The 211,325-nt window shown below is 41.3% G+C and overlaps 3 protein-coding genes across 6 annotated transcripts; 1 reads left to right on the top strand and 2 right to left on the bottom strand.

Moving 5' to 3' along the window:
* Positions 1-1,308: 1,308 nt before the first annotated feature.
* Positions 1,309-69,411, top strand: RNF19A (ring finger protein 19A, RBR E3 ubiquitin protein ligase). 4 transcript variants are annotated; one of them, XM_075213880.1, is made up of 10 exons: positions 1,309-1,500; positions 48,311-49,063; positions 51,738-51,946; positions 52,679-52,823; positions 56,703-56,865; positions 60,125-60,239; positions 60,831-60,992; positions 63,166-63,379; positions 66,171-66,314; positions 67,236-69,411. In XM_075213880.1, the coding sequence occupies exons 2-10, from the start codon at positions 48,480-48,482 to the stop codon at positions 67,909-67,911; spliced, it is 2,412 nt and encodes an 803-aa protein (XP_075069981.1). In that variant the 5' UTR covers positions 1,309-1,500; positions 48,311-48,479; the 3' UTR covers positions 67,912-69,411. The 4 variants fall into 4 exon arrangements, with proteins under 4 accessions (XP_075069981.1, XP_075069984.1, XP_075069983.1 ...); XM_075213883.1 differs by having other exon boundaries at positions 1,315-1,419; XM_075213882.1 differs by lacking the exon at positions 1,309-1,500 and adding an exon at positions 40,770-40,885.
* A 14,425-nt stretch (positions 69,412-83,836) lies between these two features.
* On the bottom strand, positions 83,837-143,223 carry SPAG1 (sperm associated antigen 1). Its single transcript, XM_075213879.1, has 19 exons — positions 143,131-143,223; positions 141,630-141,771; positions 133,809-133,968; positions 132,427-132,537; positions 131,268-131,332; positions 129,657-129,772; positions 129,358-129,463; positions 126,640-126,770; positions 122,913-123,019; positions 121,148-121,280; positions 108,699-109,103; positions 108,322-108,415; positions 98,958-99,110; positions 95,928-96,073; positions 93,079-93,220; positions 92,218-92,344; positions 90,557-90,688; positions 85,823-86,158; positions 83,837-84,799 (listed from the first exon to the last, which is right to left on the bottom strand). Exons 2-19 carry the CDS (start codon positions 141,767-141,769, stop codon positions 84,668-84,670), a joined length of 2,736 nt encoding a protein of 911 aa, XP_075069980.1. The 5' UTR covers positions 141,770-141,771; positions 143,131-143,223; the 3' UTR covers positions 83,837-84,667.
* Positions 143,224-151,311: 8,088 nt separating this feature from the next.
* On the bottom strand, positions 151,312-154,019 carry POLR2K (RNA polymerase II, I and III subunit K). Its single transcript, XM_075211404.1, has 4 exons — positions 153,922-154,019; positions 153,721-153,789; positions 152,342-152,434; positions 151,312-151,493 (listed from the first exon to the last, which is right to left on the bottom strand). Exons 2-4 carry the CDS (start codon positions 153,779-153,781, stop codon positions 151,471-151,473), a joined length of 177 nt encoding a protein of 58 aa, XP_075067505.1. The 5' UTR covers positions 153,782-153,789; positions 153,922-154,019; the 3' UTR covers positions 151,312-151,470.
* Between the last annotated feature and the right edge of the window lie 57,306 nt (positions 154,020-211,325).

Here is a 211,325-nt window from a genome sequence, read left to right as displayed (position 1 = left end):
GTGTATAAAAAACGTATTGAATTCTGTTAATAAAGTATTTTAGATATTACATTTCAGTTTAATTTAAGGTGGTTACCGCCGGGTTTCTCTAGTGATCTTTTATTATAAAGCAGTGATATATTAAGCTGGGTACACACTACAGGGTTTTCTTCCAATAATCGGCTCAACCAGCCGACATACGACCGCTCGTTCAAAAGTTGGGTCAGTGTGTGTAGTGACACAATGGTCGAAAGTCTGAATAAAATGGACGATTGTCGCCTAATTTGGTTGGTCGTACCGTTAAATATTTTCGTTCCAATCTCATTTCCGTTGTGTAGTGTGTATAAACTTCCGACCGATGTTGCTTCAGTGTGTACGAAATTGCAATCATTGCTCACGACAACATGGCTGTAAAAAGTCGCTTAAGGGACGGCCGCTCTTCCCTTTATCATCTAAAACAAGGCTAGTGTGTATGCAGTCCATGGACCGAGCAATCGGACCATCGATCGCATGTAAAATCGATCGGCATAAAAAGTTGGTGGAAAATTCTGTAGTGTGTACCCAGCTTTACCCAGTGCTGTACATCCAGGGGATCATTACACAAATAAATGACATACAATGACATGAAACAAAGGGAAAGATAAACAATGATCTCTGGTTGAATTTTACTTTTGGAACCTTCTACATATCTTTATCTTCTCTTGCAAAAGACAATCCCAGTTTGGCATACCTTACCAACAGAACATACAGGAATCATTTTTCATAATTCACTATACTTTTGTATACTCTGTACGTCAAATATGTCATTTTATTATAACTCCCTTCAACCCCTCTCTTTGGTTTGTATTCCTTTCCCCATATTTAAAAAAAAAAACTAATATAATAAAACTTTTGAGTTGCAAGAAATAAAAATGTAGACAATTATGAATTTTATTGTGCAGCTTTTCAATACTGAAAACAGGGACATTGACAGGGATTTAAAACCTGGGACTGACTGGACATTGGGGACAGTTGGCACCTATAGTAAAGGACGGTTGTTTTATGTATCTGGATTTACATGGTAGGTAAACGAGGACTAACTCACTGCTGAGCCGTATCTCTGCAGACCCAGGCAGTGGTATAACTATATACCATCTGCACATATGGCACATTGAGGTATCTAAGCAGCACGTCGCCCACGGAACACGGGACTTCCGCCACGCGCGTGCACGGGGGGGGAGCATGACGCGAGCGCGCTTCAGTTGTTCCGCAGCGATCAGACGCGCTGTGCCCGCGCATGACGTCACCCGCATCTCGCTGGGTGTCTTCCGCGTACCAGTGACTGTTGGAGAAGTCGGGCACGCGCGTCCCTCCCTGCTGCCTCCCCCCCTCCCCTCCCTGGTTCCCTCACTTCCGCTTCTCCGATGGCTCAGACGGCGGCCCCGGGGTCCGGGACTGAAGGTGGGTGATTCACAGCGGGCTGGCCTGTTCTGTGTCCTGCCTGCCTGCCTGGGGATTACAGCCCGTGGACTCGGTGTCTAGGTAAGAAATGTGTAGGGTGGCGGCTGGTGGGATCTGTAGGACGAGGATCTGGTGCCAGGGGTGAGATCATGATCAGAGATCTACTGGAGAGTGAAGTGATGGGTGAGATCATGATCACAGATCTACTGGAGAGTAAAGTGATTATGTTGTACGGGCCACTTTAAGTAAGAGGTCTGCTAGAAAGTGTATGGGAAATATACTGGAGGGATTTACTAGCCAGGGAGTGTGACAGTCTTGAGAGCTGGTGCCTAGGGACAGTGGTGGAGGTCTGGTGACTGTGGTAGAGCCCTGGCGACTGTGGTGGAGCCCTGGTGCCCTGGCGACTGTGGTGGAGCCCTGGTGCCCTGGCGACTGTGGTGGAGCCCTGGTGCCCTGGCGACTGTGACGGAGCCCTGGCGACTGTGACTGAGCCCTGGTGCCCAGTGGTGGAGCCCTGGTGCCCGGGAAATGTGGCGGAGCCCTGGTGACTGTGGAGGAGCCCTAGTCCCCAGGGACTGTGGCGGAACCCTGATGCTCATGTTAAAATGTATGTAACAACACCTTAAGACAGACATGGTTAGGAATTTAAACTAAGAGGGTTGTTACCCCTTTAATACCTCTAACTTGGCTTGGTTAATGTTTTTACTTTTTTGGCGCTACTAGAATTTAGTTGTCTGTTTCCCCAAAACATAAGCACTCTTATGATATGGATGAACAATAATAAACATCAAGACAAATCATGAATTAAAGTATATTTGAAGGTGCTGGAGACTGTAAGAGACTTTTAGGTTGGCTGGGTAATTGACCTGGCCACTGAATAGTAGGTTTTGATAATGGGATGATCTGTAGGGGTCAGTTGGAAGCCAATAATGGAAACATAATCTATGTTTACACAAGCTGTTATGGTAATGGAACTCCTTATTAACAGACAATGCATTTGATGGTGTTGTGTTTTTATAATCTACGTTGTCAGACTTTAGGACAAATGGTTGCATATGTCATAAAGTTGCAGTACTATATGCAATATGTGGTCCCAAAAACTCTGGAAAGAGATAAAAAAAAAAAAAAAAGGATGATGCAGATAATGTCAGTGGACATTGAGGGATATATTTTTAGGCTGTTTTGGCATTTGGTAAACTTTGTCCGTTGGGAGGCTGTGGGGTGGAAGTTCCAAAATGTTTTGGAAATGCCAACATTTGAGGTCCATACAACTTAGAGGTTTCAGTTTAGTGAATTTACTTTGACTTACTTGTAATTGTGTATATAAAATTTCTAGGGGACTTGTTTTTGCAATTATTCAAATTACTAGGCACTAAAATAAAATGTATTTATGCAAAATACTGAAATGTCAAAGTCTTAGATTTGTATGCTTATTTTAAGACACACTATTGATATGTCCATTATTTATTTTATTTTTTTCATATGACTAAAGTTTAGCTTATGCAGCTGTCACAAATGTCAAACCTTTGATGAGCCCTCTTTGAAACTGAAAGTAGTCTGTTACTCTACAAACACATGTTTTTTGTGATTACAGTTGGCTAGGCTGGTGATCAAATAGATAATCTATATTTGGGTTTTTAATTAAGCAGAGATGTAAATATGCATAAAAATACAGAGTGCAGTTAAAATATGTTGATTGGAAAGTGTTGCATTTTACACGTGTGTGAGAGTAAGCTCTCTGCTATGTAAGTAATGTCACTGATATCTATGGCATGTTTGTTTTTAAACTTGTTATTTTAAAACGCACTTGTCACTACACAAAATAGCAACAAATGACTAGGATACTGTACATCACTGAGTTATATTTGACCTCAGTGATGTCATTGGTTCCTAGTCATCTAATGGGTTGCATTATCATAAATACAACAAAATACAGTATAAACTGCAATTTCTCCTCATAGAACATAGTTTGAGGCAGGTATACAGTGCACGCCCTCCAGTGGAGTCCTTATATACAGTAGGGAACAGAACAGAGAATCTGTGAATCTCTAATGGCGGCCTAGGTAACCAATGACATAAACAACACTAAAGTCTCAAGCACAGTGGATAGAGTTAGAAAAACATTGCAATGTCAATACTAGTATCTTCCCAACAGGTGGCTTTGAAAGTCTGACATCAAGTCATTGTAGGATAATACTATAATTGCAGCCGGTTAATTCCCCATCCTTGCTCCATAGATGTGTGGTCTGTGTTTGGGGTGGTTTGGTGTAGTTGCCGATTGAAATGTTCTTCTTTCTTGCTCCACAGGTGTGTACTCAACTTTACCATTAATTTGTCCCTTACCAACTCTTGACTTGGTATTAATCTCTAACTTTCATTGCTTCAGTCTTGTGCTGAAACCTCATATCCTACGCTGATGAGCTCTAAGAAGTGCAGAACAGTCTATATTTGGAACATGTCTGCTTTAAAACAAGTGGCTTCCATTAAATCTTGGGCCCAAGCTTAGCTATTTTCTACAAAATGGAACACGGGACCTTTAGTTTATAAGAAACCGCTCCGTCTGCCTATCAGCCACAGGAACCTGGTACCTACCTGCTCCTAATACCGGGGCATCCAGAAATTGCCGTTGGGAAGCTATCCTTACCTACTCAGCAGCTGTTAGCGCTTGATGTTCAGGCAAAGTTCAAACTCCAACCAGCCTAAGCACAACTTGCTGATTATATCACAGGGTTTTCCCACTAAAGATAAAGTATATTGGTAGCAACCGGCACTGACGGCACAGCAGGGTGTAAAGGGTAACCAAGCGAGGGTTGGAAAGGCGGTGGCTGTTGGATTGGAATATGTAAGCACCCGCTTCTTGTCTGCTTATAGGTGTGTTTGTGGAAGCATTGGTGTGTGTTGTGATTGTTACTGTGTTTGAAGGTTAAGTGTGATATTTAAGCAATAGAGTGTTGTTCACCATTAGGACTCCCTGGTGATCTTGTTCATCCCAACCATCCAATGACCAATGTTGTTCATGTATGTCACCAAATTGGCCACAAATCTGTTTTGTTTGATGATCCATTGGAAACCCCGGGCTGTGTGTGGTCATCTTAGTATATGCTGATTTAATGGATATTTAAGACTCTGAATGATTGTATAGAACATAGCTGTTTATGGTCATTTGTTGGAATCTATATATTTTGCTGCTAGTTACCAACTCCTGGATCTCTCCATTTTATGCACATTTAGTTTGCCAAAATATACATGAATTTGAGGTGTGTGAACAGACAATGTAAGATGATAAAGAAACTCTCCTCTATTCTAGGGGTTAAATGTATCAAGCTGGTTTGAAAAGTGGAGATATTGCCTATAGCAACCAATCAGATTCTAGTTATCATTTTGTAGAATGTACTAAATAAATGATAGCTAGAATCTGATTGGTTGCTATAGGCAACATCTCCACTTTTCAAACCCGTCATTTAACCCCTAGATTAGAATGGTAGTAGACGATAATCAGGATTCTGTGGCTAGTGATTCTGATAAGACATTGCGGTTGTCTTGTTACGTGATTTTAATATCTATCACAGCTGCAGGTTATTAAACTTGATCTTTTGTGTATTTCTTCTGTTACTTAGTCTTTGGTCACAAAATGTTCTGAGCAGTCACATCATTGTAGCGACTTACCCTGTCTCAGGAAGGAACCTCTTTGTGCTGGAGGAGTTTGCACACATCAACAATATTGTTTATGCCGGTTGCATAAAAATGTCACTGTCTGAAAAATGATTGTCCTATTACAATAGCGAAGTCTGGACCATTTTCATGTTAAACTGCTCTCAGTGTGATGTGTTTCCTTAGAAAGCTCCAGTAACCTTTATAATTAATTGCACTACCTCCCAGTGGAAAGAAATGTTTATTTTATGTGGGTTAGATCATGAGAAGAGTATGCTGGCAGAACGCGGTATGTTGCGAAAAGTTGAGCAATACCTGCGCTGTTACTGATTCCTGACAGTGTACTTTATTTTATAGATTTAAGCTTGTATGTTGTTTTTATATCAGGGGAGAACTTGGCATTACTGCTATAACTGGTCTTGTCTGTTGCTGGTGTTAACCAATTACCTTTCTTTAGAAAGTAAAATGTTTTGATTTTGTGAAAGGCTGATGGTTATAGAAAAAAATTTGGACCACATTTGACATGTGGATAAGTATTATTATTATTATGTATTTATAGACATCAACATGTAACATTTTAATGCTGTACAGAAATGATACTCACTGTAAACAAACTGATTCACGGGTTAGAATGGGCTGTGAGCTGTGATCTATGATCTCATATCTTCTATGATAATTTCCAGAGACAAGCAAGTGCTTATGGATTACATAAATGCCTTTTATTTATACAATACTGAATGTCAAATGTTATTCCTTAGTGAGCACAGTTTGTTTTCTGAGAGTTCTCATTTCTGGTAATCATCATCATCACCATTTATTTATATAGCGCCACTGATTCCGCAGCGCTGTACAGAGAACTCATTCGCAGCACAGTGGCCTAGTGGTTAGCACATCTGCCTCACAGCACTGGGGTCATGAGTTCGATTCCCGACCATGGCCTTATCTGTGTGGAGTTTGTATGTTCTCCCTGTGTTTGCGTGGGTTTCCTCCGGGTGCTCCGGTTTCCTCCCACACTCCCCAAAAAACATACTGGTAGGTTAATTGGCTGCAATCAAAAATTGACCCTAGTCTCTGTCTGTCTCCCTCTCTGTCTGTCTTTGTGTGAGTGTGTGTATATATTAGGGAATTTAGACTGTAAGCTCCAATGGGGCAGGGACTGATGTGAATGAGTTCTCTGTACAGCGCTGCGGAATTAGTGGCGCTATATAAATAAATGATGATGATGATGATCGGTCCCTGCCCCATTGGAGCTTACAGTCTAAATTCCGTAACATACACACACAGACAGAGACTAGGGTCAATTTTGATAGCAGCCAATTAACCTACTAGTATGTTTTTGGAGTGTGGGAGGAAACCCACGCAAACACGGGGAGAACATACAAACTCCACACAGATATGGCCATGGTCGGGAATTGAACTCATGACCCCAGCGCTGTGAGGCAGACGTGCTAACCACTTAGCTACCATGCTGCCCACGTCCTATTGGCTGTGTAAAGGTGTATTGTGGTACACACCTGTGGAGGTAGGATCAGTGCACATTGACGTGAGAAGAAATCTTAAGCTCGTCATGACTTTAATCTAACCTACTTGAGGTGGAGATGTTAATGCTTTTTACCCACACAATATCCTCAGCCTATTTGCAGTTCAGTGTTAATACTGGTATAGGCACGTGTTTGTCTTTGTAGATGTATTATATTTGTCACGATATTCCTGTACACTTATTTATGTCAGGATGACATCAACACAGGCATTGTGCCGGCAACACAAACTAGTCTTTCAGAGTGTGTTACAGCAGTAACACTGGTGTTTCTTGCCCAGTATTTATTCTACACAATGATCTTGTTGCTGTGATTGGGATAACTGGTATTGGTTTGTCAGATGTTTAGCTGGTGGGTATTAGATTGTGCTACCATCCACCCTATAACATGACACATCTTTTACATTAGGGCTGTCTAATTGGTGGTCCTCCCAAGGCCTCTTCTGGATCCCCGTTATCCCTAACAATTTCCGTAAGCTCAATTGTATGACATCATTTTTTAATAGTATTTGGCCGGCAAGCACAGAGTTGTAACATATGGTACTTGAACAGCATTGAATTTCATCATAGATAGTCTATCAATCAGCCTCAATGATGTCTCTTGTGCTTGGTGAATTCATGGCTGCATTCTCATAAATATTGATTCGACCTATGTGTAGGTGATGGGCACGCAATAATAATTAGTGTCTGTTTGCCAACAGTAGACTGCAAGTCTGCACAGATGGTTTAAGCTGTAGTGAAGGTTTTGTGTTGGGGAATCCAGTTCATCTATATGTTCTTAAATGTTGCCGACTGTTCCCTTAAACGTTCTTCCGCTAGAGGGGTCAACAAAGCAATGCATTGATTTCCTTCTCCAACGCTGCAGAAATTAATGTGCATCTGTGTTGCCAAAATCCTGCTGATGTCATGGAATACATAATATATGTATTTAACTGATGCAGGGAAGCGTTCCAAAGCTGCTTGTACAGGTGCTTGGGAACCAGGGGGGAATTTCCATTTAAAGATGCCGTAAACGTTTTCTGTACTTTCCATTTTGAGAGTGAAGAATGGTTGATAGAATTTTCTGATCTTAGGATTTATAAAACAGTTGTATTTTCCAGGCCTGAAGGCAGATTTTAGGAAGAATTTAAGTACAGGGCTCATGGTACTAACTATACAGCATGTTTCTTTTGACGGAGTATAGCAACATAAACTGCAGATAAAGACCAATTGGCCATATAGTCTGCCTATTGCACTTTGTAATGTGTTATTCGGAGGACAGGCCTGTGCTATCTTAAATATGTTTTCTTTCTACAACCGCCGTTTACTCCGTTACATTTGCTGGACGATTGTCACAAACACTTGAGTTTAAATGGACCTCAATATAACCTGAGCTGTGAACAGTAAGTTCTGTTACACTTCAACTTCATTATTATTATTATTATCTTTGACTTATAGGGGCGTATTCAACTGTCGGCGGAAACGCCGAAAATCCTGCGGTCCGCGCACGATTACCGTTATTACGGTAATCGTGTGCGGGAAAAACAGTTAATACAGTAATTTACTCGCAGGATTTCAGCTCGCAGCTCCCTGAGCCGCGAGCTGAAATCCAGCTAGGTTTTACCGTATTAACTGTACTAGTTTTAACGCCGCGGAACTTTTAAACAATTGAATATGCCCCATAAGGTGCCACAAAGGGTCCGCAGCGCCGTACATTACATATACGGAAAACAGAGAACCAAGACACAACATGATACAAAAATATATACAAACACAGATGACAGGGTAAAGCAAATCAAATTATTACTGGAACAGATAGTGAAAGGGAAGGTAGAAATCAGCGAGAAGAAGGCCGAAGCTTAAGAAAACAGGGCTAGGGAAGCAGGCCAAGAGGTACAGGGGGTGATGGAATAGTAGAAGGCGCACACAAGGAAAGAGAGCCCTGCTCCTGAGAGCTTACATCCTAAAGGGAAGGGGGAGACACAAATAGGGTGGTACTAACTGGGGGAGAGAGCCAGGACAAGGAAGTTAGGAGGGGACTGATAGACTTGAATAAAGAAATGAGTCTTAAGGGCACGCTTGAAGCCTTTGAGAGTAGATGCTAACCTGATGGAACGTGGAAGATCGTTCCACAGCAGGGGAGCAGCCCGGGCAAAGTCCTGAAGACGAGAGTGAGAGGAGGTCATTAAATGGTTAAAAAGTGACTGACAATCTGAGCAGTGTTAGTTATTTAGTCTACATTACTACACTACATCTATGCAATATAAATTCTGGGGTCTAGGAAGTCCGTTACATTCCATGTAATTTACTATACTTTTCATTCACAAAGCTCCAGATACTGATGGTGTGAGATTTATATACTATTTGCACAGTAGCGCTATAATGCCAGATCATAGACAATTTCAGGCACGTGGCTAAAATAGTTACATATCAGAGCACCATCATTTTCAGCATTATAATATATTGAGATCAAAGAAAATTCTATAATAATGAAACCTGCTGTGATTGCCTATTGTTCTTCGAAGATGTTATATAAATGATGTAAAGTAAGCGCTGGTATTGATTGCTGGTAACAGCACAGTGTATTGAATGAAGTACATAGCTAGGGATATGGGATAAATATGGAGGTATGCAATCTATAGGGTGTGAAGGCTTTTCTGTTTTATTAGTTCTATATTCATGAAAAGACAAGACCGCCCAGTTAACCCCCCTCTGACACATATATAATTTTGATTACATGTAATATTTTTAGTTCCACTTTAATGAACCCTGCACTGACTAGGCTTCCACCAGGCTTCTGTGCTATGGATTCACAGGAAAATGAAATCTCTGTTTCCCATCATAATAACTGTGTTCTACCTAAGCACGGTCATGTAGTTGCACGTGCTATTCTGCTATGTGGGAATCAAACTTTAAAGATCAGCAGGGGCTGACAAGGCACAAAATCAACATTTCAGCCTTAGTAACAGCCCTGTCATTTAGCTGCTTTTGTTCTGTTTTCTCTGAGATGAGGATGTGGGAGACAAAAATGTTGTTCAGGACCACGCTCCTGTTTATTGTGAGAAATGACAATACAGAAATGTCAGATAAGCAATGACTAACTCCTTGACTACATCTCGTGAGTGTTTCTATAACACCCAGTGTAAGGTGTGCGTATACAGTGTAACGTCTGCACCAGTGGTTTGTATGACCGTTGGGACTATCAGGATTTCCCTGTTTGGGCACAGTTGGGTTCATTTTTAAATTTGTTGAATTTTTGTTCCTGATTAAAATACTGCTTCATCTTTAGTCTCTTTTGGAAAACAATGTGCATTGCCAGACAGACATTGGTGTGAGCTCAGAGGCTACCAACTCTGTAAAGTGTGGATATGTTAGGCCTAAAAGCGCACATTGTAATAGAGCAGTGTAGGCTAACCTGTGGCACTCCAGGTGTTGTGAAACTACAAGTTCCAGCATGCTTTACCAATATATAGCAGCTTATTGCTGGAAGGGTATGCTGGGACTTGTAGTTTCACAACACCTGGAGTGCCACAGGTTGGCCTGGCCTCCTATTGCATAAAGACTTTAAGGATTAGCAAGTGATACTTTTTGCCTTTGTGATTGTCATTTTCATGGTTTGTACCAGACTTAACAGCTGTCAGAGATTGCCAGGACTCATCCCACAACAGCTGAAGGACAGAGAGTTACTTGGTTTAAAGGATCTTTGCCGCTGTGACTGGTTTGGCAGTACAAACTGGCACGTTGCACGCAAACCACATTTTAATGTCTAATTAGGCAGAAATTAATGGGAATTCTAAAACAAAGCCATTGTTTTTATTTTTTAATGTTTCCACAATGTGGTTGTGTTACAGGTTGGCTAACATTACAAGTTGTACCTGTTTACTGTGTTTGTACCAGGAAGGTTGGTAGCCATTTAGATTGATAACAGCTAAGCATATCAGGAGTGCTGAACTGTGTGTCCGAGTGTATTCTATTTTTGAATAAAGTTTCACTTCTGTGGACTGGTGTAAAAATACATCTCTATATATGTGGAAGCTTTATTTTCGTTCAATGTGGTCTGGCCACTTTGTTTAGCTACTGTAAACGTCTCTTAAAATCTCAGCTACACTCGTTTGTTTATAGTGGGGCTCCGGCTTGGGTGGAAGTTTCCATCTGTTACATTTGCCAGGATCTAAGGAACATTTTTAGTCATCTTTTCACTTAACTGTTCCCGCAAAACCTGGATAGAAGTGTGCAGTGTGTTTCACTTGAATATAGACTCTTATTCTGATGTAATCGTTTAATTATCCATGATCTCATATTCATTAGGAAATCCCCTACTTAAAAAATGCATTCATACTAGGATTTTAAGGTGTTTGTCTATGATCTGTGCTCTTTTTCTTTATCCTCTGTTCGTCCTATTGTAGCCAGTTGCGAAGTGGGTGGGGATAGCCAATCAGAGAATCAGAATGTTCACAGCAACAGAGTATTTCAGGATATGAACATTCTAATCTTGTAGGAATCAATGAATTATCTACTGATAAATGACAGGAGGGCTTCATGTGACTGGGTCCATTCATGATGTGTGGATGGGAAAGGGAATAAGAGCAAAGCCACAGACTGAGCTTTAGAAAGTGAAAGTGTAGGTGTCTCAAATAGCATATAGTTGAATTTATTTTTGCACTTGTTGTAGCTTCAGTTACTTCGTTCCTTAGCAACAGCCTATGTGGCTCTGTTAGTGAAGGTCCATTCAGACCTATCTGAATGGACCTTCATGATATTGATATTATTCTCCCTAATCATACCATGCCCCGGCATCTAGGTGTGATCCCTCTTGCCATCTCAGGCCCCAGTTTCTTTTATGACCTGTTTACTGTTATCTGTTCCTCACCATTTTGGAGTGAGAACTTTGGGAGGTAATAAATTTGAATCCAACTGTTCCCCTCAGTAAAGCGCTTCGGAATATGCTAGAGTTATATAAATAAATAATGATGATGATGATGATTTGTCATCTTCTGGCTTAATTTAACGCCTAACGAGTTAAATAAGTTTTGAGGCCTTAGCAAAACGTTTTTTTTATTAATAAATCAACTGGACGAGTGCCTGAACTTTTCACCCCAGTTTCACTGTTTTATTTTGGTTTAAATTGCATTAAATGTGCAGAAATGTGTCATTTAAGTTTAGTATCTGGCAGAAGACATCTTTTCACTTCAGCTTCAGTGAAAGACACGTTGGGTCAGGATGTCCAAACATTTGCATTCAGTGTACATCCATCTGGTTGTGAATGTGGTTTTACTTATATGTATCTTTTGTATTGCTTAATTTAGCTCATTTATTGTTATATAACAAAGCAGCATTTTCCTGGCAGCCAGATAGCTGTGCTGGATCAGATGTTACTGCTTACACCTGAGGGTATTTATGTATTCTAAGGTCCTGAGCTGCTGATTTGTCTTGTGCATGAGTTCGTTGCCACTTTAAGAGCCAAAATAATCTTCTAGTCGGTCGTCTTCCTGGTCTGAAAAAATGGGACCAAGAATTCTGCAGCCCTGTCCTTTTGTGTTTTCTTTTTTTTGTTGTTGTTTTGTTTTTTCTCTTTGTTTTTTTAGATTGTGAGTTTATAGATGTATTCCTTTCATCTCGTGTGTACACAAAGCTCTTTGTCCATTTGTGTTGTGTTTGGTGTAAGTGCCTCATAGCCTGTGGGCGCCATTTGTTCTCCTGAATTTATGTAGAAGGCACCAGAGCGAATGTTGTATCTGTCAGGTACCTGCAGTTCTCCATGATTATGCAGGGCGATATTATTCTTGTCCCGTAAAATAATACCAGGAGAAAGCAGCTAATCATTCTGCTGTACTATATCTCTATGCCGTTTCCATTGAATACATAATGATATTATAAATAATTTCTATTTACAAACACCCCCTAATTCACCATCTGCTTCTTGTTCTTGCTAGCGTGCAATGTTGGTTTGCTTAAACTTTTATGTAACGCAGAACTAAAGTAATACATGGTGAAATTGACTGCGTCACCTTTCCCGCATCGTGTCCGCAGGCTTGTTCAAGAATGTAATTGTTTCTCCCAAATGAGTGACGCGACGGTGAAAGAGTTAATCCATGATATTTTTCTTTCAATTGTCAGCTCTGAGCCAAGTTTCTGTTGTCATAGTAGCATTGCTCTCACTAGTATTCCACATATATCACTACTTACACATTCTCTCATGGCAGGTGACACTCGGTCTATAGAGGTTGACGGATATTTCATGTTGTTTCTCTATGTAGACGTCTAGCTATTGTGGACATAAAAAGGGTGGAAGTGTCTTGTAATATCACAGAGGATATGTATGGTGACTCTTCTACACATGAAGACTGTCTAATTGTCCGAGTGTTTAATGAGCAATACCTTTTTATTGTTGTTCCCAGAATGGCATTGTTTGCTTTTAAATGTGTGGGAAATGAGGGGGATAAAGGAAAATAACACATAGCAAGTAAGCATTTTTGGGCAAATCGCTGGAGTGATTTGTGTGTGATTTTAATGCAATAATCAGAAAATGTTCATTTATTTATATGTTTGTATTGCATACATGTATTATACTTTTAAAGTGTACTTGTCACCTGGCTGCAGCCATTTTGTGTGCAATATTCAGCCTAGACGCTGTACTAGCGCCTCACTTGATGTCACTAGTTTCTAGTCCGTTCATAGACTATGGGCCTGATTCATTAAGGATTAAGGATCTTAACTTGAGAAACTTCTTATTTCAGTCTCCTGGACAAAACCATGTTGCAATGCAAGGGGTGCAAATTAGTATTCTGTTTTGCACGTAAGTTAAATACTGACTGTTTTTTCAAGTAGCACACAAATATCAACTTTACATTTCAGTGTACAAATAAGCTATCAAGTATTTGTGTGCTACATGATTAAACAGTCAGCATTTAACTTATGTGCAAAACAGAATACTAATTTGCACCCCTTGCATTGTACCATGGTTTTGTCCAGGAGACTGAAATAAGAAGTTTCTCAAGTTAAGATCCTTAATGAATCAGGCCCTATGTTCTCATGATTATTATATTGGTTCAGCCCAGAAAATGGCTGCCACCACTGTGTGTAGGCGACAAGTAGACTTTACAGGCCACCTTCTATGATGTACTGGCCTTGGGGGATCATGTTTAAAGTGCAGTCTGTAAATTGCACAGACATTAGGAGTTATCAGACCGAACGGTCCCTCTTAGACAGTATAGGTAATATTCCACGCTTGGCTCCAGCCCAGTTGGTGTGACTCATAGCTGGAATAAAATACTGCCGTCTGCCTCACATCAGCTGCTCCTCTTTCAGCTTTGAAACACAGCCGTGTCAGTGTGCTCTTGTTATTTTCTCTCAGGGCGTGGCATTCCTTTCAAACTGTTTCCTTTGCTCTGAAATTTAGTCCACGTATTTTTTTTTATTTTTTTTTTTACATAGAATTTCTGTAAACTTGGATACATAATCCAGTCGTACTGTCCCACCATTCATCTCGTACCAGTAGAATGAAGCCAGCTGTGCCCCCAGCCTATTAGCCAGTGGCTACGCCAGCTCATTTCAAGGCAGTGAGTCATTGCAGTTTGGGAGAGCTTTGCCTCACTGAGAGGAATTTGCAGTAGTTACAGTATATCGCTTAGGATTGGTTTCACTAGAGATGTGGATCACAGCTGTAAAGTCCCAGAATTATTCTGCCATGCACCGCAGAGCATTGTGGGTATCGTTTTGCAACTCTTTTTTGTACTATGATTGCAGGGGAAAAAAGAAATTTGCAAGAAATAAACTTGATTGAAAGAACAAGTTTCGGGGAAAGGTTTCATTGGTCAGATTACTGCTGGGTGTGGTCTGTGCTGAATTGCTAAGTTTCTGATGTTCTTATGTGTGTCTGGGAAGTGGCTCAGTCTGGAGTGTGCAGTGTTAAATTCCCTGCTGCCCCAAGGTGCCAGAGTAATTATACGTTGCAGGCCACCCCCGAGCCGTTTTATTTTTGGATACGCAGGGCTGCTGCTGTACAATTAAGCATTTGGTGACGTGACGTTGTGAAGAGTATTTACGTGCCACTGCCTTTTCCTCATGTTATGTTTGTTGAAAACATGAAATCCTCATATGTTTAGCATGTAACCATTACCATGGTCTTCTCTGGTTACAGTGCACTTTACATACTAGGTTTGTAGGTTCATCAATTATTCTCCCTTTTAGACTTAGGCTAGGTACACACTGGCCCAATGATTGCCCGAAAAAGCTCCAATCAGCCAACATCCGACCGTTTGGTCAGATATCGTGTGAGTGTGTATAGTGACACGATGATCTAAAGTCGTCCCAAAGTGCTGATCATCGTTTCATTTGATTGATTGTATTGTTTAATATTTTCCGACTGATCATGCAGTGTGTACGCACTCATGCTCACGATCTCCATAGAGTTTACAGAGTCGGGCTCTTTTCAGCCGATGCTAGCGATGAATGTCCTGGTGAATAAATGTAGTGAGTGCTGTAGAAGGAATAATTCATTTGTTCGTTCTGAGACAGAATGTTTTGTTTAAGAGTCAGCGGAGCTAACGATATTCGTTAGGACATGTGGATAGCTATAACAAGAATGTTTCAATCAGTGTGACAAGAATGAATGTATGAATATTGTGCTGTCATTCTATGAAGACTAGAGGACCAGATGAAGAGCACAGATCTAAAGGTAAATCATGTCAGTGTGTATGCATGAATCACCAGACTGATCGGACCTTCAGTTGTAGGTACAATCGTTTGAGATAACACGTCGGTCGGAATATTCTTCAGTGTGTACCTAGCCTAATACAGGTAATATTTCGGGAGTTATTTTACTATGGTAAAACGTAAATCATTGCACTTTTAGCCTTATCAATTATTTTAACATTGTTATAAGTGGAGTTTAATGTTTTGTTATGTTTGGGTTGTATATCGAGAGGGCCAAATAGACTTTCACTTCAAGTACAACATTCCCCGGTACACTGCAGAGTGTCTAGTCCAAGGGTTTTTCACTTGTGGGTCAAAGACCCATGATCTTCTTGATTATAGTCTGAACAGATCGATAACGCAAAACTATACTCTATAACAGTGTTGGCTAAACTGTGACACTCCAGATGTTGTGAAACTACAAGTCCCAGCATACCCTTCCAGCAATAAGCTGCTATATATTGGCAAAGCATGCTGGGACTTGTAGTTTCACAACACCTGGAGTGTCACAGTTTAACCAACACTGGTCTATAACATACTTTACCCCCTGCATCAGTGACCATAGCGCTGAGAACTTCTTTGAGCTTGGAGTTCTTTTTCATTTTGATTCAACATCTATTTTTTGTTTTATTATCCTTTAACCTGGTTACTATGTAACTAATAAAGGGCAAGAGCCTCTGATGTAATCTTACAGTATGTGCTGTTTCTCCGTGTCTCTGTTTTCCTTATCAGATATATTGAGTAGAACTGTACATAGACAGTGCCTGGTACCAATGTCCTTCTCCCTCTGCTCAGCCACAAAGCTTGTTATGCTTGAACCAGTATTGGCTGCACCTGCAGTAAGACATTGCTCAAACCCAGCACCAGCTCCTCGCCCTGAAGTGTTTTCCTTGCAGAGGAAGTCAGTAGTGGAGGAGAAGTATGCAAACATTTCGGGTTGATAAGAAAGAATGATATTTGAGATAAGGCTTTGATTAAGGCTGCTTACACCCAGGCCTTAATATGACGCATTTAGCATTGCACGTTTAACGCAAGTTAAGTGCATGCAAATGAATATGAAAATAGAAATCGATATACCAAATTATCCCATGTATATTTGTGTTTTTATGTGCGTTTAACTATCAGTGAATTATTTTAAGCACTTGTTCTGTTTCGGTAAATCTGCCAAACAAAACATTCTTTAAAAGTGATGCTAGGCAGTGGCATTTACTTTTAACTGTTTGGGGCATCGCGGTGGTGCACAATTGCAAGTACTACAGTACCTCAACATAGCAGATTTCTCTTCACAACTCTATGGGGGGTGAACAGAAATCTGCAATGTTACATCTCCACGGGGGGCCTTGGCAACCGCTCTGGAGGCACTCGGTGGCTAGTTGAATATTCCCCTTTGTATTAGTATTACTTATAAATATTTAAAGGTGAATGTATGAATATTATGTTTGTTATATCACTTTAGTGATTGAGAGGTCTGCTACAGATTTGATAACACTTTCATTAAAGATTGGTAGAGAACCATTGTCTTTGTCTCTGCTCCATAATACCCTTATCCTACCTACTGAGAACCCCGCTAACAGTCTTATTCATTTCTTTTCATTTGATGGTCAGGCCAATCAAAAGATAAACGGCCGTTCGGCCTGATATTGCATTAGTGTGTATGCTGCGACGTTCATCATATTGTTTCATTTGGTTTTTAAGATATTGTTCAACGATGAAACAATGTCGTTCTAATCCTGCAGTGTTTATGCACTCGGGACAGACAGTGTCCATAGATCTCTATGGAGTGTGCAGAGTCACCATCTTTTCAGCCGATGGTTATGACAGATTAAGGGCACAGATCTGAAGGTAAGTCATGTACAATGTATTTAGTGTGTACACATGAATTGGAATGCTTTTTTTAAAACCAGTGGTAAAATCGTTAAGGATATCACATCGGGAGAACTTTTGTGTAGTGTGTACCCAGCCTAAAGCAATGAGAGAAGCTGGCAAGGGAAACCTTTGAGTCTTTGCAGAGTATGGTAACTTTTACATATGTTTGTTTCCTTTTAACTTTGTATAATATTGGATTTGACAGACCTTTTAGTCTCCGTGGTGTCTGTCTCCGTTAATGTGCCCTTTGTATCCTGGCACTGTTCAGTAATTGTCCGTTAGTTTGTTGGCATGGCAGTTATATATTAAAAGAAAAAGTTGGAAAGGATCTTCCTAAGAAGATAAAAATAGCTGTGTTTTATGTTTCCACGGATTTTGGGCTTAAACGCTGAAGGAAAGCTTGCATGTGTTGTATTTACGAGAACACAGTGTTCGTTCATTCTAACTGGGCTTTTATATGGAGGAATGGAAAACGTGGCTTTGAGCTGCACCTTACCCAGCAGGGTCCTGACCTATATAGCTTGGTAGAGTATATATACAGTATGTTTTGTGTATTTTATCCTGTTAAAGCTAGGAGAGTGTCCTGTAATCAGTCACAAAATGAAAACTTCAGGATAATGATATTGGTTGGTTAATCGTTGTTTATGCAGGTCAACTAATATAGGCCTGGCCAACCCGTGGCTCTCCAGGTGTTGTGAAACTACAAGACCCACCATGCTTTGCCAGTTGCTAACTGTGAGGGTATGCTGGGACTTGTAGTTTTACAACACTTGGAGAGTCACAGGTTGTCCGGGGCTGCACAGCCCATGGTATACCTCTTGCTTTAGACACCCAATTTGGTTGGGTTATCTTGGTTAAAGGCAACACTGTCTCCTAGTTAGTGAATAATGGAGCACGCCATTGACACAGGTAGAAAACCTAAAGTAGTAGTATAATAATAGTAAGGGTACTTGTCAATTATACAGGCGCCGAGGTACAGAGGAACCGCTCAGACATCAGCTCCGCCCACTTGTCATTCCAAGAATTAGGACATCACACGCCTGTTAAAAAATAAATACATAATTACCAGAGAACATAACCAGGATTCTGTACCGCTTATACTCTGTGTCATGTGCCTATATAATTACCAAGGATCGTATTAATAATAAAAAAGTTAAATACTGAGGCTTTAAAGGTATGTGAGCAAAAGAACATGGCCCACAAAAATAGATAACAGCTGTGCCATCCCAAAAGGGGTAGCGGTATTGCAAATATGATGTGATCCCAGCTGTTTGTTTATTTAATTAGGAAATAATGTATACTGTTAATTTTTTTTTTTTTTCTCCTTAATATAACTTTTAGTTTAATGGAGTACTAAAATGGATTTAAACCTGCAGGCGACAAAGATGTTGTAATTGCTGCCTGTAGGGAACACCTAGATCTCTCCAAATACAGTACAGGAACCTCTCGGTAGTAGCCTTGTTCTAAACCGTTGGGATCACAGCGTAACATGTTGTACTACACAACACAAACTATACTAGTAATAAACCATTTAAACATAGCAGATTGCTGCTGCATTAATGGTAATACAACCAAATGAAATATATAAAGGGAATCTCTGTTCTTATACAGCGCTGTTCTTGTGATTTCAAATACATGAAAGTGTTTCCATTTCTGTTTATAGTAAAAATCTTATGAAATATCACGGTTCAGTGAAACATTACATCTGCGCTCCCTGGTATGTGGTATATTAACGTCAACACATTCTGTGGGTTTAGCTTCACTGTAATGTCTCCATATTCAGACTTCTCTTTAAATGTTTTTTTGTCGTTTTTTGTTTTTTTTTAAATCTTCGATTTGTTTTACTTATTGGCTTACAATTTGTCTGCTGGTGTCTTTGGTTTTGTTTTATTTTTGGTGTTTGTTGCTGGGTAGAAGTAAGGATGGCTGCAGTGATTGTCAGATGGTTAGTAGGCCCAGAGGCCTGGTTCCTAACTCGGAAACTGTGGCACTGGGAATATATGAATGTCGGGAAATGTTTTTTGTTCCTTTTGTCTGTGTGTGCCATTGTTTTGATGTCCGCATATGGTGTAATTTGTATACATGCCCTTAGGTGTGAAATTGAACTGTACATTTTACTTTTGACTAAAGCTAGGTACACACTACACAGTTTTCATCCAATAATCGGCTAAATCAGCCGACATACGACCGCTCGTTCAAAAGTCGGGTCAGTGTGTGTAGTGACACGATGGTCGAAAGTCTGCCCAAATGGACAATTGTCGCCTCATTTGGTTGCTCGTACCATTTAATATTTTCGTTCCAATCTCGTTTCCGTTGTGTAGTGTGTATAAACTTCCGACCGATCCACAACAGTGAAATTACAGTCATTGCTCACGACAACATGGCTGTAAAAAGTCGCTAAAGGGACGTCCGCTCTTCCCTTTATCGTCCAAAGCAAAGCTAGTGTGTATGCAGTCCATGGACCGAGCGATCGGAACATCGATCGCATGTAAAATCGATCGGTATAAAAATTTGGTGGAAAATTCTGTAGTGTGTACCTAGGTTAACGAAGTTCACTGTGACCTTCTGTAGATTAATATAGATTACATTTTCTGGAGTCCTAAAACTTTTCTCTGGTTCAAGTTTCATTTTTTTTATTTTTATTTTTGTATTTTGTTAAAATTTCCTATTTGTTTGCCTAGTACTGAGCGCTCTGTGTACATCGTACTTCACTATGTGTGTAGGTGACGGGTACGCTTCCATGTGGAGTCCACAGGGAAGAGGAGAAAATTTAGTGTACTTAGTCCTTAAGGTAAAATATATGAAATGTTGTAGTGGTTTTACTTTAGCCGGCACTTGTTTTGTTCCAGGTTGGTCTACTTTTATTATAAAGGTACATCGTTATCATCTATTTATTTATATAGCGCCACTAATTCCGCAATCTGGTTGCTATAGGCAACATTTCCTCATTTCAAACCTGCTGGAAAATTGCAGCTTGATATATTTACCCCCTGGTGAGGAAAGTTAGTCTAGCTGCCAAGTTCAAAATTGATTATTGGGGTGAAATCTGGTTAGGAATAAATCTTCCATCCTAAACATACTTTTCACAGTGTGATCATTTGACCAAACTTGGCACACTAGTCCCAAGAAAGGGTTAAAGTAAATCTCCACACAAACTTATGCTACAAGACCCTATACAAGTCCGCTTTTAGGAGGTGGAGGCCTTAAGATGACAGTGAGGTCATGTGATTATTCAGAGCCAATGTACTACAAAACTGGCAGCTTGATGATGTCACAGGATGCGTCTCAGGAGCATGCTCCTGCCAGTAGATGGGAGGATCGTATTCTCATTAACGGTCATGAATATTTATAGATGCCCAGAAAATGGCTATCTTCATGCTGTAATGTAAAAAAGAAAGTGAAACTATATGCTTGTAACACCCCGTAAGTGCAAACATTTGTTAATGTATGCCTTATTTTTCTGGAGATCTGGTTAATGTGCAGCTGTGTGTAGATGACCGGTTTGCTTTAATAAATATTTAGAAAGTGTTCTTAAACTGTGCCACTCAGACCAAAAAGTAAATAATGTGTCCTAGAGTGTGTGTATGTATATGTGTATATATGTGTGTGTGTGTGTGTATATATATATATATATATATATATATATATATAAATAAATATTTTGCAATTATAGAAATGTTGTTGCAAAAAAACGAAACTCCACACACTTTTATTTTTCCTTTTTGTGACACTTATTTGAGTTTTTATTTCAGTTACTTTGGTAGTAAAATATTTATTTCAAAAATAGTTTTGTAGTGAAAATGTATAAATTTAGATTGCCAGACTGCTTTTTCCTCATTTACAAATGTTCTTTAGTCTTGTCAATAAGAGGACGAAAACTTTCCCTGGTCCTTTAAGATCTCCTGTTAGATTAAACTGCCCTCTTCAAGGTCTTTGTGCCATCTATTGATGACAGTACAAGTGGAGATAATGGCACTGTGTTGTCTTGAAGTGGTTATCCACATATATACAGCCCCCCTTATGTATCATATAGGAGGGGTCCCGTGACCCCTGCTGTTACCAGCAGCCAGACTCTGGGCTACCCTATGTAAGTGACCACACGGGAGGTTTGTCTATTCAGTCCTAACTAATAGAACATTGTGGAAGTGCTTCTTATATTAAATCAGACTGGAAGGATTGTTTCCTACTTTGATTTGTGCTGCAATAACTGCCCACACATATACAGCGTGCTCTGGATGGGGGGTTACAGGGACCCCAAATATACAAGTAATATGGAAATGATCTTTTAAAGAGTAATATTAGATCATTTCTATGAGGAGAAATGGTTGTAGGATATATTTAGTTTCTTAAGTATATTTGTCTGTGGCTGCCGTGGTTGTGTTGAACTGTGGTATTTGAATTGCAAGCGTTTGGAAATACCCATATTATGTACACCGTAGTGGAAGTGTAGACCCATTTCTAGGAAACGCAGCTAGTCTCCACTATGTGCAGCCACTGCACCAGGAGGTTTAAGTTTGGTGAGTTCGTATTTTTAACCCAATGTGGTAGCCGTTATTCTGCCTTTAATGTTATATAATATGTAGTTGCAGTAACCCTGCAGTGGTCTATGCTTGGTGAGTGTGCAGTATCTAGGTGCCATAGTTTGCACTAGCAGTTATACGTGTCCGTTCTGTATACAGAGTTCCCTGCTATCTGTCTTGGCACTGGACAACTATCTGCCAATCTTTATCTACTGTACTCTGCACAGTAAGTATATCTAATTAAAGTACTTTCTACACTTCCAGGACATCATCCTTAGATAGCTCTGCACAGCAGCTGCAGAATTATCCCTCTTATTAGGGGTATGCTATGCCAAAGCTATGGGTTTACTTTACCACAACAGTGTCCAAGCTGTGAGAGCACTATCATCATCATTTATTTATATAGCGCATCTGATTCCGCAGCGCTGTACAGAGAACTCCCTCACATCAGTCCCTGCCCCATTGGATCTTAGTCTAAATTCCCTAAAACACACACAGACACACACACAGACACACACACAGATTAAGGTCAATTTAATAGCAGCCAATTAACCTACCAGTATGTTTTTGTAGTGTGGGAGGAAACCGGAGCACCCAGAGGAAACCCACGCTGACACAGGGAGAACATACTAGCTCCACACAGATAAGGCCATGGTCGGGAATCAAACTCATGATCCCAATGCTGTGAGGCAGAAGTGCTAACCACTAGACCACTGTGCTGCCCATGTTTAATGGGCCTTTAGCTTCCAAAGTATGGGTGTAACAGTACATATGTAGTGAGCCTCTAGTGTCCAGGCTATGGGGGCTCCTATCCATTTGAACTGAAAAACCAGGACCCCCTAATTCTTTCTGTGCTCCATATTACATATGCTCAATAGCCCCATTGTGTTCATGTACAGGCGAGATGTGTCCCCTTTGGGGTTGTGTGGAGTTGATTAACTATTCTCATGCACACTATAGCCTAATAAGGCCTGCCTGGTGTTCTTGGTGAAAGTAGCCAGATTGTTTACTTTCAAGAAACCTCATAAAAAAACAGATATTGCTTCCAGTGTTTATGCTGCAGATCAGAGAGGAGTAAATCTTCATAGTTGTGTGGGAGTCAGACGAAAGGCATGAGAGGATCAGAACATAGACCTAGCTATTGTTTCTAGTTCCTGCGCTGGAATGCGCCTCAAACTCCAGGTTAATAATTAAAGGGAAATAAGCCTCCTCTGGAGAATAGGGCACAGATCCAGTACAGTGTTTAAGGCCTTTATTATTAACATCACTGTGAAGTGTGACAGCTCTGTGTTTACTGGAATTCACTTTAAGCTCTAGGAAGAGTCCTTTTAGTTGACTCTTGTAGGTTGCGTGGCACGGGTTGTGCCTGCCGTCTGGTTGTGTATTATCTTCATCAGCTATTTATATAGCGCCACTAATTCTGCAGCGCTTCACAGTGTTGTATTATATAGTTATCAGAAAGCCGGTGGTCTAATGGTAGAAGAGCTGCCAGATCTTTATCACAGACAGGGAACATACTTATAGTTATTTCGGCCAGGTATTAAATACTTCTCTTATTTTGGAGGACACTTCATTATCTAATGCAAACTTGCAACCTATGGCTCTGCCATTTGGTCACTGTCATCTTGGGGCAGCATGGTGGCTAAGTGGTTAACACTTCTGCCTTACAGCACTGGGGTCATGAGTTCAATTCCCAACCATGACCTTATCTGTGTGGAGTTTGTATGTTCTCCCCATGTTTGCGTGAGTTTCCTCCGGGTGCTCCGGTTTCCTCCCACACTCCAAAAACATACTGGTAGGTTATTTGACCCTAGTCTCTCTCTCTCTCTCGGTCTGTGTGTGTATGTATGTTAGGGATTTAGACAGTAAGCTCCAATGGGGCAGGGACTGAGGTGAGTGAGTTCTCTGTACAGTGCTGCAGAGTCAGCGGCGCTATATAAACAAGTTAACCCGTGCATGATACTCATGCATTCTAGTCAAATCAAGCTACTTAAGGTGTTAAAAAGGTTCTTGTCATGCATTTGGGCCTAGCCCAGGCCTCCTCAGGGGAAGAGCGTTACTTCCCGACGCAAGCGCCCTTTTTAATGTGTGTGCATGAGGTAAAATTACCTCACGAAAATGAGTTTGACCCCTCAATTCGTAAATTTAGCCTTTACTACCCCTCCCATGGGTGGAAGGGGGGATGATGGAAGTTAACTGACTTCACTATTCTAATTTTTTTGTCAAATAATGTCAGTATACCAAATTTCAGGTCAATTGGAGAAAATATTTTTTTCCACACACTAACACGCCGCTAGGCTTCTACTTTTATACAAGTTAACCCGTGCATGATACTCATGCATTCTAGTCAAATCAAGCTACTTAAGGTGTTAAAAAGGTTCTTGTCATGCATTTGGGCCATAGCCCAGGCCTCAACCACCAACCACTCCCCACTGTCACCCCCGGCAACCACCAACCACTCCCAACTGTCACTTCTCCTTTAAGAAATATATATATATATTTTTTAAATCTTTATAAACACTTTTAACAATTAACAAATTAAATTAACAAATTAAAAACATCTCAGTATACCAAATTTCAGCCCTTTCTGATTTTTTTTCCCCACACACACTAAGAATTTAGTAGGTCAGTGTATAACTCCGCCCAGCAGGTGGCGCTGCAGCTTGGTTTTATTTTTTCCACACACAGACGGACTAACACACGCCACTAGACATTTATATTATAGATGATGATGATCTTAAGATCTACCTTTGAAGAGTAACTGTTTCCTAAATACAGTGCAGGCAGCCAGTTTTAGGCTAATGGAACATTAGCTTGTCTCTCTCGGACATGAGGTTCTTTTTACATGTTTTTCACCCACAGGTGACCTGTCCATTTATCTTATGGTCCTAAAGTTTAAGTACAGTCCTCTTACTGTGTAATGACTGACTGTGTGAACAGTAGTTTCTAAATTATAACCAACAGTGCAGTTCTATGGAGTGTGTATTAATTTGTACCCCCCCTGATTTTACAGTGCTTAATAGAATAATGTTATGGTTGAAGTTAAAACATGGTTCTGTAATTATTCCCTTTGTGGTACAGCTCACTTCTTTTCCATAGATAAAGGGGTTCTCAAAACCTCATTCTCTTCCTTTGTCAAAAAGGGAACACTGTAGCTGAATAATATGTAGAGGAAAATTTAGTTCTATTCACTTCACAAACGTGTACCGCCTATTTAAATGCTTAACGAGAACTTGGTCCTAAACCTGCTCTTCCCATGAACGTGCAGTTTTATACACTGAGCTGCTGCATCGCTATGAGCTTTACCTATAATGGTTGGGATGGAAGGGATTCATTTTAAAGCTGATAATTATTTACAGATTTTTTTCCCTCCCATCATTTAAATACACTGCTGGTGACACTTACTGCAAGCGTTCATTAATCTAGGGCTTTGCATGGGTTTGTACATATGGGGAGGAGGAATGTATAAACATATACAAATGTTAACCTTTCAGAACCCAAGGTTCTACATTGCTGGCTTGTTGTGAGCTAATATCGGGTGCACAGGTCTATATTGTACCTTTAACCCCCCCTACAAATATAGGTTTAACCCTTAAGTAACTTAAAATAAAGTAAAAAAAAAAAAATCATTGATAAGGTTATTTAAATGGTCATGTTTAGTATATGTGCCACCCCACTGAGATGCTTAAAGTGCTGGACGTCTACACACAGGGTGAATATTAAGTCATCAGACAAAACTATCAGTTCTTGAGAATGTTGTCATCCGTTCATGCGTTCACTGATTTCTTGTGAAATGATTGCATTCTCCTAAATATTGCACAGAAGATACATAGAGACAGACAATTGACCTACTATATTTTAAAACACATATAATACATTAATAATATTTTATCCAACTTATATTTGTACCACAATTTATTCCATTACAATTGAGTCATTCCATCAACAAGTGGCTGCCCCCACTCATAGACATGTAAACTTTACGGCCGTCGTACACTGTAATTTATACTGTGACTTTTAAATAAAATCCTCTTCAAACACAAGACTTCACAGTAGAATGCTGCCTCTCTGCAGTAGACTGTTGAGGCTCCAATAACTATTCTCTTGGTAGTATCCACTATATAAATCTGTACATCTCTGAAATAACACAAAGGTATGGGAAGAATCTCTGTAAGAACTATACAAGTGTAAGTATAATATTTAAACTTCACAGATGACTTTGTACTTTGTACTGTCTATTGACTTTACTTACTCTTCTACAAGTTAGACGACATTCTCAACAAAGGTTATGCATAGTTTTGTTCCACGACACTGCCGGTTGTGTCCAGGTAACCATGGGAAATATTTTAAGCAGAAGTCAATGTATTCATATTAGGTGTGCCCCGTCTTAGGATTTGAACAAATCATGAATCCTCAGCAATGGGTTTGGCCGAATCCTATTAAAAACGTACAAAGGAAACTCACGGAATCAACGACAATTAGCTAGAGGTAAGGATTAAAGACGTTATAGTTGGATGATTATAACTACAATTCTGCTGTTTTGTTTAAGGTCTAGGGGAGACTGACATTGAACTATTTAGGCCATATCACAACCTGTTTCTTTCAAGTTCTGCCATGAAAAATATCTACATTTCTTTGCTGCCAGTTAATTACGAAGTTACATTAATTCTGTCTATTGTGAAACTGTCTGTTTCTGAGAAAGTAATTTGTCATCTTTTTCTGCCTGTTGGATCCAGGTTGTCTTCTCCCACCCGTCTCTTCCTTTCCATCCTTCCTGTTGTTGCCACTTTGTCATCCTTTCCTACTGCAATTATTGTCCTCCCCTCCCTCTATATGTATGGATGGTCCCAGTTGTTCTCCCCTCCCATCATTGTTGTTGTTCCCTTCTCCCCCATGTAATTGAATTGTTGAATTTGTCACCGTTCATTGTCCTAGTCTTTGTTACCATTGTGTTCTCCTAACCCTCTTGTTGTCACCATTTCGTTATCCTCTTCAACTGTGATTCTCCTCCTCTCCCCCTACATGCATATTGCCAGTGCCCCCTTTCCTCCTCTCCCCCTACATGCATGTTGCCAGTGCCCTCTGTCCTCCTCTCCCCCTACATGCATGTTGCCAGTGCCCTCTGTCCTCCTCTCCCCCTACATGCATGTTGTCAGTGCCCTCTGTCCTCCTCTCCCCCTACATGCATGTTGCCAGTGCCCTCTGTCCTCCTCTCCCCCTACATGCATGTTGCCAGTGCCCCCTTTCCTCCTCTCCCCCTACATGCATGTTGCCAGTGCCCTCTGTCCTCCTCTCCCCCTACATGCATGTTGCCAGTGCCCCCTTTCCTCCTCTTCCCCTACATGCATGTTGCCAGTGCCCTCTGTCCTCCTCTCCCCCTACATGCATGTTGCCAGTGCCCCCTTTCCTCCTCTCCCCCTACATGTATGTTGCCAGTGCCCCCTGTCCTCCTCTCCCCCTACATGCATGTTGCCAGTGCCCTCTGTCCTCCTCTCCCCCTACATGCATGTTGCCAGTGCCCTCTGTCCTCCTCTCCCCCTACATGCATGTTGCCAGTGCCCTCTGTCCTCCTCTCCCCCTACATGCATGTTGCCAGTGCCCTCTGTCCTCCTCTCCCCCTACATGCATGTTGCCAGTGCCCTCTGTCCTCCTCTCCCCCTACATGCATGTTGCCAGTGCCCTCTGTCCTCCTCTCCCCCTACATGCATGTTGCCAGTGCCCTCTGTCCTCCTCTCCCCCTACATGCATGTTGCCAGTGCCCTCTGTCCTCCTCTCCCCCTACATGCATGTTGCCAGTGCCCTCTGTCCTCCTCTCCCCCTACATGCATGTTGCCAGTGCCCTCTGTCCTCCTCTCCCCCTACATGCATGTTGCCAGTGCCCTCTGTCCTCCTCTCCCCCTACATGCATGTTGCCAGTGCCCTCTGTCCTCCTCTCCCCCTACATGCATGTTGCCAGTGCTCCTGTCCTCCTCTCCCCCTACATGCATGTTGCCAGTGCCCTCTGTCCTCCTCTCCCCCTACATGCATGTTGCCAGTGCCCTCTGTCCTCCTCTCCCCCTACATGCATGTTGCCAGTGCCCTCTGTCCTCCTCTCCCCCTACATGCATGTTGCCAGTGCCCTCTGTCCTCCTCTCCCCCTACATGCATGTTGCCAGTGCCCTCTGTCCTCCTCTCCCCCTACATGCATCTTGCCAGTGCCCTCTGTCCTCCTCTCCCCCTGCATGCATCTTGCCAGTGCCCTCTGTCCTCCTCTCCCCCTGCATGCATGTTGCCAGTGCCCTCTGTCCTCCTCTCCCCCTGCATGCATGTTGCCAGTGCCCTCTGTCCTCCTCTCCCCCTGCATGCATGTTGCCAGTGCCCTCTGTCCTCCTCTCCCCCTGCATGCATGTTGCCAGTGCCCTCTGTCCTCCTCTCCCCCTGCATGCTTGTTGCCAGTGCCCTCTGTCCTCCTCTCCCCCTGCATGCATGTTGCCAGTGCCCTCTGTCCTCCTCTCCCCCTGCATGCATGTTGCCAGTGCCCTCTGTCCTCCTCTCCCCCTGCATGCATGTTGCCAGTGCCCTCTGTCCTCCTCTCCCCCTGCATGCATGTTGCCAGTGCCCTCTGTCCTCCTCTCCCCCTGCATGCATGTTGCCAGTGCCCTCTGTCCTCCTCTCCCCCTGCATGCATGTTGCCAGTGCCCCCTGTCCTCCTCTCCCCCTACATGCATGTTGCCAGTGCCCCCTGTCCTCCTCTCCCCCTACATGCATGTTGCCAGTGCCCCCTTTCCTCCTCTCCCCCTGCATGCATGTTGCCAGTGCCCCCTTTCCTCCTCTCCCCCTACATGCATGTTGCCAGTGCCCCCTTTCCTCCTCTCCCCCTACATGCATGTTGCCAGTGCCCTCTGTCCTCCTCTCCCCCTACATGCATGTTGCCAGTGCCCCCTTTCCTCCTCTCCCCCTACATGTATGTTGCCAGTGCCCTCTGTCCTCCTCTCCCCCTACATGCATCTAGCCCAGTGATGGCTGACCTGTGACACTCCAGGTGTTGTATAACTACAAGCCCCAGCATGCTTTGCCAGCTATCGGCTAGTTATCTACTGGCAAAGCATGCTGGGGCTTGTAGTTTCACAACACCTGGAGTGTCACAGGTAAGCCATCACTGATATAACCAGTGCCCCCTTTCCTCCTCTCCCCCTACATGCATGTTGCCAGTGCCCTCTGTCCTCTCTCCCTACATGCATGTTGCCAGTGCCCTCTGTCCTCCTCTCCCCCTACATGCATGTTGCCAGTGCCCTCTGTCCTCCTCTCCCCCTACATGTATGTTGCCAGTGCCCTCTGTCCTCCTCTCCCCCTACATGCATGTTGCCAGTGCCCCCTGTCCTCCTCTCCCCCTACATGCATGTTGCCAGTGCCCCCTCTCCTCCTCTCCCCCTACATGTATGTTGCCAGTGCCCCCTCTCCTCCTCTCCCCCTACATGCATGTTGCCAGTGCCCCCTGTCCTCCTCTCCCCCTACATGCATGTTGCCAGTGCCCCCTGTCCTCCTCTCCCCCTACATGTATGTTGCCAGTGCCCCCTGTCCTCCTCTCCCCCTACATGCATGTTGCCAGTGCCCCCTGTCCTCCTCTCCCCCTACATGCATGTTGCCAGTGCCCCCTGTCCTCCTCTCCCCCTACATGCATGTTGCCAGTGCCACCTGTCCTCCTCTCCCCCTACATGCATGTTGCCAGTGCCACCTGTCCTCCTCTCCCCCTACATGCATGTTGCCAGTGCCCCCTGTCCTCCTCTCCCCCTACATGTATGTTGCCAGTGCCCCCTCTCCTCCTCTTCCCCTACATGCATGTTGCCAGTGCCCCCTCTCCTCCTCTCCCCCTACATGCATGTTGCCAGTGCCCCCTCTCCTCCTCTCCCCCTACATGCATGTTGCCAGTGCCCCCTGTCCTCCTCTCCCCCTACATGCATGTTGCCAGTGCCCCCTGTCCTCCTCTCCCCCTACATGCATGTTGCCAGTGCCCCCTCTCCTCCTCTCCCCCTACATGCATGTTGCCAGTGCCCCCTCTCCTCCTCTCCCCCTACATGCATGTTGCCAGTGCCCCCTGTCCTCTACTCCAACCTCCATTTTAAATATTTTAAGAAAATTTAACTTTGGGATCCAGGTTTATGTGATGGTAACTACTGATATAAACAACTGTTTAAAAGGGACTTTCCATCTTGTCCATAAGTTATCGGTTAGTACGTGTCCTCTTTAAAACATTTTACGGATTATATATTTTTTTTAATGTTTTTATTCTGTGAAACCTGTCTTGTCTTTATATCATTATGCAGAATTGTTTGATTTTGTTGTCCATAGATACAAATAAGCTTCTCTCGGTATTATAGACAACTGTATCTGTCATAAACCTGGACAACAATAAAACAAATCTATCTGATTATATAAATAAATAGCTTAATAAAAGCACAGAAAGAATCAAGCAAAGCAAAATGATATTTAGTGAAAGTTACCTGGAGGTGCATAAACCGATAAATTACTGGTCTGAAGGTGGACAACTCCATTAATTGGTTAAATGTTTAGGAGCTATCCTCTGGTATGGCTATTTAGATGACTGCCAAAATGAGCTGTTTTTTATCTAGCTAACAATGGCTGGAAATGATATTGTGGATTTGGCTCCGTTGATGAAAATGTGTGTCCCACATACAGGAAGCAACTCACAATCTATAAACAAACAAGTACCTGTCTGCGCTGCGGCAGGGAGCGTTTTTGTCAAGTTACTTTATCTGTTGACGGTTCTATACAAAGCATACGACGGACACAAAATAAAATTTTGCTGAACATGCTTTTTTGTTGACTATCTTCTCTTAGCTTCATATGATCTCAGCTCTATAGGTAATGCCACATTTCACGAGGGATTTCCCAGACTTCTTTGCAGTTTGGTACTCAGAAGTTAAACTTCTTAATTAGTATTTTTTATAAAGTTGTCTTTATCTCTGCATCTCATCCATCCTGTTTAATGATGGAAGAACAGAGGTCAGTTGGATAATTACAGAGCATTCCAGTGATCAGAGAACCACCATGGGTACTTTATCAGGAGTGGACACGAGTGCAAAGTAAATCATGGTCTTTTCTACATCCCTGGTTCAGAAGCGCGTGCATGAGGAAAGTGACTGTTTCCTTCGCTCTTCCATGTTCTCGTCCAAAAACAGGATGAGAGATGAGGGAAATAGAGGTGGCTTTGTATGGCTCTAAGGTTGAGTTTTCTTGTGGTTGGGATACAATGCACAGCAATTACATAGAAACTGGTGTCTATAGTAGCAGGAGGCTCAATGCACATCAAAGGTGGAATCTGTAGTTCATTTAAATACCAGGTAATAAATTAGCTGCTGTTAAAACATTGATTAGAAGCCCTTTTGGGCACATTTCCTCGCCCGTCTTCTCTACTTCCACTGTTTGGCTGCCTAACTTTTTTGAATCTAGACAAGGAGGTATAATTATCATTTCCGCTCTGAATATCCGGGATCCAACCTTACATTTATTATAACAGAATGCTTCTTTTCTAAATATTGCTCCTAGATTCCTTTTATGGCTTCTGGAAGCTAGCTGTTGCAGTTTTAACATGTTCGTTTTGACAAAGTAAACAGTGATTGCAGCTCGGTCAGGCAAAACATCTGAGCAAGAGAGAACGTGACACGATCTGGTCTTAGATAGAAGGTAGCAGGATGTGATTGAGGAAACCCCCCAGTGCTCCCTTCATGTTCGTGACACATCTTTTTTTCATTCTGTCTGAGTGACATCAAGATGTGTCTTAGACTCGGTTTCTCTATTGGCTCAGGAATCCCACTGTGGTTTTACAGTGACTGGACACCAGAGGGGTCCTTGTCATAAATCCAGTAAGGATCAATAGAGGTTGAGAGGTGGAAGTGTAACTGTGCCAACCCACACAGAGATCTGTTAGTGCGATGTGTCCTATCCCACCTCCAGCGTCATCGGGTGGGATAGAAGTCCATCATTGGAGAATGATTCTTCTCGCCAGCTTCACTAGCCAGACTAGGGGTAGCCTAGTGCTTATACTGTGACTCTGATCTTGTAATATGATCTGATGTCTCTAAGCAAAGATATTGATTGTGCAATCCCCTTATCCGACCAAAGGCCCCTTGTGTAGGCCATGATAAATATCTAGTTTTTACCACCTGGCCAGGTCTTTACTGCTGTCCTAAGAAAATAAATTTGGCGTTTCATAAAAACCATATGAAATAATAATTGGAAATATTACACAAGCTGACATTTAATTTTGAACTTCTTTGAAGTCTTCAGATCCTTTCTATACCAAATATATGATATATAAACACTGATCCCCAAGCGGAAGGTTTTATTATTTCACTCTAGCCTTATGATTAGTTGAGCAGAGTGTCCAGTTGCATCTTCTATGAATGGATCACTGCTCCATGAGTGTACAATTGGTACACAGTCATCATCATCATCATTAGGATGTCCTCTCACATTGTCGGGTTGGCTGGCTGGGTAACTATTTGGAAACCAGATAAGGAAGCATCATGTCCTTTCCACTTGGAGTATCCAAGGTCTGATTCCTCATTTCAGCTTGTAGAGCACAAGATTATCCTGTTTATGTTTATTGGTGACAGAGCAGAAAAAGAAAAAAAGTGTTCTTAGTTTTTGCTGCTAATGATATTAACGTCTATCAATAATAAATAATAGTTCTTCCTGGATTTCACCAGGAGTTTTTCAGATTTGTACAAACAGCTGGGGGCCACAGTGTACTCCAGACACAGCAAATGACTGCACCTTCCTGTCACTACACCCACAGCTCAATCGATCCAGTTAAGCCAAGATTGACATTGCTTGGGTAATTTAGGGATCAGTGTAGTATAATTGATAGACCGAATTCAAATGGATCATGTGTGCCATGTGAAACAGGCAGCACTCATTCTAGGTCTCGCATAGACACATGTCCCTTTTATCTTAAAGCTATGGTAAGCCTGTACACCTGTCCCCAAAACTTAGGAGACAGGACCTAAAGTTACCAGCCTGATTTTTTTTGTAAAAAAACAATTCATAGACCACACATAATATATATGTAAGGGCTTGGTTATGTATATTGGCAGGTAACATAGCATCATATCCATACCCAAATATTTTACATCATACATATCAAGTTTTTCTGCTAGTGGCCAATTAGGTAATTCTCTGGCTGCTCCCCCTCTCCAGTGCGTCTTCTGTGAATCATTAGAGCAGGTTGTCGGTGATTATAACTCTGCGTTATAGCATTATGGCACACTGTACTGTTACTTAGGCTATAGACTGGCTATAGTGAGACCCTGCACCACCCTGAATGTGACTGCCATACACAGAATGTCATGACACTACCTGGCAGCTGTGATTGCAGGGAACACGCTCCCATGATCACTGGTAAACGCGGGCTGTCACTCAGACATTTCCAGTCTAGAGGGGAAGGGAGGAACACGGGCTCCGTTCGCTAGGGCGCATTCTTTAGTCACCATGGTAACCAGGATTTTTTCCAGCCCTGATGAAGAGCACATTAAGGATGTTGTTATTCAGAATATTTGTCTTGCAAGTGTAGGCAACTTGTGACTGTCCGGCTGTTGCTGAACTACAGGTCCTGGCATGGCTTCCTGTTCTGCAACAGCTGGACAGCTTCCCTAACCCTTGTTAGTTGTTTTATTATGTTTGTCAGCACTTACGGAGTGAGGCATGATCTGACCCCAGTGGTCAATCCTGACCTATATTTTTTCATGGAAGCTTTAATTTACTTTACAGAATTCCCTACATGTATTCCGATTACTGTCATATGTAAAAGTGAGCCCATGTCCTTGGTAGTGATTGTGTTGTAAACCACAATTTAAATGAAAGCTTAATCTGCTTATTCACAGGTCCCCACTATAGCATATTATGAGAGAGGTTCCCTGTGTTTTCATGGGAAAGCAGCTAGCCCTCCACAACTAAGAATAAGCCTTATTATAATTCAGCGTGGTTGACACAATCTGCAGGCTTCTAGTTGGCCATTAATATTCACAAATGTTACCTATTTCAGGAGCCTATCTGAACGGAAGATATCTGCTATAACCGGGTATAGGGGTTTACATCTAACAAGGGCTGGCTTGTGAGTTAAATAGTTAACTAGGCTTGATGGACAGCTGCCATGACAACATAAATATTTTGAGACAAAAACAGAGAAAAAAGGTTAAATGTTTTGATCAAAATATATGAAATAATACCTCATGTTTTCATTTTGCTAAATACACACAGATCTGCATTGTTAAGGATAAGTGCTGACAACAGCTTTGTTTTGTATACATATATGGACATTTATATTGCCACGTAGCTGGTTCCATATATAATATGGGATATATCGAGTGCAGGCTTATTGCCATGCAGCTGGTACCATATATAATATGGGATATATCGAGTGCAGGCTTATTGCCATGCAGCTGGTACCATATATAATATGGGATATATCGAGCGCAGGCTTATTGCCATGTAGCTATTACCATATATAATATGGGATATACCGAGCGTGGGCTTATTGCCACGTAGCTGGTACCATATATAATATGGGATATATTGAGCGCAGGCTTATTGCCATGTAGCTGGTACCACGGGGAATGTGCGGCCCTTTTTATAGTTAAAGGGCCACACCCTGCAACCCCCTCAGTGTTGCCTAACACAGATATTGGGCTTACTACATATATTATATGTAATTGCTGTTAGTAACTTTTATCTAGATGTTTGAATGTTGGGTTTAAAGGATATACAGCATATCACAAAACTGAGAAACTAATTACAGCTTTATTAACCTAAAGATATTTTTCCAATGTGGTCATTGTGTATTAATATTGCTATAGGAAATAATATATTAATCAGATTTTGGTAAAACAAAACATCTGTACTTAGTGACATAAAGGCTTTCATATGGTTTATAATGTGTATTGTATTATATTGTGATGTCACTATACCAGTACATATCTGTATCCCTGATATTGGGCATGTCAGTCAGAGGTTGATCACCACCAAAGGTCCCTCTGTGGTGGGGCGAAGGCACTGGTCTCAGCCGAAAGACTGTGAAAGGTAGGTCTTACCTCCATTCCATATCTAAGCTGTGACATACAGTGTGGTTGAGGCCTGGCTTGGGGGATAGGGGCTGGGAAAGAACAGCCAGAGATCATGAAATATTGGTTAGAGTTAATGTCCATTGGAGGTAATTTGATTGGTGGACAGGACAGTCTCGGGGGGAGGGGGGAGATTCGGCTCACCGTGTCTCCTGAACAGCCACGGAGAGGTGCGCGGATAAATGAGCGGATATTCTTACGGTATTGGCTGGCAGCATGCGCAGCTGACATCGAGGTAATGTCCATACACCACATCACCAGACATTGAATCTCTCCCTCAGACTTACGTTGTTCATTACAGTAACAACCTGCTGTAAGCTGATCTATAAACAAATTGTAAACACATCTGAAATGAGCTTAAATCGTAACAACGTAATAAAAAGACCACAAAGCTCAAATCTAGGACCCATATTGACATATTTATAACCCAGGACAGGGATGGGCAACATGCGGCCCTCCAAACCTCAACATGCGGCCCCCAGCTTCTTCCTGCTCAATTGGCAGATTTATTTGTTATAGCTGGTAACACTTGTTTAATCTGCCTGCTGGTATGTTATTACAGATAGGTGTCTCTTTCTTTGGTTACTGTTTTATCTTATTTAGATTAAGGGTAATGTTAGTGGGCTTCCGGTAAGACCCCAGAAGTGTATCAGGTTGCTTATTTATGACAATTACCTCAAAAACATTTGCCCCCTCCCCACTTTACTAGCTGTGTTTCATGATGTCGTTCTGTCGGTCTCTCACTGCTGGCGATTGCTCAGTCACTGACTCTTCTGGTAATTACATGGATTAGAAGAGAAAAGCTTTTTTCTACTCTGTTTGCAAAGGATTTTGCACATTCAATAATGTGCCCTGACGGGGTGCAGTAAAGTGTTATTATAACGGCCCATTCTCCCATTTGATTAGCATCGTTATGGTAACCTATTTGAAAACAGCTGTTCTACGTTTCCCCGTAGTTATTAAGAAAACAAACCCTGCGGCTCGCGTCCTGTGGACCTTAATTGTTCAACTACAAATCCTGTCCTCCTGCAGAATCAGACCGCGTAATACAGTGTTGTACCATCAAATTGCTTGTAATATTCTGCGCTGGTGTCTGTTCTGCGGCATTGATGGGTATGGCTAATGCCTCAGTAAGTAAGGAGCAGTGCAGCTGTGAGCCTGTAAAGCACTATGTACTTAGTGTGAGTGTCTTGTCACTCTCGGTGCACCATTAGAGTGTGCCGTCATGGTAACAAGGCTGTATGTTGTCACGGAGATGCTTCCGCCCAGGAATATATTGTGGTCTGTCCTATACGCTGGGGTTTCCAACCTGCCAGTCTCTGCAATGTAAAAAATGCCAGGGGTGTGTGAAATGTAACACTCTTACATGTAGGAAAGGAGGATTAGGTCACTGGTGTTCAGTGAACACGGTGCAATCACATGATTATCGGTCCTGATCAGAAAATAGCTGTACAGTATGAGGTATTAGAAACCAGCAAGCAGTTTGTGAAAAGGAAATGTACAAGTGCTTGTATACTGGCCACAGGACTCTGAGGTGAATTGTAACATCCTTTTTCTTTTACTGTAGTAGTTATTCCTTGTAATACTCAAGTTCCACATCCCTGTAAGATCAGCGGTGACATCGGGTAGCAGCTAAAATGCATCTTTATTATAGTAAAATGTGTGAAATTAGCACCAGTGGGTTAATAAGGCCTAAGTAATATAAATATAAGATGTTGGCCGATGCTGTACAAAGGTTAAGCGAGGAAGCACTGGAAGGAACAGGGTCTTGTGGCCGTTTTTAAAGCACTTTGACAGAAATAGACTTTGGGTTAGAAGGGAAGAGGGGAGTGTCCTAGAAATGTTTGTTTAGAATAGTCATGCAGGAAAATAGTCACGAGCTATAAACAGAAGAGAGCGCAGAGGAATTATGTTGCGGATTTACACTGGGAGTGTACTAGAAAATCAGCCTAACAATGTACCAGACATTCAGTAACAGCATTCAGGGCTCCTGGGTGGGCACCAACGTATTCTTCAGCACTGTACATAAAGGCCAGACAACCACTTCTCCCATCAGTGTTTTGTGCTTTCTTAATAGCATGGAAAATGTAGCAGTGTGCAGGGGACACGTGTGTGTTTACTTAGTTTTAGGTGTTGTTTTTAACAGTATCCGCCTGTGTCCTTTCTTTTTTTTTTTTTTTGTGTGTTTAATTTTATTTTGAATTTAAAGGAAGAAAAAAAAAAAGAAAAGCAGAACAATAGCAAGAAATGAGTGAAGACAAAACTCCTGTGTGTCCAGGGCTAGGCGTAGAGAGCACAGACTACATGTAATGCTTCCTAGTTAGCGTGCGGTGACTCTGCTATTCCTGTGTGACGTGCAGCTGATCTGCTTCCTGCTAATCTCCAAGTGTCTGTAGTGAAATCCAGCCCGTGTTACGTAATAACGGGGATAACCTGTGCCTTGTAGATATGGATGTTACTGCTGCTTTAGGCAGGAAACTCACTAGTCATAGTGACTTGTCGTTTGTCACTGACCATCTGTAACCTATCGGTGCCCTATTGCCCCTCCCTTATTGCCAGACACCACTGGGTCCAGCTTATGTCTGACTGTGATGTATAGAAGCGGAGGCTGTGGTGTGGTAACATTACAAGGCATTATCAGTACTGTAGGTTTTTTTTTTAATAAAATTATTTTATTGTATATTTATATGGCGCCATCATTATGTAGTGCTGTACAGAGAGGATATTTGTCACTCACATCAGTCCCTGCCTGATTGGAGCCTATGGTCCAAATTCCCTAACACACAAGCACATGTACACTAGGGTCCATTTAGTCAGCAGCCAATTAACCTAGCACGTGTGTCTTTGGAGTGTGGGAGGAAACCAGAGCACCCGGAGGAAAGCCACACAAACACGGGGAGAACATACAAACTCCACATAATGACCCCAGCACTGTGAGGCAGCAATGCTAACCTCTGTGCCACCATGCTGTGGTGCTAACTTACCAACTACAAGCGGTTCTATCCAATGATGCCCCAAGTTGCTCTTTTTTTAGTAGACTTATATCGGAATTTGGCCAAGTACAGTATTAAATCACTGAAAAATCTTTATTATGTCTCTTTCCTCAAGGGGATTTTTTTTTCTAGGCCCTTGTTACCTCTGGTAATATGACAATTGCAACCTTGCTCAACAAGAACTGGCTTTCTTTAGAAGGGAATATTTGTTGTGGTATTTTTATATTTATTTATAGAGACTACACATTACACAGTAACCAAACAATGATTTCTCCTTCACATCAGTCTCTGCCCCAGGGGAGCTTACCTTAGAATTTTACTTCCTCAGAGATACATACACACCCCCACCCTGGCCAATCAACCTACCAGTATGTGTCGTGAGAGGAAATCGGGCGAAATACACAGACACCAAGGAAACTTACACTCACACACAGTTTATCCAATGTATCTTACACATGCTTTTAATAAAGACTCACCCATCTATTAACTCCATGTTAAAGAATGAAATCTAGCGCTGCATACCTCATCATCACCATTTATTTATATAGCGCCACTGATTCCGCTGCGCTGTACAGAGATCTCACTCATATCAGTCCTTGTCTCATTGGAGCTTACAGTCTAAATTCCCTAATATACACACACACAGACAGATAGAGACCAGGGTCAATTTTGATAGTAGCCAATTAACCTACTAGTATGTTTTTGCAGTGTGGGATGAAACCGGAGCACCCAGAGGAAACCCACGCAAACACAGGGAGAACATACAAACTCCACATAATGACCCCAGCACTGTGAGGCAGCAATGCTAACCTCTGTGCCACCATGCTGTGGTGCTAACTTACCAACTACAAGCGGTTCTATCCAATGATGCCCCAAGTTGCTCTTTTTTTAGTAGACTTATATCGGAATTTGGCCAAGTACAGTATTAAATCACTGCCCTTTGCCAAATATCCCCTTTTCAGAAAAACATCCTACTGGTCTGTGAACGCTACAAATAGGTGTTTGGTATAAAGTAATTTGTAGTTTTACTTTGGTACCGGAAACTTAAAATGTGAGCAAATATATATATATATATATATATATATATATATATATATATATATATATATATATATATATATATATATATATATATATATATATATATGCGCACTTTTGGTAATGTGACTCATTTATTCTAAGTATCTTAATATGTTTTGGTTATTCAGTTGATTTGTAATAGTTGATATTTTTTGTAATCCTGTCATAGGTGCAATTTTTTTCCTTTAAAATGCTGCAAATTGGTAGATGTCCTTTTTGTCATTTTGTAAGGATCTGAAACTTGTCACAGTGGAAAAATATTATTTTCAGTTTTAAATCTATCGCATTAGTATTTGTTATTAAAGAAAGATTTTAGCTCTGCGCCGTTCTATTTATTTTTAGTAAAGTACCCCTCCGTGTGTAACTGACCGTACGAACCGCGGAGCCCTCACAAAGATGGCAGCCTGGAGAAGCCGTATGGGCTCCAGGGAGTGAGCCGGTCAGGGTATTGGTGCTAATCCAGCTTTTAGAGTTCCATGTAAGAAAATCTTTATTATGTCTCTTTCCTCAAGGGGATTTTTTTTTCTAGGCCCTTGTTACCTCTGGTAATATGACAATTGCAACCTTGCTCAACAAGAACTGGCTTTCTTTAGAAGGGAATATTTGTTGTGGTATTTTTATATTTATTTATAGAGACTACACATTACACAGTAACCAAACAATGATTTCTCCTTCACATCAGTCCCTGCCCCAGGGGAGCTTACCTTAGAATTTTACTTCCTCAGAGATACATACACACCCCCACCCTGGCCAATCAACCTACCAGTATGTGTCGTGAGAGGAAATCGGGCGAAATACACAGACACCAAGGAAACTTACACTCACACACAGTTTATCCAATGTATCTTACACATGCTTTTAATAAAGACTCACCCATCTATTAACTCCATGTTAAAGAATGAAATCTAGCGCTGCATACCTCATCATCACCATTTATTTATATAGCGCCACTGATTCCGCTGCGCTGTACAGAGATCTCACTCATATCAGTCCTTGTCTCATTGGAGCTTACAGTCTAAATTCCCTAATATACACACACACAGACAGATAGAGACCAGGGTCAATTTTGATAGTAGCCAATTAACCTACTAGTATGTTTTTGCAGTGTGGGAGGAAACCGGAGCACCCAGAGGAAACCCACGCAAACACAGGGAGAACATACAAACTCCACACAGATAAGGCCATGGTCGGGAATTGAACTCCTGATCCCAGCGCTGTGAGGCAGAAGTGCTAACCACATAGCCACTATTCTGCCCCTACCCTATACCTGCCCATGTACCCTTGGCATATTCAGTGACTTCTAATGGACAGTATTGTTGTGCACAGTACAACTCCAGTTGAATAATTACGGTCACAGTTCAGCATATTGGCTCCATGTGTGATATTATAGTTAATGGTTCCTCCGTCTGTTCTGTTTGGCATTAGCAGCTAGAGGGGGTAAGTTTACTGCAGGGGAGCAGTTTTGGCTTTTTTCCCTGAGAATCTCTGCCTTAACCCTGTGTGACTCTGGGTGCGTCTTCACCAAGGTTGTGACTGCTCCATCCTGCCTATGTCTGTGTAAAACTGTCTGAGAGATGTCAGTCAGAGCAGATGCATGTTGGTGGTACGGCTCAGTAGCTTAGGCTTTATGTCCTGTAGGTATATACAGTATCTCCACAGCCAGAGCAGGTTGTGTGTTCTTAGGAAGTAATGATTAACATGTAGAGGTGGCCTCCCACATTGTAATGTATGTGTAGTTACAGACCCCTGCTGTACCACTTGGCTGTTGTGATGGTGATTTCACACAGCACAACGTGTTCATGAGGAACTTGCAGCATGATATCTCAACGGCAATCATTCATTTGAGCTGCGTGCACTGTGACAACACAGGAAGAAGTGATGTATTTCAATAACACTCCCATTACCGAAAGTCTATCATTCCCATTTAATGCCTGAGAGTGAATGAACGCTGTGATCTGTTGTGTCCCTGCTCCACTGCTGTGTGGAAGAATACAGAGTATATACCGGTGAATATAGCTAATGTGGTAGGTAAGTCAGTAATCTTTCTCCTTGTCTGATTGGTTTACGCTGCATTGTGTTACTGTGTCAGGAAAGTTGTGGACAGATTAGTTCAGAGACGCTTTTGCTGCTTTTCAATAAGGTGTTAATCTCAGACACTCAGGCTGTTGTTGATGGTTTTGTTTCCATTGTGTTGTATACACTACACCAGTGATGAGTGATTTATGTGGCCCTTAGTCTGTCTCCAGCACCTCCCTGAGTTATTGTTAGATTACTTTGTTATAGTTGGTAACACTTGTTTAAAATGTCTGCTGATATGTTATTACCAATAAGTGTCTCTTCTTTTATTAATTGTATTGTTTTACCTTATTACTGAGATTAAGGGGTATGTGTGGCCCTTATACAGGTTAGAGGGCCGTTCATGCGGACCCTAATTCAATATAATATAGATTTTGTATTACCTTCCTGACAGGATGTAGGTTGCACCTTAATAGCCAGAACTTATAACTGTGTTTTCAAAGTCTAAGCAAGCAAGTTGTATATTTGTTTTCAGAAGAGATATTCCTTTCAGTTGGGTAAAATATATTTTAATTTTATGGGCATTAGAAATTGACAAAAATACAGGTTTAATGAATTGATATCATAGCTAGATTTATGCAGTTAACAGACCTACAAAAATTACCTCAACATTTGGTGATAACAGATTAATATACTGGTTTTTCATTGTTTTAAGGTAGTTTTTAATTAAATTTCCTCTATCCTTTATATTTATTTAAGCAAGGAGACATTAAGATCGCCCCTACTTTCAGTAATAATAGATCCAAATAATAGTAAGTTACAGAAATTATTGGTAGATTCATACCAATGGATCGATTACTTATACTTTGCATGTGAGCTCTGATTCCAGTTTGTCATGCATTGAACAGAGTCTTTCTACCCTGCCATGAGATTTCCTGTTTGTAATGCTGTCCACACCCACAAATGCTGTGCACACCTCCACATTTCTGAGTGTCTCCTATGCCGTGCGTAGTGGTCATGGGGCTAGGAGCCCCTCTGTATGGTTTCTGGTCCTACTACTGGACCACCTAGTTGTCACCGACATGGAATTCCTCTCACATAAGATTGTGGCATCTCGTGACCACCATTTGAAGGCCCATGTCTACGTTATATATACAGCAGGCTGACATGTATAAGTTAAAACGATCAAGTGTATTTGTGTACTTTGAGAGATATTGTTTCAACTGACACCAGGTATACACTATATCAGGCCTGGTTAACCTGTGGCCTGTCCAGGTGTTGTGAAACTACAAGGCCCAGCATGCTTTGCCAGTAGAGAACCATCTGATAGCTGGCAGGGCATGGTGGGACTTGTAGTTTCACAACACCTGGAGAGCCACAAGTTGACTAGGCCTACACTATATGTTTGGCTATTAAAATGTACCTGTCTCTTAAACATATTGTATTATAAACATAAGTAGGCTGTATGAGGTAGAATAACCTTTTGCACAGGGAAATCAATCTTTTTGTAGGCTGAATCCAATATTCCTTTCAATGTGGACTATCAGTCTATCAGTCACCAGTGACATTTCTGAAGCTTGAGGCCCTTTGTGTCAAACCGTCTCAAGCACAAGACTCTATTATATAGCTTATATCTGTATCTATAAAGATCTGTGCTGTATATTATATGTGGCTAACAAAAATTCCCTAACGAGAAAGCTAGGGCACGTTCCACGTTTCATCTGTGTGCATTTGTATATCTGTACAATTGTGACGTTCTCTTTCCGGTTCCATTCTTATTACTGTTGTCATTAAATGTGTCATCAGTGTGTCCCAATACTAGGGAACAAATAAAACATATTCAGGAGAGAGTGTCTGCTGATATCTGGGAGTGTGTTGGTTACTCCCTCTTTCCTGCTATTACTGTTTAATCGGAACTCCTCATTAGTGAACGGCATCCATTTATAGTGCGTAATGTCTGCCTGTTGTGGACAAAGTTGTGTTAAAAATAAAAATCCTCCCCCAATGGAGGGATTACAATTAAGCAATGCAGACCGGGTTCCTGTAAAACTGTTAGATCTGGTTTTTCTTCAAATGAATTCCTATAAACTCTTACAGCATAATGAGAAATACTTTAGCTACAAAAGTTATTTCTTCTTTATTTTCAGTTCTGTTTCCAAGAAATCAGGGCAGTTTGCCAGTGTTCTCTGTATGACATGTAGTCTGTAAAGATTTTGGGCTGGCACTCTGCATAGAGCGAAACAGGGGGATTCCAGAGTTCTGCACCAGATTTGCTTAATTTCTGCGTTTGAGGCAACACTCATTTAGGTTATGCACAGTGTTTACACATTTTGTAGTTGAAAAGTTGCAGGTAATCTTCTTTACTTCATGTCGAAGTGTACCTACCTCAGACAGATGCTGGAGGCAGCCATTTTGTGGGTTGAACATTCCAATTCACTAGTAACTATTGGCAAGGCCTGAGGCTCATAGTCTAGAGTTTGATGCCCAGTGAGTGGCGTTACATGTTTTTCTTTTTGTTCTCCCAGTTTCATTATGTGACTAATACAAATCAGTGCGTTTTTTGTCTATTTCCACATAATCCACTCAGCTTCACCTCAAATTGTTCAGAGTGTTTATCAAGATGGATGCTATAAAACAAAATGGTGTCCACTTTATTGCTCTGGTGGTGAAGGTCTTTCCTATTAAAAATGACATTCCAGCAGCATTTTCAGACATATCTCCCTGTAACAATCCTCTCAGAACAGTTTGTTTCTTGTGTTTTATATATCAACAGCTGATAAACCATGATTGCATTCCTTATTTTGCATTCAAGCACTTGACAAGTTTATGGCCTAGCGTAATTATACTTATCTGTGAACAGAGGCGTTGTCTGTCCAAGGTTGACTGTAGCCTATTATTTTTCAACAAATTAGTTGATTATTGTTTAGTTATGGATCGTTTTGTCTTTATTGTTAAAAAGAGATTCAAAATAATTTTACCCCAAAGACTTATTTACAGAGGACGGTTATGAAAAGCAATGCAGAAAGTAGGATATGGGGACAACTAATAATGCTACGGTATTCTCACCATAGTTATTGAGCTAATGCGCCTCTCATATTTCCTCAGTGTTTTAGACTGTCATGTAATTTATATATCTGTCTACTGATCAATAAAACGCTGTAATATGTACATACTCTTTGCATACACAAGCACAGCATTTAGTAAAATGGTTTTGCATCCTGCTCAGGCTGATTTATTCGTGGTATAGCATAGTAATATTGGAATGCACTTCTGCACAATGCTCAGTGGGTGTACAGTGCTCGGTACAAATGTGGTAAAGGCTTCAGTGTAGCTGAGTTCTCGGCCTCCCACCAGAATGCAGAAAGCCTCGTTCCAGTCTAATAGCAAGGCAACATAGTTATCTGCTTTCTCCTCACCTTTATAGGATCTGTAGGTTTTATGCTGGATATGAAGATTATATTGTACAGCATGTCTGTATAGCTACGATAAATTAGTTGCACACAGTGCTGAAATGAACGCAATGAAAATTCTGTGAAAGGTAAAATGGACATCTTAGAGCAAATAATATGTAGTTCAGGAGCCAGCAGGTTGTTTTAAGGAGCCAACGATGATTCCATAAATAGAAATGTCTCAAACTTAGTATTAGTAATTACATGATTTTATCTACCCGGCTCCTGGGTTATGTCTAGCCCCATCTCATTGGGTACCTGTCACCTATACATAGTGAAGGCAGCCATTTTGTGGGTTGAACCAATATTCGTGTAGCCATCAACAACAACCAGTTTGTCGTGAATACTGGTTGGATGGTTGCTGACTGCTCTATAATTACTGCACAATGTTCTTATGATCGCTATGCAGAAATGATAGAATATGTATACAGGATGCAGTAATTCAGATGAGCACCATTGTGTCCTCTGCAGGAGAGGGACTTCTGGGTCCAAGAAGACCTAGATTAGCATTCCCAGGTTGGAGGTGAAAAATAAGACTTCTTAAAAACACTACTGAATGAAAGCTCTGTTACCAAGAAAAGCAATGTAACAATTACCCTAAGTAATAAAGTTATTGTTGTTTTAGCCAGCACAATGTACCACAGTTACGTAAGCACTTTGCTGTACCTGAGCTCATTCTAATGACAAATTTGTTGGTACTTTATTTAAAAAAAAAAAAAAGTTATGAAAGGATTGTTTTATACAGTAGGGGGCATATTCAATTGTTGGCGTTACAGTCAAAATTAACGCGCCCCGCGCACTATTACCATCATTACGGTAATAGTGCGCGTAAATACTGGTATTACGGTATTTTTCTCGCTGGATTTCAGCTCGCGGCTCCCTAATCCGGCTTACTATTACCGTAATACCGGTAATAGTTTTTCCGCGGGTGAAACCGCGGACAATTGAATATGCCCCTAGAAATCAAATTAAGACCACAAGTTATAAAATGGTGCAGGTTATTTTCTAACAAGATGCAAATGTATTCAGCTCTGCTGAGGATGCAAAACACATAGGAATCACATATGATGATTTTATTTTTTTTAACCCTGCTCAAAACCATAACTGAAAGTACAATAGTTCAGTCTTACTGTAACGTGCATGGTTTCCGATCAAATAAACAGACAACTCCTTTCCAAAGAAAAAAAAAAACAGGAACAGTTATGTAATTGGGCAAAATTCACTTATATTCTACATAGGCACAAACTGTTTACTTTTTGTAATAAGTGTAGGGAATCCCACATCCTGCCACAAAGCAGCACTTCTTGACAGTTTAAGGCGTTATTCATACTTATCCTTTAAGATGTGTTCTCATTAATCTCTATAAAAATAACCTTCAAGAGCTAGAAACCAAATTATATATCCAAGTGGACGTGTCTTTACTTGCATTGGCACAGGCATCCTGTAACAAAGATTATCTACAAACGCGGCTGACATTTGACACAGAGCCATAAATGGGTGTCTTGCAGTCCGTGCTCAGTGTGATATGTGTTGGTTTCTCCTATTTTCAGTACACAAATAACACTAATGTTTGGTAGAGAAAGTAGCTCCATGTAGACAAATGTCACACTATTTGGCGTAGGCTTAATATGGCTTATCTCCTGGTTTACGCTCACACGATAAATTCCGACTCCTTTTCTTGTCTTGTTTTGTTTTATTATTTTGTGTTCGAGTCTCCGTATATGAAATTGTATGTGTTTTCCTATTGGTATTACTGCAAGTGGCACCTACGTGTCTCCTTTTGGTTTCATTTTGATACTGCAAAAACCTTTCTTACTCTGCACCACAACACAGATCAAAGCCTTCAACTAGAGCACTTTTACTTCACACCCACCGCCTAGTTTTTTTCCCATAACGGAAGTCTCCGCAGAACGTTATCGATGCGGCTGGGATTGTTTTTAGGTGAATGGAAACCATGATTCGTTTGTATATTTCTTATTATCATAGGTCAGTACATGAATAGATGAATATAATTAACAGTGGGAAGTTTTTGAAGGTGAAACCTTTAATGTGAGGTAGAACGTTCTATGGACTGCTTGCTTGCATACATTGTTTTCCAAAATCTTCAGCATATATATTTTTTTTTAAATGCATAAAACAATTGCAGCGTATGCACTGTTGTTTAGTTCTGATTAGGCCAGAGACACATGTGTCATAGTATCAGTCTGGATGTGTCATCAGAATGAAATGAGTAACAAGTGAAAACTATTGAAATAAACTGATGCAAGATTATCAAATTAGCTGAAGTTCACATTGGTTTGCAAACATAGTAACTTATAATTTAGGTCTCCTTTTAATACGATATTTTAATAGTCACAGAAAAAAATGTTTTATTTGACATCTGTAGTATATAGCTATCTGTACTGGATATTTTTTATGTACCTGTGTTGATTACAGCTAGAATGTACCTGATATTAGGGATCTTTTGAAAAACCATTTCAGAATATATGGGAGGGCCATGGGGACATGGAAAGCTCCTGCATATGTGTTTATCTCTACATTAACTGCAATAACAATCTACAGTTTCTAAAACAAACTACCCTTATACTAAAGAAGAACATCATAGCAAACAATATGTAAAGTAAAAACTATATGAATGCTCCATTTCCATCTCCTTCAGATGTTTGTTTTTTTTTTGTTTTTTTTTTTTACCCCTGAGGTATTAAATCTGTATGTGTGTGTGTGTGTGTGTGTATATATATATATATATATATATATATATATATATATATATATATATGTTGTATATATTATGCACTGCGAGTTAGAGGTGCATGTGTGAACATACCCTAGTGTAAGCCATGTGCATAAAGGATTCCATGCTTTAGTTGTTCTCACTTGTATCAGGGACATGGTGGAGAATATATCCCTTTGCACTTTTGACTTTGCTTTTTCAGATTACATCTACCCCAGGCTTCTCTATGTATGAAGTTAGCAGCAATAAAAATGTTGATATATGTTTATAAGACCTTTGCAGAGATTGTACTTTAGTAAATGGAATTGTACTGATTATTTAATTTAAGATGAGATTTGTATGGTAGACTCATAATCTATAGAAATGGCTGTTTGTTTTAATTGGACTCTGTTTTCATGACTTCATCTTCTGACTTGGGAAAACTACCAGGAAGCAGTTTTTCTCATTGGTACTGTTGGCTCCCCTCCATTATGGTTTATTTTACAACTTTCAATGCAGTTTATTAGTAATAATCCCCTCTGAACTGAGCATTACTGGCCAATAATGATCTGGCTGGCAGAGATGAAGGCCTGAGACAAAGCTGAGGAACTTTAACCCAGGCAGACTATTATAGGAGTAATGCCCTTTGCTGAGGGGCCTATAAGCCCCGTCTTCTGTTCTTTCAGTAGGGGTTGGTGGCACAGGCTCCCACCCAGAGCAGTTAGTTTACCGACGAGCTGCAGGTGCCGTTATATAAGCAGTGGCTGTTTATGAGCTGGTTGGCTGCCAGTGTATCATCATCTATTTATATAGCACCACTAATTCTGCAGCGCTGTACAGAGAATTCATTCACATCAGTTCCTGCTCCATTGGAGCTTACAATCTAAATCCCCTAACATACACACACAGACTGAGAGAGACTAAGGGCGATTTAATGGCAGCCAGTTAACCTACCAGTATGTTTTTGGAATGTGGGAGGAAACCGGAGCACCCGGTGGAAACCCACACAAACACAGGGAGAACATACAGACTCCACACAGATAAGGCCATGGCTGGGAACTCATGACCCCAGTGCTGTGAGGCAGAAGTGATAACCACTAAGCCACCGTGCTTGCCTCTGGCCTTACTTGCAGAATAATGCCTGGAGGTCAACCAATCCGCTTTGAGAGCTCTCTATAATAAGTCAGTTAGCCTATAATAGACAGTACATTGTTCATTGAAGACCTCACTTAACATATTTGTGCTAAATTGACATTTTCTTGTTTTTGTTGACAGAATAATACCCAGTGGGCACCTTCGGAGTACGAGCTCTTCCAACTGAAACCAGGAAACCGGATCGTTCAGCCAGCTGGTTTTATTGCATACCCACGGCCGCTGTTATTGTCTGGAAGTATGATCTGTGCTATGCACATATGTTGAACAAAATATTTGTGGCGTAATAGAGATGAGTTTGCATCGGCAAATGGGTTCAGATCGGGACCTCCAGTCATCTACTTCCTCAGTTAGCCTTCCTCCAGTAAAAAAGGCACCAAAGAAAAGGAGGATGCCATGGGGATCCATCTTCCGCAAGAAGAAAGACCCCAAACGGAAGTCCAGGGACCTAACTGGTGGTGTTGATGGGATTGCGAGTATTGAGAGCATTCACTCGGAAATGTGCACTGATAAAAATTCCATATTCTCTGCCTCGGTGAACTCCGCAGACATTGGGGCAGTCGTTGCTAATAAACAGAGCGGAGACTATATGGAGTGCCCCCTGTGCCTTCTGCGGCACTCTAAGGACCGTTTCCCGGACATAATGACCTGCCACCACCGGTCATGTGCGGACTGCTTGCGTCAGTACCTGCGGATAGAAATCTCAGAGAGCAGAGTCAATATCAGCTGTCCAGAGTGCTCTGAACGCTTTAACCCCTACGACATCCGCTTAATACTGAATGATGACTTATTGATGGAGAAATACGAAGAGTTCATGCTCAGGAGGTGGCTTGTTGCCGATCCAGATTGTAGGTGGTGTCCAGCTCCAGATTGTGGGTAAGAGACTGAATTATAGTTATGTACAATGGCAACATGTAGACTGTACATATTTACATAAAGTGGTGATGAGAATAAATGAGAAACAAACCGTTTTCTCCAGCAGTAAATCTTTAGGCACACGGCTGCTTCCATTGTGCCCAGCACTGCTTATGATTTACTGAACACTTTTGAAAAGTGAAAGTAAATGTTGGATAGCATTGACGTCATTGAGAACCAGTTACTTGGATCTGGTGGTCCCCAGGGAATTGGTTGGCTTCACTCTCATGAATTTCAAAATAGCTGCCTCCTCTTTGTGTAAGAAACAGGTGTGCCGTAATCTTTCTGATCTATCTCAGAAGCCCTGTTAATCACTGCTGCAGTGTCTTCCCTCTGAGACCGTGTTAGGATCAGTCACGATGTTTGTGATATCTCAGCCTTCGGGGAAATATAGCACTGTATGTACCAGGAACTGAAGTAACTGCAGGACCGCTCCACCAATAAATACTGTATACGCTTTATATACAAGTAGTGTTGGTGTAATAGGTCATAAAACATTACAATATGAGACAGCAAGCTGTACTGTCATTTCCTAACATAGTCATTTCCAATAATCTCTATCTAGGAAATATTTGTGTACATATAATAAAAAGAACCTGACCAATCCATTCTCTCGGCACACGGAAGCTGCTAAGTAAGGTTCCAACAGGGGTAAGATCTCGCCAATGGCAAAGGTCCACCTATCGGAAACTCAGGGGACCGATATTACCATTGGGCAGACCTCTCCTTTAAGCGTTCTCTCCTGACAATCTGAAGTATATCTATACATAAATCTACAGCAACCAATCAGCAGTCTCATCTCATTTTAAATATTGAGAGCACATTTCTGATTGGTCACTGTGGGTTACTGCACATTTGCTGTTTGTTTACTAATAACTACATGTCTGGCTGTGGGCAAGAGCCATAGTGATATTTCAGCAGCTGGACTCCTTTATGGCGGCCTACAGGTACCCCATCTAGAGGGATCAAACTTACACTTTGCGGATCTCAGCTGAGACCAGCCCCAGTTTAAATGAAAACCCTTTAGTGGAAGGGATCTCTTTACAGAGTATTAAGAATAGTTTATCCCTTTTCCTGGCAGAGATCAGATGCAATATTTGACTAACAAGAGGCTTAGTGTAATGCAGCTTTCATGGACTCCTGGATCGTCTAGTGAACATTCCTGCTATTTGGACACAGTATATGAAACCTCAGTAAACATTTCATGGTAGCAATTAATTAAAAAACTGATGAAGGAAGTGAAGTGTTTAATTATTTTCACCAGACTACAAGTAAACTGTTTTAAATGCAATCGATCATCCTAAACGTCTGAGAGGGGTATAAAGCCCCCTCCCCCCTCCTCACTAAATGAAAGCGTGCCCATCATTGTGACAGGTTAAATAAAAGCGTACCCAGCACCTACATTAAGTGGAGGCAGCTGAGACACCAAGACGATCAAAAATGAAGCTAATAAAAGCTCCTTAACTCCATAATTACATCAGTAATATAGTAGAGTTAGAGCGCGGCGAGGATTGGTGCTCAACGTAGAAGTCGTAAATGAACAACATTAAGTTGTAAGATTACTGCAGTCAAAATGACTAAAGGTAAATTGGAAAGTGACTGAACTTCGTTGCAGAATAGACACCCAGAAGCTGTCTGCTGTACCTATCTATTAGACTCTGAAGTCATCTAAAGGCCAGACTATTGGGCAAATTCACAAAAAGGAGTTAGATTGTTTTTAAGCTTTCTGTTAAAATTGTTTTATAGACTAATTCATAAACGGTACAGATGACTTTTATGAATTTGGAGATAGTAACCCTATTTCATGTCTCCACATCCCCTGGCAAACAAACCCCCCCCCCCCCCCCCCCCAGTATTTACCAGGGTCCCGGTGATCGTCAGAGGTCCCCGCTGTCTGTAACTACCATAACCAAAGGCCCAGGGGAGGTACCCCTATCAAATTACCACAATTATGAAGGGAGGGAATTAAGTAAAATTTATGTTTAAAATAGGAATTTCTATGGACATAATATGCTGTTCACCAATATATATCTTTCAGAAATGTTGGAGCTAAAATTGGATTTAGCCGTTCCCAGGGTTTATAGGACGTCTGCCATTTTGTCATTAAAATCACTGTAGATGTTTGTGGATAACCAGTCAAAGGATAAACCATCCTTTTTAGTTTTGGGTGAAGTTGGGTAACAAATTGAATTTTTAAAATTACCCCCCCCCCCCCACCACCACCCCCCCCCCTCCCCTCTACTGCACCCCAGCAGGTTGTAACGGTTGTCAGGTCCCCCCCCCCCCACCAGGAACCTGTTTATCCCAACAAATACAGTAGATTAACGATTAGTTATTTTCTGGATGTTGTTAAATTAGTCCCTCTTCTAAATTTAGTGTTGATGTTTTCTCCTTTTATTTTTTTTTACTGACTTTAAAGTAGTTTGTATAGTCACTTTGTAATTACCATTAATGTCTGTTTAAACATAATTGTGCTGAACATGGGTAAGGCAATTTTATAAATCGATATTTTTGGAGTAAATTAAAATGACATCTTGTTATGTTCGTTAATGATCATTAATAATATTCCTGAACATATTACATCTGCCTTCCTGATTGTTGGTGACCAGTTGTAATCCTCCTGCATTTCTTTCAGCTATGCCGTAATCGCTTTTGGTTGTGCCAGCTGCCCAAAGATAACCTGCGGCCGCGACGGGTGTGGGACAGAGTTCTGCTACCATTGCAAACAGATCTGGCACCCAAATCAAACATGTGACGCGGCGCGCCAAGAGCGAGCTCAAAGCTTGCGCCTGAGGACAGTCCGCTCGTCATCCATCAGTTATAGCCAGGAGTCTGGAGCTGCAGGTACGTCACCATGTGATGTTTTATCAGTTATCCACCTGCAATAAAATACTGATACTGCTGTATTTTACCACTTTACTAGAACCATAGAATGTTCTTCTCCCTCCTTGTTGTAAATGACTTTTTCTTGAATCTAGCGGATCCGGCACAGGCAGGGTAAAGATGTCTCCTTATTACACATTACCCTGGCGTAGAGCCCAGAGTGCCAGCACAATCTGAGATCTGTGATTCTCTGGTACTTACAGACTGCTGTCTGTTAGTAGAACTCATCTGTGCTCCGAAGCACCATGTATTGCTGTTTCTGGTATAATAACAGCTACTCTGGTTTAGGGATATGTATCGGTCTTGCTCCTTCCAGAATTTGTCCAGCTTAGTACTTATTAGTGTCACTTAAAGTGGAAGTGTTGCCAATGGGGGCAGCCACAAACGGCTCCCTCCACTGTATGTAGGAGCCAAGACAGCCCCAATAATAAACAAAAAAAAATGTCAAGCGACTTTGAGCCATTGATACGTCGGTGTAATCATGGCCATCTATCATGTGACCACTATTCTCACCAGTGTTGTTGCATCTTATTTACCTTTCATTTTGTTATTGGCAGCAGGTTAAGTAGGACGTCCAAGAGGTTTGTTGTGGAGTTATTGAAACGTAGGCCTGCGCTTCGTTCAGGTTTCATGTATTAGTAATATGTATATGGTATTAATGGGGTGTTTTTTGCTTTGCTTTCTTGTGACCAGCGGATGATATTAAACCTTGCCCGAGATGTGCTGCATATATCATTAAGATGAACGATGGAAGCTGCAACCACATGACATGCGCTGTGTGCGGCTGCGAGTTCTGCTGGCTCTGCATGAAGGAAATCTCAGACTTGCATTATCTAAGGTAGGCGCAAATTAAACCCACAACACGATGGTCGTGGCATTCATCTTGTTTCATGAATGGAATCTCCATTGTGGAGTTCATCCTGAAGGGTCATAGTTTGCAATTGTAAATAATTCTGCTGTATGTGTGGGGGTTTGTAATAATCATGTTTCCGGTCTCGTAATTTGCTCTACAGAAAAAATGAGTCATGCTCACATATTGTTTTTTTAAACATCACTGTTGGCTCATTTCTTCTAACTCCAGCAATAATATGATAAAGTAACAAGGTTGTTCTATATATTTTACATCATCCAAAGCTCGAATAGGTTTGTCTTCCTGTTCCTATTGCTATATAATTATGTGAGTATTGACATATAAGGGGGAGATGGAGTCGCTCTTGCTCTTCCCCCCTTCCCCCCCCCCCGTCACCCCTCCTTCCCCCCCCTATCCCTCCTTCCCCCCCCTATCCCTCCTTCCCCCCCCTATCCCTCCTTCCCCCCCCCTATCCCTCCTTCCCCCCCTATCCCTCCTTCCCTTCCCTCCCCTCATCCCTCCTTCCCTTCCCTTCCCTCCCCTCTTTCCCTCCCCCCCTCTTTCCCATCCCTTCTTTCCTCCCACCCATCCCTTCTTTCCTCCCACCCATCCCTCCTTTCCTCCCACCCATCCCTCCTTTCCTCCCCCCACCCCCCCTTTCCTCCCCCCACCCCCCCTTTCCCATCCCTCCCCCCCTTTCCCATCCCTTCCCCCCTTTCCCATCCCTCCCTCCCCTCTTCTTCCTCCCTCCCCCCCCTCTTCTTCCTCCCTCCCCCCCCCTCTTCTTCCTCCCTCCCCCTCCTCTTCTTCCTCCCTCCCCCCCCCTCTTCTTCCTCCCTCCCCCCCCCTCTTCTTCCTCCCTCCCCCCCCCCTCTTCTTCCTCCCTCCCCCCCACCCTCTTCTTCCTTCCTTCCTCCCTCCCCCCCACCCTCTTCTTCCTTCCTTCCTCCCTCCCCCTCTTCTTCCTCCCTCCCCCCCTCTTCTTCCTCCCTCCCCCCCTCTTCTTCCTCCCTCCCCCCCCTCTTCTTCCTCCCTCCCCCCCTCTTCTTCCTCCCTCCCCCCCCTCTTCTTCCTCCCTCCCCCCCCTCTTCTTCCTCCCTCCCCCCCCTCTTCTTCCTCCCTCCCCCCCCCCTCTTCTTCCTCCCTCCCCCCCCCTCTTCTTCCTCCCTCCCCCCCCCTCTTCTTCCTCCCTCCCCCCCCCTCTTCTTCCTCCCTCCCCCCCCCTCTTCTTCCTCCCTCCCTCCCCCCCTCTTCTTCCTTCCTCCCTCCCCCCCTCTTCTTCCTCCCCCCCCCCTCTTCTTCCTCCCTCCCCCCCCTCTTCTTCCTCACTCCCCCCCTCTTCTTCCTCACTCCCCCCCCTCTTCTTCCTCACTCCCCCCCTCTTCTTCCTCACTCCCCCCCTCTTCTTCCTCACTCCCCCCCCTCTTCTTCCTCACTCCCCCCCCCCTCTTCTTCCTCACTCCCCCCCCCTCTTCTTCCTCCCTCTCCCCCCCCTCTTCTTCCTCCCTCTCCCCCCCCTCTTCTTCCTCACTCCCCCCCCCTCTTCTTCCTCACTCCCCCTCCTCTTCTTCCTCACTCCCCCCCCCCCTCTTCTTCCTCCCTCTCCCCCCCCTCTTCTTCCTCCCTCTCCCCCCCCTCTTCTTCCTCCCTCTCCCCCCCCTCTTCTTCCTCCCTCTCCCCCCCCTCTTCTTCCTCCCTCTCCCCCCCCTCTTCTTCCTCCCTCTCCCCCCCCTCTTCTTCCTCCCTCTCCCCCCCCTCTTCTTCCTCCCTCTCCCCCCCCTCTTCTTCCTCCCTCTCCCCCCCCTCTTCTTCCTTCTTCCTCCACAGCTTTGTCTAGTGGATGTGCGGTATTTGATTTGCTACATACATAGCTCCTATAAGCAGATGTGCAGCAAATAAGTAATGCCTAGATAGAAGCCTTTTACACATTTGATCTCTGTAAAGCAATATAGACCTTTTGTCTGGTCAGACCACAATACTTTACACCACATCTCTGCTTCTAAATGGTGCTTTGCAAACTGTTTGCTGGCAGCCATTTCGTCTTTCTTTTTCTTCCATCTGAGGCTTCGTCCTTGTGATCCTCCCACAAAGGCCGGCTTTGTGGCATGCATCTGAGATTGTTGCCCCATATAAATTATATTGCACTGCAGCCACTGACTTTTTTAGCTTACTCAAAGTTGTCCTGGCTTCTTTAACACATGCCCTTCCTCTCCAGCAACCACGTATTGGAGGGCAGCATGATCTAGGCAGCCCTGGCTGTAATTTCATACTACTTCCACTCCTGGGATGTTTGGTGACTTGGCAGCGGTGTTGAACTCTTCCTCAGATTCGTGCCTATCTAATCATAGGTCTCGTGTATGGGATGTTCTGCACTTAGCTGTCCTCAAAAAGACCCAATCTGAATTTTAATCCGGTCTCTAAAACAATAATAAAAGCAGAAGTCTTAGTTGCTTACATTTGTGTGTGTATATGTATGCGTGTGTGTGTATATGTGTATGTATATATGTGTATATATATATGTATAGATAGATACAGAGTTAGATATATATATAGACATATACATACAAACAGTCCATCTGTTTCAATGTGCCCCTGCTAGTAGGATGGTCCTAACTGTATTAAATGATATTGTCACATATTATATGTTTAAATTAGAGTGTACGGGTCCATTTGCTCACGTTATATGTTTAGGAGCATCAGGCAGAGTGTAGTAGGCTTTGGTGACGCATGTTGAGTACTTGATTTTAATTCCCATATGTATGAGGCCTTGGCTGCAATAGAAATACTGATTTGGTATTTAAACCCCTTTTCTTTATTTTACTATTGTCATTCAGTGAAGTTTTTTGTGCTCCGTGTCAGGGCTGGCACCTTTTACGGCCTGGCATTTGGCCGCTTACTTTTATGGCCTTTTCCCTGCTGTGTTCTTGAAGACAACGTTGTCTTTCATTCCCAAAATAGAAGGGTTTAAATAGAAATTGAAACAACTTGACTATTTTGAGAGTGTGTTTATTTACGGTGATTGTATAAAAGCCTTTGTGTCTCATGTACGTTTGGAAGCTTTGGAGAGGAGCCGGGATCATGATTGGCATCGCTTCTGTATGGTGTTAAAAATTGGGTGTTTCACAGTTGTATAAAGCAGAGGTTCTAATCTCTTTTGGTCGTGATTCATATTCATTTGAAAAACTACCTTGTGGTTCAGTTTGGAATTAATAGTTTTCCTTTTCATCATTTTAGATTTGATGTTAAAGAAAAACTCTACTTTTATTGTTTTTTAGGTTTTAGTTTGTTTAAAAACTTTTTGTATAAGGGTTAAATGTGCCCTAAAGCTCTTGCACATATAACTCCTATCCTGTCTGAAACTGTTTTCTACACTCTCTAGTAGAGCGAACGCTGTAGGAAGTGGTATATAGACTTGTGATATACAGTGCTTGTGTTTTACACATACAACCCTTTTAAAAACAAACAAAAAAAACCAACTTACATGGAAGTGAAGTTTCCATTTAATTATAGATTTGGGATCTCTTATGAAGAAACTTGTTACACAGAAAATGCCAAATACCAGAAAACAAGGAAATGCTGGTTTCTGCTCAGTGATGATCACACAGATATGGTTACATGATAAGTGCACAACAGTTTGTACACAACATTCAGTGATCATGGCAACGAATGCAGAAATATGGTGTATTGTAAAGAAAATATCTTCATTTAATAATTATTGTAATGTAAACCACATTATAGTGATCATCATTAGGTTATTTTGTAACATACCAGCCCAATGCATCCTTACCCCATGTGACTACTAATTGTGTTCTGGGTGTCTCAGATACAACTGTGCATTCATATAGTGTCGTTTGTTTTGTCTCCTAGCCCCTCAGGTTGTACGTTTTGGGGAAAGAAGCCCTGGAGCAGGAAGAAGAAGATCCTATGGCAACTTGGGACCCTAGTAGGGGCCCCTGTAGGCATAGCTTTGATAGCTGGCATTGCCATCCCTGCCATGATCATCGGTATACCCGTGTATGTAGGGCGAAAGGTAAATAATTATTATTTTTTTCTCCCATTCTTCTTTTTTTTAAATTATAGATATAGTAAAAACATATGTTTGCTTTCTATTTTTTCGATTTTCTTTCTTCATCCACCCTACTAACATACGCAGGGTCTGACACTGCGGTGCTCTTTTCTGTAGTAAGATCTCATATGAGATTAAGTGCTGGGTGATTCTCCAGTCTTCCTTGGCTTCATCCCTCTTCAGTTGCTGCAGCCCTGTTCATGTGCAGCCTTTAATAGATAAAGTGCAAGATAGTTATGGGTAGGACTGATTTAAGATCTGGCTCTGGGGTGATTTGGGTGGGGAAGATGATTCCGCTGTGTGATCTCATATGCACTTGATTGATTTGGTCTCTGTGTGTATATATGTGGGGGTAAGGTGAATCTGTTATAATCCCATATGCTTCTGGTGCTTTGGTTCCTTGTGAGTAGCTGTGTGAGACTTGGTTACTATACGATCACCCCAGACTCCTGTTTTTGGCAACCTTGTCTCTAGTACCAAATTGCTTCATGTAGCACAGTTTACAAAATAATGTAACAACATAACACTTCTGTGTTTTATGATCTGATCTCTGTACCCAGAAGATCTACCACATATCCGATACCCGTTACATTTTCTAATTGAAATGTTACCTATAGTCCTTTATGTTCTTTAGCTGCAGGAAATGTTCGTATACGTGGCCATCCATACGCTGCGTACTGAAACTGCACATATTCCACTCTTTATGTTATTATTGAAGTCACTCAATTAAAATCTCCATCTCTGTGTTGGTGGGGTCCTGTCCTCCCACCAGCGTCTGTCAGTGACATGTAACCTTAAGAAGCCACCACAGATATCTCCTGACATGAAACTAATATTACAATAGAGCTTTGCTTTCTAACCTGTAAGGTGCTGTGACACACGTTATCATTTCCTGCTAAATAAAAGCAGAATGATGAATAAATATGAATGTTTGGAAACACAAGTAAATGACAGCATACTTCTGTCATTTACAATTAAAATCCAGTTAATAAGTAATCTTTATTGTATATATTAAACAGTGTTAATCCTGAATTCTTGTGTTAGCTCAGCATCATGACCCCACTGCAGTATTGAGTCTATAAAGGTAACATTATGGTATTGTAGGCATTACATTGTATAGTACAGTACTAGAATTCTACAAAGTACAACATGTACATTACCTAATAATTGTACTAAACATAGAAGGCCCCATACTGAGGGAACATGATATGTTTGACATTGGCTTTGCAGTTCCTAGTATTCTGTTGTCAGCCGTTCCCCTCTGAGAGGACATTGTCTGTGTCCTTTGGTAGCCTAAAGGTGGGTGCACCCTGCAGAAAATTACTGCAGATGCGATTTCTATAATGATTGTACCAACGACTGAAAGTCCCGATGATCATGTACACACTATACAGGATTTACCTTCAGATCTGTGCTCTTCATCTCTCATAAGCATCTGCTGAAAAGATGGTGACTCTGCACACTCCATAGTTATCTGCCTATACTGCAGGTTGTGAGTGAGTACACGTTCACATCTGCCCGACATTGTTCTGTCGTTGATAATGATTATCATGCTGTTTATAAAACCAAATGGAACGATACGATGTGCTTTGCTACAATAAAATATAATCATTGGAGCATATACACTAATACGCTATCGGGCCTAAGTTGTTTATCGTGGGATTGGTACGATGATTGGTTGAAAACCTGCAGTGTGAGCCCAGATTACAGCCCGGAATTTTTCACATGATCACAACTTTATCTTTGGTTGTGATAAGGTCCTGAAACTGTAGTGCCTGTACACACTGCATTTTGACAACCCATAAGGCGTTTCTAGATCTTACTGGCCATGAATCGGTGTATATGATCTAAAAAGACAGTGAAGCCCTATCAGCATCTGATAATCATCATCACCATTTATTTATATAGCGCCACTGATTCTGCAGCGCTGTACAGAGAACTCACTTACATCAGTCCCTGCCCCATTGGAGCTAACAGTCTAAATTCCCTCACACACACACACACAGACTAGGGTCATTTTTTGATAGCAGCCAATTAACCTACCAGTATGTTTTTGGAGTGTGGGAGGAAACCGGAGCACCCGGAGGAAACCCACGCAAAAATGTGGAAAACATACAAACTCCACACAGATAAGGCCATGGTTGGGATTTGAACTCATGACCCCAGCGCTGTGAGGCAGAAGTGTTAACCACTGAGCCACCGTGCTGCCCATCTGATCAATATCTTTCAAGTTACAAAAAGCTCTAAATCCCAAGCATTTCAGATCCCATATCTGTGTTTCCCTACTCACTCTATGTATCTAAAATGTGTGAGAAATGTATTCACAGTTGTATTGATTTTCCTTCAAAAGCATCTCCTTTGTTTTGTTAGAAACTCTCTGTTCTAACGCCTCTTGTCTCTGGGCCCAGTTAACTATAATCAGGGACATTTAAAGAAACTGGTGCTTAAAAAAAGGTGCTGTAACCCATATTAGTGTAACATATATTTGCTTTCAACTTCTAAACGACAATAGGATTAAGACCGCACGGGTTTCTATAGCAGCTCTTAGATGTCACCGCAGATATTTATTATGGAACATCCTCACATTGGGAAATCTTGGCAGTAGTTTGATTTCCTCATATGCGGTTGGTTAGTAGTTATTGAGTAAGATACAGGGAGTGGTGTATTCTACTGAACAGCTTCTGTGTGAGCTCGTTGGTACAATCACAGTAATGCAGACACTATAGAACAAATTAGAGCGTGGGATAGACTGGGGCAATATATTCAGAAGTTGTAACAGAAAATGTTATTACGTATGGTGAGAGCACATTGCTTAACATAGAAGTGTTAGGGCTAAATGCTCAGCAATATGGGAATAAAAGCTCAGGTAGGGAGGGGGAGCCGGACATCTCTCACAACTGTTCTTACACACTCAGAAATAAAATCCTATGCTGAGCTATAGTTATAAGTACAGTGAATAAGAACAGAAAGATTAAAATATTTAAAGAGACAGATCACATCCATGGACTTTTTGTTGTTTTAAATCCCAAAGTATTGAAGTGTTCAATCCACAAGTCTCTGTGCTCATAGTAATACCACGCTTCTGGTCACAGTTGATCAATAGTAATCACAATATAATGAAATATTATACAGCCTTTCATCGGTCTGTTTTTCCTTAAGTGTGTGTGTGCGGTATTTTACTGTCAGGCTGGTATTACACTTACTCTCACACTGTTTTCCTCAGATTCACAATCGTTACGAAGGCAAAGACATTTCGAAGCACAAGAGAAATCTGGCGATAGCGGGTGGCGTCACCTTGTCAGTCATCGTGTCTCCGGTTGTAGCTGCTGTAACCGTAGGTGAGGAAACATTTAGGCAAATGTTTATAAAGGGCACTTTCTGGCACATTCTGGGCACGTGTGGACAGTGTCACAACACAGAAATGTAGGAACAAATATAGAGGCCTTTCCAAGTCGCTGTTTGTTTGTTCATTTAAAAGTTTGGATATGATACAAGTGAAATAAGTTAAAGCATCCAAATCTAAGCAGACAACCTATGCCAGCGGGAATAAGTAATGTCACCGTGCAGTGTATTATAGCAAACTAGTCATGATCAGCTGATAAGTGGTTGGTAAAAACATAATTGGATTTTAACAGTGAAGTATTTTAGTATTTGCTGTTGTCCTATCTTAACAGGTTGGCAGAGTGTAAACATTGAGGGGTAGTTAGTATTTATTACTTTATGCAACAAGCCTTGAAACCTGCCAGCACCATCTGACACATTCTCCGATAGTGGGTTCATAATTCCGACAGAATCTGCCCTATTGCTGTAATACAAGGAAACCATCCTCATTCAGTGTTACTGTAGCTAGAACAAAAAGTCCAAAGAGTGAATGACTGTTTATTTTGTTGTCCCATTGCCCTAACATGGTGTTTTCTTTGGTCCTGAAGGTATCGGCGTCCCCATTATGCTAGCCTACGTGTACGGTGTGGTTCCTATATCACTCTGCCGAAGTGGAGGATGTGGTGTGTCAGCCGGCAACGGGAAAGGTGTCCGAATTGAATTTGATGATGAAAATGATATCAATGTTGGTGGAACAAATACTGCAGCAGGTGAGAGCTACTTTCAGTATGTGGCATTCCTGGAGAGCAAGAACACTCCATAAATCACTTATTTGGTTTATACACGTTCCCCGCACACGTCATCACTTGCGGCTTCTATCAAGTCCCCAGTGCTGGTGGGCCGTGTCCTACTCTGCTTGCTGGCGCTCTTTCAGCCGGGACAAGAAGAGATATAGGGAAATACAGGAGAACCAGGAGCTGTGTGTGTGTGTTTTCTAATCACCATGGCGACCCCTGTTGTACGTATTTTATAAATAGATGATTGTGGGCTAGATTCTATTAAGATAATGTCTAACAGCAGTACCTATAAGGATTTCCAGGGGTCATCAGAAAACCACAGACAGAAAACTGCCCCACGGTTGCCCATTGGACAGCTCATACATTTAAATATATTTCTGACTTTTTTTGTGGTCACATCTAAGAAAAGTGGTTTCCAAGATTAATATTTCCATGACATTAACAGTGAGGACAATTCAAGTAAACTGTACTTTGTGTGCAGTCTCTCTCGGCAAGTGGGTGGAACTTGTGAAGGTCGTCTGTATTTCAGATAGCCAACCCCCTTCCCTTCCTCATTCACATTCTTTCTATTAGTACTATGCAATGACTGCACTGTACGTTGTGTTTTTGCTTAAGACACTCTGTTGCCCTCTGCTGGTCATTTAATGCTACACAGCGGAGTTCCTCTGTCTGCTGAGATTTGTTTGGTGCTTGGTACAGTTTCGGTGGCCATCTCCTCCCAAATAAGGCAAGATTAAAATCCAAACCGCACTGTTCGTGCCAAGAGAATATTTTCGAACACAGACAAGCCAAGAATCTCCCAGCCAAGATGACAAATAATAACGTCTGTCAACATATTGCCAAGGACTGCAGCGTCGACATTGAACTGTCATGTATTGTATAGGGAAATCATCCTCTGCTAATAAGGAAACCACATGGTAGATGTGACTAATTTTCGTGTTCCTTTGTAGGATTACATGAGAGAATAAATCCTTGTTGTACACAGCTCTCAGTAAACAGAGAGACAGGAACTCACACAATGAGTTAAACCATTCACTTAGAACCAGGGTTCAATCCATACCTTAGAGACTCGTCTACAAGATGAAGTTTGGTATTTTGTAATTTGGGTTTATTTCTATACTATAATTATTTAATAAAGCAAATAGGCAAAAGCTATAATGCACACAACATTATTTATTTACGTATTTTCATCTATATTAGTATGAACCATGTACTTCACTGTTTAGACTACAATAACTTTTGAACATATAAACTGACTTACAGTCTCCCTTGTTAATATCAAGGACCAATCCTAATGTGAAATTAAATTAAAAGTCATTTTACTAAAGAATTTTATAATGAAATTGAAATGTGATTAAATAAATAGAGATGCTAAAGCACGTTGTGGTATTTTGCAAGTAACAGCAGTATGCAATTTAGTCATTATCTGGAAGTAAATGGATTTTAAATGGCACCATTCATTGGCTAACAGAGCAAATTTAATTGCAAGCTTTCAATACTACCCATATCATTTTGACAGGCCTCTTGACATCCTAAAATACTTAATCTCAAAAGCTTGTAATCCAAATTTATTTTGGGTAATGGACATACAGCATCCCAGATGTCCTGTGATACAAACATACTGTTATTGTAACGTGTGAGTGTTGTCCTGACACTGCTGTCCCAAATAACCATAAAATTACTGAACATGCTATTGTAGTTGTATATTTTATAGTCGGAATATTAAATAGCCCTGTTTTTTTGTCCACTTGACCTGTTTATTTTCCAGTAAGGGAACTCCACATAATTGTTCTTTATAGGACTATTTGTTTTTCGTTCTGTTCTCAGTTTGTGAGCCAAGGATATTGCTCACTTCTCAGGGAAAAAATGATGAAAGTAGATTTCCCCTGGTAACTTCCTGATCTAAGCCCTTAATGTCATATGAAATTACAAAATATTTTTTTGGCAGAGTTTGGTATTGCCGTTCGTTCAGTGTGGAAAGGCCAAGTGACCTTCAAATACTTAGCCATTGTTTGCATAGTTTTAACAACCTCCACTGCATCAGTGTGAACAACGTATCCTCCGGGTCATGTTGATTTTGTTGTAGTTTGTGCAGATCTGGCGGCAGTTGTACGCATTGCTCCAACAATATGTCTGTTTTGTTTAGACACCACGTCTGTGGCAGAGGCTCGTCACAACCCCAGTATCGGGGAAGGAAGCGTAGGAGGGATGACCGGCAGCCTGAGCGCCAGTGGAAGTCACATGGACAGGATTGGCGCCATCCGAGACAACCTGAGTGAAACGGCCAGTACCATGGCGCTGGCAGGGGCCAGCATTACTGGCAGCCTCTCTGGAAGCGCTATGGTGAATTGTTTTAATAGGTAAAGCACCGCTCACATTATTGGCTCTTGCTAATTGAAATGCCCAGAACCATTCTTTGGAGAACCGAAAATAAAAGCAGTTTTTACTGAGCGCTTTCAATATTACTTGGCATGAAACCTGTACGTAAGAGAATGGCTTGGCGTGGATGTGACGTCTGCACATACTGATAAACTGGAAAAATCGCTTTCTTCACATTTTCCTTTAACACATCTTCTTGTTGAAGCTACTAACATACTGACTTACACTGCTGGCAGCCCTGTATTCTTATAGTGCAGACATGTCACTCATTATCTGCTACATAAATGGCGTTGTGATGTCTTCCCTTGGATTACCAGAACAGACATGCTGGTTTAACATGGTCTTTACTAAAGGAATTTATCAGCAGCTAAGTCAAGTCTGACCTCTAACTGCAGGTTTTCTCCAATGTTCTGGAGGCAGAAGGAAGTGTGATATCATATCGCTGACACCACAATATCCAATTAACTCTCCCATCTGAACATCTGGTAAATCAAAGCTTAGATTGTAGCATATCCACAGAACACCTTATACTGGAGACTATATGCTGCCTATTGCAGCTTCATTGTGGATACACCACTGACCAGTCCCAGGATCCTCTGTTCACCAACACGTTCATGCAGAGATACAGAATACCGGCAGCTTACTCCTGTTACCCAGAACACATTGCTGTGCATGATCCTACAGGCTAATGGAATGTATGGGTGTGTGATTTGTTTTCGAATGCTTGAGTTATAGTCACATAGACTCATATAGTCATTTGTCACTCGAGATGGTGTAAGGCTCCATAGTTATATTATTATGTCTGTGCAATTCATTAATGGAAACATTAAATATTTATATTTTAACTTTTTTATAAGAAAAATAAATAAATAAAAGTAAATATTTTCTTTGTGTGTCCACATGAACAGAGAGCATAGATTGTAGTAAGGGTGTTCAACAAATACACATTATATTCAGTCTCCCTGATGCAGTCTATAATTCGACAACCTTTGAATGCAATTTATGAACGGTTTCCTGTAATAATAATAAAGTTTGAGTTTCTAAACAAGTTTGAGTCCATCAGGTCTGTGTTATATAAAAACATGTGGATTTGGGGCTTGTTCTGTTTGATTAGGCATCTAGTACAGGCTTTATGTATAAAACACAAATATAACTCAGTAAGTTACTGTTTTCTTCCAATCCAACTTTAAACATGCACCTTTTTAAAATGAAAGCATGTTTCTAACATAAATAGAGAATGTGTTTCTGGGATGATATATTAGAAACATATAGTATTAAGAACTCTGCTTTCATCCTCCAGCCTGACTATAATGGGATGGATTACCCATTAGTTTTACCCTCCAGCCTGACTATAATGGGATGGATTTCCCATTAGTTTTATCCCCTAGCCTCAGCCACATTGGCCCTGGTGCATATAGGGTAAAGAAACTTGAGGAACACTTTTCATCATGTTAAAATATAAATGAAGAATTGCTTAGCACTAGTAGAAGTACGCTCCATGTACAGACTGTGCCCATGTGACTACTGTTTGTAAGCAGTCACAAGCAAGGAGACTTCATGTGATGTCCACTATCCACTCGGAGATAACAAGGGACTGTCTGGACATTAAATATCCTTGGCATTAATTTGAAAACGTATACATATACTGCAAAAGTGTTTTAAAGCACATTCTTACTCAGAAAAGTGATCTGGGGTTCTAATTGCAATGGTGTAAGTACGTATTGCTTACACACAGTGGGGGTAACTATTTTGTGGACTGCAGTATTAAAGAATAAGCCTGTCCGTTCACAAGAACCACCAACGTCAGAGTATTCATGAGACACTTGTTGATATTGCTTTAAGCCACACAATGGCTGCCTCCAGGATAAGTGAACTGAAAATAAAATTCAGTTGTCTTTTTATAAAATGGTACATTGAGTGGCTATAAAAAGTATTCACTCTTTTGAGCATTTTTTTCACATTGTAATTTCTTACATCAGAATGGATGTATTCATACTAGTCCTTAGCATAAAGCACTTTATACGGCAAAAAACAAGCCTAAAACATTTTTGTTAATTAAAAATAGACAATTTATGACATAAATATTTACCTAATGTGCTAAGATGCCCCTAAATAAACCTCGGTACAATCAGAGGTCTTTCGAAGCCCCAATCGTTGGTAGTAGTTCACCTGTGGTCATTTAGTGTTTCAGTGGATTTCAGATTCACATACATACCGTTCTGTCAGAGATCCCAGAGTTGGTTAGTTAAGTCCCAAACAAGAACTGTCCGTAGGACAATAGCCCGGTCACTTCACAAACAATATGAGACTCTACATGCCAAGTGAAGGAAGAATCTATGGTCTGGCATCAAGATTGAACAATTAGGCCTGAACAATAGGAGCTATGTTTGGCAGAAGTCTAAGAACACTGCGCCTACCGTGAACCATGGTGGCGTCAGCACAATGCTATGGGGGGTGCTTTAATCAGGGACTGGGGGTATCAACAGCCAGTCCTCACACTGATCAGACCAGGGTTATCTTACCATGATTAGGGAGGGGTCTTCTGAATCATGTCGACTAGTCCATGTGTGTAACATGCTTTATAAATTATACACGTAAGTAATTACTGTGGATCTGTATAAAAGCATCAGTTACATGAGTCTACCAGTGTTTTAGGAGAATAAGAGACCACTGATTGATGGATTAACATTGACTCATGATTGCACTGTAAGTTTCCAGTGTGTATACTGTGTTCCTGGCCACTGTTTGACATGTCGTTGTGTAACTCTACAGGCTTGAAGTCCAAGCAGACATTCAGAAGGAGAGATACAGCCTGAGTGGTGAATCGGGCACTGTGAGCTTAGGAACGGTCAGCGACAATGCAAGCACCAAAGCCATGGCTGGATCCATCCTGAATTCTTATATCCCGCTGGACAGGTACAAAGTAGTTGTTGAGCGGATTATAGTCCTGTTATACGACTTGTTGCTTAATGGCCATCCGTTGCCAATGCTCATTTACCATCGTAGCAACCAATCAGACGCTTGTTTTTATTGTCTGATTTGCACTAGAGAAATGAAAGCTAATTTGCGGATCGGTTGCTGTAGTTTAGTGGTGGTTTTGCACCTTAATGCAATGTTAGTAAATGGGCTCTAATGGAAGCATGTTGTGAGCTGATCCAATATTGAGAGTGTATCCTCTACATTCACAATGAGAGCAGTGAGACACTGAACATAGGATGAGCCTACAAAATGCCTCCACGCTCCTCTTAATACTAGAGTAACAATGTGCGGTTCAGATTAAATGGGCACAGTAAGTTACTAATATGTTAAAGTATATTGTAAGCTTGCAAGCAGGGCCCCCTTACCTCTTTGTCTGTCTGTATTACACAGTATTGTTTTATTACTGTGTTTGTTCCCAGTTGTAAATACTATGGAATTTACTGGCGCTATATAAATAAATGATGGCTGTATCTCTCAGTATCCATGGTAGAAAGATGGCATTTGTGGTTGGCCAATAGAGGCGAAGGAAGGATTTGCATATCTCTAGCCAGAGTTCCTAGGGTGAGGTTGCATCTGTAAACCTTATTCTAAACTAGCTATGAACATGTGAATACCTACTGTTTTATGAGAAGGATCGTTGTGCATTGAGTAATGCCACAGTCATAAAAAAAATAATCTTTTGTAGACTCCTAGAGAACTGCCTTCGCCTCCGTTCTATAGTAATTTAATTGTTTTAATAGCCTATAGCGCTACGGAATTTGCTGGCGCTATATAAATAAATGATGATGATGATATCTTGAAAGCATCTATAAAATATTAGACAGCGCTGATCTAATTGTTGAACGTGTGTTTTTCCAGGGAAGGTAACAGCATGGAGGTACAAGTGGACATCGAGTCTAAACCAGCCAAGTTCAGGCATAATAGTGGAAGCAGTAGTATCGATGATGGCAGCGCCCCAAGTCGCAGTAATATGGGTGGCTCTGCAGCCTGCCAAACGGAAAGTAAATGCAGCGCCACCAAGTGGTCCAAAGATGCAACGTCCGGCAAAAAATGCAAAGGCAAACTAAGAAAGAAAAGTAGCACCAAGATAAATGAGGCGAGAGAGGACATGGACGCTCAGCTCTTGGAGCAGCAAAGCACCCATTCCAGTGAATGTGACTCCCCATCTCTTAGTGACAGCATACCATCCGTCGCAGACTCTCACTCCAGTCACTTCTCAGAATTCAGCTGCTCCGATATGGAGAGCATGAAAACCTCTTGCAGCCACGGCTCCAATGAATACCACACTCGCTTTGTTGCCGTCAGCCCACTCCCGGAAGTGGAAAACGACCGGCTGGAAAATTCTCCTCAGCCAAGCGGTGTTGCTATTGTCACCATCCCCGTACCCTGTACGGACATCCCACAACTCAGTTATATAGCCGAGGAGGGTGCCTGTCAGAGCATACCAAACACGGGGGAGGACGTGGAGACTGACACGGAGTGCCCTCCAAAAACACACCCACAAGGGAACTGTGCAATCCAAACTGATATATAGGCCTGTTATTGCTGCAATACTGCTCCTTACCACTAACCAGTTCTGCTAATATGGAAAGCTTTGCAAAAAGTTGGGCAACCACTCGGGAAAATACAGTAATAAAAGAGAACTTAAAACCTTCCCGTTGTGTAACATTGATTTTGAAAATCCATTATTTGAAGCATTGTGACAAAATGACAATGTCTAATGCACACTGATGGCTATAAAATCTTAGTCGTTTGGAAGGTTACAGAGTACCCAATCTTTCAGTGCTTGTGCATCTACATTTAGCAGAAAATAAGAGGTTATCTGCAAGCTGCAGCCAAACTTGAAACTCCCCAATACACAACAGGCTTGCGTGCACTGCACGGCAGCCATTTTGACTGCATGTCAATGTTCTGAGAGGATTTTGCTGTAAGCGTTATTATAACAGGGTCATAACTACAATCACTAGTTAATTATGGGTATAACTTCATTCCAAGATATTGAGGTTGTGAAAAATGTTAAGTTTTTCAGCTAAATAATTTCTCTGCAAGGTTTGCAGGCCTCCAGTTGCATAGAGGTTACTTAAAGTTATGCTAAGAGCAGAGGATTTTTTTATTTTTGTTTTCTTTTTCTTTTTGCACAACTAAGAGAACTGGTACATGTTGAATAGAAGTATTGTAAATATTATCCCTTTTCTAGCATCACTTGTGTTAAACAGACCAACACAAAATGGCGTCCACATGACACTATATGAACCAATCGTACTCTGAGGAAACGAAGGGCAGTTCAATGTCACCTTTCTTTCGGGGAGCAGATCACCCTCTGGTTATTTTGGTGCCTTCAGCAAAAATAGACTGGGTTGTAAGTGCCTGGTCATTTGATAATTTGTATTGTATGTATTTTGTTTGTTTTTTATTTTTTCCTCATAGTCCTGTATGGCCTTTTGGGGGACTTGTTTAACACCCCAGGCCGAGCAATGACTGTGGTAGATCATTATAAATGTATGTCATTAATTACAAATGTATTCACCTACCAAAGACTCACTCAGGCTTTAGGGGGAAGTAGCGACATGACATCTAAAATTGCAAAATAAAGCACAGTGCAGAACTTGCACACATGCTGAGTATTTCAGTACAAAGGGTGGATGTGGATTATGGCTGCAAGTTTTAGTTTTATAGTTTTAATTTTTTCAAAAGAAATGTAAAGTCTAAAAGTCCAGAAAGTGGTCAAAGCATCTTAACTGTTAATCTGTGCAATGTAATTCACTTTGACAAAGCAAACCAGGTGTAGGTATTGATTTGGTCGATATTCTGTAAGTATTGTCAAGATGGTGCTATTGAATGTCCTGGAGTGGTTCAAAACGTTACGCCGTGTGCTGCAGTCCAATACCATGATTCTAATCACCAGTTTAATCCGCTTATAACACTAGTGCCAGTTAAATTTGACAAAGCTTGTTACTGTATTTGTATATTTGTTTTATTTTGCCTAAAATTCTGCGTGTATAATGCATACCTGAATAAATGTGTCTGTGCTGAGCGTTCATTGTCTTTTTATCAGTCTGAATAATGTACAGCTACACCAGACACTCACTTTAATATGTTGCCATAGGTTGGTTGTTGGCATGGGCAGCTTTTTGGAAATATTTCTGATTGTAGTGGTCACATGACTGGAGATCTAGGAATGTTGTTTTTGCCATAGATGATACTGATTGGGGTATAAGGCTAGATGCTGAATTTAGTGTTTCTGGTATGGCATAGGCTAATAAAACGTCCTGTAAAAGCTTTAAGGTATAAACCACAAAGCATCATAGCTTCATGAACAGATGATGGTGCACACATACTTGCAAATGGTTCTGGAGTGTTTTGTGCAAAAGCTTATTATCATTATCCGCTCTGCCTCTGACCGCCGCCTCACTACTTCACTGATCACCTCCTCTCACTCTCGTCTTCAGGACTTTGCCCGGACTGCTCCCCTGCTGTGGAACGATCTTCCACGTTCCATCAGGTTAGCATCTACTCTCAAAGGCTTCAAGCGTGCCCTTAAGACTCATTTCTTTATTCAAGTCTATCAGTCCTCCTAACTCTCTTATCCTGGCTCTCTCCCCTAGTTAGTACCACCCTTTTTTGTGTCTCCCCCTTCCCTTTAGGTTGTTAGCTCTCATGAGCAGGGAGCTCTTTCCTTGTGTGCTCCTTCTACTATTTCTTCACCCTCTGTACCTCTTGGCCTGCTTCGCTAGCCCTGTTTTACCTGTTTTATTAAGCTTCGGCCTTCTTCCTGCTGATTTCTACCATCCCTTTCACTATCTGTCAGATATAATTTGATTTGCTTTACCCATGCACCTGTGTTTGTATATATTTGTGTATCATGTTGTGTCTTGGTTCTGTTTTCTGTATATGTAATGTACGGCGCTGCGGGCCCTTTGTGGCGCCTTATAAGTCAAAGATAATAATCATTAATCATATCATTATACTGTACAATTTAATGTAATTGGTGGACATGGAAATAAGGTGAGTAGATAAAGTGGGAATTCCTCTATTAAGCCTCATCCTGAACAAAGACTGTCATCATATCCATAACTTCCTCAGAAGTAAAGTAGCTGACTTTAGTGGCTCCCCCTGAGTGTTAGAAGTTGAGTCTGCATTTTCATATTTGGTTGGGGATTTTTTTTCAAGTGCAGAATTCTCTGACTCAAGACAGTGTCTGTGGCAGTGCATGTATGTCTGTAACTCCACTAGGATCCTCTGAATAATAGCAATATCCTCATACGCAGCAGGACACAGAGAAGAGAATGTATGAAACCTAAGTGCCATAACAATGGCATAGTCTAGATCCATCTCCTGCATTCTGTTGCTTTGTAGAACTACAACTCCCAGCATGCCCTGGCATACCTGAAGCGGTTTTCTTTACATACAGCATAGCCCTCCCCCATCTGTACAGGAAATTATCATCACAGTGAGTCCCTACCTCCCAGGCTATACAGGAGATATGAGTGTGCCCCGCCCTCCCCCCACCTACACAGGAAATGTCACCATCACAGTGAGCCCCGCCCTCCCCAGCTATACAGGAGATATGAGTGTGCCCCGCCCTCCCCCCACCTACACAGGAAATTATCATCACAGTGAGTCCCTACCTCCCCAGCTATACAGGAGATATGAGTGTGCCCCGCCCTCCCCCCACCTACACAGGAAATGTCATCATCACAGTGAGCCCCGCCCTCCCCAGCTATACAGGAGATATGAGTGTGCCCCGCCCTCCCCCCACCTATACAGGAAATGTCACCATCACAGTGAGTCCCTACCTCCCCAGCTATACAGGAGATATCAGTGTGCCCCGCCCTCCCCCCACCTATACAGGAAATGTCATCATCACAGTGAGCCCCGCCCTCCCCAGCTATACAGGAGATATCAGTGTGCCCCGCCCTCCCCCCACCTATACAGGAAATGTCATCATCACAGTGAGCCCCGCCCTCCCCAGCTATACAGGAGATATAAGTGTGCCCCGCCCTCCCCCCACCTAGACAGGAAATGTCACCATCACAGTGAGTCCCTACCTCCCAGGCTATACAGGAGATATGAGTGTGCCCCGCCCTCCCCCCACCTATACAGGAAATGTCATCATCACAGTGAGCCCCTACCTCCCAGGCTATACAGGAGATATCAGTGTGCCCCGCCCTCCCCCCACCTATACAGGAAATGTCACCATCACAGTGAGCCCCTACCTCCCAGGCTATACAGGAGATATCAGTGTGCCCCGCCCCTTCCCCCACCTACACAGGAAATTATCATCACAGTGAGTCCCTACCTCCCAGGCTATACAGGAGATATGAGTGTGCCCCGCCCTCCCCCCACCTATACAGGAAATGTCACCATCACAGTGAGCCCCTACCTCCCAGGCTATACAGGAGATGTTATCACATTGTGTTCCTCCCGCCCCACCAAACTATACAAGAAATGGCATCATCACAGTGTGCCCCTCTCCCCCCAGCTATACAGGAAATGTTACCATCACAGTGAGCCCCGCCCTCCCCAGCTATACAGGAGATATCAGTGTGCCCCGCCCTCCCCCCACCTATACAGGAAATGTCACCATCACAGTGAGCCCCGCCCTCCCCAGCTATACAGGAGATGTTATCGCATTGCGTTCCTCCCGCCCCACCAAGCTATACAAGAAATGGCATCATCACAGTGTGCCCCTCTCCCCCCAGCTATACAGGAAATGTTAGCACAGTGCGCTCCTCACAGTTATAGAGGAAATGTCATCATCACAGATGTTCCTGTCATAATTATGTCCTTCCCTGCTGAAAAGCACTCTGCCTTGATAGGTTCTACATGAAGTGATGAACTCCCCACTTACTGCAATTATTTATTTGTTTACCAACGCAGAGGCCCTTCTGCATTCCTTTTATTAGGCTTTTATTGTCATTCTGAAAAGTGAGAAGACCCCTAACACCTGGGATCCTTGCACTCTCCAGGGTGTTCTCCTTTTTTGTTCCACCTGACATGGTTTACTTCTGGGAAGATCATGGACATCAATCTCCGCAGACTGTACACTAATATACAAGACCCCACATGATAACTCTGAGCAGTTGGTAGACCCTGTTGAAGCGTCTTGTCATGTGAAAGTACCTCTGAAAGGCAATGGCCAGATTTGGATTTGGCCCTAAGTCAGTTGGGTTGATGTAGTCAGTTGGGTTGATGTACATATAGCTTAGAATTCATGCTTCAATGTCCTATGTGTTCTCCCTGCAGAGGATTTCCATCATAGATCTCCACTTTTCCCAGACCTCTTTTCAATATCTAGTGGACCATTGGCAGTAGAGATTATGGACATTGCTTCTATCCCTGGACTTAGATTGGGTATTTGAAAGAAACATGTCATCTGTGTAGGTAGCAATCACTATATCTGGAGAGTCTTAGTGTTCCGCATCCATACCTGTTAAAATTAACAATTTAGGTCTGTATGTCAGTTGTCCATTGTAAGTTATTTCCTCCAGGTGATGGGCTTCCATATCTGCAGAGGGTTGATTGATTTAAATATCTCAGGATAGTGGTTTCTACGAAGCTGTCTCTCTTCCCTACCCTTGATGTTTCCAACCTAATTGTCCAACAAATAAAAGGCAGATTATCGACCCTGAGCCATCTACTAGTCCATTCCAGGCCACATCAGCTTGGTAAAAATGATTTCCATAACAGTTTTCATGTATTCCACAATTCCCTAGTAATATCTAAACGTATGTCCTTCCATGGCTGCCTGCTCTACTTTTAGCAGTTAGTTGGGATATGCTAAATGACGGTGGTGCCCTCTGCTGGGTAATCCAGCCTCCAGGCATTGGTTGCTGGCTTGTATGCATCAATGACCAACTTTTCAGGAAGAAGGTCTCTATGGAAACTATCAATAGGTCTACAAACTCTGTGTGTTTGCTGGAATAGGGCTAGTGATCTCTGCTACTTTACCTCCTTATGGTAACCTGCAATACCAGTATGGACCAATATATGATAGATATACACTTTATGGACAAAAGTATTTGGCCACACCTGTTAATTATTGAATTGAGGTGTTTCAAACAGACCTGTTACCAGAGGTGTATAAAACCAAGCACCTGACCATGCAGTCTCCATTTGCAAACATTTGTGATACAAAATGGGTAGTTCTGGCCATGCTGGTTCATGTCCCCCCTCAGGAGGATGAAATGTTACGGTCCTCTTTCAAATTCAAATGGCAGACCAGGAAAATAAAATATTTGGGAGTCTATCTTACATCTCGTTATGACCTCCTTTATCAGGAAAACTTTCCACCTCTATTTTCCAAAACACAATCTGATTTGGCATCCTGGAACCGTCTCATCATCTCATGGCTGGGCAGGATCATAGCAGATAAAATGAATATCATACCCAAATGGTGTTATCACTTCCAAACTCTACCAGTTGCAGTCCCTGCCATCCTATCCAATATCCAGAAAGCTCTGACTTGTTTTATTTGGAATCACAGGCCCCCAAGGGTCTCGCTCAATATTCTGAAAAAGCCCATCTCTAGTGGCAGCAGGGGACTACCCGATATTAAGTTATATTATCTGGCTTCCATTTCTCCCAAATTGTTGCATCATATGCCTTCTTGGGTTCCACCTTGTGGCTTGACCTAGAGGCGGCATATATAGCTCTTCCTGATTCCACCTCACTATGGGGTCTACCCCCCTATACTCCGGCCACCCCCCATCCAAATTACTTCCTACCACTAAATTTGACATCAAGATTTGGGATTCTCACTCCTTTAAATTGAAACTCACATCTGCCCTTTTCCCTCTGACCTCCATATGGTTTAACCCTATATTTCCTCCTGGCCTCTCCAAGGTGAGACACTGCCATTGGACTCAAGCTGGCCTCAAATTCCCATCAGATTTCTCGAAACAAGGCCAGTGGCTCAAACTAGCAGAACTTCAGCCACGCCCCCCAGCTCGAATGTTTAACCCTTTCGAGTTCTTCAAAATCACCCACTTTTACAATCCCTACCACCCAAATATTTACTACATCTCCTTACCCTGTTCGAAAACCTTTGCAAACTTCAACCCATGGATAAGGGTATGATATCACAACTTTATAATATCTTTCTTGAATCCACTATTCATCCACAACTCTCACATAAACTCCCCCCCCCCCCCCTTCATTAATGTAAGCACAAAAACTGCAGTTTGAGCTTAATGGAATGGGTTTCCATGGCCAAGCAGCTGCATGCAAGCCTCATGTCACCAAGACCAATGCCAAGCGTTGAATGGAGTGGTGTAAAGCACACCGTCACTGGACTGTGGAGCAGTGTAAATGTGTTCTGTGGACTGACGAATCACGCTTCTCTGTTTGGCAGTTAGATGGGTGAGTCTGCGTTTAGCGGATGCCAAGAAAATGTTACCTGCCTGACTGCATTATGCCAAGTGTGAAGTTTGGTGGAGGATAATGGTATGAGGCTGTTTTTCAGGGTTTGGGCTAGGCCCCTTTTCTCCAGTGAAGGGCAATCTTAATTCCTCCTCATACAAGGTAATTTTGGACAATTCTATGCTTCCAACTTTGTGGCAACAGTTTGGGGAAGGCCCTTTTCTATTCAAACAAGACTACAAAGACATGATTTGATGAGTTTGGTGTGGGAGAACTTGACTGGCCCGCACAGAGCCCTGACCTCAACCCCATCGAACACCTTTGGGATGAACTGGAATGGAGATTGCGAGCCAGGTCTTCTCGTCCAACATCAGTACCTGACCTCATAAATACTCTACAGAATGAATGGGCACAAATTCCCATAGAAAAACTACAACATCTTGTGGAAGCCTTCCAAGAAGAGTCGGGCGCACGCAGGATTGTCAGGGTCCCCCCCCCCAAAAAAAAAAAACGCGAGAGACCGCTGCTGCGTATGCGCCCGTGCATGCGCAGCAGCTCCGTTTCAGCAGCGCTGTCCTATACAGCAGCCGTGGCGCTGTCAAAGAAGCGTCCGCGGTGGTGCTGTATACAATACAGCACCGCCGCGGACGCTTCTTTGACAGCGTCGCGGCTGCTGTATAGTACAGTGCCGCTATGGTGGGCACCTAGTTAGTGCAGGGGGGGGGGGTTTCTGGAGACTCAGAAACCCCCCCTGCGTACGCCACTGAGAGTGGAGGCTGTTATTGCTGCAAAAGGGCAACCAACTCCATATTAAAGTATATGATTTTGAATACAATGTGATTTCAGTTCTTGTTGGTGTAATGGTCAAGCACGCAAAAACTTTATAGTCCATATAGTGTAACTGCATGGAGAGATTATGGGATCAGGTGGCTGAAGAATGTACTAAATCAGGGTTGTGTTTGCTTGTAAAATATTAAATTAAAATTTCAACTGCCTAATTTTTTTTCCCCCCCATACTTTAGTTTTGATCTAGCAATGTCTTCCCTTGAAGATTTGATGCAGTCCCACCGCATACACCAGGCACTATCAGGCAAATACTTTATGCAAAGTTTTAGACTGTGCCTTCCCTTAGAACAGAGTTTCCCAAACTCAGTCCTCAGGGCCCCCTAACAGTGCATGTTTTCCATATCTCCTGTTGGAGCACAGGTGTATTCATCACTGACTGACACATTGTTACAGATCCACAACTAATTTCACTTGTCACCAGAAAAACCTGCACCTTTAGGTGGTTCCGAGGACTGGGTTTGGGAAATCTCACAAGCATTTCTACATGTGCCCAGAACACTTCTAGCCAGCTTGAATGTATGCTCTTTTATATACCCATGCATTCATATAGTCTAAGGCTGATAGACACTGGCACAGATGCGACGCGGATGATGGCAGTTCATGCATATGACATAGACTTGTCCTGCTATAGCTAAATTCTCATATATTTATGAGTAGACTTGTTTAGGTGTCTGTTATTTCCATATCTTTTCCTGTTGCGTGTGGTTGATAGTCTATAGGAACAACAGTCTTATTAATTAGGCTGTGATTCCTAAAATGACTACTTACCTCTCCAGGCACTGCCCTGAGAAGTTAAATAAAGTGTGTAATCCATTGATTAAATCTCTCCAAAACCCTTGCGTATTTCTTAGTTTGCAGTGTGAGTATTCTCTTTAGGCTATGGTGGGATGGGACCACCTTCATTATCGTGTGATGGAACAACCCCAGCAGTCATGTTTGTAGAATGATCCTTGTATTATATAAAAACATAATATAAATATAGTTATTTTGAAGCCAGGTACCCGGGTTTCACACAGCTCACTTCAGAGAGGATCCATTGGAAGTAGGCACACTCCCTGGTCAACGCGTTTCAGGTACAGAATCATGGCAGTCTTTATCATGGCAATGGGAAGTTCTAACTCGTTAGAAGGGCGTGTAACCCGGGTGTTTGAGTCACTGCTCACTTCATGCTGTTTCACCAAAACTCATTATGGTAATTTTCTTTTCTACCTATTGGTATGCCGATTCCTATTGGCTTATTTTTTTCTAAACTGCTTAGTATATGTATTTCCATGGTGTATACACATTTTACTTTCCATTTCTAGTTAAGGTAGTTGGTCTTAACTGTCCCCTTCTTGTAATCCTTTATCACATGTGTGTATTTGTAAGTTATTTTAATATATTTCACCTTGTTTTCCGGGAGGATGTCATTATTAAACAATAATCATTAAAAGTTATATTTTAATTAACATTAGGAGTGCTAATTTGTCCTTCTAACATGAACCTCTGTTCATTATTCGTTCTGTCCAAATATAACAGGACCAGCACCCCCACAAGCTATACGCTATAGATTTATATCTTGACATACATTGCATGTGGATGTTTTCTTCTAATCCCTGTGCAGAGCATCTCCCCCTTTAGTTACTTTAATCCTTAATTCTCACAAACACCTAACCTGCCCTAGGGCTGGCTTCTGTCTAGATATAGATTGAGGGCATATTGTCTTAATTCTAAAAGTGAGATTAGGACAGTAATACAGGTAGTGTAATGGAGGCTTTTTATATATATATATATATATATATATATATATATATATATATGTATATACACACACATACACAAGTTAACCCGTGCATGATACTCATTCATTCTAGTCAAATCAAGCTACTTAAGGTGTTAAAAAGGTTCTTGTCATGCATTTGGGCCTAGCCCAGGCCTCCTCAGGGGAAGAGCGTTACTTCCCGACACAAGCGCCCTTTTTTTAACGTGGTTTTGTCCACATGTCACCACCTCATTATTCTTCTCCATCACCTCATCCTTCATCTTCATAGCCACATCCTTCATCAAGCTACTTAAGGTGTTAAAAACTCCCCACTGTCACCCCCGGCAACCACTCCCAACTGTCACTTCTCCTTCAAGAAATATATAGGTCAGTGTATAACTCTGTCCAGCAGGTGGCGCGGCAGCTTGGGGTTTTTTTTTTTTCACACACGCCACTAGGCATTTATATAGTAGATATATATGAAAAAAAAATGTGTTAAGCTTCCCTGAAGACATTGTTTGTTTTCTTTTTTTTTTTTTATGGGACCACTTAAAATTTTAACTGTTAGGGGACACAGTGATAGAATCAGGGAGAGCAGTCAGGTGGGTGGTACTGTGCAGCACAAGAGAAGTCTTTGTGATGGGAATGTGAGTAGTTGATGAAAGGGTAAGTCTGACAGATTGAACAGAACAAGAATACGGAGATGCAACATTGTGATTTGGAGGCGAGTAGCAGAATGTTACATTGAAATTAAATGCAATTATTGCATTTATAAAATGACTGCTTAAGAAAATTAGTTTAGCAGCTGTATGGAAGATGGATTGAAGCAGAGGCAGTTTAAGCTGGATACATACTACAGAATTTTCCACCAACTTTTTATACCGATCGATTTTACATCCGATCGCTCGGTCCATGGACTGCATACACATTAGCCTTGTTTTAGACGATAAACGGAAGAGCGAACGTCCTGTTAGCGACTTTTTACAGCCATGTTGTCGTGAGCAATGATTTTAATTTCGTACACACTGAAGCAACATTTGTGGGGCATGTAACGTTATACCAAAGATATTAGCATAAAGGGGCAGAGCTTTCACTGTAATTAACACCCAAAACCGCATAAAAAGAGACGGAAACACTGTCTCTTCATTCCTATAAAATAGAAGTTTATTACCATACATAAGATTTCGAAAAAACATTTAACTTGTAAAGTGCAATGCAATAATTATTCCCAATAATAAAATCCATTCGTATGTAATGGTCCTGTACAGGTTAGAGAAATAGCCCAAAATCTCCATACGACATTATTATACACGAATAGGCATTGCCCACAATGCTCCTTTCTCTGCGGGCATCATCGCTGATTGGTCCACAGCAGTAACAAATGCCCATGTCCGTGTGTATAAAATGACAGAAGCCTGTCTGGTGCCAAGGAACGTGATAAGATGGCGAGTGAGGAGAAGGTGTCAGTGGGGGGGTTGCAGCTATGGAGACGGAGATGGTGCTGGAAGGGCCAATTTTTTTTGAAAAAGTTAAGGTGGGGGGTGGAGATGCTCAAGAAGAGCAAAGAGCAAATCCAATGAGCCCAAGAGAGGTGAAGATGATAGTAAACGTACTGGACCAGTATGACTACGACAATAAAAAAAAAAGTGAGTAGCACGTGTAGTGTACCTGTTTCCATTGCTTCGTGTAAAACTAGAATGAAATAAAGTCCTTCAAAGGCCTAATTTGTAACAGATTTTTTTTTTTGTCAGAACGAACAATTAACAGTGAGAAGGCCTGTTTAGATACCACTGATAGTACGAATGTAACACCTGTTATCAAACAAGAAAAATATGTTGAATACCAAGATATGAAGGAAGTTATACACGAAGGTATTGCAGTGAACTAATAATGCTATGCTATAACTTTAAGAGAAATTACCAGATATTATGTTCAGTTTAAAAGACAAATTATTCAAGGTTGTGCAACTACATAGCAATATGTTCTCATGAACAGAAACAAACCAAGGATACGCAGTAAAGCGAAACGTTCTGCACAGAGCAGCACAAGAGTATTGGCAGAAAACCTGGAAAGAGATAACGCATAAAGAAGAAAGAATTGTTTGAACTTTGTTGGAAAACTGCAATATACACAGTTGTTGATTGACTTTCTTTCATAATTTACTGTCTTATAATTGGTTGTTCAGCATCTATACCCCTAGCCTTACATGTATAAAAATAGACACTGAAGCGGTCTCAAATTGGAACAGAATAAAAGTTGCTCAGCATTATATCATACAGGTGTTGAGTATTTTCTGTTCACCAGTCGACTGAAAACAAAGAAAGATCTGACTGACATTGAAGGTGATTGATAGAAGTATCGGTGAACCCCGATACCCCAACAGGGGAGAGCCCATTTGCTGCTCCCTGGGACACCCCAACTGAATGAAGCAGTAAAGTCATCAGAGATTCTAACGGAACACCTGTAAAGCTAGATCAAGAACCAGGACAGCCAGTGCCCCTTAGACAAATAGATCAGAATTTGGATGAAAACCTAGTGATATTCTGTAGCATTGGACCGGGAAATATACTCTTGGGACTTCAGTGGTAGATGACCATTGGAGACTTTAGTTAAAGTGTGACCCTGTAGGGGACCTAGCACACTAGGGGGTAAACGTATTAATATGCGATTCTAGCAAGTTGCCGATATACTGCGACTTTGCCGGGCGAACTTCAGACGGCAATGTGGTTATAGACAAGTTTTGCCTTTAAACATATTTCCATTTTATATTTCCCCGGCAAAGTTGCCGAATATCAGCAACTTGCTAGAATCGCAGATCAATACATTCACCCCTAGATGTTTATATCTGCAGATGGTGTGAAATAAGAGTGTTAATAATCTTACAATTACATCCTTGACAAAGAACAGGATGGTAAATTGCTAGAAGAAAGATTTGGACAGAGGCGAGATGGGCAGATAACTCGTGGTTTCGGGGTCTGTGCATGTGTAAGATTTCCACCTAAGTCAACTATGCTACTTCTGCAAGAGCTAATATAATACGGAGACATATATATATATACTAGATATACAATGGTAAAACGCAAATCATTAGGTAGATATCCAAATATCCAAAGGTTTCAGAGATGGGCAAATTAATAATGGGAACAGGAGTTAAAAAAATAAATACAAATAAAAATTAAACAAAGTGTTTACATTAGAAAAAGGTCTTAACCTGCCACATACTGTAATTTGTCCTATTACTGACGCTACTTTTTTTTGGCCACACCTTTAAATCCTGTTGAAAGAAGACTACTAGTAGCCTTTGTGTGCATTCATATAACAATAACCCATGTGGTCCGAAAATAATCTGACTTCTTGGCCAGTTTGTCTACATACTAATTGGGTAAGCTCTAAATCTGGACAAACTTTTCATATCCAGGGCTGCGCTAGAGACAACATGACCCCCAGGGCCGCTATGTCACCCCAGTTGAATTATCATGAAAACAACTTTGTCTCTTCTTAGAGCAGAGGTGTTTTCAGTAGTGGTATCCTATTACAGTGTAGGAATACACCAGTTATACCTTTAATAAAAGCACCATAGAAGGGAGATGTGATATTTTGCACTATTTATATAATATTGAGTTTATTTAGCACAATTTAAAGGACAGTTTAAAAATGCCAGATTTTTAACACCTGCTTCTAATGGGCCCTTAAATAAAACACTTAATTTAATGGCATTCCTGTATAATTTAGAGCTTATAGATGCTTGACTCTTTTGCAGCAGGTCTCCTCAATAAATATATAATTGGTCCAATTAATGAATCATCTCCCAGTAAACAGGAGTTGACATAAAAGGGGTCATTTATTTCTGAGCTAATGCGTCTCAACACGTTAACTATTTACATATGGTTAAGGCTGGATTACGGCATTATCCAGATATAACTAAACACATCATAGCTGTATTCTTACCACACAGAAATAATACCCAAAATCCAATTTCATGAATGAAAAAATATTTAATAAATTTTCAGTTGTGATATGTTGGAAGCAATATATGTAAACAAATGCTACAGTCAACGCGCACTGTATTATAACTCATCCTTTTCAATATAAAGATCTTTTGTATAGCAACATAAAATATTTACAGTACATTTCAGAATGAAAAACATTGACAAAACCACGTTCACAATAAAGCTGTATAATATGTGAATGGAAAATTACAGAACACAAAAGAACTGATCTGAGTTGTAGCGTGAATGTGTAAATACATTCAATGATCCCTGTCGTATATATCAAAACTGTCCTCGCATAGCCTCAACAGCGCATGTTTTCCAGATCTCTCAGAACCGTGGTCACTAATGGGAGATTTGTAAAGCATGTACTATCAAGGGGATTTATTCAATACCTTTGAGAGTCACTGGTATACATAAAATATGTATTACACAGGTCCTCATGAAAACAGACCACTGCAAAACTGCGTTATTGCTATGGGTAAGGGCAGCAGAAGAAAGGAATACCACGGCATTACACACAGCAACGTTCCATGACTAGGCAAATGTTACTGAACTACACTGCAGGTTGGGCAGAACGGTTCTACTGAGCAGGTCACTCCAGCGTCATTATTTTTGTCACATTTTGTACTTGAATGGCAAAGACAGGGAAATGGGAAACAGATGGAGCTCAAACTGCTGTGTGTCACGACTATTAAAAGCGAGAACATGTAATTATTCTGTGTTACATGTGAGGTCTGTGATTAAAGGGATCTCTTTATACTATATTGTATCTTTTATCATTTAATATGAACAGTTCCAGCAGGTAATAGACAGAACGGTCTTCATTATTTAAAGCAAGATTTAAGCAGACGTTCATACAGTTACTAGCGGGATAAAGTCGCTGGCATAACAGTGAGAAAAAGAACAGATCACCACCATAAAATAAAATGTACTTGTTGTCCTCAAAGATAGGTAAAAGCATACTAGTGGATATTCCGTATCCAAGGCGCACCATTCACCAGACCTGTCAGGTCTCTGACTTCTACAGTCCAGTGCTGCTGTATACTGGTTCCGCTGGCCTATTTCAGAACGGGTTGTCAATGCTCCTCCTTCATGAACTCCCAGTGCAAAGAGGAGGAGTTCTGACAACACCACCGCCCGATTAAAATGGGGCAACAAGTATATATCAGAACAATGAGGGACCATTAGAGGATACTGGGACACTGGAATCTGGAGAACTGAGCACACCAGACAAGTAAATCATTAAATTTTAATTTAACAGCCAATTCAAATTCCTACAAGAGACTACAGTTTAACTATTGTGTTAAATTCTTTAAACTATTTGTATGCTTATGTTTGTTTAGTATTTAAAAACAGGATTTAAATGTTCAAATAATACATAATCTGTTTACAGTAAAAGTAACCTATTCATACCAGGTTTGAACATGTAGCCGTTACACTGTACTTGCAGCTGTACTCCAACTCCTACTGCTGGAAGCCAGTTGCTGTCTATTCAGATGATGTATCTGGCCCTTAGTGCAGGGATATGAATAGCAGTCATATTGCTACATGAAAGTGTACAGTCAGTGCAGGAAAGCAGAGATCATTACACAGAATAGGATCCGTAGAGCTTACATTATACCAGACTTTGTGTGATAATATATGATCATCAGGAATGTGTCTAATCTGCATTTGAGCTTCTTGTGAAATCAAACCACTTTTTTCCATGGCTTCTGTTTAATTGAGAAGACTCCATGAGATGATATTTTTGGAATCTCTATCGCCACCATGTGGTTAATTTGATCCTTATTGGCTAACCAAGAAGCAGTTTTACCTCCCAAACTGAATGGTCTGATCTATGAGAAACCCATTGATGAAAACCCATTTCCTCTGAAATCTAATCAGCAGGGAACATAGAGCAGAACACTACTTGTACGCAGGGTGATGTCACAAAGGAGCTCATGAAAGCTGTGCTTTCTAGTGAGAAAAGCGCAGAGTTCATAAGAACTCTATTTCTGCCATAGTGATTGGCTCATGTGAAGGGGGATACTCCTCCCATTACAAAAGGACAATTAAGCTCTGAAGAGCGTTCAGTAATTGAGCTCTTATGAACGCTGTGCTTATCTAGCTCCCATCTGACAACACCATTAGGGTACGGCTACTGCCAGGATCACAGAATTACAGTGGACCAGTCACCTACACACAGCGAGGGCCGTTATTTTGTATGCTGAACCCATAGTCGCGAGAATGCTCAATATTTTTAAGCAATACAGACTGCAGCCTTTGGGGGAGTGATGTCACTAGTTCCTAGTAAAATATTTGGCTGAACAACAACAATATTTCAGGCCACAAAGTGGCTGCCCCAACAGTGTGTAGGTAAGCAGTACAATATATATATATATATATATATATATATATATATATATATATATATATATCTAGTAAGAAAAAGGCCAGATGAGATGCCAGTTTTATAAGGAGTGGTCTGTAGTACGGCTGAAGCTCAGTTATATCATATATATATATATATAAAACAGTAATTTAGTTCCACAAATTAACCTTGCCTTTATTATCATCGAAGCACATGTCGTTTTTCTGCTTATAGAGATATACGGTCAAACTTAATGATATCACAGCACTGAAGCCCAAGTACGAAGGGTTACTGCTGTAGAGAAGAGCCCCCACCCCCCAAAAGAATAAAGAGAATTTTAGGATTCCTCTGTATAAACAGAGGACATATGAATATTGAGTTCTAGTGATAACTTCCCTTTAAATTTATGCCACAACGGTGGAGGGGAAGCGGATGAGGAATCTGTCCACAGAACGTATGAGGGGAGATTACAGTTCTACTGAGATAGATTATAAAGTGGGTTCTTAAAGAAGTCTCTAAAAATTCTAATTCAGGTTCTTGTTATTATTTGGACATATTTAAGGCAGCTGTATGAAAATTCCCACAAATACTACTGAATGTATAACTTGCCAACACATTTAAGCATAGTCCTGGTCTGCTGCAGTGATGAGGCTCAAAACCGTTGTGTTCAGATCTTGGGGTGTGCGGCGTCCATCGGTCGTAGCCGTCGACATGACGTCTGTAGGGTAACGTACGGGTCCAATAAATACTTGCAGAAGGATTCCTAATGGGTTGTGCAGAGGGACAGCACTGACCAAGGTGTCAGAGGAAGGGATGTCTTACATCGATGACATCCTATTATCCAGGAGGTATATATGAATAGAACAACTTTACATTTAAATAATATTTAAACAGTCATGCTGAATAAGTTATCAGTCAGCTGATGTATTGTGATTTGCATAGTTTATCCTTCCCTAATGATATGATCGATCAAACCGTGCAGAGGATCCATGTGCGGAGCTCAGAGCCCGTATTTCTGTGCCAAGTTTGATACAGCGTCCGGATCAAGGTTCTCACACTGTCTTTCTGACAGACTCTGGAGGAGATCCTGAACTTCATCCTTTTCTGGCTTGTTGAGAAGTAATACCACCACCTGAAAGGTAGATTAAAGAAGACATATTCAGGTAAAAGCTATATCTGTGGTGTGTAGGTCATCCGTGTATTATACCACTTCATCATCGGCCCCATGTTTTACAATAACCTACATAGCCCTGAATACAGGCAGATGTGAAGACAACAATGGCTTCATAGAAATATATTAAAGTATACTTGTTACTACACATTCTGGGAGGCTAAGACCAATATGTATGAAACTGCATATTTAAGAGACCAGTGATATCAATGAGGCACAAGACACTTGGAAGGAGGGGGGGGGGGGGGGGGGGAGGGGGGTTAGATTCAATTCTTTAGAACAATGCGGGCTGCGCTTAACAACCGTTAAAATTACGGTACTAACGCTGATTGCAAACATCAGCATTGAAATTTCCGTACTAACGGTAAGTGTGCAGCCGGCGTTGTCCTGAAGAACACAGGGAATTGAATCCCTTCCCCCCCCCCAGTCAGCTCTGTAACTACAGTAGATATTGATCCATTAACCTAAATTTCTACCTTAGTATCTAATCCAAGCTTGGACAAGCTGCGGCTCGACAGATCCCAACATGTGTAGTACACCTGTGATCTAATCAAACTGACTTATAATTGGGGCCCTACAGCAATACGCTTACACTCTTAATGCTGTTCCTGCTGGTTACATCATTTACACGTACAAGATGCTTGTATTTATGGTGGCAAAGCAGGAACCAACGCATTTCGCTACATAGTCCTGAGGACACCTTGTATAGAGATGAAACGCGTCGACTCTCTTTCCACAATAAACTTGTATTTAGCAACAAGAAAGACCCAAGAGAGCGCATACGTTTTATTGTCCTCCACAAAAAGCAAAATACACCCAATACCTGCTATATAAATTAATGTAAATATCATAACGGATAAGGGTGATCCTACATTCCCATCAACAGCAGCAGCAAGTGACGTCCGTCTATAGGTTCTAGTGTGAGGGCTGATGCTGACTGTCCAGTATTTGATAAGTTACACTGCCCCCTCCTGTGACTCCTACCATGCATCGATCTGCTGTGCTGAGGTGAGACAGGTGCTGATACACCAGTGTTGGGTTCTTCTCCAGAACATGGCGTTTCAGGGACCGTACAATTAGCAGAAGAGTCTCCGGGTCCAGCTTGTTGCTCAGGAACATTGGCAAGTCCTTTGGGTCTATGACAGACAGTAGCTGGGCGCAGCCCGCCGTGTCCTTCTCTGCTCGGTTCTCATTCATCAGCTGCTCAAACTCATAGGCATTGCTGGGCTTTATCATGTCAGACTTCTTGTTCTTCCTGGGCGACACCTTCTTCTCATGCCCATTGACTTTATTAGACGCGTTTTCCTCCTTCTCGTCCACCTGAAGAAACAAAGTTTACATTTACGGTGTAGTTTTGTTGGTCTTTGTACAGGGTGTATTCTACGTGCTGTCTGGAATAAGTCTACTTTAAAGGGAGGCTATGTACTAACAACAAGCAGATCTGTAAGTGTGCAGTAACCCATAGCAACCACTTATATGTCCACTACAAATAGAACAAATCATTATGCAGTATTTATAGAGCACAAAGTTTGTGCTGCACTGCACAATTAGTAATAAGCACACCGACACTATATACTAACACAAAAGGGTGAAAAGGGCTTATGAGCTTACAATCTAAATATGAAAAGTGATCATGGCCTTTTGAAACCATCTGTAATAGCAATCTGCTCCTACATTTGCTGGTTTACAGATAAGTGGAAGTAGGTTTCTATTAAGCATCACCCCCATTATACATATGTTTTTTTATAGAAGATACTACTCAGTTTGGCCTCATTTTTGGTCTTCAATTAACCATGAGAGCAAGGGCACATCGGCATAGGCAAACCAGGAAGGGGGGGTTCCTAGTGCCTGGAAACCCCCCTCCAAGCCTGGGGCACTGTATAATTAAGGTGGCTGGACCCTGCCCCCGCTTCACACGGCTCTGCTTGAAAAGGGAGAGCTGCCTGCGCCTAACAGTAGTGCACGCAGCATTGCCCATGTATATTATGGGGATAGGAAGAGTTGGAGAGCAGCCAAACACGACTAAAATTATAGCCACGCCCCCATGCATGCTGGTCACGCCCACTGGTGGTGTGGTGTGGAATCCCCCCTCTACAAATCCTGCATTTGGCCCTGATCGGATCGATATTTATTATATGTACCACATCTATGTGCATATTTTATCACATTACTTGAAGGGCGTTTTCTCTCAGAAGTGCAACTAGAAGAGGTAGAATAGTGAAACATTGTGGATGGCTTTATAGGTGAAGGGGAATATTTAGATTTTTATACCTGAGAGGGTGCGAGTACAAGGACTCAGAGTGAGGTGAAAAACCCGGTAACTGGGTTCATAATGGACTATTGTGGGGACAACTTGTGAAACAGAAAGGTCACTTAACAGAGTAACAGTGGTCAAACCAAGATAGGAGGGAGTGAGCCAAGACCTTGGTGACGGCTTGTGTCAGAATGAGGCATATTTTAGAAATATGAGCAGGATTTGGTCATTTATTGAAAAGAGCAGAATCAAGAATTAGGCCTTGAAAGTAGGTGCTATGTTTGTGTTGTTAACCGTAATGGAAAATGTAAGAAGTACAGGAGCATGTACTGGGGGAAATATCAGCTTTGTTTTGGATAAACTCAATTTAAGATGGTGGTAGGACTTCCAATCTGAACGGCAGATAAGAACTTAGAATAATTATGGAAGGAGTGCGTGTGGGGTAGAACGATGAATTAGGCTAGCACCAGCATAAAGGTGCTACTGCAAGCCATAGGGTTTTATTAAGGCTGGTGGTTTAGGTTAAAAACAGGAGGAGCCCCAGAACAGAGTGTTGTAGTACACCATTTAAAAGAGGAAGAAGAGGTTTTACCATTGTGAAACACTAAGAACTTGATTCATTAAGGAGAGCAAAGCAAGAAAAGGAGTAATTTTGCCACTGGACAAACCATGCTACAATGCAAGGGGTGCAAATTAGTTTATTAGTTTGCACGCAAGTAAAATATTGGCTGCTTTTTATGTAGCACACAAATACTTTATAGCTTTGCGTTTGCACTTAAATTTAAAGTTGATCTAGGACATGCCCTACCAAACTATAAATCTGTCCCCATATTTTAAAATTTACTTCCCCCTCTAATGCGACATGGTTTTGAAAAGGTGCCAAGTTACTTTTTTTTTTTTTATGCTTTGCTCTCCTTAATGAATCAGGCTGCAAAAAGTGCGGTTGGAAAAGTAGAATGAAATCTGAGTTACAGAGGCCAGGAGAATGGAGAGCACAGACGAGGGGGGAGAGAGGCCAGGAGAATGGAGAGCACAGAAGGGGGAAGAGGGTTGTTGACAGTGTCAAAGCTGGCGAGAGGTCTGTAGTATTGACACAAGGTCCTTTGGACTTGAACAAGGCATTCATCATTTACTAAGGGCAGAAACTAGGGTCAAGTAGGTTATTTCAGAGAGGAAATGGATCCAACGTTTATATCGAAAGCAAATGTCATGTCAGCTTTGTGGCTGTGGGTTACTGCCCAGTTGTATTTTTGTCAGTAAATGTGTCTTAGGTAAAAGGACAGTGGGACTATTTTTAAAAGCCTGGTGCACACTCATCTCTATGGAGACACAATGGTGCAGGGTACATGTGAGCTTTACAAAGGTGGATTATGAAACAGAAATAAGGGAAAGTAGAGCATGTCCTATTTTCCATGTTCCTGCTTTGTTATCCGCTGCAGTAAAACTCCCCCCGTACACGGATTATTCAACAGACATCTATTCAGCTGTCAGGAAAGTAACTTAGGTGACACAGATCTTAAGATGCAGGTGTGTAACTAGTACCAACCAGAACAATTCTAATAACATTTTGAAAAGAAAAGCAAATTAGTTGCTGTGTGCAACATCACATTCTCTGCAGTTAGCTGTGAAACAGCAACATAATGTGTCTTGGATGTCAAGTCATTGATACATTTGTTAAAAAATCACTTCCAGTCAGGTGGAAGGTGGCACCCGGCAGACCAGCTACACCGCAGAATGTTATACTTGAGAGACATCATTCCACTTCAATGTAATTTTATGCAACATTTTGGGGGATATTAAAAAAAAACCAAAAAAAAAAACCTGGCGCACAGGAAAAAGCTGCTGGAACCAGTTCCTATCATGTTGTGGTGAAGCTTAGAAAACATCCAGCTTGGTTGCAATAAGTTACAGCCCCAATATCCTGAGCACCAGTTTCCATAAGTGCCCTCTATCATTCCCTGACCACCGATATAACCAACGTCACAGCAGTCCTGGACCAAAACGGACTGAACAGCTGCTTCAGAGGCGGACTGTGGGCTCCTCCACCCCCGGCGTAAGCTTTAAAGTAATTTTGATATGTTGGATTTTATTCTTTGGCTGGGGGACCCTTTTGATTTAAGATGTTTTACTCTACTGCTCATGTAATAAAACAATTAACAACGTTAGCAGAAATCTCCAACATGGTCCCTTCCACCCGGCACACAATGAACAATACGCCCATGTTCCTTATTGCAGTTACCTGGGATAAATGAAATATCTGAGCAGGGGATGAATACATTCAGCAATAGGAAGAGAAGTGGGATGTTGGGGAACAAAGCATCTGCTCTGGGTGGAGGGTCACTACTAGCTGTACATAGTGATTTCTGAGGTTAGGGGGTTAGTACAATGGGCTCATCTCTTCATGATTATTTTAATATTCAACATATTTAATTTCCTGATATTTATCAAAAGCAGTTTCCAGGCTGAGCAGTCAAACTGCAGGTCCTATGTACAATGTGCTTTGGACAACTCTCTGGCCTGAATACAAGACAGAAGATTTAGTGTTTGGGAGGGGGGGGGGGGGGGGGGGGCAGTTCATACCTGGCTGCGTCACACTTCCGATGACCTGTCGTTCTCCCCATAAAGTTACAGAACATCTCCGTGACAGTGAAGTGAGCAGCATCATGTGCTCTGTCCCCTGTCACAGCCCGGAGACTCCCAGTAACAGACTGATCACCACGTGGGTGGGGGAGAGAATTACAGGACTGCTGTGTACTTGCTATTTTCAGCCTGAATCCAATCAGTGCAGGAACTAACCTCTCAGAGGTCATCGTTCTATTAAACATTTAATGGACTTATACTCCGCCTGCTGCTGTGACTGTGACTCTGCTATTCATTCCCCGGTGACAGCGATTTGTAAAGTTTCACAAAACAGTGTCGTTATCTCACGTTCTAATAAACATCAACAATTATACGTCTGGTCAATGTAGTTACGCAACAAAACTTCCAATGTTTCCACTGTAAAGTCTCGCTCATCCTTGATAACTACCATAATTGTAGTGATATAATTTTATTTACATGCATAAGAATGTTTATCTTCACTTAACCACGGATCATTCACCACAGAGTCTTTTTTTAGGTACTGTCATATTATTCTTTGACATTTATGACAACAGCGAAAGAGGGAAAAACAAAAAAAAACAAAATCCCTCCCCACAGCCACACAATAATCACACCCCCACTACACTATCATACAAGCAGAGGTGGCAGAGTGGACAGCATTGCTCACATCAATGACGATGGAATGTGCTCTGTCGGTACCTACAGAAGGTCTATATAGCCGATTACACCTTTAAACCCACACTATAATCCCGCTACTGTTCTTCTGTTCATAGTATAGAAGTATCCCATCGATGTGTCTCTGCATTACAGCACAGAGCCCAGATATCTGTACTGCAGGTCTTATAAAGTGACAAAGGACGTACCTCCTCTATGAGGATCTTCTTTCTTTGCTTTTCTAAGAAGGGAGCGATTTCTGCTAAGAGGGTCTTTGCTTCTGTGACGTCTGGATCCAGCGATATAACTTTTCGGAGATCGGTGGCACAATCCTGATAATTCTAAAATGATTAATTACATTATTACACATAAATGATGAACCAGAGATATAGAATTAAACACATACACACATATACATACATACATACATACACACATATACATACATACATACATACATATCCTCCTTACCACTAGGACAGGCCAGTTGGAAGTGGTCTGTGTTCCATTTATCTATTACTAGTCTCACATGGCAGAAAAAGGAGCAGGGAGACCTGGGTAAAGTAGCCCTGCAGCTCTGGGGAGTTTGTATGTTTCCCCCATAACTGCATGACACCCCCCCCCCCCCTCCTCCCCATGTAGAATGACATACCAGTAGGTCCAGTTGTAAAGTGTTGCAGAGTCAAATACATGTTAATAACATGTGGTAATTAGATTGTAAGCTCCACAGGGACTGATGTGAATGAATATACATTGTACTGCGCTGCAGGGTATGCATGTGCTGTATAAATCCAGGATGATTACAATAAGCGAGTTAGCACGTCGGATGCTTTATACTACAGAGGAAGGAAGGGATACTACGTGTCTGCACTGCTGTCAGGAATAGCGGCAGCCTTACAGGACAAGAAGGCAGGAGCTCTCCTTACACACTAGATGTACTAATCACAATAAGAAAGATATTTCTATAATATTGCTGTAAAGTTTGGTAAAGACGAGATCTTAGGGCTACAGAGATACAGTGTTGTGGATGTAGTGATAACAACCTTACAGCCCATACTATTAGAAGGGAGTGAATCTCTCTGCCTTCTACTGTGATCATGGAGATCCTTCATGATCCACACAGTAAAACAAGCTACCTAGTAGACTGGGGACACTCCACATTGGGGGTTCTATGTGCTAAACTCCCACCACACACCGGTCTGCTAGGAGGGGTAATGTAGCCCAACCACAGTGGCCCATAAGTGTTCCTCTAGGTATAATCTACTTCCAGTTCAACTTAACCATCAAGCTGGTCTTCCCATCGGTCCCTCATGGACTAGGAAGATAAGAGTGATAGACAACGTCATAACTCAGTTAAAGAGCTCATTGATATGTTCTACAAAGCGGTTCTGGAAGAGAACCAACTATTACAGAAGCCAGTGTGGACATTTACCCCCAGTACTGCCCCCAAAGATCATGTTTAATACATGTGCAATCGAATGTCCATAAACTCTATAGAATTACCTAGTCCCTATGTAATAAGAGCAGCAAACATGTATTATATGCATATTATCATGCCCATAATATTTTATGGCACAGCATCAGACTTGGGCCGAGAGGGTTAATCCACGGTTTTTACAGATATGATTTCTTCTCTCCATACAACACACACTGACATAACTTACTCTGCACAGACATGTAAGGTGCATTAGAGACAGCACATGTTTTGAATGTCTCCATTCACACAAACCACTGTCCCTGCTGCACCAGACTACGGCACAATGTCTACAGGAAGAGCAGCCGATGACTAAATCACATTACAAAATAAGTTGCTTGCGGGACAGAATTTCAGCAGCTGGGTAGTTTTGTCCGTTAATATCCCCCCATTTACCTCTAATCCTTTGTAGGCCTGAGCTCGCCTGTACAAAGCTTTGATGTTGGAGGCATTCCTCTGCAGGGCACAGTCACAGTCATTCCTGGCATCCTCATACTGGCACAATTTCAAGTAGCACAGCGCTCTGCAATAGAAAACATAGGCTCAGCGGAAATGCATCATTAGTCATCCAGACAGTTTGGGTGTCAGTGGAGAGCCTGAAATTAAAGCCAAATGTGAACACATCGTGCGGCATGTTGGTGGGGAAGAACTGTACTGAATCTCCCCTTCCATGTCAGAACAACTCTCCTTTTATGCAGAAAAGGATTCAGTAGTTGTTCACTGCACACTAACATATTTCTGTGAAAGTTCATCTTCTATCCCAAATCTCTGATAAATCAGTAATACGTTCATTATTGATATAAATCAAATTTAAAATGATATTAAGATGCATTTACAAGAACAAGACCATTATAATGGGACGCTCTACAAATAAAACTTCCATGTACAACAGAATGGATGAAGCTGAGATTATCTTGTTTTATTGTTGTTTTTTTTTAGAAAAAAAAAAACCAAAACATTTTATACCTGGGTCATGTAATGCTGGGACTTGTAGTTCCTCAAGTGCTTTGCAAAATGGACATAAATACCTAAATATACATACCAAAATTACCGCCCTATATAATCATCTCTGCCATGGCAGCAGACGGGTTAGACTACATTTTTCTGTCCACATTACTGTAAGAAATTTGTGACAATGCAACTAAGGTGACAAGAGCAGACGGATCGTGGTTTTACCATAATTCAAACCCAGTGCCAGCCGGTGTAGCCGAATGATGTGACATCAGAAAAAAATCCCATTTAATCAGCGATTCTCACCTATTGGTGTATATGGCGCATTCTTCGGGATTTAACGTTAGACACTCTGTATATTTCTTCATAGCCTCTCTGTACCGAGCCTTCTTCACATAATCATTCCCCTCCTGTTTTAGAGATAAGAACCTCTCCTCGGCAGACTCACCTGGAGAGATAAAACCAGTTATGCTGCATGTAGTGTAGGCTGCAGAGGTAACTCTTGTATCTCATCAGCGTAATATACGTTATGTGTATGTGCTATTTAACATTCATTGAATTAAATATTATTTCGTAGGATTTCCAATAAACATTTGATCATATAATCCCTATAAAATTACAAGGACATCCGTTAGTGAGGAGATCAGTTACCATATAAAAGACACTCGCCGAGATTAATGGGGTCTTCCAATATCCATAATAATTAGCAGTAGGCGGTGTATCCTTATAACACATGAGTTTCCTAATAAAGACTGAAGACATCAGAACTCAACAGTTATACAGATATTATTTAGGAGTCTGGGTATTATAGTGTAATTAAACAAATTAACCAGCCATTTCCTGCAGACGAAAAGTACATTTTTAATCCCTTTAAATTTATGCACTTTTGGCAATAAAACAGCTAAACACAGAATGAATTGAGCTGCGTTATTCCCCTTGGATTGTCAGGACAGTTCTGCTTACTCATTACACCTTCCTGTTTACTGGAAAGCTTGTCACACCCCAGGGCTGAGCACACATGGTATGATCTGTGCTCATGTGACCGGAATGCAAGACTTACACGGCTTCCTACACCCAGGCACATAGATCATGTAACTACAAGTTCCTAGTAAGAGGCACAGATGCACAAAGTGACTACCCTCAGGTTGTGGATACTATAGCTATGATTTTGTTATGCAACATTTCCATCATCATGGACTTTCGAGTGATCTGGTCATATACATTTCTGCTCAAAATAACACTTCTCAGCCAGATCATCATGGCAGCTCCCAGTCAAAGTCTGAGATTGTAGAACTGAATTCACGCTACACGAACAGCCACAACATTAAAACCACTGACAAGTGAAATAAATAACATTGATTATTTAATTACAATGGCGCTTATCAAGGGGTGGGATAGATTAGGCAGCAAGTGAACAGCCAGGTTTTGAAGTTGATGTGTTGGAAGCAGAAACAACGGGCAAGTGTAAGGATCTGAGCAAGTTTGATAAGGGACAAATTGTGATGACTGTATAACTGGGTCAGAGAATCTCCCAAACTACCAAAAGTGGTCCAAGGACGGACAACCAGTGAACCAGCGACAGGGTCATGGGTGCCCAAGGATCAATGATGCGCATGGAGAACGAAGGCTAGCCCGTCTGGTCTAATCACATCACAAATTGCTGAAAACATTAATGCTGACTATGATAGAAAGGTGTCAGAGCACACAGTGCATCGCAGCTTGCTGCGTATGGGGCTGCGTAGCCACAGACTGGCCAGAGTGCCCGTGCTGACCACTGTCCATCGCCGAAAGCGCCAGGACTGGACCATGGAGCAATGGAAGAAGGTGGCCTGGCCTGATGAATCACGTTCTCCTTAGTCATATGGACAGCTGGGTGCGTGTGCGTTGTTTACCTGAGGAAGAGATGGCACCAGGATATACTATGGGAAGAAGGCAAGTTCGCTGAGGCAGTGCGATGCTCTGGGTAATGTATTGCTGGGAAACCTTGGGTCCTGGCATTCATGTGGATGTTAATTTGACATGTACCTCCTACCTAAACATTGTGACAGACCAAGTACACCCCTTTGTGGCAACAGTATTCCCTGATGGCAGTGGCCTCTTTCAGCAGGATAATGTGAGACACTGCAAACATTGTTCAGGAATGGGTTGAGGAACATGACAAAGAATTTAAGGTGTTGACTTGGTCTCCAAATTCCCCAGATCTCAGTCCAATCGAGCATCTCTGTGATGAGCGGGGAAAACAAGTCCGAGCCATGGAGGCCTCACCTCACAACTTACAGAGGATCTGCTGCTAACATCTTGGTGCCAGATACTACAGGACACCTTCAGAGGTCTTGTGGAGTCCATGCCTCTATGGGTGAGAGTTGTTTTGGCGGAACGATGGGAACCTACACAACATTAGTCCGGTGGTGGTAACATTGTGGCTGATCGGTGTAGATCACTAGTTTATCACTCAATTCCTGAGATGTTGGTTTATTGTAATCTTTCCGAGCTTTTGTTTATCTATTTTGCCCACATTTACACAGATATAGGGGGGTACTGCCACACGTCTTTATTCACTCAAGGCATCAGTCCTCAATACATGAGAAAGAAATTAGTTATAATCTACTGTTAAATTAGCCTCACAGTGCAACTGGCAGCAAGGTCCACCAGTAAGGACATTTATACCAAGCATTAGTACAAACCTGGGCCCTTCTGAAAGACTGTCAGAAACAAACCTTTAGAATCTTCGTTACCCAACATGTTTTTATCTGCTCTGCATCAATCCCACGGCTAAGAAAAGCTAATATGAGAGTATTTATTGAAATGAATGGAATGTACTGCAAGCAGCAACAAGCACATAGTACTTCTACTAGGACACAGGAGAAGTAGCCATCTCTATCACAGCAATGAGCTGCGGCTACATTATTAGAATGTTTATTTTATACTCTGTCCTTTATCTTGTCCTTTGTTTTAGAAACGGACCAAAGCTTAAGAGTCATGAACCTTGAACTTGAATAAGAGTAAACATAGGGCACAGTAATGAATATAGTGCACACCGCTCTAATACCAATGTTTAGGTTGAATTATGGAAGAGATAAGACATACTAGACACAATCCTGTCCGCTTTATAACCAAGCAAGTCAGTAGAGTAAGTAGGAAGAGAAGGCTCATACCAGTCCCAGCTTCGGAGCGGACATTGCTAGAGGCAGCCATGTGCTTTTCACGCAGATGTAACTGAGTGGACACAGGAACAGATGGGATTGGGGGCAATTTCTCCCTCCAGTTGGGTCCATCAAGATTGATTAATGTTCTTGTAATCCTGTTTGGAAAGGAGGCAAAGAAAAGAAGATAATATGTGTACGTTTGCACGGTATACATGAGCTATAACAGTACATACATTGAAAAAAAACAAAACACACGGATTTCAATTCCCTGCGTTGTTCTGGTGCCCATAATAACCATGAGTACAGTAATTTCAATGCTGGTTCTTGCCTGCAGCTCCCTGAGCTGCGAGCAGAAATCTGTGTTGACATTACCGTACTCACGCTAATAATGCGCACCCCACATTGTTCTTTACAACAACATCGGGAATTGAATTCCCCACGTTCAGATCTGGGGTGGCTGTAATGATTGTGTCACTGGCTTTCCTAATGTTCTGTGTAATGTTTATTTCCCCTCCTTGCGAACTAAAACAATAAAGAATTATAATCTCCCGCATATATTGTAAAATATTTCATTAAGTAATTTAGTGGAATTGAGGAGGAGGAAACATTTACATTTCGTTTTATTTAACCATAAAGGTAAAAGCACAGAACAAAAATAAAAGGAAAAAAAAATGTTTATGGTTCTGGTTGTAAAATGAACTATAGTTCATATATATTTATAGATCCCTGACAGCAAGTTGGAAAACATGGATTTTCCTTTCAACCGGTTCGCTGCAAAAATCAAAACAAATAATCAAATTAATTCTGCGCTATGGCGCACTACATTGTGTATGTCAGGTTTACAAACGCATGTTGAATTTATTTAATTACATGGAGTAAAGAGCAATGGATATGCTGCAACCAATCAGGTGTCGGCTTCCATTAAATTTCCTGCACAAGAATAATGAAAACAGATATCCGATTGGTTCCTATGAATTTAAGCACAAGATTGGTCTTTGTGCCATCTTATCAATCAGTCACATTATAGGTGGTTGGGCATCACTGGCTGCGGAGTTACTGACACAGTTATGCCTATGATTAAGCAAACTGACCAGGTGCCTGCAGCAGAGTTTTTTTTGAGGTTGGACGGCCTGAAAAGTAAAAATAAAATTTGTCATATAGATTAAAAAGTTAATGATGACCATGGTCTAATGATGACCATGGTCTAATGATGACCATGGTCTAATGATGACCATGTTTAACACAAATGTTTATGAGGATTTGTGTAACCAATGAAAGGGGTCTGAAGAAGCTGCATGAATACAAGTTCCACAGGCTGGGAATTCTTCACCTAGCCTAGTCAGCCCAAGCGGTAACAGAAGTTACCCCACTATTTACCAATTCAGTTTCACTTCTGCTCCGTGATCCGTTCCCCAAAATTAAAAATAAACTAATCCTCACTTGTCATAAAGCAGCTCAGTTCATGTAGAGAGAATTAGGTTAACACGTAACAGGACAGAGCTACAATAATTACATTCTACACAGTGTGGTTCACAATGAAATGACGGATACAATGTGGTTTCTCATAGTGACCAGATATTTGCATTTGTTTCATAAACTGTGGTTACAATCTGCTTGCTATGGACAATATCACATTTTTATTCTTTCACCCGTTTTCACAAACGTCCCCACTGTCTTGAGAGCTACAATGAGCTTTGTATTTATATACATCAGACTTAATTAATATTTATAGAAATAACAGCACATCAGTGGGATTTATACACAGTTCTGCAGCAGAGTATAAAGCTGTGGGAAAAGATAACGAAGTTTCTTGTATGTAAAGCAATGGAAACTACACATGTACATGTATTTGCAAAGTCAGTTCTAACTAATTTCATTCATCAACATTATACATTTTTTAATGATTACTGTTATATACAAACAGAGAAAATTTCAATCATTAGTGGAATTCAGTTAGTATGTTTGTTAAGTGAACAGAAAACTCTATGGGTAGTAACTGCGTGATTTTGTGTCATACCAGTGGGGCCAGTTTTAGGAGGTCACAGTCACTACAGCAGACCGCACCACAGTCACTGCCGTGTAATGAACCACTGACCCACAAAGGTGTTTGACAGTGGAGGACCAAATCTGGTATCAGACCAGTACAGTCGTTGTTACTGATAATATGCACTTATAAAGCCATGGGCCATATTATATACTAGACATAGGACGTATTATATAGCGAGTTATACAGGGCTGTATTCTGTCCTGAACATTTGTTACCATCATCCGTCTTTATTTATACAGCACTAACTAGGTGAAAAGTGCAAGAATGTTTGTTCATTCACATCAGTCCCTGCAACTGTGGTGCTTATAACGTAATCACAAGCTAAAAGGTAGTCAGCAGGCAATTACCCGACCAGTAGGTTATGAACTGAAGGAAGAACTTGTGGGAGGAGCCAGGGCACCTGGACGTGTGGGAGGAGCCAGGGCACCTGGACGTGTGGGAGGAGCCAGGGCACCTGGACGTGTGGGAGGAGCCAGGGCACCTGGAAGAAACCCACATGGCTCTGGAGAAGACACAAACTTCCCGAAAATAGGATGATGCTTGTGATTGAGCCCTGAGCTGCAATGCAGCAGTACTACCACCCATTTATGGCTGTATTATATACTGGCCAGTGTGCTTCACTATATGGTAGACATTTGGAGAGGAATTATATTAGTGGGGGGAGGGTTTATAATATGGAGGTCTCTGGTGGCAGTCTAAATGCTCTATATTATGCTGGTATGACAGTATTGTGGGTGTGGTATAAAGGGGGCAGGAAGAGAAAGCATTGTACCTACCAAGGGGTGCAAGGAAAGAACCAAAGTGGTGCAGGATGCACAGTAAGGGGGAATAAATTATACATGAAGTGGTAAAGAGGTAGGATGAGAGGAGTGAAACAAATATTTGGCATATTTGGGAGGAAGTGGTGGGTTGTTTGCAAGAACGGTTATTATAAAGCATTGTAAAAGACAGTCATTTCTAACAATATAAGTGACAATAACATGAAAACCTACCTGTTTATACTGTCATTGGCCAACTGCATCCCGCTGTCTATCTGTAGTGCAACCTTATAGTCCACGTACGCTTGTCTGTATCTCTCCAGGGACTCGTTTGCCATAGCACGCCGCAACAGAGGCTTCGTGGAAAACGGCTGGAGCTCCAGAGCCCTATGGAAAGCAGAGCTAAATATTAACATTGCACAAAAATAAATACTTATGCAGAAAATGTTCTAAATCCAACACAAAGAGCTTCTATAATGGCAATGGAAACAATACAGAGAGTAAATGAATACAAATTAAGGGTGTGCACCAGCCACTTTTAGTGTTTTGGGTTTTGATTAGCTTGAGGTTTTGGGTTCTGATTTGTTTTGCCAAAACACCTGACGAAAGGTTTTGGTTCTGATTTAGGGTTTTGGGTTCTGATTTATTTTTAAAAAAGCATAAAAATCAAGTTGTTTATTTTTCACTCCTACGCTATTATTAACCTCAATAACATTCAATAACAATCATTTCCACTAATTTCCAGTCTATTCGGAACACCTCACAATATTGATTTTAGGTTCAATATTTGATTTTTTGGTACAGCAGCAACAGTGAATGTAGTTTAATATCTGATACGCATCTATGTGGACTGGACTGGAGTGGCCCCAGTACCCAATTTGGTACCGGGGCCACAATATAAAACCCTCAACTGGTCTGAATTCCACTGCAGCATATAGAGGGTGTAGTTCGAGCGCGTCACTACCTCTTGTTTTTGACGACCATGGTACAGAGCATTCATCATTGAGATCCCATCAAGTATGTCAAAGACAGACAGCGTCGAAGTGTTATTTGTTGACTTTGTGAACAAAAAAACTGTCCCTGTTGCAAATCTTCGTGCAATGAAGAGTGACTTTTTCATTTAAAGGCTCAAGCTTTCAAGTGTAGTGTTTAGAACATCATTACACTAACAGGTAAAAATCCTTTTAATTGGGATAATGGAGCCACAAAGGAAATTGCACATATGTAATGCCCGCACAATGTTACTGGCGTTGTCTAAAACCACAAATCCCCAGGAGAGTCTAAGTGGGTTAAGCCACCGAGAGATTATTTCCCTCAGTTTCTGGACTGATGCACCACTGGACTCAGCAGGACAGAGCACTGGACTGATGCACCACTGGACTCAGCAAGGACAGAGCACAGCACAGCACAGCACGAGAAATAGCAGGACAGAGGACCACCTAACACACCCTCCCTCTTCCCTGATCAATGCCCGAGTGAAGATGGCGGCGGCAAGCGGGGAATTTAAAGGTTCAGAGTATCGCGAGATCAGACAGCGGGATTATGACTCAGAGCCTCGTTTTAAGTTTCGGAATCGGCGGGAATACCCGGACAGTGCTCGGATCTGACTCGGATCCGCAATGTTGGGGGGGGGGGGGGGGGGGGGGGGGATGGATTCCAGGAATCAGAGTGCGCTCATCCTTAATACAAATCAATAATCTCATCCGATTGGTGAAATCTGATTTGTTTGCCAAGGATGACAGCAAAGTTACACCATAATACCGAATAAGTCCTGAATGAATTCAATTTCTCTTATATGTAGTCTCTTAATTCCAGGAAGATCGTTGAGAGAAATAAAACACACTTTCTTTCAGTAATCAGCCCACAATGTCCACAAGGACCAACCCTGTGAGATGTATTCAATCATAGAGACTTGGGATAGTCAGAGCAGCAAACACTTGTGTCCAAACATTGACATAGAACTAATCTAGCGTATAACTCAGCAGAGCTACCTCTAGCATAGAACAGATTTAGATCACTGTGATCCTGTACAGATTATACAGTACGTTGTCCCACGCTCTCCGGCTTCCTCCCACTGTCCAAACACACACTGGGCAGGTTCATTCCTTCACCTGTGGGCGCCTGTGATGTACACTAAATATTATATGTACATAAAGAGTAATACTACTACATACATTCATATAGTAGGGACAATACACTATAAAGACGTATTCTAGCTAGATAAATAGTTCTACGTGAAAAAGGTTTTAGTCACATTCTCAAATATTTCTGCTGCATCTTCTGAAATCATTAGTTCCACTCAATACATATTATGGGTCAATGTGTTATTCCATCTAACAGGATTAAAATCTCCTCGTGCCCTTGGTTAAATTTGCTCCCCTGCTCGTTCTGGAGAAAACGACTTTTCTTGGGGAACACATGATAACCCCCTCCGGTACTATACCATCTGCCGAATGCTTTACTCTCCTCCGACTTCCTGGTATATATGTTTAAAACGTTTCTAAATGTTATTTTTACTTGAAAGCCCTGTAACTCAAAGAAAGTTTTTTTAATACAACATTCTTTTACGTTGCAAAAACAACTTTGCATACGCATTTAATCTCTGTGTTGTGGAGGCTCTACGCTTCCACTGGTGATAAACAATTGGCCTAAATCAGAATTTCCCACATTTTCTGGCTAAAAAGCCACAGTTAAGGGATTCAAGGGGTGAAACTGAAGGACAGCTGTGTAAATGACTTAAGGCCATGCCAAAAAACAGAGATAAAATAATGCAAAAGCATCAATTAGGAAAAGGGTAGAAAACAATATAAAAGTGTTTGGATGTCCCAGTGGGCACCATTGGTTTAATGATCAGGAAGTGGAAGTTACATCACCCACTCAGATATGGTCTAGAAAACGTCATCCCTCAAAACCATCTGTACGCAGGAAGAGACTTGTAGGTAGAGATGCTCACTGACCCCAGTGAAGTGGTTTTGGTTTTGCATCTGGATTAGCTTCGAGTTTTGGTTTTGGCAAAACCACCCTCGTGTGTTTTGGTTTTTGATTTTTTTTTTTAAAAAACCTAAAAAATGCTAAAATCACATAATTTTGCTTTTTTTGTTTGTTCCTACATTATTATTAACCTCAATAACACTAATTTCAAGTCATTTGCAGTCAATTTTGACCACCTGACAGGTCACAATATTATTTTCATACACTTTGGTACAAATACTGCAGCGACCTGGCTGGATGCTAAGCGACAGAGCAATGACTCAATCACACGGCAGTTTCTACCACATCTAGGACACATTGGCACACACCAGTGGCAGAAAAGAAAAATGGGTGTCTGACCCCGTGATGTTGGAATTTAAAAAGGAATCCAAAACTCGCGAGATCCGACTATGTCACAATGACGTTTTGCCTCATTTTCGATTCCGAGGGCGGGCGACAGTACCGAGCTTGCTCGTGAGCCAACTCGGATCCCCTAAGTTCAGGTGCGTTCGGTTTCCGAGGAACCGAGCCTGAGCATCTCTACTTGTAAGAGAAGCTACAGCGTTCACTGGCTGAGACTGGAGAGAAGGTGCCCCAGTCATCTATATGAAGAGCTCTGTATAACACTGGTCTGTACGAGGGGGTGACACTACTCACAATGAAGCAGGTAAAAGCACCTCTGAAGTGGAAGCATTGTGTCACCAGCAGGGACTGGGCATCTTGTTACAATAGAAGGCAGAAAGGAGAAATATACAGGGGATAAAGAACGATTTCACTCAGCTAAAAAAAAGAGAGAGTTTGGGTGAAAGTTCATCTTTCAGTAGGACAATGACCCCGAAAACTAACAATGGATCATCCCAACAACAAAATTGTGACTGTCCTGCAATGACCCAGTCAAAGCACTGATCCCAACCTCATTCAGAACCTGTAACTAGAATATAAGGGTGCACAAGTGTCATCTGACTAATCTGAACAACTGGACTCTCCACCAGTGTGCAAAGCTGGCGCACACTTATCCCAGACGTAAAGCGGTTCCTGCTGCAAAAACCATCTACTAAATATTACGATGTGGGTATTAAATACTTAAGGAAACTGCGTATATCATTTTTCCCCTTAAGATATTTTTGTAACATAAAACAAAGTCACACAGAGTTTTAGTGCTTCCAAATAAAAATATTGCAAAACAAAAACCTCAGTATAGATTTATTCACTGAAATAAGAGAATCAGTAAAGGATGGTCATTGGGCATGTTGGTAAGTGTGTGTTTGGTCATCTTCCGCCCATACTGCCCCAGTACCGTCAGACCTCATCCATTTAGCCGCCTATGATTGGTCCACATGCTGCGGCTTCAATCCGCCACGCTGTGGGACCTTTTACATACTGTACGTATGTTTGCGAAGGTTACAAGACGTCACTGCCCCACTAGGCCTCCCATGCAGCACCCACCTCCCCTTCTGATGCGTAGTGTCTGACTAGTATCTGGGCACTGACCTTATAATGATTAGCTCTGTAAGAGGCCAGCAGAAGTAATGGCACTTGTCATGAGGTATTTATAGTAACCGGATCATAGATCAGCCAATATTATCAGTATCGTATATCCAATGATTATTTGGGATCAGATGCATGACCCCACGTGCACCCTATGTCCTGTGTGCTCTAGATCAGTGATAACCAATAGGAAGCCTGGGAGCCAAATGTCACCAGCTTCCCAGAGAATCCCCAGGGATCCACTGTAGAAAATATAATTATCCTGTGTTTAGTCTATTAAACATTAATTTGAGATATTTATGTAGCCCCACAGCTTTCCTGCCGGCCCCCAGGGCCCAGGGTCCCACAGCTTTCCTGCCGGCCCCCAGGATAAGATTCTGTACAGTAATTACCCTTTGGCCACACTGCACACACTTTTCTTTTTTTGCCGTATCATGCTATATAGGAATTTTTAATCAAAGTGCTGATATGGTATGATATCGTTAGTATTCTTTAGACTGAACTTTGCTATACACGGCAAATTAAGGAATGTTTTGTCACAGCAAAGCATGATAATTGAAACCATATTCACCAATGCACCGCACCTGTTTGCTTTTGGCCTTAGCAATATGTGACAACCCCCCCCCCTTCCCCAGAAAAAAAAAAGAATTAAAAAAATCCCTCAACATTCTCAGGTGTAGAACATACTTAGAAAAAGCAAATTATTATTATTTTAAACATATAGACCAAATATAGCACTTCTTTGGTTTAGCAATAGCTTTCAGTATACATTTCTAGTTGGCTTCTAACTATCCTAAGCAAAGCACGGGATATGTGATAAAGGTTTTCACAGTAGACTTCCACTTGAGAAAAAAATAAAACGTAATCACTTTCCCATATTAATATCAAACTGTATTGCACAATGCACACTGCCATATTTCTGTGAAAGTCCATCCCCCATTTCATTACTGATTTTAGTCAGTAGACAGATATGTTAGCAACACTGAATATACTGCAACAGACTATAGCTTCTTGTCAGAAAGATTTCAGACAGGACTAAAACAGATTGCAACACGGACCACCAGGGTGATCTCTACATTTGGTCCAGTGCCTTCAAATGGCTTGGCTTTAATGTGCTTATATTTACACACAAATGTCTCTTCCATGGAGTTTTATATTTGACATTTTACACTGACTGATCTGATAAATGCTGAACAAGACAGACAACTTCTCATACCAACTAATGCAACAATAGTTATGAAAGTTTAAGCTCCACTTTCCAGTTCCCCATTCTCACATTGCTGAGAGTGTAAATATGTGCAACATTATACTAGCTGCATTGCAGCATATATTACAAAATATTTTTTTAAAAACAAAATTACATTATGCTTTTATTAAGAATCTAATTATAAAATATGACATTTTAAAATGTATTTTTTATTTTATTTAATTTCCCAAAATGGTCTTAACTTATATTAAACATGAGCAAAGTGACATACTTCAAAGTGCAGCTTACATGATTTTCTCACTTCCGTTCAGTGTACAACAATCAAGTAAACACAGGGATTAGTTCTCATCGGGTTGGTTTAACAAATCGTGATTGAGAGGAGAATACTGTTTATCCACATTTTATCATGTACAGACCATACTCCGAAGTCCGTAACATCAGATTATATCTGTTGATCTATGCGCTAATATTGTTACTACCAAATTAATATATAAGATTATATGGGGGATCCTTACACAAGAGTTCATAATGGTGACTTTGTAGCTCAAGTTGTCTCTTAATTACAGACGATTACTGACTGTTTATTAAAATTAATGTAATGTTCACCCAATATGGCAATGGACAGTCTACCACTTCTAATAGTTAGTGCATGTTACGTCTTATGTCCAATATTGAACCGATTCAGCTGTAATTCATTCACATGGAGTGTTAGGATTTGAATGTATATAAAAAGGTTTTAATGATATTACGTGGCTGCTACTGGTGACTACTAAAGTATCAGGGTAAACGATTTCCAGTAAGTTATAAGTGAACACACCATGTGAATGATAAGCGATGAGTTAGCATGAGGCTGATTGAAGTCCAGGTGATTTATTAAGCGATAGCAGACAAATCACAGATAGCAACAACATTTAATTATACTTTGCTAAATAAAAGCTGAATAAAATAAACTTATATTTTCTAACACCATGGAATAAAATAGTTTTGTGAATTTTTAACACTGACCTACACAAAATAATCTGCCAACTAAAGACAACAACTCTAAAGTGTTTACATAACAACAAATAAACTAAGTAAAACAACAATAAAGTAATGCATCCGTTTGCAATTAAGAAAACGTTTCAGAGTTGTTTTGAGACACATTACGTGAGGATAGGTTACTAGAATTCCTGATTAAATCCAGTTTGCTTCCATGATGTGAGAAAGATTAGTTAGGAAGATGGTAAAGGAGGAGAATTAACTGATGGCCGCTGTAGGCGAGTGCGTCCTCAGTCAGCTGCCACAATTGCCCCAGAGGCTTCAGAAACCAGCATCATTATGAATAGAAACAAAGGGCAAGATTTACTAAGCTGCGGGTTTGAAAAAGTGGAGATGTTGCCTACAGCAACCAATCAGATTCTAGTTATAATTTATTTAGTACCTTCTACAAAATGACAGCTAGAATCTGATTGGTTACTATAGGCAACACCCCCACTTTTTCAAACCCGCAGCTTAGTAAATCTAGCCCAAAGTTTCTGTAATTGGACACACTCGATCACCACCAGCATCCAGTACGGAGGACGTGAAGGAAGAACAGTAAGTTCTGCTTCTTACAGACAGGAATGTACATCTCAGAAGCAATCTGACAGTTGGCCGAGTTTCAGATTTAGCTTTTACCCCAACAACAAATCTAATAGTTGCAAACTTAGGGCTTGTTCATCCTGTTTTAAAGGTGTTGCAGCATAGATGCAATCAGCACATTCCATGTCTCACAATGAACCACTTACATCACTGTGCCTGTTGAAGTAGACCTAACACTACTGGCGGGAAGGGATAAAGGGGAAATTGATATTTAATATATTATAAAGTGCCTTGCGCAAGACAAAAAGTGTGTGCGTGTAATCGTCGCTGGCCCAGCTGTAATAAAAGGTACTACACAGCATACGCTCTGCCCGATAAACTGGATGAACAGGGGGTCCTTGTTCCTTGCGTCTTCCATAAGGAGCTACGTAATAAAGGATTATGGCGACTAATGTAGCAGACTACATTTTTGGGGAGCACAATGCAACGTAATTGGGGGATAAGCAGGGGCCGTAGGGGAGCCGGATGTTACTAGTCAGTCTGCATGACCATGTAACCAAACCATACAAAGGCCATTAATCCTAAAGGTTTCAATCAAAAAGATACTAATAACAAAATATATATGTTACAGTATCAGGAACTGTACATGTCGGCAGAGATGAGGCTTTAATTGTGGAGGATGAATTTGCCACCACGCAGAGCAGGTTTCCTGTCTGTAATCCTATTGAGCCATTCTAAGCCTGATAACAGGGGAACAGCGATCACACAAATATAAAACTTACACTAGAGTTGCACAATCAAGTGGAGGAAAAAAAGTGCTGTCTGGCATACTTTATTTCATGAATTCAGGGTTCCTTTAAGCTGGTGGTTTACCTCTGGTTTCAGAGAAGGAAAAACCATGCACATATACCAACCACAGGATGCAAGACCGGTTTCATTTCAGTGACTTAGAGAAAAATGGAGAAATAAAAGTGATATGAAAAAATGGTAACAAGGGTATTGTAAGTACTTACAATCTAAAGAATATAGATCACTAAACCAGTGAGCAAGCTATGAAGAGAGAGCCAAAAGGACCTTTTTCAGATGAGGGCTGACAAGTCCCCAAGTGATTGCATGAGAGAAACTCTGGTTTGTCGCTACAATGAATCCTACAGAGGGTGCTGCTCCCTATTCACAGTCATCCCTTACAACAATTTTCCAAGCCAGGTGGTTGGGCTTCTGTACGTTTCCTCTACTCTAGGGATAGGCGACCAGTGGCTGTGCAGCTGACAGAAAGCCATGAGGATACAGTCCACCTGTCTCATTCACACAGCAGAAGAGGCAGACATTTGATTGACTGCACCAGTAACCGTGACAATGCTGAGATCACTACCGATATCACTGAGGCATGGGGGACCAGACGGAGAGGGGGTGCGCGCAAATGTTTGCATCTTGCGGCGGGTCTTGCTGGGTGCACCGATCGTTAAATGCAGGCCTCATTTTGTGCCCATATATAAAAATAAATTAATTTGGGGGGACAGGATTATCTAAACAAAAGTTCAAGGTGTGGGCAAGGTGAATTTATGCGGTGTTCCCTTTTTATTAGGGGGCCACAGTGTATTTTTATCTACATAATAGGGCTTAATATTTACATGTCTCAGAGAGGACAGATCAAACTTTGACATACATTGGTTAAATAGGGTGAAAACCATTAAAATATTTGCTTCATGTAAGACATAAAGGAGGTTGGTGGAGAGAAGTATTTTGGAGAATAGGAGGTTACATTAGTGAAGGCCAAGGATCTAGTGTGGCCTTTAAAGTGATGTTTTTATTCAGTACATTGTCTTCAATTCCTGCTGGATCAGTTTAATAAAATAAATGGAAAGTGAGATGAACTAATAGGTGCATTTGTGCAAAACAAAAAGTGCAGTTTGGCACATTTTTCTGGTCCGTAAATGACCCATAGAAACCGTACTCTGGACAACTCTGTTAGGCTTATAGAGGTTGGGCGAAGCACTGCCCCAGGGAATGATGGGGGCTCCTTGTACGACATCTGAGTAACACTGACAATGAGACAGTCACTGTCATACATGCTCATAAACAACTGTGACTGTAAACAAGAAAGCACATAATTTGGATGTAAACAATAAGGAAACACACTGCAGAGAGGAATGTAACCAACAAGGGATTATGCAGTAAAGTTGTTACCCAGTGATTTTCGGCATTCTTGTTCACACCCACCCGACCTTTAATCCCAGTTAACTTGTAACATACAAAGACCTTGAGGTGATTACACATACAGCAGTGCTGTGCTTCTCAGCAGCACACACAGTTAACCCTTTTATAATGCAGCCATCAGTAAAGTAAAACATTTTTTAAAATTCCCTTACTTACTTGTTGCAGTCTTCGATGCACTGTCCACAGTCCCCATCCTTGAGGTGACACGCCGCTCTGTTGGAGTACAAGATCCCCAATTCTTCTGCGTCCTCTGTGGTATAGAAATGCATTGGTTAGCAGGCAGCACTGCACCACTATCTGCCACCACTGCAGCATTCACAGGACAGGCAAACCCACAAGCAGCAACCGTCACTACTCCTTACAGAGCTGGGCATGGTGGTAAATAAGACTTTATAGGGAAACATTGGTAATAAAAACCACACAATTCTTGCACTATTATGAGCATTGCATATTGCTGTGACTAATGGTTTGTAGCTGCTGCCTCATGCACAATGCAATGCCAGTGATTGGGACTAGGAATATATATAACTCACCTGTGTCCTGGAGACTGTCAATAGCCTCCGAGTACTTCACTGCAGCCTCCCCAAACTGGCCATTTTTAAAGAGCTGGTTGCCCTCATTCTTCAGCTGTGCCGCAGGAGGAAGGGGCTGTGATGGTGATGACAGCTTGGTTTCCTGGCTGCTGATCCGGGCTTTGAGATCAGGTTGAGGGGCTTTAGCACCGGGCTGCTCGGGCTTTGCCTTCTGCTCAGATAGGTAGGGGGCTTGGCCATTGCTGCAGTCTTTTCTCAGGCCGTTCTCAGCCCCCGGCTTGTTGTGTTTGGGGGTCTGGCCCAGATCCTCCCTCTCGTTGCCTCTCTTAGGAGAAAACTTTCTTTGAGCATTCCCCATGTCTCTCCGCTCGCCTGCAGCCTCTCCTCCCACTGTCACACCGGCTTCTACAAGGAAGTTACAGGCTTATTATCTACATCAGCAGAGCAGACTACTGCGCCGGCTGCAGCAGGGGTGCGAGGGGACCGTGCTGCAGACCAGCAGGGCTGGGCGGATGGTGTAATACACAGATCTATAATCAGACGGTCACCGGGGTCTTATAATAGCTCCCACACGTGTGCAGAGAGCAATAAGCACATGCGTGTGCACGGCCTATACTCTGTATATCAGCAGACTGCCCCCCTGCACATGTAACATACCCAGCACCATTGTCAGGCTTCCAGCTGCCTATTTCTATAGACAGATCTTACAACAGGGTATCCCAGTCATCTACAGTACTGCAGATCAGAGGTAGGCAACGTGTTTTGAACTACAAGTCCCAGCAAAAGGTCATGCTAGGACTTGTAGTTCACAACTCCGTGGGGGGGGGGGGAGCCGTGGGTTACCTGAATCTGCGCTCTAGGTCAGTGTTTCTTAAACCTGGTCCTCAGGATCCCTAACAGTGCATGTTTTCCACATCTCCATGCTTTTAGCACAGGTGTATTCATTAATGACTGACACATTGTAACAGATTCACAGGTGGGATAATTATTTCCTTTGTCACTTGGAAAACCTGCAGTGTTAGGGGTCCTGAGGACTGGGATTGAGAAACACAGCTCTAGGTGATAGGACACAAACCACAACCAGGCATTTTGGGATTTGTAGTCCAGAACATAGGATATTAACCTAAGAAGACCATAAAGGAACAGGCTGGGACTTGCAGTCCACAACAGCTACAAGCCCATGAAGACTACAAACACATTAGCTGTTGTTATTTTAAGGAATATACACACACTAAAGTCGCACACAGAGACAATGATCTTGCGGGAATCCATTATGAATTTACACAAACATATCTGGATCCACATATAAAGCTGAATCCACAATACAAGTAGGATCCAATAGAGTGGCTGTTTACGCGAGCATATGGATCTGGCTCTTTATGGGGATCCAGATTTTTGTGTTGATCCGCTTTTGTGTGAAGTTTGTATGGATATGTTTTTTGTGTTGATCTGGGTGTGTTTGTGTGAATTTAGTGCAAATATGTTTTTTTGGGTGAATATAGCTCTTATGTAAATTTAGTATGGATACGGCTTTTTGTGTTAGATTTTCTTGGTGTTTGTGTGAATTTAGTATGCATTATTATTATTATTATTATCGTTTATTTGTTAGGCGCCACAAGGTATCCGCAGCGCCGTACATGGTACAAACAGTAGACTATACAGGGTGAAACAATACAGAACAGTAAACACAAAGTACCAGAACTTCAGAAACTCCAGGCAGGCAAATACTGTAAAGATGGAGTGGAAGAACAGGTCTGGAGACAGGAGGGGAGAGGGGCCCTGCTCATACGAGCTTACATCCTAAGAGAGGGTAGACAAAATCAGGCACAAGAGGGAGTCAGTGAAGCAAGGGGGAGAGAAAAAGGGTCCAGGGAGAAACAGAAGAGGTGAAAGGTTAGGTGGATGGTAGGTAGGCCTTAAGGAACAGGTGAGTTTTAAGTGCCCGCTTGAAGGAGCACAGATTGGGTGATAGACGGATGGAGCGAGGGAGGTCGTTCCAGTGAAGGGGGGGCAGCTCGGGTGAAGTCTTGTATTCTAGAGTGGGAAGAAGTAATCAGAGTGGAGGAGAGGCGGCGATCATTGCCTGAGCGCAGGGAACGGGCGGGAGTGTGGATGGAGAGGAGGTTAGAGATATAAGGGGCAGTAGACTGGGAGAGAGCCTTGTAGGTGGTGGTGAGGAGTTTGAAAAGGATTCTGTAGGGGAAGGGGAGCCAGTGTAAGGCAAGACAGAGAGGGGAGGCAGAGGAGGAGCGGCGTGTGAGGAAGATGAGTCTCGCAGCTGCATTAAGTATAGAGCGGAGGGGGGCGAGGTGGGAGCAGAGGAGGCCAATAAGGAGGAGATTGCAGTAGTCGAGGCGGGAGATGATGAGAGCATGGATGACAGTTTTGGTGGCATCTTGAGAGAGGAAAGGACGGATGCGGGCAATGTTACGGAGTTGGAAGCGACAGGCTTGGGCAAGGGATTGAATGTGGGGGGCAAAAGAGAGAGAGGAGTCAAGAGTGACTCCTAGGCAGCGGAGTTGGGTGACAGAGGAGATAGTGGAGTTGTTAACAGTTATAGAGAGGTCATGGTGGGAAGGGCGTCTGGGTGGGGGAAAGACAATGAGTTCAGTTTTGGAGATGTTAATTTTAAGAAAGCGTGAAGACATCCAGGAGGAGATGGCTGAGAGGCATCTAGGAGAATCCAGCTTTTATCCACACACATTTTAGAATCCATTCAAATAAAGCTTTACTAGATAGAGGGGTGGGAGCATTACAAATACCCAATACTAGTGGAAGAAGTGGGGGTGTATACGGTGGTATGCCATACCGTCCCTTCTACTGCCTTCATTGTAACACTATCAAATTCCATTCTTTTATACTCCCATTACATTTTTTTATACCGCAACTTCTACATTTGGACCACTGCCCAATACAGTACTATATCCTTAAAATTAATTTACAGAAGCAGTTATCACACCTGCACACAAACACTAGTTGATGTATTAATATGTAAGCCTAAAAAAACTTGCTTTAATCAAAGATCCATTCAGTAGTTGCAGGTGTCCATTCTACCCCCTTTCTGTATGTCTGTCCATATGCCACCTGTGTGCTTTAAGTACTTCAAATATATGCCTCCGTTATGTCACTAACATCTTGTTCGATATATACTACTGAATTAGCAGGTCATATATGTTTTAATATCCAATCTAGAATTCATTACTTGTAAGAAGTGATCAGTTATAATCAATGGTTATTAATGTCACTACTCACTGATTGTTTTGTTTTTTTGCAGTCGTAAATCATTAATATATTTTAGCCCTAGCACAATTTAATGAACTCTGACAATATGCACTAATTAACTTATTTTGTTTTTTCAATTAATCACTTGTGAACTAGATACATTAGGAAGCAAAAAAAAGGACCAAATGTATTCAGTTCAGTCTGACAAGCAAAATGTAGCTATGGCTTTCCATATGTTGTGGAACTACAAGTGCCTGCATGCCTGGAAGTTACAGCTCTTATGGCACAGCATAAAGGCAATCTGTAGCTCTCCAGCGTTTGTGGAACTACATGTCCCAGCAGCTAAAAGTGCCTACTTCTGGTCTGGAAACTACAGCGACGTAGACAAGCTCAGTAGGCCTCAGGTACACCCTGCGCTTTCAATTTCATTCCGATGGGATTCATTTGTTTTTTTATTAATATGAACACGGACATATTTTTCTGTGATCTGTTATTTAAATGCGCACATAAAAGGGTTTTATAATACACCATAAACCTTTACCAAATAGAGAGTGACTGTTTATTGTGGATTCTTACAGGTGTCACACCCTGTATTGTCCCATTTACTAGTGACTGTATACAGTGGAAAAAACAAACACTCAACTCTGGTTTCAGTGTAGACCTGTAAACACAAACATTTGGTGCTAGTAAAACAGCTGCATATTGTTTAAAAAGTCCACTTTGGCAGACAATCTGGTGGCCACTGTTCAGCACCTAGACAAGCCTAAATGGCACAGAATGCAAGAACGGATTTTCTTTTTCCAGATGACTGTGGTATCAACACCTTAAATCAGAAATAATCAGTAAAAGGGAAATCCTAAACTGCAGAGCAGGGAGAATAGTGAGATGTAGGATTCAGTGCAAATTAGTCATGTTTCCATAGGCATCATAAGCTAGCCTGTAAAAACCACAGTATTTCACATGTACTGTACAGCTACTCAAATGAATATAAATAGCTAGATAATCATTACTATTTATCAGCTGGAACCTTTAAGCAAAACACACAGCTGTGTCAAATATTTGGCCAGCACAGTGGCTCAGTGGTTATCATTGCTGACTCACAGCCCTGGGGTCACGAGTTTGATTCCTGAACAAGGCCTTATCTGTGTGGAGATTATTTGTTCTCCCTGTGGGTTTCCTCTGGGTGCTCCGATTTCCTTCCACATTCCAAGAACATACTAGTAGGTTAATTGGCTACTGACAAAATTAACCAGTGTGTGTGTTAGGGAATTTAGACTGTAAGCCCCAATGGGGCAGGGACTGATGCGAATGACATATTCTGTGTACAGCGCTGCGGAATTAGTGGCAATATATAAATAAATGATGATGATCTGTGTGGAGTTTGTATGAGTTTCCTCCCACACTCCACAGACACGGTGGGTTAATTGGCTTGGGACAAACATTAACCCTAGTGTGTCTATGTGGTTCTAAGATCCACTGGGGCAGGGATTGATGTGAATAATTAAATATATCCTCTGTAAAGTTCTGGTAATTTGTAGACTTTATGTAAATAACTTAATAATAATAATCAACATTTTCTAATGAGACAGAAATCTTTTGGTAATTGCTGCTCATATGAGATATATTAGGCTCTGCTACTTTTCGAATGGAGCATACACAGAATATACCTGTATAATTACACATCGGTAAAGGACATGCAGACTGCAAGAGAACCCACAGAAGTAAATGTATATCTCTGGGACTGATAGAGGTCACAATCACTGTGCTGTCCCTGGGTACACAGATGTCATTAGAGCCTCACGTGATAGATGAAGCTTATGAAGACCTAGCACTAATCTGGTTGTATACGTGCGGCGTACACGTGCAGGACTAGTAAATATCTGCTGAGTCACAGTACACATCAAACACAACACGACATTCATTCTACCTTCATGATTTCTAACAATCAATAACAATGCCTTAACATAAAGAATACCCTATAAAGAAAAGAAGCCACAGAATGAGTATTGTAGAGCAAAGTACATTCTGCTACAGAGGGGGCAGTTCATCATCGTCAGCTATGTATTCCTTATTACCTTAATGTGTAACTTTGTAGAGGAAACTGTACTATTTTTAGCTTAGTAAATAAGGGTATACAGTGAGGTGTGGTCCCACCACGCACCTCGATCTGATCAAGCGTGCCTAAATTTCCACCAAAGCGCCTTGGTTTGCAGAGCAGGATGGTGGTGATTGCGGAGGAGCAGATGATCACACAGGCCGCATGGAGAAGTGGGAGGGATGTTTTTAGTAAAGAACCGCGCAAGTGCACCGCTGTACCTAGTTCTGCGGAGCTTTGCAAAGACCATTTGAAGAGTGAGTTTATTGAACTGAGAGAGAGGGGTGGGGAGGGTGTGTAGGGATGTTCCTTGCTGAGTACAGGACGCACGTTCATTAACACTCTGCAAGCGGTCTTACATTTTGCACTAGCTCAGAGCTCATGGCAGTATCTGGGTCTTGTCCTATACTTTTAATGGGATTGCTGTTGCATCCCCATATCACACTCCAGCAGAGAAAAGCATCTTTAGACACACACGTAAAGGTGCACCCCAGATGTCCCTTCACTCTCATGATTAATTTAGGTCATAAATAAGTCTAAACTGAGCAGCTTTTTGGGAGAAAATTTGAATTTAATTTAAGTTTCCCCACCTCTCTGCACACCAAGGCAGACTTATAGAGTAGGTTTGTAGTTAGATGTGCACTGTGCGGACCCATCCAGGCTCAGCAGTGCAAGACCTAGGTGTTTTGTGGTGTGTACAGAGTACGCTTTGGAAACGAGGCCCAGGGCAGGAAGTCATTATGTTGGATGATCCAGTATTCATGAGATTGTACTTTTTTAATTCACTGGTAAAATCACAGAAGTACTTCATGACCAAGTGAATATTGGTTAAACCCACAAACTGGCTGCATCTACTGTGTGCAGGGGAGAAACCATGTGGCAGGTGCATTATAATATATGAAATAGAAAGCAAGACAGTCACCTTAAATTAACTCAATTCAAATATTACAATGCATGCAAACTGAATGGTCTCACTGTATACCATGGAATATAATCTCATGAACTGTGCACATACCATTAGTATCATGACTGATATACAAGTATCTACCAATTGCATATTAGCAGAATTCCTGCAGTAGCGCAGCCCACGATATGAGGAACAATATGGTTTACAAGTCAGCTGTTGGCAAGAGCTTCATTTGCTTATTCCCCATGCAAAGTCTATGCAAAACATCAAACTCATATAATGCAGTGTGTGTGTGTGTGTGTGTGTGTGTGTGTGTGTGTGTGTGTGTGTATATATATGTATATATATATATATATATATATATATATATATATATATTAGAAATGTAATCAACATGGCCAGGGTAGCTGACTCTAAATGACAGTGTGATATATTTTTTTTCTACCACAACCCCTATTTTACAACTGCTTTGTGTCTACTCTGTTATACTCCGGATGGAGTACTTAATATTTCTTATGAATAGATGCAATACTGTTATTTTCACAGATCACATATTGGCAGATTTTCTGAATCAAATAATCATAAAGCATAGGTACAATTACCTCAAATATGATATGCAGTATAATTGCAATAATAAATGTAGGAGATAAACAGTATCTCATGTATATATAGAGGTCTATACATCAGACTCCCCTGAGGACAATATGGGATCCATACATCAGACCCACCCAGAGGAGAATATGGGATCCATACATCAGACTCCCCCCGAGGAGAATATGGGATCCATATATCAGATCCACCCAGAGGAGAATATGGGATCCATACATCAGACCCGCCACAAGGGGAATATGGGATCCATACATCAGATCCGCCACAAGGAGAATATGGGATCCATACATCAGACCCGCCCCGAGGAGAATATGTGATCCATACATCAGACCCGCCCCGAGGAGAATATGGGATCCATACATCAGACTCCCCCCGAGGAGAATATGGGATCCATACATCAGACTCCCCCCGAGGAGAATATGGGATCCATATATCAGATCCACCCAGAGGAGAATATGGGATCCATACATCAGACCCGCCACAAGGAGAATATGGGATCCATACATCAGACCCGCCCGGAGGAGAATATGGGATCCATACATCAGACCCGCCCGGAGGAGAATATGGGATCCATACATCAGACCCGCCCGGAGGAGAATATGGGATCCATACATCAGACCTGCCCGGAGGAGAATATGGGATCCATACATCAGACCCGCCACAAGGAGAATATGGGATCCATACATCAGATCCGCCACAAGGAGAATATGGGATCCATACATCAGATCCGCCACAAGGAGAATATGGGATCCATACATCAGATCCGCCACGAGGAGAATATGGGATCCATACATCAGACCCGCCACGAGGAGAATATGGGATCCATACATCAGACCCGCCACTAGGAGAATATGGGATCCATACATCAGACCCGCCACAAGGAGAATATGGGATCTATACATCAGACCCGCCACAAGGAAAATATGGGATCCATACATCAGACCCGCCACAAGGAGAATATGGGATCCATACATCAGACCTGCCACAAGGAGAATATGGGATCTATACAGCAGACCCGCCACAAGGAGAATATGGGATCCATACATCAGACCCACCCAGAGGAGAATATGGGATCCATACATCAGACCCACCCAGAGGAGAATATGGGATCCATACATCAGACCCACCCAGAGGAGAATATGGGATCCATACATCAGACCTGCCACAAGGAGAATATGGGATCCATACATCAGACCCACCCAGAGGAGAATATGGGATCCATACATCAGACCTGCCCGCCACAAGGAGAATATGGGATGCATACATCAGACCCGCCACGAGGAGAATATGGGATCCATACATCAGACCAGCCCAGAGGAGAATATAGGATCCATACATCAGACCCGCCACAAGGAGAATATGGGATCCATACATCAGACCCACCCAGAGGAGAATATGGGATCCATACATCAGACCCGCCCAGAGGAGAATATGGGATCTATACATCAGACCCGCCACGAGGAGAATATGGGATCCATACATCAGACCCTCCACGAGGAGAATATGGGATCCATACATCAGACCCGCCACGAGGAGAATATGGGATCCATACATCAGACCCACCCAGAGGCGAATATGGGATCCATACATCAGACCAGCCCAGAGGAGAATATAGGATCCATACATCAGACCCGCCACAAGGAGAATACGGGATGCATACATCAGACGCGCCACAAGGAGAATATGGGATCCATACATCAGACCCGCCACAAGGAGAATATGGGATCCATACATCAGACCCACCACAAGGAGAATACGGGATGCATACATCAGACGCGCCACAAGGAGAATATGGGATCCATACATCAGACCCGCCACAAGGAGAATATGGGATCCATACATCAGACCCGCCCAGAGGAGAATATGGGATCCATACATCAGACCCGCCCAGAGGAGAATATGGGATCCATACATCAGACCCGCCACAAGAAGAATATGGGATCCATACATCAGACCCGCCCAGAGGAGAATATGGGATCCATACATCAGACCCGCCCAGAGGAGAATATGGGATCCATACATCATACCCGCCACAAGGAGAATATGGGATCCATACATCAGACCCGCCACAAGGAGAATATGGGATCCATACATCAGACCCGCCCAGAGGAGAATATGGGATCCATACATCAGACCCGCCACAAGGAGAATATGGGATCCATACATCAGACCCGCCCAGAGGAGAATATGGGATCCATACATCAGACCCGCCCAGAGGAGAATATGGGATCCATACATCAGACCCGCCCAGAGGAGAATATGGGATCCATACATCATACCCGCCACAAGGAGAATATGGGATCCATACATCAGACCCGCCACAAGGAGAATACGGGATGTATACATCAGACTCCTATGAAGAAAATATTGCAGTAAAAGGACAGGAGAAATTCCAAGACACCGGCCGGGGAACGTCCTAGTGAACAGCAGCCAGTAGTTTATTATGAAGTACAATCTTACCTCCGTGTAACCAATCATAGATCTAAAGTTAGTTCCTGGTTAGCCCAGCACATGTCTGAGAGCAACAGACACATCGTTGGGACACAGAGTTGAGCACCCCAGTTCTGGTGCTAAATGGTGGCATTATGAGGCCATATGTTGGAAAGTAATGGCATATGGTAGCACAGTGGTTAGCATAGCTGACTTGCAGCCATGAAATCTTTGGGTGAATTCTGATCCAGGTTGCTCTAATGTTCCTCTATATCCAACTGGGAAAGCTAATTGGATACTGACTAAATCTGTACCAGCATGTACTTTGCATGGTGCACAAACAATGGGGTTTTGTATAAGTGGCACACCTTGTGAGATGCGCACAGTTGGTAAGGGAACAAATGTCAAGTTACCAGGTCTGAGACGGGGATATCTGACTCGTTAAAATGCACAGTTGGGAGCTGTGTGTTATTGTACCTAATTGAAGCAATCAGTTTAACTATATAAAATCGTGTTTGGTTTTCCCCAAGATATTCAGCTTCTGTAAAATGATTTTATTGGGTAACTCCTGCCGCACACTTCCCTAGAGTAACCAATGGGACAGTTCTGAGTACTGAACAGACATGCAGATTGATAAAGTACACACTTTTATTTGGTCATATATCACATTAATGACAGATCTGTCACACAGGATACTGCTGGAAAGTCCCTACCAGTGGTAGCAGAGGCCATAGATCAGGACTGTTCATTACATGTAATGGTTCCAGACAGAATGTCAATGATCTACTGTACAGAATACAATGGTAATAAAAGACTGCAATCCACAGAGCTACACTCCACATACACTGAAGAACCCGGATTTCACAAAATGAGATGAAGAATTTATTATCCACACTGTACAAATCCTAATCCACACAGTGGGAGATGCAGTAATCCACAGAAGGACATATTATATTCCAGAGCAGCTCTCTCCCCATCTATCTTGAGACGTTCCCCTTGCCCTCACATAACAATTACTAGCCCTGTCTCCCTTTTACAGGAGGTTGATAAGACCAGGGCCGGATTAACCCAAGGTCTAACTGGGCTACAGCCCAGGGGCCTCCATTCCCTTAATCCGTCCCTGGATAAGACCAGGCTTTTGCTGGTGGTTCGGCCTTATTCTCTGGCCTGCCTGGACATTATAGGTCACATTGCGTTACACCACTCTAGAAGCCAGGACATGTGTTCTCCAAACTAGCTTAAAGTCGCACTCCCGGCTTTTTGCGTTTTATTTTTAAATGGTAAGTTTTATACCTGTTCAACATGTAGCTGAATCTGTAATGTCCTTTTAGAACTCTGTGTACCCTTTGTACAACCTCTGTGTGGAGGGAAATATATATGTCTACTACAGGACAAAGTCTGTCTGCTGGAATGTATTTGTGTTTCAGCACTCAAGCTTGTTCCTGAGGAGAGGGTCACTGATCTCTGGCTCCGAGCCCTCTCTCCATCTACATAAAGGCAGACTATGGGGTTGTCACATAACACCATGTTTTATAGATAACCAGAGCGAATCAGTAAATTGGCAAACAAATCTACACGACAATGCCTCTCACCTAGTGTCAACAGGCTCTTCTGCGCTTGATGTCTTAATGAGGTCATTAAGTCATGAGAGTAAGGGAACATTGGGCCTTTATTTTATGTATCACATTTGTACATTTTAATCATTCTATTAAACTGTGATGAGTGCAGGCAAAAAATGTACTTTCCATAAAGATTGCATCTGGAATATACAAAAGGAATCCCATTAAAAATATATGCAGATGCTCAATTTCTACCACCACCTTCAGTAATTTTGCATGTGGAATAATGCACGGTGGAAATCTACTTACTCAGGAACAGCTGAGTCACAAAACATGAGATCACATTTCTGCATGTTGGCATAATACGAGGCAAATAAGTTGCACAAAGCCTCCAAAATGCTTAGCCCAGGTCACCCAATCAGAAGGAGCAACATTTTTCACCTCTGCCATCTTCACCTGATAAGCCATGTGCCAACTGGTGAAACCTGGAGTATTCACGCCAACAAAGGTGCATGACATAAAATGATATATGCGCTACAGGCTACATTTTAGCAGTTTCGTAAAAGACGGATATTGAGTGCCACACGTGCACCAGAGAAAGCAGGCGTTTTAAGTACCTTTTTATTTTATAGCTAGAGCCTTAATATATTAGCTTCACCCACAATATGTTTTCGACTGGTACCGATAAACTGAATGAAGCCAAGAGATAAGACAATGCATGTTCACACAACTGCAGCAATAGACGCCCTATTTGACCATAGCAAACCAAAGCATAAGGTCAACAATCAAACAGGCAGATCCGCTGAGAAAACATTGTTTTAATAGATGGATTTGTACCCTTCAATGATTTGAAATGCAGACAGGTGATTATGGGAGCAGAGTGGTGTAAGAAAGAGGTTTCCAGTTTACTAGGTCTCAAAATCATTGGTTTGATTCCCACTGGAACGAAGAAAATAAATAAAACCTAGTGAAGTGAATAGGATAGTAAACCTTCCCTCATTCCATCACACTACTTAATTTGGTGGGGGTCCCCTTTCTGTAATCAGAGCAATGTTCCAGTATTTACAATTAGTGGGGATCTCGTTACTGGCGTATTGCCATAATCTTTTCCAAGCATCTGAGGATCTGCTGTAGGATTAGAGGCGTTAGGCGTACCTGATTGGATGACTGTCCTGCTCTTCCAATCAGAAGCTGCTGACGTTTCTAGCCCTGTGTCAGATCCCTCCCTGCTCCAGTGCTCAGGGATGATTACATTAATTACAAGCACCAGTACCCAGCTGTATTCAGGAAACGCTGTGATTTCCATGGGGGGGTGGTTAACTCCCGGGGAGACAAAGTAATCAAATCTAAGAGCCAGCAGAATCTTTTAAGGAGCCAGAGCTGATGTGCATCTACTGGCCTCCATTGAAAAGACTCCCAAAAGTTAGGAGCCAAGACTAATTTTCTGGTGCGTTGGCTACCTGGCTCCACAATAGGGCTGCCTGCACTACATGTAAACATAAAAGTGTCAATCCAAAGTATACAAAGTACATCACAACACACTGCAAATAAACCATTTAATTCTAATACAATCTTTCAGTGTAATGCTAAGCTCACAGTCATTCATAACAAGGATTAATGTGATTACCTCTCTTGCAGCTCGGTTTAACTTGCTCTTCTTCATCTGAACCCTCAATGTCCTGAATGATGATTCTCTTTCCTTCCTTCAAGGTCTCCTCTTGTTCCTTCTGTATCAGCTCATCCACATCACACAGAGCTTTCTATGGAGAGAAGATAAACAGAGGAATAGTGAGCAATGCAATGGTCTTATGGCCATAATGTACACATTAACATAATCAGTTCATTCTGATTATGTTAAGGGTTTTTCCATTTTCTGATGACTTTCATTTATCAATGCAGAGAACTTCAACTTAATACTGTATTTGTGTTCCGGCTTCCATCTGTGGTACAGTTAGGGGGCAAATCAACTAGGTGCATTGTGTCCGTAATTGCCTCTTGCGTACTTTCCCGCGCAAATTGTAGACAATTATTGTACTGGTCGCGAAATAAAATATTTACAAATATTAATATCGCAATCAGTACAGCTGGTTTTGTATTTGGATTGCTCTCTGGTATACTACAAAAAAAAAAAAAAAAATAACATGCAAGGCAGCATGCATCTAATTGAATCTACCCAATAGAGATGTACATTTTTATTGCCCCTTGATACAACGCGTTTCGCCTCTATTCTGTGCATTGGATATACTTGTATCCAAGGGCAACACATACAAAACACATCTGTCACAGCTTTTCAGTCTCCTTGTATCACATACACCTTTATAACTGTACATGTTTACCTTCAGTGTGTCCCAGTTTATCCCAAGTACCCTCTTAAGTGTGTTAATGTATTTCAAGTATCCCTTCATGTGTCTAAATGTATACCAAGTAACCTCTGAAATCCTCAAATATAAAAAATACTCAATTTTTTGTATAAGTATTATCTATTAATAAATTTAGGGGCATATTTAATTAGGTCCGGTGCTCGTGATTACACACGGTGCGCGATTAAAGTGACAATACGGTACAGCAACATAGTGGATTTCCCTTCGCAACCCTATGGGGCGTGCAAGGAAATCCGTGGTGTTGTGATAACGGAACTTGTGCAGCCGCGCGTAGTCGCGAGCATCCGAGTTAATATGTCCGTTAAAGTCAAAATAATTTTATTTTAATTGACTGAAATATGCTTTGAATTTGTCACAGGATGATAAATCCTGGTCTAGCTGATGTAAAGTCTTTGGTACAAAGCACAGAGGTGATGCAACAAAAGTAAAACAATGTGTCTAGTAAAGCAGAATTTACCACATTAAGCTCATCTGAAGGTGAAATCTCCTAAACAATACAATATTAATAATCTTTAAAGGGTAATTTTCACAAAACTCAATAAAATAGAAGATTAGTTGCCTCCTTCCATCTTATCTACTATAGTTTTTCATGTTGTTTCATATCTTTTACTATCTTTCTATAATTCATCAGTTGTAGCGAATGTTTGCTGTCAATAATGGTAGAACATTCACAAGGAGCAACAATGTGCTGTAACCATGACAACCAGACCTAACATTGTCAGGCAAATGAGAGCTGATATCTGACTGGTTACTATGAGTTACAGCACATGTTTTACTTTATTAAATCAGACCACTGTTTTTTTTCTATTCCCCTTTATACTGTACAGTAAACTTGAATTAAAAAAAATATATAATTGGGCTATAAAAAATAATGTTTATAGTTTTCCACAATTCACCTTCTTCTGTTGTCTGATGTATAGACCTATCATTTAGATTCGCATTAGCTGGTCACATACACTGGTCATTAAATCGCTGACTAATGACCCGTCTACAAGTGAAAGATTTTTTTACCTTAGCTACAGGATTGTCTGGTTCGTGATGCAAGACGGTCTTCAGATCCTTTGCCGCAGCCTGGTGATTTTGTAGGTTTTTGTTGACCGTAGCACGTCGTAATAGAGCTACAAGGTGAAATAATTATATTGTAACTTAGGCAGAAGAGGCTCTGCTCTCCATCACATAGTAATAGGTAACATGATATATCAATATGCTTTTATTTATTAAATTGGCGATACTCAAGACAGATCTAGGAACTCAAAACAGGGCAGGGTTTAGTGCTATCCCTGCAGGAAAACAGTTCAATCAAAACAACAATATCTTACATTTCTAGCCTGTTAGTGGTTACTCTGAGTATTCTTAAAAAAAGCCACTTAGGGATAGATTTAATAAACCTTCTAAAAGGAAGAGTGTGGGTGTTGCCCATAGCAACCAATCAGATTCTAGCTATCAACTATCTAGAATGCACTAGAGAATTGATAGCTACAATCTGATTGGTTGCTATGGACAACGCTCCCGTTTTAGAAGGTTTACCAAGTCTACCCCTTGATGTAAATAAACTGCCTGTGAATATGTTACAGTGTATGGGAACTGCCTGGCATGCAATGATCTTTATACTTTAATAGATATTGATATTCTAAATACTCTTTGAGGAAAAATGGTTTTAATGAAGTCGAAAGGAGACCGAATTGATTTAACGGTCAGGTCCAGCAGAGGGCGATGGATAGACTGCTGTAGAACAGGGTGACGAGAACATCAGTCAGAACTTGCCCTTGTAGAATATTAGGACTGATCAGACTGTATCAATGATCCTTAGCAGAATGGATGTGGTTACTGCGGAGTGTAGCACAGACCACAGGAAAAGCAAAGATTGGGAAATATTTACACCTGGGCAGGATGTGGGAATATGTGTGGAATGAGGATATATCTCATGCGGAGATGTCTCTGAACAAAGGATGCGAGGACATCTCTGATACAGAGCGAATGATTCAAAGAGCAAATGAGTCACCTTAACTGACTCACACAATTCACTAATTATTAAATGGCCTGTGGATTAGTAATGTTATCTGTGTATCTTGTGCATTGTGAACACACTATTTCACTTTGTAGAACATGCATTTGACTAACTGAATGCCCACTAGCTGTACTGCCACACAAACACAATGCCTGCTAGTACCAGTGATCCTGTTGTGTTATGAGTTACGTCCATGTACACACATCCTCATTCACTCACCACAGGGCCTGATTCATTGAGGGAAGTAAATAAAAAAAAAATGAGTAACTTTGAACCTTGGTAAAGCCATGTTACAATACAAGGGGTGCAAAGGAGTTTATTATTTTGCACATAAGAAAAATACTGGCTGTTTGTTTCATTTAGGATGCTAATATTTGATAGTTTGATTTTTACACTGAAATTTAAAGTTGATCCAGGACATGATCTACCCCAACTATAAATCTGTCCTCACATTTTAAATTTACCTCCCCCTCCAATACAACATGGTTTTGCCAAGATGCAATGTTAAATTTTTTTTAGTTTTACTATCCTTAATGAATCAGGCCCGTAATGTTGTTAATTACTTAGAAAAATGTATGGAAATAGGTTTCTTTGAGTTCTGTGGTTCCCCAAACACCAGCATGACCAGGCAGCCATGGGCATGATGGTGCTCGTAGCCCAAATACTTAATTGCAGCCTGGGCTTTCTGGTACCTGTAGTGCACAGAGGACAAAATGGATTTTAACATTCACTTTATTATTATTATTATTATTATTATTATTATTATTATTATTATTATTATACCCACACCCACCGCCCCAGGGTGTGGGAAGAGCCTTAGTGCTAACGGCACGGGCTGGTTAAACCTAAGGGGGAAGGGTCCACATTTCTTTTTTTTCTTTTTGCGGACCCGGTCACCCTAGGGAATCCAGCCTGGCCTGTGGCTGCTTTAGCATTATGGCAGTGTGGCCCCACTCTGCCGGTTTCACTGTTATACTGCCACCGGCCCAGGCTGGCAACGCCTAGTGGTAGCAATAGTAAAATTAGGGGACCTCAAGCTTTTTGTCCCTGAGTTTGCTAGTACCAGCCTAGGCTGGCAGCACTAGGGTTGGTTAAGCTGTTTTGGGGGGGGGGGGGTTAAATTACATTTCTTGCTAACCACTACTAGTGGTTAGCACTTCTACCTTACAGCACTGGGGTCATGAGTTCAATTCCCAACCATGGCTTTATCTGCGAAGAGTTTGTATGTTCTCCCTGTGCTTGCGTGGGTTTCCTCCGGGTGCTCCGGTTTCCTCCCACACTCCAAAAAGTGTGTGTGTTTTGTGTGTGTTAGGGAATTTAGACTGTAAGCCCCAATGGGGCAGGGACTGATATGAGTGAGTTCTCTGTACAGTGCTGCAGAATTAGTGGCGCTATATAAATAAATGATGATGGGTTTTACATGTATTGCCGTTTAAAATCTAGTGATTTATGTTCACATTTTAATTGTCAAATTTACAACCCTGTCCACATTTTACACATTGACATTTGAACTGTCGACATTATGAACCTCTACACAGTTCTTTGACTCTTTTCATACCCAACCCATCTTAACATTACAAATAAGACTGCTCTACAGATAACCCCTTTCCTTCCTTCTCTCTTCCCTCCCTCCATAAAAACCCAGCACATTTTGCTATGCTCTCCTATTTTACTCTGGTCTCTTTAGACACAATCTTTTCACTGGTTTGCCACAAAAATCCTCGGTTATTATTCAGGTAATAAAAGGAATCCTGTTTTTTTGTCTCCTTCTTTGTTGTGTATCAGTCCTCGCGGGCTGGCCCAGTGGACCGGTGTTACTATAGTACTTATACCCTGAGTGTTGTCCTGGAGTTTTACTATACAAAGTTCAATCAGTGTTGTAAATGTGGTTATTTGTTATATATGACCTTTCATTTTAATCTTCTGTTATAAATAAAGAAATGTTAAAAAAAAAAATCTAGGTTTCTTTGACGGTTCATTTTAGCCACACCCCCATTTCTGGAACATAATAATCTATTCTTTTCCAGCAAATAGAATACATGAGTCTCCTAATGTCTCACACGCTAGCACTAATATTATAATAATTATTTAATTTAATTATAATAATAACAATAATAATACAACACATGTACCATTCAGCATAACTCTGATGCATTTATTACAGCGGATAGTTTTTCCTCTGCAATCTATGATTTCAATTTGTTTATAAGAGATCAGCAATTGCAGCTACAGTAGAAACTACCCTCCTGTAATAGACACTTCGGTCTCAGCACGTCTGTGCTCAAAGGTGATTTTGGATAGTACTAAAATTAGTTCTGACGCACAGGAAATTTCAGAGTCATGTACCAATGGCCAATAAAGGTCGGGTTACTGTGATCCACAAACTGGGGTGAGGCTGAAATAAAAACACACACTTTTAATGCATAAAGACCAAAATAAAATATTTAAATACATATTTCTAATTATCTAATTACATACGTGTTATTTTTTTCTATTAAGCGGTAGGTAATCCTTAAGTGTACCTATAACTTACAGTGGTGGGGGCTGTTCCGTGGGATAAAACAATATTCAAGATCTGGCATGGACACACAAATAACTTCAGCCCACAAAATGGATCTTCTGTGTGTATGTGACACATTGAATGGATGCTTGGCATTAATAATTTAGAAGCATTTTGGTCTGGTTGAAGTGGGAATCACATGCAGATCCTCAGACTGATTTGCCTCTTACCTTTCATATTGCCAGGCTCTAAGTCCAAAGCTTGCTCACAGTCATTCAAAGCATTCTGCCAGTTCTTCAGCTTAATCTCAGCCTGTGCTCTGTTGTTATAGGCAGCTGCTGACGGTACTATGGAGATGCTCCTAAAACACAAACGTATTTATTAACATTACTATAAAGCAGAGATCTGCAAGGTGATCTGTAAGAGTTGTCCAAGACCTCGGAACAGTCTACAAAACATCATAGCCCTGATTTATTATGGCACGCGCTCTGAGCGCCATCCTCTCTGCGTACTACCCAACTCAGCAAGCAGCGGGTCTGAGGTTACGTGCGCTGATGAATTCGGGTGTAGGTACGCTGTGCTCTAGTATACAAGACACTGCAGGATACGTCCAATGCTATGTGGAATATAAAGTCGCAAAGGAAAGCACAGAAAAAAATATATGTTGTATCAATGTTACTTGGATTAACTTCGTGTTTTAGTTTTGGATCCTGATTTTTTTTTTGAAATTCCCAATTTTTTTAGTTGCTAAAATCACATATTTTTGCTTTTTTTTCACCCCTACATTATTATTAACCTCAATAACACTAATTTCAAGTCATTTGCAGTCAATTTTGACCACCTCACAGGTCACTATATTATTTTCATACACTTTCAAGCAAAGACTGCTTATTTAGAAGACCAAGCCTGCCAGACTTATTTTTTGTATTTCCGCAATGACAATTAGCAATGGAACTCTCCTGAATGTCACTGGAGACTTTGAAGAACACTGCTACCCCTCCTCTTTCTATTCTACCTATGACGCTGCCCAACTGCTCTACAGACTGCCAAGAACTGTGCTACCCCTTCTGTGTCCCTCTGTGAAATGGCGCTGGATCGCCGTGGAGGGCGGTACTTATAGAATCCAAAAATCGCGAGATCCGACGATGTAACAATGACGTTTTGCCTCGTTTTAAGTTCCGAGGGTGCGTGTAAAAGTGGAGCTTGTACTTTGCATCCATTTCTTTCATTATATTTTAATGTTTCCAGTATGTAACGTCAGGACACAGCTCTAGCCAGCTGAAAGAACTTGTATTACAGACTATTCCAGAAGGCCCAGACTGAACATTGTCACAGATTTAAAGGTAATCTAATCTATAGTATAAATTATAATTTATATAACGTGAGTGTATACAAAAACTTGTAGTAAATGTTTTCATATCTACTGCTCTATGCGCTCTCCTTATTCTTTAGGAGTCCCGTAAGAATCCTGCGTGAGGTTCCTCTCCGGGACGCTCTTCGTTAAAATCTTCTCTTGTTTTTGCTTATAGTGGTTTCGCAAATACCAATACAGCACTTTCACCACGCGTGAGGATTCTACAGGACTTTGTCTAAATTGAATCTGCCCCTTATAACGGAATTAAACATCTATCTCAACAACAAACCTTGGAGGATTCTGGAGTGTGAAGTACTGCTAAATGACAGATTACATTAAATACAGAGTAATACTTTGTGACAAATGCATGACTTTGAGAGTAACATGTATAAATATTAGTTACCTACATAATCATCATCATTAGCTATTTATATAGCGCCACTAATTCCGCAGCGCTGTACAGAGAACTCACATCAGTCCCTGCCCCATTTGAGCTTACAGTCCAAATTCCCTAATACACACACACAGACGGAGACCAAGGTCAATTTAATAGCAACATGGGGGAAACTTACAAACTCCACACAGATAAGGCCATGGTTGGGAATCGAACTCATGACCCCAGCGCTGTGTGTCAGAAGTGCTAACCACTGAGCCACCACGCTGCCCACTGTACATTAATCACTGACTATTGGTAATAAAGTCTCCCCCCAATTTCATAACTAATCTATTTATCTATTCTGGGAGAAGGCATGGCTCAGTGGTTAAATGAACTAACTGTACAACAATGACACAGAGAGACTTGCTGTGAGCCCCAGTGCTGGTTCCGTGGAGCAATGGCCAAGTCACCCGGACTGCAGGTACAAAAATTAGATTGTAAGCTCACTCTGGCAGGGAACAATGCCCAGAATTCTGTGTAAATCATATCATAAAATGTATGTACTATATAAAGTAATACATATTAACTAGTATAGTCACAACAGGGAAGTATAGGTAACACGTTTAGCAACTTAAATATTTCAGATGGTGAGATTTGATCCTACGCAAGTAGTTTAATGATCTTTTGTGAGCTCAGCCAACATTCAAGAGAATGAAGATCATGAATACCTAGAATCAATTTACTAAATACTTGCCTACTTTCAGTAGGCGACATCCGGGAGAGAGGCGTGACTAGAGGGCGGGAGTGGGTGGGGCGCCTTGAATCGCGTCATTTTGGCCCCGTCCCCACGAGTAAAATTACGTTTTGTCGAGGGGGGGGCGGGGCGAAAATGATGCAATTCTCTGCGAATCGCGTGATTTTGCCAGGGGAATTCAGGGATGCGGGAGAAATGCCAGTTCTCCCGGGAGTCGGACCTGAATTTCAGGAGTCTCCCGGACTTTCCCAGAGAGTTGGCAAGTATGATTTACTAGTGATCAGTGACCTCACCGAAGCCCTTTACATCACTATCCTCTCAAATCCTCATGAAAATTGATTCCGTGCACAAAACAGCTGCGACACTCTGTACTGATGAGGACAAGTGCATTTTACACCACCGATGAAGACTGGGTTATTTTATATAATGCAGGGCTACTACAATATATCAATCGTCCATCTCACCTGCTATAATAACAGACGGCCTCCTCATAGTCCGCACTTCTAAAAGCTTCATTCCCCTTCTCCTTCTCACGGATTGCAAGACAACTTCTCTGCTCTTGGTTAACACCTAGAAGACATTCTCATATTAATAAAAGGCTGCTCATAGACTGCAGACATAGCTTTGTGCATATGAAGGAAGAAGACTGATTACTAATATGAACATAAAATTATACTATGATAACTACATGAATTTACGTGTGATATTGGAGAGTGTAACACAATGGTAAACAGTTACATCACACAAGAAGCTGCTCAGTTACCTGTTGTGTCTATTTTTTTCTTTATTTTTGTTGCTGTTGTATTTATAACCGTCTTTGTCTGTTTGCTTTTCTCAAGGCTTTCATCGATTTTTGATAATTCCTTCTCAACGTCAAATCTAACATAAAAAAAAAATGTAAAAAAAAATGCTAATACACACACATACACACGAGCATAACTAAGCTGTATTGTGCTTAATATTTGCTGCTCTCTACTACCCTTTACAACCTCATGCCACAACTTGGCACACAATACTTTCTCTATAAAACTGGAGGGCAGGAGTCATCTGATTAGATGTATACTGTGACCATCCATTCAAGTAGTGTCATCGTCACAACACTGGACCAAGCCCTGTGCAAGTTCTCAACACAACTTTGGCTGGAGAACTTAATACAAATCGCAGCAGGGAGTATATTGTTGATGTTGGGTCTTCACTCTATCCCAAAAAGGAGAAAAACAGCCAATGGGGAAAGATGTACCTGAATGATCATTCTTTTAATAAATCTTTCTGCCCTCCAGGATCTAACTTGCAGCTCACACCCTTTGACCGAGATGTGTCCTACAGTTATCATAAACACATCCTTCTAACTACAACCATCCTGAATGTCGGTTTAAATCAACTAAGGTCATCCAATAGGTAGATGATTAAAGCTCTTACGTCAATGCCTCTCTCTTGTACAATGGACACTACAGGCCCAGTGCAGAATGGCAACTGTCTAAGGCCCTGGTGAGGCACCGACATGAAACTAAGCGACTTTGCAGCAACAGTAAATGGTGTCACCTCAACAGGCCAGTTATCACACATTATATTCACCGTTCAGCCTACGCTATGAAGAACTCAACTTTGAGATCAGGAGGTAAATGTATGAAGCACGGGAAATGTAAAGCAGCGATGGCTTGTAAAGCCAAGTTTGCCTTTACAAGCCATCGCCGCTTTAAATTTCCCGTGCAAAGTCACCAATTTCCAGCGATTTGCAGAAATCGGAGCTTCATTACTTGAGATCTGTCACACAGAGTCTGGGCAGTGAGAGATAAGAGAACCACGGAGCGGAGTTCTGTGTCCCCACTATGTATGTTTTGTGGGAGGACATTAATACACAAGGCAGATGATGGAGTGGGGGCTGTCACAGCACCTCTGAATATAGCTACAGCACTTCATGAAGTCTAAAGGTGCCATACATTGGCCCGACCTGACAGCTCATCCCCACTACCCCGATCACTGCCAGACTTGGCCATACAGTTACCAAATCTGAAAGTTGTGGCTGAATCCGATGGGCAACCATTGGGTCAAAGTCTAAATGATTTTATTGTCCTCCCCAATCAGCATCTGATAGATTTCAGCCAATAAGGTCTAAAATGGTCTAATTAGCCACATACAAATCACAGAATATTGGCTCCTTAAGGCATCATATCTAACCCTCTACCACCTCTGTGAGCGCTGACGTAGAAATCTCTCTGGCCAGTCGGCCATTGGCCATGCGATTCTGAACCTTTCATACACATTAGCTTTAATCTGATAAATATCACTGCTGTAAAGTGAGACAAGCAGATTTGAGATTGTTTCAAAATAACCATGACGTACATACATAATACTGCTAGACCTAGCTGCTCACCTGTCCCAGTCTCTGTAGTCTCTTGGAATCTTAGGGTTAGCAGCAGGATTTCCATTTCCTTTATGCTGAAAATAATATAAAATAGATTAAAATTATATTTATTTAACAACAGATATACTTTAAACCCCGGTGCTAAATTACTGACAATCACAGATGCGTATTAACAGTTTTGACCTGTTCCACTGAATTTGTTCTTAGACGTATCTAAGGAACAGATGCCTGTGTACTACATTGATTGCTCAAAGGGCCAACATATTATTATTATTACCATTTATTTATATGGCGCCACTGATTCCGCAGCGCTGTACATAGAACTCATTCACATCAGTCCCTGCCCCATTGGGGCTTACAGTCTAAATTCCCTAACACACACACAGACAGACAGACACACAGACTATGGTCAATTTTGTTAGCAGCCAATTAACCTACCAGTATGTTTTTGGAGTGTGGGAGGAAACCGCAGCACCCAGAGGAAACCCACGCAAACATGGGGAGAACATACAAACTCCTCACAGATTAGGCCATGGTCGGGAATTCAACTCATGACCTTGTTGCTGTGAGGCAGAAGTGCTAACCACTGAGCCACCGTGCTGCACATAATCTTCAGATATAAGCACTCCAAAGTTTCCCTGCAGCATACTGTACTGTGTACATAATGAGCCCTCCCATAGAACCCCAATGTAATTTACAGAGCGTTAACGCATCTAAACACTACAGGCAACGCCAACAATGTTGCAAAGTGAATGCTTGTCAGGAAATATGTGTGTACAGGTCCATTTGTTTACATAGTTTTTGGAATTTATAGCATCAAAGTGTGTTAAATAAGCTTTAACAACACGTTATACACTTTAATTAATTCCATTGTGTGTATGAGGCCATTCTGCCTTGAAATCTGTTCTCCCTCTTGCTGGGCAAGTTGCAGATTACCTCTTGACAATGAAATATTATATTTGAGTTTCATCCTATCTGTATTCTGTACACATGATCCTAGGACTATGGATATTTAAGCTGCGTTATATCTGCTATTATTAATGTTTAGTGCTGTATAACTCCTTTTATGCTGTCATTTTCTTCAGAAAAACACAACATTACTTAATAAATTACAGACATAAACAGTAAATAGATGTTTGCTTAATTGTAATATCAGTAGAAAGAAAACCTTATCAGTTGCTGGCTCGCTGGAGACACTGCGAATAGGAGGCAAATTGTCCGTGTTTTGCTGACAGATAGATTCCTGCTGTTCCTTAAGCTTCATGTCTGTTAAAAAGGTCTGGAAAATAAATTTATTCAGTGATGTGAAATGATATAAGCTTAAGGGGTATATTTACTAAACTGTGGGTTTGAAGAAGTGGAGATGTTGCCTATAGCAACCAATCAGATTATAGCTATCATTTATTTACTACATTCTATAAAATGACAGATAGAATCTGATTGGTTGCTATAGGCAACATCTCCACTTTTTCGAACCCGCAGTTTAGTAAATATACCCCTTAAACTTTCTCGCAAGGAAAAGATGACATTGTAAATTAATCTATATAATTTTTTTGTTTAATCTTTCTTTATTGAGGTATTAAGGCAAGAAGTGATAAAATACACAAGTATTGGATATAATAATAATATTTCTCATATCTGGGAAAGGAAGGAGGAGGGGCTATGAGGCTTCTTAGCATCTCCATGTCTGAGTTATAAAGATTGAGAGACAACCAAGTAGGGAATAATACATAAGAGATGGTAACCTGCAAAAAACAATTCTCATACAGACTCCTGTCAACTTTGTCCTGTTGAACTTGCCCACTTAGACTGGGTTTGGGCCATGAGTAAACTATATGATCTTTTAATAATTTCCACAATAATGTGAAAGCAGATTGTAATGACATAAAAAAAATCACAAGAATGACTAGAAAGTTATTCAGAAAGATGAAGTCTGGGATTCCTTGTGGTGTCTGGTCTTATCAGTGACTTAATAGCAGAAAAACAAGATTGACAATTGAGATGACTGAATGAGTCACTAAGCTCTCTTCACTGTTGAGAGAAAAGATGCAACACTTTGGAGGGAACACCTTTATTAGTGAGTTTCCAGTGAAACACCTTCGTCCAGTGAACTCTGCTTTAATGAGTTATTTGGCCCCACCCCCCTAGACAGCATCACAGTTTTGTAGCCTATTACAGCAGGGGACGGGGGCACAATGGCTCACAACTCGCGTCCTAAGCCCCGCTCACCGCCACTTAAGTAATGAGGAGACCAGAAACTGGGAGGTTACCCTGGTCTTCCGGGAGAACTCCCAGAAAGTCTCCTGGACATTCCGGGAGTGTAGGCAACTATGATGTTACTTCAGTGTACAATATGGCTGCCTGGTGACAGGCTGAAATATGGTTGTTCTCTTTTCATCAGCGCAGTTTGCATTCACTGCTGAGTTAGTACCAATATACTAGCAACCACTGTGCTTTTCTAATGCATGGTAGTTGACATTACCTCATGTCTCACAAATCGCCTTTAGATTCTTACACACAAACACAAACCAATAACAAAATAATTTATACCTTAAAATCACTATCAATCTGTTTCCAGTCTTCCAGGGAGAAATCAGCCGCCGTTGCTGGCGGTTTATCTTTCCTCAGAGCACGACTATGGGGAGATAAACTTTCAATCCGCTTTTCACAAAATGCTGTTAAATCTGGGTAGCGTCCCTCCTCTCCAGACCTATACAAAGACAGTACAGTTACGTTACTTTTATTTTCCGTATAGGTGTAGACATAGGTGTACTCCCATAGTCTGCTTTTTGGAACGGTCCTTATAAAATCACTTTGTGTGATCGTCGGTCAGTATGCAAATAGTGAAAAATATCCAACCTACTGCCAAATTAGGAGCACCCCTTCTTTATTTTCAACGTTGAGATTTGTTCGACTAAAATACAGTACATTCCAGCCTCATTTAGGCCTTAAATAATCATGAGACTATGGGGTATATTTACTAAACTGCGGGTTTGAAAATGTGGAGATGTTGCCTGTAGCAACCAATCAGATTACAGTTATCATTCATTAAGTACATTCTGCAAAATCACAGCTAGAATCTGATTGGTTGCTGTAGGCAACATCTCCACTTTTTCAAACCCACAGTTTAGTAAACAAACCCCTATGTGTCCCATTTGGGTGTTGCAATATTTTTATTACACGGGTATGTGTGCAAATAAATAAATAAATGCGCCTTATGCAAAAAAAACAAACAAAACATCCCATTTAAAGTACAGGATGACTAATAACGGCACCTCCTAAGCGCCTGTAAAATAAAGACCAGTCCTTCTACAGGGAGAAAGAAGCTCTGTGGCCACCTGCTAACCAGGGAAAGCCCTATAAATGTGTACTCACCACAGCTCGGAGCTCAAGTAATTACCTCATCCCACAACACAAAGGAGCCGCGGACAAGTTGGACAAATATGCGTATAAAAAGATGCGCTTAAAAATAGCGTATTTACATCCATATGAATTGGACATGTCTGAGGATACGCCCAGCTGTGCACCAGTAGCATACACGCCGGGTTTATATCAGTTATACATCAGACACCCTAAGGTCATAAATACAAGAATCGTTTTTAACATTGGTTTTGATAGCGAAAAAGATATTCACTATTCGGGTTGATTTAAAAAACAAATAAAAAACCTCTATAATACAGCAGGTATAATCTTCCTTCTTGTGTACAAAATTCATTCTAAAATGCACTCACAAACTTATATAATATAGGCACCAGCAATGAAGAAAGCACCTATCAGCTTCAGAGGTCTATCATCCAATCAGAAGTGGCTAGCTAGTACTGGCGACCGTCACCATCATCAGCCCTCAGGTTTCACCACAACAAATATGGCTACTGACAGGCGTATCTGCATCTCCGTGCGGAACTATCTTGGTCACAATTATGCTCACACCCTTACTGAACTTGGGCTGTGTTTGACCGCGTCTACCCTCCCTCCTTCTGCAACTCCAATATATGAAATATGTAGGGACGTAATGTCTTACATCGAACATTGGAGCCATCTTGTCCTCCATTCCTAATTTATGTTTGTAGAAGTTTTTCTTAATGTTTATTAAAAAAAAAACTGCTATCAGTGAAATTATTTACAAGGGTTATAGTAGAATGGCTGTAAAGCCAGTGATGGCTGCTTAGTTAGTGTGTATAGCTCTAAGTGTGTATAGATACAAGTGTGAAACAAAAAATTTAAACAGCATAATTCGGAGTTATACCGGAGTTAAACAGGAAACAGGAGAAGAACATTCTACCTATTAACACAGCTTCACAAGGACAACTGTCAGTATTCACCTGAAACTCCATATTCTACCTCTGATGTTTTCAACTCACCCTGGCTACAAGCTACATGGAACATGAGGACTGTTTTGGACTCTGATCTCATTTTCTTCTCATCTCATGAAAGTTTGTTTTATTTATCAGTTTGTTTTCAATGCAAAATCCACTATGTTTAATCAGACTGCTGTACTACTTGCTCAACCACTCCCTACCCATGCTACAGTTATTTCAGTCCCCTATCTCTGCACTGTACTTCAATTCAATTTAAGCTTTGTCTCCCATCACAAGTAGGAAGAAATTATAATGTCTTTCAACCACCCTCCTCTCTCGTGACTCTGCCAAATCTCAGCTATTCAATTACCTGCTCTTTATTACTCTCCATTCAACACTTCCACCCACTCCCCCACATCATTACTTTATACTATCCAGATATCCAGGAATACACTACATTTGCTGCAGCCGAGCTCTGCACTACTTATCTGATTACACTGGACATTGCAATTAGGCAATTCCTTTAATTCCTCATTTTTGCTATTTGACTAATAGTCCCAATGCTTGCCAAAATATTTTTCTTTATCTTTTTTCATTGCATTATCTTTAGGACTATATCATCCCTCACCCATTCTGCAACACGCACCTCTGTCCACATTGCCCCTTCATTACTTCACTCACCTCTATTGAACACTCATGAACTCTTTTGCTATTTAAATTCAATAACTTTAACAGCCTCACCCTGCCGCCAGAAACTAAAAGGACACACATCTTATAATCATCTTTCCTACCTTTCTTCCTCCCTGCTTCTATTAGCTGGTGATATATCACCTAATCCAGGTCCCCCTCACTCCTCCCAGACACATATATCCGAACACTACAGAAATCTGGCAAACCTCAAACACATAACCTGTCTCCCCTCTCTTCCAAAGTCCTTTAAATGTGCCCTTTGGAATGCACGCTCTGTTTGTAACAAACTTACCTCCGTACATGATCTCTTCCTCTCATACAACCTCAACCTTCTAGCAATAACAGTAACATGGCTCACGCATTCAGACACTGCCTCACCTGCAGCCCTTTCACATGGTGGTCTCCATTTCACCCACAGCCCCAGACCAGGAGGCAGACAAGGAGGGGGGGGGGGGGGGTTGGACTACTTCTCTCCCCACAGTGCACATTCACAGTTATACCAAGTGTCCCATCACTCACATCTTTTGAAGTACATGCTGTTAGGATTTTTAACCCATTCTCTATGCGTGTTGCTGTCATCTATCGCCCCCCTGGTCCACACCAACAATTTCTTGAACACTTCTCTGCATGGCTCCCTCACTTCTTATCTACTGATATCCCCACCATCATCATGGGTGATTTCAACATCCCTATTTCTAATCCACGTTCCAATGCTGCTTCCAAACTACTCTCTCTAACCTCCTCACTTGACCTCTCCCAGTGGATTGAATCCGCTACTCATCAGGATGGCCACTGTCTTGATCTTGTTTTTTCTAGACTATACTCAGTTTATGATTTCCTTAACACTCCTTTCCCCCTCTCGGATCATCACCTTATTAGCTACTCGCTCACCCGCAGTTCTTTACCCTCCCTAGTGTCAAACTCTTCCAAGCCTCCTCGTACCCGCAGGAATATCAACTCTATTGATCTTCAACAGTTTTCCACCTCTCCCCAACACCTTCTCTCCCCAATTTCTACATTCTCCTCCCCTGATCGGGCAGTACCCCATTTTCACCAAACCCTAGCAACTGCCCTGGATCAAGTAGCTCCAGCGACACTACATACTTAGCGTAGAATTCGTTGCCAACCGTGGCACACTACAGTAACACGAACTCTACAAAAACTTTCTCGTAAAGCAGAACGTCACTATCGTAAATCTTGTACCTCTAATGATTTCATCACATATACCGATATCTACCACTCCTACAGAAATGCTCTGGACACTGCTAAACAAGCATACTACCAATCTCTCATCTATGCTCAGGCTTCTAACCCCAAACGCCTCTTTAACACATTTAATTCTCTTCTGAATCCTCCTGCCCCAAATTCTCCAACTAACATCAGTGCACAGGATCTTGCTTCCTATTTCAAGGAAAAAATAGATAAGATCAGGCTTGAAATGGTATCATCTCCCTTGACAAGCAATCGGCTCAATCCCTTTGTAGCACCCTCCGACACTCTCTCTTCATTTGATCCCACAAATGAAGAGGAAGTTTCTTCTCTCTTCTCATCTTCCTACTCTACCTCCTGTCCTCTTGATCCCATTCCCTCACAAATGGGTATGTCCCTGTCTCCTGTGCTCATTCCCCCTCTAACTAAAATCTGCAATCTATCTCTTTCTACTGGTATTTTTCCATCACTATTCAAGCATGCAGTGATTACTCCCATTTTAAAAAAACAGAATTCTGACCCTAACTCTCTCATAAATTACCGCCCCATCTCCCAGCTCCCATGTCCCTCCAAGCTTCTAGAGAGAATTGCCTACACACGCCTCACACACTTTCTTACAGCAAACAACCTGTTTGATCCTCTTCAGTGAGGCTTTCGCTCTCAACACTTCACAGAGACTGCGCTGACCAAAGTGGTCAATGATTTGATCACAGCAAATATAATAACCAATACTCTCTTCTAATTCTCCTGGATCTCTCGACTGCATTTGACACTTTTGACCACTCTCTTCTCATACAAACGCTACAATCCCTAGGTCTTGAAGGCACTGTCCTATTCTGGTTCTCATCCTACCTATCTAATCGATCTTTCAGTGTTAATTTCTCTGGATCCACCTCTGCTTCGCTTCCTTTATCAGTTGGAGTTCCACAAGGCTCAGTCCTAGGTCCTCTGCTATTCTCTATATACACCACTTCTCTTGGAAAACTAATAAGCTCCTTTGGATTTCAGTATCATCTCTATGCGGATGATACACAAATTTATCTATCCTCTCCTGATCTTTCACCATCTGTGTTGTCTCGCGTTACTGACTGACTTTCTGCCATTTCATCTTGGATGTCTTCTCACCAACTCAAACTCAATCTTTCAAAAACTGAATTAATAATATTCCCACCCAAAAACAGAAGCTTCCTGTCTGACATTTATATTTCTGTCAATAACATGACCATAAATCCCACCACGCAAGCTCGTTGCCTAGGTGTAATCCTTGATTCACAACTGTCGTTTATTCCCCACATCAACTCTATATCTAAATCATGTTACATACACCTAAAGAACATTTCCAGAATACGCACATATCTGACACAAGACACCGCCAAAAACATTAATTCATGCACTCATCATCTCCCGCATCGACTATTGCAATTCCCTCCTTACTGGTCTTCCCAAAGTCAGACTTGAACCCCTACAATCTATTTTGCACGCAGCGGCTAGACTGATTTTCCTTACAAACCATTATTCCTCTGCTGAGCCACTCTGTCAGTCTCTACATTGGCTGCCTGTAGTTCAACGAATCCAATATAAAATTCTTCTACGAACATACAAGGCCATCAACAAAATTGCACTGACATACATTTCCTCACTTGTCTCGAAATATCTCCCTACTCGACACCTTCGTTCTGCACAAGATCTACGTCTCTCCTCCGCTCTCATCACATCCTCCCAATCTCGGTTACAGGATTTTTTCCGGGCTGCACCTACTTTGTGGAATTCCCTCCCACGCACAGCAAGACTTTCCTCTAGTCTTCAAACCTTCAAGCGTTCAGTGAAAACCCACCTCTTCAGACAAGGTTATGATATTCCTCAACAATCATCTTAATTTTCCTAGATTACCCTATTACCATCCACTACACTGCTAACGCAAGACAACAACCTTCTGACCAACATTGCAACACACATAGCCCACTCAGTACTTTTACCTTTGCAGTCTGGCTGGTCCATTGTGCAATATGATGTAGCACATGCCCTTGTGTTTCTAACTCCTATTGTCCTATAGATTGTAAGCTTTCGAGCAGGGTTCTCTTACCTCTCTGTCTGTATGTATTACCCAGTATTGTCTTATTAATGTTTGTTCCCAATTGTAAAGCGCTACGGAATTTGCTGGCGCTATATAAATAAATGTTCATGATGAATAATAAAATGGCTGTTGGATTCTATCACTTGCCCTTCACACTCCTGGAAAGTGCTGTATATTCTTTACAATCAAAGGGAATCAAAAGAGAACTGCACCAAAATTATATTCATGCTACTAACATGTTAAGATTATTGATTTGCAACAATTTTTTTTGCGATATCATTGATATGTATTATTCAGATCACTGTTTTAGAATTACACATGAGAGTTACTATAATTAACATGCAAAATAACACTTAAAAGATTACTCCACTCAAAATGTAAAATAAAGCTGTATTAATGCAGTGAGAGTCTGTGGCACCTGGAACCGCTCTGTGTCTGTGTCAATCGGTTGAGCAGTTGTAAAAGAAAGGATAATTACAGACTGGGATCCAGCGACTATATCTAACGAACATCGCACTCTGGCACTACAGAGAGCACCAATTAAGTATAATCCATTTATATATGATCATTTTTTGTTTCGTTTTTAGTGAAGTTAGCTTTTAATGTCCTTATAGCAAATATTTTAGAGCAGGAGAGAGAGAGAAGATGTACACATTAAAGGACATTTATGAAATTGGTGCAACAAACTAGACTAGGGGGAAAAAAAGAAAATTAAGAGGCAGGCTTTTTCACCCACCTTTTGTGGTAACTTTTGTATTCTGGGGGCAGTAGGGACTCGGCAAATGTTTAAGAATTGTAAAACAAATTTTAAAAAAATAACCCACACAGAAAAACAGAGACACAAAAAGACTGGACTTCTGCACCAGCTCCGCACTGAGGAGACTGAGGAGTATATTTACTAAACGGCGGCTTTGAAAAAGTGGAGATGTTGCCTATAGCAACCAATAAGATTCTAGTTATCATTTATTTAGTACATTCTACAAAATGACAGCTAGAATCTGATTGGTTGCTATAGGCAACATCTCCACTTCTTCAAACCCGCAGTTTAGTAAATCTAGCCCTGGGTCTTGCCCTATGCTTTTAATGGGGCACAATTTTGCACCTTTCAATTGCAGCATTTCTAGGAGCACTTTGTAAATCAAGCTTTCAAACAAACAAAAGTGCTACGTGTAAAAACGTGTAAAAATACTAATTAATAAATACAGTCCTGATGTACCCTCACTTTTATGATTAATAGAGGCAATATATGACTAAACTGAGCAGCATTTTGGGAGAAAAATTAAAGAGTTAATGAAAATTAAACTTTAATGAAAGGGGTGGGAACTTGGACTCTTGTTCAGCGTGCCTCTACAGATTTATACACCTCTCGCTATGCCTGGACGCACCTCTAGTCTGTGGAGGCATCGCCCTAGACCGGAGAGTAGGCAGAGAGTAGACATACATCTTCATTTCACAGAAAGGTGCATTTGACACAAAAAACTTCCTGCATTAGTCTGAGCCTCACATCACTACTCGGCTGTTGGGGTCTCCGCTTGCCCCTCTCCTCACCTCATGACCCCACCTTGGTCACATGCAGTTCTGCCCTCACTAATATGATCACACAAGTGGACAAATCACGGTCCTCCACATGACCAGTTATCTCCTGAAATAATATGTGCTGCTGTGAACATTCCCATGATATGTTTGATACAAATCATTATATCATCACTCTGTTCAAAACTGGGTACACACAGGTACAGTGAGCAACCAGAACAGAAATATTATCAGACCTTAATAACATACACAGTAAAAACTACAAAGTCCTGCTTTATATAAATGTCCCTTATTGTTTCACAGGCCTGAGAAGGAGTCACAAGTTATACTGAAAACGACTAGACTGCTACAAAAATGACTAAAACTGCAAGTACAACAGAACCTCAATTATCTCGTTATCCATGCTTCAATGTACTGTGCAATCTGCTGATGTCAGCTTGTGAAATGGAACAATTCTCTGCCTTTTTTTTTTTTTTTTTTTTACCACTTACTTTACTTCATATACACTATAAATGATTACCCATATTTGTTGATTCCCAAATTTCATCTCTCCAATTATATAATTACCTTAGAACTCTCAAAATCTTTTCAAGATGTCTGACGTCCGTGCATTTCTCAATGAATGTGTAATCAAGATGATCAATGGGTATTTTAAATGTTTTGGTTGTTCCCTGGTAGAGCTCCGAGGAGAACTCTGAAGCACTCATTGCTATAAAAAGAAGAAGTACAACAAAAAAGTTATACAAAATCATGCCACTGTATGCACATTACTACAGTCTGCTTGCCTAATAAATATAATATAGTGTGAGTGACTACCAACAACACGATTATTACCTATAGGTGAATATATGACTTGCAGGATCCCAGTGCATTTGCTAGATGTCCCCTATTTAGCTGATATGTATGAAAGCACAGAGCAGACAAATGCATACAGGGCCTACTATCTAGTGGTATCATGTAAAGAACAATCTATACACTAATCAGACACTGATGAGTGAAGTGAATAACACTGATTATCTCCTTACAAAGTCATCTGTCAAAGTGTGTTATATATTAGGCAGCAAGTGAATAGTCAGTTATTGAAGTTGATGTGTTGGAAGCAGGAAAAATATGCAAGCGTAAGAATCTGAGTGACTTTGACAAAGGGCAATTAGTGATGGCTAGACGACTGGGTCAGAGCATCTCCAAAATGGCAGGTCTTGTGGGGCGTTCCCAATATGCAGTAGTTAGTACCTAACAAAAGTGGTCCAAGGAAGGACAACCGGTGAACCGGCAACAGAGTCAAGGGTGTCCTTCAAAGCTCAGTGATGCGCGTGGGGAACGAAGGCTAGTCCGTCTGTCCAATCCCACAGAAGAGCTACTGTAGCACAAATTGCTGAAAAAGTTAATGCTGGTTATGATAGATAAGTGTCAGAACACACAGTGCATCGCAGCTTGCTGCATATGGGGCTGCGTAGCCACAGACCGGTCAGGGTGCCCGTGCTGACCGTTGTTCATCACCAAAAGTGCCTATAATGGGCACGTGAAAGTCAGAATTGGACCATAGCGCAATGGAAGAAAGTAGCCTGGTCTGATGAATTACATTTTCTTTTACATCATGTGGACGGACGAGTATGTGCGCATCATGGTTTGAGGAACATGACAAAGGGTTCAAGTTGTTGACTTGGCCTCCAAATTCCCCAGATCAATCCCATCAAGCATCTGTGGGACGTGCTGGAAAAACAGTCCGAGCCATGGAGGAACAACCTCACAACTTACAGGACTTAAAGGACCTGCTGCTAACGTCTTAGTGCCATATACCACAGGACACCTTCGGAGGTCTTGTGGCGTCCATGACTCTACGGGTCAGCGCTCTTTTGACGGCACGAGGGGGACCTACACAATATCAGGCCGGTGGTTTTAACATTGTGGCAGATTAGTGTATGTTATAGACAAACACCAGCAAATTTGGAAAGATCCACATGACAATACAACACCATTGTGAGCAACACCCTGGAAAGTGCAGTGTCAGCAGAACTCGGCAGGTTGAGCTGGTGACTTTACCTGAGCAGACAGAACATGCACCTACCTGTAGTTGTACCTGGACACACAGAGAGGGGACTGCTAGGAGCAAATGCAGTTCGTAAAGTTGCAGTAAAAGTAGGCAGAGGCCTGCAAACTGTTTGCCGTTACCATGGACACGTCAAGCCCACTCTCCATTAACCAATAGCGAGCCAAACAACGTTATCGCTGTCCATGTACTAGAGTGAATAAGTTTTAGTAAAGTTATTATGGAGCGTCTGCAGCAATGTGTGTAGAGTCGTTAGGTCGTAGCCATTTTCTTAGAGACCAGAATAACAGGGAGTGTAAAGCAGTCAGCCGGCGCGGTCTTACGCGCCAGAATGGTCCCACAACGTGTTTTTCCCTCTAGTGTTAACAATTCTGTAATGTAACGAAACAGTTTAACCTATGGCCAGAGTTTTTTCTATGCCTGAACTGAATTATATTAGTGATGTTCTCTGTATCCAAACTAGACCAGAGCTGCTTGCTTTGTTACAATTTTTAATTGACTATTTTATAGACATTTACAAGGATGCTCAGCCATACACAATAGTAAAGTCCTTCGTGTGATATGTCTGTATTATTATTGTGTCAGGAGGAGGGTGTGCGTTTTAATGACATTCACTTTTTTGTGTGTGTGATATTTTTTCACTATCAGTAAATTTGCTGACAGAAACCTCATACTTGACAACTGTTTAAAATCCCAAAGATGGCCCCTGGCCTAATATCTCTGACAATGTTTTGTTTCTCAAATCAAAACCACAGTGCATAGAACCACTTTTATTGTTTGCCTACTGCAGCTCATACTATCTGTTCTGTTTCCAAGGGGCCTATTTATCAAACAAAATCCAGCTGTTAAATGTCCAAAAACTGATGTTTTCGGGGATTAACCACAAAAATGTAATTTACCATGATTGCATCGCAGCAGACAGGGGCGGGCTGGGCCGGGGGGCAGTGGGACATCGGTCCCCCGGGCCGCTCAGTCTGACCCCTGTTCGGGGGAGTGCTCAGTAACAAAAGCAAATAGCTTTTTTCCCATGAAAAAGCTGGCGTACATTAACATAATTGAAAAGTTTGACTGCGCATGTGTGGAAGGATCATGTGATCCCTCCCTGTCACATTCTAATTTGTCTTTTTTCGTTTTACACTAACCAGCTCTGTGTGCATGCGTGAGTTTTGCGTTCGGCACATGCACACAAGGATTACAAAGAAGCCGAAGAACTTCACTGAAGCACCGCAAGAGAAAAGACAGTGTTAGCTAAGCCATACACTTCACAGGAACAGCCGTTTTTTCGGAACGGCTGTTCCTGTGTTGATTTTTTAATAAATATGAGAAATCTTTCAATCCGCATCTATGCAATGAGGATTGAAAAGTTTCAATTTTGCGGTGCTTTGTAAATAGACTCCTATCTGCCTAGTTTTATGATTATCATCTAATCATGTATGTTTACATAGTTGCCAACTGTCCTTAATTTCCAAGGACAGTCCCAGGTTTTAAAACTGTATTACCATCTAGCATGTTAATTCTCCTGCTCCTTCCCTCCCCGGATCTGGTTCATGCAGCCCTTGTTCCCAGGACTCCATGGTTCGTCTTATAGACCCAGCCGAAAAGTGGGGCTGATTGGCGCTGCACAGGGGCGAGAGGAGTCGAACCAATCAGAAGCCGTAAAAATAACGGGGATTGCGGATTCTGACCAGTCCTCCCACTCGCACTTCCACTCTACAGCATCGCACTGCCCCGGTTTTCGGCCAGAGCACACACCACTTAGACCCAGGAAAAATGGCTGCATGGGAAGGAACAGGATTGTAACATTTAACTATTAGTTGGCAACGCAGCTTTAAATGTTTTGCCACTTTTATGAAGCGGAGTATAGGACATGGTAATGGAAAGGAGCAGATGAGTAACATTTAATGATTCAGTGGTAATGGAGTATTATTATTCTTGCCTTCAGTCATTCCTGACCTCTGAAACTACTACAGACTTCTTCCACTTGTCCTCTGCACTTCCTTTAGACTAGTCATTCTGGAACTCTAGTTCTCTCTCCCTTGGTCCCTCCTAAATTTACCCTGATCCAGAGCCATAAATTAGAATTCTAGCGCCTGGGGCGAGAAAGACAAATGCCACCCCCCTAGCCCTCAATTTTAACCAAACAAACCTAAAATATTCCTAAATATTCCTTCTCCCCCCTTCAGCGTTGCACCCTGGGCGGTCGCACCTATCGCACAGCCCTAGTTACGGCCCTGCCCTGCCTCTGATATCCTGAACATACTTTAACTTACCCGAAACCTACCTATACCTACTGAACTTACCCGAACTTGTGGGCAGTGACTATCCATCTTTCAGCCCTGCATCTTCATGAGCTGTTCAATCTGTTCTCCCTGGTATTGTGCCCATTTATGCTTTACTTATATTTGTTTTATCTTGTGGCCATCACTGTTGTGCTACATTCTCTTTAGATACTTCATGTAATCATCTCTCAACTTTGCTTTCTCATTCTTCTGGTTGTTACTGGGTAACTAATTTGATCCATCTCATATCCTACTGTCTCTCATGCTGTCTTTTTTTCTTTCCCCTGGTCCTCTTCATAGTATTCTTACACCCTTCACCCATTAATTTGCTAGTCCATCCTTCTATCCTTCCTCTCTCTACTCCCTAAGTCTTTCACCATGTCTCCACAACGTCTTCATCTTCAACACTCTTAACCTTCTTTCCATCACAGAAAACTGTCTTTCTTCCACTGATGCTGCTTCCCGCTGCAATTTCCTATCGTGGGCTTCTCTTTCACTCACTCTGTCAGACCTGATGACCATCCAGGCGGTGGGGTGGACATCCTTCTATCTTTCAATTGAAACTTTCATGTTATCTCTCTTAAGGACTCCCTTTCATTTTCCCTTCCTTTGAAGTCCACTCTATTTGTCTCTTCTACCCCATCTATCTCCGTGCTTCAGTCATCTATTACCCTTGGTCCCACTTTCCAATTTCTTGATAATTTTGCTGCCCCACTATCTCTCCACAGAACTCCCCTCCATCATCCTAGGTGACTTTAACATCCCCATCGACAACCCCACAGACCCAGCGTCCATCAAACTTCTTGCCCTTTCTTACTCTTTTGGCCTCTCAAAATGGACCTCTTCCCCCACTCACTGTGCTCTCTTACTTCTCCAACTCTCCCTTCCCACTCTCTGACCACCGCCATCTCCTCTCCTTCACTCTGTCCTCATCTCCTACACCCTTCCTTAAATCTACCCTTACTAGATGTAATCTTGATGCTCTTGATCCTGCTATTTTGTCCTTTTTGCTTGAAACTCTCCTCTTCCCTCTATCCACCCTGGCCTGCCCCAACCAGGCGCCCTCCCTCTACAACCACACCCTCATCAGCGCTCTTCACTTTGTTGCCCTGCCTCTTCAGTCCACCTTCACCACTCTATACCCCAAACTTGGCACACCATATTTACCCGGTTCCTTCAAAAATTTATGGCCAAACGCCACTGGAGGAAATCTTGTTTCTTGGCAGATTTACTTAATTTCAAGTTCATCTTTTCATCCTACAGTTATGCCCTCTCCCTCGCTAAATAATCTTTCTTCAAGTCTCTCGTCTCTTCATAATCCTCCACTCCCTGCTGCCATTTTGCTACTTTCAACACACTCCTTTGCCCCACCTGCCTCCAATCCCCCTTACTGATGCAGACTTTTCCTCCTTTTTCACTTTCATAATTGTAGCATCAGACATAAAATCTCATCACATCTCCCTCCAGCCACCACCTCATTTACTCCTTGTGGCCCCTCTACGGGTGACAAAGTACATTCTCTTATGTTATCCTCACCACCTTCAACCTGTCCCCTGAATCCCATCCACTCTCACTTCCTTCACTCCCTCCCCCACTACCTGCTAACACCTTGATCACCTCTTCAATCTGTCCCTCTCCACTGGCATCTTACACTCTTCCTTTAAACATAATCATGTCGACCCATTCTTAAAAACCCAACCTTGACCCAACCTCACTCTCTAACTACCGCTCCATTTCTCTTCTCCAGTTTGCCTCCAAAATATTTGAGCGGCTTGTCTAGAATCATCTCAGCAGCTACCACTCTAACAACTCCCTCATTGATTCGCTCCAATCTGGCTTCCGCCCTCTCCACACCACAGAAACTGCCTTTAAAAAAGTCATCAATGATCTTCTTTCGACCAATCCATGGGCCACTTTTCCCTGATTATTCTCCTGGACCTCTCTGCAGATTTTGACACTGTGGAAAACCCCCTCCTACTCCATGCCCTTCACACCACTGGCCTTTCTGACTCTATCCTTTTGTGGTTCACCTTCTACACCTGCAACTGCTCCTTGTCTGTTTCTGCCTCTGGTTCCTCCTCCCTCCCTATCCATCCTTCCCGTAGGAGTCCCACAGGGTTCTGTCCTTGGCCCTCTGCTCTTTTCTCCATACATCTCCCTGGGTAAACACATCAGTTCCTTCATTCTCCTGTACCACACATTCTCCTGAGGACACTCAACTCTACCTCTCAACTCTACCTCTCATCTCCTGATCTCTACCCTTCCCTTCTCTCTTGGGTGTCCAGTCGCCTCTCCTCCTGGATGTCCTTACACTTTCTGAATCTTAACATGACCAACCTCTCTATCACTGCTGACACCACCACTATCTCCTCTGTTCCCCAACTCCGCTGCCTGAATGTCATTCTTGACACCCCCCTCTCCTTTGCCCCTCACATTCAATCTCTTGCCTAATACTGTAACTTCCAGCTCCACAACATTTCCTATATCAGGCCCTTCCTCTCACAGGATACCACCAAAACTCTTCCCTCACTAACCAATTATCACCTCGATTACTACAACTTTCTCCTTACGGTCTTCCCGACTCCCATCTCACTACTCTTCAATTATACTTAATGCTGCAGCTAGACTTATCTGCCTCCCCTCTCTGCCAAGCCTTACACTGGCTCTCCTTCCCCTTCATACTCCTCACATACATGGTCCTCTCCCTACATCGTCCCACCCACCGGCCAATGACAGTCACCTTTCCTCCCTTCTGGTAACCGCATATCACTCCCGTGATTTCTCCTGTGCTGCCCCCCCACCCCCCACTGGATCGATCTCCCTTGTTCTATCAGACTATCCACCTAGCCTGTATAGCTTAAAACGGTCATTGAAAACCCACCCATTTATGAAACCCTACCACTCCTTCACTTAACCATTTAATCATGTAGTATACCTCTCTTTCATTCTCCATTTCTCCCACTCTTGCCCCTTGCCCTTTAGCATGTAAGCCTAGGTAAGCAGGGCCATCTTTTTTTCCATGTTCTTATTACCTATAACTTTTGCTCACCAGCTACACTGCACAACTCCTCCTAGGTCTCACCAGGCATTGACTCCACTTCTCCATTGTCTTTGCACCTCTTTCAGTGGCTCTAACCCTGTTAGTTGCACCTATGCTAATGAGAGGATTTCAGCCTGCGAGGAATATACCACTTGCACCCAAGTATCTGTGTTGAGAGTTGTAGTGTTGTTTACTGTAATTGTACTGTTATACCAGGTTGTTTGCCCTTCTCACAGCACAAATACAGAACTGGTAGTTGCTCAAATCAATTTATAGGCTATAACAGGTGCATGATAGGGTGGGGTTATCCTAAAAGAATAACCTAACCTCACCCTTTCATGCACCTGTTATAGCCTATAAATTGATTTGAGCAACTACCAGTGTGTGTGCAACTGAGACTTATGCATTTTTATCTACAGTAGAAATAGCAGATCTGTTGCTGGCTATAGCAGTGTGCTGGGAGAATTTTCCTTCTCACAGCACTGCAGAACTCAAGTGCTGCCATATAAGTAAAAGTTGTTCATTTAATGATTAGGTGTTAATGGATCATTAATAAGGTATGTCCCTAAAAAGTAAATTTTTAGAATCTCAATTCAAACTTACCAGTGTTGTCTACTGCTGTTCCTTGAAACCAAAGACAACAGCATAAGATCAACCAGCTAGTAAGATGATTTGAGGACTGCTGTAAGTGTACAATGGTCAGCATTTCTGCCTCACAGTGCTGAAGCCATATATTACATTCTGAGCAGGGCACTTGTGTAGTGTTTGTATGGCCTCTCCATATTTCTACGGGTTTCCACTACTTGCTCCGGTTTCCTCCCACACTCCAAAACACATACCTGTAGGTTAGCTGGCTGCTGACAAAAATAAATCATTATGTGGTATTGAATTTAGACTGTAAGCTCCCATGGGACAGGGACTGGTGAGAATAATGACAAATATTCTTTGTTCAGTGTCAGTATGCAAATAAAAGACAATAAGCCGAGAACGGGTATATTGTATTGTATAATGTTGCTTTATTTCAAAGAATTTTATTTACCCCTTTAAATTTTGTGTAAAGGAGCTATTAAAGTTGTCCTCTCATATGGCAAATGGGTGGGGATCATCCCTATTCCTTAAAGTGGGGTGCCTTATTACACTGCAGCCAGTGGAAGTACTACAGTTTGTCTATTGAAGAGCTATGATCAGATCGAATAATGCAGTACTGTGGCTGACGGCACGAGAAAACTTTTAGCTTTAGACAAGACAGGAGGGAATTCAATTTCCCTGAAGTACCGCCGCATAAAATGTATTACCGTTATTACGGTAATATTAACCCAGCTTTCTGCTCGCAGCTCAAGGAGCAGTGAACAAAAAGCTGGCGTTGAAACTACCGTAATAACAGTATTTAAGCGCACTATTACCATAACGGTAATACATTAATTCAATATTAATATAATAATTTAATTGGCTGCATTACTGTAAAAAGTAATTGAATTCACCCCTTAGAGTGATGAAGGGGCATGTTATATTGAGGAGGGGGTTGTGCAAAAAAGTATACAACCTTTAGAAAGTTAGTTACTAACCACAGATTGTTCATGCAAAACCCAGTGGTGGATGGAGGGGGTATTGATAGTAATACAGTAAACTGCAAATTAAAATTACCAAAACATTCAGGTACCACATCCATGTGAAAACTCACTTTGGGCTGGGTAATACGCTATAGACAAACACCACAATTTCTTGAGAGATCAACATGGCAACACATCATTGTGAAAACAGACAAACTTGCAATGAAAGCAAAACTCGGCAGGTTGAGGTGATTTTTACCTTAACATGCACCTACCCGTACCTGGGTTCACAGTCAGGAAGAAGATGGTGGAATCTTTCTAAAGAGGAGACCTACCTGTGCCTATCTTGAGCTGAAGACAATGAAGGCCACGAGGAACCCCAGGGTAATATTAGAGGCTGGTGAGGGCTTTGTGCCCACATGGCATATGAGCGGGATAAGGTTTTGACTCTTTGAGCCATAGAGACCAGTAGTGTATGAACGGTTCTTGTGGTAAATGTATAAGCTGTTATATGCAGTATTGTATAATATATCTTTTCCAAGGTATTCAAAGCAAATGGTTGCATTTAAAAATACTGAATTTGTGCATGTAGTACTCAAGTATACAGGGGACAAAGGTACTTTATGTTCCAGTCTCTCACCAACCTGACATCTGCCTGACAATGAACAGGTGGTATCATCAGAGAGGTTGTAAGTGCCAGTTACCAGGGGTCAAAGGTGTAACTAGCATGGTAATAGCTCTCCATGCGCACAGCATTGGATACAGTTGTATTTAAAAAGCAGCTTTGTGTTAGATCCAACAGCATTGAGAATGGTCAATGCCCCCTAATAACGTGGCTGGAAATCACAGAAAGGAGGAATAAAAATAAATATATTGCAAGAGAGCATGTACAAGTCAAGTCATGAGAAGATAGAAAAATCATTTAACATTTGTTACTAAAGACATGTGCATCCATTCATAGACACAATTCTAGATAAGTTTTATGAATTACCATTAAAGGCTTACTATATCCCACTACAAACACCAATAATATCAATATCCAGGCTGAATTTACAAACCTATTCACCAGCCATACAGACACATTGGGAGTCACTGTAGAAGACTTATTATACAGACCTATGAGAAGAACAATTTGAAAGGAAAGAGGTATAAAAGGGAATATCCAAATGTAAGACAGTGGAGACGTATCTGGCCTCAGTGAGGCTGGCCATTTAGAAGACACAGAAGGAAGAGAAGACTAATTTATGCCACAACCAATAACAGACTCACAAACCTGTCATTACAGTGTTTCCAAGTGTGTGACCAAACAGTCAAAAAGTTAACGACTAAGTTTTTCCAGTTTTAACATTTTTATTACAAAGCAAAGCATGCAATAATTTAGTTTCATACAGAAACATGACATACTTTTACGTTTCTCAAAAACAAAAACAATATTGGTATGAAGAAGTCCATAAAAAAAAAGGCATTGCGGGTTGGAGATCTGTCCACCTTAACGAGCATCAAATACCACCACTGAGATTAAATTAAGGAAAAATAGCACTTTAAAGAAGTTAAGAAAGAAGCACATATTTAAAGTATACTTTCCCCTGCTTTATATTATGTTCATGCCCTGTTTGGGAGTCCTATTATTTAGACCCACAGACATCCATTTTCCAGGTGAACTTTACAGGCCTCAAAGCTGCTATTTTCACGTGACCGCAATCTTTACATGCATATTAAAGGAAGGAAAGTGTCACAATTACACACCAAAGGGTAAATGTATGAAAGTCCGTTTTTTTCAACTCACCGGAAATCGGCGACTTTGCAGCCAAAATTTAAAGTGGCGATGGCTTGTAAAGGCAAGTTTGCCTTTACAAGCCATCGCCGCTTTAAATTTTAGCAGCAAAGTCACCGATTTCCGGCGAGTTGAAAAAAACGGACTTTCATACATTTACACCCCAATGTACAAAAGCAGTTGTGCTTTGTTGGTTTAATTTGACCATTACCAGTTACTTGTTCAATTTTCACTAAACTGCTTCTTAGTTGAGCTCTGGGTATATCACAAACAAACTTTTTTTTTTTTTTTTTTTAAATAGGGCTTCTCTATTTCTGTAGCATGGCATTTCACATAAAGCTTGCGGCTTCCTATTGCTCCTCCCGCTCACACCCATCTTAGCAGCAATCTTAGAACAATGAACAAAAATCTTTTTCCGTTGCTATACTACAGTCAAGGAGGAGCCCAGGGAAATATTGCTGCAGCATGCCGTTAGTGGGGTTCCATTAAAGGCAAGGAACAGGTCACTGAACATGCAACAAGTAACCGTGCATGATGCTTTAATTCATTTAGCTATTGGCTTAAATCCAACTCAGTAAAAGGATACATCGTTTTGTTCTTTTCTTGTACATAATTCTGTAACCACATTCTCTACATCGGATAGGATCTCTGGCTTTTATTTCATTTTCTTTGTGGCATTCTGAAAGAAAAGAAAGTCAAGTTTTTAAAGGTCAATTATGTTAATGTCAATTAAAATGCAATCAGCTAACTTTCTAGGAACCACTGACATCATTGAGGCATGATAAGCTACATTGTGAGGAATAATGACTGTCCATAAAATGTCCATGTTCACTAGAAGAGGGCAATTCAAGGTGTCTCCAGAACAGTCCGTGGAGACATTTTGCAGCAGAGATTTTACTAAAATCTCTGCTAATTTTCCCTTGTGCCCCACAGACATGTGAGGGAAAATAAGCAGATATTTTAGTACCTCATTAGCCGGCAAGGCGCGCAGCCGGAAATCCAGGCAATGTCCAGCAGCACCTTGCAGCTAACTGAATCTGCCCCTAAGTGATAGGTATTCTTTAATAAGGAAAATAGTTGAATTAATAGTAGAAAGTTCAATGCTCATCAGTGTTTAAGATTATTTATTCCATATACAACTACAACCTTTCAGTGGGTATCATAGACGCACTGCCATTATCTGTGTACGGCTGATCAGGGACACTATGCAAGAGATGACCATTGCAAGATAACAAAAGCCAGGAATTCCCAGGGGGTCCCATTATCCAACAGCGAGTCAAAAGCGGCAATTTTGTGAAAACTTTTGCGACTGGCTGCCCGCGAAAAGAAGCGCAGAGGACTCCCAGCTTCAGTCATTTGGCAGTGGTCAGTGCCGGTGGGTTATTTTGTCTAGTCTGTTTTATTTCCCTAATTAATGAAGAAAAGAAGGTTTAATTTCCTATTCTGAGTAACACAGAACAAGAAAGACGACATGAAGAGTTTAGTTTAAATTTTAAAGTGGTGAACTATAATTTTGGGGAGTCTTTTTTCCAATTAAATTTATGTTTTTTAAAGTCAGGTGCGTTTACTTATTTGAATTATTTTTATATAATTGGCAGGGTCTTAAGGAATAGCTTCCCTGTTATAGTGACTATCAACCCAATTACTTTAAACTCTTTGAAATTAGGACTTGCACAGATGTCATGGAGAAGGGTGGGCTTTAAATCACAGCAATTATTGGCATTTGAGACAGAATTTTAAAAGCTGGTACAGTATTCTGAAGAGAGGTGTGTGGGTGGGGGAGCATTTGTGTTATCTTGTGCACCTCCAACCACCATCATATTAACTTACTACACTTATAAGATAAGAAACCGTTGACTTCTCCAGCAGTTTAGGGAACTACAAGTCACAGCATGCCATGTCAGAGACTGGCAGAGTATACGGATACTGAAGCCTATTGTAGACCAGTATCGCCATCTTTCTTACCTCCACAAATATAGATCATCGGCTGCTGCTTGGGTGGAGGGGCGTCCTTCTGAGCCTCCATACTGTCACCTTTAAATATAAGTAATAATATGATTAAAATGATTTATAGTGAATTATAGGTAACCAACAAAATAAACCTGTAAAGTATGAGAACTAGCAACACAGAACACACTCCATAAAGTAACAATAATCTTTGGATACCTGGCAGGAGACACTGTATAGTTTATAACACAACACTGCGGCGTGATGGCCAGACTGAGGCGCACGATTATGACGTCATCAAAAACAGCGCCGCAACAGACGAGTTTTGCCCTCAGACCAGTGAGTCACCGCTGCGGCGACCATCTTTGGTTTGGGCGGAAGTTCCTCGATAGCCATCTTTAGTGTTATTTATGACCTTTTTGTGTTGTTCATTCTGATTATCATGTACAGATTCTGCAAGTAGTGTGTGCTCTGTTTTTTCGTTAATATGTGTTTACTATGAGGTAGCAAAATACATACGTGATCTTCATAGCAGAGACATTTGTAAAATTGATGCTTTACACTGCGGAATCTTTAATACAATACCCAGCTACATACAGCACAAAGAGCTAAAACTAATACACAATGTGGGCGCAGTTATAGTGATGGCAGTTTATCCATGCAGCTCTAGGGATGTAGTAAAAGGATGATGGGGATGATTGGCTGCAGTTCACCTGTGAAACACTGGATGGCAGTATATTTTTTTTATCTTCATTTAGATTAGACTACAACAAACAAAGCTTAAATATAGATAAGAATAAACTAAAAACTCTGTAAGTAGGACTCCTAAGTGACTTATAATATCAATGTAATTTACAGTATGAAGTGCATTATTCCATTTATATTTATACATATACAATATATATTTCTATTTATACATATACAATATATATTTATACATAGGCGAGGAATTTGCTGTGTGTGGATCAGGCATATTATAATAAAAGAGTATATCTAACTTGTATATATAACATTCCTTAGCATGTAATATCACACTGTAGTAGTATATTCTTTATTGGAAATTGTAAAAAATATGTGGGGTGGTAGTGTTTTAAGCATAAATATGTATACCTGGGACTGTTTTCTAAGTGCTACCAGTGGGAAGATGGCTGTATCTTTTTTTTTATTAACGTGGGATGAGCTCTTGTGAGTAAAAAATAATTATTATTTAATTATTTTTCAAACATCCAAAAATTGAGGTAATATTTTAGCCCCTAGATTTTTAAAAAATAACAGAAGATCTAAGGACAGCCCTGGTCATTGGCTGTCTTCCCCAGAAGATCAAGGGATGTTTTAAATGTGGGGCATCAAGATGCAGAACCTGTCCGTTTACCCAACGTAAAGCAACTCATATTTGTTCTTTCACCACAAAAAAAAAAAAAGAACTCTATGACACAGTGTCAATTATTTAGTGCAAGGCCCATGCGGCTGTCTATATATTGGGCGCAATATACATGCACTTAAAACTTGTTTTTTGGAACACCGTTGTATTATCTTGTTAAGAAAGAAAGATCACAGTGTTCCGAAGCCTTTCACAGAAACACATGGAGGTCCGACATCAGTTTCATTGAGAGGTATTGAACACACCACACCAACAGTAAGAGGGGGAGACAGATTTAATGGACTCCATTTAAGAGAATCCTATTGGATTCATCAATTACGAACTTTACATCCTGACTGTCTCAACGAGTCTCTAGAGCTAGATTGATTCCTATTAACGTGCAGTCTATTATTACTTTGTAACTCTCTCTATATATTAGATATGGAATATTAATAATTTAAGGCTCCCCCACATGAAAACCTAATTGGTTATATTGTTCATGTTTGTTACTTATATTTTTGGATATGGATATTGTATATTTTAATGAGATCAATATAGCAACAATTCAGAGACAAGTCACGTCCAATGTAATTTTATTATTTATTTATTTTTCTTTAAATTGCATTTCCTAATTTATGTTTATTAGTTAACAATGTTATTATTATAGCAATTTTACATTTGTTAATTATTAATTTCTGACTACCACAGGATCTGTATGTGCATATGTGTGAAGAGCAGAGCGGGGGCCTTGCAAGGAGGTACCAGCATGGCAGTGCCCTCTTCACCTCCAGACTCCATACTGCTCACACCACCTGCAGTGGTGGTAGTTCCACCACTGGATGCCACCTCTTTAGTCTGTAGCCTCATATATTACCAGTTTGCTGCTCACCACGTAACACCCAGCCCTTTATCCACTATTCCTGTTTCTCTATCCTGTTTTTCTTTCCTATATAGATAGCCTCTCCTCACTCCATAGACTGTATCTCATATTTACCTACCTTTTCTAATTCCTCTCTCGGTGTGATGTACATTATCTGGCCCCGCCCACTTTTGCGCAAAGCCAAGATCACGTTGCAGGAGCTAGGGCAAAATGGCACGTTTCGGCGGGAATCACGTCATTGGGTCCTTGTGTCACGCCCGCTTCACTAGAATGTGTGCAGAACATGGAGGGAAAGGGGGGTGTTGCCTGCACTCCCGGGAGATCGGCAGAACTACCAGAAATTCGTGAGTCTCCCGGACTTTTTTTGGGGGAGTAGGTAAGAATGTTGTATCATGTTTAGGAATGTAACAATACACATTTCTCCTTACACTATATATAAATGTATAAATAATTTCAATAGTGGGGGATTAAATTTGGCTTCAGTCTTTTCTTTTCCTCTCTTCAATGGAATAAAGATTCCATCGTTTACCAAGACACAGGCCCGGCGCTCCCATTAGGCAACCTTAGGCAGACCTGCAGGGCGCCGCTGCCGCTGACTAGATCTAGTCAGCGGAGAGAGGTGCAGCGGCGCTGTTTTTTCACTGTCCGCCGCCACTGTCAATCAATTTCTGTCACCTGATCACTGACCTCAGTGATCAGGTGACATGTCTTTACCCGGCGGCGCCTGCTGTGCGCCTGTGCTGCATTATCACACTGTCTGTCACTGACAGACAGTGTGAATAAAGTTTACTACCCAACACCCCCCTCCCTTCCCAGCATACACCGGCTGCTCCACCCCTATTCTTTGTTGGAAAGAAGGTGAGGAGCGGTGGGCAGCCATTAAAGAAGAGCCTTCCTGCATGTGACCATCCTTCAGGATCAAAAACAGTAAGTATATTTAATTATTTTTTTTGGGGTATTAATAATTTTATTTTCTAAAAAATGGGGTACCCAAAGGCCAAGTGTGGAGTGAAAAAAAAATGTTGGGGGTGGGATTTGATTATTTTGCACTTTATGCCTTATGTTTGATTTAAAAACTATGGTGGATAAAATAATTATTTTATTGCACCTCATGCTCTATATTTGACTTGCTTCAAGTCAATAATAAAGCATGACGTGCCAATAAAATAATTATTTTATCCACCATAGTTTTTAAATCAAAGATAGAGCATGAAGTGCAAAATAATATTTATTTTTCTCCCACATAGCTTGAAAATTAAATATAGAGAATGAGGTGGGAAATAGTAATTTTTCAATGGTATAAAAATGACTATTTGCCATGTCATACTCTATATTTGCTTTGCAAACTATGCGGTGAAAATGACTATTATTTTGCACTTTATGCTCTATCTTTGATTTAAACACCATGGTGGATAAAATAATTATTTTATTGTCACCTCATGCTCTATTATTGACTTGCTGCAAGTCAAATATAGAGCATGATGTGCCAATAAAATCACGGTGTTGCGGGGGGGGGGAGAGGACATGGTGCTGCAGGGGGGACGGGACAGAGGACATGGTGCTGCAGGGGGGGGGGGGCGGGACAGAGGACATGGTGCTGCAGGGGGGGACACAGAGGACATGGTGCTGCAGGGGGGGGGCGGGACAGAGGACATGGTGCTGCAGGGGGGGGGACGGGACAGAGGACATGCTGCTGCAGGGGGGGGGCGGGACAGAGGACATGGTGCTGCAGGGGGGGGGCGGGACAGAGGACATGGTGCTGTGGGGGGGGGGGAGCGGGACAGAGGACATGGTGCTGCAGGGGGGGAGGAGAGGGCATGGTCAAGCAGTGGGGGGGGGCAGTATGCTGCACTGGGGGACATGGTCAAGCAGTGGGGGGGGGGGCAGTGTGCTGCAGGGGGAGCTGTGTGATGGGTCATTCTCACAAGTTTTTGTTCCCATATATAATACTTGGATACTTCCCCTCTAGAAATCCTGTGATTGCATCTGGACAGCAGTGGAGTCTGGACAACGTTCTCTATGAAACATCACGGCAGCCAGACCGCTGGAGGAGGTAAGGCTTATTTTATTTATTTATTTTTATTTTTTTGTACCAAAAGTGAAGTGTCTGGGAAGTGGGTATTTGGCGTGTCTTGGGGTGGGGGGGGGGGGGGGGGGGGGTAGGCGGTATTTTGAAATTTTGCCTAGGGCGCTGAGAACCCTAGCACCGGCCCTGCCAAGACTACAGAGTGCTCAGATTTCTCATACCCTTATAGAGTTATTTGGACACTTTGCAGTTTTCCTAGCTGCACTACTGTACTAAGATAATTGAGCAGGAATAAGAAATTGTACTGCAGTGATACAAAGAAATTTAATTGAATATAATATCTATTGGATTTCCCCCGAACAGATGTACTCTTATCTGACCACCTTCCACATGCCGCGGGGTGAGCTTCTGCTGCCTTGTTAGTGCGCGGTCTTTCAGTTGCCTTTCAGATTCAGAAAAATGTGGAGATGTTGCCTATAGCAACCAATCAGATTCTAGCTATCATTTATTTAGTACATTCTACAAAATGACAGCTAGAATCTGATTGGTTGCTATAGGCAACATCTCTATTTGTTCAAACCCGCAGTTTAATAAATTTACCCCTAAAAGTCCACATACAGATTTGTCTATTGCACCATCCAATCTTTGTCACTGTCACACTGGTGACGTTTAGGACATAATATTGAGGGCACTGTAGAGAGAGAGAGAGAGAGACAAATTTCAGATAGATCAAATAATTTTTTTAGATGAGATAAAATCCAGTATACATTTGCATTTACATTGTCTGATATAATTATTTCATAGTATAATTGTTGTTCCTTACTGCCGTACCTGACTATTCTAATATCTTACGTTATGTAAAAAAAAATCACTTGATCTATTAGAGATTTATCTCTCTACATTCTTTTGTGTCCAGCCCCCTCTGCGTTATGGGAATTTAAAAACATGAAATATAACTACTCACCCTGTTGTTAAAATATAGTATTTTATTTAAGCCACTAGATGGCAGTATAATAACATGTTCCAACATCACTGTCTCACTTCTTTTACAACTTGTTGTAATTTGTCCTATAATTAAGGATGAGCCAGTAGATCATTCGTATTTGGGTTCAATAAATGAATAACACAGCAGAGCGTATTTCTTGGTGATGCTTAATTTATTTTCTGTGATGTGTCTGTTTCTCTGCTAGCTTTCCTTTCTTGTTTGAATCCTCTTAAATCAGCGGTGGGCAACAGGGGGCCCTCTGAACCTTCATCCGTGGCCCCCAGCTCCTTCCTGCTTTATTGTCAAATTTGTTTGTTATAATTTGTTTTAAAATGCCTGCTGATATGTTATTGCAGATAGAGGTCTCTTTCTTTGCTTACATCTATTGTTTTAACTTATAACTTAGATCATACTTGCCATCTCTCCCTGAATGTCAGGGAGACTCCCTGAAATAGGGGTGATCTCCCTCACTTCCTGAAGAGTCTGGCATTCTCCCTGATGCCAGTACAAGACGCTGTTGGCTTCGCCATCTGTGGCATGATGACACAGTTCAGAAATTGTGTCCTATGTCCATGTATTGATGCCTATGGAGGTGGCCATTTTCATGGAGACCAAGATTTAATCAAAGACTGACAGGTAAGACAACATGACTTCAGTAATGGAGACAGAAATGTAAAAGACACTTAAGTCTCTAGTGATTCATTACCTCCTTTTAACGCATAGTTGCCTACTCTCAGGAAGGCTTAATGACTCAAATATCGAGTCATCTTAGCCCCACCCCCTGCTGTAATTGGCCAAAATTGTGACAATCATTTAGGGGGCTGGGACAAAATAATGTGATTCGTCAAGCCCCACCCCACACGCCCACCTCCCCCGGGATCTCCCTGAAGCCAACGAGGAAAAGTTGGCAAGTATGACTTAAATTAAGGGTCATGTGTTTAAAGGTTAGAGGACTGCCCTATATGGCCCTCGCAGTGTATCAGGTTGTAATCACTGTCATAGATGGAACAGCAGTACAAAAGTTTTGAGTATAAAACTCTTGAAAGACACAGGTTGCTCACTCTGACATAGACATATCTCTGAATAGTCATATCTAAAAACCTAATTCTTTAGCTAAAATCCTATAGCAGTTTATTCATGGAAGAAGAAAACAGTGATTGCAGTGAAGCGATAGGTCAGCGCATGAAATGACATTCAATGCAATCTTTCCATCAGTGCATGTTCAGTAATCTGTATTCTAGTAAATTAAATAGCACCTACATCAAGGGACCAGGAATTATATCATGGAATGTAATTGAATTACTGGTGAAGTGGAGCATAATCTCCCCTTGTGGAAAATAGCACGAGCAACATGTTTTGAGAATCGTATAATTCAATCCCGGCTTCCTGTGTTTTTTAATTAGTCAATTGTACCCCTCAGGCTAGCTCAGGAAACACTATTAGTTGCTCATGATCTGGGAAGTATCTACGGTTGTATAGAGAACGAGATTGCTGACCACTGAGTTTCATGCTCTATATTGATCTGCAGCGCTTCGATCTATTAGTTTGAACGAGGTCAGCAGGGTAAATGAAGTTGAACGTCCGTCGTCACGTTCAGTAGAAGAAATGAAATCTGGGCTTTGCTTTTCTGTAGTTGTATTATAAGTGGGTCACACACAGCATTAGTGTTACGCTGTCTTACACAGAATAGAGAGTGGAGTGGTTGTTTATTTATGTAAGGATTGTCATTTTAAATAGCATGTACTGTATTGATCTGTATAGGTAGCGTGATATTCTGAAGTACATTCTAATTAATATTAGAAGCACAACCTGCAATAGAAGCAGAGTGTAGGAGAGTGTAGCAGTTCCAATATTTGGCTGCAAACATGTAGAATCATCGGGAAAGCTAATGCAGATCACTAGAATACACAAAGCAACAATCAGAATCTGGATATGAACACAGTCACCCTGTTCAATTGCATAGGCAATTTAGAATAAATGGATTTACTTTTGCTTGTAACCCTACTAAATTAATAGATAACGTGCAGACATCTGGACAGAGTTATTTTTTTTGTAGTCGCACCATGGCAGGATTGCATACAGGCGCTTCCTTTTTATAAGAAAAATGACTAGGGTAATTACAATTTGAATCTTTTGACAATATTTGAGCTCATGTTAATTTGAATGCAAATTGCACTAATTCTGCAAATAGTGGTGCTCAGATGTGAAAAAAAAAAAAAAAAAGCCTAATATACGCCAAAAACACAATTAGCGTCCGACTTTACATGAGCTCCATTGTATTTCTGGAGTGTATCACGATGATGATGATGATGATGTATCTGGGCTTTTTGATAGGTCAGAATTGCTCCTAGGACACCTGGTCCATTCACTTGAAGAAAATTTTGTAAAAAATAGATTCAATAGTGTATCAATCAATCAGTCTATGCATTATTTTAAAAAATACTTCTAACAGCTTGCGAGCAATTTTCTTTTTCTTTTTTCTTGAGTAAAAAAAACTGCCTAATTTTCTTGGGTGTGATTACTTGATAAAAAAACAACTCTAAAGTTATTTAAAAAAAAGAAGAAAATCCTCCCATGTGGGTGTAACCTTTATAGTGGCGTTAAAAACTGACTTCCCAAATGAAGTTTCTACAGAAGAACTGAAATCTAGTTTATGATGCACATCATCTAGGATGGACAACTTGGCCTGGACTGTAGACTGGAATCTGTTTTCCAAAGTTCTAAGGGTATATTTACTAAGCTGGGGGTTTGAAAAAGTGGAGATGTTGCCTATAGCAACCATTCAGGTTCTAGTTATCGAGTTATCATTTTGTCTGTTTAAAAGGCACCACCCCAGGATGTTTTGTGCCTGTTCTTTTAGTTACCTGCTTGGTGCTAGATGTGGCTCCCTTGTACCTGCCGTCCGCAGAGCTGACACTCAACTTCTGCACTTCACCCCCGTTCCAGTGGTAACCTGCTGACTTCAGAACCTACACTTCCTAGTGTCCCTGCCGCCATTCCAGTGGTAACCTGCCGTCCGCAGAGCTGACACTCCACTCTGTCTTTCTCCGCTATCCCAGCGGCACCTGTCTTCTGCTCTTCTCCAGGTGTTGTCTGCCATGGCTGACCATCTATTGCTTGGTCCTCTAAGGGGTTTCGCCTGGTACTCCTAGTGAGGGCCGCGACCTGCGAGATAGACGTAGCAAAGGCCAAACCGCCTTGGGGCTGGTCCCTGGTGAACACCGTCTCCTCGTTAGACTCCGTGCCTTGCTTGAGTAGTGCAAATCTAGGCAAACCATAGGATCCAGCCTTCTGAACCGAGACACCTGTATTCCATATGTGTATCGAGGATATCTCACTACTGTTAAGCAATAAACACTATTCTTTCTACTTCTTGCACAACTTCTATTAACCCGCAGAATTCCTGTCACCTACAGATAAGATCTAACCTTCTTATCCATTTCCCAGCTGTCCCGTATGGAACCCAGCTCTGTCTAATATCCTGCAGTCCTGATCCAGAGTAAGCAGGCAGGAGGAACCAGCCACAGTCACCAGCAAAGAGGTGCTGCAGCAGCTGCAGCCAGTATTCAGAAGTAAGCGATTCTAGTGCACGGTTGGCACTTGTAGTCAGTGAGTGTCCGGTGGGCGAGTAACACCAGTAGGAGTGGTGAGTAACAGAAGATCACTGATGCTAAAAGGAACCCCAAGACGAATTGCTAATGCCATTGTTAGCAGTGAGGTGGGGCGGCAGAGTATCCTGTTAGTTTATAAGTATAATTTAATAAAAGGGGGGTGGGAGTACTAGAGTAGTAGAAGATTGGACTTTGATGGGACATTTGTACTTTTGCCCAGTGCACCTCTCTCCGCACACAGGCAGCTCCCCTGAGAGCGGAGTAGACACTCACCTGAGCAGACCAGCCAGGTGCACTGGTACAAGACAAGGGATCTTGCCCTATGCATCCAGTGCGTTTTGTAAATCACCTTCAGCATTTCACAGAAGACTTTGGGACAGATGAAGACTTTCTTGGGACAGGTGAATGGCTAAGATGGACGGCAAAAACATTTCCCAATTTACCATTGTAAGATAACCTGGAACGTGTTTCAAAATCGATCTGTCATCAAAATATTGTGAAAATAGGTCAACATAACATGGTCCCAGTCTCAGACACACTCGGCTGCTGTGACCCTATAACTAATATTATTATTGTTGTTTATTTGTATGGAGCCACAGATTTCGGAGCGCCTGATGTAGTAGTACAAATATGACATACATGATAACAGTAGATATAACAAGTACATGGGTACAAGCAGAATAATACAAACAAACTTTCCTCTAGTCTTCAAAGCTTCAAACGTTCTCTGAAAACCCACCTCTTCAGACAAGCTTATGATATTCCTCAACCACCATCTTAATCTCCCTAGATTACCCTATTACCACCCTCTACACAGCTAACGCAAGACAACAACCCTCTGACCAACATTGCCACACACACAGCCCACTCAATACTTTTACCTTTGCATTCTAGCTGGTCCATTGTGCAATATGATGTAGCACATGCCCTTGTGTTTCTAACTCCCATTGTCCTATAGATTGTAAGCTTGCGAGCAGGGTTCTCTTACCTCTCTGTCTGTATGTATTACCCAGTATTGTCTTATTAATGTTTGTTCCCAATTGTAAAGCGCTAGGGAATTTGCTGGCGCTATATAAATAAATGATGATGATGATGATGATGAAGGGAGAAAAGGAAGGAGGGGAGGTGGAGAGGAGGATAGTGCAGTGTGAATAGACATGGAAAGCAGTTAGCAAAGTGTGGGTAGAACAACATGGTAATACAGATGAACAGATTGGATATACAGAGAATTTAAACGAGAGACAAGGTTTGCAAGTGGTTTATTAAATCAGAAGTGATCTTATCACCAGTGCTGGCAGATCAGTAAGGATCGTCCATAGCAGGAGCTTGGGGTGGAAAATAACAAAACTCCCCGGAGTGTTGGATTTTGTCCTGCTGTAGTAGTGACGTCAGGTAGAGTCTTCTCATCCGTTTTACCTCCTGTATAAATCTGAATTGTGCTATATTCATCTTAATACACTTGTAACTGACACGCTTTGAACTAAACACACTATCCTTGCAGCAACTATACTGTGATTATGTATAGTAACCAAACACACATGATCAGTGACTTCAGTTAGACCCCAATAAACTCCCACAACAAAGGCTAGCAATAAAAGTCTTAAGTAAACTAGCAGTGAAATAACAGCATACCATGTATTAAAAAAAGCCCTTTCTTAAATTCAGTTTTCAGATTAGTGTAAACAGGGGATGGATAAGTGTTGATGAAAGAAAAGACTAAAAGAGATTAGTCACTTCTCATACCCTCTGTGCCTGATGCAGACATAACTAATAGAAACTCCGGTATAACTCTGAATTATGCTATATTAATCCTAATACACTTGTAACTAACACACGTGGATCTAAACACACTAGCTATATCAATTATAATTACCATTTCAGTGGGATGCCCTGTGGACCTATTTGGTGCACTTTGTGCAAATCTGAACGTGTTTCTACCAATAAAAACTTTATAATCAAAGACAGTCCTGATGTGCCTTCACTCACGTGATTAACTTAGGACATGTGAGACCAGTATTTTAGAAGAGTAAAGGAAAAGCTATAATTAATGATGGGGGTGATCCTCCCCAAAAAATATTGTAGACAGGACTTTGAAGTAACACATATACTCTTCTCATGGTGCACAATACCAGCTGGACATAAAATCCTGCAAAATAGGCATTTGGATTAATGTAGGTAGGAGGGACTGAGCTCATGGGTCAAGGCTGGGACCTGGAATGCATTGACTTCTGACACACCATGCAGCAGACACCCCCCTACATTGCCCCTGGCAAATCTGGACATTGAATTATAATACATACATAAATCATAGACCATTTGTAGCACCCCAGACCCACATGGGTTAATAAGTATTCATTTCTATAGACCTTTGGCATTAGAACAATCTCGAAGCATGGAGGCTGGAATGACCCATGTCCTAACGTAGTTGAGAACATGTTAGTGCACTTTCTTGTTGCCGCTTGCAGGTGTGTCTAGATATGACCAATACAATTCCAGAGTATTTTACATTGCCAATTCCAATAAATATTATGTTGGGTTTTTTGGGATTTTTTTAGTGTAACAACTGCCAAGAGTATCACTTTCCTGGTTTGTTGTCCCTGACCTGGGCTTATACTATAAAGCCTTGCTACTGATCCAAATTTGAGATTGTATTTATAATAGTGAGTGTAAGCTCTGGATTACTGTTTACACAGAATAATACTGCCTTAAACTGAAGGCTCTCCCATAGTTCCTTCCCAGTGTGAGTCCCCATTCTCGTGGGGAGATGCATAGGCAAACCAAGGGGGGTTTCCTAATGCCTGGAAACCCCCCTCCAGGCATTGGACACAGTATAATTGAGGTGACTGGACCCTGCTCCCGCTTCACACGGCTCTGCTTGAAAAGGAAGAGCTGCGTGAACCCAACAGTAGTGCACGCAGCATTGCCCATGTATATTATGGGGATAGGAAGAGTTGGAGAGCAGCCAAGCACTGTCTAAATTTATAGCCACTTCCCCATGCATGCTGGTCACGCCTACGGTCCGCGTGGTGTGGAAACCCCCCTCTACAAATCCTGCGCTTGCCCCTGAAATGGTTGTAACAATACTATCTGTATGGGATGGTCTGGTACCATCAAATGTCCTTTTGCTATCAACCACTGTCCTGTATTTTATATCATCCATCCTGGTACCTCCCCAATCTGTTTCTTCTTGCATAATATTGGGGTAAACAAATGGTTGAAGGGTGATACTCGGGGAATAAGTTTAAATGATAGGTAATAACTGCTGTGGACCCAACTGCTGGTACTCATTCTGTGGCTCTATGGCGTTGGTATACATTTAGTTGTCTCCCTATTACACAACATTAATGAAGAAAGGGGATTTACATAAACCATTATCCCCAACTGAATCCATCTGCTCCCAACTCCCCCCCCCCCATACATCTGATCTAGTTTTTGTAGTTGAGATCACTAGATACCATTAACGACTTACTTTCTTTATTCGCAAAATGGGAAGCTGAGATAGAAGTTATAACAGATTAGCCAGGGTAGAAATATTTGATTAACACATAAATGCTTTGACCCCAATATGTGAAAATTTGATAGCGGATGAAAAAAAACCCGAGAATCATTAAAGGACTTTGCTTATCCTGCATTTCAAATAACTGCATACAGTAGTTTGCTACATTCACTGCATGACTATAAAAAGATGAATTGTTTATGTAATATGCTATATAAATGAACTTATTTATTTGAGTTTGTAGAGCTTTTATGAAATAAATTACATCTAAATGGTATTATGCCAGATGGGTTTTTCTTTCTCTCTTTCATCCGTTTGAGATGAAATCTGGAAAGTTCGTTTAAAGAACATCTGTCATCCCTGAGTGAGACCTATGAATTTGCAGGATACTATGCTTACTTAGTGAGGCCCTGCTGACAGAGGGAACACTTTACAGGGGTAATCGCAGGATTTCCAGAGTGGAATTTCCAAATGTTCTGAAAAAAAACGCAAAATTCCCCCTACAAACTCTGGGGGGGGGGGTTCAATTAACCGCAAGATGTCTCAGGAACGTCCGTGAAACACCTATAGGCGGAGATTCGACAGAAATCTCTGTTCATTTTTCCTTGCTCCCCATCGCCGGCAATTGACTCTCCCCCTTGGTTTCAAAAATAGGAAAGTACAATGTATATAAATGTAGTAAGGTTTGTGTTAAATAAAAAGAGGCGTAAAGGAAGCTGTACATTAAAACATCCATATTAATATTATTCTCCTTTTAAATAAATTATTCTTGACCATTTTACCAAGATAATATAATATAGTGTAATATCTTGTAAAGTAATACAACAAAATGAAGACTAATCTCCCACTCACATCAAATTAAATAATAAAAAAAAAAAATACAAGTAGTATTATAGTTACATCACTCTCAGCAGCCAAGAAACTGCAGAATATCACAAGTAACTTAATTTTAACGACATTTTCCTTTTCTCTAAAGTCACATAAACAGTAGAGCCAAAAGTAAGAATAATCACTGTGGCCATTTTGTTGAAGTCCAAGTACATTAAAACATAGGCAAGTTCTCCCCAAAAATGGCTCTTATACTGCAGACTGTTGTAGGTTTTTTAATGCAGACAGGAGGCGGAGGTTCCTAGAAGCCATTTCCTCCTTCTCAGTCACAAACTGTTGTGATTCAAGTGTAGAGAAATTATGGCTACTTGTCATCATTTAGTGTTTGTCCTCTGGGAGGGGGGCATGGTGGGAGTGCGGGAGGGGATGGGTTGCTGCAAATCTTGTCATTTTTGCCCTGCCTCCGCAACGAAAACGACATGTTGTCATGGGGACGGGGCCAAAATGACGCGATTCACCGCAAATCACATCATTGATGCGCCCGTCCTTCAGGATACGTGAGAATTGCCTGCTCTCCCAGAAGTCCAGGAGATCTACCCAGAATCCGGCTACGTTGCGGGGACGGGGCCAAGTAAAAAGTTGGTAAGTATAATTTTACAGACTTTTGCCAGATGGTTTATTTAAATATTAGGTGCACTGCAATGGAAGACTACAGTATTTTATTAAATGTAGGGCACTTTAACAAATGTTTGGAAGCTCAGACCAGCACTCTAACCACACCAAAGGCCTGATTCACTAAGGAAAATTAAGTAAAAAAATTGAGTAAGTCTCCTAGACAAAACCATGTTACAATGCAAGGGGTGCAAATTAGTATTCTGTTTTGCACATAAGTTAAATGCTGTCAGTTTTTTCATGTAGCACACAAATACTTAATAGCTAATTTGTACACTGAAATTTAAAGTTGACATTTGTGTGCTACATGAAAAAACTGACAGTATTTAACTTATGTGCAAAATAAAAAACTAATTTGCACCCCTTGCAGTGTAACATGGTTTTGTCCAGGAGACTTACTCAATTTTTTTACTTAACTTTCCTTAATGAATCAGGCCCCAAATCTTCTGGCAGATGTCAGGGCTGCCAGATTGGCCAGTCTGGGCCTACATACATCAACAAATAACAAATATAGGGGGGAATTCAATTCCCCCTGAAGTAGCACCGCGATAACTCTATTACCGTTATTACGGTAAAGTTAAACCGGCTTTCTGCCGTCAGCTCAGCGAGCTGCCAGCATAAAGCTGGAGTGGAAACTACCGTAATAACGGTATTTAAGCGCACTATTACCGTAATAACGGTAATAGAGCGCAGGCCGCGTTACTTCTTACAGTAAATTTAATTCCCCCCATAGTATTAGAATTTGTTTATGGACATTCCCAGCTCCTTTGGTAATGAATTCCATAGTCAGACGATCATTACAATGAAGAAGTGAGCTGTATGCTAATGGTGAAACACTCTGCCCTCCAATCTTAGCAGATGTCCGCTCGTCTCCTGCACATTCCGTTGTCAACTCATCACTTTGACAAATAGGATTCACACAGGTTCTGTGTAATTCATATGTATGTGAAAAGACCCTTAGACAAATGTTTTTATTGACCTTGGATAGATGTATACAAACTAGGTCACCTATACCGAGCCTTATGTCCAATATAAACAGGGCTAATTTATTTAATCTTTCGTTATAATGCAATTTAGTTAATCAAGTTGACACTTGGATTAATGTGTCGAAATACGTATCTAAATAAGGCCCAGTGTACAGAATAATTTATGTTTTACTAGACATTTTTAGAAAATGAAAATAAATATGGACCTTGCATATGATTAGTGTATTTTTTTACCTGTTAAAAGTGCTATCTAATATACTTTATCAGATGTGCTAGGACAAGCACTAGTGGAGTGGTAATAATTGGCAATTACTCAGCTATAGTTCAATAGACAATAAAGTTGTTTGCAGAAAAATATTCTTTCCTTCCTCATCAGCATCCTGCTGAATTGCTAATGATGCCATAATTATCACACTAACGTCTAAAAAGACAGCATTGTTTTCAACCACATCAGCTCATTGTGAATTCAGAGTTATGCTACAGCATCTCCACTTACAATGAAAGATGGTTAACCTCATTACGCAGTGCATACAGCATAATATATTGCTTTATTTGGAGTACAAGAGAGTGTGGGGTATACATTACGGAATGGTGATGTTGCTGAGGTTGTTGCCTAGCAACTGCCAGCAGTTCTGTTGTTAACCTGCAAAGCAATGAGTACAAAACTTCCATCGGAGATTTTCCTATTAAAACATCAGGGACGGTTCAATATTTGGCTAGCAAAATCAAACTGATATCTCCCAAATGGAATCAAGACACGGCTGTGTAAGCTGCTTAATTAAAGCCATGAAGTGGAGAGAAATGTGATAAAAATGGAGATTTATATGATATGGAAGACATTAGTGCAGAGTATGTACATTAACTGTTTTATGTGTCATATTTCCAGCTAGTTCTCTCCATGCAATCAATATAGCAGGGTGACATTTACAGGGGCTTCTTCCGGATTCCCTCTAGAGTTGTGTGTTATGAGATCAGCTTGTGATTCTAGACTCGTATTCAATCATGAGACTGCCAAGAGCTACTGTATATAATGAGGTTTTTATTTACAGGAAAGATAACAATTTCATCCCGAGTCTGGGGTTTGCGAGAAAGAACTTCAATATAAGAAACTGAACGTACACTACAATAAGTGGACTCAAGTGTATTGTGTTTACTAGTGGTTATTGTGTGACTGTGGCCTGAGGCTGCAATGAAAACATCAAAATCAAGGTCTGCTGGGGATCGGACACCCTTAAGACCATGAATTCATGCATATCGGTAGAATTCTGATTATCCATCTGTTTGCCTTTATAATGAGTGTTAGCAAATGGCATAATATGAGCCACGTGATAAAAACATATATGGATAATATATTGAAATTTTGCTTATTATTTGTATCTCTTTCACCACTAAGACTCATACTTACCTTTCAGCCAGGTTATAGATATGAGTGAAATTGCAACCAAAACAGCCAAACACTCGACCTGCCGCCGCCATCAACGGCATAACAGATGGTGTCCGGATCACTGCAAGGCGTTTACCAGAAATATATAGCCAAAATAATTGACCTCAGTGATCATATTTGCCATTGTCAAAGACTGAGAGCCTGACTCCCGTGGCCTCCCCACCCCCCTCTTCTATCCCCTTTTATCTCTCCCAGCCTTTTCCCACTGCCCCATGGGGCAGCACGGTGGCTTAGTGGTTAGCACCTCTGTCCCACAGCACAGTCATGAGTTCGATTCCCGGCCATGGCTTTATCTGTGTGGAGTTTGTATGTTCTCCCCAGGACCTCCAGTTTCCTCCCACACTTCAAAAACATACTGGTAGGTTAATTGGCTGCTATCAAATTGATCCTTGTCGGTCTGTGTGTGTGTATGTTAGGGAATTTAGACTGTAAGCTCTATTGAGGTAGAGACTGATGTGAGTTCTCTGTACAGCGCTGCAGAATTAGTGGCGCTATATAAATAGCTGATGATGTTACGTTTTTATTAGATTTACCTTTTTTCCATCTTTTAAAATGTTCGATGATCAGCTAAGAAGTGCCTCCATTCACAAGCATGATTTTTGTAAAGCCGACTGATTTAATGCTGAAATTGTAATGTGTTCTTAAACATGGCTGTTATGAGGATTATATGGATCTTTTCTCTTCTCTATCTTGTACTGTACGACTGTTTGGATGCCCTTTATTTTGATATATTTTATTTATTTATATGAATATTATTCTTTAATAAAAAGTTATTGCAAAAAAAATGTATAGCCAAGCACAATGACGTCCAGCAGTCAAAGGGTTAGCATGTTGTTCCGATGTTCATTTGCATTGATTTATGCACTCTTATTAATGTGGATAAGTTGAGAGTACCTCCTAATATCACCTCCTCCCCTATCAAGCTCATTACAGAATCTCTTCCCGCAAAACAAAATCTTGTTTTGTATTTGTGCGTGAAAACAAAGGGCTTTAAATTGTGCATACTGCGGTCTATATGGAACTAGCATAACTCTGTGTAAATGTTCTCTCGCCTCCGCAACTGACATCATTTTGTCACAAGAACTGAGTCCCTCTTGGAAAACTAAATGGCATTACTTATTTATATTGGTGTTATAAATAGGGATGTGCACCGGCGACTTTTGAGGTCTCGTGTTTTGTGTTTTGGATCCGGATTTTCGTTATTTTTGAGGTTCGGATTTGTCTCGCAAAACACTTGACGAAAGGTCTCGGTTCGGATTTAAGGTATTGGATTCGGATTTTTTTTGAAAAAAACATAAAAAGTTTAAAAATCAAGTTTTTGGGCTTATTTTCACTCCTAGGCTATTATTAACCTCAATAACATTCAATAACAAGCATTTCCACTAATTTACAGTGTATTCTGAACACCTCACAATATAGTTATTAGTCCAAAACGTTGCAAAAAGGTATCTTTCTGGACTGCGTAGAGGAGTGGGTCACCACAATATCTTAAAAACCCTGAACTTTTATGATTCGCACCAATAATTGTACCTGGACTGCGTAGAGGAGTGGGTCACCACAATATATTAAAAACCCTGAACTTTTATGAATCGCACCAATAATTGTACCTGGACTGCGTAGAGGAGTGGGTCACCACAATATCTTAAAAACCCTGAACTTTTATGAATCGCACCAATAAATGTACCTGGACTGCGTAGAGGAGTGGGTCACCACAATATATATAATAAGAAAACCATCAACTTGTTTGATTCGCACCAATAAATGTACCTGGACTGCGTAGAGGAGTGGGTCACCACAATATATTAAAAACCCTGAACTTTTATGAATCGCACCAATAAATGTACCTGGACTGCGTAGAGGAGTGGGTCACCACAATATCTTAAAAACCCTGAACTTTTATGAATCGCACCAATAAATGTACCTGGACTGTGTAGAGGAGTGGGCACTGGGCACCACAATAAAATATATAAAAAACCTTCAACAGGTCTGCATTACACTACACATACGGCTGCTCCTCCATCCTCTCCATCATATACATGTTGGAGTTTTAGCGTGTGACAACCTCTTGTTTTTGATAATGTCAGTGCATTTTGAATATTTTTCAATTTGCCCCACACCACTGAATGTACTTTATCTATGATACGCATCTATCTATCTTGACTGCGTAGTGTGGTGGCCCCGGTACACAATTTGGTACCGAGGCCACAATATAATTAAAAAACCCTCCACGTGTCAGAATTCCACCAAACAAGTATCTGGACTGCGTAGTGGGGTGGCCCCGGTACCCAACTTGATACCGGGGCCACAATAAAATAAATACACCCTCCACGTGTCAGAATTCCACCAAACAAGTATCTGGACTGCGTAGTGGGGTGGCCCCGGTACCCAACTTGATACCGGGGCCACAATACCTCCTCCAAACATGCTACAGACAATTCGTCATTGAGATCCCATTAAGTATGTTAAAGACAGACAGGGTCCAAGTGTTATTAGTTGACTTTGTAAAGAAAAAAACTGTCCCTGTTGCACATAGTCGTGCAATGAAGACTTACTTTTTCATTTAAAGGCACGATCTTTCAAGTGTAGTGTTTGTAAGTCTAAGTCATATTATACTTTTGGTAAAATTGGTTATTTTTGTTCCTCTTTATGTTAATTAATTAGTAATAGAATTAAAGTAGGAAATAGAATTAAATAGAATTAAAGTAGGAAATAGAGTGGTATAGAGTTGTAGTGTGGTATAGATAGAGTGGTCCACACAATATAATAATAAAACCCTCAACTGGTCTGAATTCCACCAAACAAGTATCTTGACTGCGTAGTGTGGTGGCCCCGGTACACAATTTGGTACCGAGGCCACAATATAATTAAAAAACCCTCCACGTGTCGGAATTCCACCAAACAAGTATCTGGACTGCATAGTGGGGTGGCCCCGGTACCCAATTTGATACCGGGGCCACAATACCTCCTCAAAACATGCTCCAGACAATTCGTCATTGACAGACCCCAGACAGACAGGGTCGTAGTGTTATTGTTTGACTTTGTAAACCCAAAAAAATGTCCCTGTTGCACTTGCACATAGTCGTGCAATGAAGACTGACTTTTTCATTTAAAGGCACGATCTTTAAAGTGTCAGAAAGAGAGAGAAGACACAGGAGAGGAGAGTTGTAGCTGGGGACCTGGGGTGGAAGCTCCCAGGCTCCCCCAGCATTGCCTGGAAGTCTGAGCGTGGTGACTGAGCCAGGGCAAGGAATGTGTGCCCTGGATGAGGGGGAGAACTCCATGCCACTATAGTGAACCCAAGAGAGAGGGGGACACTGCACATGGAAGAGGCCCTGGAGTGAGGGCTGCTACAAGAGGCATGGTAGCTGTAGTGTCAGATCCTGAGGCTGAGAGTACACAGAGTGACGTGTCAGAGCACAGGAGACATTATCCCCGCAGAGGAGGGATGAGCTGCAGTTGAGAGGTCTGCTGTTGAAATAGGACATGCACACTTTAACAAACCAATCATTTCAGCGACAGGGCCTACCAAACAACTTTGACTGAAATGATTGGTTTGTTTGGGCCCCCACACCAAAAAAGCTATTCATCTCTCCCTGTACAGACTAAACAGGCTCTACTGAGGCAAGATGTCGTCCTCATCCTCAACCTCTGATTCCTCTCCCCCTACAGTGTGTACTTCCTCCTCATCACACATTATCAATTCGTCCCCGCTGGACTCCACAACCACAGGTCCCTCTGTAGTATCTGGAGGGCAGTGCTGTACTTCATTGAGGAATTGATTATTCATTTTTATAAACATCATTTTTTCAACGTTGTGAGGAAGCAACCTCCTTCGCCGCTCACTGACCAGGTTCCCCGCTGCACTAAAAACTCTTTCCGAGTACACACTGGAGGGGGGACAACTCAGGTAAAATAGAGCCAGTTTGTACAGGGGCTTCCAAACTGCCTTTTTTTCCTGCCAGTAACAATATGGACTGTCTGACATGTCTACTTGGATGGTGTCAGCAAAGTAATCATCCACAATTTTTTCTATTGTGACAGCATCCAATGCAGCGAGAGTAGACATGTCTGCAATGGTTGGCAGGTCCTTCAGTCCGGACCAGATGTTATCAGCATCCCCGCCAGTGCCTCTTTTGGGAAAACTGAGCTTTTTCCTCGCAGCCATAGATGTGGAAGAAAATGAGGGTGGAGCTGTTGGCATGTCACGGTCCTCTTCAGAGGACAATCTCCTGACCAGCAGGTCTTTGCACCGCTGTAGATTTGTGTCCGCCGGAAACAGAGACACAACATACGCTTTAAACCGAGGATCGAGCACGGTGGCCAGAATGTATTCCTCTGACTTTAAAAGAGTGACCACCCTCGGATCCTGGCAAAGCGTACGAAGGGCTACATCCACAAGAGCTACATGCTTGCTGTAATCGCAATGGCTTACCAGCTCCTCCCTCACTTTCTCCAGCTGCTTCTGCAACAGCCTGATCAGGGGAATGACCTGACTCAAGCTGGCAGTGTCGGAACTGACTTCTCGTGTGGCAAGTTCAAATGGCTGCAGAACCTTGCACAACACGGAAATCAGTCTCCACTGCGCTTGACTCAGGCGCATCCCCACTCCTTTGCCTATGTCGTAGGTGGCTGTGTAGGCCTGAATGGCCTTTTGCTGCTCCTCCATCCTCTGCAGCATATAGAGGGTGGAGTTCCAGCGCGTCACAACCTCTTGTTTGAGGTGATGGCAGGGCAGGTTCAAGCTTTTTTGATGTGCCTCTAGTCTGCGGTAGGCACTGGCTGAATGCCGAAAGTGTCCAGCAATTTTGCGGGCCACCGCAAGCATCTCCTGCACACCCCTGTCACTCTTGAGGTAATGCTGCACCACCAAATTAATGGTGTGGGCAAAACATGGGACGTGCTGGAAATTGCCCATATTTAATGCCCGCACAATGTTACTGGCATTGTCTGACACCACAAATCCCCATGAGAGTCTAAGTGGGGTAAGCCACTGGGAGATAATTTCCCTCATTTTCTCTAATATGTTGGCAGCGTTGTGCCTCTTATTAAAGCCTGTAATGCACAATGTTGCCTGCCTTTGCATGAGCAGCCATTTTGTAGATGCTGCTACTGATGCAGCTGTTGCTGTTGCTGCGGAAGGGGATGCATCTACCCAGTGGGCTGTCACAGTCATATAGTCCTTCGTTTGCCCAGAACCACTTGTCCACATGTCCGTGGTTAAGTGGACAGTGGGTACAACCGCATTTTTAAGAGCACTGAGGACACTTGATCGTACTTCTCTGTACATTTTTGGTATCGCCTGCCTAGTGAAGTGGAATCTCGAGGGGATTTGGTACCGGGGACACAATACCTCCATCAACCCTCTAAATCCCACTCCACTGATGGCGGACACCGGGCGCACGTCTAACACCAACATTGCAGTTACAGCCGCAGTTATACGCTTTGCAATAGGGTGACTACTATCGTATTTGGTGGTCATGGCAAACGACTGTTGGACGGTCAATTGTTTGGTGAAAGACTTAGCGGTCTTACGACTTCCCCTCTGGGAAGATGACCGACTAACAGCAGCAACAGCAGCAGTGGCAGTAGTAGGCGTACCGCTGCAGGATTCCTCGGATGAATCCCGTATTGAGGAGGACTCAGTCTGGCTGGTGACTTGGGCTGCAGGACTGAATCTGATGGAGATTGTGGAGGAAGTTGATGAGGAGGGTGTTGCTGGTGTGTATCCAACTGGACCACGGGATTTAGGTGTCCCTGTACCAATGAGGGTCCTAGCCCCAGTTCCTGAACTAACCACTGAACTATGAAGGTTATTCAGGTGACGTATAAGGGAGGATGTTCCTAGGTGGGCAAGATCCTTACCCCTGCTTATTTGAGCTTTACATAAGCTACATATTGCCATACATTGGTTGTTTGGATTTGGATAAAAATAACTCCAGACCGAAGAGGTGCATTTTTTGGTCTTCTGACCAGGCATGACGATGGGCTTTTTCATCCCATGGACATCAGCTGTTTTTCCCCCTGGTGCCTCATTTACAATAACCACATCACCATCCTCATCATCAAGTTCCTCCACAGCGCCAGCTACATCATCAATAGCCTCCTCCCGAGCCACCTCTTCCCGTACAGTGATGGGAAGGTCAGGCTTGACAACCACCAACACCCTTGGACTCGCCTTGGGGATTTGTGATAATTTCTCTTTAGAAGGCAGAGTTGTTTGCTGTTTTGTTGCTGACAGCATAACTCTCTTCAATTTTTTGTAGGGGGGGGGAGGAGGAGGAGGGCTAAGATCCGTGGGTGAAGCTGAACCACTAGTCATGAACACGGGCCAGGGCCTAAGCCGTTCCTTGCCACTCCGTGTCGTAAATGGCATATTGGCAACTTTACGTTTCTCCTCAGATGATTTTAAGTTTCTCTTTTTGCTACTTTTTCTTAACTTGGGCTTTTTGGATTTTACATGCCCGGTACTACGAGATTGGGCATCGGGCTTGGAAGACGACGTTGATGGCATTTCATCGTCTATGTCATGACTAGTGGCAGCAGCTTCAGCATTAGGAGGAAGTGGGTCTTGATCTTTCCCTACTTTATCCTCCAAAGTTTTGTTCTCCATTATATGTAGCACAAGATACTGCAGAATGTGTGAACTTGGTAATATTGCAGTACCAATGGACTTATAATGCTGGATTGGTTTTGCAAATTTGGTTATAATTATTATATATATTTTTTTTTTTTTAATTTTTTATTTTTTTTTACTTTTTTTTTATTTTTTACAAACTTGGGAATAATGGGGAAATAACTATGCCCTTAGAAGCACAGAGCACAGGACACAGCACCACTGGACTGAACAGGACACGGCACAGGACCCAGCAGCACTACGGAACTCAGCAGGACAGAGCACAGGACACAGCACCACTGGACTGATACTGCAGAATGTGTAAACTTTGTAATATTGCAGTACCACTGGACTTTTACTGCTGAATGTGTGAACTTGGTAATATTGCAGTACCAATGGACTTATAATGCTGGATTGGTTTTGCAAATTTGGTTATAATTATTATATATTTTTTTTTTTTTTTAATTTTTTATTTTTTTTTACTTTTTTTTTATTTTTTACAAACTTGGGAATAATGGGGAAATAACTATGCCCTTAGAAGCACAGAGCACAGGACACAGCACCACTGGACTGAACAGGACACGGCACAGGACCCAGCAGCACTACGGAACTCAGCAGGACAGAGCACAGGACACAGCACCACTGGACTGATACTGCAGAATGTGTAAACTTTGTAATATTGCAGTACCACTGGACTTTTACTGCTGAATGTGTGAACTTGGTAATATTGCAGTACCAATGGACTTATAATGCTGGATTGGTTTTGCAAATTTGGTTATAATTATTATATATTTTTTTTTTTTTTTAATTTTTTATTTTTTTTTACTTTTTTTTTATTTTTTACAAACTTGGGAATAATGGGGAAATAACTATGCCCTTAGAAGCACAGAGCACAGGACACAGCACCACTGGACTGAACAGGACACGGCACAGGACCCAGCAGCACTACGGAACTCAGCAGGACAGAGCACAGGACACAGCACCACTGGACTGATACTGCAGAATGTGTAAACTTTGTAATATTGCAGTACCACTGGACTTTTACTGCTGAATGTGTGAACTTGGTAATATTGCAGTACCAATGGACTTATAATGCTGGATTGGTTTTGCAAATTTGGTTATAATTATTATATATATTTTTTTTTTTTTAATTTTTAATTTTTTTTTACTTTTTTTTTATTTTTTACAAACTTGGGAATAATGGGGAAATAACTATGCCCTTAGAAGCACAGAGCACAGGACACAGCACCACTGGACTGAACAGGACACGGCACAGGACCCAGCAGCACTACGGAACTCAGCAGGACAGAGCACAGGACACAGCACCACTGGACTGATACTGCAGAATGTGTAAACTTTGTAATATTGCAGTACCACTGGACTTTTACTGCTGAATGTGTGAACTTGGTAATATTGCAGTACCAATGGGCTTATACTGCAGGATTGGTTGTGAAAATTTTGTGGTAATTAAAAAATATTAAAGTAGTTTTTGGTATTTTATAAAAAAAACTTTTTTTTATTTTTTTAAACACAGGGGAATATTGGGGAAATAACTATGCCCTTAGAAGCACAGAGCACAGGACACAGCACCACTGGACTGAACAGGACACAGCACAGGACCCAGCAGCACCACTGACCTCAGAAGGACAGAGCACAGCACACAGCACCACTGGACTGATACTGCAGAACACAGCACAGCACAGCACAGCACAGCACAGCACAGCACAGCACTAAACAGCACAGCACAGCACAGCACAGCACTAAACAGCACAGAACTAAACAGCACAGAACTAAACAGCACAGAACTAAACAGCACAGAACTAAACAGCACAGAGGACCACCTAACACACCCTCCCTCTACCCTGATCAATGCCCGAGTGAAGATGGCGGCGACTAGCGGGGAATTTATAGGATCCGAGTATCGCGAGATCCGACAACGGGATTATGAGTCAGAGCCTCAGTTTCACTTTTGAATTTGGCGCCAATACCCGGATCTGTCTCGGATCCGACTCGGATCCGCAACGTTCGGGTGGGCTCGGATTTCAGAAATCCGAGCGCGCTCATCCCTAGTTATAAATGTCACCATAAGACTTCTCAGAATGCTTTAATTAACCCTTACACTGCTAAGTCACAATCAGAGGCGGAACTAGCGAGCTGAGGGCCCCGGTGCAGGGAGACGGGGAGGACGGAACCGGGTCCCCGACCCTCACCATCTGCCATTCAGCGGGTCCCATTATCTCCATGGACCCTGGTGCACGGCACCTTTCGCACCAATGGTAGTTACGCCACTGGTCCCAATAGTACCCACTATTTAGTGATATTAGCAGAGAAATATAAAACCCACTATAAACAATATACAACCATCTAATTGTATATATTTCTGGTTTTCCCTACAACACTCACCTCCCCTCATCACTGTTCTATCATAGATGAGTGATAAGGAAATGAAAGAGTTAAAAGTTCAATCTAATGGGAACCGTATCATGAAGTGGTGCATGGAAAGTCTGTTGTTCAGGGCAACCCTGTATAATGGATATTACAGAACAGGTTCAGTTTTAGCACTATAATTTTCAGACCACTTAACTTAGAGAGGAGGGGAAGAGGTTTTTAAAATGACATTTCTAAAAGTGGAAGCAGACCACTTAACTTAAAGAGGAGGGAAAGGGTTTTTTAAAATGACATTTCTAAAAGTGGAAATAGTCTTGAGAAGATATAGTAAATTATTATTATTTTTTATATTTTGTGATATAAATATAATTTTCAGATTTCTGTCTAACAGTTGAGTCATCTTCCCCACAAACAAATCACTGCTTGACATTTAACAGGACCATGAAGAGTGTTATTATTCCTTGTAACCTTTTTGCCGTGTCTACAGCCAGGAATATCCTGTGTAAATACAGAAGAATTGTTCTCACTGTATCTCCCTTTAGGTCAGTGATACTAAGCCCTCTCATCAGACACTCCCAGAACTACACACTTCCCAGATCTCCTTACACAATCACAGGTGAAATAATGGGAAGCACATATGAATCCCATTTGTGAGTCAGTCAAACAAGTGTTCCTAATTGGGAATTGGAAAACCTTGCAGTGTTTGGGTGCCTTAGGACAGTGTTTAAAAGAGAATGATTTAGGTGCAAAATCATAATGCTCTGCAAAGACCGCATTCTCCCCATACATCACTGGTGCCCTGCGGCTAATTCCATCTACTATATAAATATGTTCATGTAGTAAACCTCCTCACAGCCAGTTTATGTAACATTTTACAACCACAGTTTATCTCAGTATTTAAGTTAATTTTTCTTTTGCAATGGCAAAATACAAATATTTGACATATCCAGTGTGCAAGCAGAGCCGCCTCTAGGCAAAGGATTATTGCACCTCATGTTAAATCCAGCTCACTTCCCAATAAATTAAAGTACCCCTAAACCTAGTTGGGTTAGCCATCTGTTTTCTCTCCTACAGGCTTAGGATAGAGCTATATCTAGTGTGGGATTTTGCATTTAACTTTTGTCTGGATCTAAGTTATTTGGCTCCCTGAACATCCACTGTAAGGATCCCTGGAAGTTGTGATCAGCAAGAGAGCCCCCATTTACTGACCTAGAGGTGTCTATAGGAGCAGCATTCTTCCACTGGCGCGTTTCTTGCATTTTCCACCCTCCTTGGAAGGAAGTGGATCATAAAATAATAGGAGAGTGAAGACCTGCTCAATCCTACGGTACATCTGGTTTCTTCTTTCCATGGACGTGGCAATATTGTCTTCATGGCTCCTGTTGTCTTTCCCCCATCTACTACATCAGGACTAGATTGAGAAGCCAGAACTTGTAAGATCTATAATTTGTGATAACTAGAAGGGATGCTGAAGACTAAGGGCTAGATTTACTAAGCTGCGGGTTTGAAGAAGTGGGGATGTTGCCTATAGCAACCAATCAGATTCTAGCTGTCATTTTGTAGAAGGTACTAAATAGATGACAGCTAGAATCTGATTGGTTGCTATAGGCAACATCCCCACTTTTTCAAACCCGCAGCTTAGTAAATCTAGCCCTAAGAGTTATACTTAGGGTTCCAATGTGTACTAGAAATCTCTAACTCTCAATGTTTATCTTAATATGTTCTTTATTTATAATGTAAAATTTTACAGATGTTTTTAAATATACAAAAACAAACACCCAACGCATTTCAACCTCTCTCAGGTCTTATTCATAGCTGCGAGATTACTAATCCTAATTCAATACTAGCTGGTTACGCACTGTGATTACTTCTCTCCGCAGCAGCTCAATGCAATATCAAACCACAACCTCAGTTTGCTGGGAGAGCATCCTGTGCTCATAGTCTGTAAAGAGGAATATCATTAATCTACTTCTAATATACAGATCCCCTGTGCTGGACGCAAAGCGGGAGATTCAATCAGCTACAAGGTTCCGCTCCTGCGCACATTTGCCACAAAAACAAGGCTGTTATATGCACTTCTAGCGGTGTTGTTTTTCAGCGCCCATGTGTATAAGCCCTAATTATATACCATTGTCTCTAATTTTATAGCATTAGGTAATTTTTAACCCTACCACATCCTTTACTCTTTTTAACTGAACTGCAATGGAATGTCAGGTGAAGACTGAACAATCTATTCATTCATATCTGGGAATTTCATTCTTGGTGTTAACCATATCGCCCAAACTGTCCGACATAAGTGCCGGAGAGTGCGGCTTGTAGGTCTGGACCGATGTCCTGCCTGACAGCTTTGTTCTATGGTTTGTCCCCAACTTCAAAAAATAGGTTAAGTGGTCCCTTAATATTTTTATGGTTATACAGGATATATGAATAGTATAGGTGCTGCCTAATATTCCCCAAGCAACATGCTAATTCCAATTTCCTGAATCTAGGGAACTAAGGCAGCATCTGAAATGGTTCTCCCTTCAGGTTGTTCCACAAACTATTGTATTAGTGTAGTATGAACTATAAACACAGAGATTGGTATTTTATTGCTTATTACATAAGTGGAGTAAACTTGTTAGCACTTCTGCCTCACAGCACTGGGGTTATGAATTCAGGTCCCGACCATGGCCTTATCTGTGTGGAGTTTGTAGGTTCTCCCCATATTTGCGTGGGTTTCCTCCGGGTGCTCCGGTTTCCTCGAACACTCCAAAAACAAAGCCTAACGATTTTCTAATCGGCTAATATTCATTTGGTCATTTGCACAAGGAAGGATTTATTCAACTGAGACCCCATGCACCTTAAGAGAGGCAAAATCGTTTAAGCAAAAAACCTTTGCTTTCTGCATTTTTAATAGTATCTGTACTAATATTTACATTTATTACTTTAGATTACAGCTGGTGATTTGCTGGCTAATCCATTTTAATAGGTTTTTATTATTTTCATTATAGTAACATTTGGACTGGAAAGCAAATTAATTATTTTTTCCGGTTAAGCAATTTATTTGAAATGATAAATTCATGACTTGCGTTAGAAGTAATAGATATCAATTTAAATGTTGGATGAAGAAAGCTCAGTTTATATAACTGAAATGGGGAAATATCACTGTGACAGTAATTGTCCTATAGAGTTCATCTAAATAGCAGCTGTAGATGGCATCTCTTGAAAATTTAAAGAAAGTTGAATTTCATTAAAGATTCTCTGTACCATGTTAACTGAAGGTCATGTAGAAACCAGCAAACACTTTTATAATATAAGCCAGACTTGCGTTGATGTCACATGTGCACTTTTAAGGCTAGTAGTAGTGTTTACCCAGCTTCAGAAGTGCTCATGTCTAAATCTTTTGAATAAGCACTTAAAATGCTCTTTGTGACAGAGTCTGCTCAAATATCATAATCATCATCATTTATATAGCTCCACTAAATCTGCAGCGCTGTACAGAGAACTCACTCACATCAGTCCCTGCCCCATTGGAGCTTACAGTCTAAATTCCCTAATACACACACCAACAGAGAGAAACTAAGGTCAATTTGATAGCAGCCAATTAACCTACTAGTATGTTTTTGTGGTGTGGGAGGAAACTGGAGCACCCAGAGGAAACCCACGCAAACATGGAGAGAACTTTCAAACTCCACTCAAATAAGGCCATTGTCAGGAATGGAACTCATGACGCTAGTGTTGTGAGGCAGAAGTGCTAGCCAGTAAGCCACCGTGCTGCCCATACAATGTATTCCAACTGGAGAGCATTTTATTTAGCGCTTTGGACACTTGTTAAAATGCTGCCATGATTAAAACATGCTGCATTTTAAACATGCACCGAAAAGCACCGCTATTAGAGTGGTGTCAAGTGGGCACTTTAATTCATACTTGCCAACTTTTTAGGGAGATCCCCGGGGAGGTGGGCGTGCGGGGGGTGGGGCTTGACAATTCGCATCAGTTTGGCCCCGCCCCCTAAACGAGTGTCACAATTTTAGCCAATTACTGTAGGGGGTGGGGCTAAGATGACATAATATTTGTGTCATTAAGCCCCACCCCTGCCACTTATCTATTGCGGGGGCGACAACCAGGAGGTTGCCTTGCTCTCCCAGGAAGTCTCCCAGAAATGCGGGAGTCTCCCGAACAATTAGGGAGAGTAGGCAACTATGCTTAAAGAAAAGCAGCTAATGAATCTAGAGACTGAAGTGTCTTTTACATTTCTGTCTCCATTACTGAAGTCATGTTGTCTTACCTGTCAGTCTTTAATTAAATCAAGGTCTCCATGAAAATGGCCACCTCCATAGGCATCAATACATGGACATAGGACACAATTTCTGAACAGTGTCATCATGCCACAGATGGCGAAGCCAACCACGTCTTGTACTGGCTCAGCATCAGGGAGAATGCCAGACTCTTCAGGGAGTGAGGGAGATCACCCCTATTTCAGGGAGTCTCCCTGACATTCAGGAAGAATTGGCACGTATGGCTTTAAATACTAATGTCAGCTAGACAAGTGTAACATTCATAGCACTCAAATCGCTATATGCTGACAGAAGACATTGCATGCAGCTTCTTCAGAGGTTAATCTCTTCCATGTCACTGGGAATGAGCATTACCCATTCATTTGAATGTCTTAGGAGCGGTATGGGCGATACGAATACTAGCTGTTTTCTATCTGGAAATCACTAGTGTACAAAGCGCCTGTCTGACACTACCCATAGGCAGTTTGGGCCTGAGTCATTAAGGAGAGCAAAGCATAAAAAATAGAATAACTTTGCCCCTGGGCAAAACCATGTTGCATTGGAGGAGGAGGTAAATGTAAAATGTGGGGACAGATTTATAGTTGGGGAAGGACATGTCCTAGATCAACTGTATATTTCAGTGTAAGAATAAAGATGTCAAGTATTTGTGTGCTACATAAAAAAGCAGCCAGTATTTTCATGATGTGCAAAATAGTGAACTAATTTGCCCCCATTGCATTGTAACATGGTTTGTCCCGGAGAAAACTTACTCCTTTTTATTTTTTGCTTACTCAGGCCCTTTATGTCTAAGTTTTGTGGAACTACATTTCCTGCAATTGCCAGCTGGCCTCTGGCTGTCACTGCCTGCTGGGAATTGTGGTTCCACAACACCTAAAAAAAGCCGCATGTTGCTTACTTTTGATATAACCCTCCAGCGACCCTAAAAGTTTTGTCTCATGACATAAGGAAATAAATCTTCTTTCATTACATCTGTTTTCATGGAAGTATGACAGCAAAAATGTGACATTTTAATTACAATTAAATATCAGTGTTTGACACCTTAAGTTATTCACTTCAAAATTTAATTTAAGCTACATCTCACTAAAGACTTTTAGAGGACTTGCAGTAACAGGAATACGTGTTAAAGAGCAGATGACTATGAACTTTAGACTTGTGAATAATTTTTTTTGTCAATATTTCAACAATTCCATCAACGTAAAAAAAAAATGTGGTAAAGTGTTAGATGAGACTTAATTGCATAAAACAAAGCAATGTCATTTTTGTGAAAATAACCCCCCATGAAGTATGTAGAGAAACAAAATAATCATTTCCACTATTGTACAGAAAAACAGGTAACACAGATTATAAACATTTTTATTACAGCATTTTAAAAATAAGTAAATAGTTTTATTGCTTACAGAGCGCTCATCGATAACAGTCTTAACATAAATCTAATTGTACAGCAAAAATAATCTATCTATATGAAAGAAACAGACATTATTATCTGAATAATTACACAAACACAGAAGCGATGCTTAGCAGTTTATAACTGCTATTTTAATAGCCCTTTATTGCACAATCACGTTAATTCACTTGTATTGTTTTTAAATATTTCGGTACCTATGATGAATCAGTAACAGATCACATAGATCTTTTTAATGAACATCAATAAAAGTTGAAATTTTATTGTAAGTCAAATCACAGAGCGCCCCAACAAATACATTTTTCTTGTTTCTTCTATTGCTTTGAAAATATCTAAGGACATTGTCTGTTGGCAGCTAGGAATGTATCCTACCTAGTCATAGTGCATCAGTCTGTTTCGCATGCTATGAAAACTGGAGGTCACTATTGAAACTAAGGGGTATATTTACTAAATTGCGGGTTTGAAAAAGTGGAGATGTTGCCTATAGCAACCAATCAGATTCTAGCTGTCATTTTGTAGAATGTACTAAATAAATGATAACTTGAATCTGTTTGGTTGCTATAGGCAACATCTCCACTCTTTCAAATACGCAGCTTAGTGAATATACCCCTAAGAGTTTGACATTCAAATTCATGAAGGATAGGTAGTTAGGTAGTATCCACAATAGTTCTTAGGCTACATAGCTTTTTGTCCCTGCTTCGAACACACAAATATTTGAGCTTATTTAATCTCTACGAGATGAGATTTGCCAGCCCTTATGTGCTGAAAGAAACGGTAGAAGATCGGGGTTTGAAACGTTCCCAATTTTTTTTTTTCATAAGAAGTGTCTCCCTCCAGGTCAGGGGACTTGAGGGCGTTTAGATTTTTTTATAGGTGCCCAAATTTAATTCTCAAGCTCTTCTGTTACAATGTCCAGGGAGTATATTTAATAAACTGCGGGTTTGAAAAAGTGAAGATGTTGCCTATAGCAACCAATCAGATTCTAGTTATCATTTATTTAGCACATTCTACAAAATGACAGCTAGAATCTGATTGGTTGCTATAGGCAACATCTTCACTTTTTCAAACCCGCAGTTTAGTAAATTTACCCCCAGGTGTTCCTCATAAATTTTATTTAGGAAGCATTGAAACAGGAAGACTTTAATACTCTTAGAAGAGAAAATGTAGGTATAACTGTTAGTAAAACCGTTTTGCAAAATTCATGTATGGTGTTAAGATTGGAAGAGATTGGGCTTGTCGGCGGCTTAAATGCACATAAGTATTAGATGTATACTTCCCCTCAACTGGGAGGCCAAAGCGGAGTTCCAGTATATTTTCTTTTTTGTAAAAAGTCTCAATAGTCCTATGCAGTGCTTTAAATCATACTTGCCAATTCTCCCTGAATGTCAGGGAGACTCCCTGAAATAGGGCTGATCTCCCTCACTCCCTGAAGAGTCTGTCATTCTCCTTGATGCTGAGCCAGTACAAGACGTGGTTGGCTTTGTCATCTGTGGCATGATGACACAGTCCAGAAATTGTGTCCTATGTCCATGTATTGATGCCTATGGAGGTGGCCATTTTCATGGAGACCAAGATATAATCAAAGACTGACAGGTAAGACAACATGACTTTAGTAATTGAGACAGAAATGTAAAAGATGCTTCAGTCTCTAGAGATTCATTAGCTGTTTTTCTTTAATGAATAGTTGCCTACTCTCCGGGAGACTCCCGCATTTCTGGGGGACCTCCCGGCCTCCCAGGAGAGCAGGGCAAGCTCCAGATTCTGGCCCCCACAATAGATAAGTGGGGGGGGGGGCTTAATGACGCAAATATCAAGTTTTTACACCGAGAAATCTTACAGAATATGGCCTTTGTGGGTTGTTTAAGACCTATAACAGAAGACTAACTTGTAGTATGTGGCTATTATAAATTAATAATTATAATAAATATATACGTACTGTATATACGATACATGAAGGTAAGATACCATTTTTTAACTTTGCCCTCACTTTCCATAGTAGCTTTCTTAAAACAAAATGTATATTGAAGTAGTTCATCTCTCTTCCACTGCACGTAGCAAAAGATCTCTGCAACATATTTTATCCAGTAACTAAAAGGCTGGAAATATTGATTCAACCATTAACATTGCAAAGCACAGCCAGTTATTTCTTTTTAAACATCCTGTGAAACCATTGTCCATTTGCTCCTGTGTGATCCCACCAATCACCACAAAGCATTTTTGTCTTCTAGGAGGCTGGGAGCCAATCACACTAACTCAGGATTCTGTACCTTCCCAAAGTAATACAAGATAGAGAAACTCCACCATCCTTCAGATGACAACTGGTAGCCAATGGGCAGATGAAATACTAGATAGATTTAGCAATTTTTTACTTTTCACCTATTTCAGGTATATTATTTATTGCAATATTATATAGGCTTTTATATGATATATATCTCTAATAGCCAGTTTACTTGCTCTTTAAATAACCTCACACAGTGGATATTTTTTTCATTTTATGGAGAACTTCCTTAAGCTTTTCTACAAAAACATTCTAATGTCAATAAACATGTGTCAAACCTTTTGACATAGTTCTATGAAATGGGAAGATGTAATTCCCGCTTGGTCCACATTTTACTTATCAAACCAATAAAAATCAAAACATTCTGGATTGGATCTGATATGTGAGCTGTGTGTAGACACGTCCAGTACATTATCTGCGGGAGAACACCTGGCCTTCCACATTGTGCTATAATCAGCGTAAAAAGACAACAGGGAAGAGTACGTGTTCTTTGAAACCCATGTGAATGTTCATCACACTTGGCATGGACTCCCTTTATGAGCGCTGCAGGTGTGGTCTCTTGCACAATGCTTATCTTACTGTTCTACATTTACTTTTTATTTACTGGCTTAGAGGCAGACCTGCAGGATAGTGGATCAGACAGTAAATGTGAGTTGTGTGGTGACTTCTGGGTGAGAATTAGGCATACCTGCCACTGGGTGCACACCTGTACAGAGGCGGAACTAGCGAGCTGTGGGCGGGGAAGAGGGAACCCATGCAGAGGGCCCCATTATCTCCATGGGCCCCGATGCTCCTCACCTGCTGCACCAGTGGTAGTTCCGCCACTGCACCTGTAACTGACCTGTGAGAGTTAATGTGCAATGGACACATAAGTCAGATGACTCCCGATCCCACTTGTTCTACACCAGTGTTTCCCAACTCCAGTCCTCAGGGACCCCTAACAGTGCAGATTTTCCAGGTCACAAGTGAAATAATTAGTACCACCTGTAGATCTTTCAAAATGTATCAGTTAGTAGTGAATACACCTGTGCTCCAGCAAAGAGATATGGAAAACATGCACTGTTAGGGCTCCCTGGGGAATGGAGTGGGGAACCAGTGTTCTACACTGTAGTACTGAAGCAGTGTCCCTCTTCCAGTGCAGAAGACCTGGATTACTATAGTATTACCGAGTAAGGCAGACAGCGCCGCTGCATGATCACATACCTTTCCGGGAGGGAACTTCATCAGCCCCGTCCCCCTATCCCCTTCTGTAATGCTAATAACTGTAGCAGTATTAATTATAGCATCCATATCCCACTAGCCACATAAATACCGTACTGGCTGCTATAACTATAGTTACCTACTGACTAGAGTACCTTGACTGATGATCTGTGTATAACATAGCCCATTCTCTGGAGGCCTGTGTAACATAAATAGCACAGACAGCCTGATGGCTGCAAAAGGTCAAGGCTCTGATACTGGTCTATTGCCTCATAGCAGTTACGTTTTCTCTGTGTTAGCCCAGGCCCTGCAGTGGACCATGAATTCACCAAAATAGTAGATGCATGTTCATGCAAGCATTTATCCTACATAATCGGTCATAGTCACACTGTGTTCACATTATGGGCCTGATTCAAGTCGGAACGCACCCTGTGGTTTGACAAGAGCACAGAACATGCGCGTACTTCCCAACTGTATTACAATCCAAGCGTATCTCAAGATGCGTTTCAAATTAGCATCTGGGTGTAAGCAGGCTCTGCCAACACTGTGCATGTCGTATGTTAACAGACAGAACACAATGCCGTACACGCACAGGTGTATGTGCAAAATAATGTTACGTAAGAGTGCATACAAAATATATAAATATCTTATATATAAAAATCATTGGTCTGTGTGTTATGTATTCGGACACCCCTCCACCGATTGGGATGAAACCAAAGCAAGATGATCCAGTTGGATCCTGGCCAGGTTTTATGGGAGTTAAGGTCCCGGTCTGACCTCCCGTTGGTAAACGCTGGGCAGAACTTTGACCCAGGGAGCCTGTTCTGAGCCTTCCACTGGATGGATTTGGATGACATTTAATATAAGAACAAAAATGACACTGGGCAGGAAACTCATGGGTGTGTTGGAAGAACTGCTTGACAGTTACTTCCAACTCCTTGATAACTTAATAACTTGAAGATTTAAACCTGGGCAATGCCGGGTACTTCAGCTAGTGTAAAATAAATGAACAAATCTAAACAGCATAACCATTAATAAAACTATGGTTGCATTAAAAAATGCTTTTTTAGAATATATATTATTTTACTTTACATAAATAAATCAAGATGTTCTGAATGCATACTGTACATAGAAAGCGTTTTTATGGTCTATCTAACTTGCAAACACATATTCTGTGCTAGCTTTCCAAACAAAGGCTATGCCATGTCAGTCATCATGTCAGTCATCATGTCAGTCATCATGTCAGTCAGGTGTATCAACACACCAAGTGTACTTTAAGGAAACCCATGACTTGAACTAGCCACATCTACGTCAGAATGCCCTCGGCAGAGACGTTACTTAAACTTTTAGCTCTTGGGGCGAGAACCAGAAATGCTGCCCCCCCTAGCCCTCAATTTTAATCAAATGAATCTAAAATATTCATAAACTGCACCCCCTGGGCAGTCACCCTCTATCGCACAGCCCTAGTTACAGCCCTGGCCCTCAACACACCCTTACTTTACATTGCCTACATTTGTCCGCCTCTTCCCACCCCCGCAGAGCTATTTTGCGCAAGATACGGTGTGCAAACGGTCGTACATCTAACTCTAATTCAGGCGCATAGTGTTCACTTTTTAAATATGTTACTGAAGAATATCCACATATCATTTCACAGCAGCAACTTAAACCTGAAATGTCTCTTTCAGAGTGTGATCGATGAGTAAAACATAGCTTGGTGCCCATCGGAGACGTCATAACTTGGCAAACTGTTCATTGAGTTCAATTTGCAAGTTTGATTCATTTCAGCTCAGGGGTTGATGGATCGTTATGGCTTGCATGTTCCCTGTTGTGGTGTGTGATCCTGCTTTGTGGTGTTCAGGTGTACAAGGTATGCAGTGAAGTTTGGAAGTAGTGTGACCGGGCCCAGGAGAAGTTCTCCCTAATAGAGAGAAACAAAACAATGCAGAGATGGAGGTGGAGATACAGAGAGAGATAAAACAGTGTGTGAGCTTAGAGAATGATGCCCAGGATTACATTGAGGTTGCATTTACCTGTATCTTAATTGCAGTTAAGGTACAGAACCCCAAGAGCGTGTGAGCCTGCTAAAGCGAAGGCTGCAGATCAAAAGGAGTGAGGAAGAGTGAGAGAGACAGGCCCACACTGCATGAATGTCAGCTCTTCATCCAAACTATTAGATCTACAGAGAACTGATGACATAATGTGAGTTGTACTGCCATGTAATGTGACGAGACAGCGTGAATTGAGATGTGAAGTGATTTTAATCGCAAAATAACTAAATGCAACTAAGTGACAATTTGTGATGGAAAAGAGAAAAATTAGAGATTACAGATAAGTGACTGTAGTTAAATGTCCATCAATTATTTATCCAATTAAACTGACCCATCATCAGACGTGACTGTATACTGTTATACCTGCTGTATTTCATTACACCTGTTCCGCTGTCAGCAAATTGGCATGTGCAGGAACATTTGATAGAATCAGATGGGAGAGACTGAGATGAAGCCAGGTAGTTGTCAAGTTCCAATGATTTCCATAAAGAGGATCGTGTCCAGCCATATCACTTGTCTAGGACCCCCTAGTGCTGCTACTCAGGTGCCAAACCAGCCATTTATACTAATAGGGAACAACCTGCATAGATCTAGATAGATGTACGGACAGTTTTGAAGACTTGTTCTACAGAAATGCTCAGTGTGGCTTCAGATACTTCCAGGGCCAGTGGCATAACAGCAGCTCAAATGACTGCAGTCTCAGCTTTATTTTACCAGTAGAATATTGTACTAAAGAAATGGAACGAGCTTCAGCTGCCTTTAATGCTGGAGATGTAAGGCTTTATTTATTTTTAGCAAAGACTGTAGGGAAATGTCAGGTTAACAATCAACAACATAGTTTCTTTGTATGCTTTATTCACAACTCACAAAGCAATTTATTAGCAAAAGCAAAAGAATAACAATTAAATAAATAAGTACAGCCGATACATGCGCTGCGCACTGCTGGATCCAGCTTACAGTCATTCAATCCTGAAGTCTGCGGTCAAAGAGACTGAATGCTGGTTCCAGAGAGCAATATATATACACATTTGCTGTTACAGTAAGTACAATACAGATGACTTGGCATGTTTCCATAGGTTCAGGCTCCAGGACAGTCCAGTATAGTGTAGTTCATGGGTCAGTTCAAACGACGCCCTCCAAGGATGGGGGTCAGCTCTCCAACAGCTGCATACTAATCTTCCCGCCGAAAGCTAGTTCAAGCTGGTCTATTTACATTACACACATAATACCTTTCGGATCATTAATTCCCTATATTCCATAACTAGCATATGCGAGTTCCGTTCTCATAGCCGATAAATAGGGGATTAGAATGACACCAAACATATGTTACCTGTAACCTGAACCTTAGATCTCAATAAAGTGTTTCTAACATTATCATATTTAACTATAAATTCAATAACATTTGTTCAAAAACAACTGTGGGTTGGAACTATTATAAAAATGAACTATATACAAGTGAATGTGTAAGTGTAAGTGTATGTGTGCGTTGTTTATCATGCGATTGCGTCATAACACGTGGCGTACTGATTGCAATCGCACGGTAAAACAATATTAATCAATATTGTTTCTTTCATCCAATTATTTGACTTCGACAGCTTCATATCTGACAATGTAAATTTGGGGGTTTAGTGACCCTTTAACTTTGAGCTGCTCAGTACTAATATTTATTGGTCCTGTCATACAACAGAATATATTGATGCCGCTCTGCACAAATGTTCCCATCTTCATTTACATCATGTTCCACAAATATCACCTTGGTTAATTTACATTTAAATGTAACCTTGTCCACTTCAACTAAATCCAAAGCAATTGTTTTTTTCTCATATCCTCAGTTCCTTTTTCTTTGCTGATGAAATAAATATAATTTATAATTCTATAGGTAGGGGAGAAGCTGGGGGTAGTGAGAGCCTTCCTTCCTAAGGAAGGAGTCTGCTTTGCAGAAGGGTGCATAGTCCTTTTCTTCCCACAACAACATTTCAATGTTGCGCCCACTGAGAGCTGGCAGTGATTGGGTGACATATTATACTATACCGGGACGCACTGTGCACATTACACTCCAAATAGTAGCAGAAAATTGTGTCATTTCTGGGCGCACTTTGCCCAGTGTATGAAAGATTGACCTGGAGTAAACGTCCTCTCGCTTTCATGAGTCCAAACGGACAAGTTTAGTTTAATGAAAGGGATGGTTGTAAAGTGGTAAGAGGTTGGAGTGTGATGTTTACACTGGGCAGTGCCCCTCCTCTGCCTAACGGGCACCTAGGCACACTTCTCATTTGCGGAGGTGTCTACTGAGAGCGGAGAGTGGGCGTGTACCTACCTCTGCGCTGGGTGCACCATCTAGGCCAGGGTTCAGGGATCTTTTTTACCTTTTACCCCCAAATATATTTAGATACGACGACGTTACTCCCGTGATTTGAAAGGAAGGAAATCATATATTATTAATTATTGGAATTCAAAATTTTATTTAATCTATTCAAAATTTCTTTGAAAGCTTCAACTTCAAAACTTCAGGTTTTGGAGCAATGATGTTGCTTCATTTTTGATACGAGAGCATCAATATTGGGGCATTTTGATGTCGGAGCAATTTGGATACAGTCTTCAGTGTCCAATCGATTCCTCTGCTTTGTTTTTATGTTCGTTAGAGTGGAAAATCCTTGTTCGCAAAGGTAGGTTGTTGCAAAAGGCTGTAACTTTTTGACTGCCTCCTCATGTGCAATTATGATGCCTTTGCAGCTGTTGACATCCAAAAATATGACAGATCTGCTTAGTTTTCAAATGCAATACGTGCTTCATTATTGCATCAAAGCTCAAGAAGTGCCTCTGCCAACCCTTGAGGCTCTTCTGGTACAACAGCAATTTCTCATTTAAAGGGGTCTACAATCCAACTGACAGCATGTGAATCTGCAGCATTATCCCCAGGAATTTCATTTTTACCCCATTTGGGTACCCTGTTCCCTGAACACTGATCAAGGTGCACCAGTGCAAAACTGAGGCCTTTTGAATAGCACATCCAGTGCAGCGTAAATGAGTTACACAGAGAACTATGATAGATATAATGTAGTTAAAAAGCTGGTAATTCTACCAACTTTTTTTGCTATTGTATCCATTACATGCATTGTATTACATGATAATTAAATGCAAAAGTGCCACCAAGCAGCCTGGGCCAATGTTGGGGTAATTCTCTGTAACACTATTAGGATTTGTTTAATCTAATTGATATGAGGGGTTAGAAATCTTAATTTTGCAATTATGTATTATTTTCCAAAGTGTTATGTTCAATTCGTAAGTGAGTCAGATGTATCTTAAGGTCTTATTATTAATTTGAGTGTTTTATATTAATTTGCAGCATACATTAACTTGCATATAAGACGACCTTGGCATTTGCTATTATTAATTTATTGCTATTAAAATAAATGAACACACTTTTTTGCATATGTCATTTTCTATTCTAATTCTAGTTTTATATTTTACTACCGATGTAGTGCACAAAATCTGTTGATGAATTTGTTCTTCCATTCTGCATTACTTTGTTATAGTGCATAGTTGTCCTTCTTTACTCCATATGTAATTTCTATCAACCATTATTTTGTATGTTTGGACAAATGCAGTCTCTTAGTTTGTATGCTAGGTGGTTTTATGTACAGTTGCATGCAACCCAACTCTCCCAATTTAGATGGGACAGTCCCGATTTGAGGGGTCTATCCAGCCACCCCTTTTGCTCCTAATTTAGGCCAGGGGTGAAGTGTGCCGCTTCTTTGGCTTGTGTAGTGCTGTGAGGGACATTGTGTACTGCAGTGCTGGCCAATGAACTGTAAAGACAGAGGTGTTTTTTATTATTCAATAATTTTTATATGAGACCATTACAAATGACTGAAGGCCCCTCTTTTTAGGAAGGCTGCAAGTACCAGGCAGTCCAGATAACAGGGTCCATACCTTACTCTTTAGGGCTATTATGAAATTTATGAGAAATCAAATGAATCTATGCAAAAATATGTTTTATATGTATTATATATATATGTAAAGTTGGTGCCATAGAGATATATACAGTGATCAAAGTGAAAATTTAGAAGAGCTGGTATGGAAGTATGAAGAAATCGTCTGGGAACCCCCATAAACTGTAGGAAGTTTGATAATGTGATTATTAATTTAAGATGTTTTTTTAACACTACATGGCATAATATAAAACATTTCTCTAATGTCTCCCCTGTGTTGTTCACCTGTTTCTTACGTCTTCCTTCTCTGTTCCATTATCTGTTTCCTTAGTCAGTCCACACACCCCATGTACCTCAGTCTTCATCTCTCACTGCTCATCTGAACTCCTTTGTGCCTCATCACCTACTTCTCTATTGTAAGAAATCACTCCCCTGGTGCTTGAGAATATCATCATCATCATCATTTATTTATTTATATAGCACCACTAATTCCGCAGCGCTGTACAGAGAACTCACTTATATCAGTCCCTGCCCCATTGTGGCTTACAGTCTAAATTCCCTAACATACACACAGACAGACAGACACAGACTAGCGTCAATTTGTTAGCAGCCAATTAACCTACCAGTATGTTTTTGGAGTGTGGGAGGAAACCGGAGCACCCGGAGGAAACCCACGCAAACACGGGGAGAACATACAAACTCCTCACAGATAAGGCCATGGTCGGGAATTGAACTCATGACCCCAGTGCTGTAAGGCAGAAGTGCTAACCACTACGCCTTACGCCCCCTTATACTTGAACCCAGACAGTCTGTGTTGCGCCCACTACGCCCCTTAGGCAAAAAGGGGTATATTTATGGCTGCACAGCTTGTCTCACCTAGTAGAGGGTTTTGTGTGCCCAGTGGTATCTCTAGGCATCCCCTCCAATATAGGTTCCAGATTTGGGGGTATATTTACTAAACTGTGGGTTTGAACAAGTGGAGGTATTGCCTACAGCAACCAATCAGATTCTAGTTATCGTTTATTCAGTACATTCTACAAAATGACAGCTAGAATCTGATTGGTTGTTATAGGCAACATCTGCACTTTTTCAAACCCACAGTTTAGTTAATATACCCCTTGTAGTCTAAGGGGTCTATTTAATATTTACCGGCTTTTTGCCCTGCAAAGGATCATCTGTCATTCTTATTTAGCTTATACCCTGTAGCTCATGTTAAGTAATCATGGTGCAAAGCATTTTTCTTCCCCGTTAGGGAATTGTTAGCTTGTAAATAAGTAAAGGGATAAAGCATAAATACCATTTGTGGTTTCATTATAAGACAGTTTAGCTGATATTTAATATCTAATTATGTTTTGTTAGGTATATAGGAAAAAGTTTTAAAAAAAATTAAATCATAGAAGATGTCTTGTGATAATAATGGCAAAATACTGCTCTGTAATTATTTCCAAAATGTTCCTTTGGGTACAAGGTGTCTTTCAGCCCTTCGAAAATGTCTTCATCTAATTAGATCTCTGACATGCAATATTTAAACTTAAGGATAAGTATTCAATGAAAGATAATAAAACTGTCACTCAAAAGGTCGATCTTGAAGGATGACGGATCTTTCAGGTTTACTTGATTAACTCTAACTTCATGAAACTTCATTTACGAGTCTCCAGGACAAAAAATATCTTAGGGGTAGATTTACTAAGGGCAGTTTTGCAAAACCACACGTTTTTCGACATTTTGATGTGCGGTTCGTAAAGGATGCAATTTTTAAAATAAACGGTAGACAGCGTGCTGTCTGAGCCATCTTGCCTCTGAGAATGATTAAATAAATAAATAAATAAATCAACATTAAAAAAAAAATAAAAAAATCTTCCCTTATGTTTTAAACAAGCCCAGTGCTACTAGGCATTGCGCCCTGTTGTCTAAGGGGGGTGGGGTGAATAGATGCCTCTACTGGTACCCCTGGCCAGTGGGTATCAGGGAAAAAATGTGAAAGTAGACTACAAGCACTTGTGGCACTACAAGTTCCAGCATGCACAGGGGCGACAGTGCATACTATTACTTGCAGTGTCAAAAGTGTGTGCTACAAGTGTTGGTGTCCCCTAATAAAGTTAATACATAGTTGTGCCCCCTTGATGTAAATAATAAAAAAAGAATGCCCCCTTTTGTTTAAATATTGATATTTCCCTCTTAATATACACTATATGGCCCATTTATTAGGTACACCTGCTCATTAATGCAAATATCTAATCAGCCAATCATGTGGCAGTAACTCAGTGCCTTAAAGCATGCAGACGTGGTCAAGAGGTTCAGTTGTGAATACCAGAATGGGGAAGAAATGTGACCTAAGTGACTTTGACCATGAAATGATTGTTGGTGCCAGACGGGGTAGTTTGAGTATCTCAGAAACTGCTGATCTCCTGGGATGTTCACACACAACAGTCTCTAGAATATACAGAGAATGGTGAGCAAAGTAAAAAACATCCTGCGAGCGGCAGTTCTATGAGGTCAGAGGAGAATGGTTAGACGGGTTCAAGCTGACAGGGAGGCGACAGTGACCCAAATACCCATGTGTTACATCAGTGGTATGCAGAAGAGCTCTGAATGGAAGGGCTACAGCAACATCCACAGTGTGATCAAAATATACTAAGAACCTCATGGTTATCTGCATTACTGCAGATTTTAACATATTCCTGTCTCTATTTATGCATATATATGGTCTTAGTGCATAAAGTGTGCACCTGCATCTGTATTTTGTATGGTATTGTGTATGGTACTTTCAGTCAGTGCAGTGTAGAACCATTTAATATTTAATATATACTTGGAAATTAGGTTGCGCAAACCAACCTCCCTTTAGAATTGTGTGTATATAATAGCAGCATTATAGATTATTTTGTTAGTGGCCCTTTAATTTAATTACCTCCTTGTGAAGGTTCATTTAGGTAATCAATGATAGATTAAGCATAATAAGTTGTAAGTAATACATTGTTTTCCTCTTACCAGATTACCTTCCTCTAAATTTTTTAGGCTGTCCTTAATGTCTACTGTACATAAAATACATTTACAGTTGCTTCTGATTGCAGACACATGTTTTTCGCATAAGTACTGTGCCGTCAGCACTAGTATTCGGAGCGTAAACTAGCCCCCCAGTCGGAGCAAGAGATACGTCAGACATGACTGCATGGAAACGCCCTACTGTATATTGCCTTCGTGACCCCGCCCATTCCCCACCCCATTCCCTCCCCTAAATCGTAGGCTGTAGTTAGTGTCATTTGTGCTCGTAGCCGACTTAGACGTGGCTGCGTTCTGATGCGTATCGTCCGGTTCAGAGCTTGCGCAGGGTGATTTTTGCGAACGATACGCACAAAGCCAGCAGATACGTCCCTTAATGACTCAGGCCCTCCCTTGGGCACATTAAGACTTAGATATATGAGACTTTTTTTTAAGATTATAAGGCGATAACTCCAGTATCCTTTCAGTTAGAATTACCTTTATCCATGATGATTCCAAGGACAATTCATATTTCTCTATTGAAACCAATAATCCACTCAAAGTATTCCACAAGATCCTCCAAGCCGCATCCAGCCTTTTTTGATGGACATCCTGAGTACGAAATTGAAAAGATACTAGGTTCTAAATGGGTTAGGGATTGTCTTCATTATCTTGTTCATTGGAAGGGATGTGGCCTTGAGAAAACGGGTTCCTGCAAATGTTCCATTCTCTACTCCCCATGATGGGTGCAGATATCTGTGAACTATTTGGGTCTGTTTGCTGCTTTGTTGTTGACTAGTTCTGCTTCTATGTCTTACCCTGGACTGGATACTGATCAGTTCTCTGGATAGTCACATGCTCTGACCCTGTGATTGATCCGTACCCTGACCTTTCCCGGGAACACGACCATTCTATGTACCACCGTAACCGTATTTTTACGGAGGAGAGGTGGCTGGGGAAGTGGCGGCCTAGTTCTTCACAAGCACTAGTCATGCCTGAGTGACATGGTACATCCCAATGTAATACGCCAATGCCCCCGACATGACCTGACTAGTTCCTGTTTCGCCCACACACCATCTAGATTTGCACAGACATAATCGTGGAAGGTAACTGCCATTGTATTACAAATATTAGTGGAGCTTTGCACTGTATCATGAGCATGATGAAACTCAGTAACAGCATTTTATTATAGCTCATTTAAGTTGTCTTTGCAAACTTTTTTCCTGCAGTGCTTCAGACTAAGCTTTACAGTAGAGGGCAATGCTCCTGAGCTCGGTCTCCAATCATGATTACAACAAGCCCTGATAACTGAAAAAAGTGTTTCCTACTGAAATCTATCCTGGAAGCAGTTAATGTGTTCAATAATTTACCAGGATTAAAGGTAATGCTAGCAGGGACTGATTATGTTTCATTTTGTCCTATTCCTCCTTTCGGGATCACCGGATTGAGCCGGAGCCACTGTCAGTTCTGAATGCCACATTAGATACCACACAGGAGAAAGCAAAGTAATGGGCCATTTATATTTGAGAAGTCATATAAATTGATATTAAAATAGTCCATTAACTTTCTAGGGTATTGTGGCGCTGTCATAATTGGACTTTTGAGAGAAAAAAATAAACATTTGTATCATTACCTCCTAATGCAGTCTAAAGATGCCCACAATGTAATTGGTCAGAAATCATACTAACATAGAGCATTGAGAACACCTAGTAAGTCACTTACATGTTCTTCAGAATGTACGAGTGTGGTATAATTATATCATGTCAGTAGTCCTGGTTTCAGAGTAGTGCATGCTGAGTTTACAGTGCCACAATCTAGTGTAACTCATGCACTAATAATGGAGAAACTGCACTAACATAGAGAAACATTATTTGTTTTACTTTGATTGTTCTTGTCCTGTGTTTCCTGCTTTTAACATATTCACCTGTTCTTAGCTCTTATTTTTTGCAAAGTATGTGACATATAAAATAATATCTGGAAAAGTCAGTAAAGCAGCACTTCTTAGTGGATTCCTGGAAATGACCTAAGCAGTTTATTGTAACCAAAACGTGGTTTATTCCAAGATGGCAATACAGACATGCTGATCTACAGTCACAGACAGATGCGGTTCTTAGTGGGCGGACTAGGGCTGGTAGCCAGCTTGTGATTGGTGGGCTATTGATAAGGTATAACTCTGAGGGTACTCCCACATAGTGATTGGCATCTGTTGTCTTCTTGTGGAGAAGGTTCATAGGAGTCTAATCCCGGGATACTCCTATAACAAAGACCTGGTTGACTAAACAGGAGAGATTTGATAACATTATCCTTGCGTACACTAATTGTTTAACCCAGACTTCTTGTCTTATTCCTGATTTTCATTTCACCTGGCGTCATATAAGAACACTTTTTCTGGCTCACGTAACCATGTTCCTATTACCATAAATACACAGGCATACAATAACATAAAATCTAAGAATAAAGACAGAAGGACAAGGCGCACAATACTGTAATATTTTGATAGTAAATAGTTTAAAAGTGCTTATCAAACTGAGGTGGTCTATAAGTACACCAAATCCTCATCACCAAAGAGAGGTAAAAAATAGATAGACCAGAGAAACTGTGCAATATATTAATATTTCAAGCAATGTGACACCATCCACTCTTGTGTGTGTGTGTCTGCGTACCAAATGAAAATCGTTGAGGCTTATCTGTATGGGTTCCAAATGCACTGTATCAGATCAGATGATCTCCAGGTCCCAAAAAGCAGCCGGTTGCCTCATGAAAATGAATCAATAGAATCCAAATAGTGCGATATCGTAATGACACAATTTATTATATACACACAAAGTAATGCACTCACATTCAGGTGAGAGTAAATTAGCTTATCTGTATGATCGATGAAGTGATGAACCACGTCCAGATGAATAGAATTCCTGGCGGTATCACGACAAAGTAGTAGTACTGTCTCAACGCGTTTCGTCTGCCAAATACCAGACTTCATCATTGCTTGAAATATTAATATATTGCACAGTTTCTCTGGTTTATCTATTTTTTACCTCTCTTTGGTGATGAGGATTTGGTGTACTTATAGACCACCTCAGTTTGATATGCACTTTTAAACTATTTATTATCAAAATACTACACTATTGTGCGCCTTGTCCTTCTGTCTTTATTCTTAGATTTTATTTCCACAATGCACCGATTGGTTTTTTGGAGGACTGGCAGCCGTCTGTACATGGGAAGTGTATGTAAGGATTTTATACATTGGACTGTGATTTTATTGGACTGCTATTACTAATAATCAGTCACGCGCCAATTTGTATCATGATTGTTGTTATTTTTATACAATAACATAATTTAAACAAATGCATAAGAACAATAGACGCAAATAAAGTTTAAGGCAGTGAGACAGTGAAAGTTCAGATACAGTGATGGATCGCAAGTGTCTGTCTGCTTTATGAGTACAAGGCCAAAAATTGCGCTGCGTGATTTCACATCAGGTGTGTATTTTTAACATAAATCACTGTGGCAGGCTATAAGAAGAATGGTATTCCTTTGTTTTTTCTTCAGGCTGCTATAATGATTTACGATTCTGGACTACCATGGCAACCACAGTCACATGGCACATGATATAGTGAGCAGAGAGGCTTTGGAAGGATCCTCTGAGCTCGGTCTGCACTGTGACATCAACCATCTCCCCCCCTCTGCCATCACATGACATGCAGAGAACTGTGGGATTGTGTCTGTGTCTGGCAGCCATAATTGTTTGCCAACCAGACATATTTTGAAAAGGAGATAATGATTTGTAGGAGGATAGCTAAGAAAAATCCAGTACATTCTTAAAAAGGTAGTTAGCTTTTTTTTTTTATATTTAAAGAGGAAACATCTTTTGTGGAACTGCACAATATGATATATAGTTGCACTTGCACTTAAGGGTCAAGTTTATTTTCATAGACTTTTTAAGGGTAAAAACTGCTAATTATACTATATATAACCCATTATCCTATCTGCAATTATATCCAGCCTTCCAGTCTCATGCCTAAACTCCCACCGGTCGGCTACCTCTCTTTCTCATCCCTTCTTCCCTTCTCCCCCTTCCTCGACTCCGTCTCCGTTTCTGCCGTCTCTCTGTCTCATCCATGTGTCTGTCTGTCTTCCCCTCCCTTTAGATTGTTCGCTCCTTTGAGCAGGGCTCTCCTACCTCCTGTTTCCATCACTTTTAACTGCGCTCTCCAGCTACTCTGCTCACCTCCTCTCAGTCCCTCTGCCCTCTGTCTCCTCTCGCTTCTCTCCGCTCCCCTCAGTGACTCTCAACCGGTCATCCGTGCCCACCCTCTTGGGCCATAGTTACCTGCCTGTACTCACTTTTCCCCTCCCTCCCTCTCTTTCATGCTGTGCCTGAGCCCCCAGAGTTATAGTGCTTACTGTTACTTGTACTGTGCTGTTTCACCTTGTACTGTGCCATTGTTTCTCCCTGTACGGTGCTACGGATACTTTGTGGCACCCTATAAATAAAAATTAATAATAATAATAATAATAATATCTTAGATACACTCTCTAGTTGTGAGCCAATGGTGAAACGTCTGTGGGTGCAGGGGGTGTGGAGGCGGGTGGCAGGGGCGGCAATGCCCGTGCTAGTGCTATTTTCTATATGTAGTGGAAGTTTTAATTTCTAAGTGAGCGTCCAAAAGTACACTCCTTTATAAATAGGATAATGAGTACACAAAACATGACTTATCATTAATATTCACTTATTCATAAAAGAAACTGTTGTAGAGTTTTTACTGCATTTAAACAACCATTTGTCATATATGTTGCCTGCTTCTATGTCCTGGTCAGTGGGTTTTTTAAAAATAATTCTACACTATCATTTTAATTTTACAAACAGTTCTACTCCACTCAACTTCCAGTTGTGAAGTCCTATTGAACCCAACAATTCCATTAGTTTGAAAGATTCATCATAGCAGAACTGAATAAAGTCAATACAAAGTTCTTATTCATTAGTTTCCCTTGCGTGGAAATATGGGATTCACTGTAGTTTTAAAATAAAAGATGCTATTTTGTGTTTAATCCCACTTTAAGAAGTTATATTTTAAAGCGCATACATCGCGCACATACAGTGGGCAGAATCAATATCCATAACAATGCAGTGTGTCAATTCACTAGACCAGTGTTTCCCAACCCTAGTGCTCATGTACCCCTAATAGTGCATGTTTTCCATATCTCTTTGCTGGAGCACAGATGTACTCATTACTGACTGACATATTTTGAAAGATTCACATGTGGTATAATTATATCACTGGTCACCTGGAAAACCTGCACTGTTAGGGGTAATTGAGAACTAGGGTTGGGAAGCACTGCCCTAGACACTAATGGCATCGCTGAGGTACAAAATAGCTCAAGGATATAGGGGTAAATTTATCAAGCTGTGAGTTTCTGGAGGGTTTGAAAAGTGGAGATGTTGTCTATAGCAACCAATCAGATTCCAGCTATCATTTATTTAATACATACTACAAATGATAGGTAGAATTTTATTGGCTGCTCTAGGAATGGGCAGACTAGATGGGCCAAGCGGTTCTTTTCTGCTGTCAAATTCTATGTTAGGAAATATCTCCAGTTTTCAAACCCTCCAGAGACTCCCAGTTTGATAAATTTACCCCTATTTAGCCCCTTAGGGGTAAATTTGTCAAGCTGCAGGTTTGAAAAAGTGAAGATGTTGCCTGTAGCAACCAATCAGTTTCTAGCTGTCATTTTGTACAATGTTCTAAATAAATAACTAGAATCTGATTGGTTGCTATAGGCAACACCTCTACTTTTTCAAACCCACAGCTTGATAAATGTACCCCTTAGTGTTGTTACTGGTTTCTAGTGGACTCGTAGGCTGCATGAATATTTATTTAGGTCTCAAACCGCCCTTCTGCATTCTCCCTTCCATTAAATTCTGTACTGAAATCTCATAAAAGGGCATTTTGTGCCACATTGTTGTGGTGGAAAAGTTCATCCCATTAGAACTGAAGTTTTGTGTTAAATTATTAGTATGTGGCAATAGCAGAAAACACTAGAAATTGCCCAGTTTAATCTCTAAAAGCTGAACATGTTTTCCCTTCTGTTATCCACAGCACATTTAATATCTCATAACCTTCTGTGAGCTAAAAGGTTTCCTACGGATCAATATCTGATTGATTTCCCAAAAGATAAAGTGTAGCATTTATGAATAAAAGAACAAACCTGAAAATGGATGTTTCCTCTAGCCTGATTGATTTTATTCACACAGACAGTGGAACAATTTAAAAGAAAAATATTCCCAGTAGATTACATCAAATTTCTATTTCAGACACAGAACGTTTCTGTCATTGCAGAATTACAGATAAATCTCACAATTAAGTAAAAAATAAAATTAACTGCCCCCCTTACCTAGTTCTGGACAACAAATAAATTGTTACTGTTTTTTTAATTAGGGTGCATTAAATCCATATTTTAGGATTTTGCCCAATGTGGAATACTTTTACAAAAGACCAAACTGAATTAGAATCCCGGTTTGCATATTAAAGCAGACGGTGCTTATATGATCAATCTTACCTGTAATTTTAGTCCCTGGGGTAAATGTATCAAGCTGCGCATTCTATAAGTTGCCGATATTCAGCGACTTTGCACGGCAGATTTAAAGTGGCAATGTCTTTACAGGCAAAACTTGCCTGTAAAGGCATTGCCGCTCCAGTATTTAGTTTATACAGCTACTCTGTGGCTCTGTTCCCACAACCAAACAACGCTCAAGACCTACCCCAGGGGCCGCGACTTAGGTGTGCACACAGCCAATTCCATCCTTTCATCTTGGGGATGGGTGGTGCAAACTTGGGCAGGTTATAGGATCGATCCTTGTGCTTCATGATCAGAGCCCTGCTCTCTTCTCTGTTTGGATAGGTTTCCACCAGACATGAACATAAATGAACAGGGGGATGATGACGAGGGGCCTGATTCATTAAGGATCTTAAATGAAGAGGTATCTTATTTTAGTCTCCTGGACAAAACCATGTTACAATGCAAGGGGTGCAAACTAGTTTTCTGTTTTGCACATAAGTTAAATACTGACTCACTTTTTCTGTAGATGTTTTTAAAACAAAGGTAAAAAATGCATTTTTGTATGGATGAGTGAAAGTTTCCATATTAATTGAGGCTATTTAAATATTATGCACAGACGTCCACAATCATCAATGAAACAAGGTCTAATTTGCCCAAATGACCATATTATTACCAAACAATAACATCTGAATGTACAATGTATCTGACATTTCATTTACTCCATAAGAAGATCAGTATAGACCATCCATAGTCATTTGTCAGTACAATTCGCTTTTATATCCTATTAAGAGGGCAGACACATGTATATTATATATACCATGTATGTCATTTGTTCCGTTCACTTTGTAGAAAACAGAACTGACATTGTCGTTTTACATTTACTGTTTTGAACAGATTTGTTGGTGTAATGGTGGGTAGCACAGTGGTTAGTATTACTGCCATGCAGTGCTGCCCCCCTAGGTTCCCAAGCAGACATGTGTGTGTAGTTTGTATGGGTTTATTCTGGTTGCTCTGGAATCCTGTAGCCCCAAAAACATAGTAGTATATAACTTGGCCTAATGTAGTAGGAACTTGAGACAGTCAGCTTTACTGGAATAAACATTATGTGATCATTTAGCACTGTACATTATTTTAATGCTATGCAATTAAGAGGATAATAAATGCATGACATTTGTTGGACAATGGGCATTTCAAAGAAGGCCTTTGGGGCCTGATAGATTCATTATGTTAATTTAGATGATTAGTGACACCACAGCAGTCGTCTAAGCAGCAGAATTTACTACATTAAGTGCAGCCTCTGGATTTTACACATCTCCAGGTTTCAATGCTTGTAAACAACACAGGAGCAGGTAATATGCCAAATTTGGTGATATGGAATAACTTTTAGAGAAATAAGGCAACATCCCTCTCTACCCTCACATCTGCACCTCCCTCGAATTTTTATTGATCTGTCCAGCATTGCAGCCTTTAGTGATGCCTTATAAATGAACGACGACGATGATGACCTCAGTTCATACCTCCCAACCATCTAGTTTTAGGAGGGACAGTCCCGATGTGAGGGTTCTATCCCATCATTCCAAAAAAACATACTAGTAGGTTAATTGGCTGCTATGAAAATTGACGTGTGTGTGTGTGTGTTAGGGAATTTAGACTGTAAGCTCCAATGGGGCAGGGACTGATGTGGGTGAGTTCTCTGTACAGCGCTGCGGAATCAGTGGTGCTATATAAATAAATGATGATGATGATCATTCCGATCAGGACAGCTTTGTTCCGCGGGTGGGAAAGTTGGGAAGTTTTCTGTTCACTGCTGGCATAGAGAGTTCTAAACCTGTTTTATTTCAAAGTCTATGAAACTGGTATTTAAATACAATAATGGTTCCACTTGAGAGACTATCGTATCACAGGCAGCACGGTGGCTACGTGGTTAGCACTTCTGTCTTACAGCACTGGGGTCATGCGTTCAATTCCCGACCATGGCCTTATCTGTGTGGAGTTTGTATGTTCTCCCCGTGTTTGCGTGGGTTTCCTCCGGGTGCTCTGGTTTCCTCCCACACTCCAAAAACACACTGTTAGGTTAATTGGCTGCTAACAAATTGACCCTAGTCTGTGTGTCTGTATGTGTGTGTGTTAGGGAATTTAGACTGTAAGCCCCAATGGGGCAGGGACTGATGTGAGTTCTCTGTACAGCGCTGCATAATTAGTGGTGCTATGTAAATAAATGATGATCACTGATCACAGATGTGTATGAACAGACGAGACCATGTGATGGGACCAGAATCAAACGGTCCTTCCACACTGTGTTAAGTGTTAAAGAGACACAAGAGTATTCTGAAGCCATACACTGTCTAGATCTCCATTTATCTAAGTTGCAACAGTTCAGCTATGTAGTCCACTCCTACTTTAGGTTTCCTTCTATTTCTTATATAGGCAGAAATCCTCAAAGCATGAGCTGTTGGAGAGGGGTCAGGACTGGAGTTAAGAAACACTGTACTATATTGAAATACCCCCCCCCCTCCCCTAAATAATTAAATTCCTTTATGCAAAAGGATGTAATTTGCAACCAGATCCAGAAACCGCCTACAGTGACATATTACCTTCTTTACTAATTAGATTGTATATCGCGTACCAAGCCTTTTCTCATAAATATGCTTATCTAGTTTTGGAGTTAAATGATACCTATATTACTACTACTTGCTTCTGCATGGTCAATTGCTCATGTCCTGTGGGGCGTAACTGTGTCTGGAGAAACATAATATCAGATTTATGCTTATTAATGTAAGAGATAATTCTGCTACGTTTGACTGAAGAACTGATACCTCCTACGTACCAGGATGACAATTTTAGTTGAGCCATAACTTATCCCACCCTTTAAATGGAAAAGACAATATACACTAAGTCATAAGATAAATAGTACTTATGTTTTCTTTTAGATCCTCTCACACAGTGATGTCTGGGGACCACACAATGTTGTTTATAGTCTATATCTGCAGGAATGAAAGCATATTAGGGTGAGTGAGACACCTAGCAAACAAATGTAAAACTAAGGGGAAATATATATCCAAAACATGGAATAATGACGGGGATGAAGCAGCAAAGCTGCTAGGCAATGGCCAAATTTGAAACTTCCGAATATCAAAAGAACCTAAATAATATCCACCAAGATCTAGGAGTAAATAGTTAACATTCATTTATGTCTACATAACCCATTTAAAAAGAAGGTTATTAAAACAATACCCAAGAACTTTAGATCCAAATCACTTTTTTTAAGCCACCAGATATTGAGCTTTACATTAGTAGCTTAGTCCAAATTCTTTCCTAATGCTTGGGTGGTCTTCAGTGCTGTCTCTGTCTTTATGAAACGTTGTGCCTGTTTAGGTGTATAGAGGCTGTCCAAGCCTTGCTCAATGAAGATTCTTAGCTTGTCGGGAAGGATAAGAATGAATTTACAACCATCTTTGAGCATAGATGATAATTCTTTCCTACCTCTCATCAACTTGGACAAAAAGTCCTGCAATTTGTATAGCCTCTTCTCCTCGCAGTATATTTCACTCTTCTTTTTAATTGCTGTCCATAGTGTAAATTTCTGGGTGTAATTTTAGCATTTGAACATGACCGCTGAAGGCCTGTCATCTTAAAATCTCTTGGGGGACCAAGCCCATGAGCTCGAGTTTTAGGTTGTCCAGGGAGAATGTCCAGGGTAGATCTGCAGCATGGCCTGTCTGGTTCAGGATTTTTAAATCACAAATGTTGGGAGATTTGATATTTTAACAACTTTATTGATTGATCAGACATTTAATCATTTCCCGGGGTGAGAAGGGCACCTTTGCTTACTTCAGCTGGTCTTTCAGACCTTACCTTGTAGGCCTTTGAATATACAAATTTACCTCCCCTTATTTAATCGGTCATGATTTTATGCAAAAAGAAATATCTTACTACAAGGCGAGGAAGTACTTTGCAGAAATAGAGTATTTAACTGGGACATAAATTGAAATCACTTGGACCCCATAGGAAGATTTTGAAGGTGTTCTCACTTCTCCCAGTTATTACCTGATCAAACATCAACCTGTGTGACATCAAAAATCCTTAAGTACATATTTTTATTTTAGAAACGGTCCCCCTTTGTCACACAGAACACTTCCAGCTTTCATTTCAGCTTGGTCTCTGGGCATCTGGTCTATCGCTCATGAAACTATCACCGTTTTCATGGCTAGTAGAGAAAGTCATTTCCACAGTGGTGGTCTGTGTGCCCAAAGACCGTGCTTAAATGAATGTTGGGCCATTTTGCCCCCTTTACGGTCATGCCTCGTAGCATCTGCATAGGCTGCAACCTCAATCGTTGCACCATTGTTCTTTAGAGAAGAAACAAACATTTACATTTACCAATGGAAAAGGATAGTATTCGTCCTCTCTGTCATTCCTTATTCATTCACAGGACTTATGAGAGCAGAAGAGGGTTAATTATTTTCTAAAGGCATAATAACATGCTTAATTTATTTGGACAACGTCTTAGGATCTTTGGAATAAGAAGAAAAATGATGCCTTTCCCCTCACTCCTCCCCTTACTCTCTCCTCCTTTGGAAACTTCCCTCCCCTCTTCCCTTCCTATCCCCTGCTTTTCTTCTCCCTGTCCTTACTTTTATTGTCATTTTTCATATTGATTTTTTTAATTGCGCTATATTTGTTGTTTGGTCAATGTAATTTATTTTATAAACTGTTTAAAGATTGAAAAATTCCCTAATAAAATATGTTTAAAAAAAAAGAAGAAAAATTATTACTGAGATAAAGGGTATTATAAGGCCCCTTTGAAGGTCAGAGGGCCGTCCACGTTGCCCCCAAAGTGTATCAGGTTGCCCATCACTGATCTAGACTATACTGAGACCCAGAATGATAGACTTGCTTGCTTTATCATCAAGAACAAAAAACATCAATCTGTGGCCAAAATGTGGACTCAGGGAACATAAGGGATGATTTTTAATTTTCACAGTCCAACTTTTGAGTGGTATATGCCTTTCGTCCTTTTTAGTAATTAACAAGGTCTTACTCAAAGTCATAGAGAAATACTTTGTTATAGTGTACCCACCCTGGCCCACAGGTCTGGTACCCTATTTTGTAGACTCTCAAACCAGATCAGAAATTTCCCTTAGAAATTCAAGATAGTGAATGTCATCCCAATGCATGTGGATACCAACCACTTATAAGGAGAGATAATTAGTCTGTCAACAATTGCTAAATTAGCCATTATATCTACTTACAAACCTCAGACTAGTAATTGATATAAAACAGATTAAAAAGAATTGTCATACTACATTTTTTTTTCTCAATTGTTATTGTCCTCTTCGTAGGGTGTTTAATCTTCTAGCTCACAGTGTTGATCTGGACTTACAGAGGATTCACTCTTAAGATTTACATCTCACCTCTTGCTTAATTTTTTGTAATGTTACAAAACATGGTCTGCTACAATTTCACAGCGCTGTACAGAGAATATTTGTCATTCACTGCCCCATTGGAGCTTACAATCTAAATTCCCTAACAAAAACACACAGACTAGTGTTAATTTTGTTAGCAGCCAATTAAACTGCCAGAATGTTTTTGGAGCGTGCAAACTTAGGGAGAACATACAAACTCCACACAGATAATGCCCTGGTAGGGAATCAAACTCATGACCCCAGTGCTGCAAGGCGGACATGTTAACCACTGAGTCACCATGAACATAGACTTAATTAACTTTTAATTAAAAAGGAAGGAGCAATAGGGCATACCTGGCTGAAGACAGCATCACAAGTGGGAACTAATGTAACATCTTCTTTGGCTATGTACTACCTGCTACGGTCGAACCTCAATCTGTTATGCAATTTAGGCAAGGGCATACAACTCTTTGAACCAAGTTCTTCAGCCAGACTAAGGCATTTTCTTAGGATCATCTCTTGAGAAATTAAAACAATGAAATGGTCATCTATTCTAATCTTGGCTTCCAGGGCCTGAGGAGGTTAGTTATCTTTGTTCCATAAATCAGACTCTTGGATGATGAAGACACCGGTAGGCTTCTTACATGATCTTGAAATGCAAAATAAAAACAACAACAACAACAAAAACAACTATTTTGGTTGAACCGATGTAGTCCAGGATCCATCTTTGCACATTGTGAAATGCGATTATTTACAGTAAACAGTCCCACTGTTCCATATTTCTCAACTGTTTATGACTTCACATTCTCCATATAGACCAGCAAAAACACAATGAGAGGCTGGATATGTTTGGCAATAAAGAGAGCAAACAGAGATCCTAGTAGATTTAGGGCTATTCTTTGTGGGGTTAAGCCTCTACTAAGGCTAAGGGATAAATCTGTCAAGCTGTAGGTTTTAAAAAGTGGAGATGTTGCCTATAGCAACCAATCAGATTCCAGCTGTCATTTTGTCGAATGTACTAAATAAATAATAATTAGAATCTGATTGGTTGCCATAGGCAACATCTCCACTTTTTCAAACCCTCAGCTTGATAAATTTACCCTTAGGAGTTTCTTTGTCAGTCATTATGAAAGCTGACAAATGGAACTATTTTTGTACCTTTACTGTTTTCAACTCAATACCATTACTGTTGTGCTCTAGAAGCGGAGTGTGTAGCCACCATGAGAGTAAAAATCGAGTGTGCACTATTCTTTAGCTAGTTTGTGCAGTGGCAAAACGTCTGGTCAAGAATCTTGCCATCAAGAGTTTAAAGGAATTTATGACCTGCAAACTTAACTTGCTCATGGGATAGGACTGCTTAATAACAAAAGCAGCCATCATTCTACCGACATGCTGTAGCTCTGGTTGTTGCTTGTTCTTCTTTTAAATATGAACATATTTTTCTTTATGCATAACACTTCTTCTCTTGTAATAGTTATTAAAGGTTCAACCAGATATGCAACAAAGGAAAAGCCAAAGAAACCAAGAGTAAATAAACTTAGAACATGATATATCCAGGACTTCATTTTTTATTCTATATTTAACAGTTAAGAATAGGTATTTACATTTATGTTGGTTTGTTTTTTTTATTACAATTTTTATTGTTTTACTGGACAAGATTATGGTTATTCAGTTGTAGATCATCAAAGAATGTTCTCTAGTTATGATCCAGTTGATGTTTCTTTCTAATCCAGGATCAATTTAGAAGCGTTTTCTCTTTAATGCTCGTTTTCTACAGCTCATGTTTTTGAAGAATTTTCTCCAGAATGACAGTTATCTGGGTCCCTTGCTTAAAAATGGGAATTAATATTTAAAAAAAATGTTCATAGTTCTTTGGCATTGTCAACAGTCGGTAGAAAAATATAGCACAGGGACAAAATGATTATGATCATGTGATTTGGAATTATGTGCAAGATTTGTGAAGTCTTGTGAGAGTTACAGGGATTTGGAAAGTACTGTGAGCCTTGATCTGCTGATTTGACATTGTCATGCTCTGAATCCATTTTGCCATGCTTCCCACTGTCAGCCAAAAATTAAACTTTTTTGGCAGAGCGACGATTCCATCGCCCTACCACATCAACCCCCTGTCTCTTGTTAGTTTGTAGGTCGCACATTCCTGCAGTCTTTTTATTGGCCTAGTTGGTAAAAACATGACTGTACCGATGTTATTAATAGCACATCAATATAACAGATTTGCAATTTTTTTTATTAAAGTA

Source organism: Mixophyes fleayi, chromosome 5 (assembly GCF_038048845.1).
Source record: "Mixophyes fleayi isolate aMixFle1 chromosome 5, aMixFle1.hap1, whole genome shotgun sequence".
In the NCBI taxonomy this organism is placed as follows: domain Eukaryota; kingdom Metazoa; phylum Chordata; class Amphibia; order Anura; family Limnodynastidae; genus Mixophyes; species Mixophyes fleayi.
Note: the sequence above shows the minus strand (reverse complement) of the source record. Positions and strands in the feature narration are given on the sequence as shown.

Excerpts from the sequence above, each read along its gene's own strand:
- POLR2K (XM_075211404.1), bottom strand. The coding sequence starts at position 153,781 with ATGGAGGCTCAGAAGGACGCCCCTCCACCCAAGCAGCAGCCGATGATC. Across the intron at positions 152,435-153,720 it reads GATGATCTATATTTGTGGAG|AATGCCACAAAGAAAATGAA; the intron begins GTAAGAAAGATG and ends CTTTTCTTTCAG. Across the intron at positions 151,494-152,341 it reads CAAGAAAAGAACAAAACGAT|TGGTGGTATTTGATGCTCGT; the intron begins GTATCCTTTTAC and ends ATTTAATCTCAG.
- RNF19A (XM_075213880.1), top strand. The coding sequence starts at position 48,480 with ATGAGTTTGCATCGGCAAATGGGTTCAGATCGGGACCTCCAGTCATCT. Across the intron at positions 52,824-56,702 it reads TCAGACTTGCATTATCTAAG|CCCCTCAGGTTGTACGTTTT; the intron begins GTAGGCGCAAAT and ends TTTGTCTCCTAG. Across the intron at positions 60,240-60,830 it reads TGTAGCTGCTGTAACCGTAG|GTATCGGCGTCCCCATTATG; the intron begins GTGAGGAAACAT and ends TTGGTCCTGAAG.
- SPAG1 (XM_075213879.1), bottom strand. The coding sequence starts at position 141,769 with ATGAGTGCTTCAGAGTTCTCCTCGGAGCTCTACCAGGGAACAACCAAA. Across the intron at positions 132,538-133,808 it reads AGATTGATAGTGATTTTAAG|ACCTTTTTAACAGACATGAA; the intron begins GTATAAATTATT and ends TTTATTTTCCAG. Across the intron at positions 93,221-95,927 it reads CCGCTCCGAAGCTGGGACTG|GTGAGTCTGCCGAGGAGAGG; the intron begins GTATGAGCCTTC and ends TTATCTCTCCAG.